We start from the raw sequence: 227,500 nt of genomic DNA on the forward strand, positions 1-227,500 counted from the left end.
GTCAGTAATTTCAGTCAATTCATATTGTTATAAAAGTACATAATTAACAAATTTATTATTATTAACCTTTATTTTACCAGGAAAAGTCCCATTGAGATTAAAAACCTCTTTTTCAAGGGAGTCCTGGCCAAGAGGCGACATGTTAAAATTACAAAGTTACATACATGTTATAAGTAACAATTACATTTTATAAACATTTTTCTCTGGCTCTCTCAATTTGGACTTAAAAGCATTTAATGAAATAAGATCTGCTATCTTCCAGTCTTTTTGCATCATGTTCCATGTAAAAGGGGCAGCATAAGTAAAAGCCCTCTTTCCCAGTTCAGTTCTGGCAAATGGAACATTGAGCAGAAGAAGATCGCTTGAACGCAGGCTATAAGAAACAGTACTCCTCCATGTGAGCAGATCGCAAATATAGGTGGGCATTTGTCCAAGCAGGGCCTTGTAAATAAAGATGCACCAGTGATCAGACCTCCTGGAGGACAACGAAGGCCATCCCACTCGAGCATACAGATCACAACAATGGGTCAAAGCCCTACAGTTTGTAATAAACCGTAAAGAGGCATGATATACTGAGTCAATCTTATGAAGACACTGGGCGGAAGCATTCATGTACAGCAGATCACCATAATCTAAAACAGATAAAAATGTGGCATTTACAAGACGCTTTTTTGTCTCAAAAGAAAAGAAAAATTTGTTTCGAAAGAAAAATCCTAATTTTAGTTTGAGTTTTGTCACAAGATTGTCTATGTGAGATTTAAAGGTCAGAGAATCATCAATTAAAAAGCCAAGATATTTATACGTATGCACCACTTCTATGAGGTTTCCCTCAAGAGTGGACACCAAAGGGACAGTTTGAGGAAATCTCTTCATGTTTGAAAACAACATTAGCTTTGTCTTTTCAGCATTAAGAACCAGTTTCAGCTCCAGAAGTGTGTGCTGAACCACATCAAAAGCTTTCTGCAAAGATTCTATTGCCTTTTCAAGGTTTGAGCCAAAGGAATAAATAACTGTGTCATCAGCATAAAAATCCATACTAGCATTTGACACATTTTGTCCCAAATCATTTATATACATGATGAACAACAGAGGTCCTAAAATTGAACCCTGTGGCACCCCAGTGTGAATATTCAAAAGTTCTGAGCACAGCTTTTCACATTTAATGCATTGAGTCCTGTCACTCAAATAGTTAGTGAACCAGGAGATAGCATGTCTAGACAGTCCCAAAGAAAGAAGCCTATGCTTCATAATGGCGTGATCCACAGTGTTGAAAGCTTTTGACAAGTATGTCATTTATCACTTTTGTGGCAGCCGTAACAGCACTATGCTGTTTTCTAAACCCAGATTGCATTTTTGAGAGAACTTCATTAGAGTACAAGAACTCTTTTAATTGCTCACTGACGAGAGACTCAAGGACTTTTGCCAAGACACACAAGTTTGATATTGGCCTGTAATTAGTCAGAATGGCCGGGTCGCCTCCTTTTAATATTGGCGTAACAAAAGCAGACTTCCAAACAAGTATTTCTTTATTTTGGATTGAAAGATTAAAAAGGATCGTAAGAGGTTGTGCAATGTAATGCTGCTATTTTCAGAAAATAGGGCTCTATTAAGTCTGGCCCTGGGGGTTTCCTATGATCTAAGGCTTTAACCAGGTCTTCCCATTAACACCTGACCTGTCCAGAGGTTCAGTCAATGAGCTCGTCAATATATATCACAATGTCACCAGGAGACCGAGGCCCTGTACAGGCTCTGGGTAAATGCATTGAGGAAATTAATGACTGGTTGTGCCACAATTTTCTCCAGCTAAACAAAAACAAAACTGAAGTAATAGTCTTTGGTGCCAAAGAAAAACGATTACAGGTCACCAGAGAACTTCCATCTATACACCTAAAAACCACAAACCAGGCGAGAAATTTGGGTGTAGTGATGGATGCAGACCTAAACTTAGAAAAACACATTAAGACAATAACAAAATCACACTGTTAAAAAAAACATCCTAAAACAACGGTAATATTCCGGCAGCTGGGGCGCCAAAATACGACTGTAAAATAACAGAAAATAACTCCCCATAAAAATATGGTTATTTCCAGTAATGAAAATACAATTAGTTGGGCTAATTTGACATGGGATCTCGCCTTTTTCAAGTGCCGCTAAACATTAAATTAGGAACATGTTAATGTGATTAAACAATGAAATCATCTATAAATAGGAAAAAAAAACATCTTACAAAAACGGTAATATTCCGGCAGCTGGGGCGCCAAAATACGACCGTAAAATAACAGAAAATAACTGTCCCATAAAAATACGGTTATTTTCAGTAATGAAAATAGAGTTTGTTGCGCTAATTTGACATGGGATTCTGCCTTTTCCAAGTGCTTTTAGACATTAAATTAGGAACATTTTTACGTGATCAAACAATGAAATTACCTATAAACAAGGTCACTGAATGTGGAAATATGAATCATAATACGTAAATGTACAGAAATATACAGTTAACAGTTGGTTTAAATAATAATTGATTGCATGCCCTGGGACAGACTGACAGAGGCAAGGCTTCCATATCGCACCATCACTAGTAGGCGGTAGGTGAAGAGTCTTGACCACGGACACAACGACGGAGAGTGTCCGAGCCGGGGCGCGAACCGGCAATCTTCTGATCACAAGGCAAACTGCCAACTCTTGAGCCACGATTGCCCTAAATAGCAATGATAATAATACTTATGTGATGTAACACAAGCTTAAATGGGATCATGTTATATACTTTTCCATAGCATTACATTTGAATTCAACAGTTCAATCTTTCAAATAACGGACAGATATTTGTGAAATCATGATATATTTGTGAATGTATTTTAACAATCTAAATATGCATATGTACAGACAGATACATTTAATAATCATGAAAATTATGTTGTATTACATTACAGTGATTTAACGTTAATTTACATTCAAAATGTGAAGTCAAAGTCTATTTACGTAACTTTAATGATATTCTAGAAGAACAGAACATTACTGTAAAATGCACAGTAAAATACCTTCATATTAGGGTTTTTCCTACTGTCGCAGCCATACCCGCAAGCTTGTTGTTGTTAGTTCACATTCATTGGCCGATGCTTAGCATCATGTTATTTATATTAATTGCAATTCCTACCTCTTCATTTCTTTTTCAAAATATATAATTAGCACAGCGTGTCCGTGCAATGTCTTACATTGTGGCATGCAGAGAAATCTTAACAAAGAAGCTCACAGAGAGAGATTGAGCTTGTTATTTAACCCCAAGCTGGTAGGGGGAGCACTTTATTAAAACACTTGCGGGTGCTACAATGTGCCTCAAGGTTCAACAACAGCACAATAGAAGTCACTCATGGTACAGCACTCTCTCTACAAAACAACAACTGTCAGTGACTCTGCACCACGGCGTAAACACAACATTCAAGATAACAGTTAAAAGTAACGTAACCATAAACAATAGAACAAGAACATCTAAACAGCAGCACATGTCCCAAGGCATGATGGGAGACATTTCTGGATGTATTTTTACAATCTAAATATGCATATGTACAAAAAATATATTTAAAAAAACAAGTAAATTGTGTTTTATTACATTTACAGTGATGTTATGTTATTTTACATTTGACGTGTCAGATCACAGTGTTACTTATGTAAATGTAATGATATTCTAGAAAAAGAGTACACAACTGTAAAATACACAGTAAAATAATTTGACATTACTATTTTTTGGAACAGTGCAGCTTACTATCACATCAAGAATATTTCAAGAATAAAAGATCTGATGTCTCAACAGGACCTGGAAAAACTAGTCCATGCATTCATCTTTAGTAGGCTTGATTACTGTAACAGCATCTTTGCAGGTCTACCTAAAAAGTCAGTCAGACAACTACAGCTCATTCAGAACTCTGCTGCTCGAGTCCTCACTAAGACCAAAAAAGTGGATCACATCAGTCCAGCTCTGAGGTCTTTACACTGGTTGCCTGTCCGCCAGAGGATAGACTTTAAAGTTTTGATGCTGGTCTATAAAGCTCTGAATGGTTTAGGACCAAAATACATCAATGACCTCCTGACCCGGTATGAACCTTCCAGATCCCTCAGGTCATCTGGATCCGGTCTTTTATCAGTTCCCAGAGTCAGAACCAGAGACGGAGAAGCTGCATTCAGCTTTTATGGTCCATATATCTGGAACAAACTCCCAGAAAGCCTCAGATCAGCTGAAACAGTCAGTTTATTTAAATCCAGGTTGAAGACTCACCTATTCTCAGCTGCATTTGAATAAAGCACCAAATCCACTTTTAAGCTTAAATTTCAAAACTTATATTTTAACTACTGATTTTATCTACTGTTCTGATTTTATCTACTGTTTTTTTGTTTTTTGTTTTTTTTAATCAATTTTAAATCATGCTTTTTATTTGTTTTTGTTTTTTAATGTCTCTGTAAAGCACTTTGAATCATCTTGTTGTTGAATTGTGCTATATAAATAAACTTGCCTTGCCTTGTTAATGTTAATTCTGCTATAGGCTCCTTGTATGTTCAAAATGATTACTTGATTCATCAAATGACTCTTCTTTTGCAGAAAATGGATCAGTTGAGCATCACCTACACTAAGAGACAGTATTAAAGACATTATCAGAGGATAAAATATATGTAATTAATACAAAAAAAACAGCATAACACAGCAGTGGTGCTGCAAATAAAATGAGAAAGTCGGTCCATTTCTCCAAAATGATCACTAATCATCTAGAAAAACTTTTTTTTCAGATTATAGGGTCCGGCATTAATAAGACTAATGTATTTTGTAAGCTAAAAAGTATATCTTTATAAGAATACAAAGCAATTAGACACGGTGGTGTCTTGAGCTCTGTTGGACAATGTTACATTCAGGGGCTGGACAAGTTCAGTGGGCTGACACACTTGTGGACTGAGAGATCAATATAATTTCTTGGTCGAAATGGTTATGGTTATTGCGCACCTACTCTACAAGCACTAATACCAACGTAATAGTTCATGTACGTGTTTTGACTACTCACAGTAAGTCGGGTCTTGACTGGAACAATTTTTGTCCCATGAATTCTGTGGCTCCATCCAGTAGTGGAAATAGAAATTTAAAAAAATGTAACCATAGAAAAAACAAACAAACAAACAAAAAGCAGAAGTATGGCAATATCCAGTCAGTTCACTGAGCAGCTTAAATAATAGGAAAGGAACTGGTCTGACAACTTCCTACAAATTTCACACAAGCTGAACCCAAGACCCAAAGAACTGACAACAGACACATTTCCACAATCACTGCAATGATTGAAATGAAAAACAAACAAACAAAAGCATTCTCATCCCTATGGTAACAGGACTTACCATAAATAGGACATTAAAAAAACAAAAACAAGGAACAAAACCATAACTGATTAAAAAAGAAAGTATTTCAAGTACAGATAGGGGCTGCAGTGACTCAACACTTCGCTGTTTTAACACGTTTTTTGGGGGGTTTTTTTTACGTAATTTCTCCTGAATGTTGTAATTTTGGTCTTCTTGGTGGCTGGCTGATGGGACAATAGCACTGTTTAACACCACTGTGAGGCTCTGCCTCACATTCTACTTTTAAATACTGTAGGAACCACAAGTAAGCTCACAGTCTAAGAGTAAAGTGCTCTAATGGGATGATAAGATACTATAAGGTCAGCAAGATAAGATAGGGCCTTATTATTTAAATCTGATGAGAAAATGTGATGAGAAGGATTTTAAATTTGATTCTGGATTTAATAGGAAGCTAATGAAGAGAACAAAATAAAAGAGAGTTATGCTCATTCTAGTCCCTGTCAGTACTCTTGCTGCAGCATTTTGGATAAACTGAAGGCTGTTGAACAGTAACTCAAAGAGAAGAAAATCAAGTGGAGGCCTGGGGCATCTCCTGCACTGCGAAACCCAGACAGTCTAACCGAAGATCCCAATTCCATTCCTGAATGAACTTGTGTTATTCAGCCCCTCCACCAGCCTGTCAACTTGATGGTGGTAGATGCTGGTCCGAATAGATTTTGTTTCCATTTACGCAACATCTCTAAAATTAGAAATATCCTGTCTCAGAGTGACGCTGAAAAACTAGTTCATGCATTTATTACTTCCAGGCTGGACAACTGCAATTCATTATTATCAGGATGTCCTAACAACCCCCTGAAAATCCTTCAGTTAATCCAAAATGCTGCAGCAAGACTGACAGGGACTAGAAAGAGAGAGCATATTTCTCCTGTTTTGGCTTCCCTTCACTGGCTTCCTGTTAAATCCAGAATTGAATTCAAAATCCTGCTCCTCACATACAAGGTCTTAAATAATCAGGTCCCATCTTATCTTAATGACCTTGTAGTACCATATCACCCTATTAGAGCACTTTGCTCTTGCTCTGCAGGCTTACTTGTTGTTCCTAGAGTATTTAAAAGTAGAATGGGAGGGAGAGCCTTCAGTTTTCAGGCCCCTCTTCTGTGGAACCAGCTTCCAGTTTGGATTCGGGAAACAGACACTATCTCTACTTTTAAGATTAAGCTTAAAACTTTCCTTTTTGCTAAAGCATATAGTTAGGAATGGACCAGGTGACCCCGAATCCTCTCTTAGTTATGCTACAGTAGACGTAGGTTGCTGGGGATTCCGATGATGCATTGATATTTTCCATTCCAGTCAACTTTCTGACTCACTATGTGTTAATAGACCTCTCTGCATTGAATCATATCTGTTATCAGGGGCGATTCTAGGATCAGAGCTTTGGGGGTGCTGACCACCGAGAAAGCTGACCAGCCAGGCAAGAAACTTTACTCGTCAAGATGAGACTTCTTCCCTGTCTCTGTCACTCCCTGCATTCCTAAATGCCTCCAGTTGTCCCGAGTTCCCTCTGACTGTCTCCTTGGTACATTTAAGGTTCAAGGTTCAAGGATCTTTATTTGTCACATGCATAGTTATACAAGTGTAACACACAGTGAAATGTAGCCTGACACGCTCCTCGACATGTGCAAAAATGGGGGGAGGGGGGGGGGTGTAGAGGAAGAATCAGAATCAGAATCAGAATACTTTATTCATCCCGAGGGAAATTAGGGGTTACAGCAGGCAGCACGCTAATGGCGCATGCGCACTCACAAAGGAACCTTCTGACCAACTTTACACAAACATCACATTGGGCAGACATGTCAGAAGGTAGGCTGATAGGAAAAAAACAACGAAAATACACTACATGAGATAAGAGGAGGAGAAAAAAAAACTCCACTCAGACTGAGCTCCTAGTGGGAGAACAGTTTGATAAAAGAAAAAACACCTCAGCACAAAAGCACATGACTATCAATACACCATAGAAACACGAGACAAGCAACAGGGGCGGGTAAAGGGTAAGAGAGAGCCGGCGTAGACAGCGCATCCGGTCCTGCAGCATCTGTGCTGGTCCAGTTGACTGCTATCATCCCCGGTAGGGCACAAGCATCGAAGGCGTTGGAAAGGGAGGGGGATGAGTGAGTGCTTATCAGTGTAAGTGTGTGTGTGTGCGTGTCCATAGTTTAGCTGAGACAGTGTCCTTCGGCCTATCAGGCTAAGTAAACAGTCCTCCAGCCAATCCAGGTGTCCTTCATGGGGCGGGAAGAATAGTCATCACACAGTCGTTATCAGGGAGTTGTTTTGGTGGGCTCCAGCCTTGGGCCTGCAGCTGGGGCCGTGGTGTCCAAATGTTGAATATTGTTGATTTCTCCTTTGTGAGCAGCTCGAATTCTAGCACTCCGAGGCTGGTCTCTCGATCTCCCGTTGAAGAGCTGCGAGCCTCCCCATGATGGTATCAAACTTCTGTTCCGTGGTGTTGTCAGTCTTTTGATTCTGAGACCTCACAACTGCAGTGATCCGTTCCGCGATGTTTTCCAACTGTCGCTCAAGGGTCTCATTTTGAGCAGGCCTCTCTCTGATGTTTCCCCTCATACGCTCAATGGTGTTGTTTTGAGCCTTCACAGCAGCTGTAAGCGTCTCCAAGGTGTTGACCATATTACGTTCGTTGTGAGAGGTCGCACCTCGTCCCGTCGCTTCGAATCCAGCGGGCAGCCTTGTGGGGGTTTGAACAGCCGGTTCCGCTTTCTATATATAAGAACATTATATATATATATATAGATACATATAGTATATACACTGGGTGAATGTGCAGTAGTAGCAGCAAGCAGGTGAATTCTGTACATTAATATGAATAGACATCTGACTATTTTACAGGATAGATAATATAAACATATTTAAAATTAAAGGAATTGAAATGTACATTGTGCCTTGGTTTAGAGTGTCTGGAAGAGAGTCCTGTCTCAGTCAATTATAGATGATGTGAGAGGGCGGGTGTGTGTGTTTAGGGCACGGATGGCTTGGGGATAGAAGCTCCTCTTGAGTCTCTCTGTCCTTGCCCGGAAGATGCGGAACCTTCTACCAGATTGCAGAAGTTGGAACAGTTTGTTGCCAGGATGGGACGGGTCCTTCAGTATCTGCGCTGCTCTAGTCCGGCATCTCCTGGTGTAGGTGTCCTGAAGCGGGGGGAGAGCAATCCTGCAGCAGCGTTCTGCTGTACGGATCACTCTCTGGAGAGCTTTTTGGTCCTTCACACAGCTGTTCCCAAACCACGATGTCATGTTCTGTGTGAGGATGCTCTCCACAGCGCCTGTATAGAAAATCCTGAGGATCTTTGGAGAGACCCTGAACTTCCTCAGTTGTCGTAGGTGATACAGGCGCTGCCTAGCCTTTTTGGTCTGGACCTGAATGTGGGCAGCCCATGTCAGGTCTGAGGAGATGTGGACACCAAGATACTTGAAGGACTGCACCCTCTCCACTGGAGCTCCATTGATGATAATGGGCTTGTAGTCTCTGTGCTGACCCCTTCTGAAGTCCACCACCAGCTCCTTGGTCTTGCTGACGTTCAGCTGGAGGTGGTTGTCCTGGCACCACGATGCCAGATTCTTCATCCATGTAGGCCGCCTCATCGTTGTTGGAGATGGCACCCAACACCACTGTGTCGTCAGCAAACTTCACAATGGTGTTGGAGCCATGGGTGGCCACACAGTCTGAAGTGTAGAGGGAGTAGAGCAGTGGCGAGAGGACACATCCCTGAGGTGCTCCTGTGTTGATGGTGATGCTGTTGGAGAAGCACCTGCCCACCCTCACCACCTGAGTTCTGCCAGTGAGGAAGTCCAACACCCATGCACACAGACGGCTGTTAAGTCCCAGATCCCTCAGCTTTGTGAACAGTCTGCAGGGCACTATTGTGTTAAACGCTGAACTGTAATCAACAAACAGCATTCGCACATAGTTACCCTGTTTCTTGTCCACGTGGCTGAGAGTGGTGTGTAGGACGTGGGCGATGGCATCCTCTGTGGATCTGTTGGATCTGTAGGCGAACTGCAGCGGATCTGTGGTGTCTGGGATGGAGGAGGAGATGATGTTCTTCAGCAGCCTCTCAAACACCTTCATTACTACCGAGGTCAGTGCAACTGGCCGGTAATCGTTCAGGGATGAGGGTTTGCTGTTCTTGGGCACAGGGATGATGGTGGATCTTTTGAAGCATGTGGGGACCACAGACTTCGCCAGGGACTCGTTGAAGATGTAAGTGAACACACCTGCTAGCTGGTCAGCACAGCAGCGCAGCAGACGGCCGGTCATGCCGTCTGGCCCCGCCGCTTTCCTTGTGTTCACTCTCCTCAGTGCCGCTCGGACGTCATGCTCCGCGATGCTGGTCACCGGTCTCTCGCTGATGACGTCACTGTCCTCGGTAGTCAGGCGGTAGATAGCATTAGCCACCTGGCTAACCTCGAAACAGGCGTAGAACCGATTCAGCTCGTTGGTGAATGCAGAGTCGGCGTTGATCGGCGCAGTGTCCCTGGCTTTGTAGTCCGTAATGGTGCGTAGTCCGTGCCACATACTCCGTGTGTCGCCCTGGTGGAAGCGGGACTCCACACGTTCCCGGTACCGGCGTTTGGCATCTCTCACCGCGCGCCGCACGCCGTATGAGGCCGCTTTGTAGGCGCTCATATCGCCAGTGGCGAGACCCGCGTTGTAGGAGGCGGTCCTGGCGTTTACTGCAGTGCGGATCGATCTGTCCATCCACGGTTTCTGGTTTGGGAATGTGGTGACTCTCGCAGTGGGGATAATCTCCTCCGCTAGCATATTGACGAAGCATACTGCTACTTCTGTAAACTCGTTGATGTCGACTGCGCATGCTCTGGACATGTCCCAGTCTACGTCGTTGAGTGCGTCCTGTAGCGTAGCTTCTGATTGGGCAGTCCACCGTTTTACTTCCCTCTTGGTCACGTCTTCCCTCCGTATGCTTTGTTTATACTGGGGAATGAGGAAGATGGCGTTGTGGTCAGACTTCCCAAAAGCCGGGTGTGAGACAGCTTTGTAGCCCTGCTTGTATGGCGTGTAGCAGTGATCCAAAATCCGATCCCCTCTCGTTGGACACGAGACATGCTGGTAAAAGTTTGGCATGACTTTAAACCCCTGTTCCTCCCTGTCCTCGTCGTCTGTTGTCTTCGTCTCCGTTATCAGTCATCATAATTTTACCATCTCTGTGCAAGTCTGCAAATTTCTTTATTAAATCATAAGATTCTTAAATTCATCAAGTCTCTCTGTGCCTGGGTTCTCATCACAAAACATGACATCACTGTTTTGTACATTTTAACACAATTTAATCCCCACATTTGTGAAAGAAAAGTAAAACACTTTTTTGAAAAGTCTGTAACAAAACCATCAAATCTGATAAAGGTTATTTAAATGCTGCAAAAGAAGAATGGATTGGAATAAAAAAAATACATATCCTAACCTTGATTACTGGCGGAGAATAATGAATGATGCTCATAGTGAGTAAAAAGTAAACTGAGTGCATTTTTTGGCCAGAGTATAATATAATACAGATACATAAAAAGTACACTCCAAAAACAGAAGAGTCCTTGAAAGGTACAAATGTACAATATATATATATAAAAACACCCAGCACGCCCCTGCGGGCGGTTTATCCTTCAAGCTCGGGTCCTCTACCAGAGGCCTGGGAGCTTGAGGGTCCTGCGCAGTATCTTAGCTGTTCCCAGGACTGCGCTCTTCTGGACAGAGATCTCCGATGTTATTCCCGGGATCTGCTGGAGCCACTCGCCTAGCTTGGGAGTCACCGCACCTAGTGCTCCGATTGTATCTGGAAGTCCCACAGGATCTTAGCTCGGTCATTCTCCACCACCCTTGGGGGCATCTCCCATTTTGACCTCGGGACTTCCAGGTTATACTCGGCACAGATGTTCCTGTACACTATGCCGGCCACTTGGTTATGGCGTTCCATGTATGCCTTGCCTGCTAGCATCTTGCACCCTGCTGTTATGTGCTGGATTGTCTCTGGGGCATCTTTACACAGCCTGCACCTGGGGTCTTGCCTGGTGTGATAGACCCCAGCCTCTATGGATCTTGTGCTCAGAGCTTGTTCTTGTGCTGCCATGATTAGTGCCTCTGTGCTGTCTTTCAGTCCAGCTTTGTCCAGCCACTGGTAGGATTTCTGGATATCAGCCACCTCCTCTATCTGCCGGTGGTACATACCGTGCAGGGGCCTGTCCTTCCATGATGGTTCCACGTCTCCCTCCTCTTTCTTGGGTTTCTGCTGCCTGAGGTATTCACTGAGCACTCGGTCAGTTGGGGCCATCTTCCCAATGTATTCTTGGATGTTCCTTGTCTCATCCTGGACTGTGGTGCTGACACTCACCAGTCCCCGGCCCCCTTCCTTCCGCTTAGCGTACAGCCTCAGGGTGCTGGACTTGGGGTGAAACCCTCCATGCATGGTAAGGAGCTTTCTTGTCTTTATGTCAGTGGCTTCTATCTCCTCCTTTGGCCAGCCTATTACCCCAGCAGGGTACCTGATCACGGGCAGGGCGTACGTGTTGATGGCCCGGATCTTGTTCTTACCATTCAGCTGACTCCTCAGGACTTGCCTGACCCTCTGCAGGTACTTGGTGGTTGCAGCCTTTCTAGCGGCCTCTTCATGGTTCCCATTTGCCTGCGGGATCCCCAGGTACTTGTAACTGTCCTCTATGTCTGCAATGTTGTCTTCTGGTAGTTCAATCCCGTCAGTTCTGACTACCTTCCCTCTCTTTGATACCATCCGACTACACTTCTCCAGTCCGAACGACATTCCAATGTCATTGCTGTATAGCCTGGTAGTGTGGATCAGTGAATCGATGTCTCGTTCACTCTTGGCATACAGCTTGATGTCATCCATGTACAGGAGGTGGCTGACAACTGCTCCGTTCCGTAGTCGGTATCCGTAGCCAGTCTTGTTAATGATCTCACTGAGGGGGTTCAGGCCTATGCAGAACAGCAGTGGGGACAGAGCATCTCCTTGGTAGATCCCGCACTTGATGGTGACTTGTGCTATGGGCTTGGAGTTGGCCTCTAGTGTTGTACGCCACATCCTCATTGAGTTCCTGATGAAGGCTCTTAGGGTCCCATTGATCTTGTACAATTCTAGGCATTCCAGTATCCAGCTGTGGGGCATTGAGTCATAGGCCTTCTTGTAATCAACCCAGGCAGTGCACAGGTTTGTCAGTCTGGTCTTGCAGTCTCGGCTGATTGTTCTGTCTACCAGTAGCTGGTGTTTGCGCCTCTGGTATTCTTGCCAATTCCTTTATATATATATATATATATATATATATATATATATATATATATATATATATATATATATATATGTGTGTGTGTGTGTGTGTGTGTGTGTGTGTGTGTGTGTGTGTGTGTGTGTGTGTGTGTGTGTGTATAATTATTTTTTTTTATAAAAATTGAGGCAACTTTGTCTATAGTCCAGTGTATACAATGTATGAAAAGATCTTTACTGCAGATACTACTATGGCTCTGCAGATTTTTTATTTTATTTTAACCTATGTGACTTTTCATTTTAGAAACAGATTGGAATTTTGTGTTGTAAGATGTATGAGTAAGTGTTCTAAGATGTATCCCAAGATGTATGACTTTTCATGCTTTCTCCCAGGTGGTACACACTGTAAAATCTCTGAGAAACATTGAAAAGGTAAGGGTATGTGTGCTTTTGGAAAACATTTAAAGCGGAACAGAATCTTTGAAACAAGCTAGCTTAAAACATTTGTAGAATATAAACAGAGCATCTGCTTCTCTTTACAGCTCTCACTCCACCAGGGCACTGTTTGGCACTTTCTAATGCACAAATGTGGTGCATGTACTGCAGGAGACATACAGACAACTAGATGGTCCAAAATTTGGCCTACCTATTATTGAATGAGGTTTTAGTAGAGTTGTGGCTGAACCCCAAAAAATATATCATTAATTTTATTCTCCCCAATGATAATGTTATGTTGGAATGTTATTAAAGAGCGTCAAAAAAATGTTTCAATCCAGTTTGTTTTGCAGATTCTGTATAGCAGCTTTAACATAGGGAGAACACAACTTCCAGATTGTATGCTTTTCTTTCCAAGTGCCTTAGACTAGTTTCTGTTTTGCCTGTCACTATTCCTGCCTGTTTTCTTACCTGGTTCTTCCTGACCTTGTACTTTCTCACGTTCCCCTCTTTCCTCTCTCCCTTTTTGGACTGACAGTCATACACAAATAGATTGTATTCAATTAGATGAAAAAATTACATTAATATGAAAAAAAATATTATTAAGATCGCTAATAAAAAGTCCTCTCTCAGTGTACTTTCAACCAAAACGCAAGTAACCAAACCACAGGTATATCTAATAAAAGCTATAAATATTGAAACACTGATCCAACATTATTCTTGATTGACGGATCATTTGATCTTACACTTTCACCTGAATGTGGCTCCTTTTTAAAAAAAATACTTCCTTATATCCATTATGAACCTGGCTGTCTCTCTGTACACACACACACACACACACACACACACACACACACACACACACACACACACACACCAGGAGTTATAAGGTTAATGGGCATCCAGTTAGCTAGCTAGTTAGTACCTTGGGCACATGGACATATGACAAAATATCTATATTTTTGTTGTTAAACTATTACGTCTCAACAAAGTACTTTTTCTATATTTTTAGTAGTGTGTCACACAGACAACATGCTTTAAAAGTGCTTGCTCATAGAGGGGTCATATGTTTATTTATCCCCCCCAAAAAAACAAAAAAACAAACAAGAAATTAGAGTTCTCCAATGCTGCAGGACTTGTCTAGCGATTTCCCGGAATAATGGCAGTGTAGATGAAGCTTGTGACGTTCACTTTCTTTCCACATCCAGGTGTTCTCTCTCACCAACCGCCAATCAGCCAGGGTGTTTTAAACACGGAAACACACAGATATACAGCAAACGGTGAATAAAGAATAAGGAATGTGTTTTTAGGACAAACGTGTAAACCTGGTATTTGCATTTTTGCTTCGGTGTTTTGTTTTGATTATTTTTAGCCGATTCACTGCTCCAAACAGATGTTGAATGTATTTTGTCTTAAATGCGTTTCGTGATGAATTGCATTATTAGAGTAAAAACGTATGACGCACCTTCTTAGGCAAGTGTGTCAGCATGAACACGACCAAGTAGGCTATACTAGAGCGCACATAACTGCAACTGGAACACAAATTTCTCCTTCGTCATGTGATCTATGTCTATCTTGAGCAACTCTGTCGAGACGGTTGCGTATAGGCGTCAGGTGCAATTCTTGCATCATTTGTCAAGACTTTGGGTAGTTCTCAGGAGATAAAGTATCACCTGAGATATAAAAAGAAAAATATTGCAGTATACCAAAACATGTACCAACTTGCATGAATAACGATCTTTTCACAAATACAAAAGCGTTCCGCCAAAAATAAGAATTACATTACTTTTGAATCCAACAATAACAAAAGAAAGACGAGGTTCATAATCTTGTTCATAATCTTCATCTCGGTAGGAGCTAACGATTCAAGGCATGAAAATAGTGCTGGAATTTACGGATCCAGCTTGAGTTCTATTGACGTTGCATCTGAATGGAAATCGGTATCTACACTCTCAGAAATAGAGGTACGAGAGAAGAACATTTTTGTACCTATAGGTACATTTTTTTAAAATGTTCCCTTAAAAGTACAATACTGGTCTTTAAAAGTCCAGAAATGCCCCTTTAAAGGTACAATTTGAAATAAAGTACACTCAAAAAACAGATTCAGGTCCTCCTTTCAAAGAACACATGCAAATTATGTTAGTTGTTCACAAATGCAATTAAAAAATACCAAATCAATTTGATTTTCTTTGTGTAAACCTAAAATTATTCAAAACCAGCACAGGCTGATTCTGAACACAAAATGAATGAGTTTGTTGGGGCACTGGGGGTAGGGGGAGTACATTTTTGCACTTGCACATTTGTAAACTCAAAGAAAAAAATTCAAGCCCCTCATTAAGCCTAAACATTTTTTTTTAATCTCACTCAACGCAAATGTAGCACTCCAGCGTTACTGCAACTATTATTCGTGTGGTGAACCTAAATTATTCTCCCTCAAAACGGTATTTGTCACAAGAACACAAAGTTGCTGAGTTACCCAACAGCCCGCCCTCTCCGAAGATTTTGCGCTCTTTCAGGATCATCAGAATGAATGCAGCTGCTGTTGGCCTCTCTCTGTACTTTTCGAACAAAACTACACCTTCAGGTAAGGTAACATTTTTATTTTTCATATATCCAATTGTGTATTACTTTATGAGCTGAATGTATGGCAATGCTATTTATCATAGAAGCTTTTAATAGTTGTTTTTCGAACTTTAGGTGGTGCTACCATTCTCTTCTCTGCTTGGATACTAATTTTTGGACAATATAGACAGGTCTTTTCAAAAGTGCCTTGTTATAGAGGAGAAATTGTGTAGCTGCCAACTTTTAAGTACTCAGAGCGTGTGCTAGCTTATCAGCAGCTAGCCAGCGGCCATGTGCTCAATGAAAGATGATGTCCTATAGCTAACTTCTTTCTTACTGTTTTTTTTAATATAATCAAATAATGTGGTATTCTGTGCTTATTATCATATAATGCCATTTTCTAGTAGAACGTATTGTTTTGAGGTGTCTCTAAAAGCACTGCATAGTTTACTGAGGGTGCTACCAAAAGCGAACCATGTGGCCGGAAGAGTAACTGTAGTCAGCACAATGCGCACTCCCGTGATGTTCAAACCTACTTATTATTATGAAAGATTTCGGCTACGTCTACACATGCACTGGTATTTTTGTAAACGGAGATTTTCCGTTTTCATTTCAAGAAATAATCCCGTCCACACGTAAACGCAAAACTGAAGGAAAACGCTGCTAGGAACATGCCAAAGCAACAGGTGGCGATATATTCCTAACCGTGTAGAAATGTTGGCCAATCAGAAGTCTAGAAGCCTCGGCGAGAAATAGTAAACAAAGATGGCGCATAGCAGCAGAACTGAGACCTATGTGTAGAGGGACAGTAACTGTGTGTATATGTAAGCATTTAAACACTGCAGAGAGGACAATTAACAGTATTTTGTCTAAGTCCCCTATTGTAGAAATTAATTTCACCGAAACAATAACGTGGCGCACAGTGTGACGCCAAAAAACGCGCACACCTTTGACACTGCGTTTTCTCAATTTTTCTCATCCACACTAAATGCAAAAATGGAGTTCTCAAAAATATCCACCCTGGCAGGCGGGAAGTGTTGGAAGGAGAGACGGATGACAGTCGCCTGGTTTGTAGGGGAGAGCACTGTGAAACCAGTGAAGTGTGGCGGGCCATCGCGGAAAGTTATTCCCCGGGACAGTGAGCCCATATCGGATTGCCCTCGGAGGTTTCCCCGCTCCCTATACTTTATCATTATGCAGGCCGGTATTATTGAACGACTCTGTGTAGAACTACGATGACATGCCGCCTAACAAATGCAGTGAGCGTTTTGGGTCAGAAACGTTTCCAGCCCCTAACTTAACTTATAGCTAATTCAAGAAGAACACGGCCTCGTGAACGCGCATATGTCGCAGCATGCGCTCACATAAGGTGAAACTGGCCCAAACCGCTTCAAAATAAATCTAACCGATTTCTCTTCATGGAGAATTACTGCCTTTTTTACCCACCTTTTTGTTGAAATTGTTGCATTCCAAACGTAAACTTTCATGAAAAAAGGAACATAGGCGGACATATTTGTTTTCAAATGCATGTTTCTTACTTACACATTATCATTAGTGAAACCTTTCACAAATCGTCACTTGTTGACATTATTCTCATGTTCTCTTTTAACTAGAAAATCGAAACACGACTACTAATAACTGTTCTGTCTGACTGTATTGAACCTCTGCCACTTCTATCTGTGTCCAGAGCTTTTATTGTTGCCTATATTACGGAAATATTCATGATGTTATTATGGGAACACTGTAAGGAGCAAGTAAAGAAAAACCATGAAATTATTCTTTTACCAATTAAAATGTTATATGATTTATTTTACAGTGTGATCAATTTTGAAGTGTGATCATCATTTTTACATCACTAAGTCACCAAGTTATCTGTCAACTTTTAAGTGTTGGTAAGTAGCACATTTCCCTTGTGTAAAACAGTTTTGGGATTCTATAAGCTTATTTTTCACTGATATTGTCTTATTTTTCTTTCTTTCAGGTAGTTGGATGTGGACATGTAAAAGCTGCAGTTTAGAATTATCTAGCAGGTATTTGTTGTTGAAACATTTTAGACAGGCTCACGGGCATATAAGAGGTGTTATTCGGTTTCCCTGTCCGTACTCAGATTGTCCATGTAGCTTTACTACATGGACTAAATTGTTAAATCACACGTACAAAAATCATTCAGAACAAACAACACAAAACAAATCAGAACAATCCATTTTTCAGTGTCCTATTTGCTCACGCAGAGAATATATTTCAGAGAGAAATTTTTTCCAACACATAAATACACATCTCAGGCGTCACCAAACTGTCCAATGTGTGTTTAAAAATTGTGAATTTGAAACTAATATATACAGTACATTTCAGACACGCATATACAGAAAACACAACAAATACTCCCTTCATGATTTTAGAGATAATATTTGTATACATAATCAGTTGATTCAGCAGTCTGTATTTACTTAACTTCTAGTTTACTATATTTATGTATGTTTTATTTCCAGGTGAATGCAGAGTTCCTGCAGATCACTACAAAACCCCTGCAGGCAAAGTTCTTGGCTCAGCTGGACAACTTAACAGACAAGCTGATGCAAATTTTTGAGGGGAGCAAAGGAGCAAAGGGCCAAAAGATCAAGGATATCATGGCGATCAGTAGTTTGGTCAGTATTAATGATAAACCCATCAATTAAATGCAATCAATTACATTTATTTCACCCTTGTTTTTCACCCTTGCATTAGTGTGATGACATCGACATAAAGAGGGAGCATATGTATGTATATATATATATATATACATGTATATATATGTATGTATACATGTATATATATGTATGTATACATGTATATGTATGTATGTGTATATATATATATATATATATATATATATATATATATACATGTATATATATGTATGTATACATGTATATATATGTATGTATACATGTATATGTATGTATGTGTATATATATATATATATACACATACATACATATACATGTATACATACATATATATACATGTATATATATATATATATATATATATATATATACATGTATATATATATATATATATATATATATATATACATGTATATATATATATATATATATATATATATATACATGTATATATATATATATATATATATATATATATATATACATGTATATATATATATATATATATATATACATGTATATATATATATATATATATATACATGTATATATATGTATGTATACATGTATATATATGTATGTATACATGTATATGTATGTATGTGTATATATATATATATATATATATATATATATATATATATATATATATATATATATGTATGTATGTATGTATGTGTATTTATGTATTGTTGGGTTGTTTCAAATTCTGAAGTGAAATCTGATTTTACAGATTCCAGTTTGTTTTCAGTATTGCCTAGTAGTACAGAGGTGTGTGCTATTCAGATTTGACATTCATTACAAATGTACGTCAGCACTTTTTTGTGAGCACTTTGATTTTGTTAAGGTTGATTTGACCATGTGACATGTATGTTTATTCACAAAATATTCTGTTTCTGCTTTTAATTCAAGTGAATAAACCCGAGTTGTAAAAACAAATTCATTTTGTCATTATTTTAATAATTAAATTAGTTTTCTGGTAATGAAAATTATGATTTAGTTGAACTCAAAATAATGATTTCAATGCAATGAAAATCTAGCTCACGTGAATGACACTGTATTGAGTTGGACCAACCAAAACCTTTCACATCATATTAATGTACTTTTTTTCATTTTAGCAGTATTTACAAAATTGTGTTCTACTGACTCAATTTAATTGAATTGTCACGATGTATGTAGATTAGGTTGGACCAAAGTAGATGTATTACGTGGAAAACCTGCCATCAGTCCAATTGAGTTCATCCAATGACTTATTTTTTTGAGTGTACAAATCTGTACCATTTTGACCTGTACTGCAGTGACAGTGGCAGAATGTGGTAATGGGTCAGCATGGGAAAATCTGGATGGGCCTGGTTAATTGTAAAATTCATATGAGATGTGAGTGTGCTCATAAAAGCTACATGTTATAATCAAATCTGTTGGTCCTCTCCTCTCTACGTAAATTATCCTATGATGCAAAGAATATCTGTAACCTACCTTTGTGTAAGTTATGTTAAATTATATTAAAAAACACACACACACAATGACATGCAGGCACAACCAAATGATGTTAAAAAAAAAACTGGTCCATTTCCATTTTATTAAGTTCCAGTTATAATTTTTTAATGTTTTAAATCTTTCAAAAACGTGAAATCATTTTACTGTTATGTTTGGCCGTTTACTTTTTTGCTTTTACTACATCCTAGAATTGTTCATTAATTGTGAGGTTTTTATGGAATTTGCAACATCAAGTTAAACCGAGGTTCTTTGGAAGTTAAAATGTCAAGCAGATTTTTATGTTACGGTGACTACATTTTGTAAGTTACAAATATAGTTCGCCAAGACAGCATAACGGTTTCTAAACAACTGCGCATTAATACCACAATGTTGTATTTTCATGTGTCAAGTTTGCAACGCGCATTAATCCCAAAGGCCGAAAAGGCAGCAGCGATGAGTGCTCCGCCTCCTCGCTGACTAGCGTTGATGCAGAAAATGACTCTCAGGGTGTTATCCACGGAGGAGCTCCTTAAAAGGTTGATGGAAGAAGGCATTGATGTGTCAGACGACGAGGCGCAAAAAACATTTGTCTTTTTGTAAAATGTTTTTTGTAAGTCTTAACCAATGTTGTTGTCACTTTTAGGCAAGCACATTAGTCGTGTGTGCACTCCACCTTCTTGGCACCGGACAGGTGGGTGTGGCTGATATATATATAGGCTCATCCGTCTGCACTGCTTCACTTTCAGGGCAATCAGATTCAATTAAAGTGGTCCAAAATGCTCCTATTTGGGGTTCTACAATTTGGTATGTTTTTTTTGGTTGTTTTTTTAAACATTTTTTTTAATTACAATTGTGGGATATATTTCGAATAATTTAAATCACAATTTTAGAAAATTGAATAATAATGTTTTTCGCTCATTTTTCAGCTTTGGTGGTTTTCGCTTGCGGTAAGTAGGGTTGAATTTTTCTTCTAAAAGCTGATGTGCATGCTACATTTCACATTGCCAGATTTGTTATTATTTTTGATGAAAATTAATTAATTTTTTTCAGTGGACAATTTAACACTTTTGTCGTCAGCTAGACCCCAGATTTATTGCATGCCTTGCGTGTCCACTCATCAATTTTGTTGTTGAAAAATAAAATCTGGCAGTGTGACTGATTCTCTCTTCTAAACGGACTCAGTTCTTATTGATTAAACTACTACTTGAAATATGTGCTTGTTGACAGAGCCCACAGGAGATACTGATGCAGCCTCTAGAAACGACTGTTACCGGTGAGACAGACTTTCCTCACCTTATGTGCGAAGACCTCCAAAGTGAAAGGACACTTTCCAATCTAAGCAGATAATTTATTAAGAATCTACTTGTCAACTCTTGACATCGTGATATTTTTGAGTACAGGGAGATGTTAAAACGTGATCCCTTCAGTCATATTGTAGCTAAGCAGTGCATCTACACGCACACCGATGGTCTAGTCCAGGGGTCAGCAACCTTTAACACCCAAAGAGCCATTTGGACCCGGTTTCCACGGAAAAGAAAACACTGGGAGCCGCAAATACTTTTTGACATCTAAAATGAAGATAACACTGTATATATTGTTTTTTACTTTTATGCTTTGTGTGAACAACTAAGGTGTGCTGCTTTATGTAATTAACGTATTTTGAACTCTTAAAAAAAATATAACAAAAGGAAAGACACCCAGCTGAACAAAAATGATCCATGTAGCAAACAAAAACTGTTGTGAGCCGCCACACACATATCGCCTTTGTGCTTTTGGAGCCTTGACCTGACTTTTAAAGAAATAACTGGGGAAAAAAAGCACTATGCTGCTAAAAAAAATGAAAAATAGATATTTGCAAAATTCTGCCTAAATATGTATTTTACCTGGTTAATGTGTGTGGCGGGGCGTGGTCTGCAGCGCCGCTGCAGGGGAGGCGAACGCACCTGAGCGGCACCCGCAATCACGCGTCGTCGCCTTAAAGTCTGTGCTATCTATGCTGTTGTGTTGTTATGTGTCGGGCTGTGAGCAGAAAAGCGACAGCCGGCTGTATACGTACAGCAACCGTGTGTGAAAAGTGGCCTATAAAGAAACATCGTCTGGTCTGCCGTGATATCTTTATAATGGGACTTCTGCTCCTGAACCTTTGCACACAGCGTCTGCAAATCGGGGCTGTACGAAGTCACTTTCATCTTTATGCAGGACTATAAGCTGTTATATGTGAGGGGTGAGCGGTGTTTGATTTTAACATAGTTCACGGTGGAGAATAGCTGCTGACATAATGTGGATCCGAAGACCCATAATTGGCCTACTTGGGGTTGAAAGTCCCGATAAATGCACGGCGTTTCGGCGGGTATACCGGCTTCCGCGAGTGTGACGCTTATTTTGAGCGATCAAAAAATAATAGAATGTAATTTTATTTTTATATTTCAATATCACAATCTTATAATTTAGAACTACAAGTTAAAAAAAAGAACTAATATAAATAAAATACACTTCAGCTAAATACTTCTAATTTATTTTCCCAAACCACGCGGAGCCGCAGGTTGCCGACCCCTGGTCTAATTAGTAGCGGTTTTTGACACGGGCGGTTGCCACCACGATGCCGGGTGGGCGGGCATCGGCAAAAAAAATAAAATAAAATAAAATAAATTAGCTGCCCCGACATCATGCCAGGCACCGATCGGCTTTCTGACGCTCATTTGCTGGGGGTAAGGGCGAGGTGCGCCCGCTGCTTGCGGCACAGGGAGGAGAGGACGGGGCAGCGGTGGATTCTCTGGCTGGCTGGAGCAGCATCTGATAACCAACTCGCAAAATAAAACAAAATAAAAAAAACCCCCAAAAACAACAACAAACACGAAAACACCAGACACATGATGAAATGCTAGGTAAACCTTTGTGAGTGTGTGTGTGTGAGAGAGAGAGAGAGGGAGAGATTGTCTAGCGTTATTTTTGTGCCACTATTCTGAGCTCACGTTAAAAAAAAAAGTGAGCGCATGTAAAGAGCAAGTCTAGACTTGCACCTGCAAATTCTGCAAGCTTGCATTTTGAGGAGAAATTAAAAAGAATTTTATTTGAGTGAACAAAATTCATTGCTGCGTGCAAAAAATGCATTTTACTGTCTGATATTATCCATACACACACACACACAATAGCAGCCCCTCTCGCTGAGTTTTTGCATTTGCGCTTGCTCGCAATGTGCTGCTTGCGCTCTCAACATTTCTGCCCGTGCGCTTTCAACTCTTTTTGTACACCGTTATATTTGTGCCACAAAACCAGCCAATCACAGACAGGGAGATGTTAAAACGTGATCCCTTCAGTCATATTGTAGCTAAGCAGTGCATCTATTTGCACACCGATGGTCTAGTTGTATGTAGACGTTAACATGTTTTCCATCAGAGGGCAGTATAATAAAGCAAAAATGAGGAAATCTGTACAGATTTGACTGTTCAGATGATGTGATGATTATAGTTAATATATATATGTACTTTTATGTCTGTGAAAATGACTGTCAGTGTTGATATCCTGGGTTTGGTTATCTTCGCTTTTCAGAAAAGACTGTGATGGAACAGTGTATGACATCCAACAGGCTACTTGCTGTGGAAACAGACTTCACCCAGGTGGAAGTTTGTCTTGTTGTGGAAATGAGCCTTACAATCCTGAAACAGCCACTTGTTGTAAACACAACATCACAGGTAATAATTTATGAACTAGCTACATAACTAAAACTGGAGTTGAATTGTACCAATTTAGACTGAAAGGAAGCACAATAGCACAGTGTTTAGCACTGTTGTCTAGGAGTAAGAAGGTCCAACATCCAACATCTGGCTAGGGCCTTTCTGTGTGGAACTTTATATGTTCTCTGGAGAACATTAAACTGGGTTTTGGTTCCATGTCCTCTCTCCTCTTTCAGCACTTGGTATTTCTCAAGTTTCTCATGTTTCTTCCTGATGTTGTCAACATTTGTTATAGCTACATTTATCTCTGCATGTCCCTGTATATGTATACTATGCTAGTCAGCTGGTTATGGCATTCCAAGATGCTAGCCCTTCCTGCTAGCATCTTGGAACCCCAACCTGGTAGGTTGGGATCTACCACACCAGGTGCAGACTTGCAGACTATGCAAAGATGCCTCTGAGCCATCAGCACATAACAACAGGGTGCAAGATGCTAGCAGGCAGGGCATACGTGGAATGCCATAACCAAGTGGCCGGCATAGTATACAGAAACATTTGTGCTGATTATGGCCTCGAAGTCCTGAGGTCAAATTGGATATGCCTATCCATTTTTATAATTTTTCCCAGTTTTTTTTTGAGTGGACATCAAAGCTCATCCAGCTCATATTTTGTTCTAGGTTTCCAGTGACTCAGTGCTGCTCAACTAAAAATGAAAATACCACACTAGACTGAACTTTTTTGTTCTCTTTAAACTTGTGGACTTTCTGGTACTGATTTTAGACAGTGGTTCTAGTGATTGTGTCTTGTTTTAACAGCCAGTGTTACTCAGGGTCTGAGTGAAAAGGTGTCCAAGTGCTGTGATCTAAAGGTGTACAACCCAATCAATGAAATATGTTGTCAATCAACCATCATATCAAAACGTGGACCAATGGCTGAATGCTGTGGTAAAGGTGAGCAGACACACAGTTGGAAAAGAAGACTAAATTACATTTCTGTGAAATGTACTCCATTCAAACATTTTGAGGATATTGGAGCAGCTTCTCAGTTGAGTTATATTTGAAGTCAAAAAAAAAAAAAAGACAATGATCTTTTCCACAGATGTTTTTGATAAGGACAAGCAGTTGTGTTGTGGTCCAGCTGATAATAAGACAATTCTGGTGAGGAATTCCCGTCACCATGAGTGCTGCGGTCACAGCCAGTATGACACTGAGACTCAGTGCTGCTGTTCAAATGAGGAAAAGTTGGAGATACAATCGAAGGATTCACCCTGCTGTGTCAAGAATTTCAGTCCAGGTCAGCTCAGTACATAATAGCATGTCATTCTTTGCTGAATGGATTTCATGACATTTTTTGTAGTTTGAATCCAACTTTACATATCAGTCTTTAGGTATGTCAAACTGAGGCGTCTGCATGGTTACATTTGCTTAAAAAAATAATCAGCTTTCGATTAGTTTGCTTGTAGCAAATTTCCCTTTTTCCATTTTCCTTTGGATGGTTAAAGGAAGCTTATGCTAATTACTGTGAGTGAAGCCTGTATGTTGACTTTGTCTTTCCCTCTACAGGCCTTTCAAGTGGAAATTGTTTTGTTTTTTGTTTTTTTCAGTAAACTGAAATATAAGCTGAAATTAAGCATATTTCCTTCTTATTTAAAAATCTTGATGCTTTTTGTCCACAGGTGTGGAAAAACAGGTAAGCACACTGTAACAAAAGTATTAATTGCCTTAGATTGGTCAATAAAGAAACGTATTGGTCCTTTCTTAAACAATAATTTTACATCCCATTTTATTTTACAGATCACAGAGCTTCAACCCAACTGGTAGGTTAAAGGAACTTTTTGCAATTATTCTAGGTCTTTGTCAGCCCTTGGCATTTCTCAAGCGTCCTTCTTTCTAATCTTGCTTCTTATAGCTAATTGTATCACCACGGCACTGCTCTCTGCTTTTTCACCTTTGTTATGTCTGGTTGGTAAGCTATCACCAGTTTGCCCATCTGTATCTGGAAGTCTCAAAGACAACACAGAGGCACTAATCATGGCAGTACAGGAACAAGCCCTGAGCAAAAGATCCATAGAAGCTGGAGTCTACCACACCAGGCAAGACCCCAGGTGCAGGCTGTGTAAAGATGCCACTGAGACAATCCGCCACATAACAGTAGGGTGCAAGATGCTAGCAGGCAGGGCATACATAGGACGCCATAACCAAGTCACCAGCATAGCATACAGGAACATCTGTGCAGAGTATGGCCTGGAAGTCCTGAGGTCAAAACAGGACATGGGTGGTTGTGAATCACCAAACTAAGAGCCTGTGGGACTTCCAGATACAGACAGACAAACTGGTGATGGCTATGAACCGGACACAGTAGTGGTAGACAAGCAGAGGACCCAAGCTTGAAGAAGGGGTAAGCAGGGGGAAGAGGGGAATTTTTAATTCATGTAATTTACATCCATATCTATATGTTTATATAGTTCTCTCTCTCTCTGTCATGTTCTCCCCTTGCCTGTGTTGGTTTTCTTCGGGTACTCTGGCTTCCTCCCACAGTCCAAAGAAATGCAGTTAGTGGTGTTAGGTTGATTGGTGATTCCAAATTGCCTGTACGAGTAAATGCAAATGGTTGTCTGTCTCTCTGCGTTAGCCCTGCGTCAGGCTGGTGATCTGTCCAGGGTGTAGCTTGCCTCTATGGTAGCTGGGATAGGTTTCAGATATAGGTATATAAGATGTATCACATACCTCTAAAGATAGGTAAAGGGACCATTCCACTTTCCATTTATTCCGGTTTGACTTTATTAAATGAAATCTCTATACATATTTTACACTTGTGTGCCATACATTAGTCTATGCTGTTTACAAAAGAACAAAAAAACAAACAAACTATTAATTGTGTTCGACTTTGTGGTTTTGTTCATGTGATGTGGACAGCTTGTGTGTTTATTTTTGCCCGTCTTTGTACATCCACAGCACTGAACCAAACACACACCTCTGTGGGTCATCATGTTACAATCCAAAGGAAAGTCAGTGCTGTGAGAGAAATCAAAAGCCTCACTGGTTCTGTGCCTCAGGTAACACCGTCTCCATGTTTGTTTTGACATTTATCCACTTTATCTGTTAGTTACTAGTTGATGTGACTTGGCACCACAGGGTGATCTTAACTATACAGCTTCAATAGCAGTTAGAGCTTTTTGGTATCTTGTGTGTATCAGTGTGAAAGCAAAGAACTTCAACAAAATACTAAACTAATAATGTAAATCGAAAATGATATTAAAATAAGAAATGGTGCAATTTTCGCTCATTTTGAAGTCATAAACCTTAAACAGTTCTAAAAGACGGGGACAGGAACACATATACCTTTGTACTCCTTTTTTTGATTTTGCTGTGCCCTACGTGTTTTCCATCTGTGATGGTTCTCGAGCCAGCTTTGTACTCTTTTACTACCATGTAATCTATTATAAAGAATAACTGGGCATTGTCTAACATGAAAAAAAGACATCTGCATGCCAGCAAGTTCTTCCAAATCCTCGATTTATTTTTCAGTAATAAGAAGGCTTTCATGATGCAAGTTACTCAAGCCCCACACCCTAACAAATGGTTTGATGCTTTAACTCAAAAAAGAGCAGTATTTCATGCCACAAACAGAGTTCAACTAAATGTAAAATATTTGTTGTTATAGGCAGACAATTAGCCAATAACAAACCCTGCTGAAAATAAGGCAAAAAAATGTGGGAGGAAGCGACAGTAAAGGCTGTGAATAAAGCCACAGAGACAAATGACTGAACGATTTGACTAAAAAAACAGAATGTTGGGAAGAGTTGTTTCTGTCTGACTTACTTCTCAGGTTGCCCTCAGATAAATCCAGACAGTGAACTAAATTTCTTTATGCTTACCGACAATGAAGCATGTGTCATCATACTTTGAGACGGTTAAGAAGTCTGTCTTGCGAGGATCAACGTCATGGGAAAAGCAGGTGACGCATGAAAGCCTGGCTACTCAAAGCTTTTTAATGAATAAAGAGCAAGTGAAATTAAAAGACAGGAGGGGAGAGAGACAAAAAGCAAGTGTGTTTTTTTTTTTTTTTTTTTCCTTAACTATGGAAATGACTCATTAGATGAGCAACATCTTTTGGATAAAACTAGCTCCCATAAACTGCAAACTCCAAAAAGGATGTTAGCCCAACAACACATGGCAAACTGCAGCTCGTTTGTTAAAAACATTTCTGGAGATCTGAATGGGTTCATTAACTTTGTTGTACCGCTATAACTTGTTATCTTTATGACATGTTGTTGAACCAGAAAGTCACCCAACTCTTTTTTTCACTTATTCCCTCCACTTTACCACAGTTTTACCTCACTCTGATTTTTGCACATTTGGCTTCACATGCCATCAGGGTTCTTTTTTCTGACAGGTAATTCCTCTGTGCGTCGCTTACCCTTTGCAGATGGAGACAATAAACTTATGTCTATTAAAGAGGGTATTGTATTTGAAACTCGAGTAGTAAGTGTGCGAAACAGGGAACGTGTATTTTCTTCTCTCTCTAAGTCATCTTTTCCACATATCATTTATCTCAACATGTTCAGTCTGATAAGTTTTTATTGCAACTCCTCTCTCTTCTTTCCACCTTTCTGACCCTCACATCTCTCTATTTAGGTCTAAGCAAGACGACACCAACTGTGTATAACCCACGCACACAAGTCTGTTGTGATGGATGTGTATCTGCGTGGAAGCCTTGGATAGATCAAGTAATGGACTAATTGCTTTACTTGTTATTCTGGCTGCTTAGCTGGAAGAGTTTTAATTTTAACTTTTTAATGCAAAGGTTAACAATTTTTATCTTTTTAAATTAGCTAATGTATGCACATTCATTTCAGTATTAAATTCTACTAAAAGAACACTTGAATCTGGAGCACTGACAGGAATGGTACAGAATGATCCCAGAAGAAAAAAAGAGCTTTTTCTATGCAAGTTTGATCAGAGAGCTCTGAGTTCCACCCTGCTCCTTTTATACAGTAACCAAGGGTATTTACGATCTGATGTCTAAAGGTCATCTAAAGGCATAGGTAGCAGTTACAACTAATGCAAAAGTGTGTGTGTGTGTGTGTGTGTGTGTGTGTGGGATATTGTGTGTGTGTGTGGGATATTGTGTGTGTGTGTGTGTGTGTGATATTGTGTGTGTGTGTGTGTGTGTGATATTGTGTGTGTGTGTGTGTGTGTGTGTGTGTGTGTGTGTGTGTGTGTGTGTGTGTGATATTGTGTGTGTGTGTGTGATATTGTGTGTGTGTGTGTGTGTGTGTGTGATATTGTGTGTGTGTGTGTGTGATATTGTGTGTGTGTGTGTGATATTGTGTGTGTGTGTGTGTGTGTGTGTGATATTGTGTGTGTGTGTGTGTGTGTGTGTGTGTGTGTGTGTGTGAGATATTGTGTGTGTGTGTGTGTGTGTGTGGGATATCACCTATGTGCATTTGAATGTGTAGAGGAAAAGCCTGGTTTTGTCTGCATTGCTTCACACTTAAATTCATTGCCTCTGATTCTTCAAGTGCTGTGGAGAGACGCCGTATGGCTCGGCACAACGTGGAGTTCTGTGTTGTAATAAGAGCTTGTACGAGGGCAGAGACGATGGAGAGGAATGTTCAGAGATGGGTATTCCTTACAACCCGGCTAAAGGGACCATGTGTTGTTCTCACTTTCATGGCAGCCCAGGACAACACTGCTGTGGGACAGAAATTTACCAGCCTCATGCTGAGATCTGCTGCAATGAACACAGGTGTGTGTGTGTGTGTGTGTGTGTGTTCTTTTTAATGGTTTTAAACACTTGAATTTTTTTTTAAATCACATTCATATTCACTGGTATTATATTTGCTTTTTTTGTTTACTCTTAATATCGCACCCTCTACAGACAAAATTACAACATCATTATGATAAGAGGAGCACCTCAATGTCACCTGTATATATTTCATTTTGTTTAATGTACTGGGATATTTGTAATTAGAGCTATTTGTTATATTTTTGTAACTCTGTCACTTTTGTTTTATTTGGTTTAGTTAGTTAGTTACTGTTCTTACTGTCATGGAACAACTGTGCCCACATAATCTCCTCTGAGATTAATAAAGTAAATCATTTACAGTGGGGCAAAAAAGTATTTAGTCAGCCACCGATTGTGCAAGTTCCCCCACCTAAAATGATGACAGAGGTCAGTAATTTGCACCAGAGGTACACTTCAACTGTGAGAGACAGAATGTGAAAAAAAAAAATCCATGAATCCACATGGTAGGATTTGTAAAGAATTTATTCGTAAATCAGGGTGGAAAATAAGTATTTGGTCATTAACAAAAATACAACTCAATACTTTGTAACATAACCTTTGTTGGCAATAACAGAGGTCAAACGTTTACTATAGGTCTTTACCAGGTTTGCACACACAGTAGCTGGTATTTTGGCCCATTCCTCCATGCAGATCTTCTCGAGAGCAGTGATGTTTTGGGGCTGTCGCCGAGCAACACGGACTTTCAACTCCCGCCACAGATTTTCTATGGGGTTGAGGTCTGGAGACTGGCTAGGCCACTCCAGGACTTTCAAATGCTTCTTACGGAGCCACTCCTTTGTTGCCCGGGCGGTGTGTTTTGGATCATTGTCATGTTGGAAGACCCAGCCTCGTTTCATCTTCAAAGTTCTCACTGATGGAAGGAGGTTTTGGCTCAAAATCTCACGATACATGGCCCCATTCATTCTGTCCTTAACACGGATCAGTCGTCCTGTCCCCTTGGCAGAAAAACAGCCCCATAGCATGATGTTTCCACCCCCATGCTTCACAGTAGGTATGGTGTTCTTGGGATGCAACTCAGTATTCTTCTTCCTCCAAACACGACGAGTTGAGTTTATACCAAAAAGTTCTACTTTGGTTTCATCTGACCACATGACATTCTCCCAATCCTCTGCTGTATCATCCATGTGCTCTCTGGCAAACTTCAGACGGGCCTGGACATGCACTGGCTTCAGCAGCAGAACACGTCTGGCACTGCGGGATTTGATTCCCTGCCGTTGTAGTGTGTTACTGATGGTGACCTTTGTTACTTTGGTCCCAGCTCTCTGCAGGTCATTCACCAGGTCCCCCCGTGTGGTTCTGGGATCTTTGCTCACCGTTCTCATGATCATTGTGACCCCACGGGATGAGATCTTGCGTGGAGCCACAGATCGAGGGAGATTATCAGTGGTCTTGTATGTCTTCCATTTTCTGATGATTGCTCCCACAGTTGATTTTTTCACACCAAGCTGCTTGCCTATTGTAGATTCACTCTTCCCAGTCTGGTGCAGGTCTACAATACTTTTCCTGGTGTCCTTCGAAAGCTCTTTGGTCTTGGCCATGGCGGAGTTTGGAGTCTGACTGTTTGAGGCTGTGGACAGGTGTCTTTTATACAGATGATGAGTTCAAACAGGTGCCATTCATACAGGTAACGAGTGGGGGACAGAAAAGCTTCTTACAGAAGACGTTACAGGTCTGTGAGAGCCAGAGATTTTCCTTGTTTGATGTGACCAAATACTTATTTTCCACCTTAATTTACGAATAAAATCTTTACAAATCCTACCATGTGAATTCATGGATTTTTTTTCTTCACATTCTGTCTCTCACAGTTGAAGTGTACCTCTGGTGCAAATTACTGACCTATGTCATCATTTTAAGTGGGGGAACTTGCACAATCGGTGGCTGACTAAATACTTTTTTGCCCCACTGTACGAGACAGGCAGAAATTCCAGACATACCGAAGGTCTTTCCCACCTATTTTTCCTTTCAATGCATTGAGTTACTAAAAGAATTTCTCTGCCTCATCACTCTGAGTCTCTGTCTGGGCTTGGTGCTTTTTCAGTTTAAGTTTATTGTTAAAACCTGTGCATGTGCATGCTTGTCATGACTCCAGTGTTCAATGAATGTACATTCATATTCAGTAACTGCATTTATTGCAACATTCAATGTTTTGTATTGCCATATGGGCTGGAACCAGTGTTAATGTATGAATTATCACACAACTCAGTAGCTATTCATATCCAGGTCTCAGTTGCTGTTTATGGTAGGCTTTGTAACAGCTGAACTTGCTGAATCTTGGTGGCTCGTAAGATGCAGTAACTATCAGAGCTTGTTTTCACGAACTTTGCTGCCAGTTGTGGCGATACCTAAATACCAAAAGAAGATCATATTTATGTTTATGTCTTTCTTTATTTGTTATGTGTCATATGTCAATGAGAGGAATGTTATAACAAAAAAAAAAAAAATAAGTTAATGAACATTGCTCATTGCTTTTTAAAACATAATGCATTTGTAACCCAGGTCCCACGTAGCTAGGGTAAAGCTAGAGTATATAGTACAATGAGACTGGGCCTGGGTTCGTAGTGCTACTAATAATAATAATACCTGATACCCTCTAATTGCTATAATAAGGACCACCACAACTGTATTTTACACAAATTTATCCCTCACCGGGTATTTATTTAGACAAAAGAAATGAATAAAATAAACAGTTACTTTAATAAAATGGATTGAATTCAAATAAACAAACAAAAATACTGTAAAATGACTACATGGATTTTAAATAAAAGATTATCAACCCAAAATACCTCCTTTTTAGGTATTTCAACTGTTATTTCAGCTACAACAGCTCACACCTTTAACATGGATGAATTTCAACCTTTGACAATAACTTTGATCAACTACACACTTACTCAATTTAAACCGATTGTGTAACAGTGGGCCCACACACACACACACACTTTAACCTGTCCACACTACACCGGTAGCACGGTGCTTGATGCAGGCCTGATTCGAAGTTTGGGTGCGGTGAGGCCTAAAACTGATGGCCGCTTCACTCAAACTGAGCAATAAACAAAATATGTGCACTTTAGTTCCAGTTAGTACTCACGAGTCCAATGAGTTTGTTAGTGGGGCAATCAGAAACGGGCAGTTAGTTCACCAGTAGTGAAGACAGTCAGGGGTAAGAAAACATCAGTCAGGGGCGAGGAAACAGCAGGGTCCATCCGGGCAGAAACCTCTCTCTCCTTTCAGAGCGTCCCTCGGCTTCTAAACACATTAAAACACTTGAGCTACAATACCAAATGCTATCACATAACGATTTAGCATTAGCATGCTTTGCTGAAAATCACAGAGCTAAACATACAGCATGGTATCACAGCACATAACGCGGTAAGTTGCGCTAATTAGCAAGTCGCTAGTTAGCATCACATATCACGATATTATATCACTATAACGAATAGTTACAGTACAAATGTCAAGGCACACAGTCTCATTTACCTCTTGCAGATCACAAATAAGTACTATCAGGACCACGGGTAGTCGACCTCAATGACACACTTAGATGCAAAATCCACACCACGTTTGCCTTACGACATCTCTCTCTTCGGACTTAGCTTCTGTGTCCGCTCCCACAGATTCACACAAACCTTACCACTTGTCCCGCCCCCATAACAGAGAAGAGTGACATTGACTGGCTCGTCAGCACAACAACCAATGACAATACCATATTGAGATAACTGACACTAGATGGGTAAATAAACTTAGGTTACACCCCAACATATTTAGTGTGCACAGAAAATGAACTCTAAATCATGAAACCCTTTTACTTATTGGACTCTTAACTGTAAATGAAATACATTTGTACCAAAGCATATGATTTTTAAACGTTTTATCAACTATTTATAGTTTAACCATTTTTTATTACAGTACACTTTTTCTTTATACTGCAAGCCCGAATAATTGCAGACAGGGCTACACCCTCCCCCTTCTAACCGTGTAGATGTCCTCATCACACCTCTGACTTCTCTTTAGCTTTACAGGGTGATGGTCATCCTCACTTCCTAAGAACTTCTTCGATGACTTAGAACGTCCCTTTGTTTCACTGACGTCTGGAGGGTTTAATTTTAGTTGAATGACCATACCATGGTGCATGATGGTAACAGGCTCACAAGATGGGTGACCTGGCTTTTCATAGGTCAATCTCAAGGGTGGTTTTGGTTTCCTGAGGGATTTTCGGGATGTGGAGAACTGTTCACTCTCATTTCTTGTACCTCTATGAGAATTGTCACTTCGGGTTCTGTTTGAAAAGGGTGAACTTGTTTCCCGTTCCTCCTCTTGCTCTCCCATAGACTCATTTGTCTCTTGAGCATCATATTCCAGCATAGTAGGTGTATCATCTCCAGATGAGTTTTCACTTTCTCTTACTGGTTGACTTTCTGCTTCTTCAAAATGTTCCTCCTCAGAAGTGTCATCCTCTTCCGAAGTCTGATGTGGCATTGCCAGTTGCCTCCTGACCTCTTGCACACCAAAACTTTGCGGATTATGGACAGCTTCAAACATTTCATCTGAGGATGCTGTGTCACTTGCTTCAACTGGATCAGGCGGTTTAACTGCTTGACTTTTCTGGGCACGATGTGCTCTGGTTACGGGTCTCCTAATGTGTCCTGTGTCATCCGATGGATTAGGCATCCTGACCATATAACCAATGGGCAACAGGTGGTCTCGATGGAGAGTTTTGAGTACACCTGGACCATGTTCTGGTTTTACCTTATAAACAGGCAGGTTAGGCAACTTCTCCACTACAACATACGGTGTAGATTTCCAACGATCCTGCAGTTTATGCTTGCCTTTTATTCCAACATTCTGAATGAGAACCCTGTCTCCCTTCTCCAAAGGCAGATCTCTCACGCGTTGGTCATAATGTGCTTTGTTCTTCAGATGATTTTTTGTAGCTGCATTTGATGCAAGTTTGTATGCGTCCTGCAACTCTTTTCTCATCCGTGAAACATACTGTTGGTAGGAGGACTCACTTTCACCATTTGGCGAGATTCCAAAGCAGACGTCGATGGGCAGTCTAGCTTCTCTCCCGAACATGAGATAATAAGGTGAGTACCCCGTGGCATCACTCCTTGTACAATTGTACGCGTGTACCAGGTGGGTGATATGCTGGCTCCAACACTGTTTCTTTGCAGTGTCCATGGTACCGAGCATTGCTAGAAGGGTTCTGTTGAATCTTTCTGGTTGCGCATCACCTTGCGGGTGGTAGGGAGACGTTCGTGACTTCCGAATCCCCAACATGGACAACAGCTCCTTGATCAGTCGACTCTCAAAGTCTCTGCCCTGATCAGAGTGTATTCGTGCAGGTAGACCGTAGTGCATGAAGTACTTCTCCCACAGGACTTTTGCAACGGTAATGGCTCTTTGATCTTTGGTAGGAAACGCCTGTGCATAACGTGTATAGTGATCTGTCACAACTAACACATTTGCAACACCTTTAGAATCCGGCTCTATCTGTAAGAAATCAATGCAGACCAAGTCTAGAGGGCCATTGCTTGTTATCTGATTCAAGGGCGAGGCACGCTGAGGGAGCGTCTTCCTGGAGATGCACCTTCCACAAGTGCGAATATACTGCTCAATCTCAGCTGCCATACGAGGCCAGTAAAACCTCTCTTTAATCAGTTCTGTTGTTCGCTCTGCTCCCATGTGCCCACACTCATCATGCAGAGACCTTAACACCATAGACCTGTATCTTGCTGGCAAGACAAGCTGCCGGCTTTGTTTTCCAGCCATTTTTTCTTTTACTCTGTAGAGTATTCCATCACTCAACTCCAATTTGCGACTTTCACGGAGGAGCATCACAGTCTCTGGCGAGTCAGTTTTAGAGCGAGCAAACTCTTTATTGCTCTTGATGGCTTTCTTCAATGGCCCAATGGTAGGGTCCATATCTTGTGATGTTTGAATGTCTTTTGGGCTCAGCTGATCGAGGATGTTTACGCTGAGATTCACAGGAAATGCATAGGCTTCTGGTACTGCAGAGGCAGGAGCACCAAGTTGATCCACCAATCTGTCAGGTACAACTGCTCCTTCCCTGATGCAGGCTCGTTTACAGAGAGCTTTAATGCCAGCAGGCGGGATGGAAGTCCATTCTCCAACTTCCTCTTGGGCATACTGTCGGGACAGCAAGTCAGCATCAATGTTGTGGCGCCCAGGGCGGTACTGTATGGTGAAATCATACGTGGCGAGGGCAGCGAGCCAGCGATGCCCTACAGCACTGAGCTTAGCCGAGGTCAATACATACGTTAAGGGGTTATTGTCAGTCCTGACAATGAATTTGGCACCATACAGGTAGTCGTGAAATTTATCCACAACGGCCCACTTTAATGCCAAGAATTCCAGTTGATGAACTGGATAGTTACGTTCTGAGTCTTTGAGCTTTCGGCTTGCGAAAGCTACCGGCCTTAGGCCCTCGGGGTGTTCTTGGTTCAAGACAGCACCTAAACCATTCATGCTGGCGTCCACATGCAGGATGTATGTCTTGGTGGGGTCAGCAAATGCCAATACTGGAGCATTGATCAGACATTCACGGATCTGTTCAAAAGCAGCCTGGCAGGCTGGAGTCCATCGTTCCCCAAACGGCTCGGATGCTTTAAAATAGGTGTGGTTTGGGTCTACACTCTTCTTGGCTTTGGGGTCTTTCCAAGTGGGTGCATAACCCTTGGTGAGTTCTGACAAAGGACGGACAATGGCGGAGTAGTTGGCTATGAACCTCCGATAGTAACTACAAAATCCGAGGAAAGACTTGAGAGGTTTCAAGTGAGTGGGCACTTTCCAGTGTTTCACCACCTCAACCTTCTCTGAATCGGTGGCTATTCCATTGGTGGATACAATGTGACCCACATACTTAACTTGAGGACGACAGAATTGACATTTGTCAATGGAGACTTTCAAACCAATCTCCTCTAGTCTGTCCAACACCTTAAAGAGGCGTTGCTCATGCTCTGCAAGCGTTCTTCCAAAGACAATGATGTCATCCAAATACACAAGGGCTTCCAGAAGATGCATGTCCCCAACAGCCTTTTCCATTAAGCGTTGGAACGTTGCAGGAGCTCCAGTGATCCCTTGTGGCATGCGCTCAAATTGATAGAAGCCCAGGGGGCAAATAAATGCCGTCTTTTCCTTGTCCTCCTCAGCCATTTCTATCTGATAGTAGCCACTACGCAGATCTAGGACTGAGAACCATCGGCTGCCTGACAAGGAGTCCAAGGCATCATCAATGCGTGGCATTGTATACTGATCAGGTGTAGTGCGGTTGTTCAGTGTTCTGTAATCAATACAGATTCTTATGGCCCCATTCTTTTTCCGCACAACAACAATTGGGGAGGCATATGGGCTACGGGACTCTGTTATAATGCCAGCAGCCAACAGCTGCTGTATGTGTCGCCTCACATCATCAATGTCGGCTGGGGCTAGTCTCCTTGACCTCTCCCTGAAAGGTCTAGGGTCATGTAGACGAATGTGGTGTTCAACACCTTTAGCCAAGCCAACGTCCCACTCCTGCATTGAGAAGACATTTCTCCTCTCAGCTAACTTCTGCCGAAGTCTACTTTTCCACTCCTCGGGGATAGGGGAGTCCCCAAAGTCAAAGAGGTTTGGATCTATTTTCTCAGTGGCCAGGTCAGAGGGTTGGACTGGGGTGACTGTATCCACAGCAAACATTTCAGCAATGACAGATCCCACTGGTATGGAGACTGTCTTGGTGGACTCATTTTGGAGGAGTACATTCAAGCTATTGCTGTCTATACCAGCATCTGAGAGCACACCTGGCTGTACCAGCACGCCGGCAGGGAGTAACTGGGTAGAGGGTGCATCAATCAAGATAAGGTCTTTGGAGGGGGCACTGTGCCTGTCTACTTTGCAGGTGGCATAGCAATTTGCTCCTGGGGCGATAGAAAGAGGGCAGGGCCCTTTCCATTTTATCTGTCCCAGCACATCATTTTTTGGCAGTTGCTCCTGTGCCCTAATGGGGGCATACACAGACTGAATTCTCATGGAATGAGCTGTGTTCTGGTCACCTTTCATTTGCACCAAATCCCATAGGCGGCGGAACAGAGACGTATTGGTGCCCACCAACACGGGGGTTTGTTGCTGGTTTTTCGGGTCAGGACAAATCAATGCGAGCACTTCTACTCGCCCAGAAACACCAGTGATCTCCTTGGTAAACTCCATCTCTACAACAACATAGCCTTTGTAGGGATACTCTGTGTCAGCAAGTCCCCAGAGTCCCAAGCGGGAGAGAGGTTTTATGGGGACATCTGCCAAGTGTTGGTTATACCAGCTTTCAAAGATAATAGTCACGTTAGACCCACTATCAATAAGAGCATCACAGGCCACATCATTGACTTTGACTGTGTGAATAAATGACGGGCCTACAAGACCCTCAGGCAGGCCTGTGTCAGTTTCTGGGACTTCAACCTTGTTGGTCCGAGCAACGCATTGCTCTTCTCCTGTAGGATTTGGGTCCTCCTTGTTAGGACCAGATACTCCTCGTACTAATCGTATGAGTTTTCTTATGACTTTCTGCGGGTTCTCAGGTGCAGCGCACCTTGTAGCTATGTGACCATTTTCTCCACATTTATAGCAGAAATATTCATCACTCTCTCTAGCAGATGATGCTTTAAAAGAAGCAGGCTTGGGGCAAGAAGCTGCTTTGTGTCTGCGAGACTGAGTTGAGTGTTCTTGTGGGGGGTCACTTGTAGACTTCACCGCCATCACACTCATTTTATGTTCTAGTACTTTTACTTGCTTTCTGAGTGACTGTATTTCACTCTGTGAATCACTTTTCTGTTTTTGCTTCTCTGTTGGGGGTTTGAAAGTGCAATCAGACAGTGGTTGACTTCCTAAGTGGGTTCTTTCCTCTAACTGTGCTCTCAACTCTTGAATCTGAGCTTGCAGTTCACTCTGAGTGACCGCTTCAAACTCTTTCTCCTTTTCCACCCGAACTGTGCGAACCCTTTGGTGACACTTAGATGTGGTCTGGCTTTGTTTGGCTGCTTGACGGCCTTCCTCTTCCATCACCTCTCTTAACAAGTTCAGGAATGAGGGAGGATTTTCCATTCGCTCCCTTATTTTCAACTGAAGCAACATAAGCTCAGAAGTGGATCCTTTAACTAACTGCTCTAACCGAGCTTTGTTAGCAGCACTAACTGGTAAACCACCTCCCTGGACTACTTTAACAAGAGACCTCTCTAATCTTCGCAGAAACTCAGACAGGTGCTCACCAGGCTGTTGGTGAAGGGCTCTGAATGACAGATAGAGCTCCTCTGTGGACTCTACTCTGCCAAAAATGGTCTCTATGGCCTCTATGTAGTCCTGGGAACTAGCATCAGGTTGAGTCAGACGCACGGCCTGAATGATCTCCAAGGCAGGCCCTTTGAGACTTTCCAGTATGCGTCTACGTTTTTCTTTATCGGAGCACTCGCCTTCATCTACTAGGAGTCTCGCTTGCTCCAACCAGGTATCCAAGACTTCTTCCCCAGCTGGGGTGGGAATGACCCCGGAAAATGTCCTTAGACGTCTATAAGGATGGCTTTCAGGCTGTTTGTTTGTTCTGACCATTAACTCACCTACTGCACGGATGATGGCTTCAGAATTACCATCCACTTCCCCTCCGTGGGTGCGTAACCCTTGGATATCCTCTAAGGTTTTCCCTTCATTCTGCAGAAAAGTGAGTAACTTTCCCTCAAAGTCATCTGGCTGAGGTTCAATTAGAGCTGGGCGATATGAGATTTTTTCATATCACGATATGTTTTTTTCATTTCAGGCGATAACGATATCTATCACGATATAAGCCAAATAACTATTTGTAAGATTTAAATGTGCCGTTGCTCACAAGTAAAATGTGAAATAATCAGCAGCTTGTTTTGATTTAAATATTTATTTCCCATAATAAGTTCAACAGGGTAGATGTACTTAAGGAACATGAGACTTTTTCAGATAAATAAAGGCAAATATTGCAAACTACACAAAAGGCAGCCGCTAAAGCGTTTAAGTTTCAAAATAGAACAAACGAAACAGACTAAATTGTCAATTCCACTTAGAAACAAAATATTAATTCTAAAAATAAATCTTAGTTTGTTTTACAGAAGAACAGACAAAACTGACTAACTTTTGTCAATATCAAATAAACTGAGAACTAAAAGGAAATTCTCAATCTCTCCTTGTTGTATAGCTTAGCTTTTCAAACAGTTTTAACAGTTACTTTAGTCTGACAAAAGCCGAATGACGAATTAGCGCTTCCAGTCAGAGACTGAGGCTACGTCCACACGTACACGGGTATTTTTGAAAACGGAGATTTTCCGTTTTCGTTTTAAAAAATAATCCCGTCCACACATAAAGGGAGAAATGAAGGAAAACGCTGCTATGAACATGCCAAAGCAGCAGGTGGCGCTAGATTCCTAACCGTGTAGAAATGTTGGCCAATCAGAAGTCTAGAAGCCTCGGTGGGAAAAAGTAAACAAAGCTGGGGCATAGAAGCAGAACAGAGTCGTATGTGTGGAGGGACAGTAACTGTGTGTATATGTAAGCATTTAAACACTGCAGAGAGTAGAATTAACAGTAACAGTATTGTAGAAATTCATTTCACCGAAACAATAACGTGGCGCACAGTGTGACGCATGCACCAGTTTATTGTATTTCCAGACTTGCTTTCGGCACAATTTACAGTGCACGCAACTCTGTTTTTTGTCAGACTTGAAATAGCTGAAATACCTTCACACTACGGAACTTCTATGGCTCTTCCGTTCGACAATCTCTCCGGCGTTGGAACCATCATCTGTTTTCTCTTCGGTCACGCTCGGTTGATTTTTCTAGTCGGCACACTCATTTCCTCCATTACCCGCTGGCTGCTTCCCAAACAAACACACGTGCGGCTTGGCACTTGTGCTGTACGTAACAAGTCACGCGACGTGACGCTGCGGCTGTGATTGGTTCGGCTCTGCGCTACTTAGTTTGGATCGGCTGACCTTTTTTTTTTTTTTTTTTTTTTTTAAGAGAACAAGAGTGGCGAGGTCTATCGCGATAGCTTAATTTCTCTATCGAGTAAAAGTTATATCGCGATACATATCGTTATCGTTCTATCGCCCAGCTCTAGGTTCAATGTAGTACACTGCTTTCCAGCCACTTCCACCACTTATTGGCATTATCTCAGGGGGGATTGTCGTGGGGTTTATCTCCTCACGACACTCACACAACACCATTAATGATTTTAGTTGAGAGTTAAACATTTTTCCCTTAACTACTACTTTTCCCAAAGCTTTGATAGTCCCTGCTGTTTCTTCTATTTCATCTCTCGAAACACCTTCCGGTACCCCATACAATAGTAGAGCATGTTTCAAATCTATTGATTCCCCTTTGCACCAGTTGACCAACTCAAGTTGTGACGGTCTGCTCCTTTGTTGTGTCATCATTGCTATCTGGTTTATTTTTTTGTTGCACGTTTGACTACTTTAACAATTTGACAGTTGTGGGGTCGACCTGTTATCCTCTTGGTCCAAAAATAAATTTAGTTTACTTTAGTTAAATATCCCAGCGGTGCCTCCATTTATGTAACCCAGGTCCCACGTAGCTAGGGTAAAGCTAGAGTATATAGTACAATGAGACTGGGCCTGGGTTCGTAGTGCTACTAATAATAATAATACCTGATACCCTCTAATTGCTATAATAAGGACCACCACAACTGTATTTTACACAAATTTATCCCTCACCGGGTATTTATTTAGACAAAAGAAATGAATAAAATAAACAGTTACTTTAATAAAATGGATTGAATTCAAATAAACAAACAAAAATACTGTAAAATGACTACATGGATTTTAAATAAAAGATTATCAACCCAAAATACCTCCTTTTTAGGTATTTCAACTGTTATTTCAGCTACAACAGCTCACACCTTTAACATGGATGAATTTCAACCTTTGACAATAACTTTGATCAACTACACACTTACTCAATTTAAACCGATTGTGTAACAGTGGGCCCACACACACACACACACTTTAACCTGTCCACACTACACCGGTAGCACGGTGCTTGATGCAGGCCTGATTCGAAGTTTGGGTGCGGTGAGGCCTAAAACTGATGGCCGCTTCACTCAAACTGAGCAATAAACAAAATATGTGCACTTTAGTTCCAGTTAGTACTCACGAGTCCAATGAGTTTGTTAGTGGGGCAATCAGAAACGGGCAGTTAGTTCACCAGTAGTGAAGACAGTCAGGGGTAAGAAAACATCAGTCAGGGGCGAGGAAACAGCAGGGTCCATCCGGGCAGAAACCTCTCTCTCCTTTCAGAGCGTCCCTCGGCTTCTAAACACATTAAAACACTTGAGCTACAATACCAAATGCTATCACATAACGATTTAGCATTAGCATGCTTTGCTGAAAATCACAGAGCTAAACATACAGCATGGTATCACAGCACATAACGCGGTAAGTTGCGCTAATTAGCAAGTCGCTAGTTAGCATCACATATCACGATATTATATCACTATAACGAATAGTTACAGTACAAATGTCAAGGCACACAGTCTCATTTACCTCTTGCAGATCACAAATAAGTACTATCAGGACCACGGGTAGTCGACCTCAATGACACACTTAGATGCAAAATCCACACCACGTTTGCCTTACGACATCTCTCTCTTCGGACTTAGCTTCTGTGTCCGCTCCCACAGATTCACACAAACCTTACCACTTGTCCCGCCCCCATAACAGAGAAGAGTGACATTGACTGGCTCGTCAGCACAACAACCAATGACAATACCATATTGAGATAACTGACACTAGATGGGTAAATAAACTTAGGTTACACCCCAACATATTTAGTGTGCACAGAAAATGAACTCTAAATCATGAAACCCTTTTACTTATTGGACTCTTAACTGTAAATGAAATACATTTGTACCAAAGCATATGATTTTTAAACGTTTTATCAACTATTTATAGTTTAACCATTTTTTATTACAGTACACTTTTTCTTTATACTGCAAGCCCGAATAATTGCAGACAGGGCTACACATTGTTTTTCCTTTTTTAATCCCTGGAGAAAATTATCTTATCAATATTTTGCATTACTTTCTAACGTGGCATTAGACCCATGATCATATAATCACTAGTTAAGAATACAAACCTTAAACTACAGAGCCATATAGACGCAGATCCAGCAACTCTGACGATGTTCTGTTTTTTCAGTGCACAAATGAAGACATTATCTTTTATGCTAACATCTAGCAATACACATATAGACTAATGTAATTCGCCCTCTTATGAACATATTTATCACTCTTCTTATTTGATATTAATTTGTCCCTCTGTTTCCCAACCAGGCATCTCAAATCAGAAAACATTTACTGCTGTGGGGTCAAAGCCTACAACATTAAAGACCCACAGATGAAGTGCTGTGCAGGAACACTGTACAATCTGACATCGTTAGACAAGCATGGAGGGGATGCACAATGCTGTGGATCCATTCTGCAAAGGCCACAGGTAAAGTCAGTGACACAAATGACAGCAACAAATCATTTTGTATTTTCTACTATTGTTATGCGCAATTCTGACAGGCTTCATCTTGCTCTTGTGGTCATTTTAAAAATGTTGTACAAAACATGATTTAGCTACTATAAAAGCTACTTTTGGCTACTCTCTTATTCACAAGGGATTATCACAGTGACTAGTAAACCTTGGCAGATTTTTATGCCTTTTTGTGTGAAAAAATATGAAGGATAATGTTTAAAGAAAGGAAACTTATAACTGATAGAAAATGATAGGGCAGGAGAAAAACCCTGAGGAAACCAGCAGGTCCACACCACTATGCAATTGAAGTATTATTTACTGAACAGAAGCTTTGTTTGAAGCTTTGTTTAACAGCATGTTAGAATGCATTTGGTCTCCGACTGTCTGTATTGTGCAGAGCTTAAAGACATAGGGAAGGCAAGGTAAGTTTATTTATATAGCACAATTCAACAACAAGGTGATGCTTTACAGAGACATTAAAAAACAAAAACAAATAAAAAGCATGATTTAAAATTGATAGAAAAAACAGTAGATAAAATCAGAACAGTAGATAAAATCAGTAGTTAAAATGTAAGTTTTGAAATTTAAGCTTAAAAGTGTGGATTTGGTGCTTTATTCAAATGCAGCTGAGAATAGGTGAGTCTTCAACCTGGATTTAAATAAACTGAGTGTTTCAGCTGATCTGAGGCTTTCTGGGAGTTTGTTCCAGAAATATCGGAGAAAAATAAAAAATGTAATCCGATCCATTAAATATCACGAAAGCACCTCACAAAACTTGCAACACGCCGTAACTCACCTCAGAACGTTAGCACGTCGGAGCAGTATGCATCACGTGATAGAGCGGCTGTGGCATGCGGGACCTGTCGGTGGTCTGGATAGCTTGCTTCGCTAGCAACCCGGCATTTCATCTCGGACAAAGTTATCCCGAGAGAAGTAAAGCAAGTGTGTAAGTCCATCTCTGAATGTTTGTAAAGCATTCCTGCGTTAAGCTTAACAAGCGACTGCCTCTTCTTGCTGCTACTTCAATCATGAAACTGCTTAATGATCAGCTGATCGGCTTTTCTGTCGTGAGTCCGTGTCTCTTGTTTGCTTTTGGCCCACTTTGTACCAGAAAGAGGAAACCAGCGGCTGAACAACAGCAGCACGTTTAAGCTTGATCAGCTGTTGTTAGAATGTATTTAATATTACTTTCTACTCGAGGATCTTTTTCTACGTAGCTGACGGCTGGTAACTGTGCAGGGGCGGATCTAGCAAAGTTTAGCCAGGGGGGCCGATAGGGCATTAACAGGGAAAAGGGGGCACAAAGACATACTTTTCTTTCTTATTCTCATTTAAAATGTCTAGCTTTTAATAAATAATTATCTGACACCCAAAGTTTTAATTTGATGTAAAATGAATAGAAGTCAATTACTGTATATAGTAACTATTAAGTCTAATATACTCTAGTAAGCTATAGTACTTTTTCCTTTGGGAATGTACCATCTGTGCAGTCTGCAATTTTGTTGAAGAAAGATGTTGAATCTATTTAATATTTCTTGAAAAATAATTGATTTCTGTGCATTTTTTTCACACTGCATCAAATTAAGGTTGATTACGTCGATTAAGCATCATGAGGTGGAGCGTGAGGGGTGGTTCCCTGTTTTTTATTTATTTATTTTTGTTGTTGCTGGGAGTTGGAACCCTATTAGTTAGGTTGCTTAATATTTACGCTAAGTACTCTTTAAAATACCAGAATAGGGAGGATGGTGTAGGTTTAAGTTTATTAGATTGATCAGTATTGCTGAACTATGAAATATTTTTTTTTGCATACAGGTATAACCGAATAGCTTTAGTGTAGTTGTTGTTTTAAACTTGAGTATGAACTTATACAAAATGCAGCAAGATATAAAAAACAGTTTTGTTGATTAAAAAACACTATATCGGATTCATATCGGTATCGGCAGATATCCAAATTTATGATATCGGTATCGGACATAAAAAAGTGGTATCGTGCCATCTCTAGTTGAGACATCAGATCTTTTATCCTTGAAATATTCTTGAGGTGATAGTAAGCTGATTTTGTTATTGTCTTAATGTGTTTTTCTAAGTTTAGGTCTGCATCCATCACTACACCCAAATTTCTCGCCTGGTTTGTGGTTTTTAGGTGTATAGATTGGAGTTCTCTGGTGACCTGTAATCGTTTTTCTTTGGCACCAAAAACTATTACTTCAGTTTTGTTTTTGTTTACCTGGAGAAAATTGTGGCACAACCAGTCATTAATTTCCTCAAAGCATTTACCAAGAGCCTGTACAGGGCCTTGGTCTCCTGGTGACATTGTGATATATATTTGTGTGTCATCTGCATAGCTGTGATAGTTTATTTTGTTGTTCTTTATAATGTCTGTATTCAGACATATGTCATTAAACACTTTGGTCAGAGCGGTTTCAGTGCTGTGGTTCTGTCTAAAACCTAACTGGAAGGCATCATAGCAGTTATTCTGTTTTAAGAAGTAACTGAGCTGTTGAGAAACTGCTTTTTCAGTGATCTTACTTAAAAATGGGAGATTTGAGATCGGCCTGTAGTTGTTCATTTGTGTCTTGTCAAGATTGTCCTTTTTCAGCATAGGTTTGATTACAGCAGTTTTTAGTGGTTCTGGAAACACACCTGACATTAAAGAAAAGTTGACGATCTGTAACAGGTCTGACTCTAAAGTCTTTGAGACCTTTTGAAAAAACTTGTTGGCAGGACATCTAAACAGCAGGAGGAGGAGTTCAGTTAACTTAAGATGTCCTCCAGGTCTTTGCTGTTAATCGGGTGAAACCGTTTGATGGTGTTTAAACAGTTTTTCGGTGGACACAGTACATATCCTGGATCTGCTCTTGATGTACCAATTGCTTGTCTAATCTTTTGGATTTTTTCTGTGAAGGATTTGGCAAAGTCATTGCAGGCCATGGTCGAATGAAGTTCAGCTGCCACTGACACAGGGGGGTTTGTTAGCCTGTCAACTGTAGAAAATAAGACCCGAGCATTATGACTGTTTTTAGTGATGATGTCAGAGAAGTAGGACCTTCTTGCACTCCTCAGTTGTAAATTATAATTGTGAAGTTTCTCTTTATAGATGTCATAATGAACCTTTGTTTTTCTCCATCTGCGCTCAGCTTTCCTACACTCTTTTTTCATTTTTCACCAGTGTGGAGTTTCTCCATGGAGACTTTTTCCTTCCAGAGATAACCTTCACCTTAATGGGAGCAATAGTGTCCATTACATTTAACATTTTAGCATTGAAGCTATTGACGAGCTCGTTGATATACACAGGTGATTTTTTTAAAGAAAAGAAGGATCTCTAATTTAAATACAGCTTATGTTGCACCATAACTATTATTATTAGGTTTTAAGCAGGTATATACTATAACTCAAGTAAGTCAAGGAAGTTTTTTTTACCATGAATGTGAGATTGTGGACTGCCTGAATTAGCACAATGACTGCAAACTGTTGTGCTTTCATTAACCATAATTGATGATATATCTTCAAATCCAGGACATTTGCTGCTCAAGTGAGGACAAAGAGGTGCTGTACTCTGCCAAGACAGGGTTTAGCTGCTGTGGTCACCTCTACTATAACACCAGCCTGTGGTCATGCTGTGCTGGGAGGCTGAGATCAATCCATGAAGCAGGACAGGATCAGAGAAAGATGATAAAAGGTCTGTTTAGATGTTACACATTCTCTCTTACAAAGTAGGACTTAATTTTATGTCAATTTATCTTGATTGCACAACCTAGAGATCTCACTTTACCAATAATATGTCTATAATGTTCTTTGTTTTTCAGAATCCAGAGTTCTATCTGTGAATAATTTGAATAAAGCTAATCTTTGCAGAGGTATTATAAAAACATATTGGTAAAAAAAAAATGATATTTATGAATTGATATGAATTAGTAGTGTAATATATTTGTGTATCTTTCTCCTTAGTGTACATTGGGGCTGTGGAAAGTGTCTCTCTGCAGAGCGTTGTGTTCAGGAATGTTTTGAAGGTCTATGGGATGCAGGCCAAAGTGAAAGCTCTGCCTTTGCCCTACGTCCTGGAAACAAATGATCGCTGTAGCTATCCTAAACTGATTCCTGGGAAGACCTACTTCTTTAACAAAGACAATATTTTCACTGGTTTCATCGATGATTCTTTTCTGCAGCCACTCCATTTCATTATTTCCAAGTGTTCACCTAGGATCACCACTCACCGAAAATTAATCAATATTCCTTTTGCATACTGAGCACTCACACTAAAGCTGAGTGTATGCTGACACCAGCCCAGCAGCTAGACCCTGAACTTCAAAATGTAACAAAGGCAATAATGAACAGATAGGCTGGTAGCATTATAACCTTCACTTCTAAATGTACATGTTTCTAAAACAGATATATTGTGGGGATTACTTTGTCTTTGAGCTGGTTTTTAATTTTGCTCTCTGTAGCTTAAGATTCAAATCTAATTTTCAATATAAGGACTGTTTTTAATACTTTATGGAATCCTTAAAATGTCAATCCTTTCAGGACTGTGTGAACTCTTTGGGACTTGTATATTGGACAATTGATATGCATGCAGCTTTATGGCCAAATGAAGCCTGTTTCCTCATTGTTGCAAACAAAGCAGATAAATGATCTTGAGTTTATTCTATGTGTTGAATGTGGCTTTGATAGATTTACAGTGGAGCTTGTGGAGCAGGGAACTTATTTTACTGCTATTGTTAAATAATCATCATTATTACCATTGCATTAATAATATAATCTGCAGTATGATCATTGCTTTAACAATGTAACAGATAGCTTTAAGATGGCCTTAAGATGTTTATGATGATGTTAACTTTGTATTCCAGGTGCAGTTATGGCTATTTTGTACACATTGCATATCTGTGCTTATTTGAGTTGATGTTCAGGTTCTTTAAAGGTCTTAAGCTTCACTGACGTGACTGTTCAGGTGATACATGCTGAGGGAAAACTAGAACATAGAAGGAATTGCAATACATGCTTACAAAACACTTATATATCAGGTCATTTCATATTAAGGTTTTAGTAGAGGTTCTTGGTTAAAACATTTATTTAGTAGAAGACATACACATAGTCTCAGTGAGCCTCTGGTCTAGTGAAAGGTCAGAAGTGCAACAGGTGAATTGAGAAAGAGCATGTGAGGTCGTGACACACACACACACACACACACGAGTTAGATTTATTTAGAGGAGAGAGAGATTAGTCATGTCTCGGTAAAAGAGGAACCGTCCTTGTCTTCTCGGCAAGAAAGAGGAATTGAAAGGTTGACCGGAGGAATCGGCCATGAAAATAGAAGATGATCTTCTGGGTTAAAAGTCATTGTGGTGTTGATCTGATCTATGTATAAAATGTATCTGTGACGCATGAAGGGGCGTCAGTAAATCAAACCCTGATGCTATAAAATATCTGTTTATGCTTTGATTAAGTCGAAGATCAATTGCTGTCTGCGTACAGAGTTGTCTTCCCACACGTGTGTGTTCATTAAAATCATTGTTTGACCAAGATCTTCTGGACCATGGTGGTTTGTACTCTCCTTCCTCAATTTTGAACCTTAATATTTGGGGGCTTCGTCCGGTAATTGAGGAGGGAGGATTGGAGGTGTAGACGGTGAAATTCGTGGTCTGAGGTGGTCTGACGGGCAGACATGAATTCCAGTGGTCAAAGTGAGTGGGCATAAGCCGGCTTATCCAAAGGTAAGGCACTACCTGTTGAATTATTTCCAAAGTGTGCCAAATTGGATATGATAAAATTTAAGTCTACTCACTGAAATTACTGGTGGATGTCTGTTTTGATTTTGATGAAAAATCTCATGAGTTGAAGCAGTTAGAGTTCTGCTAAGAAGAAAGAAGAAATGAAAGCAGTAAAGTCTGCTAAAGCAGTTAGAGTCTGCCAGGAAAAGTTTAAATACTGGGTTGAAGTCCCAAAGAAATTGAGTTAGAGTCTCAAGTAGTTTGGTAGGGAATTTGGTCATTTTGTGGGTTAAAGTCCCGGTTGGTCATTAGGTCAGACCTTTGTTGGTCAATTTGTGGGTTAGAGTCCCCATTGTCCATCAGGGTCGATCTGCCTCAGTCATACACTTTGTTGGGTGTTTTACTGTTGTTTCAAAGTATTATAAATTACTCAAGAACGCCAGTTGGACTGGTAGGAAGCGCAGAGCCCGGAGGTTATGCTCCCTCCTTGTCGTGGACGCGCGACATTGACCTGTCGGCGAACAGGGTTAGTTCAGTTTGGCTTAACTGTGGGGTACAGGGCATCCTGGAATTAAGCTAGGAGTTAGAGTCTCCTTACCGTTTGGAACGGTACCTGCGCTTTTTTGGTCAGAAGAAGTTGGACTTCGGGCGTGTAACTTTAACTTAAAACTTCGGGGTAAGCCTTGGCTGTGTAATGCCAAAAATAGAGCTTCAGGCAAAGTTTGGGTTGGTTGACGCTTTTAAATTGAGTTAGGGATTTTAGAGATGAGGCCAGAAACAGTTAAAGTCTGATACTGGTTAATTGGTCGCAAAAAACTCAGGGAGTTTATCCGCTGGGCGGTTATTTTAAATTTGTCGAAATTGTGTAGGCGCTAAAGCTGACAGATCTGACAGTGGTTGTAAATATAAGATGTCTTTGTAATATAAAATAAGAGATCTCTGTGTGAAAGGAGTCTGAGGCAATGCTGGAGCTATTTTTAGACTGTGTGTGTGTGAGTGAAAATGCAAATGAGTAAGCAGTGAACTGTTTAAACCACAGTTGGTTTTACAAATACTGCTGCAAACATTGTTGAGTGTGTTTAAAATGCCATTTATGTTTATTAGAGGACTATAAATAAAGTATTGAGTTGCCGTAGTGGATGTATAGTAATTGACTGAGTTTGGATGTAGATATATAAATATATTGAGTGCACTGTATATACTTAAGATTAACATATTACTTTCAGTAGTAACTTTTCTCCAGCATTAGTTGCTGGTGTGGTTTATTTTTTCAATTTCTTGTGTGTGCGGTGAGAAGTAATGGAGGTTTCAATTTTTTGTTTGTTTGTTTTTTACTTGCTCTTTTTGATTATGACAAGCATGTCTAAAATACTATTAGGAAAGTGTGTTTTGAGTTATATTCCTCAACTCTGGTCACAGTTTAAGTGTGAATGCGGTGACTAGAAGGTTTTGAATGATGAATAAAGGTGTGAGAGATATTTCTTTGGTGATGTAAAGTAGGATGTTTTAAAGTTTGAAAGTGTTTTTAATTTGAGAGAGGCATGAGTGATGTTATAAGAGTTTGAGTTTCTTTTCTTTCAGTTTAAAAACACATAAGTACATACACTTGGTACACCCGTTTACTCTTTGACTTTATTAAAACAGACGGTGTATTTGAGTCTGAATTTCAGTAATTGTATGTTGATATGGTAATTTAGTTTATGTTAGGTGAAGGAGATGTCCATCTCTGCGTCTTGCAGGATTGAAAGTGAGCACGTTGAAGGTTGTGATGTGAATGCTGTGAGTACTCGATTTGAATGATTCTGTGTGATGTGTACAAAATAATAAATAATAATAACACTATGAAAGATTATAGTAGAGTGAGTGCAAGGCGGTGTGTGAACAGAGGAAGTCTGCAGAGTGTGTGTGCGTGAAATAAGGGTGTATTGTTTTTACATCAAGATTTAGTAGAACTAAAGTAGAACGTTACAAACCAACAGATAAAAAAGTAAAATGAAGAGAGAAAATAACTGACAATTACATTAATGAATAGAAAACACACATACACAAAGTGCCATATGTGAAATTATTCTAGGAAGGAATCAGAAGTGAGATAGTTTAATATAAGATGCAATGAAGGAAGCAGCTTACACTCCTTTAATTTCCAGAGCCAGTGTGTTCCCTCCCCTGCCCACTTGGGCCCCGTATCAGGTGAGTATGGAAGGCTGGATAGCCCATGACGGGTAAGATCCCACCTCGAAACCCTGGGACAACCTAAGGCAGGCACAGTCACGATTACTCGGCCTCACTCAGTCCCTGTGAGCTCAGACTCACTGGTGAGATGAAGTGAAGAAGACGGGACCTCAAGGGTAAAGCCGCTGGGCTAAGGCGGAGGGGGTAAGTGGCAAGTGGAGCCCTAACTTCTGGCTGAGGACAAGGAATGCTGTTATTTAAGGGGAAATCAAAATGAGGGTTAGTAAATTTGGGAAAGAAACTGACGGCTTAAGTGGAGAATTATGAAGGAGTCTGACACACTGCAAAAGCAACATACACAAACAGAAAATGCATTAACCTTATAAAGACAAGACAAGCTCATGATGATTATTTGTATAGATACTGATTAAACCTGGCTTAGAACACAAAGATACGCAATGAAGATCAGCTTGCTACTTTTATGAGTGGTAGAATGGTGTGAATGGTTAATGAAATACACTTGAGTTTGAAGCTGAGGAATAACTCAAAGAAGTTATATGACGAAGGGAGTGAGTTATGAAAACAAACGGTGATTAAAGTAGTTTTAAAAAGAGTGACTTAGGAGTGCTCTCTCGTACTGAGTGATCAAGTAGTGATCACTGTAGAAAGAAATAAAATGATTTAATGAGTTGGTGATGTTTAAACATATGTTTCTGTTGTTACAGCAACTCATTGAGAGATGACTCAGTATGCAAATTAGTTGGAGTGAGTGGTGACGAAGGAACTTCCTGTGTGTGTGTGTGTGTGACTGAGGAAGTGACTTTCAGAAGAGGAAGCATGGCAGACAAGAGAAGTACAGATTTGGGTAGGAAATAGTTTATAGTTTAGTGATTATATGTTGTCGTAAGGGGGTTTTATGCTGAATTTAAGTATGTTAAAGGGGGTGATTTTTGTGTGCAAATTGTGTGGTTTTAATGAGACTTTCGGAGTATTGAGGAGGTGAAATTATGTGATGGCAAAACTTTTGTGTGCTTAAGGTTGTTGAAGTTGTTGTGGTGATGGGTTGATGTTGTCCGTTAGGTTCGGGTTGTTGTTGTTTTTGTTTTTAATAAAGGGAGTTTGATTAAACATGGACATGTCTAGAATTGGGCCCATTATTTTGTAACAGTGCACTTAAAGAAAACCTGTCAGGTGATTTTGTTTTGTGTTCTCATGAGCTAATAATCAGCTCTATTTGTTCTCATTTTTGTTTTAAGCAGGCCTGCAACAGCGCTGACAAATTCTCGGGGAGAGCAAATATAAGGGGGCTTTCCAGATTACAATTAGCTGAGGAGAAAGCTACCTGTGGGGACTATTCAGGTCGTAAGTCCCTGTAAAAAGGATTTTATGCGAGTCAATCCAGTCCAAAAGCATAAAGAAATATTTTCCTATGGAAAATAAAAAAGGACTGAGCTCATTTTGCTGAGGGTGGAGAATCTGACGCGGGAAGCTCCACTATTAGCAAAAATATGGAGTGAATGTGTGAGTGAATGTGAGGATGAATAAATGTGGACAAACAATTTGTTTTTACCAGAGAAAATTTCTGTTTTGTTTTGTTGACTGGGGTTAGATTATGGGATTATAGTATATTGTTGGGAGAAGGCCAAATGTTACGGGGGAGGCATTTTCTGATATAACTCAGTTACCATTAATTGTAGAAACACATGACTGATAATTGTTCTGTGTTAAGTTTATTTTTATGACATAGATTGGATCATGAGTGGGAAAAACTGAGCATTTTAAGTTTTGTATAGTATTGTGGATGTATAGTATTTTTGACACATGAAATGTGTCAAAAAATAAAAGGGGGAATTTAGGGTTTAATAATTTAGGATTATTTCAGGACTTTTTGGGGTTTTTGGTCATTTGGGTATGGTAAAACTGAAACTGTTATTTTTATGTTAAGGTTAAAGGATTAAAGAACTGAATCCTGTTTAGAAGATACAATACCAGGGTTTTAAAGCTGTGTACAAATCTTAGAGGGAAATTGTGGGACACGTTGACAAAAAGATATCCTTTGGGGAAAATTAGTGAGGGTTGAAGGAGGAGAACAGGTTTGATTTCTTTTGATTTCTAGAAGTAGTGGTTATAATGTAGGCTTACACAGACAGATATTACACAGAAACACACATGACAGTATTGATTCCAGGCAAAAGGCCTCAAATTCATTTAGCTTTTAACTGAACTTAAAGAAGGACCAAAGAGGAAGGAAAGCATATATTTTGGTTAAGTCTGATAAACTAGAATTAGAAGGTATTGTTAAATTAAAAGGAGCAAATGAAATAAAAAGGCTATACCAAAAACGGGTTATAACATAGGAAATGTGAGGTTAAAATGAAGTTAACACATAGGAGTTGTTTTTAGGCAGCATTTAGCTATGATGAAATGTATACAGGAGTAATTGCTTATATGCTTAAACTTAATTGATTAAAGTGGTTGTTTTCTTTTGGATCTTTTAGTAGAATAGGCGCTTACGATGATTTTCTTGTTAAAAAGGTGACTTAAGATTAGAGTAGAGGAACTTGCAGCAGCGACAATTTGTGCACAGGATGTTGATGATCAGATAAGGGAAAAATAGAGCGAGCAACCGGACGTGAAACCAGCGCTTAAAGAATTTTAAAGTGATGACGAACGTTGAAGAATATATATAAATACAAGTCAATAAGTTAAGAGCATAATTAGGATCATGCTTTTGATTAAAGAGTCCGAAATAGGATAAGTTAGGGAGGTGCAGGAAAAGGTGTTTTGTTTCCTTTGCAGAAGATCTCGACGACCACAGGGAGGTCCGAGACCACCAGAGAGGGACCGAGAAAACCTAAGCTTACACATGGAGTGTTCTCGAATGGGAGCGGGTGTTTATTACTGGACCAATTAGATGACATGAGGTTGTCTGAGCGAGGACACAATGTATTGCGACCTCTGGTGTTCCAGAGGTCGAGAGAGGGAATGTGGAGCAGGGAAATTATTTTACTGCTATTGTTAAATAATCATCATTATTACCATTGCATTAATAATATAATCTGCAGTATGATCATTGCTTTAACAATGTAACAGATAGCTTTAAGATGGCCTTAAGATGTTTATGATGATGTTAACTTTGTATTCCAGGTGCAGTTATGGCTATTTTGTACACATTGCATATCTGTGCTTATTTGAGTTGATGTTCAGGTTCTTTAAAGGTCTTAAGCTTCACTGACGTGACTGTTCAGGTGATACATGCTGAGGGAAAACTAGAACATAGAAGGAATTGCAATACATGCTTACAAAACACTTATATATCAGGTCATTTCATATTAAGGTTTTAGTAGAGGTTCTTGGTTAAAACATTTATTTAGTAGAAGACATACACATAGTCTCAGTGAGCCTCTGGTCTAGTGAAAGGTCAGAAGTGCAACAGGTGAATTGAGAAAGAGCATGTGAGGTCGTGACACACACACACACACATGAGTTAGATTTATTTAGAGGAGAGAGAGATTAGTCATGTCTCGGTAAAAGAGGAACCGTCCTTGTCTTCTCGGCAAGAAAGAGGAATTGAAAGGTTGACCGGAGGAATCGGCCATGAAAATAGAAGATGATCTTCTGGGTTAAAAGTCATTGTGGTGTTGATCTGATCTATGTATAAAATGTGACGCATGAAGGGGCGTCAGTAAATCAAACCCTGATGCTATAAAATATCTGTTTATGCTTTGATTAAGTCGAAGATCAATTGCTGTCTGCGTACAGAGTTGTCTTCCCACACGTGTGTGTTCATTAAAATCATTGTTTGACCAAGATCTTCTGGACCATGGTGGTTTGTACTCTCCTTCCTCAATTTTGAACCTTAATAAGCTCTCAATGTAAATCTATCAAACAGTGAACTTTCTTTTTAATATTCTGCTTTTTAAGCAGCCTTTAATGTATGCACCACAGAATAACTGTGGTGCATAAAGTAGATATTTGAAGCAATATTGATGCAACAGAGTTCAGTGGGGAGTCAATCTTTCATTGTGTGAATTTATAGATGAAAATTATATCTGTAAAATGAAAATTAAACCAGCTTCATCTCAAAGAATAAATGAATTAACTTCCTATCGTGTTCACTATCTTCTATATTTGTTACTGACTGTAGTCACTTCATGATATAACCACACTTTGACTAGTTGACACAGAAGATAAAGTTAACCTTTCCCAAGACCAGACATTGGCTATATCATATGACTCATTAAACTCATTAAGTTAGGACATTATAAAGGATAACTATTAAAGGTGCCACTAAAAGTCAAAAGATAGCCATATGTTGTAACTTTATTGCAGTTTTTGTTTGATAACAGCATTTTGATTATTTTGTAAGTGATTTAAGTGTTAGTCACATGTTTAGTGAGGGCTGTTAATTATAGATTTAATTTCTGCTAAAAGGGAGCATTTAACAGTTATTTTCATTAGAAACTGCGTTTCCCAGAATCCTTTGTGGTAGATGAAAGTTACTCTGGGTTTTAGCTAGCAAAGAAAGTTTGTGAAGCCATTATATGTTGCTCTGATGTCGAGCAGTTTATTTGTTGTACATTCCCCTTTTTGAAGCCTTATATAAAGACTATCGTTTCTCCAATTGATGTCCGATCCATTTTTTTGGGCTAGTGGATTTGCCACAACACCATAAACAGGAGGATATAGCGGATCAGTATATTTATATGTAAAATTTATATGTAAAATGGTCAATTTAATAGTTGCTCAGCCAGTCCACTCTGATCTAAAGTGGTGAATTGGCTACTGAAAGACCAGCATTACTCTTAGTTACTTATAGCTTGATCCTGCATAGATAGCTTCAGACTAATTTGGCCTACGTCAGGCCCCTAAATTGTACCTAGTTATATTCCAAGTCCATTGGGAGTTGCTGTAACAGGTGTGGTGATTAGATACCTGGCCTGCAAGTATGCTCAGGCCCCAGTTTTTGCCAGAGTAGGTGGACATTCTTGGAGAGAGAGGTAGGACCAGGCGAGTCCTTTCATTCACTAGCTTAATCTGAACCCTGGATCGCCTGCTGGGTAATACTTGTAGATCAGAGATTAGGGCTTTTTAAACAGAGAGCTGATTCCCACTTCCTGTATTGGGGTGCTGGTTCTGACAATCCACAAGATGATCTCCTATGGCAACTACTAAAACAAAGAGGATTAGCAACTACTTTCACATTTTAGTTAGAAATGCATGAAAAGGCAAATTCATTTTTAAACTTTTTGTAATGCAGTTTTCTGGATTTTTTATTTTTTAAATTTTTTTTTGTTATTGTTGTGTCATCTCTGTCAACCTACTATTGAAATAATAGAATGATCATTTCTTTGTTAGTGGGCAAACTTTCCTTGACTGTAAGATTTTACGTTCAAAATTACACAAAACCAGACAGAGGAAAAAAAGTCAAAAACATCAACATCCAAGCAAGAAAAAAAAAACACAGCTTAGTCAGTCTAAATCACAGGTGTCGAACTCCAGGCCTCGAGGGCTGGTGTCCTGCAGGTTTTAGATGTAACCTTGATACAAGACAGCTGATTTAAAGGCTAAATTACCTCCTCAACATGTCTTGAAGTTCTCCAGAGGCCTGGTAATGAACTAATGAACTAGGGGTTCGAGCCCCGGCTCGGACAGTCTCGGTCGTTGTGTCCTTGGGCAAGACACTTCACCCGTTGCCTGCTGGTGGTGGTCAGAGGGCCCGGTGGCGCCAGTGTCCGGCAGCCTCGCCTCTGTCAGTGCGCCCCAGGGCAGCTGTGGCTACAATGTAGCTTGCCATCACCAGTGTGTAAATGGGTGGGTGACTGATTGTGTAAAGCGCTTTGGGGTCCTTAGGGACTAGTAAAGCGCTATACAAATACAGGCCATTTACCATTTAATCATTTGATTCAGGTGTGTTGACCCAGGGTGAGATCTAAAAACTGCAGGATACCGACACCAACTCTCAATAGAGTTCATTTATGTATTTCATTTTCTCAGTGTGGGGTTTTGCAGGCCTTAGTATGCAAGACATCAAGGAATTAAAGCAGCGTAGAAGGGAGAGCCTTCAGTTTTCAGGCCCCTCTTCTGTGGAACCAGCTTCCAATTTGGATTCAGGAGACAGACACTATCTCTACTTTTAAGATTAGGCTTAAAACTTTCCGTTTTGCTAAAGCATATAGTTAGGGCTGGATCAGGTGACCCTTAGTTATGCTGCAATAGGTGGATTCCCATGATGCATTGAGTATTTCCCTTCACTCTCCTTTCTCACTCAGCATGTGTTAATAGACCATTGAATCATACTTGTTATTCATCTCTGTCTCTCTTCCACAGCATGTCCTTATCCTGTCTTCTTTCTCTCACCCCAACCGGTCGTAGCAGATGGCCGCCCCTCCCTGAGCCTGGTTCTGCTGGAGGTTTCTTCCTGGTAAAAGGGAGTTTTTCTTTCCAACTGTCACCAAAGTGCTTGCTCATAGGGGGTCACTTGATTGTTGGACTGCGACTGTTGTTGTGATTTGGCCCTTATAAATAAAATTGAATTGAACTGAATTAAAGAGAGAGAGAGTGTCAGAAGACATGAAGCAAAGGGCCTTAAACTGAAATGAAATCCAGGTTGCTGCATTCAGCCTTGCAGCACATGGGTATTTGCACACTGTGTAATTTTTTTTTCAATTTTAAACATATTCCTTTTGAGTTTTTTAACACACAGGTCCCAGCCACAGATGGCTCCTGTAGTCGATTGTCTCTGAGATATTTCGTTTGATTTTTCTCCAAATCCGAAGCTAACTTTACTTGCTGGTACGTTATTTATAAATATGTATTTTCCAAGGAGAAATACACACAGAGCTGTTGTTAAATAAGTGCCAGATTCTTTCTTATCAAAAAAGATCAGTTTACTACCTTGTTTTGGTTACAGAGCATCTATAGAGCATAATGCTGGAAATCATATTTATTTATATTCAAACTGTGCACATATCCCGTTGTTGTATTGAGAGCCACTATCTCAGGTGCCTAATCTGGGACCATCAGGAGTGTGTGGGAGGGCCATAAAAGGAGAAGGTCCAGATTTAATCTCTTGGGTTTTAGGGGACTCCCAAACTAAAACATAGTTAAACATGTGTCTGTTCTCTTTTGAAATATGAAGTTTTTTTTAGTCTGTGCTAAAATATGTTACTTTATGGAACAACTTGAATTTATCTTCTTTTCTAAAGTGCCAGATCCTCATTCATTTTGATGATAGAAATTTCCAGCTTTTATCTTTAATAGGTTTTTAGTTATCCGCTTAAAAACGTTGCCTTAGAAAAAATGGCCTGAAAGTAGGTTGATGGGCCATTAAAAAGAAAAAAAAACTGAAATCAAGTCTTTTTCACAGATGGGTTCAAAGTGGGGGTAGTTCCTGTTTGTAGTGCAATAGACAGGCTGACAGATTCCTCCTATTAGTATATGTGAGACAAACATGTGTGTATGAATGAGAGAGCAGGATGCAATGGTGAAGATGTAAGGAGCCCTTTATTTATTCCCTTTGTAAAGGGAAACACGGACAGAGCCGACGACTCCAGTAAACGACCATCTCTAAGATATTTCATTTGATCCATGTCCAAGTTAGTTCTCACTTAGCTGGATTTTTTTTTTTCCAAAGCTGGAAAGTTATTTGTAAATATGCATCTTCTAAGGAGAAACACAGACAGCTGCGGTCAAATAAGTGCCAGATTCTTCCTTATCACAAAAGAGCAGCACAAATGCCCATCTCTCCTTGTTGTGGTTACAGAGAAAATCAAGCATAATGTACAGGAAGTCTTTTTTTTTTTTTTTGTGAAATTGCGCTCATGTCCCTGCTGTTGCTTTGACAGCCACTATCTAAACTGTTTAATCTGGGACCATCAGAGGTGTGTGGGAGGCCCAGAAAAAGAGAAAGTCCAGATACAGTTCAGTAGCTATAAGTCAAGGTAACACATCTCTTTCTAGTGATGGCCCGCTTGAAGCTGACGCTCCGGAGCGTGTGTCGAAAAAAACAACACACTGGTTCAGAAGCACTGTGTCGAGGCTTGCTTCGTTTGGCAAAAGTCACGTGACCAGTGACGTCCGAAGCTTCATTACGCACGTAACTGCTTCGGTACCTGATTCAAACGGATATAAGGAAGTGAATCATCCACGGGATTCGTGGAGTGTGTTGATGGTGACAGATAGCGACGAGGTGATCATTCCACTGACAGATATGGAGCCAGCGAGGAAGAGAGGACGTTATGGCGTGTGGAAATATTTTGAGTTGATTTTGCTCAATTCATTTTATCTGCCGAAGTGAAAAACTTGAAATGTCCAAAATCATGTTTTCATAATGGAAATGCCATTACAGCATATGACTTTAGGAACACTTCCATGTGAATTAAAGCTAATGAAGACTACAAAAATGTATTTGACACTATACGTACATTACATTGCTACACAGTTTAGAAAATCATTTTGTTTATTGTTTTTAGGTGATAGTCTGCAGGACCCAGGAATACCTGCATATCTACCAGCTTGCAGTGTGGTTCCTGCACTCCACAGCCTCTTCTGTTCCATGCAAGTGGATTTTCTCCAGGGCAGGAGAAACTATTTCTAAGAAAAGAAACAGACTCAGCCAGCGCACAGTAACACTAATCCTCTTTTTAAATGTAAATAACAAAAGGGCTACCTTACATAGATCATGTTTTTACTTTGCAAGTTCTTGATTAGGGGTGGGTTTTGATTATCGCCTTTCTGATTACAATCCATGCTAAATTGAATAAAGTGATATTGATTCATTAAAATCCCGTGTCGATTTGTAAATTAACGTTATTATGCCTGAAACGCCAGCATCTCAGGTTAAACCTCACAACATGTCGTCAAACACCATGCAGCTAAAACAGTAACTGCAAGCAGGTTTACGGATTCTGCATACAAACGTGAACACAGAGCGCGGACCCGACGCGTCAGAATCAGATTTTGGTGTGTCGTCGGGTCCGCGCTGTGTTTGCCTCTTTTTTTTTCCGCTGGCTTCTGCAGCTGCAGGTTTCATAACTCTCTGTTTACATCTCTAATTAAGTCTCACATGTGTCAGCTTTCTTTTAATAGATACGAAATTATGGATATATACTGTTAAATGATCAGACTTGTAATATTTCTGACTGAGGCAAAACTTTCCAGATTCCAATCAAATTGAATCGGATCCTGTATCGAATCAAAAGGATTCTACAAATCAGTGACGATGCAGCCGTACTCAGCACCCTAAGCATTTTCCCTTTCCAGTTCACAATCAATCCCACCCCTAGGTCAAAAATATGTATAGGACAATTGGCCTAATCTAATATTTTGTATGAACCTGTCCAGCTGTCCAGTGATTAAACGACAAGTAGATGGAGGCAGGACTTCACAGCAGGGGCATACTCCATAATGTGCTGTGCATTATCATATGTATATTATATATATTGCTCACTTATTGTATTTACCAACATCAAGGAGTTATGAGCAAAGAAAGGCCACCATAGTGCATGTTTAAATAGGGAAAGTTTATTGATCAAAATGTATTACGCAGATACGCATTACATTTTTTTCAGCCCCCCAATCGAGAAAACAAAACCAATTACATGTTCAAAGCAACGGAACGGTGGCCCAATATCAGAGAGAACTCCACTCTTGAGTGAGCAGTGATAATTGAGCAGTCCGTTTTATTTTGCAGATTCAAGCTGCTCTTCAAAATTTTCACCACCAGATGTCACCGGAGAGGACTGTGTTGAAAAGCTTCGAGTAATGAACCGTTTTTCAATACAAGCTTCAGTGCTTCGGAAAGCTTCATTTGGCCATCACTACAAAACACTAAGAAACAAAATACTAAATGGTACTGAGACCAAAACCTAAATATGACTGTGGTGGAAAAATAATAAACAAAGACCATGACTAAGACTAATAATACATAACAGATGAAAACTAAAACTGTGACCCTGGTGAGATAAACAGACGAACCGACAATGGCATGAAGAAAACAAAAGGCTTAAATACAGACATGAGGTGATCAGGGGAAGTGGGGACACATGGGGGAACAGCTGACAGACATAAACCTAATGACAGGACCAGGAGAGAAAGCTAAATACAATGAACAAAGAACACATGACATTGTCAAAATAAAACAGGAAATACTAACAACTAAACATGACAACACAACTCAACAGACCCAACACGTGATGAATAAATACCAAACCCCAAAACATAGAAAACCCAGGAACAATAACCAATAACTGCCTAAACTAAAGGCAAAATAGGAAATAACACAAACTAATAACATATCAAAAAATACAAAGAAAACTCAGAGTGCTGGGTCGGAGACCCAGCCTGTGACAGAAGCACGCTAACGTCTTTTGTCTACTCTGTGTGCTCGTAAGGGTCTGACCCTTTCACTCCTTTGATTTTTTCCTCGTATCTTTTCTTTGTCTTTTCGTCGAGTCTGTCTTTGTACGGACCGGCATTGTTTTTCCTTTTGTTTTGTACATTCCTTTTTTGTGCGGCAAAGAAAAAACAAGAAGGTATTGGAACCGGAGAATGAACGTTTTGCGGTGCTGCAAATGCTTGCATTTGATGCGGTACTTGGATTGTTTTGCCACTAATTCCCGGCATGCAATGCGCGAAAATCACGTGATTGCTAAACAAGGGAGCGGGTGCATTCGGCCTCCTCGGCTGTAATTGGTCCAGCCCAGAGTCGATCATGACCAATTGGCCAATCCAACACCTTTCATTATATATACCCTTCCTAAAAAAAAATAAAAAAAAATAAAAAATCCATCGGCCCATAAAAACAAAAAATCGCCAGCGGCCCACCGGGCAAATGCCCGGTATGCCCGATGGCCGGTCCAGCTATGCCTGGCACAATAACAACTAGTAAACAAATTAATTAAATAAATGAAAACGACTGTCACTAAATTTAAAAAAAGAAAGTCAGTTAAACATTCATCATTCTAAACTAACACATGATTTAAAAAAGAGAGATTATAAAAGTAAGCACACTAAATGAAGTGCATTGGGACATAGTGTCAAAGCAGTGTGTGAAAAATGAAGGACATTCTTGGTATTTAGTAAAAGAAATTGGGGTAAGTATCAGTTAGGGTCTGCAAAGCGAGGCTTGTTTTGCGGCCACATGACCTGGGAATCTTGCAGTTATTGAGTTGTTTGTCAACTCGTCTTTATACCAAAGTACCAAGGAGTCAAATGTGAGGCCATCTGTCTGACAGCTGAAGCGTGTCTGATATTGTGTCATGCAACAGGATCTCAAGCACAGCAGCAGGTCTAAAACAGAAATGCTGAAAAAGAAAAGAATCAAGGTGAATCTCAACCCTGAATGAAACGCTGTCACTGGTCCTTAAAAGAGCTGTACATGAATAAATCCTTGCAAATCTCAATGAACTGAATAGAACAGAGTGTGCCAGAATTTCTTTACAATGATGTGAGCAACTCCTTAGCGTGATGCTAAAGAGGCTTTTGCAAGCTATTGAATCATTGTTTCTCTCCTTCTATATTTTTTTGGGGTTTTTTTCTTAAATAAATAATGACATTGTATATGTCATCTTTTGTTATTCATCTGAGTATGTGTGTATATATATATATATATATATATATAAAAAACACCCAGCACGGGTGTGTCTAGGGGGATATATATATATATATATATATATATATATATATATATATATATATATATATATATATATATATATATATATATATATATTTATTTATTTATTTATTTATTTATTTATTTATTGAAAAATGTAAAAAGGCTTTGTTTTTAGTGAGAAAGTTCTTCAGGCTGAAGCTCAAACTGTTGCTTACTTGTGTTGTGTTAGTCATTGCTTTGTGTCTAGGGGGAAAAGACCAAGATTCTGTATTGTTTCTTATCTCTGACCTTTCATCGTCAGTGCTGCTGCAAACACATTTTTCTGCTCTTGCTCTTGACGAAGGCGGTCGCACTTTTCTCTTCTCCTCCTCCTCCTCTCCCTTAGCTTCCCTGCTTAAAAAACTAAGGGTTCAAATCCATCAGTAAAGAGGCCTGTGGATAAATAGGAAACAGTCTTCCTCCTGCAGGGTTTCCCTTTTCTCACAACCTTTTTCTGTAAATGTAATGTCACATACCGACACATAACTCACTCTAGACACACCAACTTAAAACTTAAATGACTCATTACTTTGTGCTCCAGCTGCCGCTGTTTCTCCACAGCCTCCTCCAGACTTAGACCAGCCCACTCTACCACTTCTTCTGGGATCTCAAACTGCTGCTCACAGAGAAAAAAGTGGGAGTATTATTTATTTATTTTTTCCTTTGATGACTTTACTCACCGGGTCCTCGGTTGACTCAGACATATTGGACATACCTTGTATTTCTCGTAAACTTTTTCTCGTTTAATGGGGTCATTAGGGTAAAGCTCTGTGTTTTTGCGTGCTAAACGAAGCAGCATTGCCCTCTTCAGGTCCATCCCCAGTTTGGAGTTGAGGTCCTCCTTTGGTGTCTACAACCAGTCATTAGTTAGAGACACATGGAAAACACAATAAGAAAAAGTTCGTGTTGAACCGGAGTAGTTTTCTCTTACTTTGAGGATATAATAGTCGAAGCCGTAAGCAGCATCGATGAGGTCCAGAGTGCGAGCTGTGACTGGGATGGTGAACATGTGGTCAAGGATCTCGCTGTAAAGTTCTCTCTTGAACACTTGTGGTTTCCAAGTTTTCCTCAGACGAGTGGACATCTAAACAAAGACAGTTTAGACAACTTTTAAACTATTTCAAAACACACACACGAAAAAATACATTTGAGTAAGTAAAACGAGCACTTTTTAAATTTTCTCAGGTTAAATAATAAATATATCACATAATATCACATGAGGTGGTTCACCACAAGTATTCTCATTGGCAATAGTCAAATATATCACTGAAAATAATCAGCTGCTTCTCCAATGAGTCTGTCATTATCAAATGACCTGTAGCTCCACTCTATTAAACTACTACTGCAAGACAGCAGCAGTCAGAGTTCATCCCACAGCTCGTGGAGAAAAACAAACTCCTCACAGACTTGCTCTTAAAGAAGAAATAGTGGTTCTGATCAAGACAAAAGCCTCGTGTGACCTGAAAGAGGAGCTGGCACATAAATCTGTCTCGGTATGATTCAAATAAGGAATTATTATCGTCATTATTATTATCATTATTTGTAAGGAGATGTTTCCTCTTTTGGTTCAGGTGGCGTTCTACTACAGAACTATGGTGAAGAGGCGCCTCACCTATTTTTCACATCATCTCTCACCTGTCAAACAGAGATATATGTGCAGGTGGAGGAGGTGGTTTGTAGGCTCACACGGGCCTGTGAGCGATTTAGTGATTTCCTTTTGAGGCAGAATTTTGAACTTTTTTCAGTTGTTTACACTTTCCCCAACCTTGCTTGGATCTGCTGGTTGTTGTATTTGTGGTGCTCCAAACCCATGTTGCCAACAAGGAAGCTGCAGAGTGTCCTCTATTGGACAAACTACAAAACATCAGCACTCATAATATAGCTGAAGGACATTTCTCCCATCATCTTTACTTTTCTGACTTTCATTTATCAGCTGTTATAAATCCTGATACTGATCATGTAGAATTTTTCTCTCAGATTTATTTATTTATTTTTTTAATAGTCCCACTAGGACCAGTTTTCTGTTATGTGCTGATTTAGAAAACCTTAAAATCAAGAGGATGTGCTTTTGTTTTGCACATGAAAAAAAACAAGTAGTAAAACAATAGTTGAACTGTGACAGAAGATGATGGAATGACTGAAAGAAAGAAGATCACTGAGGACAATATACACAAGTGATTGAAAAATGTAAAAAGGCTTTGTTTTTAGTGAGAAAGTTCTTCAGGCTGAAGCTCAAACTGTTGCTTACTTGTGTTGTGTTAGTCATTGCTTTGTGTCTAGGGGGAAAAGACCAAGATTCTGTATTGTTTCTTATCTCTGACCTTTCATCGTCAGTGCTGCTGCAAACACATTTTTCTGCTCTTGCTCTTGACGAAGGCGGTCGCACTTTTCTCTTCTCCTCCTCCTCCTCTCCCTTAGCTTCCCTGCTTAGCCTCTTATGTCCCTGTCTAGTCTCGTGTTTTTTGTATTACTTTTCCCTGGAACATTCTCTCACAGTCTGTTCTCTAAAACCTAAAAGAGGAATTATGGATTGGATCAACTGGTCCCTAAATGCAATTGACACCCCTTTCTCAACGAGAAGTTTGGGCTTGGGTGAGCCTGAGTGCTGAAGATATCTACCTATTCGGAACCATGGTAACAGGGTTCTGGCTAATCGGAGCTGGCTTGGCCCTGACTTATCAGAGAATTAAGAAAGCGGAACCGGCTGTTCAAACCCCCACAATGCTGCCCGCTGGGATTGGAACGATGGGAGAGGCGTGAGTTTCTCAAAATGGGCTCATTGAAAGCAGCATGGTTAAGACCTTGGAGACGCTTACAGCTGCCGTGAATACTCAGAATAACACCTCTGTACGTATATTGGTTTACATCAAGGAGAGGCCTGCTCAAAATAACACCTTTGAGTGAAAGTTGGATTACATCGTAGAACAGCTCACTGCAGTCGTGAGTTCTCAGAATCGGCTATCTGAGCAAAAGAATGACAACACCACAGAACGGAAGTTTGATACCATCATGGGGAAGCTCGTGGTTCTCCAAGGGGAGATTGAGAGACCAGTGTCGGAGTGTTAAAGAACAGCTTTGAAATTCTCATGAGTTGTTGCAAAAGAAAAATTACCATGGCACAACACAGAAGTGCTACCTCGTCAGGCCAGGACTCTGCAGTCTATTTACACCTACAGGCCAGTGGACACTCTCTCAATGATGAGGATGTACACATCCTGGACAGGGAAGAACGCTGGTTTGAACGCGGAGTCAAGGAGGCCATTTACATAAAAAGCGAAAGACCATCTCTGAATCGAGGAGGGGGCCTAAGGGTACATCTTTTGCCATCTTACAATGCTGTGATTGCAGCCATTCCCCAACTCTCTGTGAATGGTACTCATGGCCATTGATCAGTGGTTGTTGATCCATAGTCATGAGAATCTGCATAATTAAGATTAAGGAACTGACCTCCCAGCCCATTGTTCCTTCAGTGTGCTGGTTTCAGTCATTATGCAAATGTACTTTTTATAAGATCGGGGAAACCTGCAGTCAGCTGAGGCTGAAGAAGTCACTTGGATGAGTGACGAAACGTTTCTCCTACTGAAAACGCTACAACCAGATGAACAGAATCAACTTTTGGAGTTAGTAACATAAATACAAATTACAGCATGTTTTTTTTCTCCATTTGTGGGAGCATTACCTTAATTTGTGTTATGCTTATATAATAACAACAGTCTTGAATTTTGAAATCAACACACAAACTGATTTTTTTTGTCAGCTGGAAGAGTTGTGATTAAATCATTTTCAGTGCCTCAATTATGCTTTGCTTTTTATTAATAACAACAACAACAACAACAATCTTTATTTATAGAGCACATTAAAAGCCAGGGGCATGCCAAAGTGCTTTACATGAAACAATAAAACAATAAAATGATTTACACTAAAACATCAGAATCATATAGGTGTGGGATTATGTTCACAGGTAAAAAAAACCACTAATAAGAATAAACTATAGCACAGAGCTATAGCAGAGTAAAGCTGTAAAGCTGAACCATCAAACACAGTGATGGAAAACATTGACAGCACAGAACAACGCAAAACAACCAGACACATTAGAACAACACACTAGAAGCAAGGCGAGAATTTAACTGGTAGAAAAAGCAAGTTCAAACAGATATGTTTTAAGCCGTGATTTAAAAGATTGAATAGAATCAGACGCCCGGATGCCAATCGGGAGACTGTTCCACAGCTCAGGTGCAGCTAGAGCGAACGCTCGATCACCTCTAGACTTCAAGCGAGATCTGGGCTGAACCAACAATGACTGTGAGGAAGATCTTAAGGCCCTCGTAGGAAGATATGAATTTAAGAGTTCCTTAAGATAACTTGGCCCTGTGTTATTAGTAATTTTAAAAGTAAACAACAGAATTTTAAATTGAATACGAAATTTCACAGGCAACCAGTGCAGATCAGCAAGGACGGGAGTGATGTGAGCAAACTTCCTAGTTTTAGTTAGAATGCGTGCAGCGGCATTCTGGACTGTCTGTAATCTATGTAAAAGGGTAGAGTGGAGACCATAATAAAGTGAATTACAGTAATCTAGTCGTGACGTAACAAAGGCATGGATAAGCTTTTCCAAGTCATTGTGCGGGATGTAATGTTTGGCCCTGGAAATAAGGCGAAGTTGGTAGAAACTAGATCTGACGACAGCAGATACTTGTTTGTCAAGTTTAAATGAGCTGTCAAGTAGCACACCCAGATTCCTAACAGTGTCAGGGAAAGAGCTAGTGAGAAAACCAAAAGCATCATGAAGTTTGGCACGAAGAGCGTCACTGCCAAAGATCATAATTTCAGTTTTCTTATCGTTAAGGATAAGAAAATTTGCCAGAAGCCATTGCTTGACCTCACACATGCACTCTCGAAAGTTACTCACGGACATAGCTAGATCATCATTCAGCTCAAAATAGATCTGGATGTCATCGGCATAATAGTGAAAGGCAATGTGGTATTTCTCCAAAATGACACTTAAAGGAAGCATATACGGTGAGAACAGGGTAGGGCCTAGCACAGATCCCTGGGGAACACCACAGCAAACAGGTACAGCGGAGGAGGAGGAGGTAGCCAAGTGAACCGAAGAGAGCCGATCGGAGAGGTAAGATTTAAACCAATCCAAGGCAGTGCCCTTGATGCCTACAGTGTGCTCTAGTCTCGCCAATAGTATGTTATGGTCAACCATGTCAAATGCCGATGAAAGATCCAATAGCACTAGGACAGATGGGCGTCCATTGTCAGCCATTAGTAAAAGGTCGTTAAAAACTCGAAGCAGTGCTGATTCAGTGCTATGGTGTTGTTTAAAGGCCGATTGATATTTATCATTAATGTTATTCTCATCCAGGTAGGTCTGAAGTTGAAGCAGAACTACCTTCTCAAGAATTTTAGCCACAAAGGGAAGTTTGGAAATCGGCCTATAATTGGCATAATCATGCCAATTAAGTGCTATAAAGTTATATAGTGTAGCATTAAGTGGACACAGCCCTGAAAATAAAGACATGAGACTATGCTTGCCTGGGAAAATATAGATAAGAGGGAACCATTTTCTGTGGAGTTACTGGAATGCTGTTGTTTAGACTATAATGAGAGATCTTCTGTAATAAAACTGTCAGGGGTTCGTCACCATTTTGAGATCCGCGGCAACGTGTCTTGCAGGACGCATCTCCCTTCTAGAAGTATTGTAAAAGAGAAATAAAGTGTTAAATGGTCTACTGAGCAGTGTTTTGTCTTCCATCGGATGCTTCTGAGGAATCAAAAGAACTCAGTAAAGTGATGATATTAACTCATTCACTGCCATTGACGTCTATAGCCGTCAATTGCAGTGAATGAGTCAATGGGTTTAACTCATTCACTGCCAATGGCTGGCAGTGAATGAGTTAACAAACGGGGAAAAAAATCGGTAAATTTCTCGATATCTTTGCATGCACGGTAATATTAATTAGCAGATAATTTTTTCACTCTGGGTTTTGCTACCAGTCTATGTGCTTCACTGCTGTAACACCTCTGCTGCGACACTGGTGGATATTGTTCTTTCGATAATATTCCGACTTACTCAAGACCCACTGTCACAGCCATGTCGATATCAGCACAGGTGGATGTATTTCAGTGTGGACAATGTACAGTGACATCTGTGGATAAGTAACACCTTAACACCATGTTAACTGAAGGAAAAGGTACATATAAACATATATGGTTTGATAATTGTGTTTTCAAATTGAAGTTATTTAAAAAAGAAACTCATTAAATATTCTTTACAAAACAAACAAACAGAATCAAGTTTTAAGAGAAAAGGAATCTTTTATTTTCTATACATGTGCCTCATGTCAGAGCTGCTCAGGGAATATTTACACCATTGGAGGTTTTTCCCTTAATTCCTGAACTTCCTTATGCAAGGCTGTTAAATGCAAAGAGGAATAATCCATAAGTGAAATAGGATAAATAAGTATTAAACCAACATGGCTTAGTTTCTTCTGTCACTTTCACCTTTGCGCTCTTCTCGGTTGCATTCAGAAACAAGGATGTGGGGATTCAAACTCTCCACCAGATCCAGAGAAGCTTCACAGTTCAACCTAATAATTTTTTCCAGTTACACAAATGGTTCAAGATATCACTTCTTCTCTATGACGTGTGGCTCCAACAGTTTCTTCATGTGCAGCTCCTCCACCAGCTTATCCACACAGACCTTAAACAGAGGTTCAGGTTCCTGAAGGACAAGAATATAAAGACAACTAAACATGTTGGTCTCATGTGTAGGCCTTTCTTTTAATTTATTACTGCAACATAGATGAATAACTTAAAAATGTCAAAAAATGCTTCAAATGTAGCTTAAGAGAGATTTATCAAAAGATGTATCTCATGACCTTTAAATGTTACAGCTCATTTTAATATAAAACAAAGAATAACATTGTCAGCTTTCATCTCACATGGTCCTGGAAGCAACACTGTGGTTTTAATAGGAAAAACTAAGGGTTCAAATCCATCAGTAAAGAGGCCTGTGGATAAATAGGAAACAGTCTTCCTCCTGCAGGGTTTCCCTTTTCTCACAACCTTTTTCTGTAAATGTAATGTCACATACCGACACATAACTCACTCTAGACACACCAACTTAAAACTTAAATGACTCATTACTTTGTGCTCCAGCTGCCGCTGTTTCTCCACAGCCTCCTCCAGACTTAGACCAGCCCACTCTACCACTTCTTCTGGGATCTCAAACTGCTGCTCACAGAGAAAAAAATGGGAGTATTATTTATTTATTTTTTCCTTTGATGACTTTACTCACCGGGTCCTCGGTTGACTCAGACATATTGGACATACCTTGTATTTCTCGTAAACTTTTTCTCGTTTAATGGGGTCATTAGGGTAAAGCTCTGTGTTTTTGCGTGCTAAACGAAGCAGCATTGCCCTCTTCAGGTCCATCCCCAGTTTGGAGTTGAGGTCCTCCTTTGGTGTCTACAACCAGTCATTAGTTAGAGACACATGGAAAACACAATAAGAAAAAGTTCGTGTTGAACCGGAGTAGTTTTCTCTTACTTTGAGGATATAATAGTCGAAGCCGTAAGCAGCATCGATGAGGTCCAGAGTGCGAGCTGTGACTGGGATGGTGAACATGTGGTCAAGGATCTCGCTGTAAAGTTCTCTCTTGAACACTTGTGGTTTCCAAGTTTTCCTCAGACGAGTGGACATCTAAACAAAGACAGTTTAGACAACTTTTAAACTATTTCAAAACACACACACGAAAAAATACATTTGAGTAAGTAAAACGAGCACTTTTTAAATTTTCTCAGGTTAAATAATAAATATATCACATAATATCACATGAGGTGGTTCACCACAAGTATTCTCATTGGCAATAGTCAAATATATCACTGAAAATAATCAGCTGCTTCTCCAATGAGTCTGTCATTATCAAATGACCTGTAGCTCCACTCTATTAAACTACTACTGCAAGACAGCAGCAGTCAGAGTTCATCCCACAGCTCGTGGAGAAAAACAAACTCCTCACAGACTTGCTCTTAAAGAAGAAATAGTGGTTCTGATCAAGACAAAAGCCTCGTGTGACCTGAAAGAGGAGCTGGCACATAAATCTGTCTCGGTATGATTCAAATAAGGAATTATTATCGTCATTATTATTATCATTATTTGTAAGGAGATGTTTCCTCTTTTGGTTCAGGTGGCGTTCTACTACAGAACTATGGTGAAGAGGCGCCTCACCTATTTTTCACATCATCTCTCACCTGTCAAACAGAGATATATGTGCAGGTGGAGGAGGTGGTTTGTAGGCTCACACGGGCCTGTGAGCGATTTAGTGATTTCCTTTTGAGGCAGAATTTTGAACTTTTTTCAGTTGTTTACACTTTCCCCAACCTTGCTTGGATCTGCTGGTTGTTGTATTTGTGGTGCTCCAAACCCATGTTGCCAACAAGGAAGCTGCAGAGTGTCCTCTATTGGACAAACTACAAAACATCAGCACTCATAATATAGCTGAAGGACATTTCTCCCATCATCTTTACTTTTCTGACTTTCATTTATCAGCTGTTATAAATCCTGATACTGATCATGTAGAATTTTTCTCTCAGATTAATAGATATAAACGCTGAACTTTCACAGCCAATAATACAGCAGGTGATGTTCTTCTTTAGCAATACAGCGCTTTGCCATTTTTACTAAGCAGCAGTAAAGCTTTTCATTTTCACCCAATTCATATTTTCAAGATTACTTTACTTTTGTGAATGGTTCTCTGTAAAGACACAATGGCTTGATGCAAATCAAATGGAGCAAACTCAGGAATACAACTTCTAATGCTCTGTTCTTCAGAAGCTGCCCCCTGCTTTCATACAAGCATTTTATATAATATAATATTCTTATAGGAAATTATCAAAAGAGGAAATCAAAAGAACACAACAGCAGCACGAAAAAGACAAAAAAAACCCTATTCTTCTACAGACTAACTTTGTCATTGTTGGCATATCTGTAGCCCGATATCCAGCCCTCTCCTCCCCACAGGCCGTCCTGGGACTCTGGAGGGTAGTAGATTGGGACTGGGACATCCTGCACCCGTTCCTTCAGCCCCGTGTTGGGGTTGGCTCGGTACTGGACTCCTAGAGACCTCCAGTGGACAGGTGTGGGTTCCTTCTGTTCAAGTGACTTGAGGTAGTGCTTCGGGAGACGAGCATAGATGCCCTGTTTCATTTTAAGGGCCTCCCACACTTTAGGGGAGTACTTCAGAAGAGGCATTTTTGCTTTTGACAGTCAAATCTGCAACACAGAGGGATGAAAGAACAAAACTTAGTGTTGCTTGTATTGACCAATCAAAAAAATCAACAGTGTTCCAGTGTTTGCAGGTGTTACAGCTTTAATACATACAGAAAATATTCTGGTGCAGAAATAAAAGAGGAAAAACTTCCTGATTTTTCTGTGACAGGTTGCATTCTTAAAACAATGAAGCGAGAACTGCGATGAAGACTCAGAAAGTATTTTTTTTCAGTTCCCAGAAATGCCTTATGTAATTACAAGCTGAACATTTTTCTGAATCGTTTATTTCTTTTGATAAATAACTACTGGGATACAGAAACAGAATAAGTTTGATGATATTAGCTGATCGTTAACCAATGCAGGCCAACAACACAGGTACACACCGGCTTATTTAATGAAACAAGCCCTCCATAAGTGTCTGTACCAGCACCATTAAAAGGTCTCACCGCGTAATTAGAAAAAGCAACGTCGTCAAACAACAATGGAGATTTTAATCCACGTTTTCTCAACATCAAGCCAGCAAGGGCATCGTGAATCCTCCGCTACTGGCCGCAACTTCCGCGAAGAGCAAACAGCGTCACATATGATTGGCCGAGAGAAGACGTCACTCTGTCGCTTTTTCCGGGCAAACCGGATGTGCACCCACGGGCAGAAAATAAAAATGTACTTTAGACCAGAACAAACGAAAGACGCGTTCTTGTAAAATACTCAACATATATATAAACGTGTTATGTTTGTGTTTCTTTCATCTTTTTGCATCAAAAGCTTCCTTTAAGAATCTAAGCGCTGTGTTTTGTTCATTATTCGGTAGAAGTATTCTTAAAATCCTTCATTACTTATAAGCAGCATTACACTTAATAAATGTACAAGAAATCTGTTTTTTAAACCCTAACGTCAAGGTGTTTTTGTCTTTTAGTCAGTTAATCAGACTTCATTGCACACTTAGCGTGCAGATAAATAGAATGAATTACTGGAGGGAGAAGCTTAAAGAAGAAAAGAAATCCTTAAAGAGAACCTAAATCAGTAGTAGAAGAGATTCAACAAGAGACGATAATCTCTCCATAGCAGGGATTGTAGTTCATTGAACTCTGCAGGAAGTTTACTTAAAAAGAAATAAAAATATATAAACAATCTTTTTTTTTTTTTTTACATATATGTGTTTTAACAGTTGCAGATGTGTCTATCTGTCACAAGACGGAGTGGAGACGGTGTACAGGTAGGGCTTTGTTTGTGAAACCCTTCTGTTTAAAGTGCTCATGGTTTGGAGGACCATTACCATCTCCTGCATTGAAGAGTTCAGATATTATTTTGATACTGATATATAAGAGTCCGTAAACGTGAACTTTTATTTTGGAGAGCAATGACGAAGGTTGACAGGAAGTGGCACAATGCGTTTTTAAGTGTTTATACAACACAAATCATTAATCGCTCAATTAATCATCATTTCAAAACTGTTCTTCGCCGTTACGCCCGAAAGGTGGAATTGAACCACTCTGCCGCTAAGCAGCTACAGGTTTGAAGCCTGCACCCCGGACCACCGAGGCTCATCCGGGCACTTACTGACATCCTCTTTACGCGTATAAATACCCCATACCTTTAATACTCATCTGACTCACGGTGCTACATACAGTGACTGTTTTAAGCGTGCTTTAATCAAAGATAGGTCACAAAAACGACCGTCTACTGTAAGACAGATAATCTAATCTTTCTTGTGCGAATAAATCACTGAAGAAAAGACATGTAATCAAGTCTGCGCTGTTATGCAAAGCAGACGTGCTTTGATTGGCTGTCTGAAAATATAAAGGAGGAGACACACGGATTTCTCAAAGGTAAGCTGCATCATCACCGCTACAACAGAATCCAAACAGCCGACCGCTGATTATGGCTGTATTGCCTTTGGGTGTGTTGTGCTGAATAGAAATATTATTATATAGCATTCAAATTATAAATAAAAGACTAAAAATGAGAAATGCATAAAGCCTATTGATCAGATGATGTAAAGCGGTTTTAACAGCTGTAAACGGTTTCTAGAGGCATCTCAGGCACATCTCACACATAGCTGAACTCACCTCCTGCTCTTCTCTTCTTGCTTCATGGGACTTTGACTTAAACACAAGATATTTTTCAAGATCACAAAGATGTTTAGCAGGGATAAGAAGGACTCACATGGTTTACACTTACAGGAAATTTACCCATAAATGTTTGTTATTGTATTTTAGATTAACTCCAACTTTTCCACACAGTATCAAACTCGTGTAATGTTGCAAATATAGCATTTCACGATGAGTTATAGCTGTAGCCAAATTTTAATCGTAGAATGATATTTGGAGTGAACAATCTGGAGCAGTGAATCATTTTTATTACTTCTTACTCCTGTTTTAAAAAAAACAGAACATATTAGAATGAAGATTTGTTTTATTGTACAACTTGGAAACACTAACAGAGTTTTCAGGCACAAGTATGGCGACATAGGGGATTACAAAAAAAATCGAAACCATTTTACTACACACTGCATAAAATTTCTTGGAGTAGCACCACAAAACTTGAGACTGATATTGAGCTTATTCGGGTCATTTTATTTCCTCACATTTCACCATCTTCCCCTCTCCGTCATGAAATGAATGTGATGATTAATTTCTTTCCTCCGTGGTTATTCTTTGGTTATTGTCAGAGAAAAGTGTTCTCAATGATCAAAGTCTGAGGCTCTTCCTTTGTTTCTCCACTCGGTGGCGCCAGGAGGCTCTGGATCGACTCCTCTGGAGGAGAACAGCACATACTCCTGGCACAGGCCTTTCCGCAGGAAAGACTGCACGCCAGGGGAGGTGGTGGTGAGGGGTCCTCTCTGTGGATAACAGGAGAAGCTCCGTCCTCGCTGCCTAACGAGGTGGAATCAAACTCTGGTTGAACAGTGCAGCAGCTCACACCTGCACTTCGCAGCACTTTAGTGACTCCAGACATCATTTCAGCACACCTGCATACATGTGAAATGAACCTGCATCAATAAAATGTCGCATTTTGAATTTAGACAGATCATATTTATGATAGCCACTCAGCAGTGACAGTTAAAGTGAGACTGGTGGTCACATTTTGACCACCATGTTATTATTCTTTGACTCTATTAGAGTAACCTTGCATTATGCAAAGTTAGAAAAGGATCCTTATTTAACATAGAATGGAAATAGAATGCTAGAATAAAAACGTTTAGTTAGATATGTGCACAACAGCTCCTCTTTAAGTACATTCCCAACTAGATACTCAGTGCTGACTGTCAGAACACCACCGAAGAACAGAAACCTATTCGTCTCACCTGTGTGCTGGAAATCCCGTGTAGCAGTGCAGATGAACAGAGGCCACAATGAGGGATTCAGTTAACTGCCAGACGTGGAGGTCGTGCACAGCCTGCACTCCAGGCAAGCATGCAATCCTCCGCCCAAGATCAGTAACGCAAATATGTGGTGGTGTGGCCTGTTGTAGCAGCAGCCCATACCTGTACAACTACAGAGGGAAGCAAGAGTGAAAACAGAGGCCTGTACTACGAAACACACTTTGGAAGTGCCAGAAAGTGATTGGCAGCATTTGAAGTGTTGTCAGAGAATATGGAAAAGGGAAATAGCTGCAAACCTATAATATTATTATATATATCATATATAACCTTATTGTAAATCCTGTGGACTGCCCTCTATCAAAATATATATACATACATGTATATATATTCATACATATACATGGATATGGCACATAAAGAAAATGGATACAAATGTCAATAATAGACATTCAGTCAGACTTTTGCACAGAGAACCAGGATGGTCTAAAGTTTGTTTTTGTTTATTTGTGTTTGTTTTTTCACAAAAAAAGCACCTAAAGTGGAGTTTTTTCTGATGAAAAGCAGTAAAGAAAAAACAGTAAAAATGAAAATCAATAAAGACTCTTAGATACAAATGTAGTTTTTTTCCCCTGTTGGCTGCAACCAATTTTATTGTTCTATAAACCAGAATATCTGACTCTCAAACAGAGCAACTATTTGCGTCTGCTGACCTTATATCGAATTTATTAAGCCTACATTTGAATTATGTTTTTATATCTATTCCTGACTTGCTTGCAGACATTTAAACCACCAATTTAATGTGAAAAACTGTATTTTACACATTAATTTATTCAAATACTTGATTTTAATCCACCAGAATCTCTTGTCCATAACTGCATTATTTCCTTCCTGACTTCAAATTGGCTAAAACTTACTAATGCACTAAGTCTATACCTGTCTTACTTACCAAAGTGCTTAAAGCACAAGCATATTCTAACTGTACTTTTAATAATAAACTACTGTACACTGCTTTTCCTCTCACACACTCTCATAGTGTGGATTTACAGTTGTGTTGTTTTCAGTCCGCATTACGTGTTTAACCTCTTCATAGTTTTCCTGCAATATAATTTTATTTGTAAAATCAGTTGCTCTGCTGCCAGTTAACTAAGTAGATTATAGAAAGATACTCTGCTTGAGATGAACTCATCTGTCATGCCAGCTCTGTTCTAGGATGCCCTCTGGACCCAGTGGAGGTGGTGAGTGACAGGAGAATGGCGGCTAAGCTGTCATCCCTGTTGGACAACGTCTCCCACCCCATGCAGCAGACTGTGACAACACTGAGCAGCTCCTTCAGTGGGAGACTGCGGCACCCACGGTGTGGGACGGAGAGATTTCGCAGGTCTTTCCTCCCCACTGCTGTCAGACTCCACAACAAAGACTTTAACTGAACAAACACACACATCCACACATGTGCAATAACACTAAGTGCAATAATCTTTTCTGGCATCGTTGTATTTTTACTCAGTTGTATATAGCATTCGTATTCTATTTTTATCTTATTGTATATTTTTATTCTATTTTATTCTACTGTATATAGTATATTATTTTATTCTATTCTGTACAGTTGTGTACTGTATTTATTCTTATTGTATTCTAATTTTTGCGTCATAACTTTTGCACTGTCCACTTCCTGCTGTGACAAAACAAATTTCCCACGTGTGGGACTAATAAAGGTTATCTTATCTTATCTTATCTTATCTATTCTGGATGCAGACTAGAGGCCTGTCTCCAGACCTTTCAAATGATTACAACTTTAAGTGTGTAGTTTAGCATGACATAAACACACAGAGCGTAACCTGCGGTGCAGAGGTGGCAATCAGCATAATGACAGCCAGCAGAGAGAGGCCAGGATCCAGGTAAACCAGGAGGCAGCAGGCACCAGAGCTGTCGATGACCTCCGGGAGGATCAGTAGCATCACCAGACTGTTGATCAGGCCCAGAAGAGACGTAAAAACTCCCTGAGTGACAAAGATCAATGACAGGAGTCTGATGGGCCAGCGGTTGGTTGGAACCGGATTCTCAGTATGAGGTAATGACTTGCAGACGTCAGAGGTTTTAGACGCATTTTGACTCTCTGAAATAAGAGAAAAGAGCAAAACACATGCTTTGAAACTGTTGTTTGGGCTAAAACACAGGAACCTGAACAGAAAAAAAGTGGACAGTCTACAGAGCTGAAGTGTTACCATGATGTCCCGTGCAGGTGTTGTGTTCAGGATTCTCTGTGAAATCACTCTGACCCTTACAAGCCTTCGAATCTTCAGCACTGCTCGCTACTTTAAATCCAGGCGGGTGAACTTCTGGCTGTTGTTGCTGACTTTGGGCGTCAGTGTCAGGGATGCTGGAGGTTACCGGATTGCAGAGGACGAGCGCCTTGCTGTGGAGCATATCGTGCATAGCAGACTCAACTTTTGATACACTCGTGTCTTCGAATTCCTCTTGGCCCATGGATTGCTCCTCAGCCAAGACTGTGGGAGTGGAACACAGGAATGAAAAGCAAACATGGACACCATTTGATCTTCCTTACAGCTGAATATACACTGCATAGCTACATTAGAGTACATAGCTAATAATCCATTCCCAACGTCTACATGCACTTGGCCTAATCTAGCCATTAAAAAAAAGCTTTCTACTCTTCTATAAATTGATAATTATTTTTGAAAATCAACTATTGTGGCAGCCTTACCAAGATGTTACAAATACAACTAATTCTAGCAACCAAGGGTGCACCAATATATCTCTTTATCTGCTGAAGTAAAGTGAAATGTGTTGTAATCTACTGTGTCATTTGTAAGCAGCCACATTTAGTGTGAATGGGAACTTAGCCATGTCCAACCCCTTATTTCTTCATCATTTTAAGCCAATACATGCTGGCTGTAGCTTTATGTTTATTATACCGTCTAATCATTTCATTCCTCTTGTGTGATTCTCATTCTAGAAGTCTACTGAAGTATCTTTGCATGATTCACAGATCAAAATAATCTTTATTCCTCTTATATTGAAACTTGGCAGCAGCTCAGTTCATCTTCTGCATGAAACAAGCTGTTTTAGCTCTTTAATGCTTTAATACCTTTAAATCAGCAGCAAGTGGGCAGGGCGTCTGTGCTTGCAGCAGAGTACAGATATTAATATGTATGTGAGTGTAAAATATATAAGAAAAGAATATAAGAAAAAACAAGAGTGACTAAAAAAACAGATCTCAGGTCTGCGGTTTGAAGCTGTAAATCTGCAGGATTGGATCAATGCTTACCATCCCTGATGGTACAATGAGCCGAAGAGTTGTGTGCAGGTAAATAAATTAGCCCTTTACCTTCTTTCATTATTTTTTTGTGTGTTACCTTTTTGGTTAACTAGTAGGTGAGATCCAGTCTCTTCCTCGCCCACCCCGGTCTTCTTATGTCGCAGAAGATCACAGCTCAGCCCAAACACAAGCATCTTATAGAGCGTGCTGACTACTCCAACCACCACAAGCAGCTGGGGTTGATGCACTGGGTGTGGCTTCAGGAAAAAGTGGATAATTTCCATGGAGTATGAAATACATAAGGAGACCAGTAGGAGGGTAGAAATGAAAACCCTCACAACCTGAACCCTGCTGTTGTGGTAAGACAGACCGCAGTTTAGAGCTGCAGGGGAAATCTTTGGGGAGAAGGGCTGATGAGGGTTGACCACTGATGGTGTCTCATGGTTAGGCTGAGCAGTGACTGTCTGGCTACCAGCTGGAGGTTCAATGGAGGAAGCATGTGGAGAAGTAGAGGGCTCCAAAGCGGAGAGCGATGTTTTAATTGTGCTTGCAGTCTGAGGAAGAGGAAGAGCCAGGTGCATGAGGATGAAGAGCGTGTGGAAACCATCCACCAGGGTGATGAGAGACTTACACAGCTGACTGATGGCGATCTCGCACATCAGCAGCAGAATGGTCACTCCCAGCATGGACCAGTGTAACACCCGCATTCCTGCAATTAAGAGTACAGAAACATTCAAAACACTCAGAATCTGAGACCCCACTGTTTGCACTGAGGTCTAACATGAAGGGCGACAGTCACATAACACATGAACAGGTGACTATAACCACATGTTCTGGCATAATAATAAATAATAAGTGATGACCATTTATAGCTCAATTTAAGTGGAGATGTTTGTTGAAAAAACAGCATGTTAGCACTAACACCTGATACCAGCTACCAAGCACGGTGGTGGGAGTGTAAGGATTTGGATTTGTTTTGCAGCCACAGGGCCTGTGCACCTTGCAGCCATGCAACATGAACTCTTCTGTATGCAAAAATATCTTACAGTCAAATCTGAGGCCATCTGTCCGACAGCTAAAGCTCGGCTGAAATGGGATCATGCAACCGGGACAGTGATCCTAAGCTAAGCAGGAAATCTACAACAGAATGCCAAAAGAGCCAAGGTGTTGTAATGACCAGGTCAAAGTCAGAACCTCATCTGACTGAAAGGCTGTGGTAAGACTTTCAAGGCAGCCCACAAATCTCAGCGAACTGAAGCAAATAATGTGAGAGGATAAAGTCACAGGGATGAGATGTATGTACTTTCTCACAGGCCTAGATAGAGTCTTTTGAAAAACTTCTTTCTTAACAACATGTATGCAAACCATTTATGCATCCAATGGTTGAATGTGTTATTATTTTAAAGTCAAGAAAAAAAGGAGTGAGAGAGTGAAATTCATAAAAAAAATAATAACTTCAATAACTATTGAAATCCATCCATTCACTGATTTTCTCAACTGCTGATCCAGTTGAGGGCCATGGGAGAGCTGGAGCATATTTTTCAGCTATCATAGAGCAACAGGCAGGTTACACCCTGGAGAGTTCATCATCCACCGCAGGAGCTACAAACGGGTCAAATGTTTCACAAAAATGAACATTTCAGAGTTAAGAGCTGAATTCTATCCCTGAAGTCAGATTAAGTTTTGTCCTTGCCTGAAGAAACAAACTCAAAGAGCTACACTTTGTGTTGTGATGTTGCAAAAGCATCTGTTACACTCAAGGTCAGGATGTCAGCTGCATGAGCCCATACAATTCACACAATTCACCACATGCCTCTGTGCCGTCTGGTGCACTCATGACTTCTCAGCATACGCGCACTGATGATTGAATAAGTAGAACTCTTATACATGAAATGAAGCATTGCACCTTTTGAGGGCTTTTTGTTTGGTACTTTAAAAGTCATTTAAAGCCTTTTATTACTCTCGCGATTAAAATCTTGAGCTAAAGACGACTTTTTTTTTTTTTATAATTGCAGCAGTCTTGGTTTCAGAGAAACAACTTTTCAAACAAGAACACGTTTCAATCATGAAACCTACGACCAACTTTCCACAGCATGTCATATATTCTTAAGTTCATTTACCCCAGAAAAGTGGATGTCCCTCAGCCGGCACTAAAAGGTAAGTTGGACTCCTGGATGTGATCCGTGCAGCTGAAGCTGAAAAGTGTCATTCATGGTGCTCACCATCTCTCACTCTCTCTGTCCCACCACACTCCTCCTCTGCTGTAATCACAGTCATGTGAGCAGGGGAGGGTGTGGGTGGGATCATCCCTCGTTGGTGGGAGAAAATACGTTGAAAATACGTTCACACGGCCCACCCACTCTTCAGATACCCTCCAAGCAGATCAAGTGAAGCTTATTTGCACTAATTAAACCCTGATTGTGTTGTCAGGATTATATAATGCCATCATGAGGTGAGACCTTCTCAGCTCTGCCTTAAACTATTTAGGATACTGGCATCCAGTCAATATTATAGCTCCATTACCAATGGACTTGCTGCCTTCAGCTGGCCTGTCTAATTATAGTGGGAATCAGGGTATAACACTCTATTATAATTTGGAATAAACTAAATACTAAACACTCTCTAAGCCCCCTACTGGTAATAAAATGTTCATTCAGATATTCATTCAAGTATTTGCAGTATATGTACTGATTATTTCATCGTCTATTTCTTGAAATATTTATCAAAGGAGGCAGAAATATCATATTTACTGGGATTCGCATATTCTTATATTTATTCTATATATTCATACATACGATCTACAGCACATTTGTGGGGAGAAACGTTCATGCTTCGATGTCAAATCTAAGCTCATGTGAGGCTGTATGTTTGCCAGCTCAGTTTGTGTCAATGGGCCAAAATTTGATGAGTGAATTCCTAATGCTTTGTTCCACAGGCAGAAGGGTCAACAAAAAGTCAATGTTCAGATCACACATAAGAGTTTTCTCCATAAGAAGGCGAGTACTTTAGTGTATTTGCAGTAATTTAAGTTTAATCAAGAATCGTTTTAAAATCTTTCCTTTTTAAAAAAAAAAAAATTCCTTAGCCCCTGTGAGCTCGGTGGATGTGCTGCACCCTCTCTGTCCCCCTCTCATGATCCTACTATGACGCTGCAGTCCCATCGGTCCCTGCTCCTTAGTGTCAGCGTGAGGGGGGTTGTTTCAGTCCACTGGACTGTGGATCAACAGGCCAGATAGGGGCTGACACCACAGATAAATCCCTACTGTTTCACCAGCATGCCAGCACATTCCTGAGGCACAGCTAAACCCAAGGAAAGACCCAGCGAGGAAGCATTTGATCACTTGTCGCTGTCCCGAAACAGAAAGAGGGAGCCATAAAGTTTGAAATATGGCCTGTTATACCAATTTCCCCCACCTCTGTTTTTTTTTTATTCTGGGACTGTGAATCAAAGCTTAAAATCTTTACACTGACCCTGCAGCCCCTCTAGAGGTTTTATCTCTTCCAGCAATCTAAAAATAAAACTCTGACACATATTTCTATATAATTGCTTAAACATCAAAGAGTCATCAAGCAACCCCAAAGGACATGCCGTTCTTTAAAACACCTGTGCCTGTCTGGGTCTAAATGATTAATTATTCATTTCTGGTTGAGTTCATGTTAGTGGTGGGGAAACATGGTTAGGTTGTATTTTTTCTTCTTCACAGAGGGTTGGCATCCTACTTAAGAAAGGATAAGGCACCCTTGTTAACTATCTCACATTAACAGTTAATCGAGATCACATTAGTCATTTTAAATATGCTCAATAGCATTTCTGCACTCTGTGACTTTCTTTTGGCCCTCCTTCTCGGGCCTGTTGCCTGAGAAAATCCAAGGCTGTCCCATAAGTCTTTTGAATTTTCGAGATAGTTGTACATAACTAAATGTGATGGCTAAAAAGACAACAACAAAAAAAGCCACCTTTAGCCTATGTGCAGCAATTACATGCTCACTAAATAAAATAGTCTGGATGGCAACTAAAATGCTTCAGTTGGGAATGTTAAAGGAAATGTTTTAGTATTAGATCCAGTTCAGCTAGTTTTGGTTTAGCTTTAGCTCAAAGCTCACAACAAACTCCATAGATGCCAGCTAAAACAATAAGCTTGTTCAAACATACAGATTCAAGAATTAATACATTTCAGTGGTGAACTTGGTATAATTATCAGATCAAACTGCATCTTATTTATTGATGAAAAATAAATATTTAGGTATCATTGGTATCATAGCCAGTACAATATGTTGTTTTTAGAGGTGTTTAGGTGATATCTGAGAGTTCATTGGATATAATACAAATACTGTGCTAGTATAAACATATATCCATGAAAACTACATCCAGCTTTTTCTGAGGTGGTCTTGACCAAAGAAATTCCTCTCATCTGCCAACTTAGACTAAATAAACAAATCAAATCCTGGATGGATGCCAACAGGAGGAAACCAAAAACGGAGATGCACTCTTGAAATCACACTTCATTTTAATATTGATTAAGAGAACACTGAAAGAAAGGGGAAGCTCACTGATCTGGCCCACTTAATATTAAAGTGAGCCATATGAGGCCCTCGATGTAAAAAGAATTTGACAACAAGACTAAGCACAGTAAGAATCCAAATAACACAGATGAGCTCTGTGTGATAGACAAATTTTGATCAAAGAATTACATAAAGAATTTTAACATCACGACCCTACGATATATAGCTGACACTCAGAAAATTATTCATGCTTTTATTTCCTCTTAGTTCGATTTCGGTAAAGGCCTTGTATGTCAGAAAAAAAGTCATAGCTTCCAAGTGAGCAGCTGCTGTCTCAAGAATTTAGCTCTGTTTAATCCAGCGTCCCTGTGTGCACATGAAAAGCAATTTCCTTTGAATCGTTCTTCACTAGAAGAAAATCTGCGTCCAGTTAATATTTATTAAACCACATACCTGGTCCTGCTCCTTGCTGTGGGCAGTTATCAGCTTTTTCTACTTGAGGAAATTAAACGTCGGTGGAGAGATTCAAGAAAACTTCACACTGATGAACTTTTCAGCCATCTGCCCCGAGGTCCACAATCACATGCCTCGTACCAGCGTGGAGATAAACAAGCCTCAGGTGCTTTTCGAGCCATATGATAAGTCACAAAAGAAGAAAACGCAGGAGGCCAACAGAACATTAGGAATGTTTTATTTCAACGAGAATTTCCCCACGGATGCAACAAAACCAAAACTCTGTGCAGCAACAGTGTCACACAGTTTGTGTCCCGAGATGTAAGAGTCCAGACTGAGAAGAAAATCCTCCAAATCTACACCGAACGTGATTACACTACACTGACTGCAGGGCAGGTTTGGGTGGGTGATTACAGGCACTGATGACAGGAAGGACGTTTTGTGGCATCACAGATAACTGTTGCAATCGGTGAACACAGAAGAAAACTGAAGATTGAATGAATGTAGGCCTGTGGTTCCAAACTTGAGGGCTAACATTAAAATATATTTCTTTTCTTCTTAAATAATCGAGTAGTTTGGTGTCTGGCCTCTGGAAAATGACATAATTAAAAATGAATTAATAATAACAAACCAGCTGAGTGGTCAGAGCATCGCCCCTTACAGCAGTTGAAGTAAAGGAAAGATCACAGTTTCTGTTTACAACTGTAAAAGTTTACAAACATGAAAAACAAAAAAATAGTGATTCAAAATGCAAAGATGAGCCATTTCTGGTACTTTCTTCAGCATTTCAGGATTCATAATGTAACTTTGAAAACAAAAAACAAAGAAACTCTGTGACATTTACTTGAAACTTGCACCACTTTGGGGCCTCTTCTCAATTTTCTCTCATTCTTATATAATTGGGCGGGGTGGATTTGTGTGGTCAAGAATTTGTATAGTAAAACATACAGAGCAGAGCTCCCATCGTTCTCCACACCTTCACTCCAGGACAGCCTACTACACCCTAGAGGGATGAGTCGGTTCACACTGGGGAATAGTTTCAGGAGAGGGAAGTGTTTCTCCTGGAATCTCTGTGGTGTTCTAATAATAACGCCATGACTTCTTTTTGTTTTATACTTAATTTCAAAGGCATGAAATAGAAATGACCATAGGACAGGAGGGAGAGAGAAACAAGGATCTTAAGGAACAAAAGAAGGTAGCTAAAACATGCTTTTCTCCTTTTTCTGAAGCCAACTTTAAATTTAAAGGCTGTGAAACCCTGGTGCAGAGAAATGGGACACTTGTTTATTTTCCATCAGCCTGCTATGAAATTTGACTGACGATAAATCCAAACGAGTCCCCTGGTGCCAGTTGGTAAATGCTAGGAAACAGCCTCATTATTCACAAAATGAAACATGCAAATATTTAGCAAAGAATAAAAATAAATGAATAAATGTTGAACAGGTGGACAGAGTATAAAGATTTTCACACTTATTGATGTCTTCATGGAGTTTTTGTAATGCTACTTTTAGCAACTTCCTTATTGACAATCGGTCACCACAGCAGGCAGCACGTTTGATTTGATAGATTTATTTATGTAGGTGCCAGGTGCACTTCTTGACATCACCACAGAGGGATTTGTATCTCCTCCCCAGGATCCTTCTCCATTGTGAAGCGAATGAATAAACCACTGCAGTATTGAGCCACCAGAAATACAACGATAAAGTCAGCTTTCAAAAAACACCTTAATTTCAAATCTTTTCTTACGATTGAGAGAATATGTGAAGACCTGAAACTAACAGTATACTCTCATTACATCAGCCAAACATGTCCTATAAAGAGTAAAATGCATGGATGTGTCAGTGCGTTTGGTCACACAGTATTTTAGTCCTGGTCAAGTTCTTAACATGGGGATCTTTGCTCAATAAGTTGCTATGGTCTACTGTAAAATTGTCTTATCTGAAAACAAATAAATTAAGCATCCAAAGCAAAAAGCAGAGGACTGTCTTAAGATCTTTCATTTTTGGAGCGTCTTCAGGTTGGGTATCACTGGTCTAAAGTGACTCAAATGTAGAGATGTCTCATGTATAAGTCCGATTTCTGTTAGTTGGAGCAAAAGGTGTGTGTGTGTGTGTGTGTGTGTGTGTGTGTTGGTGGTTGTTAATCAGAATTTGAGAACAGCCTGACAAGCTTGAAAAGTGTGCATGCAACTTGAAACTATGTGTAAAAAACAAAAACGAAAACCACATTAATGACACAGCATCCGACGTTCAAGTAACATCGTTATCAGTGACAGGCTTTGGTTTAACGTGCCTGCGAGGAGCCGCTCAGCAGTGCAGAAAACAAGCCAAAAAGAACAAAAGAGCAACAGCACATTTCTTTCCTTTCAGAGGAGCCGTAATCATGTCAGTGCTGCTTGCTGCACTTCTTAACACCATTTTAATTGCCGTTACTGCAACATATTGAGCCTGGTCTGTTATTACATTATTTGTAACCCAAAACTTCATCCAAATCATTCTTGCTGTCATTCATGCATTCGTGTGCAGCTCCAAGTGGAGTATTTTCCATTGAAACATACATTCAGTCATATTATTAGTTATTACATGCATTTATTTGAGGAACAAATTTTGCCATACATAACTTTGTGATTACCAGCACAGTTTAATTAAGTTAACAAATTATTCTTTAAAAAAAAGAAAAATCTAAAATTAAAGCATTACAAACAGTGGGAGCAAACTATCGTTTGGGTGTAGAAGAGCAGGAAGGTTGAATGCTGCTCCGTCGGCAGGAAAAGAAATCCAACCTGCCGGTATCTGCTTCAGGGAGGAATTATCAAAGTAGAGATACCGTCTAACTGCCCTGCTCTGAAAAACTATGGTCAGGAGTTGGATTTTTACAGACATCAGCACGTGATTCTGCTCAGACTGTGATCTCCTTTGGGCCTGTGGGGAAACAGCCATCACTGCCCCCTTGTGGCCACAGATTCACACAGCAGCGCAGCTTTAAAATATGTTGCCTCTTATGCCCACCGCTTCTTTGTTTTGCTGTTACCGTTTCTAATCATTCAATCTTATTTACCCTTCCTCTCATTTTTATTAGAGCCCCTCCCCCCTCAAAAAACAAAAGAAAAACTAAATATTTCCCCTAGTGTGATATGATATATACATCAAAAACTTTAAAGCAAACCCCTAATCAGAAGAAAGGAAAGGAAAATGGGGGGGGGGTGGGGGTCAAATAAATCAGAGGGCTCATAAAATAAATATAAAGTAATTGATTTCTCAAAACAGCCAAACAAAAAACCTGGACACCTGCCCCCTTAGGAAAAAAATCAAAACAACACTGAATCTGAAGTGGTGAGACTGAAGGCAACATGATGAGGAGGGAGAACATAGGGGAGAGATGGCACGAAGTGCCAGTGGAAGACTGAGGGACCGGAGGAAAAGAGCGGGGAGATGACGACTGAGACCAGGCTGTTTTTCCTTACACTTTCACACAACAAAGATCAATCGAATAAAGCAATCACTGAGCTGCAGAGAATCAAAGGAAAAACTGATTTTTGCCCCGTATCGCCCAGAAATAAATCAACCAAAATCAGACGTATACATTTCTGATATTCACTAAAGTTTTCTTTTCTTTTCAGCGGGGAACAAATCACCGACTCGGTGAACTCTAAAAAGCATTTTTATTGTAGCAGAAGCGAGCGGGAGACGGTTGCAGCTCCTCCGCGTCAGATCTGAAAGGTCTGAGCGGTGGTGGGAACGCCGATTCCTGAGGGGCCAAAGTGAGTACAGGAGGAGAAAACAAACAGGAGAGGTCACTTTGGCAGAAGTCCCTTAGAGTTTAAAGGAGGGAGTGGGAGACACGCACACAGAAAATGTTGACACTTAAACAGACACGTTAACAACTTCAGCTTCTGTGGATATAAAAGCCTTAAAGAGCGACCTACTCCAACCTCAAGTGTTTAAGCCAGCAGGTCTGATGGGCAGGGTCTACCACTGTTCTTTTGTCTTCTGTCACTTCACATCATCTGTTATTGTCTTTGTGTATGTATGTTACAAAAAATCCTTTTAATTACTATTTTTTTTTTTTTAATCATTGTGGAGACCTACAGAAGAGCGCAAGGAGCTGTGAGGAAGGTCCGTCTTTGGTTAGTGTTTCATCCTCTCTCTTTTGTCCCCACACTTCTCTTCATGTAAAGATTGCGGCTGACAAAATGTAGTGACAACAGGTTGAACTTTATTTCTCTCCCCCTCATTTCGCATATTCAATGTGCATGTGTGTTTCAGTGGTTGGGTGTAGTGTGGATGTGGAGGGTCTCCTTATGTCACAACTGAGCTCCACAGGCAAATCTTGCCCTTCAAGTCTTTTCCATTATTTGTTTGTATCTTCCTGTACAGAGCTGCGAGTTTAACACTGGGTCTTCTGTCCTTTATGAGAATGCTGTGTTGGAGGTTATGACAAAAACTTGAAGGGCAACCAGTCACGTAGCAAAGCCAGACAACTTATGCTGTTTTCACCTGTCCCGACAGTCCCTGTGGAAGCAGGAGAGAGGAGATAAACGTTTTAGAAACTGAACTTTGATCCGAACCACGTTTAAATATTTCATTAACCACACCATGAAGCTGTATTCATGTACACACCAGAAAATGGTCCATTTCACAATCATTTGCACTACAGAATATACTCTTTGTGGTTCAGTGGAGGAAATGTGAGCAAGATATACTTGTATATAAATCCACTTGGCCTTCACATATCAGCACAATCCAGCACCCCACACACACACACACACTCTTACTACCAGTGAGCTGGCAGGCTAATGTCTGACTACAGAGCTGCCCCTCTGTTACACAAGTGTTTGAAAAGCTGCAGAGCATGTATGAAAACATCTTAACACTTCTCTTTGATACAAGCATTGCAACTAGTATGTATCATTTGTTTCTAGGCTACATGGATGATGACATTTAACACCTATTGTTTGCCCTATATAAGATCTGATTTATGACTGGATGTTATTGGTCATATGAGATTTAAGATTGTGCTGTTTCATTGTCTGATGAAGAGCAGACACTTGTGTTTTGCATCATTAATGTCATTATCTGCACATTTGGTCATTTTATTGCGTTTTAAGTTGTGAGAAATAAACTGTAAACTGAAATATTAAAAGAGCAGAAGCAGAAAACACAAAGTGCCTTTTCTGTCATTTTCGTGCTGTTTTTCTACCAGAAGGAGAATGTGCATAGAACGTGCTACATATTAGCACCAGCTTAACACTTTCCAGAAGCAGGTTCTGTAGCATTTTCTGCAAAGGGTTCTCACGTTATGGTTGGTCTTCATCAGTTGCATACTTTAGAGAATAAGGCTCGAACAAGTACACAAATATTTGTTTTCTAGCCACTAGAGCCGGATGAAGTCTCATGAAGGGCAGCTTTGAAATCCGGCCAATCAGAACTGACTGGGCTCTTTAGGTTTAAAGTAACTGAGGCTGACATGAGGGGCTGTTAGAGGGCAGGCAGAGACTCGTGTTTATTTGCTGATTAGCACAAACAGGAATTATGTTTTTTTTATAAGTTATAATGCAACAAAGTAGTATTGCTTCAAGCACACTCTGCAGCAGATTAATAGTGTGATAAATGCTCTATACCTCACGGTGCATCTCTCCCAGTCTCCAAACTGGCTTCCAGCAGCAGTTCCTCCAGGTCCTGTCCACAGCTGACACTCACTACACGAGTGACACATAAGAGACTTTAAAACAACCTTTCCACAACAACAACAACAACAAAAAAAATCTACTGAATGCGACCTGATTTAAAAAACATGACATCAGTGTTCACACATTCTCACCGTGCTCCATCACACAGCTGCCAGGCTTGGGGCTTTCAGTGTCGAGAAGATGGAGGGAGAACTCAGGTTTCAGGCCATTGGGCAGAGCAGCACCGAGCACCTCCCCTTCTAGAGCCTCAGCAAAACTCTCTCCCTCGTCTGCAGAGCTCTCGTCAGCCGATTCCTCCCTTTCAACCGGTGGATTTATTTGAGTGATGGCTTCAGGCCAAGATGAGGTGGGGTTAGGACTTTGTGTTGCATCTCCTGTTTGAGGATTTGACTCCTGTGCTCCACCCTGAGTGAGAGCTGGTGCCTGCAGATCAGTGTGGACAGAGGGGAAAGACTCTGCTTCCTGTTCATGTGCCTCTGGTTGTTGCTTTGGCCTTGGCTCCTCTTGGTTTGGCTGTTCTGTCTCTGCTAAACTGAGTTTTTCATTTTCTGGTAAGCTGACTAATATTTCCTGCTTCTCTTTCTGTAGAAGCGTCTCCTGTGTTTGGTGTGGTAAGCAGGCCTCCTCTGCCGCAGTTACTACATCATTTGGTAGCTGTTGCAGTCCAGATGTTAACAGTTCCTGCTGTGTAGGTAAACTAGTCTGGGGTGGATTCAGTTCCTCTGACTGTTCACGCTCTCGGGGTATCACCTGCCAATCATTTCCTACAGGACCTTTCGCCTCCTCTTCCTTTTTGTTTCCTTCTACACAAAGAGGCTCAGGTTGGGGGCTTTTAGGGCTCTCTGTTACCTGGTCTGATGAGGAATTTAAAGGCGGAGCTGGTGACTGTAGACTTGGATCTGTGTTTTCAGTTGTAGACTGTGGCTCTAGTTTACAGGTCTGTGGAGTATTTAATGCTAAAGGACTCTGCTCTGTCATTTTAGAGTCTGTCAAAAGAGCAGGTGAGTTCTCCTTCATTTCCTCCTGTGTCAGTTGGGTTTGTGTAGGTGTCTGAATTGTACACAGGGGTTGTGTCTGCTGTGTTGTGTCTGCAGGAGTCTTTGAGGGCTCTTTAGACTGGCTGGGAACAGCAGGCACACTTAACTGGAGCTGATGCTGTTCAGGGGGGCTCTCCACCCGGGTCACCATGAAAATCTTATGACCCCTCCCAGGGCTTGAGACGGATATGCAACGTCCAGGAGATGGAGGTGTGCCCGGAGGAGCTGTAGATTCTGTGACGGTGACAGAAATTACGCTTGACCCTTTGGACGGTGAGGCTGAGGATGTATGTGAGGCACTGAGTTGAGACTGTGCGACCCCTGGATGGGTATGAGTAGCAGTCTGGTTTGAGAGAGTGGAGGAGTTTGAAGTGGAAGATTTTGTTACCACCTCGCTTTCCTCCTCGTCCTCAGTGTCAGAGTCAGACTCCAGATGAGTCTGGGGAACATCTGAGTCAGAGCTCGCTCCTGACTGCCTGCTTGTCTGCGTTTCATTTCCTGCCGTTTCATCGTCTTTATCCTCTACGTCACCTCTCTCCTCTGATGCTGATTCATGCTCCTCCTCTTCCTCCTCCTCTTCTTGCTCTTGCTCTGTGGCAATTTCAGCCATAGAGGCAGACTGCTTCATCTTCTGCTCATTATCCTCTTTTTCTTTAGCAAGGATGAAATTCCTCTTACAACCATTCTGGATCTCAGCCAGCAGGGCACGCTGTGTCTCAATAAAGCTCTTTACCTAAGAGACAAAAAAATCAAAAAATACAAAAAACACATTTCTAATATGCAAAACAGTCACTGTAACAGGGCCTTACTTCTTTCATTTGTTTTAGCAAGAAGTATGTTCTTTCACAACACAATCTTTTTTTTTTTTTTTTAAAGGATGGCATCGTGCTGGCATAACAGATGGAGAAGATCATAAGTACCTCTCCCCAGAAAAAAGACGATTGTACTTTTGTTGGGGATTAACTAACAACTGAGATCTGTTGCCTATTGGGTATTTATCAGAGCAGTGCACATATCATATCATAATATCAGCATGGCTCATCAATTTCTTTTACAGTTTTTGGACAGGAGAAGTATTTGGCACCGTCCAACAAGCCACACTAAGCTATACCTAAACTGTAAATACCTGTATTAGGTTTTGGTCTTCTCACTGGAATTGCTGAAAATGAGTCATTTTATATACACTGAAAACATCACCTCCTCTCCTTATGAAGTTAAGGGGGCTTCGAAATCCAGGGAAAATATTGGCAAAGTACAAAGGCACCTAATTTCAACCCAACAAACACATTTGTACACAGCTGAAATGGGATAATGCTGCAGAAATATTTGGACTATGTTCAACCATCTCCTTCCTGTCCTCTCTACCCTTTACCATTTCTTATTCACATACTCACAGTTTCTTTCTTGGGCTCCCGGTCAAGGTCGAGACGCAGCAGAGAGGTGTTAACCTTCAGGGCAAGAGACAGGGCCATGAGGCCACCTGTTTTAATCTCATTCTCTCGAAGGTCCAGGCGCAGCAGTCTGGGGCTCTCAGCAATGAATTCGGCCACAGCCACAGCTCCTAGAGCACACAACAACAGGAGGCCAGTCAAAAATGCCAAAATCCAACACACACGCACACACCAGAAAAAACTACAGCTGAGGAACAAATACATCATTTCCTACCTTCACAGGACAGCTTGGTGGAAGCAAGGCCCAGCCTGAGCACAGAGCGGTTGGCGATCAGCCCGTCTTTCAGCTTGTGGACTCCTTCGTTACCCACCGAATTATGGCCGAGGTTCAGAGTCTCCAGACTCTGTGTGCATGGCTGAGAGGAACAATATTTAAATTACAAGTGGAAATAATAATGAATAACATAATCACAGTGTTTTGCTGTGTTTTTTAACAGTACAGGAATAAGTACAGAAGTACAGTACAGAATGTCTATTCTTATTTAATACACTTAATGTACAGAATTCACCTGCTTGCTGCATACATGCTACATACATGCACATTCACATAATGTACATAATATATAATGTTCTTCCTCTCTCCCCCCTTTTGCACAAGTTTAGGAGCGTGTCAGGTTACATTTCACAGTGTGTTATACTTGTATAACTACGCATGTGATGAATAAAGAACCTTGAACTTGAATAAGCTTTGTACATCTAGTGTAATTTTAGAAATGTCAAAAAATAAGCAACGTTGTACTTTATGCAGGATTCAATGCCTACATGAAGTGTTTACAGAAAGTCATTCTCTTTAAGTATCATTGAGATTTGTTTTAAAGGTCTCATCCCCAAGTAGGCAGTTTTGATATTACTTACTATTTACTCATCCATTAAGAGTATTTATTAAGATCATTCCTGTTAGCTAGTGCTAAAACGTCAAATGCCCATTTAAATGAGTGAGCACCAAGCCGTGCTGCTTTTACATTTTTGGGCAACATTATCATTTCATAACATTTTAGCAGCCAAGTAAACTGTGGTCAAATCCAGGGCTGTGAATGATTAGCCAAAACAATCAAAGGTTCTTTTTTACCTGTGAGAATTGAAATTTTAGGACATTTTGTTTGAACAAAACAAACAAACAAAAACAAAAACCAACAGACACATTTATTGGAAAAATCTCAGAAATACTGGTTTAAGTAATCGAAAGGCAAAGACCACCACAGGTTATAAAAATAAGTGAATCCCTCTTATAATTATTAACATGTGTGGTTTAAGCATAGTTATCTGCCACATTAGGTTTGATGATAAATTTTTAACCCATTTTACATTATTGCATTTCCTTTTCATGTAGCTTAAAGTAAATCCTGTTTTTATCTAAAAAAGTTTGCTTACAATAACAATTTGTTGAAAAGTTGTCTCACAATGCAATCACACTGAACCTAAGAATCAAATAAAACCGATGGCTTTATGTACAAGATACAGGTATGGGTCTATGTAACAAATACAGTAACTGTGATATATACAAATCAGGGCCATTGCACCTCCTGTGGGCCCAAGTTCCAAAATTCCAGGCTTCAGAAAATGTAGCCAGTTGGCCAATGACACCACTGGTGCAAGAAGCTTTAAACAGAGCTGCACACTCTACTGTATGCAATGGAAAACAGCACTTGTCTCCAATAAGATATCCTTATTTTGGACTTATCAAACAGTGTCATGTAATGCAAGTTGCCTTTTTGTCCACATAACAAACACGTCCACTTTAAAGACCATTAACATTGAACCTCAGTTTGATAAAGCATGAAACCTGGATGTTGTCATTCTGATGCTGCCAGTTACGTGGGTCCAGAAGGAAGCGTCTCTATGGCTACGGTAGCTTTTATGTATCACATGATGGGAGCTGGCTATTAAAATGAAATTCAAAAACTACATCATAGGTTAAAAATGACAAACAGTGAAGCGTAACTGCAGCCCTGCCCATAATGAACATAACTACACCAAGTCAACAAAATTAACCAAATCTCATTAATCACCATCAATAAACTGGAAGTAATGAGATCAACAAATGTACTGCAGTGGATTCATGCAGTCATTTATGTTATGTTAGTTTTTTCTTTTTTAATATACCCAATGGTTTGCAACAAGACCTCTGACCACTACATACAAACAGAAAAAAGGCAGTTATCTGTCCTTGACAAGGCTGAAGATGGAATGACTCATCAGAGTCTGTAGTACTAACACAATAAAAAGATGGAAGGAAAGGACACTGAGAGGAACAGATAATGACATTCAATCCCTCAATGACAGATGTGCGACTTCAGCAATGGATTATCTGTAACTAACCACTATGAATTTATTCCAGGTTGAACTGGAAATGGCACGACCAGGACATGAGATCACATTATTCACTTAGTGAAATACGTCAACACAAAATGTCAGGTGTATTAATGACAAGTTTATGCGGAAATGTCCAGTCAAATCAGACGTCATAGCACCTGTTTGCACAGCACACTAACACACCAGCTACACACCTGTCTAAAGTAATTGAACAGCAGTTTCCAAAAGGATATGCAAGTATGAATGCCCATGAGGAAAATAAACAGAGTTCTAAGTCTTATTTGTCCAGACATTAAGGAGTGTGAAACATAGCCTGTGCAACCTGAGGAGAAACTGGAAACCCCCAACCTTGCTACGTCTGCTTCAAGCAGGGTCCTGGATGTGACTCACCATTATTCCAGTAAAGATGACATGCTTTATGGGTAAAATGTATTACAATAATTAAATTACAGTCATAAACATTGACTGAGGTAGAATTAAAATGTGCACATGTGCAGGAAAGTGAGCCCTAGCTGGGGGTGGAATATCCTAGCAGGATATTAAGAAACGAAGAAATAAATAGCAGACTTCTATTCGGATCACTTATCTGACAGAGTTTAAAAAAAAAAAAAAAAAATTGCCTTCCAGGTGCTTTTTTCTTTTCTTCTTTTTCTAAGTTTACACACATAGGCTGTTAAAACCTTCAATCAATGTGCCTGACTTCACTGTGACCAAGTGTGTGTATCTGTTTGTGTGTGTATACCAGTGCAGCAGCAAGGTAGCCCATGCCATTATGCGTGAGCTGGTTGTTCCATAGCACCAACGTGACGAGGCCTTTCCTCTGTTCTTTTAGTCCCTCACACACATAGGCCAGACCTGCACAGAAACACACACAGACCGAGTTCTGATGAGCATCTAGAAGATTACTGTAATGTTGATGAAGTGCAGTGGAAAAAACTTTAGCAACTGTAAACTGTAAAGCCCATATTAATATCCCTATGCATTGTCACAACTTCTATTGATATAAAGAAGACACATTTGAGGATTTTTAGGACCCCTTTAATGTCACTTTAAATGAAATCTAAAAGTGAACATGCAACAGAAATACAAAATATATTTCTTCTGCATAAATACATTTGCTTTAGCTTAAAACGAACAGTAAGGAAAATGGTTAAGTAAAAAACAAGCCAAAAAAAAAAAACCCCCACACCATTTAGCCAGAAAATGAAATCGGCAGCATCAACATGGTATGATTTTTAATTTGAGAAGTAGATAAAAATGAAATGGTTGTGAAAAATAATATTCCAGTGTTTCCTCAATCTGTGGGCCAGTGCCAGGACAAAGTAACAGGAATTATTATTAACAGTAAACAGTAATAACAACATATTATTATTATTATCACTACTACTACTATTGTTGTTCCTATTGTTAATATTATAATTCCTTTTTTTTTCTAAAGACAGAAATGACAACATATCTAATTAGCCTATTGTTACCATTAACCACTAAGATACATGTAATTATTGCCTTGAAGGCCTGAAGTGTTAGTCAGACTACAAGGGAAAAATAGAGTTCATTATGTTATGACTAACGAGTGGTTCAGCTAATATCTGCCCCCTTAAGTTATTATTATAGTAGACTTAATCATCAATCGCTGTATGTACACCAACTGCAACAACAGTGATTCAGTGCTCCCCAAAATACTGCAGTCTTAAAGTATGCAGTAGCATTATGGTGCCTAAATGTGTAGCAGGAGTAAAAATAACATTTTTGCACAGTGCTGTAACTAAAACATTTCAAGTAACTGAAGATCCTTAGGCCACCCTGTGTGTGAGACCATGTACTTCTTATAGCTTTCATGGCAAGGTTTTTCCTTAATAAAATCAATCTCGCCAGCCACTAAAGCCATTTTGTCTTATCCGAAAGGACACTCACCAGGATTGTTTCTTTAAGTGGAGTTTCATTTAATTTTCATTTAATCAGGCTAAAATCAGTATATGTATGTTAAAGCTCGCAGCTGCCTTAATATGAAGATACTTCTGTTCAATACCTAATGTTATTTTACTGGTTTGTGTATTAGCTTTCACTTGTTTGCACTGCTTTAATTTTGTATTATTTAGCATTTTGTGTTTGCCTGCTTTTGGTTTTACTGCTTGTTATACAAATTTTTAATATCTGAATATGATCTACTTCTTTTATGTTGCCCCTTTGCTGAGACTGAAGGATTTTTAAAAAAGTTTCAGTGAAACAATATTATGGTACATAGAGCAAACAAATCTAACAACAAATACCACCCCGATGAAACAAAACTGTAAATAAATAAATAAATAATGATGGTACTTGTTACTGTGTCAGAGCACTATTACTGCTTCTTACCAGAGTCCAGGATGTGATTATTACGTAGGTCCAGGATCTGAATGTTGTAGTTAAACTTGAGCAAATTGCCAAGTTGGGCTGAGTCCTGCAGGCCATTGAGCTTGTTGTCAGCAAGGTACAACTCCCGGAGGTTCATATTCATCTTCAGAGCTGTAGCTGTATCAGTGAGATGAAAAACAAAAGAAAAGTGAGGGAAGAAAAGGTGAAGAGGTTAAAGAAAATGGTAAAAGGAATAATAATTTTATGTTTAATCAGATAAAAAGCTTCTCTGAAGGTGAAATAAAGCTCCACTTGCTATTGTACATCCTCTGTCACGCCCTAGTACTTTGGCTGACTTACCCAATAACATGAGTGGTCTGCCAGAGAGGCCAGCGTTCTCCAGATGGAGGACTGCCAGGCTGCCACTGATCCTGAGCGCTCGTGCTACAAAGGGAGCCGAGTGGTCCAGTAGGGGAGTGTTACGGGCATCAAGATACTGCAGAGAGCTCGTCTGAGGGGGAAACACCAACAGAGGTGCAAATTATTGGCTATACAACATAAACATCCCCAAGCCCAAAACAATCCACATTACTGTGATGAAAACAATCACAGCATGCCTCTTGGAATGAAATAAAATCCTAGTGCAAAGGCCAAGCAGGATAAATATGTAAGTGACTGAGTAAAATAGCCAAAACACACAGAAACATGCAAACTTTTAGTGGAACTGCTTTGATTTTAATTGAAGCCAACATAAAGGCAATGAGAAGTAGTGTTGTTATTTATGTAACCCGAGGCAGATCTCAGGGATTGAAGGACATGCACTTGCCGAAGCATTTGTTAATTCGATTCCATTTACTTCATTGAAATGAGTTATGAGTTTTCATTGATAATGTTCAAGCTGTGCAGCATTGCTTCATAAATCAGACGGTCATTGCTCGGAGACAGGGAATGCCTTTTGGTCCAAGCACTGATCAAATGCCAAAGAAGTTTCCCACACATAGTTTTGATTACAGTAAGACCGTTGTACACAGTTACCACATAATCACTGACTGTGATTAAGAATGTGGTGTTTTTCCCTCTAGGATTAAATTAATGACCCAAATGGAAAATAAAAACAAATGAGTAGGCCACAATAATAATAAAGAGTGCAAAGTAATTTGTTACTCTGCAGACAGTTTGCATACAGAACAGATCCACAGAAGATAGCCCTCCACTCTGTGATGAGCCACCTGGAGCAGCAGCAACGCTACATCCGAATGCTCTTAGTGGATTACAGCTCAGCTTTTAATACAATCATTCTGGATATTCTCATCACAAAACTGGTCACTCTTGGCCTCCTCCCTCTCACGTGTGCCTGGATAAAGGACTTTCTCACTAACTGGCCCCAGACTGTAAGACTCGGCCCTCATCTCTCCTCCACTCGCATGCTGGGCACTGGCTCCCACAGGGCTGTGTGCTGAGCCCCCTCCTGTATTGCCTCTGGACCCAGGACTGCAGTTCGACCCACAACAGAAACCTCATCATCAAGTTTGTTGATGACACCACGGCAGTTGGACTCATCTCAAAGGGAGACGAGGCAGCCTACAGAGAGGAAGTCCTGAAGTTGGCAGCATGGTGTTCAGAGAACAACCTGGCAGTGATCACCAAGAAAACCAAAGAGGTCACTGTCGACTTCAGGAGGCACAGCACTGACACTCCCCTATACATCAAAGGTGAGTGTGGGGGGGGTCCACACCTTACGGTTTTCAGAGTCCTCATCTCCACTGACATCTCCTGAACAGACAACATCACAGCGGCTGTCAAGAAGGCATCAGCTGCACTTCCTGATGGTCCTCGGGAAGTACAAACTGGACTCCAACCTGCTGCTGACCTACCGCTCGTCCATTGAGAGTCTGCTGACATACTGCATCACAGTATGATACGGTAGCTGCACTAAGGTGAATAGAGTGAGGTTTCAGAGTGTAGTCAAGGCAGCACAGAAGATCACAGGATGCCCTCTCCCCTCCCTGATGGACATTTATTTCTCACGCTTCCTCAGCAGAGCAACAAACATCATCAAGGGCAGTTCCCACCCTGGTTTTGACCTGTTCAACCTGGTTCCCTCAGGGAAGCGCTACAGGTGCATAAGCACAAAGACTATCAGACTCAAGAATACTTTCTTCCCAAAACTCCTTCAACTCACACATGCACTGACAACACAGTTCCACCACCCAATCCAAGGACTTCCCTCTATACACAGACTACATAACTACCATTACCAATACTTAATTTTTGTGCAATACCCCAGACTGTAAATATATCACACTATTTTTCCCCCCGATTCGTATATTTTATATTTTTGAATACTGCTCATATGTATACAGTGCTGCAGAACCCCCCTTTCTTTTCCCACATGTCTGCACTGAGTGGGAGATGCTCAGTATCTTATTGTACATGTGCACAGTGACAATAAATTGCATTCTATTCTATCCTATTAGTGCTGTTCACCGCAGTACACCGAGCCAACCTAACACACAAAAATCTCTGCTTTTTCATAAAAGTTTGAATAGTTTGGGAGGTTTTTTTGGGTTATGAGTCACACTTACGACAAAAAACAAACCAACAAACAAACGAAAGAACAGTAACCAGTAACTCCACATAGTTTGCTTTGATTAAACAACAGCTGTTCACATCAATGTGTTTTCTCTCATGTGCTGCTGTCGTCCTTATATATCAGTGTGTTTAGCCGTTAGTGATTTGAATTCTTAATAGTAATAAGTGATGACTGACGTCAAAGGGTGACTTATGTTTGCAGCAGCACTGACGATGAAAGGTCAGAGATAAGAAACAATACAGAATCTTGGTCTTTTCCCCCTAGACACAAAGCAATGACTAACACAACACAAGTAAGCAACAGTTTGAGCTTCAGCCTGAAGAGCTTTCTCACTAAAAACAAAGCCTTTTTACATTTTTCAATCACTTGTGTAAATTGTCTTCAGTGACTTTTCTGAGGACAGATCTTATTTCTTTCAGTCATTCCATCATCTTCTGTCACAGTTCAACTATTGTTTTACTACTTGTTTTTTTTTCATGTGCAAAACAAAAGCACATCCTCTTGATTTTAAGGTTTTCTAAATCAGCACATAACAGAAAACTGGTCCTAGTGGGACTATTAGAAGGAAAAAAAAACGCTAAGGAGTTGCTCACATCATTGTAAAGAAATTCTGGCACACTCTGTTCTATTCAGTTCATTGAGATTTGCAAGGATTTATTCATGTACAGCTCTTTTAAGGACCAGTGACAGCGTTTCATTCAGGGTTGACATTCACCTCGATTCTTTTCTTTTTCAGCATTTCTGTTGTAGACCTGCTGCTGTGCTTGAGATCCTGTTGCATGACACAATATCAGACACGCTTCAGCTGTCAGACAGATGGCCTCACATTTGACTCCTTGGTACTTTGGTATAAAGACGAGTTGACAAACAACTCAATAACTGCAAGATTCCCAGGTCATGTGGCCGCAAAACAAGCCTCGCTTTGCAGACCCTAACTGATACTTACCCCAATTTCTTTTACTAAATACCAAGAATGTCCTTCATTTTTCACACACTGCTTTGACACTATGTCCCAATGCACTTCATTTAGTGTGCTTACTTTTATAATCTCTCTTTTTTAAATCATGTGTTATTTTAGAATGATGAATGTTTAACTGACTTTCTTTTTTTAAATTTAGTGACAGTCGTTTTCATTTATTTAACTTTAAATTTGTTTACTAGTTGTTATTGTGCCAGGTTAGCTCCTACTATTGCAGTTTGCATTACTAAGAGCCTGATGACCACTTTTTCCTGAAGGGTAGCTGTATGGGCAGAAACAACCCTCCTGGTCTTTCAAGGGTTAAGAGTTCAACTCTGCTCAACACCATGACCTTTGCACACTGTAGTTGTTGGTGTATGGGAGGATGATCTCTCACCTTTCGCATCATGTGAGCTGCAGCCTGCCATCCTCGTGTGCCAATGTGCTTGTTGAAGGAGATGTTGAGATGTGTGGCCGACTCATAGTACTCTATCATGTCAAAGAGAGCTGAGGCACCCTGAGGGGGAGGAAGAGGGAGAGAATAGGAGAAACATTAACCAACAGACTAAAATCTAACAACTTAAAGAACTCTCACAGTTGGTCCATAGTGTTACAACGCTGGAAGAGATGTTGTAATGCAGCTTGGAGCAGTTGTAGTTGCCAGGGTAACAATCCCTCAAGGCAGGTGAGAAGTGCTGAGGTTCAGACAAGGTTCAGTCCACAAATTCTGACAACTTGCAATTCACCTATGCATGGTACAATCAATGTTCCCTCTAATGTTTCATGTGTCTGAGCGAACACGCAAACTCCCTGAGCGGACCCTTGGAGCACTGTGAGCAACAGTAGACGTGTGCACTGTGGTCACGCCAGCACTGAATCCATCCAAGTTACATGGTTTATTGAAATAATCAAATTACAGCATTTACATTTATGTTAGACTACTTACAATGAAAATTTAAAAAAAGAAATCTTGTTCATGACCTGTGTAGTATGTTAACACTACTGGAAGTAAAAATAACTTAAACTCCAATTTTGAAAACACAAGAATATATATATAAAGCTCTGACTTGCATTATGAGTATGAGCCTGTGGTCTGGGAGAGAGTCCTGTAACTCTGTCTGCAAAATACAGTATATAATGATTGTTGGGCAATTAAATATATAGTTACTTCTTCAAAAAACTGAGTTATGCAAACAACAAAGTTTTTTGCAGCTGTTTACCTAAAAATGCAGCCAAGGCGTTTTTTTTAAATAAACAGTTAAAACTATTTTAAGAATAATCAGCTGTTCTGCATCAAATCTGATGCCACACAAATCATTTGTGCCACTCCAAAAAATAATTTCTGTCCACTATGAGATAAAGGAGAACAACAGCCTGATACCTGCAGGCCTGACGACAGGAGATGTATCACTCCTGTAACACCTGTAACATTCAGTAGTCGCATCATTGTTCTGGCAGACGCAACAAAACTATTGACAACACTACACACTAACTACGCAAGATTTGCGCTAAATGTGGCAAATCTCTCACATCTCAAAACACCACCACAACTCCTAAAACTTCTCCCCTTCCTAAACAACTAAATGCCATGTTACCATATAATTTTTTGATTGGTCGACATGGTACATTTTTCCACCAATAGGAAAGGGCAGGCTTTTTTGGTCTTGTCTTTGCTCACAGGCAGAGAGTGTTTTCGAGCGCTTTCCTTATAAAACGCCGTTTTTACTGTTTCTTCCCGCAGTAAATATAAACAACGATAGCATTCAGGAAGAAAACCAAACATTGCATATATTTTATCATAACTCCGGTTTTACGTGGCCTATCAACACAATTTAAAAACAGGTATAAAGTCCACACTTTTCCCGTCAATTGTTCCGTCTGTCCTGCTCACATCTCCAATGGTTGTACACGTTGTCCTTAACGTGGCTTCACTCCACATCAGCCACGCCGCTTTGCTAGCTAAAACAATTTAATTTCAATTCAGGTTAGATTTTTTTTTTTGTGCGCAACGCAGATTTTCTGTGCACAGAGACCGTGCCAGCAGTGCGCAATTGCGCACGCGAGCAGCTTAGAGAGAACACTGGGTACAATCATCACCTTCACAGGCTTCCTAAATAAAACCAGCCTCACCAACAGCTGTCATCACTGGTGACATGGTCATGCACTGTGAAATCATCCCTAACAGTGAGACTGTGAATAATGAGCTCGATTTTAACTCCCTGAGCTGTCAGAGTTTGTGTTTGGGGTGAGTACCTGAACTGTGGTTAAAATACTGTTCTTCTACACCCAGCACACTTAAACACTGAGGATTTTGGCACTGACCTCTCATTCTACTTAGCGGATTTGGCTTCCTGCAACTTTATCCTTTTAAACAACACGAAGTTCATGTAGAAGAGTCACTGTTTTGACACATTGGAGGAGGTCTGGTGCACTTTGTGATCACACATGAAACTGTGAAAAAGAAGCTGAAAAGGTTCACGCTTTGAATGGAACTGTGTAAAGGCTCTTTTGGTTGAAAAGTAAAGTACAAAATGCTTGATTAACTTGACGTCCATCAAGCAACATCATCATGTTGTTTCTGAAATATTCCAGAGTACTGCAAAAACCAAAGTGCTGTGTGATTGTAAGACTCCAAATGTGCGTGGTAAGAATCAGAGGCAGGACTAAAATTAAATATCAGGTGATCAAGGATGACATAAGTGCACTCATGATCAGTGTTTTAATCTGGCTTTAATAATGATGTCAGAGGGGCAACTCAGTATATCAGTAATTCCTGAAAAACTACATAAAGATGATGGCACCGTAGTGAGGATGGATGTCTGGTTCTTTTGCTTTTCCTATTTTCCAAATATAACTCATAGCTGAGCATATCAGCTTGCTGCTGCAACACTAGATCTCATGACTGGATTCTGTGTTTCTCATCTGTTTCAATGGAAAAAATAAATAAATAAACATACAATAATATCGAAATAAATAAATAAACTGACCCCACAACTGATCAACCAACTGCAGGAGGTGATCCAGATTAAATGTGAGATTATCCTTTTCTGATGCTGATAAAAACTAACAAAGTCAGACAGGCTATGCTACTGCATAGTATCTCCTAACCTTTCCACTTTGCATTCGTTTATACTGGAAGACATTACCGAGTATACAGCAATGTGTGTTTATCTACAGGGTGGAGGAAGATGAGTCATTCAGTCCAATAAAAGCCATCCTGTAACTCTGCTTCCCGTGCTTGCGCCTTCACAGGCTTCTTAAAACATCTCTTTCTAACCATTTTTCTCCTTTCATCTTCCCATTTCATTCCCAACAAGACGCCACTGCTGCACAGTCGAGTCAAGTACGAGCCAAATCAAGCCATCTACTGTATACCTCTCACACCCACTCAAAAATGAACCCATCCTCTTCCCGAGTCGATTTATTTTCTATGCCAGCTTCCTCTAATCCCAGCTCATCCGGCAACACTACTTCAGTATTTTCTCCTTTCAGAGCTTCATTTCATCTCAGCCCAAGGCGAGACACTTGCCTGAGACTGAAAAACTGCTCTCTGGTGACTCAGTCGATGACTCATTCTGCCACTTTATTCACATTTCTGGGGTAATGTTGCATGTTGGGTGATATTAAAAAAAAGAAACAAAAAACAACAACAACAAAAACCATCACTCTACACTGTTACTTAATTATATATATTTTTTAGATTGTATGGTTTTTTGGACTGAAATAAAATGACACATAATGTCTCTCCAATTTAATTAGTAGAAGAACTTGTGAGATGGAATGCGGTGATACAATTTTTGCGGTATCGATGCTCCGGAGCTGATAATGCACTCTTTAAGCCCTACACAAAACATCTGCCAATATTTGCGCAGAAGCCCTTCAGCACTGGTAGAAAAATGTTATCCATTTGGTTGTCTGGATATGTTTATCTAGTGCATGAAAACTGATCCATGGCTCACTGCATTTACACCTGGTATTAAAATTTATTTTTTCCATCTGGACTGTGCGAACATTGTGACTGGATCACAATAGGCAAATTAGTTAGAGCCGGCAGACTTGTTACTGGTTAACTGAAGCAGGTCCGTAAATGGATGTATAAACTTTTGTTAGGTTTGAAACTGTGACACAAGACCCACTGGTGGGGTCAGTGCCATTACAGGTAGGGCATGGATGACCAGGGGAAACTATGAAGTGAAACTACTTTGAATGAATGGGATTTTTGTTGGAGACTTCCCCAACAAAAATCCCATTCATTCAAACAAGAATTTGCTGGTGCTTTTATGGTGACCTCTATTTATCTAAAAATAACTTTTGTTATCTGTGGTCTATAAATATTCTGGCATGTATGTTTTTTAACTCTGAAGAGGTACTTTTACAAACACCAGGAAAGAACCACTGTTTACATCTGCTGAGATCACTACTCATCTGTCCTTCACATGCATAGTCTCTAAATCAGGGGTCAACGGCAACGAAATGCAGTTTTTATCCATCCAGAAGTGCTTTAGCAATTATATTAATATTATGTTAATTGTATACTGATTGAAGAAATATAATGCAATTTGGTCCTCGAAATTACTTTTTTTTCTTAGAGAGATTTTGTTTGTTGTTGAGTGCAATGTTAAAATAAGTTCTTTAAAACCAAAAAATTATTTAATATGAAGGTAATATGAGCAGAGAGTACAAATATGTTGAGCTATTGGCTGTGTTAGTTCAGTGAGAGAGTTCTTCATAAAGAAAACATTTTTCACTAGAAGTCAAAAACTAATGGGTACACTTATGTCTGCATTTTTATTTTGTGCACAAAATTATAGCAGAAGTCCTGCCACGTGTCTGGCCAGAAATAAAGTTTGTTTGTTTATTTGGTAGTTCAATGAAAGGCTTCAGTTAGTTAAGAGTGAGAAAAAAATGCATTCACATTTGCAGTTTGGTTTTCACATACAATATTTGAAATAAAAACAAACAAACAAACAAACAAACAAAACACTACATTTTAGGAAATACTGGTAGGTTTTTTTCTTGTTTGTTTGTACTACTTGAACACTGAAGTCGCCTTCCAATCAGATAACAGTGCCTGCAGGGGCTCACAGCTCACTTAGGTTTGAGACCCTTGCTCTAAATAATAACATAAAACACTGATGCATATTTTAATATTTAAAGACATCGAGTTACTTTGTCTTTAAGGTCACTGAAGAAAATATTTCGGCATTATTAACTAACCATGATTAAATAAAGTGAAAGCTGCCCAGAACCATCAGGTTTCCAAGACCTCAAGGACTGCAAGTTAACAGACTCTGCAAACGTGCCGTTAACAGCAGGTGACAGGGAGCTAAATTAATTCTGCAGTTAAAGAGTGGAAGTACTGACACAGTTTTGACAGACAGGAATTACGTAATGAGCAGTAATTAAACTTTCTGGTCCAAAGCAAACTTCTTCCTGTATGACTCTGGCAACAGAGTATGTGTGTTCTGGATGGTGTGTGACAGGAAGTGGTCAGTGTCCATGTGTTCCACACTACGACACTGTCTATCTGTGCATGTCTGCAGCCCAAACATTTTAATGGTGTTTACACAAGTAGACATCTGGGGTAATCAGAAAACTCGTGACCACATACTTCATGTCCTGCTAGTCCTGTAATCGTGGAAAAGTTAATGAGAGTGTAACTGAAAGCATGAATCAAACATGAAAGAAGATGAGAAAAGGGGGAGAAGCAGATATTTAAAGCATCTTACATCTTCATCCAGGTTGGTTTGCTCCAGGTCCACCAATTTAAACTGGACCCTCTTCAAAATCTCTTCCAGAGACTCGCATGCCTTGTAGTCCAGCTTTTCACCTAAAATATATCCACATACACTTGATCAATTAACCATTCAGCCATGCAGTATTAGATGCTGTTTATAAATTAAAGTTAGAAAAACTGCAATTACTATTTTCCACATGTTACACTGTTAATTGTACTGTATCGTTTGTGACTGTTGTAGTGGGGGTTTTGTTTTTTTGGTCTGGTACTTACCTTTTAAATCTAAGCACTCATTTCGTTGTGTCAGGTCTTTCAGTTCCTACAGAAACAAAAACAAGTAGTGTCAGGAAGGGTTTCCCCATTGAAGCAATCTTTTCTTTTCACATGTTCAAGCCTTCACGTGATTCAGCAGGCAGTTCACGAAATGGTAGATATCACATAAATCAAGACAAACAATTGCTGCTAAAAAAAAAAAAAAAAAAAAAAAGCATCTGCAGCATACATTAGCTCCAGGCTCCCTTAGAGTATTTATCTTCTGGTTTTGTTTTAGGATGCACTGAAAGGGAATGCTCAGTCACCCCCAATGATGACAATTTTGGCTGTATGGGATAGTGTGTTACAGAAAGTGTTACAGTTAATACAAAGTCTTGCAACATGGATGGGAACTGAGTCCCAAAGTAAAAACCTAAAGGCATGTAAAAGTGAAACTAAACTCTAAACCCAAATGCTTCATTTGGAAACTACAAATCACTGAGAAACTGACACATACACCCACAAAATGTAGAAACAAGCAATATTTCCTGTATCAGTGCCAGTTAGCGGCCTGTTTGAGGGCACAAGACGATCATGAGTTTGTCTGTGTGAGTTGGTAGAAACGTTTGTATTCACAGTTAACCGGCCCCAGCATCAAATGATCTTTTAAAACCAAACATGCTAGTGACTTAACGGTGAAAACTTTTACCTCTTGTGCCAGTAGAAGACCTAACCACCCACAGAAACATTAAAAACATACAGGGTGCTGCCCTCAACACTATGTACAGGTAAATCCCCCCTCTCCGGTTGACTGCCCAACCAATTCAGCATGAACTTCATAACCCCGGCCCTCCTGTCTCACTGTCATTACTAATGTGTATTGCTGAAGGTGATCACACTGGTTTATTTGTATACGGAATTCATTGCCTAACATATAAATTATGAGTTCCCTAACACACACACACAAATATCACATGACAATTGCTCAAAATATTGCACTATTAATACAAGCAGCAGGAAATGCAGTGAAATTAAATAATGCTGGAGAGCTGAGAGTCACTGAGCTGTGACATAAAAGTAAATGTACTGATAAACGTCACATTATCATTAGTTTTAATATCTTTTAGCACCCATAAGATGTTGACTATATAAACACAGACAGGCAAACATTTCTGGCAGTTTAACAGCAAGCACATTTTCACTAACAATTAACATGAGAACCTGTCAGAGAGTGTGATTTCAGCAGTGCAAATTCCTTTCAGGCAGAATTGCCAGAACCAAAAATAGTGCATGACGCAGAGTGTGCCTCTGCGCGAGTGGTTGCATGGGTGTGCATCTTTGTGTCGTGGGAAGACTATATCACGCCATGTTTCAGTTTAACATCTTGTTCGTTAAATGCTTTTACTCTTGCTTTACAGTCCCCACAAGTAATCTATTCCGTAGTTCACACAGTCATCTAGTATAAGGATTTTCTGCCCAATATCAAGACAGATATATAGCATCCAAGTACTCATAGCCAAAAGACCGAGGTGATGTATGACAAAATCCTCCACTTTTTTCTATTAAATGTGACTGTTACAAGGTCCTTTTTTGTGTAGTACACACTGGCAACATCATTCCACAAAAACAATCAAATAAACAGTAATACGTGTCAGTCAAGTTTTGCCAATTAAAGTAAGGACAAACAATTAAACTGAACATTTAGCATGTAGTCTAACAGTGAAGAATTGATTTTAATGACTAATCTTAACACAATTTCTCTTCACTGAGGTTAAATGTATGTTTAAAGATATACTAACATTTTATTAGTTTATGTAAGGTGTCCATTATTTGCACCTTGCAACTATTTTAATTAACCACAGAGAGTAGTCTATAAACTTATTAAATTATAAAAGAAATTACCCATATATGCCCCATCATGTGATATTTTCAGAGTTTATATCACTCCAGTTTACAGTTATATGGTCAGAAAGATGATGTGATACCAAAGTGGCCGGATCCATTCCCTGATTTGGGATAAAGCTGCTTCCACAGCGCATGCAGATGTACAAGCGGTGCAGAACATTTTGCAAAGAACTTCCTGGAGTTCTTGTGGATTGTGAGATCCTCATTTCAGACACCTATGCATACATAAGAAGCAAGCGTGCATGCTGGCTACATGTAAGACACTGTGCTCTTCAAGGAACTGCAGCAGCAGAAATGTGACACAAGGCTACCAAGTATCCAGGTTTCAACACTGTGGTCAGAGTTAATGCAGTAACAGGCATTCAGCATATAGCTGCTTAATGGTAAACCCCCCCCCCCCCAAAAAAAGAAACCCCTCAAATCTACACAAACAACTAGCCAGAAAAGTGCCACGTGTACTTAAACTTAATAAAGAAAGCCTTAAGAGTGAATGAGGAAAAACAGTAAACAGTTATTCATCTCTTGCTAACTCCCTCCTCTTACTGGCCAAACATCTGGTATGTTTATGGGCGGCTAAGGGTGACTAAGCAGAAATGAGAAGGGTAGAAGTGGACTAACAGCAGTGGAGAAGTACAGTGGGAGGGCAGACATGAGCAATCAAAATACGAGTGAGGGAAGGAGGGAGATGAGGCACTTCTGTGATGACGAGACATCCCCGTACTGTCAACCAGTCAGCCAGTGGAAATGTACCCAGACTAAAAGACTAAGTGGAGCTCACAGAGGCAGCTTAGCACATTGACGTGCAGTTCCACAAGTAACTGTAATGTTAGCCTGGCCTCTTTCAGCTGACCAGACATGTGACGAGCCCCTTGAATCACAAATGTGTTTCCATCTTGAGACCAACTTTCCTTCAACTTCATCACTCTCACAAACCAGCAGGTACAAATGTGCAAATAGTTGAGAGGCCCACTGAAGGGTTTACAGTTTATGTTCTACAGTAACTGAACAAACAGAAGTAAGTGCTAATTCACTGCTGCTGCCAACTCCCATCTCCTGTTAGCCTGATAATAAAGGAGTTGGCTTGGTGATGAGATGCTCCTACAGAAATAAAAACCGGGAGACAGCTACTCACATGTTAATAATATAAACACAGTTCTAAAGTATTACAATTATCAGACCAACTATTAAACTATTCCACTGATGACTGGGGCATTTATCTAAACAGAAGAAAGTCAATATAAGAGACAGGCCATTACTTGTACAAACAATTATCCCTTCTGACGCATTTGCATGAGAAATACTGAACTGTCACTTATTGGTAGAAAACATTTTAGAACAGTAGTATAAGTTTTCCTCCTGTAATACAATAGAAACAATTAAATGCACGGCTTTCTCTCTTGATGCAGGACAATTCAACCTCACCTCATTACTCATTAAATTACATCAAAATAATATATACTTAAAGTGTAAAGATCCTTAAGTATAACAAATATGTGTCCTTTTTTCAATATCAGGTTTCCAGCATAATCATCATTAATACTGATTTACCAACGTAAAGCTATGAGTTTCTTCTTAACAAAGAGGTTTGTAAAAAATGTATTTTCTTTTTGATTTTCTCTGCATGCGTGTGTACTAACTCACATACAAAGGCACAAGGTTGGCAAACTATAAAAACTAACAGCCTCGAGGCTTCCCCACTGGATCTGAAGAACTGCTTATATTAGAGGGATTATGAGACACATGACTGAGCAGGCTAACCCACAGGAGAAGGCCAAAAAACACCCGCGTGCCTGACGGGAGTAACAACCACTCTTACGGAAAAACCCTGTATCTACAGGATACCATCACAGCGCTTGTCCAAAGTCATGCAATGAAGGATCACACCATGCCCTCAAACCACATTAACAGGCCTTTGAAGTGTTTTCATGACAAAAACAAAAACCTTCAGGATGTAATTTTTGGGAAAAAAATTTGTTTGACCTCACAAAAGGATTTTTGGGTGCCGTCCAAATGTTTAACTGTTGGATGTTTGTCCACCTCTTGGTTGTTGAGTGGAGCCCAGAGCTGCCATAATTTGAACAGTTTCAGTTGTTGTATAGTATACATGTCCTGTATCCTTCGTATTGAACAATCATTTGGCTAATGGTTTCACAGTGTTTCTCAAAGAATTAGTTCCAAGGGAAACCTGAGCTGGGTCAGCAACTGACCTTTCAAAATAAGAGTACTGGGATTGTTCATTATATCTGGATGGTTTGGTTCGCTTTCATAAACAATGAAAAGAAAAATCAACACTGCAGCTTGACAAGGCAAAATGCATAAAAAAATTAATATTGTATACCAAGGCAATAGCTAAAAATAATAGTGATTAAAAGTTTCATAAATCTGTGAATAAAAATATCATACATTAAATTAAAGTTCTCGACATCTAAGCTTTAAATAAGACAAAATACCTGAGCAGCTTGAATTAAAGATGATATGAAAAACAAGGATAACAGAAGTAAGGAAAAAATGTACACAAACCCCCCAAAATTCACATTATCAGTATTAAAAATAAACAAACAATAAAAACAACAATTCTGATTGAATCTATGCTTTGTTGTACATGACACCAACAGGATTTTGTATTTTTGGGTGGGTTTCTTTTAGGTGGCAACAACTTTTTTTTCTCCACATATTTATGCAGAGACCTTTCATGGTTAGCACTAACATTGAACCATTGGTCATAAAGCAATTACCATCTAAAAGCAGCAATATCTACAGTAACAGTGAGAGGGAGGATTGGCCACATTAAACTGAGCTTAAAAAGGACGGAGAAAGCAGCGGGTCTGTGGTTGCAATGGTTTTGTTGCGTGCCAAGACATTTAGGACCAAGGTCCACAGGAGGCCAATATGGTTGTTATTAACAATAAATAAATAAATAAATGAATATAACAAAATAAAACATTCATTATGTTATTATGTGCAGTTGAAAACCGGAAGAATTAAGTGTTTTTCCTCCTCTAGGTAAATTAACATTTGTGGGAAGCTCATCCTGTTTTTTGCCCACAACACATTATATGGATCAAAATAATGAGCCAAGACAATTTGTTGCTGCTTAAAATGAGACACCAGTTCATACCCACAGTGTTTGTATTTAACGTTTCAGTTAAAAATATTGCTCTTGTTTCTTCATACTAAACTGGATTGTTAGCTAGTAATATTAAGTATTAAAACCACCTCTATGAAAAATGAATAGATACACAGCTAAATAAGCAGAGAGCTTGAAAGTTCCTAATGTTACATAGACAGTAGACCGCATCTGGTTAGCTGATACACTGCAACTATATCTTTATGTAGAGACACCATAGTAAACAAAGGACCTGCGTCACACACAGGTTAGTCACATTGCCGTTATCCCTATGGGCATAGGCTCAGTCGGTTACAACACTCTCAGTCGATCTACTGAAATCGACTGAGACTGAAATGGGGATGTTCAACCTCTAAGCCCTAAAAGTCTCAAGGTGGACAGGGCTTTGTAATTTATCACCCTTCCTGTGGCATTATTTTTATAACTTTGTCACTAAAAAATAACTTTTTTTCCCCCAACAACAGACAAAAATCCAAAGCTTGTGCAATACAGTCTTTAAAACAAACAAACAAACAAAAAAAAGACTTTATCACTAGTGGGCTGGCAACATCACTGACTTATTAATCTGTCAGTTGTGTGTCAACTGTGTGTTTGTATTATGTTGAGCCTTACCTGTATCTGTTTCAGCACTTTGGGTATAGGTTTACAGTTGAGTTTTTGACAGGCTTGTTTATAGGATGAGAGGATCTCCTCCACCGTCACATTCTGAGCTGCAAAACAGAATACAGTCAAAAAGGTTAGGGTCGCTTTTATTGGTATGTTTCTTCATACATAGTTCTTGAAAATGAAAACTCACTGCACTGAATGTGGCTCATGTTTGTGGGGCGAAAAAAAAAAAAAAAAAAGATTCTCCAGACATAGTGTCAGCATTTATATTAGAAGGCTTAAAAAAAAGTCCAACATTGAATTTCATGCACACAGCTTTCTGGGCAAAAATGCCATTTTGATGTCATAGGAGATTGGCCAGACTGCTTTGTTGAGTTGAGAGGAATGTCACAGTGACTCAAATAACAACTTGTTACAAGCACGGTATGCAGAAAAGTATCTCTGAATGCACAACATATCAAAGAAAAACTGCGCTACAGCTGCAGAAGACCTCACTGGCGACCTAGTTAAGATTCTGCTTTGTATTAATTAACAATTCAGGCTGCTGCTGGTGGCAGTAGCAAAGGAACATTGTTTAAATTCAACAGTCTGAGTTAGAGCAGGGCGATATGGCCAAAAATATTTATCACGATATATATTTGAAAATTTGCGATAACGATATAACTGACAATATAATTGATGCGAGACAAAATACAACTCCACAACATTACTAGCGCAAAAAGACAACCTTCCATTTATTTTCACTTAAACAAGAAGCTGGTTTTTATGTACATTAAAGCTTTATAAAAATTTAACAGTGCAAATGCAAATTCCTTGCTAAAAGTTTAACCAAAAGGCATTTCCAGTAGAAATGGGCTGACATATCCTGAGCATAACCATGTATAATATCCACTGAAGTTAAAAAGAGGTGCTTTGCAACATTAAACTGCAGTGTGCAGTACGCATTTTTCGGACCATAAGGTGCACGGGATTATAAGGCACATTAAGCGAAACAAAGCAGTCAGATAAATCAAACTTTATTAAACTCATTCTTCTTGCTTCCTCCACTTCTGTACCATTGATTCATTAATGTTGAATTCTCTGGCAGCTGCTCTATTCCCATGTCGTTGCAGTATATTAATGACTAACCTCGTATTGTGGATGGATTATCTCAGTTGTTCTCCTGACTGAAGTTTGGTCCGTTTACAGCATCCTGCCATGCAATTGCATTTGTCTCTAACCATGAGGAACCTTCACGTTAACTTTTATAAGTGGAAAAGTGTTAGTGTTCGTCCTCCAGCTTCACTGTTTATGTTATGCTAACATAGCTGTGTAGCTAGCGATCACGTAGCACATCATTATATACCAGCTAGCCCAACTTCAGTAACCCTACAAACGTCACTGCTGTTTAGTTTCCTGTCTTCATTTATGTTGGAAGTGATAGCAGAGCTGTATGTTTGAATTTTTTCAGAAATCTCTCAGTCAGAACATGCTATATCATGCTTAGGTAACTAGTGAAACTAGCGAGCTAACTTCCGCTAGCTTCTTGCTAACTTCTAACTCCGTTAAATGTAATAACTTTTGTTTTCATGGATGCCTGGAAGTTAAACTTCATAGTTACACCTGGTAAGGCAGCAATGCTGATCGTTTTATTAAAGATGAAAGAATTTAGACAGTTTTTAACTCTCAGTGATGCTGCAGTGTTCGTTTGACCTGAAACATACGGAGTTTAGGACCCAGATTACTCCCAGATTTAAGAGCATCTTAGTCCGACAAATACGACAATAACGACGGCCGCTTGCATGTTCTGCAAAAAAATGTGCTTTGTCGTGTATCTGACGGACAAACACCAAACCAGTTCCACATCACTGAAGTTGCACCATTTTTACAACCCAATTCTGGTTCATTTGTTTCACTCAACAATCGGCCATGTGCGTATGAAAACAAAGGCACTGCGCATGCGCGTTTTACTCATATTCTATCGCGATATTTCATTTTCCTATCGTTGCCTAACATTATACCGGTATTACCGTGAACGGTATAATATGGCCCAGCCCTAGTCTTTTTTTTTTTTTTTTTTTTTCTTCTTTTTTTTTTTTCCCTCACCTTGAGCCAAAAAGGGTGTAGTTTGTGGGTGTGATCACCCGTGTGTACACCTGTGAGCATGGACGCGTTTGTTTTTTGTTTTTTAAAAGGTTCCTTCATGTAATGATCTGCTAGAGGGTGTGGGGGGGCCACAGCCCCGTCCTCCAGGGCATGAAGCAGGTATGGAGGGCCCAGCCCTAGTCTGAGTTTTGTTGCTGACCATGTCATTCATTTCTAATCATAGTGTACCCATCTTCTAATATTTGCTTTCACCAGGATAATGCACCATGTTACAAAGTTCAAACCATCTCAAACTCTTGTCTTGAAAATGGCAACGTTGTGCTCAAATGACCTCTGCAGACCCCATTTCTCAGTCCAATAGAGCACCTTTGAAATGTGGTTGAATGGGAGATTCACATCATGGATTTGCAGATGACAAATTTGCAGCAAGTGTAATGCTTTCATGTCAATCTGGAACAAAATCTTTGTGGAATGTTTTTAGCCTCCTTTTGATCTATGCCACAAGAATTAACCCAGTACTAGCAAGCTGTAACTACTGGTCAGTAAGTGCAAAACACTAACAAATGGCTGAATCTGCTTTGATCCATCAGAACAACTCAAGACTTTCCATGACTCAAAAAAAAATGAACATAATAAAGTCTAAGACACGGAGACTTAGAAAATATTCTTTTTTCATGTGAGCTGTTAGTGTTTCTGCCTTAGGGAGCACTCTCTTGAAAGAGAGAATCAGAGATTGCAACCCCTTTAAGTACTCCCCTACTTAAGTCAGCAAAAAGGAGGTATTGTTCTTGGTCTGCGTGTGGGTCAGCCACCGTTGCCATCCTAGACGGTTGTGGGGGCTAACTCCAGTCAGATGACTGGGCAGCATTCAAACCCGCTGTTCCGCCTGAGAGACTCAGCGGAGAAATGAAGTGAAGCACTTATGCGCCAAAAAAAAAAAAAAAAAAGACAGAAGAATACAGAAAATTACTAATAGAACGTGAGATGAAAAACAGAGTGTATAGAAGGAGGTTTGAAAGATCACAACAGTAAATTACATTGGCAGAAAAACAATGACATCCATTCTCTTTCCAACCAGTGTATCTACCTTGCAGAAAGCAAAGCTGTAACACACTGGCTGTTCTGTCTGTCTCTGTGTGTGTTATTGACTTTTGCTGCCGTCAGCATTTTGATTTGTCTTGCCAAGGTGAGAACTTGTCCACTTCACTGTTGGCTCCATTTCTAATCTCCTTCATCTCACACAATGTCCCCCATCACTTTAACTTACACCCTCTCAAATGTATTAATCTGACGGAAAGGCTTCAAGCACCAGGAGTATTTAACAATAGAAACCTATTAGCTACAGTCCCACACGCCAACACAAATCCCTAGCCTAATGAGGACCTAATGAGCCTAATGAGGACACACACATGATCTTTCTCTTCATATTTAGCTAAAACACAAAGCCAAAACACAAACACAAACACAAAGCCAAAAACACAAAGATGAAATCCAGCACAAAGAGTCTTCAGCCATCGCCACAGTGATTTGACTTTAGAAACATGAAGCAGTAGAAACAAACTGCTCATCACTCTCTTTGTTACCTGTTAAAGATCAGAGTCCGGATGCTGCGCTGAGGTTGGCATTCATTCAGCTTTAACATCACTCTGGGTTCTTGGCTAGCTTAGTGTTAACATGCTGTCTATGTAGGTGTAAGTATAAACTGGTTGTTTCTGTCCTCAATATAGTTTGCACTTTATCACTGTGCCCTTTTGTGTAAAAAAAATAAAACTAATGTCCATATGGACGATGTGGGCTGTGCCACTATTTACCTTCTCCAACACATACAGAAATCAGCTGATTGTCATGTAAGTGGAACCGATAAACAGGATTGATAGGCAAGCAGACTAACAATTCCAAGGAATTGAACTACTGGGAACTGTGAAAGGCCAGTGACAGGTGACGTGAGATTTGTGTAATTTTAATGCAGAATTACTTGCACAACATTTCCAATAGGACACATTAATCAGTTTGTTTGTCATCCAAGAGCTATTATAATTTTCAGACTACTTAGTATTTATATTTTTAGATATTATTTTACACATCTCATAATTATATTTACTGGGTATATGAACTGTCTTTTCAGCAGTATTTCAGCATCCATTCTATATACTTTTAGCACCTGCAACTTGAATGCAAAAGCAGACATACAATCCAATCCAAATGACAGAAGTTGAATTGTCAGTGCGTTATTATTTTTAGTAATTCCTAAGTAAATCAAATGGCGTAATTATAAATAATTTGCGTCAAAGATGCAATGAAAGTAGTGTAAGTAGTTAAATGATTCTTGGTCCACTAAAGCACAAATCTGCTCAAGTACTCTGTGTCAGACGATAAAAAAAAAAATAAAAAAAAACCAAACAAAAAAAACATAAATCACGTAAATTGTTAACATTATTTTGTTTTATAATCATCGGCCACTGGCAAACGGTTGAACGATTAACCATAAAGGTCAAAAACTAGCAATTTCTTTGACTATGTAGTCTCTTCAGTCACGTTAAAAGAAAACAAACAAAAAAAAAAAAAGAAGTAAACAACAAAAAGCTGAACTGCCAGTGTTCACCAACATTATCACAAGTCATGTAGCTATGGATGCACATGATTCGCCGACTAAACAATTGAAGCTTATTAAGTTATCCTGGTTATCCTAGCTGGTTACAATAAACATTATTTTACTCCGATTTACAACAGCTGTTAACTCTGGAGTTATGTGGGAACCTTCATTAGCTTTGGTTCCAGCCTGGACAGCTCATGAAGAACTGCAGCCCCAACAGACAATAGCTCCTTCTCTGCTCTCAGGGGTCCAACAAATATGAATCACTGTTGAAGCAGCAAGGAAAAGAGCCCTCATCTGGCTTCAGAAGTGCAAGTTTGTTGACAAGTTGGCCGTCTTAAATGTCGGCCTTTAAGATGGGGGTGGGAGCTTCAGTCCTGCTGAAGTCATGTGCCCTCAAAAAAAGAATTAATTCTAATTACTGCTGTAAAATATAGCCACCAACCACACTCTCCACTAGACTGCTGTTAAAAACTGACTAGAGCCCATGACTGGATGAGGATGCCCTTTCATTACAGTCCTGTCTTCACTTCAGTCATAATAGTACTCCATCTAAATTTTGATACTTCTGTAAAGCTGTATCTGGATATTCGACGAATCTATTTTTCATCTCATTCAACATTTTTAACTTAAATTTAGCAATTATTTTATTTCAGCTCAAAACATTCAGTTATCAGCATTCACACTGCAGTTTCTTCAGAAAATGCATTTTCTAGTTTACATTTGTGCTTCACCTACGGAAAGTATCTGGATCTGAATTTGTTAAGTCCTCCTGGATGTCACTTCCACCACTGTGTAAGAAAGCAGTCTTGTAAAGTTCTACAGTACATTATGTGCACTCCAATGAACACTGTGTCCTTGGAAAAGAGTTATTGTGCAGAGTCGCAGTGGAGCAAGTGTGTGTAAACATTTCCTGAGGGAAGGTGGGGTCTGAGGGTAGAGAGGGTCTCATGCTCACTACATAGTATTTTTACACATTCATTAGAGACAGAGAAGGGATGAGAGAGATTGAGATATTTTAGCACTAGTGTACAAAATAAAAAAGAAAGTTGTGCAAGGAGATTTACATCAAACACCTCAAAAACAAGCAAACAGACAAGAAAAGTACACAAAAACTTAAAAGGAAATACATAAGCAATAACACAAAGAGACAAATGCAGAAGAGACATCAGTATCAGAGCTACAGCTGTTGCCTGTGTTTCTGCATGCCTTGGTCTTTTCTTCTATTTTATAGCACTCCCTCCAGTGCTGCTGGTACTTGTATGGAGGGAGTGGTGATGAGGAGGTGCACAGGAATAAGAAGTAGGGAGGGGAAGGACTGCTCCAAACAACATAGTCAGAAACCAAATTAAAAGTTACTGGTATGCAGAAGTTAATGGTGGGCAAAGAACAAAACACACACACGAGAGGAAAAGCACAAACAATAAGAGAAATGCTCTCCGTGTCTAGAAACACAGCAAAAACAAAAATGCAGACAAATAAGGAAAAACATGTGAAAACAAGTGCTCCCCGATACTGTGTGGGAGCAATGGACTTCATTAGATAAGCAAGAACATTACAGATAGACAAGCACAAACTTGTTTTGACCCTTAAAAAAAACATTTTGTTAAATGTGCATACTGTATCAAGTATGCGCAGTCGTGTGTTGATTTCCCAGTTCAACGCCCGACTGGCTGGACCTTTGCTGCATGTCATTGCTCCGTTTCCTAATATTTCCAATCCATTTCCACCTTGAACACAAATTAAAAAATTACTATGCAGCATTTATCTAGATCCTGGGAATTCTAATATTCTGTTTAAACCCTTGCTGAAATGGTGGTTATCTCAGCAGCTAACAGCTCCAAAGATGATAGATGAGGGGCAAAGACATTTAGCTACCTTGATATTTCAGGTTTCAAGACAAGACAGAGAAATGATCTCTGCTCTGACTTAGCAAATCTGCTCAACCAAGCAATCAAGCAGCACGTCCCTCACACTTAATCACTGATTGCTGCCATAGATAAGGTTGTGAGCAAAATCAAAGGGAAAAAAAGCACCCAGGTTACTAACTAATATCAACAGAGGTGAATTAAAAGCTGCAGGATTTATGATTAAAAAGATGTTGTGCTATAAAAGACAAGACTGTGGGTAGAGATTTACTCCTTATTAAACATGGTGAACACCATCATCAACATCAAGTGGGAGCAAAGAAAAGCCAAATATATCCTCTACAGAATTTGGTCACTTATGTTTACAAGATGACATGTAAGCCATCACTCTCAAATTATTTTCTTTATTTCTAATCGTCACACGGATGCTTATCCCAAGACCTTTTTTGTTAAATAAGTTCATGATAATGTGGCTTCTTAAGGCATACCACTGTTAATAATAATAATAATAATAATGGATTGGATTTATATAGCGCTTTTCAAGGCACCCAAAGCGCTTTACAATGCCACTATTCATTCACTCTCGCATTCATACACTGGTGGAGGCAAGCTACAGTTGTAGCCACAACTGCCCTGGGGCAGACTGACAGAAGCGAGGCTGCCATTTCGCGCCATCGGCCCCTCTGGCCAACACCAGTTAAAGCCAAGTGCAACACCAGTATGCCAAAAATATACAGGGAATTCAGCTTTATCTTTACCAAGTCTTTCAATAAACTGTCTGTTTTGACAAAGCAATACAGCTGAATGCTTAAGCTAGTGTGGAAGAGCAGAGTACAACATCCCTATCCCCCCACTCGCCTAACCAATAAGTCATTATAGTCTCAATCACTAAATTCAGGCCCTCTGTTAAGTGTCATGGTTGGCATTTTGGAGATTAGGACACTGTCAACAAGAACTGAAGGCTTAAAAAAAAAAGCTTTTTGCTGCTAATTGACAGCTGAGGTTGACAGTTTAGTCTGCTCCTGCTTTCTCTTGGTGCTAGACTTGCCCTGTCTCAGGCTTCCAACACATTTGTTTGAGTAAACAGGGATTTCTGTGATCCAGACAAGCCGTTCTACTGTGCTTGTCAGTAATTAAAAAAAAAAAAAAAAAAACTGACAGGAAAATGTCACAGTATTTAGGTAAGGTTAATGTTTGCATTTGATTACAACAACTGCCTTTTTTTAGTACAAAGTAACCAGAATAAGTTCTGCTCTGTTACTTCTATTCTACAGTGCACAGCCAGCAGGGTATCTTGGAATAAGAAAAACTGCAGGAAATTATAAATCAATTGCTTAACCTGAACAACTGGAAGAATTGCAACAGGTACAGGCACAGAACTCTCTAGAGGGAGAGTTCACCACTTAGAAGAATTCAAAGCCTTCTTCACTCAGGCACTGAATGTGAGGACTATTCAATAACAAAAACCTGCTACTTCACTTCCACACCTCAACTGTCTTGGAGCTACAAAGAACAAAGGAAGAGCAGACAATTTCCAGAGCCGGCACTTCAAATAACATACTTGAGGCACAAGGAATTATTTTGCCCTCAGTATACTGCAATTTAATGCAACTACAAAAACATCCATTACTTTTAAACTCAGTTTAAAAAAAATCTAGCAACTTTCGATTCAAGCTTCAGGCAACTGAAACCTCAACCAGCATGTGATTGGAAGGGTTTCCTTGGTACAGGTTATCAGTCAATATGCTAGTACATTCAAAGCACAAAGTTTAGCTGCCTTTGAACTGATGAGAGAGACTCACAAGCCCTTTTCACAAGTCTTGGCAATATCTTTTTTGTATTTTTTTTTAAACTACATGTGCAACACCATGAAAGTCTCCCAGAAATAAAGAGAATTTTATTGATACTACCCCAGTACTCTTTTTGTGATTGCTTATAAAGGTTTTTAGCATGAAGTCAAACATTTTCCTAATTTCTAAGTCTGAAAACATTTCTTTACAATCTAGACTTGCACAACTCCAAAACTTGCAAAACTTATTAATTACTTTAACTGATTTCCATGAGAGTTATGAAGTGGAAAATATGAGTGTCTCGACAAAATGTTTACATAATCTGCCTTTTTCTCTGCTGGCTTCAATCTAAACTATAATTTATTCTTTTGTATATTTACCCAAGTTTCAAAGTAGCAAAGCATTAAACTACTTTGATATTGTCTGGGTAGGTATTCAGCTTTTAATTTTAGCTTTCTGATATGTCTGCTTTTCTTCTTTATTTTTAATGTGGAAATGTGTAGTAACTGTTAATGTCACTCACTATACTAATCAGCTCATTTCAGCTCATGTTATTGTTGCTAACTTAGTGTATTTTTGTGGCCCTTAAGCAACTTTTTTTCTGAAAACAAAGAACCTACTGACTACTGTTTTTGAGACGTGTGTACAAGATGGCCTTCGGTGTCTGAAAAGTTAAGTCAAGGCAAAAGTGCCTTAAGCTTGAATTTTTGTCTAATGGCCAGCAAGGCATGACTGAACTGGTTGCAAAAGGAAGTCCAGTTGTATGTAGGCCTACCGGAAAATGACCTCCCTTCTTCTGGAAACTTAAAACTCAGGAATCAAGGACAACCCAGGTTAATCTTTAAGGCAGGCCTACATATGAATGGTTTTACTATATTTAAACTCAAATGAGGGCCTGAAGAACAGGTACACATAACAGACCCTGTATAAAAGAGCACGACCAAAAAAAAAAAAAAAGAGCTGTTTGCACAAGCGCAGTTTGGTGGTTTGTTACCGACCACACTGTGCAACATGTGAAACAAAAAATAAAGGCATCCTCCTGCTTCGGTTTCCCGCCAGTCTCCTTAACTTGTACAACTCAAACCAGACACATTTTTCTTCACCAAGTCACATCTAGTGCACATCCAATTTCTGTTACTTGTCAGTTTCCTGCAACTTAAGTATGAAAACAGAAATTACATCATTATTAATAAATGCAGCATCTAAAAATACAGGAGATCTATTCTCATTTGTAGCTGCACAACATAACATTGCTGCAGTCAAAGCCTCTACCACCACCCACAAAAGGTCAGAACGGATCGACCCACAGAGAGCCCACAATATGAGCGTGGGCTTTAGTACCAGACTTAGTTTGAGCTACTCTTACTGGGACAAATGAACAACCTGAATAACTATCATGAACATGGCATGCTATTATATAAGACGTAAAGCAAGAATTTTTAATTTAGCTGTATTTCTAAGGCAAGGTGAGAAGCTATTTGTTACACCAGATAAAGGAATAGTTCACTTATTTAAGGAACATCCAATACAATAAATGATGTTATCAATTACAGCTACCTCTGATCGAGAGAGAAATCAGCCAGATTTAAGAGCTCTCATTTTTTTGCAGTTTATTTTCTGTCTGATCAACAAATCTCTGATAAATTGTTCATGTTTCTTACTGGCCATCTCGCAATTACAAGAAGAGTCTACTTCACTCTTACAGCTGTATGCATCTCGTCTGCTGCATAGGACTGTGATGAGTGTGAGACTTAGAGCTCTGATAATTTCTTTCCCATGTATTCACACCTGGACAGCCACTGTACAAGCCCTACAGACATTTGGTGTTGTAAAATGAGCTGGGTAATTAATGGCCGTCCCATTCTTCAAGCTTTTGGACAGACCTTACTAATTTCATGCGAAGCTGTGTAAAATCACTTGATGTTGAAGCCAAGCCTCGAGTGCCTGCACACACATGTAATTATCATCTTTTAATATAATTAAAAGGCTTTCTCACCTACTTAGAAGCAGCTGTCGTATGAAAGTCCTGACTAACATAATGCAACAATCATACAAAGTAATCCAATTATTGACTTTACTGCACATTCTTTAACAAAATGTTGGTTCAGAGCCAATGCAACATGCACATAATCTGTAACTTTTGAGTAGGCCTGCAAATTTTTTAGAAGATACTTAAGTCCAGCCCAATATCATACACATCAAAATCCATCAATTCTCAGCCTTCCCAACAATCTGACGTAAAACAAAGTACAAACAAATTGGCTACAGACACTGTGCTTTCTCGCCTAACTCCAGCAGCAAAGAGGAAACAGGAAAAGACAATTGTTTGCATGTGTGCAGAAGAAGAAACAACACTGTTTGCAGAGACAGAGACACAGCAGATTTGGCACACAGAGAGGATTCCACTGAAACTCCTTTGACCCACATAGTGTGTTGAATTTCACCTGTCTAACTTGTTTACACATACTGGCTTTGCTTGCAAAGACTGACACAGCAACTTCAGCACAACAGCAGCATAAAGAAATGCTTTAGGTTTGATATGGAAAAAAGCAAAAACTGTATAAGACAAGCTACTGAAGATAAACCTACCACCTATATGCATATCTGGTTTCTACAGAGAATGTTTGTAACAAAGAAAATATGACTAATCAAAAAACAAAGGTTATTCTGTTTTTTGCTGACTTGTTGTTATATTGTGGACATTGCTACCCTACAACAACCTAGAACTACCTCTCTTGGTGGAAGGCTAAATAAAAAATCTTTGGAAAAGATCTAGAGTTGATTACTTAGCCAGCATTTATTAAGCTAAATTCGAAAGGTAAAAACCGGGAAACCAGTGTTGACAGGTTACATGCGTTAGAGGAAATTATTCCCAGCTAGCAGCTAAAAATAAAGCTGTGCCAGTAAAGAAGATTGGACAGAGAGTGGAACACATGGAAGCCAGATGTCCTACAGGCGGTGCAGAGAATTAAATCCATATTATTTCAGGTGTAAGCCCAACACTAGTCTTTGGATAATTTATTTTCTGATTGGCCAAATCAATTCAAGCCTGAGAGTTCTTTATAGTTAGTCAGTTATGTTGCTGTTTGCATATTTCTGCACCACATAAAAATGGATAGGTGCAAATGTTAAGGAACACAGACATACTGCCAGTTCCTACTTAACGTCCAAGTGCCAATGTTCAAAATAGCACCCCCAAATTCTCCAGGTCCATTGGTTGCAATTTCACAGTGCTGTGTTGTAGACAGTGGTAGTAGCGTCATTCACACATGACAACTGGCTGCCTTGTACGTCAGAGGTGCGGCAAAAAGGCACGGCCTGAGGCACTCCTCCAGTTTGCTTGCACAAGTCTGCATGACGAGACCGTGATCATGCATGCACAAAAGAGATACAAGTCTGACACTCACACCTGAGCCTGTGTCTTAAATTACAAAAAAAACCACAAAAAACAAACAAACAGACAAGCCCAAAGGTTTAAAATTCCACCCAAACCCTTTTTAGGCAAACTAAAGGTCCAGTACAAGATCAGATAGAAAAAGTGAGTGAGTTATAATCTGTGTACTCACTTTGGAACTGAGATTAGTATGCAATACAAGCATACCTGGTCTTAGCCCACAACTGATGTGCCATCATATACATACGGTGCAATGAAAGTGGACATAGTTGAAAGTGGCCACTGCAACAAGGCCTGAGCAAGTAATCCAAGATAACCAAAACCAATCAGGACCTATAATCTGTCGATTATTCTTTTTTTGTCGTTGTTGGTTTGCTTTTTCTGTTAATACTTCCTTTAGTCTGTGTTCATGTACTATCCCCATTTAAAAAAACAAAAAAACAAAAAACATAGTAAGTGTGTAATGCGACTGCCCTGTCCAGCCTGCAACATAGAAGCATTACAGAAGACAACCCAGACACCAAGAAGACTGCACAAATGCTGTACCAAAGAAAAATACTGTGCTGTTTGTCACAATCATCACAATCTGATACCCTACAACTTCTTCTTCTTGCCCAAATAAATGTTTATTTCATAGGCTGCTGTTTTGACATAGTCAAGGAGACTCACCATGCATTGCAAATGTGCATCAGCAGGAATGGTCAGAACAGCCCTTTAGGGAGTGACCTAAAAACTGCAGGAATGTTGTGCACGGTTTGTTTTTTAAGTAAGTATGTGTTCTTACTTTTTGATTGTGCCACATACTTGAATCTCTAGAGGCCTGATATACATGTTCACCTATTCTGGAAATTATCACATTATATAACCGTTTCTTTACCAGCTCTCTCTGTGAACTTGTCATTTGGAGTTCTGCTCTGTCCCAGGTTCTAACTTCACCTGGCCAAAGACTTTTCTGTGGAAAATCTGCAATGGATTCCTAAAAAGAAAAACACAAATAACCCACACAATACCTGAGCTCACATTTCACATCACTGCAGAACGAAGACATTGAGTGTGTTAGGATTTCTTGAACATTACTACAGACTATGCAACTCTGTAACTGCTGCTAGAATACAGCAGAATATAAAAAAATCTTATAGAATTATATTGTTCAACACTGAGATCCAAATGGAAAAATTAAAAAATTAAAAAAACGTATATTAAACTAAATCTGCCAGACTTTTTTGGAGAGAGCAGCATGTGCTGAAAGGCAAAACAAAGGGATTAGAATGAAACACAATGATCATTTTATGTTTGTTATCCTCTTTTAATACTAGACAACAAATTTGGAATTCATTTTTGACCTTTCACTACATGCAGATTCCATGCCTTTAGCAATACATGCCCATCAACAGCCCTTCTCTTAATCTTTTCGGTATGACACCAGAAAAACAAAACAACAACAAAACAGTGAAGCCATTCTAAACTCACACCCAGATGACAAAGGATTGAGCCTGCCAGAGAGAAAGCTGCTGAACCAGATGGACAGTTATGAGGGAATGACAGTTGTATGATCCAGTTTTCTATGAGGCAGCATTTTGTGCATTTGCGTACAGACAGAGAAAGCAATACTTCAATTCCAGCCTCCTCGTGTGTTAAGAGAAACGACATTAGGGAGGGAAGGGCAAGGAATTCCTGTTTGATGAGGATGGAAAGTGAGGATCAGAAAACAACAGCATTCGAACCAGTATGCCATTTCTGCCATTTATAAGCATTCATCTGTTGTTTTTTTCTTTAAGACACAGTGCAGATTGGCAGAGTGTCAAAGGCCAGGATTTAGCACAAAACAAACACAGACAAGCACACTTACATAGCATAGACAGAGTAAATGCATAATAGATGAATGTACAAACTAAAGACAGCCTAAAGGGCTGACTTTATCAGGTGTTGTCTTATCACATCACACATAAAGATCTGTGTAATGGGAGCTGAAAAAAAAAAAAAACACTGCAGAAAAAAAGCATTAATTTTGAACCAATGTGGTTGTTACATAGATTTATTAAGGTGTCCGTTCTGCTGATATGTAAACGTACCAAATTCTTCTGTGAATAGCAAATTCTGCATCCATGTTGTCATTCTAACATCGCAAATGTCCAAGATGTGCATTCACATGCACAAGCTTCAAGGATAGAATTGGTAGAATTTGATAGAATTTAAATGGTTTCAAACAATTTATGCAATGATGCTGTTCATTTTTCATTTATTGAATTTGCATCTTAAAATAACTGCAATGACTTTTCATGCATGCTAAAAAGCTAAACCAGTATTTTCAGCTTTAAATCTGTTCCTTGTTGTTTTTTTAATTAATATTTATTCTTTCTCCAAATAATAGTCCTGAATTCACTATGTATCTTACGATTTTATGAGAAACTGGATGTTAATGACACCTAATAAACCAGATTTAATGATGTCAACTCGACTGATTTAACACCTAAATTTTCACAGCTATTTGCTTCCAACAGAATGAAAAAGTACATCTGCACACCTAACTAAACAAATTTGGCACATCACAAGATATAAAAACACTGTTATCACACAGTCCAATTATTACAAAGTGTTACGTTTGGATCAGAAAAAGAATTTAGTTGTTAAAACTTCAGCTCTGCTGCTCATGTAAACTGAACTAACTTGCAGGTTTCCAGAGCCTTTGTTCATGCTCTACACTGAAAGCTCTGCTTATTAGTTTGCAACTTGGTCTAGAGCCACAACAAATAACATTTCATGGGTCACAGAGCCTCTAATAATATGGTGCCAAGTGGGCCTTAGGTCTGACACCGAACAACACGTAGGCTAAAGAGTTTAATTGCTTCCAGGATAATCAATTGTATATTACCTGCATTGTTTATTGACTGTATTGCAATTAGCAAACTTTAACTTAATTTCACAGCTGAATTATAATAAGGCTGTTACAAATTTCCCTTGTGGTAGCCAGTCTAGAACTGTACCTCTACAGTTGTGCTGTAATAGTAAGAGTTAAAATTTAGAACTTGTTTAGTAATATCGCAAGTCACAGCGACTGAACCATCTTAGACCATATGCTTCCAATGTGACCTAGTGCTTTGTGTTCACAATGCATTGCTGAAAAGGCCGCCTGCACTTAAGCTAATCTAGCTAGTCAAAAAAGAGAATAGAGAATAGACAGGCAGAAATGGAGGAAGGTGGGGAAGCTATGCATCATGCTGGGAAGTTCAGAAATCTCAAGATATGATGTAGTATTTGCTCAGGCCTTAATGGAGAGTACAAACATCCCTCGGGTCTTAACTGAGCAAGACAAAAGGGGGGGGGGAAAAACAGTTCTAGGAATATTACTCAACTCAGAACAAAATGATAATTATATATTTTACAACTTCCTTTATTTTGTTTCAGACACTGTCAACAAAATGAAGTTTCTGAGTAGACATGTTTACATTAAAACTCATAATGACTATATTTTACTTTTAAAACATCACGGCTTTGCTGTCCCTCAGCAAACTCCTTGAAATCAAAGTGTTTCCAAGAAGCTCATTTAGTTTTATTCTCCTGTCTTGGCTTGAAATAGACCAGTCACAGCCTGGCGGGAAGTGACTTTGGGCTTTGAGGGAAGGATGGAGGTGTGTCGCCATAATGGAAAGAGGTGGCAAAATAAGAGAATCATCGCACACACAAAAATAAAAAATAAAATAAAAAAATACTGAAGACATGGAAGCCTTCATTGAAAATATGAGTCACACACAGCCCTATTTTAGCACTCTATCACAGCATTAGCTCTAAATGGTGAATGTCAATACTTTTGGGTTAATTCTTTTTTTTTTTTTTTTTTTCCTTATTTTTCTCCTTTTGGGTTAATTCTAAAAGCTGAAGTGCCACAAGAAAGTGAAAAGTGACATCAGCCCCTGAGAACCCCAAGAGCACATTTCACATTGACTGCATGATGTTCACTCCTTTCACAAGTTTACTTTCTGGCAGTAGTAAACCAGATATCAGTTCCTTTTGTAATATTCAACACCAACCTCAAATGTCCTTCCCTCTGCTTTTACAGCTGTAACTCTCACTGCTTACAGATGAAGCTCCAGGCTCTGTGAGCTCATTTCACTTTTATCTTTATGACAGATGAAATAAGACAGGAACCCAGTGAACCTGACACTAGATCTGTAGAAGGGTCCGGGCGGACAGTGGCTCTATTGTGACACTGTGCACGCTACTAACAGTGCCTGAGGAGCCTTTGTTGACATTCAGATAAGATACCTCAGGAAGATATGAGAAGCAGGACTAACGCTTAAAAAAATATTAATTAAACTGAATACTGGCAGGCTTTTTGGCAATAACGAAGAAAAATAGTGTGAAAATATTTAAAGACGGTGCCTTTCTGGTAATTTACTTGTATTTGCTCCCAGCTTCAGTTCAATGAGTAAAAGGAGATCATTTAGTCTGGCTGGGCATATTTCACTACCTGCCTTTTCTGAAACAACGATACATTTCAAAGTCTATCTTTTAGTTTTTATGTCCTTCATGCACTTTATGTTATTACATTCTGCAAATTTTTTCCTTTAGAATTTGCTTTCCTAACTCTTGTTATTTCCTGCTGTCACACAGTAAGAGCTCCATACGTATACACTGTTGTGTAAATAAAATTAGGGGGGTTGTCAGGTTACTTGTAGTGTGGGAACACCACAAGTATGTAGACCATTCAGCAGTAAACCACAAGTCGCTCCTGCTGCTGCCTCATACACATAATCTCAGCCTTTACATGTGGGGAGTAGCTAGGAGGTTATTACATGGTCAATTCTCATTAGTTTTGGAAGAATGAACAGAAATCTCCTCCATGAAATCAGAGTGTGTTACAGCACCCTCTTCATAACACTAAAATACAGAAGGCCAACGGTTATATATTTCTGGGGTGCACTAACACCATATGGCAGATAAATGAAAAAGCACATAAGTGCAACCAATGTAAAAGTTAGTCCAGCACCCTTCTGAGTGCTCATCACGGTAACTCTTCAAAATCACCAGGTGTTCACTATCACTACCAGCATCAACATTACTATGCAGTAGTGTCTGTCAAGTCAACCAAAGAAAATGGGCAGATCTAAAAGCTTGTCATCTTGTGAGTTGACTTACAACCACAATCCTCAAAGTGTGCCCTGTGGGTCTTGAGCAGGATAATGCATCCACAGTTCATATCACACTGGGACAGCAGAACGTGTCTAAGGGAGCATTTTCATAAATTTAAACTGCTCTTTATATTAACTAAACTACTGCAACATTGACAAATTTATGTGCTGGCATGAAATAATACCCCCTATGGCTAAAACAACAGGACAAAATTAACAAAAACAAACCATTTCTGTACAGAAACTTCACAAAAACTAAAAGCACAAAAATGTGGTTTATATCTACGAAAGCCACTGAGAATTGATTCATTTTTAATTATTTTTTTGCTGAGTGCTTTCTCAATCCTGCTCAAATGTCCTTCAAAAGTCATAAAACGTGACACTAAAATTTAAACTTCCCAAAAGTGCGGGTTGATGCGTGCTGTTGTATATGGCATGTATGAAAAATGAAAATAATAAAATCCACATGTGACAGTCTTAAACAATTTTTCAGTCTTTTTCAACAGCAATTATATACAAGATAATTATCATTATCTGATTATCACATTTTGTTTAAGAGTCCACTGCTCCAACTCTTCAGTCCAATCACTTCCAACAGGTCTTCACTAACCTCGAGTGCTTGTCCATGTCTAAATCAAAAGCACAATCAGCTGGACCTTTGGAACCTACCTAAAGTACATGATAACTGTCTTTGATAAAAAGTCAACCCCACACTAGAGTGATCTAGATACTTTACTGTGCATTGTATCTTTCATCAAGGTACAAAAAACTTGGCTAACTGGGTGAGACTTTGCCCTGATGGAGTCCAGCATAAGATATCCATGACCAGTTAACAATCAGCACGATTGCCTGGCAAAAAGGAGGAAAAAGAAAGAAATTATCTTAAAAAAAATATCAACACATCTAAATTAAACCTGTCATGGAAATGGGTGCAAGAAATCTGCAAATTGTTTTAAACTGATCAAATCAATGGTAACACTGGGACATGAATGTTGTGATAGAAAACTGACTTTCTGGGTGGCTTCCTGATAAATTGCAACCGGGGTGTTAATAAAACAATTAAAATACAGCTGAATACGAGACAGTAATGTTTGTGCTCAGTAAGCTTCCTGTTTTTCTGCTTTTGTTACACCCCCCCCCCCCTCCCCTCCCTTCTCGGATCACCAACCGTTGCTTGGTCTGGCCTACATTTTTGCAGGGAAAAATAAATAGGATAGTCACCAGCTTAGCCTTTAAGTGTATGTGAATATGGCACAAACAAACTGAGATCGTAAGGCTAGTAGTAAGCTTAACACAACTTGTCATCTTCTCAGGAGGCAGTCACCTGTGTAACTATGCCAAATGCCATCAGTGCTGGGAGCAAACACCAGCTTGTAGGTCTGTTTATTAAACGGCATCCTTTGTCCACAGCAGATGAAAAAGTGTGTGAGTCATGGTTAGTTCATGATAGAATTTTTTTTAAATGAAAAGAGGAAAAAAAAAAACCTGCACTGTACAAATATGTATAAAAAGAACTAGACTGCAAATTAGACCTGGTAATACTGGAATAGTTAACAGCAATAAATTGAAACGAGTACTTCAGTTAAAATAAATGAGCATAACATTACATTTATTGTATATTACATTGTATATCCATATCACATATGGACAATAAAAAGCGAAAACATATTTCCTTGTAACTTTCAACACTAAAATATTTAAAGGTGGTGCAATAGGTGGCGTCGTGTCCTTCATTAGCTTCCCTAAACATGTTTTCACTGGGTAAACAGGAACCTGCTGTGGTAAAAATGGCACACCTCAAGGTGTGGTGGGACTCCGTCACAATAGTGCATACAGTACATACCCTTGTCTATACTGTATATGGTACGCCTCTGTGGGGGTAAAGCCAGATAAAGCCGTTTAGTTATACAAGTAATTAAAGTACTGATCTTCTAGTTTGAAAATGGGGCGGGATTGCAGGTGTTGCCTAAGCATTAAACAGACAGCAGTGTGAACCTGCAAGAGTTGTCAGGCTTTGAAGAAAGGAACAAAACAAACATTCCTCTCTAAGACCGGTGCTCTGGCACGCCTTCCATACATCAGTGTCAACATCTACTCGATAATGTTGAAGAATATGTGGGAAATTTAGCAGCATGACAGGACATGTGGACAGAGTCAACTGTTCCATATGGAGCTGAGGGACAAATTCTGTTAAAAAGCCTTCTAAGAATAAATTCCAGCAAACCACAATATGCTGACATGTTCATGCAGGCGCAACAGACACGCAGAACTAACTCAATCACACATTCAAACATGTAGAAAAAAAATAAACAAAAATTACCATGTCTCCAGGGGTCCTTTGGCTCCACTGCTCCAGAGATGATATCCTCATCAGAGGGAAATGTCACCCTTTTGCCACTTTTGTGTTTAGTGTCCCCCTCTTGCACTGAGGGATACAATCCAGCTGGATCTGTGGCAGAAGCTTCTATGCTGCATGTCTGGCTTGCATCAGCCTGGCTTTCTGTCGTGCTGCCAGCTGGGACATCCTGAGGAGTGGACACTGAGTCTAAATTACTGTCTGACAGTGATCTAACATTTACAGATTCAGCCTCCAGCACCCCACTCTCATCGAGACTCAGATCCACACCTATGTCCATGTCTCCACCATAATCCCCTTCTTCAAGAACAAGCTTTGCAGGATTATTGTCCTTATCTTCCTTCATTTTCTCCTCGTGCTGCTCACTAGTAGAAAAGATAAAATCAGTCGGGTTCACGACCGCTGGTGGGTCCTGGGCACTATTCTTTCCATTTCCATTGACCTCATCAATTTCCACTGTGTTTTGTGCCTGCTGGTTGTTCTCCTCTGCTGTCTGAAGGTTGTCAGTGAGCTGAGGCATCAGGTAAGTTTCAGAGGCCTCCGTAGGAACAATGCTTTGTTTTTCTGTGTTGCTGTCAGTCATCAATTCGGAGATCCGAGGGATAACCCCTTCTGTATTGTTAGTAGTGTTGTGATCATCGTCCACGTTGTTTTTCATCTTGACATTGCACAAATCTAGACACTGCTCTTCGATATTCATGCTTTCATTTCCAGTAAAACTCAGCCTTTAACTGTGCCGAACAGCTGGGATCTCGGGTTAAACAGTGACTAGGAACCAAATGACATGGATAAGGCTGCCTTTGCCCTGGCTCATAACAATACACGCAGATAAATACCTATCTTGACGTTTTATTTACCAACTTCTATACAAGTGCTGATTTTTTTTACATCAGGGGGTGATTGAATAGATGTCGATAAACCCCAATTCAAAGGTGGCTGCAGTGCATACTTAAAAATCGGCCAAATAAAGTGCAATGTCACACAACTATCAATAATAGAAATATATTATACCTGCGTGAAATAGATACTGTTACAGTAATAATTCATAGTCGTAGAGAACTTCGCTCAACTATGACTCGGGCAGGTATACAATTCAATAATTCTTACCAACCGTGTCCTATTATTCGACGAAAGGCTCCCCGGTCTTCAACACATTGCCAGTAGTATTTAAGAAGAGCAGGACAATCAATTGAAACAAACAAGTCACTCAGGGTGCCTCCATTACGCTAGCAAAGTGAGATTACTGCCCGACAACAAACCCAATTCATCTGCATGAATTAAAGCAAGCTAACGTTCGCTAGCGGGCTAAAGTTGTTGACCAACAATGACATCCAGGCCCGTGTGCGGTCGCATGCCCGCTTTTTTGCGTGACCCCGTCTGTTTCTCCCCGAGAAAGTCCATTTTCCGTGTCAAGACGAATATAATCCGACTGTAGCTCCGTCTCACCCTCTGCCGTGCAGCAACTCTGCTCGCATCACAGCCCTCGACCAGCGGCAGCCAGGAAAAAAACAGGCGTCACACTCCGAGCAGCAATGAGCGTGTTTGTGTTGCTAACATTAGCACGAGGGAACTGTGCCGGGTTACACGTGCCGGTACCTACGCTGTTAGTTATTAGGAGTTAATGTATAAAATATTCCGACCGCCCGGATTTCGTAAGCGCCTCTCTCTCCGTGAAAAGGCAGGCTCAACCTGTTCTCCTCTAGCGTTATCCTTCGCTAGCTTGTTGAAGTCCAACAACTGTTTGTTGTTCACACGTCTTACGTCAGCACGTCGTTAGGGTACGTCCAACAGACGCAACGTTACAAGAGCAGCACGTGTATAACGTCTGTGTCTATAGAGGGCTGCAAAACGACAATATTTTAAAGTTTGAGTGGAAAATCCTCACGTCTTGTTAACGAGTGTTTTGCTTAAAAATTCCCATCCAAATAGAATGTTTGATTTTTTTTAATAGTGCATATATTGTTTTCCCTTCCATTTCAAACTATACAAATGCAAGGATTCCTTGAAGTTAGTAGACAGGAAAAACTCAAGGATACTGAGAATCTTGATTCAAGGGAACGTGGGAGTACTTTGTTTTATGTCAGCCAGCCCAACATACTATCTGCAATCAACAGGGATGTCGACAGGCAGTCAGTTTTTTGTATTTTTTAAGGAGAGTTTAGTTTCTGGGGCAAGAATTTAGCCCACAACATGTACAGCACAAACACACCAAACTACACCAGGAAACAGTCATTTAGGAATACCATCGTCCAGCAGATGCACTAATGACTTAGTCTAATCACCATTCTGGTTATTTCTAGGTTAACTATAATGAACTGTGAAGTGAACGGTGAGTGAGCCTTGAACCCCAGATCTTAGCAGGAAGCAATTATGAAATAATTCATCCACACTCACTTCATGTGTAGTCATCAAGGCTAATTTTACACACCAGGTTTCTAATTTAGATGATTTATTCCAACCTTCAACTGGACTTGTAAACTAGGTAGGTGTCCCTTTTGACATACCCCACCATGAAAAGATGCTGGGTAAAACTGTCACGGTTGTCTGAGTATTTCACAAAACCTGAGTAGTGTTAAGCTAAAAGACATCCAAGAATGTAGTGTTGAAACTTATTTTGCAAGACTTCCAGAGGTCCTGTGGAGGAGCTAAATCAGTACGCTGTACACGGCAGAGTACGAGTAAGGTCCCTTTTGTTCAGAGGATGAACCCTTCTTGGCTACGGGAAGTAGGAAATGAAGCACACTTCCTTAGCATTCAGAGAAATTTGCACTACTCTATCCAGCTGCCATCAAGACATCTGGTTCCCTGGCTGTCAAGGTTTTAACAAACAAAAACACCCCACACAATCAGTACTACTTCCAGTTGGATAGCTCAAAAAGTTTGAAGACAAGCACAATTTAGAAACTCACTTTATTATCATTAAAACCCTTTCTGAAAGTGGTACCATTTATAATTAAAACTCTTGTGACTGGACATCTTTAGCAGATTTGTCATCCTTTGGTGTTTTTGTCTTCTTCGGCAGGAGGCTTGCCTGGATATTTGGGATCACACCACCATCTGAGATTGTGACCCCTGCCAGCAGCTTGTTGATTTCGTCATCATTTTTCACTGCCAGCAAGATGTGCCGGGGAGCAATGCGTGACTTCTTGTTGTCATGGCTGGCGTTTCCCGCCAGCTCCAGGAGTTCAGCACAGAGATACTCCAGGACAGAACACATGTACACAGAGGCGCCAACTCCAATCCGCTGAGCGTAGTTGCCTTTCCTGAGCAACCTGTGAATGCGGCCCACTGGGAAACTAGTTCCAGCTCTGGAAGACCGGGAAACTGCAGATTTTGGTTTGGGTGCAGCCTTCTTTCCCCGGCCAGACATCTTGAACCCAAGTTTGAAGAAGACCAGTAACTAAAATGACCAAGAAGAGAATTCAGTGAGTTTTAAGTCAAATTAATATTCAGCAGTGGTGCATGAGATGCTGTTTGAAACAAAGGTAGCAACATGTGTGGACACTAGAGTTACTATAATCTTCAAATGCACAGTTTATCAAATTAGATTATGCCACTTGAGAGGGGGCGAGGAGGAGCCCAAACACCAACATTTAATTCACAGCTAAACACTCACCAGTACTTGTAAAACAGCAGCTGTCCACTGAATAGACAGGATACTCCTTTTATAGGAGCAGGGAAGGGCTTGTTGATTAATGGCACCTGGGTACTCTTTTTCACCTGTGTGAGCTGATTGTTAGGGTCAAATGATGGCAACATAAAAATACTGCTTAATCTACAGTTAAGGCATAGGACTGGTGGTGAAGTTAGCAGAACATGTTGATATATAACATTTAAATTGGTAGTAGTGAGTGAGTGGGGGAAAGAGGCCTTGCAAAAAAAAAAAAAAAAAAATTAAGTTAAGCTTCAGGTGCAATGAATGAGCATACCTCCAACCAAAAGTTGTATAAAACAGGCAGTGCTGGTGTGCTGGTAAAACAACAACAACAAAACATTATGCAGTTTCACCAAACAGACCATGAGCTTGAAGTATTTAGATATTTACGAAACTTGTGTGATTGCTACATTATAATTCATCCAGTATTTCAGTACTGAGGACTATTAATCATGAACAGAAGTATTCAATATGCCTAACATTTTCTGACTTACTAATGCACAAAACTATTCCCTGAACAAAATGCTCATGAACCACTCTCACTCTTGCTGATTTTATTTATTCATTTTTGTAGAGCACTTACATTTTGCACAGTAGGGTGCTTGTGCTTGATGCACAATGGAAGTCACATGTGCCAGAAGTTAAAAACAGTTACAGTATACTGTATACACACCCACTGGTCACTTTGTTAGGTACAGTTGGCTAATACTGGTTTAGACTCCCTTTTTCCTTTAGATATGCCTTAATTCTTCATGGCATAGTTTATCAGTGTGCTGCAAACATGATAGCATTGCACAGTTGCTCAAGAATGTTTAGCTGTGAATATTCCATTCCTTCACATCCCAAAGGTGCTAAACTGGACTGGGATCTGATGACTGTGGAGGTTATTTGAGTGCAGTAAACTCATTATCATGTTCACAAAACCAGTTTAAGATGATGTGACACGGTGGACAAAGCCAGCAAAAGATACACCTTCATCACAAAACCATGGACCTGGTACTAAGGGGCCCCAAGTGTAACAAGAAAATATCCCCAACACCATTAACATACAGTGGGGCAAAAAAGTATTTAGTCAGCCACCGATTGTGCAAGTTCCCCCACCTAAAATGATGACAGAGGTCAGTAATTTGCACCAGAGGTACACTTCAACTGTGAGAGACAGAATGTGAAAAAAAAAAAAAAATCCATGAATCCACATGGTAGGATTTGTAAAGAATTTATTCGTAAATCAGGGTGGAAAATAAGTATTTGGTCAATAACAAAAATACAACTCAATACTTTGTAACATAACCTTTGTTGGCAATAACAGAGGTCAAACCTTTACTATAGGTCTTTACCAGGTTTGCACACACAGTAGCTGGTATTTTGGCCCATTCCTCCATGCAGATCTTCTCGAGAGCAGTGATGTTTTGGGGCTGTCGCCGAGCAACACGGACTTTCAACTCCCGCCACAGATTTTCTATGGGGTTGAGGTCTGGAGACTGGCTAGGCCACTCCTTTCAAATGCTTCTTACGGAGCCACTCCTTTGTTGCCCGGGCGGTGTGTTTGGGATCATTGTCATGTTGGAAGACCCAGCCTCGTTTCATCTTCAAAGTTCTCACTGATGGAAGGAGGTTTTGGCTCGAAATCTCACGATACATGGCCCCATTCATTCTGTCCTTAACACGGATCAGTCGTCCTGTCCCCTTGGCAGAAAAACAGCCCCATAGCATGATGTTTCCACCCCCATGCTTCACAGTAGGTATGGTGTTCTTGGGATGCAACTCAGTATTCTTCTTCCTCCAAACACGACGAGTTGAGTTTATACCAAAAAGTTCTACTTTGGTTTCATCTGACCACATGACATTCTCCCAATCCTCTGCTGTATCATCCATGTGCTCTCTGGCAAACTTCAGACGGGCCTGGACATGCACTGGCTTCAGCAGCGGAACACGTCTGGCACTGCGGGATTTGATTCCCTGCCGTTGTAGTGTGTTACTGATGGTGACCTTTGTTACTTTGGTCCCAGCTCTCTGCAGGTCATTCACCAGGTCCCCCCGTGTGGTTCTGGGATCTTTGCTCACCGTTCTCATGATCATTTTGACCCCACGGGATGAGATCTTGCGTGGAGCCCCAGATCGTGGGATATTATCAGTGGTCTTGTATGTCTTCCATTTTCTGATGATTGCTCCCACAGTTGATTTTTTCACACCAGGCTGCTTGCCTATTGTAGATTCACTCTTCCCAGTCTGGTGCAGGTCTACAATACTTTTCCTGGTGTCCTTCGAAAGCTCTTTGGTCTTGGCCATGGCGGAGTTTGGAGTCTGACTGTTTGAGGCTGTGGACAGGTGTCTTTTATACAGATGATGAGTTCAAACAGGTGCCATTCATACAGGTAACGAGTGGGGGACAGAAAAGCTTCTTACAGAAGACGTTACAGGTCTGTGAGAGCCAGAGATTTTCCTTGTTTGAGGTGACCAAATACTTATTTTCCACCCTAATTTACGAATAAATTCTTTACAAATCCTACCATGTGGATTCATGGATTTTTTTTTTCACATTCTGTCTCTCACATTTGAAGTGTACCTCTGGTGCAAATTACTGACCTCTGTCATCATTTTAAGTGGCGGAACTTGCACAATCGGTGGCTGACTAAATACTTTTTTGCCCCACTGTATACCTACCACTTTAAACTATTAATACAGGTTATGATGAATCCATGCTTTCACATTTTTTATGCCATATTCTGACCCTACCATACAAAGTTTGCAGCAGAAAAGATTGAGACCAGGCAATGTTTTTCCAACTTCCTATTTTCCAATCTTGGTGAGCCTTTGTGAACTGCAACCTCAGTTTCCTGTTTTAAGGAGTGACATCCAGTGTGGTCCTCAAGGTTCAACGTGCTGTGTGTTCAGAGACGATCTTCTCCATACCTTGGTTGTAGCAAATAATTATTTGAGCTACTGGCATTCTGGCCATTCTCATCTGACCTCTGACATCAGCAAGGCATGTTCCCAGAGAACTTCTGTTCACTGGATATTTTCTCTTTTTTGGACCAGTCTCTGTAAACCCTAGAGATGGCTGTATGGGAAAATCCCAGCAGAATGTGAGTTTCTGAAGTACTCAGACCTATCTGGCATCAGCAAACATATCAAAGTGACTTAAATCATCTTTAGTCCCTATTATGATGCTCAGTTGGAATTTCATCAGGTTGAGTTGCTGACAAGTGACTAGTTGACTAGATATTTGTGCTAACAAGCAGTTAAACAGGTGTACCTTCCAAAGTGGTCAGTAAACGCAGGTCATATTCATTTTGTAACCCCTGCGTTTTTGTAGACTTGCCAGAAATGGTGACATGAGGGTGGCAGGACTGATTTTGTTTGCTTTGAATTTCTGGAGTTAAATGTCCTGAACGTTGTTTTATGTTGCTCAATATGCTGTTAAATTCATTGGCTGTGTGTTTGAACAGGAAAGGTTTGATTCTAATCGTTTGGTGCTTCAGGAGAATCCGTTTTTTTAGAATGTGGTGTGAAAATTAAGTTTTGCGGTTCCATTTTTCAGCTGTAATTAATAAACTGACTGACTTGAGAAAAAGATTATTCTGCATGTGTCATCAATAGGACTCAAGAGCTTAGGAAGAAATCAACAGCAGATGGCAGCACAGACTTCATTTAACTTGGAGCCTCTGATAGAACACCGTGAGGCTTTGTCAGTGAGGGAACACTTATAAATTCACACTTATTGGTGTCATGAGCCTCCACTTTATGATTAGGTGCTTGGTGTATCTGATTCCCAGAGTGCCTGATGTACTTATTAACTGCTTGTGAAGCAGCGATGACTCATCTTGTATCTAAAATACAAGGATTTCATTACAGCGTTCTCGGAAACCAAGATAAAGTTTAAGGTTTGAAGAAGTCAACTCATTGCTGGTCACTCAGCTTTAAAGGCCAATGTTTTATATCAGTATTTATGATGAAATCTCGTTTTGTAGTTGGAAGAAACATATGATTCATTCCTTTTATAAGATTTTCCAACAATATTCCACGGTCCTGTAGCTTCTTACATTACATTATAGGTTTTTTTTTTAGCATATCAATTCTTTATAGCTATTCAGATGCATTTAAGGCGATCACTTTTTATGTTTTAGTTTTTATGGCTGCAAAGTTTCGTTTGTAAAAGAGAGTTTGAGCTCAGTTTTACTTCAGAGAAAAATAAAGTGCAAACTGAAAAACATATATACATAAACTGTTTCATCAGAATGGAAGAGTTCTTCATCTGTGATATGGCCAAAAGCTCAAGAAAATTCATACACACTTTGTTAATGTGACTGTGATGCTAATTTATTGTTTTCTTTTTTCTTATCTGATAAAGAACTACAGATCAGTTGTTAAAATGATTGTTTACCTCACCAAATAAGCTTTTTATTTGCCTGCTGCACACATTTAGCAAAATGGAAAAAGCAAACTTTGTCATGTTAATTAAAAGTATTTAAATGCATGAGAAATTTCCTTTGATTGAATAATGGGCTGCTTTGTCATTGTCAGCATTTTCACTGCCAAATTGGAAGGCAACACGCTTCATCCTTTCTACTGTTTACCTTCTACTCAGTGTAGGAGTGAGGGTGAAAGAGAGAGAGACATTTTGACTGTTAGAATTAACTTTAAAGTATGGCAAAGGGCCAATCAGCAGAGCAGTGGAAAGACAAATTAAGCAGGGACCTTCCCAGCAGGTCGTCCTTGGACAGATTGGATGCGATTCTGTTTAACCTCTCAACATCCTCCCGACACGAGGAGGACAGAACACAACTCACAGGCCGTCACAGAGCAGTTCACAATACATACCTCTGCAGCCCGACTTTCAAGTGAAGTATGTTGACAGCACACACATTGAGCTGTTTCTTACCACAATTCATTTGCGTTCAGTCGAGACCTAAGCACTGTATAAGACTGTAAACTTTAGTGTTTTATCATGCGAGTTGTCATCATTGAGAGTAGCCATTTGTTTTTGTGAGGTTCTCCTGAGGATCTTTGTCTGGATGAAGGCTACAGGCCCTCTGTATTTATTAGCAACAGTAGCTACTAACACTGAAGTTTGCAGTCTGCTGCCGGGAGAAGAGGAGAGATGAAAAAAAGAGCAGAGGGAGTCGAGAAATGATCCAAACATACCATTAAACTCAGAGATTGACGGCAAAACCAGACACCAAAGCTCCTAACAAGATTCCTTTTGTGTTTGCTAACTGCCAGTAATTTAAATAACACAGCTTATCATTCCCTTGTATGCCATTTTTCAAAAACCTTATTTTACCGTTATGTCTTAGCCTCTCCCTTTGCACAAGGGGCAGGTGGATAGGTAAATAGTTAAGACAGCCTAACTCATTTTAGCTGACACACAGAAGCCTGTTTCTCTTTTCCTGGAGCTGCAATAACTCTGTAGATGTGGCTTTTAGGAGGATTGTGCTGTTACCCCTACTTTTTCCTCAGCTTTATGGAGATGTCAGTGGAGCCTGTGCCTCATCTTTGTACAGCAATCAATCTTCTACAACAAACTCAAAGGGTCAGTGACTTCTTTTGTACGTGCAGACACGCTCATATGATTATACCCACGAATGAGTGGTGTGATGTCTGAATCACTGCCGATTTTGAAAGGGCAATAACCCACAGAAAATGACCAAATGCTGGAAATTTTTCATTGTGACTGCTCACCTCTTTCAGCAGATAATAGCCTATTTATCATTAACTACTTTTCTCTGATTTATATAGTCCCACATGACAGCGACATTAGCAACATACTCTGTCTTGACAGCAGAAAAAAAGGTGGTGGATCCATCTGGCCCTTCCAGTAATTTGAAGTTAATAATGGGACAATTAATGTGAGGTTTCCACAGTAACCGGACAGTGAGTCACCCTCTGGTTCCACGTTAATTATGAAACCTTTTGAACACACACAGTGCAGCCGGGTGCTCAGAGGTCCCAGGATCCTCGGGCTCTTAAAGTCTGTCGCTTCTTGAAAAAAAAACTTGCCTACAAGGCTTTGATCGTTTTTCCATAACTGTTTCAGCAACAGTCTGGGCTCACTCCTGTTAAATAAAAGAGAAACCGCTGCAGGAGACAGTTATTTCCTGAGTTAAATCCTGGCATTCTGTGTTCATGTGTTTTATGTGTATTATTTATGTGATGATTATTACCCATACTGTTTCGAAGTGCAAGTGGGGGGGCGTAGTTTATTGTACAAGAATGACGAGAAACTGGGGGCAAGAGGCTTATCTGAACATGCATAAATGAGCAGGTATGAGTGGGGGACCACAGGCTTGCTGTTTCCTGCTATTTTCAGTTTTTATATACAGCTAAGATCTTAATATTTACATCACAATTGAGAGCAGTTTTGATCTTCTCATGTAAATCTCACAAGAAAATCATTATTTGTCGTTTACTTATTTTAAATATAATAGAAGTAGAGTGATGCAGCAGTAAATGCTGTTTAAGAAACAGGAGAAGACATGCTGGAGCTGACCTTTATATACATGATGTAATATAAACAGCTGTGAACAAGAAAAGACCACAAAGTTATGTTCACACTGTCCACTGAAACAACAGCCTGGTTTAAAGCTTTTAAGAATTCTTACATTATTAAGGCACACTATGAATCTGTAGGGTTTCGTAGATGAAGCATTACAGTAATGCTAAATGTGTTTAATTGTGTTTAATTTGCAAGATTCTGCATTTTCCTATTAATGTCTAATCAATACATCAGTGTTTATTCATTTGTTTATTTGTTTGCGATCAGGTTAATCTGTAGTCTGTGTGTGTTCTTAATATAAAGCATGATAAAGCAAGTGTGTGTGTGTGTGTGTGTGTGTGTGTGTGCGCGCGCGCGGGCATATATGTCTTACTGAATTTTCTGTATAACCTTTTAACAAATATATTTGCTATGATAATAACCACTAATAGTCACTAATTGAACAACGTCTTTGTTTCATTTGGCAGGTAGAAAAAACAAGATCTGTAAAAAGGTTAAAATAAACAAAAATCTTCCTGTATTTTTGCTCTTAATGAGCAAATTTGATGTTTAATGACGAGGTCTGATATCCTTTAGTAAATGCATACACATGCTGACTAACCTTGACTTTCTTGTAGTGGGATAAGCTGTTCTAGCTTTTTTTTTCACATGCAAAACAAATGTTGAACTTCCACATCACTGCATACAGTTTTTTGGGGGGTGATTTCAGACAAAAATAATAAACAAAAAAGTTGACTGTAGAACATTAATTTGTTCATCTCCATACATGAGCAACAGCAGTTGTGTGTGAAATCAAAGCCATCAGCTTTGGAATAAAAAAGACTTCATGTGTTACTGGCCCTGCAGTAGTAGCAGAGCCAACAAGAAGCCCTCCTGTACCATCCTCTCCTCTGCCCTCCACCTTCTCATTGCTTGCATAATTTTACATCCTCCTCATGCTGTGATGGCTACCATATGTCCACACTGGTTTCCCAATAAAAAAAAAAACATTTCCCTTTTTAAACATTATAAAAACACAGGATGGACCTCGGGAGATATAAAATCGGGGTAGGATTTGGCACTGAACACCCATGTGTGGGGACTGACCAGCAGAAGACAGGCAGCGCAAATCCACTGCCACGTCATTAGAAGATGGGGGAAGAACGAAGGACAAAGAGATTTTTCATCATCTACCCAACCACCCATCCATCCATCCCACCTGTGCAAAACTCCCATTCCTCCCCACTTTAATTCCTCCATCTGTTTTCTCTCTTTCCTTTCTGCCTTTTTTTCTTTTCAGCCATAACTTGTTTTGGCTCTCTGTCGCAATATTCTCCACAGTATTGCTATTTTTTTAACGCAGTTCTCTTCCTGTTCTCTCTCTCTCTCCTCCATACACCCTTGGTACCTCATCATCCAACACACACACACACACACACACACACACACACACACACACACACACACACACACACACACACACACACACACACACAGGCATTCACACACTTCATTTCTTTAAATATTCATTTCCGTCTGTCTGTGATGTGTTTAATGGAGTTTCCTGTTCCCAGCCCTCCCACTTCCCTGAGAACCGCCATGTAGGAAGTGGCAGTCCTGGCAATGGTTCCTCCTGCCCCCTCTGACTGGTCACATTCCCACCTTATAGAAACAGACATCGATGGGGAAGAGAGATGGACCTATGCCATAAAGGTTACTGTCCATTTAATATTAGTGCTTTCTGGATTCCATCACAAAAAACAATGTTTGCAATAGCATTTTCCCACACAATATACAATCTTTTCTGGACAACCTGCATAACTCTGGTCTCTAATAAACTTAGCATATTACTCTGTTTCACAGCTGGTGGTTTCCCAGAATTTCTCTAATTCTTTTGACAGAAACAATTCCCAGGTTGTCACTGAGGAAGTTATGGCATGTTTTTCCTGAACATAAACACATGAACTTGAATCTGTAAAGTTTGTTTCACACTGTAAAGTATGATCCTTCATCTGGCAAGGAAAAGAATAATTACCTGTGACAGATGAGTAACATTTCCAGAGTCCCTTCGGGTGGTCTGGAGTAATGTGCTACTGAGAGGTGAAAGGGAAAAATGATTAGTGTTATAAGGTTTGGTTACACTGAAAAGTCACAAGCTAAATTAATTTTTATCTTTGGGAAAAATCTGGGGAAATGTTCTGGGAAATGGGCACTAGTTAGGGACTGGTTTTGTCTGTCACAGTTGCTGTGAGCCAATGGCTGTGATGGGGTTGGATTAATTGGCAGGTGTATTTGATTGCAATGAGACTCAGGTCTATTTAAAGCCCACGCTACAAACAGGCCTGGGCTTACTATATGCCGCAGCACAAAGGCAGAGTTGGTTTGCTGAGATCGGGGTGACTGCCGGCCTTCTATTTACAGCGTGATGCTTCTTGGAGGACAATTGCTGTTCCCTGTTGAAGCTGTCAGCATGTAAAGTGTAACAGACTCACAGTATAGCTGGCTCTGGCCTTGGACTGTGTGTTTTATCCACTTTTACAAGTGGGACACTAGACTGTTTTAACCCTTCATTTTTATGGTCATTGCACTAATTACCTTTTAGAATTTTATTGGTTGTCATCTTTTGCCCATGGCTGAGACAGCTGCTCAGACCTAGAATCTGTGTGTTGCATTGCTTCCATACAGTATAAAAGACATGAATGTAAGAGTGGAGTGCTCATTTATCATTTAAAACTTGGAGTGGAACCCATGGACTTGTATAAGAGCTACATAGTCTTAAGTAATGGAGTTACAAAGTGGACACTTGAGGCTTCAAGTGACAGCTGTGGTCGCTGGCATAACATAGCTTCTTGTTCAGAACAATAAAGGGATGTGGAAGTCCCTTAAACTTGCATTTTATCTGAAGGCTTTCCTGATGAGTTTATGGGCTCAGTCGCTCATTTTGGGTCATACTAAATCTTGGTCATAATAGGTTTCACAATGGATGATTGTCTTCGTTCATGTATGTGACCCCATGCTCACTGTCCCTAGCCAATCAGCATGGGTTTTACAGTCAGATCTGGCCAACCTCATCAGATCTGGCGACAGAAGAAGTGCTCATGTCAGGTTTCAAAGCGGGGCTTCAGAAACCAGTGAAAGATGCATCCATTATTATTGTTATACTACCTGTGCTCTGGAGCTTGTCATTGGGCTGTTCTCTGTTGCTACCACAGCATTGTGCAGTGCCATGCAGTTCCCACTGGTATACGTCTAGTTGGTCAGGGGTTCATCCTACAGCGAGATAATGACCCAAAACATAAGTCCAAGCTATGCTAGAACTACCTCAGGAAAAAAACACACGAGATGGTAAGCTTGAAAACATGGAGTAGCCAGCACAGGCTCCAGACTTAAAGCTCGTGTAGCTATTTTGGGATGACCTGGACCGAAGAGTGAAAGAAAAGCAACCTACAAGTGCCACAAATTTATGGGTTATATCTGTTATATCTGCTAAAGGTGGCTACTTTGATGAGTCAAAAGTTTAGTTTAGTCTATAAATTGATTCCATGATTTCTTTTTTTCACTCCAATGGCTTATTTGTAATATGCTTTCATTTCATAGTGCAATGAGACATCAAACTGCATAACTTTCAGTAAAAAATTGAAAATTGGTTTGTTCTAAAACTTTTGACTGGTATTGTATATGGGAGCTATCACCAAGGTTAAAAGAAACAAGAAAAATCTTGTATTTTTGATCTAAATAAGCAAATTCTGTAGATTCTGACATTTTATATGGTGTATGTCTGTGATATGGTTAACTCTGCTACACGATTATGCAAGAAGCTGTATTTTGGAATGTTTTTTATTAATTTTTTGTGTGTGTGTGTTTTTCTATCTTTCCTGTTCTTGGTCAGATTTGGTTCTGTCTTTTACTGCTTTACCACAATCTCATTCTTTCCTCCCATCTGAACCACGCAACGCCTCAGGGTCCCTCCCTGTCTGATACAAAAATAATCTGCTGTATGTTTCAAGTCTCTGTGATGACAGCTCAAGGACGTTCTCACATTTGTGTTTATTTGTGTACATGTCTGTGTATGTTTGTGTGTTTTTGAGGGAAGACGCAATGCTCTTGTACAGCTCCAGGCTTGGTTTTCTCATTCTGGCTCCAAACAGACCTGTTATTCAGGATATGGTGTAAGACTGGAAGAGGGTTAGGGAGACGGATCCCAATATCAAGACCCCAGGACAGAAGAAAGCGATTGCTTAATTGTGGCTTGTCATGAACTTGATGTTGATCTTTGGTTTACACTTGATCATTGCTGATCAATAAGCCAATATAAATCTAGTATTAGAGTACAGTATATTTATGTTTATTAATAAATGCACAATGCTTTCAGTTCAGCCAGATTTAAGAGTTTTCAAGCATGAATCATGCTAACGAGTGTGGTCTAGGGCACTCCAAAAGCTTTATTTTGTCTTATTTAGGCATTCAGAGATGGACTTGCTGTTTTGTTTTGGATCATTATCATGCTGCATAATTCAAGTATGCTTCAGCATCAGACCAAAAACTGATGGCCGGACAGTTTGGTAGAGAGCAGAATTCATTGTTCCATCAATTATGGCAAGTCATCCATCACACTACTACTGCCATATTTGATTGATTGTATGATGTTCTTTTTTATGAAACGCTGTTAGTTTTACACCAGATCTAGCGACACTCAGACCTTCCAAAAAGTTCAGCTTTTGTCTAGTCAGTCCACAGAATATTTTCCCCAAATTCTCACATCTAGGGGTACATCTAGTTGTTTTTTGCTAAATGTTAGATGAGTCTTTTTGCTTGTTTTGGTCAGCAATAGTTTTCTCCTGGGAACTCTCTAATTTTTTCCCAGTCTCTTTCTTATTGTTGAATCATGAACTCTGACTTAACTCAGCCAAACGAGGCCCGCAGTTCTTTAGATGGGTTCCTCTGTGACCTGCTGGATGAGTCATCGACATGCACATTTTGGTAGGCTGGCCACTCCCGGGAAGCTTCACCACTGTTTTAAGTCTCCAGGGTCTCGGGTGTCTATCCCAGCTGTTTCAGGCAGGTGGGAGACAGTTCACACCTGGGACATATCACTAGTAGATGACACATATTTATGTTGGTGAAAGATAACTGCAGTGTATTAGTTATTTAAAACTAAATGCAAGCAAAGATATGCTCCAGTAAGAGCAAAAGATTTACGACTTACTCTGTAAGGCCCTCATTAATAAGGTACCAGTGGCACAGACATCCGAGGCATGTATATGCATGAGAACATCTACCAAGCAGCAAACAGAAAGGATTCAGGAATCACTGTGAATCAGATCTATACTGATTTAGAAAATGAAATCGCCACCAAGATGCTGCTGTTATGAAATATATAGTTATTTAAAATAATATGCCCAGGTTGGGCGGTAATGACTGAACGTATGGGTTTACTGACCTTGAAGTTATACTCATAGCAGTAAAACTCGGATTTCTCCTGAGGAATGAGGAGCATTAAATGATGATTTTAATTATTTATTGTACCCTACAGACTCTGGCTGTTTCAAACATTTTATTTGCTTTAAATTGTCTTATTTTCAAAATCGTAACATTGATCTTTTGCAGCTGAACAGCAGTTTTGTCAGGTTGTGAGTGATGCATGGTTTTCTTAACATTCTTGCTTTTTTGCCTATATGTTGATATAATGGATATACTCACACTTCCTCCAGCTTTTGTTACCATTGTGGGTGATGTTATAGAGTCAGCCCTCCCAGCCTTCAGTTCCTGAACAGCTTCCTAAATAAATGAATTCAAATGGAGTGTGAAGGATGTTTATAAGATGTGTTTTTAGCGTTTCCATTCCATGACCATACCACAATCAGGATGTCTCTTTCTCTTCCTCCAAATGAAACCTAATACCATTTCATATTAGCTAAAAATTTTGAAGTGATTTTCACTCAGTTCTATTGTCGGTGATCTTCAGAATAATATGGACACCTGTTATAGTGCTCACTGGTATTACAACAGGCTTTGTTGATGTCCCGTAAGCACTCAGATGGAGCTGCTCCATGGCCTCTTGGCTGGCTTCTCCTTTCTTCCTTCCTACTAGCTTTTGTTGCAATCTGCCAAGCACACACATGCACACATACACACACCTGATCTTGACTCAGACCAGGTTTTTCGGAATCTGCAGGACCATGTGGCGGCTTGTTTTTATTTAAAGAGGGTACATGTTTCCAGTAATCTCAGCTGGACATCTGGTCAATGGTGAAAAGCTGGATTTTAAATTAAAATAAAGTTTGTGTTTTACTAGAGCCAGAAAAAGATAAAAACAGAGAAGGGGACATACAACTGCTAAATAAATAAGAGGAGCTTATAGCAGGCCATGAAGAATATTGTGTTTCAGTGAAAACATTATTTTTAGAGTATCCAGCCACAAACAGCTGGTCATACCTGGCAAATGTAGATATAATAAGTAGGGCAGGATTCCACATGTAAATATGCTCACTTTGACACATAAGCCTAGCTTTGGAGAGCCTGTTCACATCCCCCCAAATTTAAATATATACAGAATTCTGTTAATGAACCTTGATTGGTCAGTCCAGGATTCACAACAGGACCGGTCTGTGGCGGAAAAAAGGTTGGGGACTGCTGATCTACTGTACCACTGTAGCACTGTGCTTCCTGATTTGTGTTACATGTTACATTCAGGTCCGTCAGAAACATTAACAAATGTTTTAACAATGTAACTACAGCTATTGCCTTGACCACTTTTACAAAAAACATATCTTCTTGCTGTGAAAATGATCAGGAAACCCATGGATGTTACTTTTTTGAAGCACACAGCCATCCAGCCATCCGTGTCAGTTTCTAACACAAACAACTGATTTGTGCTTTGTCAGTTACACAGATGTTCTTGTTTTCCACAGATGACAAGATAATAACAACTCAAATGTCCTATGTCTTTAAAAAATACTCCAAATTGACTATGGGATCTGGTCAGATCTGTAATGGATATATTCTTTTCGTAGATACTTATGTTCAAAGGGCTGGGCATTGCTTGTTATTTAGTGGCAGATTAGACTTTTCAAAGTCGTTGGGTGTGTCAGTGAGCTTTTCTAGAGATATCATGCAGTTTATTTAAGAGTACATGAAATCCAAATATGTGGTTTTGGATTAGCATTCCTGTGGTCCCTCAAGAGTCTCGGCTCATCTCTTCATTATCTGACAAAATAATTGAGTCTCCACCAGCCCACCAATGAAGATTAGAGGATATCAGTCTTTCCATCGCTTTGCCTTGATACTGTTCCCACCCTTCCTCCCTTTGGAGTTGCAGCTTATGCAGCTGGAAGCAAACTCTCAGCTACAGGGGAAAGGAATGGAGGAAACCCTTTTCCTCCATACCCGGCCAATGCTTTCTTCCCAAAGGGTACATAATGGCGATGTGAACAGTGGAGGCATGCTGTCCCTGGCCTTCACTTGCAGGGCTGGACGAGGGTGTTTAATGTAACACACATTATCAAGCCTTAAAACCTCAATCCTCTGGGTAGGTGGAAATGTTGACGCTTAATTGGTCATATAGCAAATTTCTATATTATGTATACTAAGTGTAACATAGTTAAATTGCAAAAACTGGAGCTTTAATGAAGCAGTCACATCACTCTGGATTTACTACCATAATTGGCTTTTGCACTTCCTACATTGTAACAAAGAGAAGAAAGAAAGAATACAGACGCTCCAGTGCTATAGGTGGGGAAGCCAGCCGCCCACTGATGAAGCACTGGGAGTAGTCTGTGAAAAGTATTATAAAATGTTAATAACACTACTAAAATAAAACACCGCTGTAGAAAATGTGGAAACAGAAACTATGTGACCATCCAAAGTGAGTGAACTCCCTGCACCAAACCTGCAAGTGTAGGCTGACACCAGCCACTGGGACAGGATTAAACCCTTAGACCAAAACAACTCCAGTTTGATACCAAAGTAAAATCTGACTAAAATAAAGTGCAGTCAGTGCTCTTCCTCAGTGTAGCAAACTGTTACAAGTCAGCTTCGAGGTAACATAATTTTTAGTGTCTATAACACCTTAAAATGAACACATCACAAACAGTTATTGAGTTCTTTGTTTTCCATTTAAAGAAAAAGTTATGAGGAACCCACAAATGATTTTAGTAGCACCGTATTCAAATATGAAGACACAATAAATGATGAAGAATTTAGGTTTTGCTACATATTCATTCTTTACGAAGCATTATTTCATGTCTCATTCCACACTCAAAAGAGAAATTCTAAATACGTCAGTAGGGTGCCAGGACATGATCTGTTAGAGATGCAGCAAACCGCATGATTACTAAACTTGCCACTCTATAACGTCAATTCAAGGAGGATTTACTTGCTTTTCCTTTTCATCATATCGCAAAACAGAATGTCAAATTTCCATGATTCTGAAGACCTTTAAGATTTTCTCTTCAGGTTTGGGTTAAAAGCTTAGCTTTACAGGTTCATTCTTGACTTATTATTTATTAATTGTTTATGCTCATAGATCATGGAAAGGTCAATCTAAAAACAACCAAAGAATAAAAAAGCACCCAGTATTGATGGAGTGAAGAGGAAGGGGACCAGGTATAGGACCAAAAAGTGTGTTAATGCAAAGCCCACAATATGTGGGCACAGACAGTTTTTTGTAGGTTAAGCATGACCATGCCATGACAACAAAAGACATTTAAATCTTAATTTTAAAAAAAGTACCATGGAAGTCTTTGATTTTAACCTTACACCTCTGGTAACCACTGGTCATGAGGGAAAAATGTAAATAAAGTTTAACACATGGGCCCTTGGTTGTACTGTTTTAAATGGTATTACCTCATTTATAAGCCATAAATTAAACTGCTGTTATCGTTATAATGGATTAGTGACAGACAAAAAGATTGTGTGAAGAGTAATGAGAAGTGGAGAGCAAGGGTGGGAAGGTGGAGGGAAAGAAAATGTGAAATCTGGCTCCTATATGTGGGGGAGCGGTAGCTAGAGCCGGACGAGTTAACAGATGTTTTAAAGTGCTAATCTAATCTTTATGCCAGGCCTCCCCCCTCCTCTCTCTCTCTTTTTTTTCTCTTTCCCCTCTCGCGTCTCATTTTTTTCTTCTTTACTCCTTCTACTTATTCTAGAGGGATGCTGGAAAGACTCCAGTCTGTGTTAATGCATCTCAGGAGCATCATGTACTGCCGCTGTGCTGAGCCATGGTTATTCATGCATCTGTTATCAACCCTGATTTCAGACTAAGACACATGTGCAATAGCAATGAGGGAGTCCGCAGTAGAGAAAAAGTACGCTGAAAAATAAACTTGCTTTGTGAAGATGCCTAAGAGTGAAAGGAAGGATTAAAGCAAGGTAAAGATGAGGGTATGTCTTTACAAGTCTCACTCTGGCACCTTTTTGTTTTGTTGACTTTGCCGTTTATTTACGCACCACCAAAAAGTGTGTTGCGATGGTATTATATGGCTCTGATGCAGGATGAAGGGGGAATACACTGACCTTTTATGTTAGTGGACCTAATAAATTTAAGGCTTAGTCTGAGTTTTAACTCATTTCCTCCTCTTGTCACTCTGTTCCTTGAATTTCTCTGTTGCTTTTCCTGCCTTCCTCCCCCTTGCTGCCTGATAGGAGGGAGGCTTTGTGTCAGACAGTACCTGCATTGAAATATACTGACAGCTCCCTCAGATTTAGCGGATGTACTTGCACAGGAGTTAATGTGACTCCACACAATTTAGCAGCTAACCCAAATCCACGCTAGACAAGAAACAAAGAGGCATTGCCAGCAAAATCCACAGGTCACAAAACCTGGAAACCAAGCCAGAGATTAGAGGTACATGCTGAAGCCTGGGAAGAAATAAAGCCCTAATATTTATGGTGACATAAGCTGTTAATCACTTATAGGTCCACAGATCATTTCAACGGTTTGATTTTCACATTATTTATTTTGCCTTCATGGTTTTTGTCATTATATATTTTCTTGCATCTCAGGTAAATTTAAGGGAATCAGTGAATGTGGTTTAATGCTGGTTGTTTCTTCTCCTATGACATGTCCTAATGCCGATTCCTGTTTTGCTACCCATGCAGCACGTTGAATGTGCAAGTCATAAAATACACTATGATGAGTTCACCCTGGCAACAAGTACCGGAGCTCCGGCAACTCACATCCTTCTGCTGTGCTCGCTCCCTTTTCCTCTGTGTACTACTAACCATCTGGAGAAGAGTGATATCGTCAAGGTAAACACACCAACAGCTGTCAGCCAGGCTTCGCTCTCTCCTGTTGCCATCTCTCGCTTCCTTCATTGCTTGATTCCACCTTATATGTCCTGTTTCAGTCATTCTGCCCCTTCCTTTCTGTTTGTTTCTTGTCTGTTGGCTCATCAGTGGGTAAGCACAGTTGATGGATACATTCGTGCTGCTTTTCCCTTCTGGTGTGGGCCCTGTGAAGTGAGTGATGGAGGACACCAAGGACACAGACTGAGTGATGGGTTCGGTTAATGGCAGATACGTCTGACTTCATTAAAACAACAAAAGATGCAACTTGAGTCTTAATTTTGCATTTTTGGCTTTGCTTTAAATATGTACTAACATTGCACTCTAAACCTTAGAGCGCAAGCTTGGAATATGGCAATGTTGTGTAAGTCTGAAGGGTGTGAAAACATAATGAGTAAGGTTTTAAACGAGGATTTATGAGGTATAACCTCACAGAGTGGTTGAGCACTGTTATATGCAGTAGTGCAGAGTGCAGGGTCATGTTTTGCATCCATTGATAGCTTGTTCTGATTAGTGAAACATGCCAAAACAAGTTCAAGGAAATCATTTTATGACACAATTTAACTGGTTCTACGTAACCAAGTACAATTACAAGGAATACCCAAGGCATACTACATGACAATTTTCACGGAGACTTTCTGGTTCTACTTTAAATGGAAGTCCTGTATGAACTGTATACCAGGTTTTTATGTTTATAAAGCTATTATGGCCAGATTTTCAGGCTCACCTTTAGTTTTCCTTCAACTGTGAAGTGGTTTTAATATTAAGTCTGGACAGTTGGCTTATTTGCAGCCTTTTTCAAGGGGGAATTAAGAATAAGAAATAAGAACATCTCCTTCCTTCTCTCTACTTCAGTGGTGCAGTACATTTCCCTGAACACATGCCTTGAGTGTTAAAAACAAATCAGTGGTGGTGAGAGAAAGAAGGAATAGCAAAAAGGATGGAAAGAATGAATGCAATTTCCATTTGAGCAAGGTCAGCATCTGCATTGCAAGACACCTGTAAAAACATAATTTTTCATCCTTCAGCTGTAAGGGAATTGGAAGAGGTAAGGTGGAGGTGGAGTGGAGAAGGCCTGGAGAGATGGACACGGGGTCAAAGAAGAGGGAAAAAATGTTTGATTAACACATCATGCCTACAGATATTTTCACTCAGGAAGGACTGACAAAGAGGAATTTTTCAGGGGTCAGTGTTCTGGCTCGTGGCTCGCCTGCTTCCGGCCAGCCCACCTGGTGTTTTGACTTGCTGCACCTGCCTTACTCTGTGATCCAGAGGTCTAGTTCTTCTCATTCATTTTCAGCATGAGTCTTGCCTTTGAAGCTCAGAGGTGAAACCTAAAACCTTCGCTATCTGTTTTATGTGTTCCAGACTGAAACCACCACCAGCAGCAGCAGCAGAAGCACACAACTGGTATATACATCCACATCTGCTATAGTAATTTCAGACACTATGATTTTCTTGTATGACACACTATATGTATCTAAATGCAATTTAGTGTACTTAAGGGGTTAGCATGATTGAAAACTGTTTCTGATGTCCAAAAGGGATTTTTTGTGGCCATTAAGGGTCGTTGACCCCAGCAGTATAAAGCAATGCCCTGAATCTCCTCTTGCTGGTATATCACTGTCATCTTGGCTTTTATTTATTACAGCTGTTCGAAAAACCTGCAGGCCCAGAATATATGTTGCTGGGTCTTCTTGGTCTTTCATAGGCTTTAACAAATACAGCTGATATTACTTTAGAAATATGTGAAATCAAAAGAGCACATTTATAGCCATCAGAGTTATTAAATTCCTAAGATTTATTGTCTCACTGTGGCTTATTATTTGTTTACACAGACTAATTTATTCAGGCATTATAATAAAGTTTAAAAATGTAAACTCTTACACCGTCATAGTCATTCAAACTATGCCTTAGACAGATATTCATACAGGTTTCATATGTACGGTGGGTGGGCTGTACAGTTGACTTAGCAGTGGTTTTTGTGGACCAGGTTAGGGAACAGGGGACACCAGGGATTAACCAGGTTTTCTCCATCTGTGTCTCCCCTTGGCTCTGTTGGTGTGAGTGGAAATAAGCCAGTCATCATGAACTCAGCCTGCACTGTAGTAAACCAGGAAGCAATCCCCACGCCTCAATGACATTGCTTATATTTGACGGCTGGTATATGATACAGAAGAACTCTGATGTGGTCCGAAGTTCAGCTGCAGCACTGATTACTGACACATTTCACATTTACATTTCTAATGACACTGACTAGGAGTAGATTTTTCAAAGGTGATGTTTTATATATAATGTATAATATTTTGTTTTTGTTCCCGTAAAAAATGGTAAATGGCCTGTATTTGTATAGCGCTTTACTAGTCCCTACATTGTAGCCACAGCAAAATAGAGGATCACATTAAACATTCTCTAAGTATGGATGGGAAGTAAAAAGTGAGTGGTTGATATGTATCCCATGTTAGACTTGTAGCCTGTCTGCGCCAGGGTGCTCCTCGCCTCGATCTCATGGTCAGCTGGGATAGTCACCAGCCTCCTCCTGCAACCCTGAACTGGAAACAGAGATAAGAAAATGGATGGATGTTCCTGATAGGTCATAATTTAAAGTATCAAAAACTATCAGTGGCACTTTTATCTACATCTACAGCTACCTTTAACCTGATGTCTTTATACTTCTGTGCAAAATCTGAGTTGAATTGCATGGGGACTTGTGAACATGAAGGGTTGCCTGTCTCGCTGTATGACCTGGTGACCTGACTGGGGTGTACCCCACATCTCATGCTACGACAGCTAGGATAGCTTCGAGCACTCTCTGTGACTCTTGGATGAATGGATAAGGAAATGAATAGCTGGATTAGCTATATAACTAATAAGGATTTGAATATAAATAACGATTTTTTTGTGGTGATTTCAAAAACTATAGTCAGTATCTTGATTCATACTCAATCACCCAGGTAAGTAAACAGCAGGTACAGCCTCTTGTTCATTCAGGGGGCAGGTTTCAGTCATTGTGCAAATGTACTGTTTATAAGGTTGGGGAAATTTGCAGTCAGCTGACACTGAACAAGTCACTTGGATGAGTGACGAATCATTTCTCCCACTGAAAACTCTACGTCCATATGAACAGAATCAACCTTTTGGGACGAGGAAAAAATACATCAATCTTTTGAGAAAGATATTTTGACTATATAAGCTATACTATTAAATTATTACAACGTATTTCTCTGAGGCAGACTTTTATATGTGACTCATCGATGAGCGTTGAGGATGTCATCAAAAGAAAATTGTCGTCTGGTTTTAATAATCTTGAGAGACCAGTGCCCCACATTATGAAATAACATGGGTCATTTCTACCCTCTTCTACTGACCTCTGATCTGTCTGGAATATATTTAAAAAAATCCAGACAACTGCTCACAAGTGTGGCAATGCTGCCCTCAGTGCCCTGTAACTGGGAGTAATCCTCCACCGCACCTCTCGAGTCCTCAAGCATTGATTTATGGAGAAGATGATCCTCTGGTGTGACTGGGTCAAGGCTGCTGCTGCTACCTAGCTTTAAACTGCACACACCTGACAAGATAAGAGTCATCATATCCTGTCTTTATCCTCTACAATTTCACCCTTACAGATTTGTAATCAGAACAACTATGATAGAAAGGAAAAGAAAAGATGTTACCTGGCTTTTGGCCTCACTGCAAAATTATTAACACATAATGAGGACAGTTGAGTATGCTGCATTTAAAGCAATCACATTTTTTATGTTCTTAGTTATTATACAACATTTTCCAGCTTGTTCTTATGAAGACTTATTTCAGTCCTTTAGTTGTGAGGAACAAATGTACGATTTAACAACGAGTTTGAGTCAAGTACTTGGAGAAGTTTAGGGGTCAGGCTGGCAAGCAAAAACTGTGGCAGCTTGGGCAGCTGACTGAAAAAAGTCAGGTGAGGAAAAAGTGAACTTGATTAATGTGTAATTTTCAAAGGGGATGCTGAAGGATCAGAGTGATAAATGAGGCAGTGGGAGGGGTTGTAGGTGAAAGAGTGAGTAAGGGTCATGAAATAAAAGAGGCCAGAGGTTATCGTCCAACCACTGCATGAGTGATGACGTGTTACAGCACATGCTGAAACGCACTGGCAGTAACCCAGAGTGTTATTCGGTACAATGCACATCTCTCTCTCTCTCTCTCTCTCTCTCTCTCTCTCATGCGCGCACACACACACACACACACACACACACACACACACACACACACACCTACCTGTGCACTCCTGACAGGTGTTGAAAGATGAAATATACAGGGGAAATGGGTTTATAGAGTTCCGGCTGTATGCTCTGGACAGTTACCACCAATGCACTGCTTCACACCCAGTACGCATGTGCAAAATTGGTAAGGTAGGGTTAGGTCCAGATATCTGTGACTTCTTTTTGACGCCTCAACACACTTATTTAATACACATATTGCCATGCCTGCACACATATCTACTTCTAAAGATGTAATGCATACATCGGTAGTGGTATTTGGTAATGGAATGTTTTAAATGCATAGGAAATCAGCACAATCTGAAATCTCATCCTGTTCTCTTCTGTGGAGGCAGGACTGTGAAAATTAAAGATATTACATCTGAGAGCCTGGATTGCTGTAGGAGATATTGACAGGAGTAGGCACAGATTTTTATATTTCTGTTATCAAGAAATGGATCAAAGAGGAAATACTTATATCAAGGCAATGAAAACATGAAAAGAGATCTAAAAACAAATGATAAAGATTCAACTAGCTTAAGGGGGATGCGTTGTTTTAAGGCAGGGTCCTCCAGTTAAAAACGCAACAATGCTGTTCAGTTAGTCTGAACCCCTCTATTCAATCCTTCTCGCGACCTCCATTGATACATGTGATCAAAAGCATGTGTGTGGTGTTCTTGTTTTCCTGAAACAGTCAGAAGAAATTTCCTCTTTTGTTTAAATTTGAAACCAGTCACAGTGTCATATCGTGCTCTCTGTGGGTTTCCTCTTTCTGCTCCAAGTGACTGAAGAAGAATATATATATTAAAGATATTTCATGCATTTGGGCTCCCGAAAAGGAAAAAATAAAAGTCTCCCAACAGTTGTGCTGTTTGCTCTGTTTATTAGAGGTATATTGTCAAACATTTTACAAGCTCTTGCTTAAATGTTTCCATTTAGAGAGAAGAATGCAACACTGAAACATTTACCAAGCTCAGCAGAGAACACACTTATAGCCCCTGTTTGAAAGGCACTAAAGTCCCTGTTTTAATATCAGTCATCCTTTTTTTAAAAAAACATCTTGACACATGCAGACACAACTAGCTAAGACACCTGTTGTTACACACGTCAGTAGCTACAATACACAGAGCTTACAATTGGCTTGTTAGTTGAGCTTTTGTAGGCCACACCACTTACGTCTGCTATTGTGTGTTGTACACTTAAAAGTGTTCAATGATAACATGAGAAGTAACACAGACTGTTAATTCAATACACTGAACATTTGCATGGATGTAAAGCTACCTTAAGTCACTTCATTTGGATTGCAGACTTTTAATATGCTGTATGCTCTATTGAGTGCAGGTATCTTAAATATGTTAAAGATTAAATACACCATATTGCAGCTATTTAAATAGATAACGTGTCTTTTAAGTTAGAATCAGGATTCAGTGGATTTATATATAATCACAAGACAACTATCACTGGATTTCCTCAGTCTGCAAAATAAATTTACAAAAAAAGTCTCTTTTATTTAAATAATAATGTTAATAGTACATTCAAATAATAGCATAATAGTTCCTCAGCATTATTGTTGTGGTTTTTAAATAGCTTGACGAAGGAGTGTTTGTGAAGGGGTGTATTATTTTATTACCTTTCATAAAAACATATGAACCCTTCTTCCCAGTTCAAATACTGCAGAAACAACGCCATCTCAAAGTCTGGATGCCACACTGGTGCCATCGTCATATTGCTAATGCTGCCGATCATCAGTAAGTCCATCAGAACAGTAAAGAACTGTGTAAACCCTGCTCTAAAAAAAGCTAAGCACATATGCATGTGCCTGTCAGACAGTTTTTGTCAAAGCTAGATGTGTAGCAAACATGAATATACACTTCTGCTGTAATAGCAACCAGTTGGTCGATGATGTGCACTGTTGCATTGTAGCTAAATGGGAGAAATTAAATGACAGAGCACTTGTTCCTCTCCTGTTTTGTAATTACTTTTTAGTCGTGTGTGGTGTGTGTGTGTGTGTATATATATATATATATATATACATATATATATACATATACATATATATATATGTATATATATATACATATATATATATACATATATATATATATATATACATACATATATATATACACATATATATACATATATATATACATATATATATATACATGTATATATATACATATATATACATACATATATATACATATATATACATACATATATATACATACATATATATACACATATATATACACATATATATACACATATATATACATGTATATATATATATATATATATATATATATATATATATATATATATATATATATATATATATATTTATTTATTTATTGTTGGTCTCTCTCTCATCCCTTTCCCAATCTCTCACTCATCCTTGGTATGTTGCTACATTTGTCTCTGTCACTCAGTCTGAAATTAGTTGACTTATAGAGTCTCTTCTTGCCTTCTCTCATTTCTTTTCATGCTTCTGTTGCTTCTGTATTCCCACCGACCACGTGAGTTTGTCACTTGGAGCTCACTACCGACAGCCGCAGCCCTCCACAACCATGTCCTGATAATTTTTCAGCACAACTCGGTCTTGAGAGTCCAGGTAGAGCAGGGCGATGGGACTGAGAGAGGTTGGGACGCAGCAGGCCCGGGGCACTGCTCCATTCACAGAGTTTACCAGAGTTTGCACCATGGCGTGGCTTGAGGAGTTCATGTGGTCAGCCAAAGGAAAGCGACACTCACCCAGGCAGAAGAAGGCGTCGTAGCCACTGGGTGCAATGATCCACTTTTCCCAGCCCACGTCATTGAAATCTACATATAGTGGATGGCGGCGGCACCTGTTGCGGGAAAGGCGCTTCAGTTTTGCAGAACGACCACCGTTTCTTTTCACCCTTCCACGTTCGCTCCAATTGATTCCTCCTTTGTCATCCGCCCAGCTCGGCGCAGTATACCCCATTTTTTTGTCCCTTCCCCAGATTTGGTTTCTATTGAGATCCTTGTTTTTATTCTTGACCCTCGCCTTTGCTCCTTTTCTCCTCTGGCCATTACCAGGGTTTCTTCTGCCATGTTTGACTAAAGCCTGTCCACGGCCATCATGACTGTAAGTAACCAAGAGGGGTCTCTCTTGGGCCCAGCTGTGATCGTCTTGTCCCACAGATCTGCATACCCTCAGGTGTGCCTCTTTTGATTTCTCTGTCCCCTCACTTGCAGCAGAAGAGAGGGTCTGCTCAGGAAGTGAGGTGGTGTTGTTTTCAGGTCTGACCTCCAGGAGGAATCCTAGGCTGCCAGTCCCAGCATGGGCCTTATGTAGGAGTTCTGCACTAAGACTAAAAGCCTCCCAGAAACCACTTGTTTTATAACTACGGAGGCCATTGGTGAGTAACCTTGTTTCCAGCAGAGTGGGCTCAGGGTCCTCATGGTGCTCAGTGAGGTATAGGTTTAGTCTGTGGGGTCCAGGACCCAGAGCTGCTTCGTCACTGCGACGGAGGCGGAGCTCAGCAGAGAGCACACTCTCATCTTGAGGGATGGAAGAGATATTGAAGGAAATGTGCACTCTGGTATGATCCTCTGCACCAAGACTGTTTCCAAGGGGCTCTAAGTGGAAGAGTGACAAAGCAATATAACACTTTAGTAAGACTTTATTTAAGCAATAGCAGGAAAATTGTCAGACTATATAGCGTAGTCAGCAAATAATTTAACATTGTTGTTTTTTTAAAGAAACTTAATTTTAAAAAAATGAAATCTATATCAGATAGATTTTTTTAAAAGAAATTTACATTACATTTACATTATACATTAACCTATAACACTAAAAGCCTTATAGTTACAGCACGTGGGTTAGTTCCTTTATGGATTTTCCTCACAAAAATGCAACATTAACTAATGTCATCCTCTGTATTATCAAATAATTGTACTGGCAAAAGTTGGGAATTCCTTCAGTGGTGCTACAGGATTACCTGAGCCTTCAGATTAGATTAAATGACTGTGTGTGCTCCTCCTTTGTCATTTTCTTAGTTTGGAGCAAACATGTCTGACAGGAATATGCAGTGTTAACTCACTGATGGTTCACTGATAATGAACCATTATCGCAGGTCTGCATTTATTCTAGCTTGTTTGTGCTGAAATAAGGGCAACTGGGAGGCAAATATGATGGCCAGGATAGGCCCAAAAGCAAATGTTTCCCTGGTGAACAGGTTAATCCAACTATGATGAGAAGAGTCCCGAGTCTATATTTTATCTTAGTCTAAATCTGATCTCATACATGTTTTGAAAAAAACTTACTACACTTATCTCGTTTGATAGTGTAGTATCTTATTTTGACTGTTCAAAACTGACATACAAAGACTTGCAAAGGTGTGTTACTGCCATAAAGGTTCAAAGCTAGAATCAGCTCAAACAGATAATTCATATATCATGAATCTAGTTTGACATCAAGAGGAATCACCTGACTACGTGCCATCTAATTGTGTAAGTAAGCTTACCATTGTGGTGGAAGCTGCGTATAGTGTTGGCCTCCTGGATGTGCTGACTGGGGAAATTAAATGAAGGGTCCTCTACTAGATGGTACTGCTGCTGGTGGAAGTGGTAAAGATCCACGAGGTACCGTGGCACTGGCACTCCAGGCCTTGGGTCAGGCTGAGACTGCAGCCCCAGTCGGCTCAAAAGGAGACTCTGGATGGTCTGAGCCAGACCGGGATCCCGGAGTGACGGTGACAAAGCGGAAGGTGTGGGGTGCACCCTGCCATGATCGATCTCGCTGGTGTCTCCACCCTGGCGACCAGACGAGGCATGAGGTAGCAGCAGGACCATGAGGAGCAGGAGGTTAGGAGGGAACATGGTGGACCTGGAGGGAGATGCGCAGGTGAGGAGAGGTAATAAGGTAGAGAACAGAACAGGAAGAGGAAGTGGAAGAAGAAAGGAACGCATACAAAGTAACCTAAACATCAAAGAAAAAAAATTGCGACTTCAGGTCATGCACCACTCTGTCCTTCCTTCTGTGTGTTTTAAATAAGAATTTAAATCATATGACATAATGACACAATATAAAGTATTGCTTGAAATCTGCAAAAGAGATAGCCCCAGAGAGATGCTTCTGGACTCAGTATATTATGCTTATGTCTTCTCCTTCCTGGACACACTAGTTTCTCATCAGTCTTCAGCCTTCATGTGGCATATGTTCAAGAAATTTACCATTCACATGTCCATAAGAAGTTGTTTGCTTGCTACTCCTGGTTGTAGAAACAGTGCTACTTTGTTTTTTCTTTGTTAATTTATTGCAGGCTTCTTCCCCTAGAGATCCATTTATCTCACAGGACACCTAAGCAGCAGTAATTAAACAGTCTCGATCTGTAATTTAATCATGCTGCATGTTTGTGTGTGCTCTACTCTAGTAGTGCTGTTTGTGTGTGTGTGGATGCCTGTGATGTGTTTGGTATTTACAGAGACCTGATAGAGTGACATGTAGCCAGATTTTTTTCTTCCTTTTTTTTTTTTCAAATGACTTGAGAAAATACTTATTCAAGAATTAAGTAGCTTTTTAAAAAATTTTTTTATTTGAGGTCTAATTTAATTAACCCCTTAATTATAGGAAGATTAAAGATGTATCTCAGGCATCAAATAGCAGACCTAAATGCTCAGTTTAGTCTGATGTCAGGGTAAATTCTGGTATTTTAATTACAAAAAACAAAAAAAATAGTGCCGCAATAAGTGCTCACTGACTGTAAGCCAGCTGAATAATTGGACTTCATGTCTTCTACAGTGATGTGATCAAAACAAATGAAAGCTTTTAATGTCACAGTTTTGAAAAATATGAGCTTTGGGGCAGCATTACTAGTAATGCCACTGCAAATCAATCAAAACAAATCTGCATTAGTTAAATCATGAATTCAAGGCTGCCGTCATGCACAGAGGTATCCACCACACAATTACAATTGTGTTGTTTTATTTTGCAAATAAAACAAAAAGAAAAGAAAGACAAGAAATGGGACATCCGTAATCTCCCTAGAATTTAGATGTGCATGCACTGGCATGCTCTGCTCAGCACACACGTTGTATTCCCTACGTTGGGTCATCCACAGTTAGATTCATTTGCACCTGCACAGCCCAGCTGCATGTAACCTCCCTATTTCTTCCATATTCCTGCCTGCTTCACTCACTTACTGCACATACAAATGGGTGAAAAGATTATATTCGCAGTCACTAATTTGACTTGAAACCCACAGATGCTGCAAGAGCACTCTTTTAGCTACACTTGATTGTGTTGGCAGGGCATTCAGTGCTGGAACGCGATCACAGACAGGGGTCACACAAATACTACTGCGACCCGGCCAACACCCTACATCTCTGTAGTATGAGTGTTAATAAGTGAGTGAATAATTGCAAAGCAGCAAGGTAATGGCTAGCTTGACCTGAAAAGGAGCTGAGATGTTAAAGGGTCAGTGCAAAGGTGCAAAACTTGTTTACCAGGCAGAAAAGAAAAATCTGCACTGCAAATCAGATGAACTGCTGCACAGTAAAGAAGAACAGAACAATAAACCCCATCTGCATCTAAATTTATGTCTTTTGCAGGACTTTAAGTTTGGCTTTATCTTTTTTCTCGTCCAAGTGCTCACCTATCTCTCGCTCATTCTCGCTTCTATCTCTTTATCTCTCGCCTGTAAGGGACAGAGAATCGATTAGGGCCTCTACAGCGAGATAACAGAGGAGTTTATGACTGAGTAAACACATAATGACGCTGTAATGACGGCTAATCTTACCACGCTGTCAGAAAAAAGGTTAAAAGGAGGTCACAGGTGTGAAGGTGTGTATTTTTTATGTATATGTGACTGTGGGTATGTGTACTGTGTGTGGTACGTGGCTCAAAGGGCAAGCCTGGGAAAATAAGCCACCTCTAGCGTGGGATTGTTGCTAGCTGGCCATTAAACACCACACCCAGTGCTGTTTCACCTGAGGCAACGCAGCAGAGGACAATTACAGATTAGGAACTGCCGGACAACCTCTCCCATATATTGTGGAGGCTTGTAAAGCAGATTAAGGACAACAACACCACATCTCTCCTGTACTTTCCTCACCTACAAAACCACCCTGAGGTACAAAGGTTAGGTTGTCACACAGAAGGGTGTGTCACAGCTGCAGCGAGGAAGAGGAACAGGGGCAAAAACAGAGAAAGAAGTTTGGAAACAGTGTCCTACACTGCTTTTCAGGCTCTTTGTTTCCTCCCTGGGTGTCTGCCTTATGAATGGTTCAATCCACTTTCAAGGGAGGGCAAAGAGCATCCAGACTTAATTTAGATGTTTTATGTGTTCTGTGCATCTGAGTGGGTGGCACCCAGATGTCAGCTCATTCAAGTTGGCTAGAAAAACTGACATTTTTATGATTACATTCCCCAGTTCCTTATTTTATCTCTGACTTGTTTATACCTTTCCTCTGGCTTAAACAATGAAATGTTCTGGAAGGATAAATGAGGAGAGCCGTATAATGAAGGGGGTCAGGGATAAGGCGAAATGAAAGGTATGGAGTTCAACAGCCGTGTTTGTGTGTCTTTCCCCTCTGTGCTCAGCCTATGAGACTTATTATATGTGACCTGACCTCATGAGCAGACAGCTGAGTGACCCTGGCATGCGGCGGACGAGTGTGGCTGCTGGTCTGCCCCGCGTCTTTCTGAACTCACTGATTAAAACCTCTGACCTCTGACATCCGTTTCTCTTTCTGCCCCTCTTTTTATCTGTTTATTTCAAACTCTGCTCCCTTTCCCCTTCCTCCTTCCTCCTTGCATTCCTTGAACTTTGTCCTTTTGTTGTCATACACCACTGTATATAACCCTGTTTTACTTTTCTTTAAGCACAGTCCCTCATGTCCCCTTCAAACCATCTTTTTTTCCTTTATTCTCTTACATCTTTTGTTCTTCCCTGTTAAAATGTCACTTTTCATGCTTTTCTGCATCACCTTCCCATTTTCCTATGGACTTTCTCCCACTCCATCTCCCCCATTAGTTCCGCTCTTTTTTTCCTAGGTCTTAAAATGAATGGTGTTTTTGCGGAAGAGTGCGGCAGACTGTTGCCGGGCCAGGGGGCCGGAGTGTCACCACAGCCGGCTGATTTATCCACTGCCGCTGTCTTCATGTTACGCCTGGTCCCTCAACTTTCCCTTCCTGTTGTTCTTCCCGTGTTTCTTTTCCTAAATTCCTCCTCTCACTCTCCCTGATTTCTCTCCCCCCCTTCCAAGCTCTCATTTTTCTATGCTGCCGTCCCATTCTTTCAGAACACGATACGTGCAGCGTACATGCCACAGGGTTCATTTTCAGGCTCTGAGCTAACTCATTTTCTTGAAACTGTGCCATGTCGGATAGCCTCATGGGTCCAGATATGATGTGCAGTGTGCATATACACACCTGGGATCACTTCTGAGGATACATCTGTACTGGCTAACACTTTTTCCCCCCATTAAAATGTATAAAGTGAACATACAGTCACTATAATTAAATGTGAGGTTAAGCCTGTACCATACTCCCCATACTTAACTCATCATTAATGGTTTACTCTGGGCTGTGGAGTTAATACATAATGGGGGTGGGGTGAAAAATGTCCAAAACAGTTGCAGTTGTGGCTCTACTTTCTGAGGCGTAACAGATGAAATCATTAGAACAATATTCCAGGTAGGCTGCTGTAGAGTTTTATTGGAGTCTATTAGAACAGCACTCTAATTCATCCCAGCTGGACTGATTAGTTGGTTAATGACCCAGGCGTCCATTTCTGCTCTACACATACAGAACATACACGCACTTGGATACAAATGTGTCCGAGCACAGAGCACCACAGAGCTTAAACACAGGCTAACAGCCAGGCAGAGTGAACCTAACACGGAAAAAAACTTGCCAATATATGTAACAGTGAAGGGTTGTAAAAATGTGAGACAACTTTGATATAGATTTAGAGTTAGCTCGAAAACACACTGTTTCCACAGCTTAACTGTAAATTGCTTTTTCTGGCTGGTCACATCTACATGCACATGCCTACGTGCACTGTTTTTTTTGGCTTAAGTATCAATTGTGAGGTAGAACAGAGCATCAGTAGTTCAGCATGTATTCACAGCTTGTCTCTTTCATCCTCTGTTCCTCAGCCCGGGATGCTGCACAGAGATCTCACAAGTGCATTGTGGTTAACAGGAGGCCCTACTGAGGCACAACACTGTAACAGCATCAGTGGAAATACTGACATATCTAACCCATGACTGCTGAAAGCTCAGAGACTGCCCTCGTTGTGCGTCTGACAGCTAAACCGATGTGAAATACAGAACAAAAACACACCTCTGCTTTTCACATTAAAGCTGCTGAGCAATAACACTGAGGGCCAATTCATACTTCGCATGTTGCACAGCGTTGGCGAGTTACGTCATGCTCTTTGAACCCATAATGGGCACATTATTCTCAGACAAGTTGCTTACCTGACAAGAGGTAGATTGAGCAATACAGTGGGCCAGCAGTGTATTCATATACACGAGTGTGTTTTTCCCAGCGGAGACTAATGGTTTCAGCAGTGCAGTTCCTGTGGCCTGTGGTTTGACAGACAGATCTATGCATGTGTGTGTGAGAGACAGAGACAGAGGGACAGGGATGTAGTACTCACGTCCAGGTGTAGTGGGATGTATGCAGAGTCCATGGTTTATCCTTGAGCTCCAGTGTTACGATCCCTCGGCTCTCACTCCCGCTCCTTTGGACAGAATGGAGAAAGTGGACTGTTTACCTCTGTCTCTTTACCTCTCTCAGAGAAGCCAGTGCATGTCTTTCCTATGTCTCTTATGCAAATGTACTGTAGGTAAAGTTGCTTGCTCCATGCTTCTCTCCCTGTCTACTCCCTCGCTCAGCTCCTCATCCTGTTGTCAGTGTCAGATAAGCAAACTCTTAAAAAACATCCACTAGCTTCCCCTCTGCCTGCCTGACCTCTGCTAGTAGGCAACTCCCTTTTCTCTGTCGCCTACACTTCCACCCTTAGTTGTTTAAGACAGACTGGTACCGCTGCTAGAAGTTGCAAGAGGAAAATGTCTGTCTGTCTGTCTGTACTGTATCACAGGCAACAACTCCTTCTTGTTCCTAAACCTTACTATGTCTCTCTGCTTTCCTCTCCACTCTGTTCCTCCCTTTTGTATCTCCTCCCCCTTCCCTCTCTCTCTTTTCTTGCTCACATACATACACCTACACACACACTCTCTCTCTCTCTGTCTCTCTCTCACACACGCACACACACTTTTTCCTTCTAGTGTCCAGCTGGTAAACCCAATTTAACTCTAAATGACTTTCCTGACCACTCAGATTCTCTCAAATAGTGATGTCACTAAGATCGGCCCTAGTACATTTACAGGCTGTTATCTCTCTCTCTCATACACACACAGAAACACGTACACACATACACACCCATACACACACAAACACATGAGCATGAAAACTTAGAGATATGATAATGTGCACGCCATCACAGTAAATAACATCAAAAGAAACATACACATTTAAATGCACAAAACACACACAAATAAATAAATGAAACATGTTCAAGAGGGACTTTAAAGTCAGCACACACATGCAGACTAACTGTTTTCCTCCTTTACCAAACTCACCTGCGGCGTTTCGTTGGCAACATTTGAATTTTTCCGCCAACATGCTCGCAGACAGTCTCTCCATCATTATAAATACGAGGCCTCATTACTCTGAATGAGAGCGAACGGATTCGGGTACAAGACAAAAAGCTATGAATGGATGACTCATAAGAGCTTTCATGAAGTCACCAGAGCTGAGTGCCGTGATTGGATGAAAGTAAACATCGAGGGGAAAAAAAAGAAAAAGAAAGAGGCTGCACTTCTACACTACGCAAGGTGCATTCGTCCTTCCAGCACAGAGCGGGTGGCGGGTTGAATTTGTATTCATGGGGTGGACCCATGAGAAAACGTCTCTTTAGGATGCACCGTCTCACATATTAGATCTCATCTGGAGAATCACTTGCCCACGTTCCTGTGCTCCTCCTCTCTGTACCCTCCACTTGCTCTTCTAGTCCATTCTCGTATAACCCCCCCCCCCCAAAGAAAAAAAAAAGACTCATTCACAGACCTCATTCATCCCAAGGCTGTGTGACTGTCTCTGTTGCGCTGTTGCTTTTCTATTGCAATACACACTGCTGTGATCGGAGCATTCAGTCAAAGTTTTTTGAGGTTCGGGATGGTTTGTAGTGAAAGAATCTTTGACCTGTGAAAGAAGAGATTACATAATGTGAGAGATATATTTATGTCCTGTTTGGTGCTTCTCACTACCACTATGCTCCTATTAGAAGCTGGAATGAAAACATTTGTACAAGCAGATCTTCCGTGGTTAGGTTCTCCTAACTCAACATGACCTCTGACCTCCATGAGGAGTGGTTTAATTGGTTTGATTGTGGATACAAAGGAACTTTTTGGCCTTTGCCACCTCTAAACAAATGTCAACTTCACTATCAGTCAGTGTGTAATTTCTTAGACTGACACAATTTCCTTCAATTTCACTTGGTTCTTGGGTCTGTTGTAGCAAAAAGATATTTGAGGGCACATTGGCTCAGATCCATGTTCTCCGAAAACGTTAGAGCACTTATGCAAATATGTGATGTCTTGATAAATCGAGCAGATATTTGAAGTTTACACAGCACCATTCTCGCATGAAAATATCTTAAAAGTTTATTTTGTGACCAGAAAGAGTAATATTTCAAACTCCGCCACTCTGTGTTCCTCCGCCGCAGCCTCCTTTGAGTTTTGGACGAAATGGATTCTGGGATATTGCATTTCGTCATTTCGAGCTGATTGGAGACCAAAACAGCCAAACAGATTTTTTTGCATCCAAGTCTGTGATTGGCTGGTTTTGTGGCACAAATATAACGGTATACAGAAAGAATTGAGCGCGCACAGGCAGAAATGTTGAGAGCGCAAGCAGCACATTGCGAGCAAGCGCAAGTGCAAAACCTGAGCGAGAGGGGCTGCTATTGTGTGTGTGTGTGTGTGTGTGTGTGTGTGTGTGTGTGTGTGTGTGTGTAATAGCAAACACTGGAATACATAATTTGCACGCAGCAATGAATTTTGTTCACTCAAATTTAGCTTTTCTTCGCTCAAAATAAATTTCTCCTCAAAATGCAACACTTGCACCTGCAATTTTTCTTTACGTGCGCTCAGAATACTGGCACAAAAAATAACGCCATATCCACTCTGCTGTTGCAACAACTTATCTTATCTTATCTTATCTTGTCTTATCCCCTGGTCGCTGGCATCAGGTGAAATGTGTTTATTGGCAGATCATTTATATTTTGTTGATCCGAGAAACCACAAAGTCCTCCTGATCAATCTGTTATCCTCTTGTATGCTATTCTATTTAACCCCACCTAAATCCTTATCTGCTATTCCAGTTACTTTACCTGTTGGTACTGATTGGTAAGCCAGTCTAATATTAAAACTGATGACCTACCTTACAAACAGCTGTTGTTTTTACTTAATTCAAGGTAAAATATGACAGTTATATCCTAATACTTATAACTCCTAAGTGCTATGTCTTGAAAAGTCTTCTTTTTTGGTGTACTTAGGAAGGCTCTTAATCTGGTACTTGAGATTAATAAAACATGTTGTAGTTGTGGCATATTGTCCTGGAGATCAAACTCAGAAGAAAAACAGAAAGAAAACATAAAGCACAGATTCACAGACCCTTAAATGCACCACTAGGGAGAGTCTCTTAAACCTTGCTGACCCACAGATGGGCCTCTCATTGCAGACTCTATAATTGAGGACAGCTTAAATTTAGGAGGAATGTGTATAAATGATGGAAAGGATATCAAGAATATCACCCATTAAAGAAAATACCACAGCAGTGAGTGTTCCCTTCATCTGTGGTAGGTGTCATTTAGCTCAAGCTAATCAAGAATGTAAACAGGATCTTCTATATATAGGACACTTTAAGACAGAAAGGTGGCTTTAAAGACAATTTTTCAACATTAAAGTAATAGTTAGCCGCAGCTCTGGCTTCACTGAGCGCCTTCCTGAAATGAGCAGTAATCCCAGCCTCCAGCTTTCCCATCCTCTGGAAAAGCTGTCGGCTGCTGTCCCGCTGACTTCCGACGGGGGTGGAGAGAAACTTTTAAAGTAATACCTCACCGCCCTCTTAACAAGCCATCCATCCGTCCCTCATCCCAGTGTTCCCACCTCCATACTACTCCATCCCTCCATGGACACAGAGTTTGAGGCCTCATCAGGAGAGGAGGGGGGAAGCGGGTATCTGGATTAATTCCCTGTTCAGCCACCCCTTCTCTTCTTCTCTTTTCTTTCACCAAATTGTCCAACATAATAACTTGTTGATTGGCATGATCATCGGTCCTTGGGTGGAAAGGAGAGCCTGGATGGAAAAGTTAACTTGGTGTCATAGTAATAGTAGTAAAAGCTGTAGACACACACATTTGTTTGTTTGTTTGTGTGTATTTTTTTCCATCCATCCATACAGTCTCTTTCGCTTATCCTTATCAAGGATGCTGGAACCTATTGCAGCTACTATAGGGCGAGAGGTGGAGTACACCCTGAGAGAGACAGACAGTCATTCACACCTATGGGCAATTTAGAATCACCAATTAACCTAAGCTCACTGCACGTCTTTGGACTGTGGGAGGAAGCTGGAGCACTTGGAGAAACCAAACAGACACGGGGAGAACATGCAAACTCCACACAGAAAGGCCCCGGCCAGATGGTGGAGTCAAACTCACGACCTTATTGCTGTGAGGAAACTGCTCACCACCATGCCACTGTGCTGTGTGTGGGGTTTTTTTGCATAGTAAATACTTCCCAGTTGATAACATGGGAATTTATGAGTCCTGTTATCCCATCAATAAAAGTCACGACAATCCACATTATCTGCTCAGCTAAACATCTGCTTGTTGAAGTTTTAAGGAAACTGACTGTTGATTTTCAAATTTTTTCACAACTGGATTATTTTTCACTTTTAATTGTTAATTTAATTGCCTAATTGTTGAGTTTACGATATAAAATTGTTAATTTTACATATTAAAATGAACAATTATTAATGTCCACAGCTTTTATGATGTTATTGCTGCTGTAACTTCATGTAGTCAGGATGATATTATTACATTAAACACCCTCAACGTCTTGTCGTTGTCATAAAACGTGAAATCTGAGCTCAGATGTTTTTGTTGAAATGAGAAAATCAGTTTTATATGAAACAATTTAAACATGATCAATGTTTCAGTTAAATATGTTGTGAACTTGAATCGTCAACAGCAATCCCAGTCTAATGAGGTGTGTATTCAAATGCATGACTCACTGGCTGAAGGAAGAATAAAAGCATATGTCGTTTATTGGATTATTGAACCAAATAATGATTGGGTGACAAAAGTCCAAATAGAAATGAGCAGGTGGGAAGCATTACGCCAAGCAGAAACTTAAATTAAATTAAATTTCCCATATAAATAATTATTTTATCCTCTGCTGAATTTGTTTGCTCACTTAGAAGGAAACAGTCTTTAATTTTTATGGTACTTTCATTTTAATGGAGAGAGACAGGACATTAATCATTACATAAAAGTTATAATTGAGTTTCATGTCATTGATTGAAACAAAAAACAACAGACAAAAACAAACTATTTGGTCCCCTACAACCCACCCAGAATTCTGGCTCCCAGTCAGTCAATTATAGATCCTCCAGATCTCAAGTCGTTATGTGTATGAAGCACACCCACCCACAGAATCAGTGTCTTCCATTTAAACCTCTCCAGCACCATGTGCAAGACCAAAGAGCCATCAGAGGATGTCAGTTGTAGACTTGCACAAGTCTGGAATCAATTGCACGACCATCAGCAAAGAGCTTGGTGAGAGGGTGACAGCTGTTGGTGTGGTTATTTGGACATGGATGAAATATAAAATCACTATCAGTTGCCCTCAGTTGCCCCAAAAGTCTCCAGTTCCTGGGAAAAGCTCCTTTGCTGAAATGCAGCTAATGCCATCTACTAGCTATCTACTCTACTGATAGTCATTATTTTTTCATCAATACTGGGCCAAATCTCCTTGTATAATGTAAAAACAATTGCTTTGGTTAAAATGATCAAGAGACCCACGCTGGTCTTTCTCTTCAGCATCAAGCGGACAAATGAAGTAACCCAAATGTTGTTTGTTGCCTGGAAAAGCAAATTTATCAAGAAATCTACTAGAGAATTTGGTTTACTTGTGAGGGATTGTGAGTTTTGGGAAATAGTTTTGAAGAAAGGATTAGAAAAGTAATACAGATTTACAGCTGTGGGAACAAGCCTTTTATTCTGGGCTTTGTTTAAAGCTTTGGACCTTGCACATGTTGATAAAACATATTAATCTACTTTAGCTGAAATTAATAAAACCATGTTTATCTGGGACAGTAGAACACATTTTCTGCAGCTGGGAAATGTTGGAAAGTCACACATTCCTCTGAGTAATCAATCCAGGCTATTAAATCCCCCAAATATAAACCTGTGCGAAAAGGAAAATCACTTTATTTTGAACCATGGAAACAGTTTAAAGGAACGAGTCTGACAGTTTACGGTATTGTACGTAAATGTTTTGTCGTGGTGCAGATGATGTGGAAAGCAGTTATAAAACTAAGCTGTTGTAAAAGTGAAAGCGGTGAAGTGACACTGACAGAACATCAAATTAATGTGAATTGTTGTTTATAGAAATTATGCAACAAACTCAGCTTTATCACTTAGTCATCTGGAGACTTTTTCCAAAATCCTTTGAAGAGCGTTGCTTTGAAGAGAGTGAGGTATTAGGAAAAAAAAAATCTTTTGGGAGATCTAACAGCCTCAATTTAAGATGCACCTTTGGTTTAAGTGACATGATTTATTATAAATAACCTTTCTGACTTTTAAAACTATGCCGTTGAGTTTACATGGCTTTCTCTACTTCAATTTCAGACACAAACACACATTACAATACTGAAATAGCTTTCAGTATTGTAATGTGTATAGGAGTTTTCCTACTTTTCTTAAACCTTCCTTACTTCCAAAACACCAAAAATATGGAAGCTAAAAGTCGATGGACATTGGTGAGTATCTCAACTTGAAACTGCTTTGCATGATGAAATAAAGCTGTCTGACCAAACATAAATTTAGTCGCAATGCTTACTGTGATTTACCAGTGATAATAATGATAATGATCATCATAAAGGACAACAGATAGATTCCTCTGAAGATTAGACAATCAGCTTGGATATCGTCTCAGATGTTGATGATATTAAGCAGTGTCTTCCCCGGTATATATGGGAATAAACACACACGCACACACACACAAACTTCTTAAGAAGTTTTCTGCCATGTTGTGTTTGTCATGAACAGAAACCAGTTTTCAGACACTGAATGCTTCCAAACACTGCTGCTTCTGTGTTGGACAGATCCAATGGACAAATGAAACACAGGCCTTTGGGCCCAAGATGTGAGATGAGCTGGTCCTATCCTAGAAATAGGATATCTGCGTCTGTCATAACAGAGCCTTCCCACTCAAACCAGTGCTTGAGATTCCACCGGATGCACTCGGAAATATCTTAGAAGTGGATATCCACTATTTTAAGCTAAACGAATATGTCTAGTCTATTTCTGATGAAAGCCATGCCCCCAGCACAGAGCAGGAGATGAGCAGGATGGGGAGACGGGCACAGAAACAGAGAACATCCAGGAAAATTTCAAAATAAAAGACCCAATGTCTTTAGAGTAGAGTAAACGTTACTGCTTCTGTATCCAGTTTCCAGAGTTACATCTGCCACAAGAGATACAAAACAGACAAAATAGCACATAGAAGAGCTGTATGATGAAACACAGTGAGACACAGGATGGCTTTGAATAGAAAAGAAAGGACGAAAATGTGGTATAAGCTAAAACAAAGATATGCAAAAATTGCCAACAAGTTGAATGCTGAATATCAACCCCAAGTGAGTAGGTGACGAGTGTTTCACCATTACACACTACAGTTTGTCATAATGAGACAGGCGTATAAAAGTTATAAGGTATGGCATGTAAACCTGTTCAAACTTCAGCAATAAGTGTACAAACTCGACAACACGATTAGAAGTGCTTAGATTGATAGTTTGATGTATCCAGTAAATCCTTAAGCACACTTCAGTGTTTTTAGATGCTGAGTGTGTTTTAGAGGGGAATGACCAAGAAAACCAGGATGATTTGTGAGTACTGCATGCTGGAAAGGACAAATGGATGTCAGAAAAAGAAGTGACGAGAAAGAGCATGGGGGATGAAGATGAGATTTCATTACCAGCTCATACGAAGGAATCCACTCAGCTGAAATGAGCACACATCCTGCCCGAATGTACACAGTCGCACACTGACAGACTATACACAGACACTGTCGCAAAAACAGAGTCTGACTCTTTTCATTCACCAGTAAAGAATTCCAGTGTGCGATAAGATTTCATTCTTTTGTTCTGAGCTCAGTGTTTTTAGTTAGACAGTGGGCCAGACGTGTGTGTGTGTGTGTCTGGACACCTTGTGTCACGTCTCCTGCCCACACTGAGTCAGTCAGACATACTTAGACTTCACCAGTAAAGACAACAGTGTTGCTAAAGGGGAAATCTGGACTTCACTAATTGTAAATCCAAGATTAAAAGTTGACTCAAAGATTCTGTGAAGTTGGTTTAGGAGATTAGGGTGGCAGAGAGCAGCAGTGGAGGAAGGTCTTAAATACTCATAATATACATGTACGACATATCGTACCTTTTCGGGAACAATACCTGCAACTGAGAACCTGGTCAGTTTTGCTTTTTATGCATTTTCACTGTTACTGTGCTAAATCCTTAGTACAATATATATTTTTATTTAGGCAGTATATTTTCATACTACAAATGTGTTTCTAACTAAAGGTCTCATCTGCTACAGATTTACAGAGTGAATTTTGCTCTATTAACTTTGTACATCCCTTAAATCAAATATATTATAACAGCATTCTTCCATCTGCAACAGACTGGTGACCCATTTAGGGTCCCACCTTTCAACATGTGGGAGCTGTGATATGCTACAGCTCATTTGTGACAATGAAATGAAAAATCAGAGCAAAATCCATCCATCCTTCCATCCATCCATCCATGTATCATGATGAAGAGCTTCGAGAGGCTCGTCATGAGGCACATTAAGACCCGGCTGCCACCTACACTGGACCCACTGCAGTTCGCCTATTAACTGGTCAACACATGACGCCATCACCAGCACCCCCTACATCTTTTTCTCACCCACCTGGACAATAAAGACAGATATGTACGAATGCTGCTCATAGACTTCAGTTCAGCATTCAACACAATCATTCCTCAGCACCTGATTGTAAAACTGAGCCTGCTGGGCCTGAACACCTCCCTCTGCAACTGGATCCTGGACTTTATGACGGAGAGACAGTCCGGATTGGTAACAGCATCTCCAACACCACCACACTGAGCACTGGAGCCCCTCAGGGCTGTGTTCTCGGCCCACTGCTGTTCACGCTGCTGACTCACAACTGTGCAGCAATGCACAGTTCGAACCATATCATCAAGTTCGCTGATGACACGACTGTGGTGGGTATAATCAGCAAGAACAATGAGTCAGCATACAGAGAGGAAGTTCAACAGCTAATAGACTGATGTAGAGTCAACAACCTGTCTCTAAATGTTGACAAAACAAAAGAGATAATTGTTGACTTCAGGAGAGGAGGAGCGATCACTGTTCACTTAACATCAATGGTTCTGTCTTGTGTTGAACTGTCGCTGTTTTGGGTTTTTTGCCATTTTTGCACACTTACACTTTATGTAGTCCTGTGTTGATTGTCTGTTTAATGCTATATGTAGCACAATGGTCTTGGAGGAGCATTGTCTTGCTTCACTGTGTACTGTACTATTGCACATGGTTGAAATTTCACTAAAGCCACTTGACTTGACTTGCGATACCCAGACCTCTGACTGCCTAGCCACTTCACCCCCTGCTCTTCTGGTGTTGGTCCTGGTGCCGTAGCACAACAACCAACTAAAGAAATAATATTCTTACTGTGAACATGTGATTGTGTCATTGTGAGTAGGACTGTGTATCTTGATTATCTTTGGATAAAGAAGTATTTTAGCTCATTAGTTGGCTTCTTGGACATTTTATAATTCCAACTTTTATAAATAAAGTTATTAAAGTTAATTTTGACTTGTTGGGCTAGTCTCCTTGTAACTTTCTTTACCTTCCATTAACCTTAGCCAATAAAAATCTTAATACCAAACTTTAAATGATTCTTTCCTTCCATTGACCCACCTTACTGGACTATAAAACGTAGTCTATGATAGAAAAAAGGTAGCTACAACCCATACTGTTATTACAGTAAACTCTCCCTATTTTGGGAATTATATGGAAAAGTGTATATTTGCAATTAGGATATCCTAAAGATAATTTATGTCAGGTCTGCTGAATATGCAAAAATGTCAAATCTGTCTACAGGGATATCCACATCTAACCATAGGTTATGTTTCCAGTAATAAAGCAAATGTGAAATAAATTATAATTAATGGTTAATTACATTGTCTTTCCAAGAAAAATATTGGTAGGAAATTATTTGCAATTTGTGGGCTCTTAAAAATAAAACTTTACCAGGTTGTGGATTGAAACAGATACATCATAGCAAGGGCATATCAGTAAATCAGAGACATAAAATGAGAACAAGCTTGAGTGATCCATTTGATTCCTCTGAAATGGAAACAGGAAGTCTGGTGGCCACACTCCTCCTCCACAGAACATTCAAACCAAGGTTAATGTAGAGGCAAAGATGGATTTAGTCTGTGTCTGTGTGTGTGTGTGTGTGTGTGTGTGTGTGTGTGTGTGTGTGTGTGTGTGTGTGTGTGTGTGTGTGTGTGTGTGTGTGTGTGTAAGAGAGAGCGATAGAGAGAAAGAGAAGGAGAGAGAGACAGGCAAGCAATCCTATGAGCTAGTATGCATTCATTATCTTGCTCAAGGGCAAACAGCAACCTACTCACTCCACAAACGACCAATATTGCTGCACAAATTCATTCACAAAGAAACACACACACACACACACACACACACACACACACACACACACACACACACACACACACACACTGAGAGAAAGCGAGAGAAAGACAGACTAGATCCCTTATAAACTAACTTTCTTGCCGACTGATAGAGTTCCTTGTTTATCTAAGGTCAATCACATCACATTTAGTTTCATATTTCATTCTGTGGTTAGTTTTTACAGTTCCAAGAGGAAGATTTACCATAAAAAGTTTTAACTATATTATGGAGCGGACTTTATTACAGCTGCTGTTTGCATGCCTTTATATGACAGTTGGATTTTTTTCTAGATGGCTAATCAGACTCTGGTATCAGAGATAAGATGGTGGCATAATTGTCTTTAACATAAAGTGCAAATCTAATGATCTCTGTGTCTGTTTCAAATAGAATTGCTGTTTGAATAATAACAAATATTTTTTTTGTTTGTCAAACAAGAGTAAAGTACTTTCAGTACTCATCAAAATGAATTGGGGTGCCAAAAATCTTAAACTACATTATTTAAGGTCAGTCATTGATCTGAGTTGCAGCAAGACACTATTAAAAATTGTTAATTTAAAAGATAAGCAGTTATGAGGACAGCATGTTTGCAGATGTTTCAGTTTCTACAGCTGTATATATGGCCTTGCTCATTGTAGAAAGCAGATAAGCACACGCACAGCACATGTCTGTTTGGTTGTTGCATGCTGCTGCTTAATTACAGATACAGTATATTACAGGTTTGTATATACATACATGTGTGTGTGGTCAGTAATAACAGGAAGCTGGTCCTCAATGTTGACACAAAGCTGCCCGGGTGACTGGCCGTTTAAAATAAATAAACAAACACACACACGAGTGACCCACTCAAACCACAAGCTGCAGAGTTCTCCATGAGACTAAAAATACAAATTGACGAGCGCTCCACGCCATCAAACCCAAACAGGAACACCTGCAGCTCACCCCTCAGCCCGGCCTTGTTGCCGGGACGACCAGCTACACTGCGTAAAAACAGTTTCTAGTAGGATAAGGAGGGGTGGGAGAGATTTTACAGATGCCAGAGGATTCAGGTGACGATTACTGGAACACAGTTTGCAGACTTACAGCAAAGTTTGAATAAAGTCAAGGAGAGTGAAGAATGAGGAGACAGTCATAGTGTTGGGAGAGAGGTGATAAAATAGAAATATTAACCCTTTAAGACCTACCATAGAACCAAGTCCGCCAGAGCTTATATTATATTTTTACATGCTGTGGAGCCATTTTTGGGAGCATTTCAAGTTGCTATACATCAATACAACCATTATAGCCCAGATTTTAATAATATGTATTCATTAAGTGCATAGTAATTACATAAATTGCAAAAAAGTGCAATAAACTACAAAAAAATTGAAAATCGTTTTTGCTTTTTTAACATATATTTGTAGTTAGAGAAATTTAAGAGGCTTATCCCTCAAAACTGTAAATACAAAAAAGTTGCACAAAATAGTTTCCCACCACAGGAAATTTATTTTGAGTGTCTTCATAGTTTTATTTTTGAAATACACCAATTTTTATACACTGCAGGAAAAACGAAAATAAATATTATACTGCAAATTTGCAAAAAAGCAGCATATGCATCAAAATAAACTATTTCCAGCAGTGCAATATGAGTCCTAAGCATCCCAGAAACGACACAGAAAGTCATAAAGTCAAAGATAACTTTTAAAAAGAGCAGTATAGGCCCTGAGGCCCTGAGGCCCTGATCGCAAAAAAGACTACATTTCCGCGAAAATGACGTCACTTCCGGTTTCGGGCAGGTAATGGCGGAAATGCAAAAGTTCGCGCTGACGTCTATTCCAACGTAGGAAGTGTTATGGACAGCTGATCGGATCGGTAAAGCGTGTTTCTGGAATATTATGTTTTTGTTCCTGCAAGCGCTTTTTATGCAGTTTTTGCAAAGCTATATGTGGAAGAAAACCGTGACCTAGGACAAGCTGATGGCATAAGATGTAAGTACAACTCCTCCGGTTTCATATGCAAAAAAAAATTTTTGCGCTAGCTTACTTGGTTGCAGTGCTACTGGGATTTAAAAATAGTTACGCATAACAGAGCGTTCCCGCTCCGATCGGCTCTAAAGGGTTAAAGAAAAAAAGATCCAAACTGAGAGAGTCTGGATGTGGTTTGAGTGGGAGCTGGTGCTGTTTTTAGAGCCAGCAGGTGGCTGTGGAGCACCAAGGCCACAAGACTCACAGAGGAATGTATGAATATGACTGCGGTAAATCATGCCATAGCCTTCCCAGTGCAGTGGAGAAGTAAAAAAAAATCAGTGTGAACAAACAAAAACCAACTTTTGACCAGAAGTCTGGACTCTGACTCACATCTGGAACCATTTTTAAGTTTCACTTTCAGTCACTGTTTACTTTGGTTTTCACACACTGTTTGGTTTAGGTTTAAGCACCAAAACTGCTTGGCCAAAAAAAAGGCTGATGGTTTGGGTGTCAAATGTCAAAAAAACAAAAAACAAAAGACAATGTGTCTCACAGTAAGCAGATGTATCTACGTAAAATTTACCAAGCTGAGATGTTTTCCCGTAATCCTTGTTGCTATAGACGCTCATGTTGTTTGCGCTTATATTTTGGGCTCGATTTGTGTTCAACACGTATGGGCTGATTCCATTCAAATCACAGACCCCCTATTTCACCCCCACTTCCAAAGTATTTGGGATGCTGTGTAAAATGGAAATAAAAACAGAATGCACTGATTGGCAAAGCATTAAAACTGAGACATTTTACGTTCTCTCCGGTTACTCCTGCTTCCTCCCTCAGTCCAAAAACATGCAGTTAGTGCGGTAAGGTAATTCTAAATTGTCCATAGGTGTGAATGGTTGTCTGTCATTCTGTGTTAGACTGGTGATCTGTCCAGGGTGTACCCTGCTTTTCACCCTATAACAGGTGGGAAAGGCTCCAGCCAACCTGCAACCCTGATAATTGAAAAAATAAAAATAAAAAAAATAAAAAAATAGTAGCTCAGTATAGTGATTGGCAGTTGGCAATCAATTTGCAGCATGTGATGTTAACCTCTTAAGCCCCAACTAGATTGGACATACAATATGTAAAGACATACATACTTAGAGAGCCAGAGTTCCTAAGAAATAACGATGGCTACGGATTCAAAAATCAGCAAAATACTGCATTTACAAATTGTGGAAAACCTTTCAGAATAGGATTCCTCCATGTGAAGCTGCAAAAACTTTCATCTACAGTCCATAATTTGATCAAAGTTTTCTTAAAATCTGGAGAAATCTCTGTGGGCAAGGGACAAAGTTGAAAATCTTTGGGCCTCAAGAGACAACTGCACTACACTGATTCTGTCATGGAACTAACTGCTCAGTAACTCTGTCATACAAAAACAACACCACATGTGATCATGATCCAGAAACACTGTTGTCTTCTCTGAGACAAAGCTCACTTAAAATGGACTGAGAGAAAGTAGAAAACTTTTCTGTGGTTAGAAAAATGCAAGCTTGAAATCATGGATGCCACATCCTCTGGACTAAAGAGGAGAGTGACCATCCGGCTTGTTATCAGCGCTGGGTTCAAAAGTCTGCACCTCTGGGTCATGTTTCGGCTGTGTGCTGGCAGGAGAAGGACCCAAATGCAAAACTCACCATACAGGAATTAAACTCAAAAAGCTGCTTTATTGCAGAATGGCACAAAAAATATAACAAAACTAAACTGGGACATGGCTAACTAACACACAGGCGGGGAGGGAAACACAGCCATGAGGGTATATCACAGCCATGAGGGTATATCACAACATGGACACAGCGAAACACAGGGCTTAAATACACAGAGGGAGCAATCAGGGAATAGGTAACAGGAGGGAAACAAAGCTGGGGCAAATCAGACCTAACAAGACAAAGGAAGCAAAACCAGACGTATTTACATGAGACACGGACTTTCAAAGTAAAACAGGAAACATAACACAGAGATGTGAACTTGACAAGGGGATACAGCTGACAGGGGAGACAGAGCAACTAGAGAACACAGAGACATAAACCATAAGACAGAACTCTAAGAAACCAAAGACTAGAAATGATAAATAATATAATAAACTCAAAACCCTGGGTCAACGACCCAGGCATCCTAACACTCTGATGGTATGAGGGTGCATTAGAGTCTATGGAACTGGCAGCTTGCACATCTGGAAAGGCACCATTAACTGAGAGGCATAAAAGGTTTTGTGCTCCCATCCAGACAACATTTTCTTAGGAAAGTAAATAATAAACTACATACTCCATCTAGTACAAGAACATGGTTTCATAGTAGAAGTGTCTGGGTGCTAAACTGGCCTGCTGCAGTCCAGACCTTTCAGCAAATGAAAACATTTGATGCATGATAAAAAAAAAAATCAAACGCCACAAAGAAGACCCAGGGGTTTTTAGGAACTAGAATCCTATATAAGTAAAAAACTGGGCCAACATTCCTATGCCGGAAGTCCAGAAAGTGGCCTCATCAGTTCCCACACATTTACAGACAAATGCTAACAGTGGTAAACGTGGCCCTATGCCAACTTTTTTGACACATGTTTCTGCAATCAAATTCAAAATTAGCTTTTTTGTTTTTTTAATGGTACTTGTTCTCTGTTTAAACATATACTTACTGTTACTGTTTTCTATTGTGAATAAAATAAGAGAATTGCTAGTCGTTGCATTCAGTTTTTAATTATGTTTTACCTTTTGGGGGGATTGGGGTTGTACCTCACATCTTCAGAGCTTTTTATTTTCTACACTGTGGTTTAGTTATGAAGAAATTTTTGAGAATTGGTATATTTCAGAGGAAGATGTCACACAAAAATAAGCAACATTTCCCAAACATGACCTGCTTTAAAACAAAGCCAACAGAGTGTGAAATTTGAAATGCTTAAACTATCCCATAGAGTGGAAAGCTGTCCTCTCAGGTGGCCATTGATTTCCATGTGCATGCATTTTTGTATCTATGGTTTGAACTTGAGGGAAGCTCAGAGCTTTAATTCAGGATGTGTTGTCTGGCACAGTTAGTGGCCTCTTCTGGGAGGTTAAAATGCCCTCCAACAGCTGCAGCACCTGCTCAGATTTCTCTCCGAGACAGTGTGATAAAACCCAAGTCTCCCTTCATACATAAAATAAAAATGCAGACTCACAATTCATCTGGAGTCATGACTTGACATACATTTTTGTTTTCTGCATGTGTCTGTACATACGCATATGTACTTCATGCACATGTGGGGACATATGTTTGTTCTTTGGTGAAGAAGTGCATGCCTGTCTGAATTTGTGTATTTCCCACGAATAACATACTGTACATACATGAGAGTGTTATTTATGCATCCTCTCTGTGTCTGTAAGTGCGTAAGCTCCAGATGTGTCCCGGGGTCAGAGCAGGGCTGCCCTCTCCAATCCAGATGTGTCCAGGTGTAGCCTTAAGTGTCACGCCAAACAGAATCTTCTTAATGGCAGAAACAGGTCACAGGTTCACAGATATTTTGTCCTGACTTGTGTCTCAAGAAGAAGAAAAAAAATCACAAAAAAAAAAAAAAAAAATCAATCATGTGACAAGCAGGTGCACAGACACTTGACTTGCTGTAGTTTCTACTAAAATGAATGAATGTCTCTGGTCTAAAGTAATCTAGTGATTAATTTCTCTGTTATTATCTTTGGCAGGATATGACTGTCTATTCAGTCCTTACAGCTGTGTCCGTTGATATCTTGAGCAAGGAGGACAGGACCACGCTTAAGGACGGAGATCTGGCAACTTTACAACAGGAAAAGGGCACTCAAGTCTTACATTCTCTGGCACAGCAAATGGAGAGAGCGAGAGAGGAGGAAAGAAAGAGACAAAGAGAAGGAGGCACTAAAGTTTAACAGAATTTTTAAAATGCAGAATTTACTGAGGGGAAATGTGAGTAAAGTTCAGGAAGAGCTTGGTGTTTGTTAAGTGTAAGGATTTGGGTTTCGGGGGCATCAGGTCTGTGGTCGGGAACATAAGGAGAAAGGGAAAAAGGAAGATGTGCTCTACTTGTTATCTAGCCTCACTGTTTACTCAGATTCCAGCTCACAGATAGCATCAGCAAATAAGCTGCGGCCAAGTCAACGTGCTGTTAGACCATGCCAAAACTGACCTTTTGCTTCTGTGAACACACACACACACACACACACACACACACACACACACACACACACACACACACACACATACAACATATACACATGCTGTCAAGCCATTCTCCAAATTCTCCTCAGTTATAAACAGCAAGTATCAGTGGGGCCAAAGCAAAACAAGAACCTGATCCTCAGTACGTTTATCTGAATCAAATAACACAAACATGAACATTTACATTTAAAAGGCTCTGTGATCATTACATGTACAAATAACAAAACTCAATCCTTATATGTAGCAGCTAAACTACTAAAATATGAAATAAGAGTAGAATTCAGCAGTAATTTACCAAAATGATAAAAAGATCATGCAGAAAATGTTCTCAGAATCCACTTTTGAACACCTCACAGGATCTTGTGTGGGTTATACAGTCATCCATCCATTTTGGCCTATTTGGTGAGGCTCAGATTATATATATGTACAATGTATATAATCTACAAACAGTTAAAAAAGTGATTTAACACCCCAGCAATTCAAGAAATTAGAAACAGAGGTCTAATCCACTGTAACTCGTCAGATTTTGATAACTGTAAACTATCCTCTCTGTTATATGGAGAGGAAAGTAAGATTTTTCAAAACTGTTTTAACATAATTCAGCATTTTGGAGATCATCTTAAAATAAATGATCCTGATGATGGTGACAATGGTGATAACATTGATTACTTGGTATACAACCTGTTCTTATTTTTCTTGTTTTAAAAATAATTTTATTTTTTCAAATGTGACATGTCTCAGATATACAAAAGCTGTCCTTTGGGAACACTGGGTGATAAACAGGGTCTTGGGATAAATGAGGTGGAGCTGTTGCTACCAAGCTGGTGTTCCTGGTGTGAGGGGCTGTATTTTAATCCAAACCCAATTCACTGTTTCCTAACCATTCCTGAATCATTTAATTGTAATAATGTAATAATATCCTGGCTTAGAAACGTGTTATCTATGCCAGCCCTCCAACCTCTTTATTTGGACTTTCTTGGACACCATCACCAACTGGCACCAACACCAGACGGCCTCTTGTATGACAATGGACACAGTTGTGATAGCACAAGTAAATATATTCCTAGATATAATATTTTCTTCATTATTATTAAACCTGTTTTGCTCTCCCTGCAGCTGCCATATGTCTATCCTCCCTTGGCCTTACAATTTAAGGTGAGTTTTTATTCCTTACTGTCACCAAAGCCTTACTCACAGCAGCATGTGTCTCTATGGTGTTGTAGGTTATATAAATAAGATGACAGGAGGCCAGCAGGAGTAGAAGGAACATGACCACTTGCCACGTAGCTTTGGTGAAAGTTATAACCGGCCCATGGGCTGTTGAAGCTAGCTCTGATGTCTTTCTGGTGAGCCAATTTCACAGATACTTGATCTGACTGAGAATTATGCTATGACCAACACTTTGAAGTCTTTATTGTGTTTCTCAAACTAGTCTGAAACAGTCTTTGCATTGTTGCAAGATGCAAGCTAAAAGAAGGCACTGCCATTGCCATGAAGAGGTGTAGCAGGCATACAGCATAAAAAGTGTGGCCACAAGAGTTCCTTAACCCAAGCTTTCCCAGTAAATCATTGGCCAGAACATCATTATTCTTCCAGCAGCTTGTTTTCTTCCCACAGTGCATTCCTTGTGGACTTACTCACCTGTTACATGGCATGAAATAAAATGAGCTTTAATTTATATCACTGCTAATGTGGGAACCTCTCATCATGCCAGGGGTGCTCTAACCAGGTCATCTGGCCAATGATAATGGTTTGATGAGGGTTGCTAAGTTCTGTTCACCTGCCTGTACAGTGGCTAATTTTCTGACCAATATGTCCTAGACTATGACTTTCACTGCTGGCTGGACTCTTGGTTTATTGCCTACATTTAAGAAATGTACTATTTTGAAATGGATGAATCAACCCTTTTAACTTCTGCTCTTTGGTGCTGGACCTCGTAGATGATTTTATGAACTAGAAAAAAACTGTAGCAAAGTAATGATGGAATAAAGTCTCCCATGTTTTTGTAGACTAATAAAATGACTAAAGTGTATTATAATTTTGCGACAGCATTTTGATGAAGCAATAGGAGTTGGTGAGCTTTGATTTTATTACGTAAGCATTACTGGATCTTTCATAATCCCCATCTTCTTGCAATGTCCCTCATTCATATTCAGTGTCTCCCTCTTTTGCTGTATTCCTCTCTTTGTGCGACGGAGTGGTGTGACAGTAGAGAGCAGACAATGTCGGGTTACCCTGGTAATTTAGGGAGGAGGACGGAAGTATCCTGGACAGGCAGTCCCTCCTCCCGAGAGTCCCACTGATGATTCACCAGCCTGCATGATGAAGGTTGGTGACCCCAATTTGAGTAAGGCAGAAGGAGGTGGAGCGGGAGAAGAAGGCGGATGAGGAAGGGGGATAATAAGCAGGAGGGGATGGCGATGCCTACGTCAGTGGCACTCGCTAATAGGCAGATGTCCTTGTCCATGACAGAAGTAAATCATGTCTCTTGGGGGAAAGAATACAAGAACGAGAGGAGAGGAAGGGAAGAAACAAGTAAGACAGAGACCAAGATTGCTGTCTGGAGTAGTGAAGTGCAGGGCTGGACGTGAGTGCGTGTCTAAGTGAAATTATAGGCAATTAGCTCAGCCTCTGAGCCCACTGTAGAAATGTTGTTTTGATGAAGAGGAAAACAAGAAGGAGGGAAGCCAGAGAAGGTGAAATGACTCAGTTTAAGTGTTTGAAGCTGTTTAGGTTGAGTGGGCCGGGTTGCATTAAACCAGAGAAGGTCACAGGTGATCTGCAGAGACAGAGGAATACAGAAAAAAAGAGCAAAAAAAAAAAAAAAGGAAAGGTAAAAGAGTAGTGTGCAGCAAAGAACTAGTAATGTGAGTGTAACAATAGCAGACTATGGAAATACTCAAGAGCAAGTTAACTTACAATTAATAGTATATTTCTAAGGAAACAAGCAGAGAAAAGTACCATCAGAAAACTGCAAACTAGCAAGATAAATAAAAATCACTCACATCCCTGTTCCCCAGATTACGTAATATATTCTCTGTATTAAATTACTATTTACTGTTTATAATTTTCTTAAAAGGCTTGTATGGCTTCAGACAATTCATGTGGAGCAATGTGTCATGTTTTGTAAGCATCTCCTTGTTTTTGCATGAAAATATTTATCTATTTTTTTATGTAACTCTTTGAAGCACCACAAAATTGATCTTAGATGTAGTACTTAAGTGTCCCAAAGACTCGGCTAATGACTAAAAGAACATCAACTTTTATGAGTATGTGATCTACCTCCTGATGAAATAGCTGTATACCCACCCCCACTGCCAAGGAAGTTTCCATGCCACAGAAAACATAATCAAAACAATAATAATAATAACAATAATGATGGATTGCATTTATATAGCGCTTTTCAGGACCCCTCAAAGCGCTTTACAATACCACTATTCATTCACTCTCACATTCATACACTGATGGAGGCAAGCTACAGTTGTAGCCACAGCTGCCCTGGGGCAGACTGACAGAAGCGAGGCTGCCATATCGCGCCATCGGCCCCTCTGGCCATCACCAGTAGGCGGTAGGTGAAGTGTCTTGCCCAAGGACACAACGACTGAGACTGTCTGAGCAGGGGCTCGATCCGGCAACCTTCTGATTACAAGATGAACTCCCAACTCTTGAGCCACGACAGCCCTACAAAACACCAGAAACACTTATTTCTTAAAAGTAATGTGGACATTCAAGGTCATAGAAACATTTCAAGCAATCATATTATGAGACACTAATAATAATAATACTATCCCATCAAAAAAACTAAGGACAGGATTGGGCCTGCACCCAGGGCTGGACTGGGACAAAAAATCGGCCCAGGCATTTTGACTAGAGACCGGCCCACCAGGTATTATAGGAAAAGCCATAAAGCCTTTGAATGAAAGCAGACGCTGTTGTGACAGTGATGTACAGTCTTTTTGGTATATTTATGATTTCTATACATCTTACGTCAGATAAAAACTTTGGTTGTAAGATTCAGATAATTATTTATTAAAAGCTAGACATTTTAAATGAGAATAAGAAAGAGACACATTTCTTTGTGTCCCCCTCTCCCTGTTAATGCCCTACCTGGCCCCCAGGCAAAACTTTGCTAGACCCGCCCCTGCACAGTTACCAGCTGTCAGCTACTTAGAAAAGGATCCTGGTGTTATTTGTCTCTCAGAAACAGTTCATAACTTCCCTTCAACTCATTCATGTCACCTAAAAGGTAAACCTGTTTCTCCATCACCTGTTCAGCTCTGATGGTTCAGTAAGGACATCTCCTGGTTTCATCTTCATGTTTCCCTCTCACCACATATCCAAACCGACATCATGACCAGCAGCTTTTACAGCTGTGGCTCCAGCAAACATCAGCTGATACTAGAAATTAATATTAAATAACTTCTTACCTGAAGTTCAGTTCACCACACTCAGACCGGTGGCCGCCTCGGGTCTCTCCTCCTCCTGCCTCCCCTTTCTCTCATCCACCCGCTGGCCTCTGTGGAAGCTCCGCCATAGCCACCACCAAACAACTGAGTTATTTTTACACATCTGCCAGCATCTGGCCAATCCACCACCTTTCATTGTTTGTACCGTTACAAAGGGGGAAAAAAAAAAAGGCAAATACCGGCAAATGCCCGGTATGGCTAATGGCCAGTCCAGCTATGCCTGCACCTGAAGCAGGGTTTAAAGGGAAAATCATACTCATCAACAATGTGTTCCTATTTTTGTCTTATTAGCAAACATAGCTGAAAGGTTTCTGATTAACATATGGTTCAAATCATGTTTCAAAAGTAAGGCTTGAGTGAACCATCAAATCTGATAAACAACTTAATGTATATTACTGTTCAAAGAGTTTATTTTTCATGTGCCACAGCTTGGCATTGCTTTATTGACTGCATAGAGATATTTGCTCAGTAATAATAAAAGAATGACATCCCACTGTCTGCCTACACACTCAACATGTTCTTTTTCATCCTCATCTCTGAGTTGTGTTCATGGTGCAGATGTAAATAAAGTTGAGGTCATGGAAGAAGTATATTAATTTTTTCTTGTTTAAAGATTGTGTGAAAATATAAGGTATTTTGGCATACTGTGGGCTAAACGGGTTATTTTGCAGTACCGGGGTGAAGTTTACAGTAATGCACGATGTTGGAGTGGTGGAGGGCTGGCTGTACTGTTCATGGTCTATGTTGGGCTACATCAAGGCTAACAGGTATCAATTTAAGGTCAGTATTAGTTGCTCACCAAATTTTTACTTACTTTATATTGTCTAGGGGGTTGGAAAGCAGCCATATAGCTCATTACACATCTGCTTATACCTTGTTGAATTCAGATCGCAATATCTACAAAGAGCAGTGAATGTCAGAGTATCAGTACAGGTCAACTGATAACAGCCTGTCCACTGAGAAAATTCTTCTGGTGCTCCCAAAACAAACTATGTGGCTTATTTCCAAGTGATTCCTTTCCCTATGCTGCACTGCTACACCCAATCTTCAGGTTACTCCAACTGCCAAATCCCACTTTAACTGCTGCCTGGGATAAACTGGCAACCTCGACAGGTGGTAACGCACTTCTCATCCCACGAATGCTGTGGTACACTGCAACCTATACCAGCTGTCATAGGCCAAAAATGCAAATGTAAAATAGCTAAAAATAGCTATTTTAAGGCCTTGTAAAAATAAAGTTGGGAATCTTTGACGTTACCTTAGATCCTAAGCTCAGCATACTAACATGACCATAGTTCAGCTGATGTAAGATCTGTAATATGTCGTGAACCGCTAAATCACAGGTGTCGAACTCCAGGCCCTGATGGCCGGTGTCCTGCAGGTTTTAGATGTATCCTTGATCCAACACAGCTGATTTAAATGGCTAAATTACCTCCTCAACATTTCTTGAAGTTCTCCAGAGGCCTGGTAATGAATTAATCATTTAATGCAAGTGTGTTGACCCAGGGTGAGATCTAAAACGTGCCCTCGAGGCCTGGAGTTCGACATTCCTGCAAGATAAGCACGTTAACGTTTGCTAGTTGGGACCAAAAAGGTACAGTTGAAGTTGATAAAAAAATTTCATAATTTTGCACATATAGATGTCATACACCAGAGGATTAAATAGATGACCATTGTGACTTGATCCTGGCATTAGCTGAAATATCATGATGGCAGTCAGTAAACTGACTTTGAAATCGATACAACATATTTAATAGGAATATTGATGACTGCACAAATGTGACTTTTACGTGTAGAAAAAAAAGGATCTCAGAGATAAACATCAGTCAAACCTTCACTCAAATATTCACAAGCTTCTCAATAATAGCATTTCTAGCTGGTCCTGATTGGTCACAGCTGATGAACCTGTCCAATCAGCGCTGACATCAGTTGGTCCTCAGCATCACAGACAGTAATTAGCAGCATCTTCCTGTGTTTACTCCTGTGGGGAAGGGAGTGGGCCGTGATAGAGTCTACAGACTTATAGATAAATGGAGATAACTTTAATCTCACTCTAATTGGCGCTTCCCTTCTCCTCCCACCTCCTCATATGTCTTCCTGTCTAGACTTGAGTTGGACATAAGCCTCCACTTTCCCATATCATGCTGTGGCAACTTCTTGATCATGGGCATGGATAGATATAGTCCAATATGGATTTGGTTCCTTTGCAGGGCTACAGGCCAATAAAAAGGAAAATTATAGTTTAGTATCTTCACTTTTTTATTTAAACAACTGGCAGCTTCATTTATGGGAAACAGTCTCAAAATGCTGTTGTGTTCATACATGTATATTCACCCTAAACACAAATAAAATTGAGTCTTTCAATGCCTAAGGGGTTTTTACAGTTTGGATTCCAGGCTTTTTCCAGCTGGCATGCTCCACTGCTGACCTCTTTATCTCCCTGGCCACTTGAGCTGGGGAAATGAGGCTGCCACAGAGCACCTGGCCCTCACAATTGCTGGAGATCCTCCAACATTCCCCGCGGTGGCAAGTCAAACAAACCTGGGGACTGATTGTGACTCAGCCATTCCTTTTGTGTCTGTTTGCCTGGCTGCTTTGACAACACCTTCAGTGAGAACTTTACAGTAAATATCAGCACTTCTACTTTAGAAAACGTACTGTGACTGTATTGTATGCGCTAACATAAATGGGGTTTTATTCATTTATTTACCCAGTTCTTCTTAATAATATCTATAATCATAAAGGAGGGAAGCACCAGAAACACTCTCTCATTCATTCACTTCCTTACATAGTTTTTGAATTTTTTGAATATTTTTTTGAATTTTTTGAATATTCTTTATTGTCATTGTCACAGGTACAATGAAATTGAAAGATGTCTCTGGTCAGTGCAACATCACAAAAGATAAATACTTAAAAACTATAATTAAATACTTAAAAACTATAATGATAGGATATAAAAGATAGAAATACATATAAAATACAGTATTCTCATACCGTAGATACACCCAAGCAATCCAGGCCTAAGGCCCCATACAGACACTCAACATACGACCTAGTTGATATATCACTCAAACAATCAATCACTCAATCAATTTGTTAGCGCATCCAACAAAACATGTCTGAAAGCATTCCAACATCAAGGGCACAAATGACAACAGGGGCAATGAAAGTCATCTACTTTTAGTAGCATTGAGACATGATATTGCAATTGGGTAGAAACTGTGTTTGAGTCTGTTAGTCCTTGTGTATGTTGTTCTATACCATTTACCTGAAGGCAGCAGTTCGAACATGGAGTGTCCAGGGTGTGAGGTGTCCTTTATGATGTTATGGGCTCTTTTGAGGCAGCGGGAACTGTGTAGGTCTTTCAGTTTGAGGAGAGGGCAGCCGATTGTCCTTTGGGCAGCGTTGATTACTCCCTGGAGTGCTTTCCTCTGAGCCACTGTGCAGCTAGCGTACCATATGCCTATGCAGTACGTTAGTATGCTTTCGATGGAGGCTCTGTAGAAAGATACCAGCAGTCTCTGTGTGATGTTGTTCTTCCTAAGCACTCTCAGAAAGTACAGTCTCTGTTGTGTCTTTTTCAGTAGCTCAGAGGTATTCACACTCCAGGATAGGTTTCCCTCTATGCTGACTCCCAAGAAGCGGAAGTCTGCCACCCTCTCCACACAGTCGTCGCTGATGATTAGTGGTTGGATTTCTGTCTTGTGTCTTCTGTAGTCAATTATGAGTTCTTTGGTCTTTTTCGTGTTTAGGAGAAGGTTGTTATCCTTGCACCATGAAGACAGCCGCTCCACCTCATCTCTGTAGGCAGACTCATCTCCCCCAGATATGAGCCCCACCACAGTAGTGTCATCTGCGAACTTTACAATGGTGTTGCTCTGGTGGGCGGGGGTGCAGTCGTGTGTATAAAGCGAGTAGAGCAGTGGACTAAGCACGCAGCCCTGTGGCGACCCAGTGCTTAGATTTAGGGCTGGAGATGTGTAACATCCCACTCTCACTCTCTGTCTGCGGTCGGTGAGGAAGCTATTGATCCACTTACAGGTGCTGTGAGGAAGCCCTAGGTCTTTTAGCTTGGCATCCAGTTTGTATGGAAGAATGGTGTTAAATGCCGAGCTATAATCCACAAAGAGCATACGCACATAGCTTCCTTGCCTCTCCAGATGTGTTAATGCTACATTGAGTGCTGTTGCTATGGCGTCCTCTGTCGATCGGTTTGCTCTGTAGGCAAACTGGTGTGGGTCAAGGCTGCTGGGTAGGGCTGCTGTGATGTGGTAACGCACAAGTTTCTCAAAGCACTTCATCACCACCGGGGTTAGTGCCACTGGTCTATAGTCATTTAGGCTAGAGATATGAGATTTCTTGGGCAAGGGTATTATGGTGGAGGTCTTGAGGCAGGGTGGGACGTTTGACTGTTCAAGGGATTGGTTAAAAATCCTGGTGAAAATATAGGCAAGCTGGTCTGCGCAGTCTCTCAGCACACGTCCTGGTACGCCATCTGGGCCGGCTGCCTTCCTCGGGTTAACAGCCCGCAGGGTGCGCCTCACTTCATGCTCCTCCAGAGTGATGATGGTACTGCTGCTGTGGGCTGTATGGTGTAGCTGTTCCTCTGAGGCATAGGGTGCAGTGACCTCAAAGCGTGTGAAGAAGATGTTCAGCTCCTCCGCCAATGCTGGGTCACCTTCAGCCATACCTGATTTGGACTTGTAGTTTGTCAGCTGCTGGACACCCTGCCACACCAGCCGGCTGTTCTTACTCTCCAGGTGGTTCTCGATCTTCTTCCTATAGTCCGCCTTGGCCTTCTTAATGCCTTTTTTCAGGTTGGCTCTAGCCCTGCTGTAGCTCTCCCTGCTTCCGGACCTGAAGGCGCTGTTCCTCTCTTTTAACAGCTGCTGGACTTCCCGGGTCATCCATGGCTTTTGGTTGGTGTAAACCCGGATCTGCTTGTCTACTGTGACAGTGTCTATACAGTGTTTGATGTAACAGAGGACACTGTTTGTGAACATTTCCAGGTCTTGATGTTGGAAGATATTCCAGTTGGTTCTGTCAAAGCAGTCCTGTAGCTGTTGAGAAGCGCCCTCTGGCCATGTTGTTATAGTTTTAGTGATGGTCGACGCAGTTTTCCTGATTGGGGCATATGCAGGAATTAGGAGCAGGGATAAATGGTCAGATTGGCCCAGATGTGGTAAGGGTCTTGCCCTGTAGCCCTTCTTGATGTTGGAATAGACTTTATCTAAGGTGTTAGCCCCTCTCGTGGCACACTTCACATGCTGGTGGAAATTAGGGATAGCTGTTTTTAAATCCACCTGATTAAAATCACCCGCTATAATGTGCACTGCGTCAGGATATTTATTGAGTTTATTGTTGATGTTCGTGTGCAAAAGCGCTAGTGCCACGTTAGTATTTACAGTATTCTATAATGAATATTTAATTTGTGTTTTAGAAATAAACATAAATCTTTTCTGTCGTCACTGGTGGCTGTAATATTATAGGATTAATTTAATCATAATTACTACAATCATTGCATTGAGGGATTTTCAGCACTTCCATTGTGAGAATGTTTGAACTCATTAACTTGTGTATAAAGTTCATAATTAGAAAGCAGACACTTAAGTACAAAGTAATTCTGCTGCCTTGCATAGTAAACAGAGAATGATACAGTTGTCTAGAACTGTGCACATGTCTGCTGACACAATGTTTTTATGTATGCAAGCTGCTGAAAGCAAATGAGCAGTCAGGAGGCAAAGTATCGGACAATCTTCTTGGCATACTGTACCTTGCACTAAAGAAGGTCTGTATCAAATTTAGTGCCTTTTGTCTCACAAAGATATTTTTTAGTGATTTGTCTGTTGGTTGCACCACAGAGAGGTTCAATTCAGAGTCATATTTATAAAGCAACAAAATTACAACAACAGTTCCCTCAAGGCACTTTATATTGAAAGGTAAAACCCTGCAATAATTCAGAGAACAAAAACCACACACCCATGAGCAACCACTTTGGTGACAGTGAGAAGGAAAAACTTGCTTTTAACAGGAAGAAACCTCCAGCAGAACTAGGCTCAGTGAGGGACGGCCATCTGCTCTGACTGGTTTTGGGTGAAGGAGGGACACAGGGCAAAAGACACACTGTGGAGGAAAGATTTTCAGCACGATTGTAAAAGTAGAGAGGGTGTCTGTCTCCCAAATCCAAACCGAGGGTTGCTTCCACAGTAGAGGGGCCTGAAGGCTCTGCCTCCCATTCTACTATTACATATCATAGGAACCACAAAAAAACAGCAGTCTGACAGCAAAGTGCTCTATTGGGGTACAAGGAGGTCTTTAAGATAAGATAAGACCTGAAACTGAGTTTAGATTTAATTCTGGATTTAACTCAGAAGGTAATCTGGGAAAATTGTGGTCTCTCTTTGTGGTCTTTGTCAGTACCCAATTAAAAGCTAAACTAAAAGTTTCTCAGTTAGATTTTAGAAAAGCGTGGTAAAATGAATGACAAAGTTGGCTTTTTTCATTACTGTTTTTCTTTTAATTTTGGGGGGATTGAAGCAACCCAATTTTACTTCCAACTCATTTTATATTGATGCTTAATCAGGACCCCTTAGCCCTTCTTTTAGCATTCACTTTTAGCATAATTGTTCATTGTACAAAAAAAACAAACAAAAAAAAAACTGTCTACACAGAGGCAGAGTGACACTGCAGGCACATGTAATGAGAAAAGGGTACGCAAGCATCACTATGTAAAGCTGGTACTGTGAATGCTTGCCTTCCCCACTAAACAAGAAGAATGAGCAGTAAGACAACAACCGCAATGTTTCCAAGTCAGTTACAAATAAGCAAAAATATTAAATTAAATGTGAAGTTGAAGGGAGAAAGTGATCACACTGACTCATTGAGGAAGCAGAGGAATGAAAAGCAGTTTCACTGACTCATCAGCCGGCTGAGTGAATTCCCCATCTCATACTCCAGTATATTCATTCATTGTGCTCCCAGTGTCACAGCTCAGACGAAACTTAGTCCTCGTTACCATATATGTTAACGGGTTTAACTCTAGCATTGATGCAATGACAACCAAAGTTAATACTTGCTTATACTTGGGTTAATACTTGTTCCAATGAATGTTATCACGTGAATCATCATTTCTTCCCCCTTTTGATAATGAAATGTGCTAAAAATACCAATTCATGAGGTCACTGCCCAATTATTTTTGTCTGCTGGCTGGTGTTTTTGGCAAAAAGGGTGATTAAGTGGTTTTGAGAGCTATCAGACACTTGCCAGGAAGTGACAGAGGACCACAAACAGGAAAGAGCGGAATGTGCTTCCTGTCGGCCGATGGTAGTGTACAGGGGCAGATTCCTTGTACCATCGTGACTGATACACCAGCATACACACACATGCATACACTAAAAGGCAAGGATGTTTTTCCACTGAAATCAGGGAGAAGCAGACTGTCAGGAAAGGCAAACAGCAAGAAAAGATAACACTGAGACAGCGTGTTCAAGTGCAGTGCGGCACATCGGGAAGCATAAGCCAACACCAGGCCTTCAGAACTGCCTTGTAAAGCTCATTCTCACTTAACCTTTAGAAAATACTCATGTAATATTTGTTTTGTTGAATAAAGTGAAGTCATGAAGAGATCACTCTTTCGGCCAACTTAATAATGCATCTGTTTGACAAAGATCTTCCCCTCAAATTGGACTGATCTTTTTCATACTAAAGCTTAATTTTCTAGGTCACGTTTGCATGAACAATGACAGCCTGGCATGCTGGCATAACAGACTCTTTAACAAAAAGCTTTTTACCAGTCAGATAGAACCAAATCTGTGAAGGTGTTCACCGAAAACACCAAAACAGTGAGCTGGAAAAGGTTTCTGCTTGTTTCCATTTTCTTTTAATTGCATTTTTTTAAAGATGTTGTCCAGAAGTATTTGGATTTTGCTCAATGGTTATTTACATTACCATTGAGCAATATTCAAGTTTTTGCCTTTTGCAGCTTACTTTAGGCCGTTATCTCTTTGCACTGTGAAGCAGTCTGATCAGTTCAGCTGAATCTGAGTAGAAAGTATAGCCCTGTATACTTTGTAATTCATCCTACTACTTTTACCAGCTGTCACATCAATAAACAACAAAAACCCAGTTCCACTGGCAGCCATACATGTCCATGCCAAACACTGCCTCCACCATGTTCGACAGATGACCATTGTGATCTACCCATTGTTCTGATACAAGTTCATTACGGTTTCATCTGTCCAAAGACCGTCCACTGAACTGTGCAAAGTATTTTAAATGTCTTCTGGTAAAGTCTAATCTGACCTTTCTGTTCTTGAGTGTCACCAGTGGTTTGCACCTGGTAAGCCCTCTGTATTTATGTTCATAAATCATCTCTTCATTGTAGACTTTGACAATGACATGCCTACCTCCAATACGTGATCAGATATCAGATCGGAAGTGTTATTAGAAAATGAACCAGGAACCAACTAAAGCATGAAGTTGTATAAAATTGAAATGAATGTGTTTATGTATTGTATACATTACTGCAGATAGTCACAGAGGTGAGAGTGAGAGCTGGGGGAGTTGAGAGCTGCTGGTCATAGAACAGTATATGAAATTAACATTGGTTGTCCTTGAGGGCTTCCTGATTCAATCACACAGGCTTGATGACGTCATGCAGAGGTTTAAGCCATATTTCGGATTAGGGAGGGTGAGAGAGAGTGAGAGGGATAGCAATGTGGGGTGGCGGGGAGGCGGACGGGGGGGGATGAGTCACTACCTCACTGATGACTGTCTCCACTGAGTGGTCAGATAATTCAGGTACAAAAAGAGACACAGGCACAGCACGACCGCCTAATGGCACTCAAATAAAATGACTTATTGGGAACTCGCAAAATACACCTTTTAGGAAGATTAAATAGTATTGATGCCACCCCTCCTCCTCCCCATGAGGCTGGTACAAAACAATGACCAATACTGTTCTTCTGTATTTAATTAATGATCAGGGACTTACACGACGGATGTCTTTGCTGCCATCATATGTTGAGTCAGTATGGGCTCTATTACTGAAACATTCAAGAAAAACAATCTGGTGTAATCCTGATTCATCAAAGAGTACAGTTGATTTAGGTTATACAGTCCCAATCAAAAGTTTAAGACCACTTGAAAAATGGCAAAAAATCTTATTTTTCAGGGTTCGATCTTATAAGGTTCCAAGTAGAGCTTCAAACTGCAACAACAAGAAATGGGAGTGAGACAAAACATTTTTTTGAGCATGCAATTTATTAAAAACAAGCTTAAACTGAAAGAGGCTGCTTTATAGCTGATATAATGTTTAGGACCCCAAAAAACAAAAAAAAAACCCATAAACCCCCCAAAAACAGAAATCAAAGTCCCAAACACGAACTCAGTAATAAGTAGGTCCACCATTATTGTTGATCACTTCAAAAATCGTTTCACGGCGTGCTTGATGCAAGCGTGCTACCTGACAGAAAATGACAATGAATCCATATTTTTGCACATAATTGGCCTTTAAAAGGCATGTGGTTCTAAACCTTTGATCAACTGTAAAGCCGACTGTTTCAGTTAAAGCGTTGTTTTCAATAAATTGCATGCTCCAAAAATTGTTTTGTCTTACTCCAATTTCTTCTTGTTACATGTTGAAGCTCTACTTGGAACCTTGTTAAGATCCAACCATGCATTTTTTTTAAAATCGTTTTCAAGTGGCCTTAAACTTTTGATTGGGACTGTATGTTCCATGCTGTAAAAATGACTGAAAAAATATAATCGCATCACTATAATCTGCATCCATAGATGCAAGGTCAGAAACAAGGACAGATGATGAACCTCGAATTGTCATCATTACAAATTTCTTGATCATCAGAATCATCGTTTTCAGTCAGTCAGTTGAGATCCTGCTGAACAGTCCAGCAGGCGAGTTTCACGAGTAAAAAAAAAAAACATTTGTGAAAAACTTGCTAAGAAAGAGGATAGCAAGATAATACTTTAAAAACTGTTGCAGTCCAAACATCATTACTTTTATGATGATATTGGAGAAATATCTTTTGTTTCTTTATACTCTGTACCTGATGAAACCTTTAAGAGGAACAAATTACAATTTTCCATTGATCAGTTAATCAATTGAGTATGAAGACTTAAAGTGTTCATAACATACTATAACAGTTCTACATGTGAACATGAGGTTTTGAACTGTGTCTAAGTTAGCTCATTGTACAGCAACACTTTTATTACGTTTAATGTCATTATTATGAATATGAAACTGAAGATCAAGGAAATCGGCTGTCACACTTTTATAGATTAAATGGTTTTTTGTTTTTTAATTTCTCCAAATAAAAACAAACAAAATAAATATCCAGTATGATATATGTACGTCAAGGGCACTGGCACATATATTTTTCTTAAAAAAACAAAACAAAAATAGTAATACATTTTCAAGCAGAAACCAATAAATATAAAAACTGCGTGCAACTAACTGTTGCTACTGTAGTCGACAAACTGTTCTACCAGTTTGATGAAACAGATATTACACTGGTCATCATGATGATAGAGAGCCAACTGGAGAAAACTCAGTTTGTAGCTTTGTTGTCAGGCATTTTTAAATAATTATAAAAAAGGGTTAAAATATAGCTATGCAGTGGTAAGCCTTACAGGACAGACTTTGATTCCAACTGGCTGGAGGTGCTTCTGTGTGGAGTTGGGATGATCTCCCTGTGAATGCACACAGTTCCTCCAACAGTCCAAACACATGCATGTTAAGTTAGACCAGACCTTCCCAAAGTGTGGGGCATTGCAGGGGGGGCGCGGTATGAAAAGGGAAAAAAAATAAATAAATAAATAAAAACCAACGCTTGGACACTGCTAGCACGGGGCTCGGGCCAACATTTTTCTTGTAAAACAAAGGGGGGCCTAGCAAAAAAAGTTTGGGAACCACTGAGTTGGACGATGGTTCTAAATTGGTTATAGATATGGTTGAGTACGAATGGTGTTACTCTTTATGTTCTTAGCCCTGTGATGGACTGGTGTCATATTTAGTATGAACCTAACCCTTAGTCACATTATACAGTACTACACAAAAGTGGGATATATATATATATATATATATATATATATATAGCTTCCAGATAGCCGACCATTTCAGAGGAATGCTTTGTTATTGTTTTGAGAGGAATGTTTAAGTCACTTAACACTGACCTATGAATCACCCAAACATAAAAAGCACCTAACTCAAGTAATGCACCAGTGTTGTGTCTACAGATAATGACAACTTGGCAAAGAATCCATTTTAAATTGAACAGTTCAGACAGTTAATAGCAGCCTGTTGTTGAAAAAACAAAACAAAAAAAACAAAAACCCGTCCCTAAAAATATCCCCCACAATTTACTCCTTTTCTTTAGATGAATCTAAAGAATTATTAATTACTAGTAATCTGTTATTATTATTACCATTATCATTATTATATTATTAAGCTAAATACCAAAGATAATAAAATCTGACAGGCATAAAAGAGAATTTTTGCACGAGCAATGTAATTCCACCACAAGAGGTATCAGCTGAACCTGGCATATCTTGACACGCTGTGCAGTGCAATCTTAAAAAAAATTGAGGAAACTGACCAAGTGGAGGACAAGTGTCAGACCTAAATTACAAACTACAGCCAACACAGCCAAGGACATAACATCCGAAAGTTGTGTCCTTAAGAATAAGGGGGAAAACAAACAAACAAAAAACCTGTTCACTGAAGTCTCATTAGAAATGGTCTCAGTGGGAGAGTGGCCATCAAAAAGCCATTCTTAAGGGAAACAGGCTGAGCAATGACAGAATAGACAAGGACTGGACTGAAAAACAGTGGCAACAGGTCCTATGGAGTGATCCACATTTGATTTTTTTTTTTTTTTAGTTAGACGAGGTCAGGGAAGAGGTTTCCAGCCATCTGTAAAACACAGTGGAGGGTCTAGTGTGGTTTGGAGCAGTGTTAAAAAGCTTTTCAAAATTGGTGGAATAATGAACACTGAAAGGTACTATCAGAACCGTGGAATACCACCAAGATTCCACGTATCTGATTGGAAAATGCTTTACTTTTTAGCATCCCAAACATGCTGCCAATGCAGTAGAAGAATAGCTGGATAGAAAAAGACAATGAAAGACATCATGGATTATCCTCCAACATTACTGAAGCAGTGTATTATCTTAAGAGAGAATGAAACACAAGGAAGCCAACATCCAAAGCTTCTTGAATGTCCTTCAAGAAGCCCAGAGAATTATTCCTGAAGACTACTTCAAGAAATTACAAAAAAGCTGTCTTAAGAGCTCAGGATGTGCTGAAGAATATAGATTGTCTTACAAAATATTGACCTTGAAGCTTGTACTGTAAATGTACAAAAAGTTTGCTTTATTTAAACTGCATGTTTTTACACGTTTCAATAAATCACACATACTTCCCATTTCTGTAGAAAAATAATAAAGAAATGGAGGTACCTCAAGACCTTTGCACAATGCCAAAAGGAAGAGTTTAATGAGCCCACTTTAGGAAAAGAGCTCGATTCAAGAGTGGCTTTTGAAATTGAGCTTTTCATTAAACATGAATATTTACCAGTTATTTCTTTAAACATTTTATTTTGCAAAAAATAACATTTTGCCACACAGTCCTGATCACTTTCACAGAGAATACAAAAGTGTTTCCTTTAAGTGCAATAATTTATATACCACATTCAGTTAAATTGAATGAGGCAATTTCACAACTCCAGCACCAGTACAGCAGTAACATGTTTGTACATATCCAACTCTGATGTTTAACTGAGACAGGAAACCTGTTCATAAACATGATACTGAGGCTAAATGTCAGGTGACATCTGGCAGGATTCACTGACCTCAAAAAGCTGCATTATCTTTGAAGTTTTGCACTTCTTTAACTTTGCAGACTGTTACAGCCTCTACCTCACGCATTTGTTGAGACTTATTATGAAACCACTAGTGGCACTTCTGATATTTGAGAGTATCATTGAGCTCTGGAGCAACCACTAAACTCTGCCATCAGGTTTGGATGGCTACCTCTTGACACAAAGGCACGCGACTCCCTCTTGTGTTGAAACAGTGGGACTGCTTGTTGAATGCAGTCAAATCACTAGCATATAATCCAGTCCACCGCACACACAAAAGCAACATGTTTATACATCAAAGGTGAATGATATCACATCCTGACATCTGATTAGAGCCTCTTTCTGCACACCAATGGGAGTGTGCAGGTCAGACACCTGAAAGTTCAGCACGTCAATATCTGATGCCCCAAATGTGGCCTCCACCTTCACATTCTCGTACATCTGGAACTGAACCTTCTTGTTGGTCATGGAGAGCAAGCACCGGAGGAAGCCCTCTCTCAGCACAGATCGAGCATCCTGCTCTTTCTGCAGCTGCTCGCTGTCGGTATCTGAAGCTGCTGAGGAGGAAATGGAGGTTCGGCAGAGAGCGATGAAGCGGGGCGAGTTGGGGTCAAATCCACGGCTGTTGGGGTCAGGTCCTTTGGGCAGGCGGAGTACGGGCACTGGAGTCGCCATGCTGACTGCTTCTGCCAAAGCCTGCAAAAGGAAAATAAAAGTCAGGAGCAGGAAAATAAATGTGCTCAAGAAAAACTTTTCCAAGCACAACCACACAAAAAAAGATTAAACTGCAAACTAAAAATAAACAGATCTACTTGCAGTTCAAGATTAGCTACAATATTATGAAAAAGTCATTCACTGTCACTTGTAAATTGTCAGTTAACTTTTCTTATTATATGTAAGACGTATTTAAGATGAAGTGAAGGGGATCATCATGGAAAAGTTATTTATTTATTTATTAGTTACATTAAGTAACAGGTATAAAAGCAGTTATGTAATTATAGCGCTATAGTTACAGATCCTGCTACAAAATGTATGTAAACCATATGTGTTTGTTTTAAGTTCATTTCTATGGGATCAAAATGACATCTTAACAATTCTAAGTATAAGTGGTTATTCTTTTTTTCCCTCTTTATCCTGTCAATTACGCATATCCGTGTTCAGATTTTTGAGAACTGGTCTTCAGTCAAAGATGTTTGACATGGGCAGAATTAAAAGCAGCATGTCACGGATAAGAGCGATATAACGGAGACATAAGAAAAACAAACAAACAAACAAAAAACCCAACAACAACACTCGCCTTAGTGTCGTGCATTCTTAGCTTTACTGAAATCAACGAACCTTTCATAGCTCGCTAAGAGTTGCTGATTAACAAATGATTTGATCCCATTCTCAGCTGCATATCACTGTAAAGTATATTTTGATTTTGTGTTTTTCCTTTTGTGCGTGCCTTTGTAAGATTAAAGCAAATATTCGATGCGCCATTCAGGGTTTTGATAACAAGTTATCCACATTTTCATTAAGTTTTTTTTTATCGTTTTCTCTCCAGCCCCCCTCTTTCTTTCTTTCTTTCTTAAATACATTCGGGACTTTTCATTGTAAAAATGCACTTCAAATTGAAGTTATTAATAAACACGAAAAAAAAACCGATTTATATCATCGTTTCATCCAGAGCAGATGTTACAGTAAGCTAAAATGTACGCTGACCTACATTAGGCAAATTTACCAGAAAAGTAAAATTGGCCAGTTTATGATCAACTGAACTTCATTAACAGTCAGACACTTGGTTTACAATCCCGTTTAATTTAGACACAACATAACCGCACAAAACGACCAGAAAGCATAGTGAAACAATCGAATTAAAATGCACAAATGCTCTTTCCTTTACTTACTGTGTGCTTTCTCGTGTTAGCACCGTTAGCAACAGCTATCTAGTCCCAGACCTTGTTGTTCGGTTTCTTCCTCGACGGATTCATTTGCGCATATAAATCAGCTTAAATGTGCATTACCGCCCCCTAGTGGACGTGAGAGCAAAGAGCCAAATTTGCAAATAATATTCGCAATTTTTTTTTATTTGAAAAGTGAATTTTGAAATATTTTATTCTATACATCAATAATAATAATAATAATAATAAAGGTGGACATGTAGAGATATCAAGAAGCAACTGTTAATACCATTAAAAATAATGTTTTTGAATACAATTACTTTTTAAAGACACAGTAAAGTAACTTGTTAAAAGTGTGTCAAAGGTAAGTCAAATAACCATTCATTAAATCCGACATAAGCAGAAGAGCATTTCTGAAATCAAAGTCATGCTACAAGCTAGTTTGCTGAAAATTACCTCCTCTGTTGTCATTTAAGCTCACTGTAGCATTTTTCTTCAGGACCTGTAGTCGCAAACATTTGAAAAATCCACCCACAGAGCATAAGTAAATTTTGTAGCCACTGATGTAAACAATATATATAACTTTTCACTAGTCCGTTGTTATGTTGCAACATAAATTTTGAAAGCATATACTTTTGAAAGATGAAATAAGATGAATTACCAGTTGAACTTTTCACAACACCTGGGGCTTGTTTTGCCCCACAGCCACTGTGTAGTAAACAGTGTAGCAAAACAGAGCTCAAGTGAACCAGATAGATAGACATAAGGTGTCACAGTCCTGGGTTGGTTTTCATATTATTACAGACCTTTGTTTTTATCTGGGGTTTGACTGCTAGTGTGATGGTTTCTGTTTTGTATTTCTTGTTCAGAGGTTTTGGTCCTTGTACTCTGTGTCCCCTGTGTAGTTTCAAGTTTGTGCCCTTAAGACGGTTGTATTTCCTGTTTTACTTTGAAGGTCTGTGTCTCAGGTCATGTATTCTGTTTTGCTTCCCCATTGTCTTGTCTAATTAGGCTCAGCTGTGTCTCCCTCCTGTGTGGCATTTCCTTGTTACCTTTGCTGGGTCTCAATTCAAGGGCGGCATCCTTCAGAGACCCGGCCTTCGCAGTCTACTCAGGCCAGGTTGAGAAGGCTGGAAGTGCGAGGCTGTGAAATAGGACGGTCTAGCCTTCAGATTTACGTCACCAGCTGTGTCTAATAAACTCAGCCGTCTGCTCCTTGCTGTCTTAAATATAACAGGACATTGGAGTAAATTCTCTACCATCTCACACTTCTGTTTGATCAGTTTTCTATTTGTTTATTCAGCTGTGTAAAAACTATAACTTTAATCTCAGCCAAACCGATTTACTCAGGAACAAATAAAACACAGAAAAAAGCCAAACAATAACATTGTTAAGTTACCTGAGTGGCAAAAGACCGCGCGGGGTCTGAAAACAATGTGCAGGGAGTCTGGTGTTCTCGTCAGCTTTAGTGAGTCCTTACCACCCTTTCAGCTATTGAGTCTCAGAAAATATTGGAGCACTTTTGCAAATATGTGAGCAGATATTTGAAGTTGACACAGCTACATTCTATGTTAAAAGTTTACTTTGTGACCCAGAAAGAGTAATAAGATTAATATTAAAACTAAGCAGCTGCCACTATTGTTGGAAACTGGAATTGGCTGGGCTGTGTTATGAATCCTGGGATAGGTTGGGCCACGAAGGATACACCTGACCCATCCTTCAAATTTGGGGGAATGAAGGATGCATTTGGAGCAGCCTTCGAATTGGGACAGCCCTCGTCGCGTCACTGTGACGTAGTCGGCCTTCAAATGCGGCCTCGGAAGGGTCCAGCCCTTGAATTGAGACACAGCCCTTGTGTGTATATTTAGTGTGTGGTTACCTCTGTTCTTCATTGGAGCGTCTGCGTATCATGCATGTTGGTCATCCTGCTCATCTTCCCCAGTGTCTCTCCAGCTATGTTTCCATGTTTCAGGTTGTTTAGTTTTATAGTTTCATGTTTAGCTGTCCCCGGTTTAGGTTTTTGTTGGTGGTTTTGTGGTAATTCTTACAGCTGCAACAAAGGCTCAGTTTGAAACACTCTGTCCTGCATCTTTGTCTGCGCCTGGGTCCACACCTCTTATGACCACCATGACATAAAGGAAGATATTTTGTGATTTTTATTTCATTTTCATTCATTCTTTTTTTTTTTTTTTTATCTTTGACAGGTCTGAAAATGTATCGAACTTCAACTGAGAAAATGAAGAAGCTTTTTCTCCAAGAGAAGATTTATTCCTCCAAGGCAGGGGTGGGCAACTCCAGGCCTCGAGTGCCAGTGTCCCACGGGTTTTAGATCTGTCCTTGATCCAATCTTGATCCATCCTGATTTAAATGGCTAAATTACTTCTTCAACATGTCTTGAAGTTCTCTAGAGGCCTGGTCATGAACTAATCATTTGATTCATGTGTGTTGACACAGGGTGATATCTAAAACCTGCAAGAAACTGGCCTTTGAGGCCTGAAGTTGCCCACCCCTGCTCTAAGGTCATTATAAGGTCTTTGATTTTGTTTGCTCACAAGATGGAGCCAACGTGCTTCGTATTTGCAAAGTCATCATTCAGTGAAAAGAGATAGTGGAAAGTTGTGGGTTGGCAACCAGAGGAGTGAATCCAAAGGTGTAAATAATTTCCCACACCCAAGCATTTGTAGCCTAAGCTCATTTGCAAATCCTGACGCTTTGTCCTTTAAAGGTTTGCTTTGTTCACAGTTAACATATTTGCACACAGATCCTGTCACTGTCTGTCTCCATTTAACCTGTGTGAAGAAGACCCCCCAATTGGGGTCAGCAGGGGGCTGAGGATGAGATGAGCATCACAGCATACATAGTTTGGGAAGCACAGACACCTTGTTCATGTTGCTATTAATTTGAGTGACAGGTGGAGGCCCAGTGTTTGTCAGTGCATCCCAGACAGTTTCTGCCTCTCTCTCAGTGGTGCATCCAGCCATGTTGGAACCCTCCTCTGAGGTCACAGCAGCAGCAACAGTGCCAGGCTGAAGAAAGTGAATGTACACAAGGCAGCAAGCCCAGAAAAGTCCAGGACACATACTCAGGGAGTTTGCTGACCAGCTGGCACATGTCCTGATGGACAACTTTACCACCTTTCTGAAGCAGACTGTAGTTTCATCATGTTTCAAGTCTGCCATCCTATCATTACAGTGCCCAAAAATCCACCATCACATGTTTTAATGACTGTTGCACTAGCTCCCCTAATGATGAATTGCTTTTGAGAGGCTGCTAAGAACTACATCATCTCTATAGCTCCCATGTACGACTGCTACGGAGGCACAATGGAGTATGTTGACCAGCTGTATCTCCACCTGGTATGGCAATTGCACAGTCTAAGACAAAAAACAACTGTAGAGAGTGGTAAGGACTGCAGTGAACATCATCAGGACTTCTCCATCTATCCAGGATGTTGTGCACAAACGACGTCTCAGCAAAGCATCGTTTCCATCATCTGTGACTCCACCCACTGACACCAAGCACTGTTCTCCCCCTAGAAAAAGATTTTGTGGCATGAATTCTGTTTTAACTTTTCCTGTCTTGGTTCCAAAAGTTTATTTCAGTGCAATAAAACTGCATTTGCTGAACAACTCCATCTCTGCACAAAGGTAAGACACCAGTCAAACAGAATTCAGCCACTCAGCCAAGTGCTTCCCACTCGACCTCTCTCTATTTCCAAAGATCCTGTACATATGTCTGTGAAAGTTCTCAGTCATCCAGGTCATTGTAGTCTAAGGAGCTTGGATAGGAAAGCGTCTGGACTTCTTTAAATCGCTTGAAGACGTTTCACCTCTTGTCTGAGAAGCTTCTTCAGTTCTAGGGTCAAATGGTGGAGAGTCCCAGATTTAAGCCCTGTGGGAGTTTCCCCCGAAGAGGGACAATAGACCCCCTAATGATCCTCTGCCTAATCACATGAGCCAAGGCGTGAAAATGGGTGTAGGTCACAATCAGCCAAGGTTTTGGGTGAGCTCATTGTGAAACCTAACCCCACCCTATCATGGAATTTCCTGAGGTCAGATGGCCCAGGATGTGAGTGGGCGTTAAGGTGTCTGGGAAGGGATCTCAAAACTGGATTATAGATGGCAGACAGTTGGTATCGTAAACCACCGCCTCTGTTCAAAGATGGTCGCTCACAGTGGACGTAAATGGCTTCTTTCACTCCTCTTTCAAACCATCTGTCCTCTCTGTCCAAAATGTGAACATTGGCATCCTTGGAAGAGTGACCTTTGTCCTTTAGATGCAGACGAACAGCCGAGTCTTGTCCCTGGAGGTTGCTCCTCTATGTTGTGCCATGCGTTTATGAAGTGGCTGTTTGGTTTCTGGGCATTTCTCGCTACACTACAGCATACACTACCTTGTTAAGTTTGTGTTTAGGAGATTTACCTTTGGGATGAACCAGTTTTTGTCTGAGTGTGTTGCTGGGTCTGAAGTATACTGGGATATCGTGCTTGGAGGAGATTCTGTCATGGTCCGGGTGAGTACGGGGTTTTTCCACTCCGCTGGGCTCCACCTTCAGGCAGAGACTCCGATCAGCTTCCACACCTGGTTCCAATCAAGTCACCAGCATATAAGACCAGCATTCACAACAGACCTCTGCCAGATCTTCTGCTAAATCATGTCAGTGCTAGGCCGCCAAGCCCTTGTGAGAACCCTTAACTACTGCTTTTCTCCTCACCGTGTTTTCTTTGTCATAGGACCCACCTGACAGTCGCGCTTCCCAACCTAGACTACTCACATCTCCGCCTGGACGCTGGTTCTGTCATCTGGTTGCTTCCTTTCCATCATTGGACTACACCTGCCTGCCTCCCTGCCAAGCCCCTCACTCCAAGCATATTCTGGATCCTCTCTGGACACTCCTCACCCGGAACCCCCTGGACACCCCCTCCTCGCATGACACTTTAAACCTGCTACGCTGACTGCGTACCTCCATCCAAGCCGCTGCCCCTTTTTTCCATTCCCCGGATCCATCCGTGAAATCTAGCACCTAGTCATAGCACTCAGAGTTTCATGTTCACAGTTTGGCCTCACAGTTCTCAGTTCATAGCTTCCACAGTTCATAGCATGCATAGTTTCCTGCTTTGTAAGTTCACTAGGCACTGTAAATAAAGCACTGTGTTCACGCCCGTTTTGCCTCCCTCTGTGTCTTCATTTGAGTCCACAGCCTGGCCCTCTCGGCCGTAACAGATTCTCCTGAGTTTTTCTGATACACCGGCTACATAGGGGATGACAATGTTGTTGTGTTTGTCCTTCTTATCCTCCCTCGCTGGTGTCTGATCTTCTTTTCTGTGCCTCTTTGCTGACTTGATGTTTTAAGAGCTTTCTTCACATGTGTGTGTGTTTCTTCTTTTTCCCTTCAGGCTTAAAGGGAATATTTTCTGCCCGGTGTTGTAGGGTCCTGATTACTCCAAGTTTGTGTTCCAGAGGGTGGTGGGAGTCAAAGAGGAGGTTCTGGTCCGTGTGTGTGGGCTTCCGATAAATTTTAATTTGAGGTCTCCATTCCCTTCAATGTACACGGCACAGTCCAGGAATGGCAAACAGTTATCCTATGTGTCTTCCCTGGTGAACTTATCCACAGAGTTAATGTGAGCAGTGAAGGATTACACCTCTTGTGTTCCTGTACAGTTTTTCCTTACTTATTGTTAAGTTTTATATATACATTTATCCACATTTCTTAGATTTTTCTCACATGTATATAACCTAGATTCTTTAAAAAAAAATTAATATCTTTAGTTTTATTCATTTCATACAGTCCAAAAACTCCAGTCCTCGAGGGCTGGTGTCCTGAAACTTTTCAATGTGTCCCTGCTGCAACACACCTGAATAAAATTTAGTGGCAACCCCTGACCCAACTCAAGTAAATTTAAGTAAAAGTTCATTGTAAAAAAGTACTTCTAAAACTACTTTTATTGCACCATGTTCATTCACCCTGAGCTGCTGTAACATGAATCAAATTGCTGAATTGCCACCTCAGCATTCAGCCAAGTTCTATTACTAATGACCTACTAAATTTTGGTGTAGCAGGCAGCCTCCCCCATATCTCAGCCTGTGTGGGAGGCTGACATGATGACTGAGCAATCTTCAAAAGAGATTGAGATATTTTGGCTGCTGACCTGAGAACTGAGATCATTATTTCTCTAACAATATCCATAACAGATCTAAACCATAAGTTAGAAAAAAATCATTTGATCACAGTCTTACTTTTTTTTGCCTCTTTCTTACCATAATCATCCCTCATAGTTTAAATGGCCACAGAGTGTTTGTTCTCATTACTGTGATGTGAACTGATGAGCAGTTTAAACATAAAAAGCTAAATAAACATGGATATTGTAAAAGAGGTTCCATGCTCCACAAATGATAAATGGCCTGTATTTGTATAGCGCTTTACTAGTCCCTAAGGACCCCAAAGCCACAGCCACCCTGGGGCGCAATGACAGAGGCGAGGCTGCCGGACACTGGCGCCACCGGGCCCTCTGACCACCACCAGTAGGTAACTGGTGAAGTGTGTTGCCCAAGGACACAACGACCAAGACTGTCCAAGCCGGGGCTCAAACCGGCAACCTTTCAATTACAAGGCGAACTCCCAACTCTTGAGCCACAATCGCCCACATATCAAGTGCATCTGTCAGGACTGACTCAAGGGAAAAAGTGCAATGAAGGATTATTTGCAAACACTAAGTGAGCAAGATACAAATGTGAGGGAGTCGGGGGTTCCAGGAATCCACGGGATGTAGGGAGACCGACACCACGCTCCACTTTTGATACGCCACGTCACTCTGCCAAACACCCACACTCAGGAATCCAGGGGTGGGAAACAAGAATGAGTCCAGGAAATCTATATACAATAAAAAAAAAAGAGATCAAAACCAGGAAATCACAAGGAAACAAGAGAGACAGTTGGGGCGAGGGCTACACTAATGTGAGTTGTACAACGATCCAGCGACAAAAAGTCTTGAGCCACTGCCTTAAATAGTGGCCAGGAGTTGCAGGATAATGAGCCACAGATGAGTAACTGCTTGCAGGTGCGTGGGCCAAAAGCTGGAACCCATAGTGAGATCCGCATGAGGTGTAGTCCACCTAAAACAGGGGTGGGCAACTCCAGGTCTTGAGGGCCGGTGTCCTGCAGGTTTTAGATATCACCCTGGGTCTACACACCTGAATCAAATGATTAGTTCATTACCAGGTCTCTGGAGAACCTCAAGACATGTTGAGAAGGTCATTTAGCCATTTAAATCAGGTTGGATCAAGGGCACATCTAAAACCTGCAGGACACCGGCCCTCGAGGCCTGGAGTTGCCCACCCCTGACCTAAAACTACCAACCAACCACCCAACCAACCATGGAGCACAGAGTTTAAAAAAACATTAACACACATCAAACAATTTATGGTTAGGGAGAGTGAGTTCCTTAGTGTAAACATGTGAAAATCCCCCTTCTTGGTCTATTTTTGCCTCTTTCTCTAAAATATTTGAATTGACTTGTGTCACCTTTAAACAATCAGTATGGTTGATAGGGAATTTAAGGATATTGGCTTGTACAATTGATCCATCCATCCATCCATCCTCTTCCACTTATCCTTGTCAGGGTCATGCAGGGGCTGGAGCCTATCCCAGCTGTCTTAGGGCGAGAGGCATGGTACACCCTAAACATTTCCCCAGTCTAACCAGGCTAACACATAGAGACAGACAACCATTCACATTCACACCTATGGGCACACACACTATGATCTCTTTAAAGAAAAAAAGTATGTGCTAATTGTTTTGTGTCTTCTTGTACACATATGCTACACGACTGGTGTATTAGCGAGTAGTCTTTCAGTCATTAAGTGTGCAGATGGGTTTGTTGGTCATTCCAAAACTTTTGTATTTTATAATTTAGATCGCTTTCTACCCAGATGAACATAATGGACAATTTTAAAACTTGTCTTCATCATATATTTTTTAAAATCAGAGGTAAGTTAGTTACCCTGCTTTGATTTTTTTTTTTTAATGTTTTTTTTTTGTGTCCCGTTTGGATCTTTAGCCATCAGAATTGTTGTCTTAAGGCCAAGAAAGATGCCAAGCGGATTTATTTTACCAAGTGGATCATCATGGCCTTGCCATATTGGTCCATTTGATTGACCTTTAATTTATTTTATTTTCAGTTGCTACAAACGGGACAGACATGACTGGGGGATAGGACAGGGAGAAAGAATGAAAGAAAGAGAGGGAGAGAAAGAAAACCAAAGCGGAGAAGAGACGGTGAGAAGGGGGGGGAAGAAAGAAAAAAAAACAAAAAACAAAACACCTGGATCACCTGTATGGAGAAAACCCTGCTTTGATATTACTGAACCCGTGTTGTAAATGAAGGTTTATGATGGCTGTACATTTTTAAGCAAACACATTGTGTGTGTGTGTGTGTGTGTGTGTGCATAAGCCACCTTGATTCTGTGATGACTAATTGCCCATTTTTGGGCAATATCACAAGGGAGGTGTGGTTTTAAAACAGTTTAGACTGAGCTGTTTGCTTCTTTTGCATCTCACTTTTAGAGACAATGTGCGGTCGGAATTTACAGATGTTCTCGCTCTGGGCTCTAGGCTTTGGTAGGCTACTTCATTCCTTTGCCAAAATTGAATATTTTGAATTAAACATTGTTACATTAATAATGCTTCCATCTCCCGTCTTTCAGTTTTGCTGATTTTTGGCATCACCACTGTCTGTGGTAAGTAAGGTTTTTTTTCCTGAAAATTAGAGACCACTTGTTCTATACAGCTTATACTGTGCGGATATTGTGTATCCTGAACTCTGTATGTGTGTGCGTGTGTGTGGACGCAGAGGATGCATGTATTTATTTGTTATTCATTTTTTATATTGCTATCTATCTATCTATCTATCTATCTATCTATCTATCTATCTATCTATCTATCTATCTATCTATCTATCTATCTATCTATCTATCTATATCTATCTATCTATCTATCTATCTCTGTGTGTGTGTATGTATATATATATATGTATGTATGTATGTATGTATGTATGTATGTATGTATGTATGTATGTATGTATGTATATATATATATATACATACATACATACATACATAGAGAGAGAGAGAGAGAGAGAGAGAGAGAGAATAGTGTTTATATGTGTGTGTGTCCATTTTAGGCTTTTTCACGTCAATAATTTTAAGATGGGCTTTATGTGAAAAGACAACAGCAGAAGAACTAGCTTTCTGTTTCCATCTGTTCCCTTTCCCCCCTCTCTCTCTCTGTCTGTGCACTCTTCTGTGGTTTTGTCGTGACTAATGTACAGTGGAAAAAGGCAGTCGATTGTTGCTTTTGAACAGATACTTTTGTAATATTTATCAAATTGTATCACGCTAGACAATGACATGGCATAAGCTTTGAATTAGGAAATATTGAATCTATTTATTCAGAAAAACAGATTTAACGGGTTTTAGTTTGTTAATACAAATTATTCACAGCTGTGAATGTTTGCTTGTCCACAGAGCCTGCAGGCTCCAATAATAATTGTCATCGGTGAGTCACCTCTGCCTTACTGTGAAAATGTGTGATGCTTATTTTTACCATTTGATCATCATTGCCAGTTAAGTGCTGTTCAGTGAGTGTCACTGAGGTTCCCTACAAGAAAAGAATTAACAAATGAGGCTGTCATGCCTGTTCAAACAAAAGGCGCGAGTTGGATTTGTTGAAATTGGTGTTGCATGCTTGTCCACCTTTGTTTTTTAATGGCTGAATAATGACTAAACATTTGTCCATTCTCTGGTCTCTTGCTGCTTAAGTGTGCATTAACGATTTGACCACATCTGTCAGTCCAGGGTTAACCTCTGCTTTAACCAGTTGATTGGCCGTAGTACCTTCACCATCCACTTCATTAAAGTAATTTATCTTTCCACTTCTGATCATCATATTCACTTCACTCATTAGAGCCCACACTTCTGACACCACTTGTCAGTTTGACCGGCAGTATCTTTTAGGTTCAAACAAAAGGCATCTTCCACAAACTAATAAAATACAATAAAGGTAATGAAACCACTTGTTTTCCCTGCAGAGGAAGATATACTTTTATATCTGACTGCCAGCAATAATGTCCAGGCTTTGGTCATCTATGCTTTTCAGAAAAGACTGTAATGGAACATGGTATGACATCAAAGAGGCTACATGCTGTGAAAACAGACTTCACCCTGGTGCAAGCCTGTCTTGTTGTGGAAATGAGCCTTACAGTCCTGGAACAGCCACTTGTTGTAAACAGCAACACAGACACACTGTCACAGGTAATGAATTTATAAGATAGAAAACTGGAATGTAAAAAAAAAAGAAAAAAGAATAGAATAGTAATATTAAAAAGTCATCAGCTGGTATTAAAATAGGTTATATGTTTCCATATATTCAGATCTATTCTTGAAGGTCTTTTTCTCACTTCTGAGAACATTTGTGTATCACTCAACCTTGCATTATGGGTATTAAGCAGATAAAGGTTTTTCTTTTTTAGCAAACAAAAATTGCTAGACACCTACAGTGCTGATGTGATGGTTGAGAGGGAAAGCTTACACTATTTTGTTGCAACCATCATAAAGTACGGGGAGATGTGAGGAAACAGAAGTACAGTGCATCAGGAAAGTATTCATAGCGCTTCACTTGTTCCACATTTTGTCATATTGCAATCTTTACCAATAGATTAAATTCATTTTCACCCCAACATTCTACAGCTAACACCCCAAAGTGACAAAGTAGAAAAATAGTTTGCCTGAAATTCTTGCAAATTCATTAAAAATAAATAAAATAAATGATAACATATACATGTACAAGTATTCACATCCTTCACTCAATACGTTTGAAGCTCCGTATTGAGTCTTATTGAGTATGATTTTTAGACAGTTTGTCATATTATTCTTCCCAGAAACTCTTAAGCTCCATTGGGTTGGACAGGGACCATATGTACACAGTCATTTTCAGATATGTACAATTAGATTTAAATCTGGTTTCTGACTTTCCTAATTAAAGACATTCACATACTGGTCCCAAAGCCACTCCTTTGCTGTCTTGGCTGTGTGCTTAAGATTGTTGTCCTGTTGGAAAATTAACCATTGCCCCTTCTCCAGTCTCTGCTGCCGAAAAACATCCACACAACGTGATACTGCCACCTCCATGCTTTTCTGTAGTGATGGTGTTAACCAAGTAATTAGTGGTGCCTAGTTTCCTCCAGATATGATGTTTGGCATTCAGGCCAAAGAGGCAAATCTTTGTTTCATCAGACCAGGGAATGGTTTCTCGTGGTCTGAGAGTCCTTCAGGGGACAGCCACTCCAGGCAGGCTGTCATGTGCCTTTTACTGAGGAGTGGCTTCTGTCTGGTCATTCTACCAGACAGGCCCGATCAGTGGAGTGCTGCGGAAATGTTTGTCCTTCTAGAAGGTTCTCCTCTCTCCACACTGCAACACTGGAGCTCTGTGAAAGTGATTATCAGGTTCTTCGTCACCTCCCTAACTAAGGCCTTTCTGCCCTGACCACTCAGATTGGTGGGGCGGCCAACTCTAAGAAGAGCCCTGGTGATTCCAAACTTCTTCCATTAATGTGCTCATTGGGACCTTCAATGCTGAAGAAATTTTTCTGTACTCTTCCCCATATCTGTGTCTTGATACAATTTTGTTTCATAGGTGTGAATATTTTCCAGATGCACTGTGGCTGTCTCGATGCTGCTCAAGTAAAAGAAGCAAAAGAAAACAAAACAGTTTTTAGATTGAACTGAGTTTCTTTGAAGTTGTGAACTTTCTAATCGTGATTTGATGCACCTGTAATAACACTCTTTCAGCAGTTACATTAAGGTACTGGTGTCTGCATCCTGTTTTTACAGCCAGAGTTACACAGGGTCTTAGTGAAAAGGTATCCAGCTGCTGTGAACTGAAGGCTTACAATCCAGTGAATGAAATATGTTGCCAGTCAGCCATCATAGCAAAACCTTCACCAATGGCTGAGTGTTGTGGTAAAGGTGAGTAGATGCACTGATGGAAAGCATTAATTAAATCAATTCTAAAGTATACAATGTAAATATGGAATTATGTTTTCTCCATCACTAAGTTTTGAGTGTTTGCAAATTTGTAGTTGTTTGAGTATTAAATCGTGAGATTCAGTTAAGGTGCAAACTGAAAGACATAGGAAACTGCAAGGTGGTGTCAAGAGAGAATATAACTAGCCACCATCAGATGGCAGACTTTAGAAATCAAGAGAAATGACTGAAGGCAGAGAAAATGATTAAGTGGTGGCTTGATGCATGCTCAATCATTCAGGTAAGGGAATGCCAACATTTTCATTGGGAGAAACTTTTTGTCACTCATCCAAGTGATTTCTTCAGTCTCAGCTGACTGCTGGTTTCCCCAACCTTATAAGTAATACATCTGCATAATGACAGGCACTATCACCACTGACTAACAATGGGTCATGAGGGCGGTTTCATGATCATTATTATGCAAATTGTCATGACCATTAAGTCAAAGGAGCTTGCAAAGAAAAGCGTCTGGATAAGAACCCTAGCAAGTATAAAGCTAATATAACGGTGGAAGTATTACTAAGGGACATAACTAGATTGAACTGAAATCAGTGATTGTCTCTTGAAACAGTCATAATGAGATGCATCAGGGCACTCGTTTGGGAAGTTATTATGAGGCACTTTCTAAATGAACTTTAATTTAAAAGGTCAACAAGACATAAAAACTGAATGTACAGAATATACAGTAAAACATGATTAGAAAACACACACACACTTAAAGGTTTACCAACATTGCAGCAGCTTGACAGCTTAGCTATGGTTAAGGTAAATTAAGAAAGCAAAAAACAAAACATATTTTCTTTTCACAGATGTTTTTGATAGGGTCAAGCAGTTGTGTTGTGGTTCACCTGATATTAAGATGATTCTGATGAGAAATTCCAGTCACCATCAGTGCTGTGGTCACAGCCAGTATGACACCGAGACTCAGTGCTGTTGTTCAAATGAGAAGAGGCTGGAAGTATACCCAAAGATTTCATCCTGCTGTCTCAGGGACTCCACTTCAGGTCAACACAGCATATCACACTGTGTAGAATAGATTTAATAAAATCTAAATCTGAAAGTTTTTGCAGTTTGCATCATACTTTACATGTTAGACCAAGACAAGAAAGTCATTTCATGGACTAGAAAAAAAAAAAAAAGTCTTATCCCTCAAGACTATCTGCACTAGATATGCCATGTCTTTAATGTTGCATATACTTAAAAAAAATCTTTGTGGAAGTATGATAGCTGTCACAGAGTATTTAAAGGAAGCCAATGTTAATTACTGTGAGTAATGAAATTGTGTTGACTGTCTTTTCAACTACAGCTCATTTATGTGGAAATGAGACCTATGACAAAAACACACAACTATGCTGTCAGTCAACTGTTATTGACAAACATTCACCGAATCACAGATGCTGTGACAAAAGTAAGTGAAGCTGAAAAAACAGAAAAGTATTTCACTGAATATACAGTAGATGATTAGGAAGATTATTCACCAAATGAAGAACATACAGACATCTTTAAAAAGCTCCATATTAGTTTAGCTATGATTAAAGTTCAAGTGTTTCAGTTTTTGATATCTGTATCTTTTCCACAGGGGCGTATGATGGGGAAAAGGAGCTGTGTTGTGGTCCAATTAGTGATAAGAAGATCCTGACAAGGAACTCCCCAGGTCACATGTGCTGTCATCAAGGCCAGTTCAACAGCAAGACTGAGTGTTGCTGCTGGAAGGATGATGGTGCTGAGATACAACCGAGGAATTCATCTTGCTGTAAGTCGTGTATATTTGAATGGCATAACTTGCCAAAGGCAGCTTAATGCACATCTTAAAATTCGATTTAAAAGTATGCTCTTCATTTTATATTTTATATTTAAATCATGAAAACTGAATACAGTTTTATTTTAGTGTTGGGAACAGTTTCATCATATTTGTAATGAAATCAACTCATAGACCACAGCGCTTATCGCATTACATACTTATAATCAGATTAAATGCAATAAAAAATTGTTACTATATTATCGTTTTAATCAAAATCCTTTGTGCTTCATGTTCACAGGTATGCAACAAGAGGTAAGTGTTATGTTTTCCAAGGAAGGAAGTTGTAAATAATTAAACTGAAAATAACAGACAAGCGCCACTCAAGGGCAAAAAAAACAAAGAAACACAACAAAACCAAAAAGATGTTCACAAAAAAATGTCTGTTAACCGAAAACATGCTTTTATCCACAGTATGTGGCTATAGAAGGGCTCCCAAAAGTTCTCTTTTGCCTTTGCCTATAGAGTCAGCTTGGCAGTACCCAAGTCCAAAGTCCATACTATTTTATTTATTGTGTGTGTGTGTGTGTGTGTGTGTGTGTGTGTGTGTGTGTGTGTGTGTGTGTGTGTGTGTGTCCAGGCACCTGTGCTCCAACCCAACTGGTAAGTTAACTGTGGCTTTGACCTATTATTATCCACTTATCTATACATACACACATACAAACATTATATATATACATTATATATACAAGCATTTTCTTAACCAACCATCCACTGCTTTGTTGACAGCACTACAAATCTTTGGACTTCTCTCAATGATGTAGTCACCTGAAATGGTTCTCACTTCACAGTTGTGCCTTGTCAGGATTCATTTGTGAAATTTCTTGCCTTCTTAATGGGGTTAGGACCATTAGTTATGCTGTGCAGAAGTCAGGTTGGTACACAGCTGACAGCCCTAATTTAAAAACTGTTAGAATTCATATTATGGCAAGAACCAATCAGCTAAGTAAAGAGAAACAACAGTCCATCATTACTTTAAGAACGGAAGGTCAGTCAGTCTGGAAAACTGCTAAAACTTTGACTGTGTCCCCAAGTGCAGTCAAAAACCCAGCAAATTAGATTACATGAATATCCAAATATCCTTGGGCAAGATACTAACCCCGTGTTTGCCTACTGGTGGTGGTCAGAGGGCCCGGTGGCGCCAGTGTCCGGCAGCCTCGCCTCTGTCAGTGCGCCCCAGGGCAGCTGTGGCTACAATGTAGCTTGCCATCGCCAGTGTGTGAATGTGTGTGTGAATGGGTGAATGACTGAATGTAGTGTAAAGCGCTTTGGGGTCCTTAGGGACTAGAAAAGCGCTATACAAATGCAGGCCATTTACCATATATATATATATATATATATATATATATATATACATTGGGTGAATGTGCAGTAGTAGCAGCAAGCAGGTGAATTCTGTACATTAATAAGAATAGACATCTGACTATTTTACAGGATAGACAATATAAACATATTTAAAATTAAAGGAATTTGAAATGTACCATTAAATAACCATTTCAAACTATTTACATAACAATCAGGTGTTCTGCATTCAGTAAGATGCCACAAATTATTTGTGCCACTTCAAAAATTTCTGTCCACTATATAAAGGAGAACATCACAGCCTGATGCCTGTAGGTCTGACAGCAGCAGGTGTATCACTCCTCTTCTCTACCTGGAGACAGCAATCGCCTTACTGTTCTGACACACAACACAAAGCAATCCACAACACCACACACTAACTGCACACTCCAACCACGCTAAACGTCGCAAATCTCTCACATCTCAAAACTCACTCTCTCTCTTTTTCTGCTGCCTCTCTCTCTCTCTCTCTCTCTCTCTCTCTCTCTCTCGGTCTAAAACTTCCCCCTCTTCCTAAACAACCAAATGTCATGTTGCCATATCATTTTTGATTGGTCATTTTTTGGGGTCATAAGCAGAGAGTGCTTGCTAGCGCTGACCTTAGACAGTAAACATGACAACACAATTTAAAAACTGCTATATATCACCTTTTTGCTTTGTCATCTTGAAGTGATCATGTGATTGGCTTACCACGACTACTTTATTCTTCCTCAGTCAAACAGCAGCACTCATGCGATTGTCTTGCCCCCTAGCTACAGGTGTTGTGCCAGAAAGTGACTGTGGCCCGCGGGAGCCCGCAGAGCTGCTTAAAGCTGTGGAGCCCAGCTTATTTACAGCTACTTCCTTACAACTGATATAAGATGCAATAAGCTGAACACAGCTTCAGCCGTCTGTTTGTTGAAAAACAGTAACGCGACCGCACCGTATTTTCTTGTTAGTAACGGTAACGGCATTGTAACGATAGAAATAGTAATTAGTTAGATTACTCGTTACTGAAAAAAGCAACACCGTTAGTAACGCCGTTACTTGTAATGCAGTTATTCCTATCACTGGTTGATACATAGTTTTGATGCCTTCAGTGAGAATCTACAACGTAACTCATGCAAATTAAAAAAAAAAAACATTAAATGAGAAGGTGTGTCCAAGCTTTTGACTGCTAGTGTATCTGGGGCTGCGGGGTCGATGTAGTGCATCTCAGACATCAACTGACAGGTCACCAGCATATCACAGCTTTATTTTTGTCAACAATGATATTTATGACATTTATGACTTAATGCTTTAATATTAAAAATGGCTTTAATCTGTTTATGAGGCACTTTTCATAGGTTAGGAATTTAAGTCCTTTTAGGCACTGAAACTATTTGGTTAGGTTTGGGGTTAAAATACATCTTTGCAATTTCCTGCAAATTTAAAGTGATGAGAGGATGGGGAGCAGGCGAGAACACAGCTGGGACGTAACGAGGTGGGGAGGAGACCAAAACTGAAGATAGTGACACAAGACACAGACTGTCATTAGTAAAAAAGTAAATAGAAGAGAGACACGGAGACGCAGATTCGACACTTAGACATGGAAACGTGAGACGAGGCGAGGTGAGGCACAGGAACAGAAATCCGGAGGGCTAAATATAATACAACAGAAAACAATAATTCAATGAATAAAACTTAAAAACACTGGGTCACAGACCCACGACAGTGACAATGGCATAGATGCCACATGACACCTTGTGTATATCTGTGAGAGGCTTTGAAAACTTAGCATAGTATTTATGCGATGTTGACTGTTTTTGTGTTTTTGTTTATTTTTACCTGTTTTTGCATATCCGCAGCACTGAACCAAACACACATCTTTGTCGGTCATCATGCTACAATCCAAAAGAGTACCACTGCTGTGAAAGAAACCAAAAGCCTCACTGGTTCTGTACCTCAGGTATCACTGTCTGTTTGTTTTGGTTTTGCAGCTGTCGTGTCAGTTACTATCACGTAAAAATTACATAACCCTGTGGTTCTAACTTTGCAGCTTTTGGAAGAGAAAGTGGAACTGGATCACAGCCCAAACTCCAACAAAGCAGTTAGAACTTAGTGAGCAGTTTATTTTGCTCTACTGGTGTAAAAACAAAGAGTTGTTTTCAGCATAAATTTCCCCTACAGAGCACATTGTGCCATTTGTTCTTGTGATGTTAGCTCACTGTGGAAAACTCTTCAAGTAATAAAGTGTGAAGACAAAATATGCCCCTAGTAATATCATTTTATATACTGTAATACTAAACTAACTCTTTCTAAAACTGAGAATAATGCCTTGGGAGTTTATCAAATGATGAAACAAAGAAATACTATCTTGTCTTCTATTTGTATTTGTAAAATCCTATATGCTCATTTTTAGTTAAATGTGTGCATTAAAGAGGGTTTTGTGTCATGAACCAGAGGTTCATGCAAGATATGGACCCTATGTAGACTCAAACCCAACTTAACTTTTCACAAGACTTTATTTACACAGCAGAAGAAGAGTGAGGTAAACATGAATATACACCAGCTGAGAGCAGACTATCATGGAATCAGAATCAGAATCAGAAAGGGTTTTATTGCCAAATGTTGAGCGGGTTTACAACATTAGGAAATTGCTGGAGAGCCACTGGGAGAGAATAATTAATCACAGAGAGTCACTAATAGTGAATGACCCTGGAAACCCAACAACACCGGCTGGAAAATCCCAGACACGGCCATGGAACATGACAGTTTTATATTTGGAAAAACATAATGTGAAGCTATAGTTGCAAGGGAACACCCTGACTAATATTTTCTCAAACATGTTCCATGTTCTGAGTAAATGTTATTTTCTTTCCTTTCTCAGATCCTTTTTTTCCCCTGTTATGTCTTTCCTGATGTAACTGAGTTCAGCATTTATGAGAAGTTTCTTTTTTTTTCTTTTTTTTTTCTTTCTTTTTCCTTCATTTGCACATTAAAATGAGAACCCATTTCTTCCACTCAGTAATGAGATCTAGGACTTGGTGTTTTTTAACGGGTGCCGTCTAAATGCCAGATAGGTATCTGGAATGAAATGCACCTCACAAACATTGCGTATGCCATGCGTCAGCCTTTATACAGTTTAATGTAGTGCTTCACTGTTCATTGTTCATGTTTAAATTAATAAGCTGGCAATAGAGTTTTACATTATATATCGCGTCAGTGATTCATTGTGCATGTTCAAATTAATAGGCCAAGAAATGAAAAGGAAGACGCAGCCCTACTTCCATTCCTAATGTTAGTCTCACAGATTTCCCAGCTGTCTCGTGTTTTTGTCCCAGGTGTGACAGAAATACAGGAAAATAATCTGCTTCTCTGTAATTGGGCAAATCCACACTGTTGTCATTGTGGACAGAACGATGTTGGCTTTCTCTGTAGATATGTTCATTAAAGTGACTTCCTGTCTTTCAGAGCTCATCATTCCTACAGATTAGCAGCAGCTGTTTTTGTTTCATCATTAAAGTCAGTCCTACAATCAGTTTACTCCTGCGTCCAGTCAGGCCTGCAGCACTTCTTCTGCTTCCAGCAATATTTCAGCTAAGGATGTTTTCAGTTGTGATGATTAAAGAGATTCTGAATAATCGATTGTGCGTTAACTTCCAAAGTAACACAGTGCATTTGATGTTTTGCCAAAGAATGACTTCTTCTGAGTGGTATATGGCAGAGGAGGAAGGGGAAAAACTTGATTGTTGTATTTATTCCCAGCCATCCATAAATCCATCCGTTTATTCACTTTCTACCCCAATCCAAGGCCGCTTCACGGGGTCAGCACCCTTCCAGCTAAAATGTATAATTTGCCCAAACTTTCTGTCTAGTGCTTTTAATTTTTCCTTCATAGAGTTGTCGTCAGTCAATACATAGGGAAAATGTTAGTTTCAGTAAGAACTGGGCAAGTACCATTACAGCAGCAGACCTGGGTAACTTTGATATGGAATTGTTCTGCAGCTGTTTGTAAATGTTTGCCAGCGTTATGGTTTCTGATTTATTTCAGGCTCCTCAGAAGTCTGATATTTATTGGACGGCAGATATTGTTTTGTGGTGCAGTAATTAAGGAGCTAGCAGTCAAGGGGATTGTATGGGAGAAGAGGCAGAGCCCAGAAGCTTTGGGAGGAAGCAACAACGAAATCATTTGCCTGCTGTTGCTTACCAGGGCTGAAGCCGACGTAGCAAAGATTCTGCAACACAATTGATTGTGCAGCAAGTTGAAGCTTGTTTTGCTTGGTGGTGTACAGATGCATCCACCGGTATCATCTTAGCATAAAACTTCATATTTCGACCAATCAAAATGTTCAGAATCACCTGTGTATGTGGGAAAGCACTGCAGGAAACTGCACTGTGAGTTTGAAGCTTTTGCACAATTTCATCCAACAATGCAAACCAGTAAATTATACATTTCAGGAACTTCCAAAGAAAGTGTGGAAGAGAGTCTTCATTGATTTCCTTACCAAGCACCAGCTTTAGAGACATACGATACTTTACAAGCATGAGAAGTTTCTAACTCCTGTCCTCTCTCCACCCTTCCAACCCTCACACCTCTATGTTTAGGTCAAATCAAGGCAACACCCACTGTGTATAATCCACACATACAAGTCTGCTGTGATGGATGTATCTCTGCGTGGAAGCCTTGGATGGATCAGGTAATAATCAAATTGTTTTTCCTTGTCTTGTTTGTTTTGTTGTTCTGTCTCTGGGCCTCATTTTTAGTTATAATAGAAAGGTCAAAAGTTTTAATTTGTGTCTCTGGGGGAAAAAAAAATCCTTTTCCAATGACAGTGATAGACTTAAAGCAACGTTTTCTTTCAAATAAAAAAAAAAAATTATATGTATGTATTAGGAGAATTTTGGAAGAATTTTTAATAAGATTGTTAATGGGTAAAATGATGGGCAACACATTTCATTATTAAATGAAATGTGTTGTGTCACATCCTAATTAGGATGTAGAGCTGACAGCAGTGGAAAAGAGAGATTCTAGGAAAAAATTCTGCTTTACTGACCCTTTGACGAGAGAGCTCAGAGCTCCACCCCGCTCCTTTTATACAATAACTGAGGGTGTTTTTCGATCTGTCTAAAACTCATCGAACGGCCTCAGTATTCGCTACTACTAATGCAAAAGGGCCAAAAGGCATTTCTGAACAATTTACTGTATTATCTCTGATTCTTCAAGTGCTGTGGAGAGACGCCGTACGGCTCGGGACAATGTGGAGTTCTCTGTTGTAATAACACCTTGTACGAGGACAGAGTCGATGGACAGGAATGTTCAGAGATGGGTATTCCTTACAACCCGGCCAAAGGGACTATATGTTGTTCTCAGTTTCACGGCAGCCCAGGACAACACTGCTGTGGGACAGAAATTTACCGGCCTGATGTTGAGATTTGCTGCAATGGACACAGGTGATTTTGTGTGTGTGTGTGTGTGTGTGTGTGTGTGTGTGTGTTGCTGATAAAATCTAGTGAAAAGGGATGGGTTTTTTTCCCATTCCTTATTCATCAGCTTGGTATGTAACAGTGTTTGATTTTAGGTCAGTGGGCAGTTAATTTTAATGCATCTTGTGCTGGTTGAGGGGAAACCCAGAAGGGAGAGGCAAAGGAAATGTCTTGCATTCCAGTAGAAGGTCTTTTCTTTATCGAAATTCCAGCTGTGCATAACACTGTCCCACCTTTGTTTACTTTCAGGCACCGTTGTGCTCTGGTCTAATGTGATAAAGCATTCTTTTTTTCTTTTCTTTTTGCCTGTCCCGTTTGGCTCTTTTGCCATCAGAATTGTTGTCTAAAGGCAAAGAAAGATGCCCAACGGATTTACTTTACCAAATTGACCATCCCAGCCTTGCCGTAATGGTCCATTTGATTCACCTTTTATTGTTTATTTTATTTTCACTTACTGAATACGGGATAGACTTGACTGGGGGAAAGAAGGGGAGAAAGAAAGAGGGAAAGAGAAACAGCTGAGAAGAGGGACGGGGGAGAAGGGCAAAAAACATAAACCAACAGAACGGGCAGAGAAAAAAAAATGCATATATCAATCACCTGGATCACCTGCTGAGAAAGAAAAAAGAAAACAAGCAGAAGTGATAAAGCATTCTTCTGTATTGGTCCATGTGGTTTCTGACTCGGTTTGGTGCCATATGGGTTAAAGTTTGCAGTTAAACTGTCTGTGTTTGCATCATTCAATAGTCTGGATATTCTATGGCCTGAAAACATTTGTGGCAGCTACTTTTCTTTCGGTCTCAGTTTTAGTATTGGTGGAGCAGGTTGTATCCTGAATGCTCTCATTAAGCGTATTTTCAACTGCAGAGTCTGTCAGAGTGGGTGATGACAGCAACACTGAGTATGAATATATTATGTGTGAACAGTGAGAGCTGAAGCTGCAGTTCTGATTCTCTGCTTTCAGTGTACAGCCTGTGTAATAACTGTGTTGAAGAAGTGGATAAATATCTTCCAGGCTGACATCCAACAATATACATAAGGACATGTCTCACTCAGCCTCTTATAAACTTATCTTGCACTCCTTATTTCAATGAGGAATGATCATTCAGAAGACTTGAATATGATTTACTAAGCTACAGAAATTAATTGATCCTTTTGATTAGTCTCTGATGACACATGATGGCAGAATGGAATTATGGTGAAGATAGAGGCTTGGACGGAGCTTTAAGTGACTTGAGGGACACAGAGATGGGTTCCTGGAAAGGAAAATAATGGAAAAGCCCACAGATTTAAAGCACACAGGGTGGAGTCTGATTGGCTCAAAGAAGGCGGGTAAGAAGAACACTGGACTAGTGTAATGATGTCAGTATTGAATTTGACAGCGTGGGAAATTGGAAGTCATGCAAAGAATTGACTAGCAGGCAAACACCCAGAAAACCAGAGAAATGTTGTAATTGCAGATCTTCATTATTTAACTTATGCATAAGCTTCATTTGATATTAATGTGTCCCTCTGTTTTCCAACCAGACATCCCAAATCAGAAAACATTCACTGCTGTGGGGTCAAAGCCTACAACATTAAAGATCCACAGATGAAGTGCTGTGCAGGAACACTGTACACGCTGACATCATTACATAAGCATGGAGGGGACCTGCAGTGCTGCGGATCCACTCTGCAAGAGCCACAGGTAGTTTATCAGTAATGATGTATATAATATAATTATCATGTTATCTGACCATTTCTCGTGCATCCTATTCATGCCATGAGAACTTATTTGAGATAAACTATATGAATTTCAGGGGCAGGACGACACGTCACACACTCCACTTCAGGTTATATCTCTATAAATGGCTCACATGCTTGTTTGTTCTCATTTCCATGCCCCACCGTCCATCCATCAGTTTTTCACACCCTCTCATCATTATCAGGGGATCTGTGAGGTTCAGAAGCCACTGAGAATCTGTCACTGAGCCGTTCTCTGCACTGCAGTCTTTAATTTTGACACTTTGTTTTTTCTTCTCTTTTTTTTTTTCTCCAAAAGCATTTTGAATTTCCTTTCTTACTTGTGACACCTCTCAATAACCAGTTAAGCATTAAATCTAGAATATATGCCTACTCTACAGTGAAGGAAAACAACACCTTGTAATGCATTGGCTCCCAAGGCTGCTTTCATGGACACAGCTTGTCCGGCTGTCACACAAATAGTTGATAAATGCATCCAGGAGAAGATTACTGTACTTTATAAAAGTCAGTCCGAAGAATCCTTTACAGATCATTTCAAAAAAGAGGAGGATCTCCAGTCTGAACCTAAACACAACAATTTATAATTCAATATAACCAAACCATCATTATTAGGCTTTGCAAGCCAAACTATGCAGTTGCTGCCAAGGCCCCAGTAAGACCAATACTAAAACATTTTTTATATTTAGTGATATATTTAGTGTATATCTGACAGTCAGAATACCTTCAGCATAAGGAATATTACACCTGTCTTTAGAAACTTAACTAACATCTCTTTTCACTACCAGGACATTTGCTGCTCAAGTGAGGAGGAAGAGGTGATCTACTCTGCCAAGACAGGGTTTAGATGCTGTGGTCACCTCTATTACAACACCACCCTGTGGTCATGCTGTGCTGGGAGGCTGAGATCAATCCATGAACCAGGACAGGGTCAAAGAAAGATGATTAATGGTTTGTTTTGTCTGCTTAGATGTCCTTTCCATGCAGTAGAACTTCATTTGACGTCATTTTAATTTGATGGCAAAGCCCAGATCCTGCATTTTACCAATAACATGTATAATGTTGTTTTCAGAATCCAGAGTCCTATCTGTGAATAACCTGAACAAAACAGATCTTTGCCAAAAAAGTAAGTCTTTTTTTAACATAAAAAATGCTGATGTTTTGGTTTGTAATGCCATGGCTTTATGTATCTTTGTTTAGTGCACATTGGGACTGTGGAAAGTGTGTCTCAGCAGAGCGTTGTGTTTGGGAATGTGCTGACGGTTCATGGTATGGAGGCCGAAGCTCTGCCTTTTCCTTACGTCCTGGAAACAGATGATCGCTGCAGCTTCCCTAAACTGGTTCTTGGGAAGACCTACTTCTTTAACAAAGTTAATGTTTTCACTGATTTCAATCATGACTCTGTTCTTCAGTCACTCCATTTCATTATTTCCAAATGTTCACCTTAGGTCACCATTGGCTGATTTATACATGGGCAGTCCTGATGAGTTACTCTATTCTCTGACAAAGTACTAATTTTGTATTTTTATTTTGTGCTTGCAATATTGGGTTTTTCACTCTCTTGAATGTATTACATATTACTGCATTGTTATACATTGGTCTGTTAGCAATAGTGATGCTATCCTAAAAAGACATACCTAATCTGTCCTTTGTTTTTTGTGTATTATTAGAGCCATTAGTAATGGTTGATTCTCACAATTAAATCAAAAAACTCCTTATGTACCGTCTGTAACCGTAATGTCTTTACCTGATTTAGAAACAGTAATGCATTACAGAAAAATGCCATTACAGAATGCATTATTTTTAAATTGTTACACTTAACACTGCTTACTTATGCATTTAAAATAATTACATACATAATATTACTAAAACTGCAGCATCAGTTACATGTGACTCTGCACATAACTAGTCAAACCCTGCCATTCCTCCACTCTCAGAAAATCTGTTCACTGAGATGACTAAGTAAAATTTTTGAAATCACTGAGAACATTGTAGCTTTTTACTGAAATATTTACTGAGTTTCACATTGTACTCACTCACATAACTTAAGACAGTTATTACTACTGTGACACAGCCCAGTTGTATTTAAGTATACAGTGTATGCAATAATACGATGAAACTATTAACTTCAGAAGTCTAAAAAAAAAAAAAAACTTAAGTTTCTTCTTGATTCTTGTTAGCATGGAATCAACAGTTGCTGACTTCTTACAGCACTATAAAATGTAGCTTCATAAAATATTAGCATATGGCTCATTTTTTATTTTTAAGCTATTTTCTTGCACTGAAACAAATTATAATACATAATTTAAAAAATGTTTGACCTTGACCCACATAATCAAATGTATGCATATACTGTAAATGGCATAATTTATTTTGATAGCTAAAGCTAGTGAATGTTAACCACTGAGTTGCCAATGCCATGAATGCTACTATGCTGTACCACCCAGAGGTCCCACTGAAAAGACCATGAAAGTATTTTCTTTTCATAAACAGCTGTTTTTATTCTTACTTTTTCTATTGGAATGTAATTTCTATAAGGCCTCAGTGCACAGACACAGTAGTGGTGATGGCAGATGTTTGGGCTTTGTAGTACTGTCTCGATACTGCATGTTTGACTTTGCATGTTTGTGTTTATTTTGTGGCCTAATGTTCTTATGATTTAAGCTTTAAATAAATAACATATTTTGCTTTATCCTATTGAGTTGATGATCTTTTTTTTTTTTTTTTTGCCTGTCCCATTTGGTTCTTTAGCCATCAGAATTGTTGTCTGAAGACCAACAAGGATACCCAATGGATTTACTTTGCCAAATGGATCTTCGTGGCATTGCCGTATTGGTCCATTTGGTCGATCTTTGTTTTTATTATTTATTATATTTTATTTTCAGATGTTACAGATGGGACAGACATGAGTGAGGGATAGGAAAGGGAGAAAGAAAGAGGAAGGAAAGGAAAAACAGAAGGGGAGAGGGACAGTGAGAAAGGGGGGGAGAAAAAAAATAAGAATCTCCTGGATCACCTGTTGAGAGAAGAATAGAAAACAAGCAAAAAAACAAAAAAAACCAAAGCAACATACTAAACACAACACCATCGCATTAATCTAGCTAAGTGTAAACAGCAGTAAATACTAAATATTCAATGTTGTTGTGCAGTACGCAGGACAGATGTGCTTCGAAGTAGTAGCCAAGAAAGGTGTAATTTAAGTCTACGAGCAGTGAACACCCGTGTGCATACCTGTGTGGATCAGCGTGCTTGTATTCCAAAGGTTTCTCCATGTAACAATCTGCTAGGGAGTGTGGGGGGGGCATAGCCCCGTCCTCCAGGGTATGAAGCAGGTATGGAGGAGATCAAAACTCCAGACATCCAGAGGCCCCCAGAACACAAGAGACCATAGAAGACCAACAGAGGGGCAGCCGCGCCACTGTCCCAGCAAGAGCTGAGGAGAGTCCCAGATGAGGGCTCACTCAGCTGCCGCGGAGCAGAAGCCAGGGGGAGTTGCAGTGACGCGCCCGTGAGCTCTGCCGGCAGCCAGCTGTGCCTGAGTGACCGAGCCCCAGGCCGAGAGGCCGGGGGCACCCCACCTCCGAAGTGGCCCGAGCGAGCCCCAGGTTCCAGGCCCTGATAAGCGGCCGCCAAGGAGTGAGCCGGTGTGTACCTGGACGCCCACCCCCAGACACAAAGAACCACCAACGCACCGACACCTGAGGGAGTCCGCCACCGGCAGGGGAAGTGGTGGAGGGGTGGAGATAGGCCTCCAAACCTTGGAGGGCCTGAGGTGTCCCCAGAGAGGTGGTGTCTGATACCCAACCTGACATATAGACACAGACATACAGGCACACACAGACACAAACATCCATTCCCACCCTCATGCTCTCATATGCACTTACTCCACACTCAACCAACGTGGAGACAGACATAAAGAGACGCTGTACATATGATCACACTCCCCAAGCGTACTCTACAAACCGGGTCTAGGTACCCTTGCCCCTGGAGGGGGGAACTGCACCCAGACCCAGGTGGTGTTACCCTTTTCCCTGCGGTGGGGAGAGGCAGACCGCCCCGACTCCGTAGCAGCAGGGAGGCCCCACACTCCAGACCGCAGTCGGACGGCCAACTCCTCCTAGCCCCCCCGCTCCAGCAGGCCGCAGAGAATGGGGGTGGGAGAAGACTCCAAACCTCCCTCCACCCGCTCATTGAGTTGATGATCTTGCCATTGGCAGAGGTTGTTTTTTTTTTACTAAAAAAGTGCTTTCATTACAGACTTTATGTTTAACATGCAATGTTTGCAAAAAAGTTGAAACATTTATTTTAACTAGTTTTGAACTTTTAAATAGTCCACAATAAATGTTAAAGAGGATTCTGCACCTTTCTCAGATCAGATTCATTAAAAACATGGGACTTTGGCTGCATCTATAAATGTATTACTGGTACATCTGGTACACGTTTTAGGTCAGAAAAGTGGTATTCAAGCATTAGTGTACACCAGGGGCGGAGCGGGGGGGTGGCTTACTGGGCTTAAGCACGGGTTGATTTTTCAGAAAGCCCAGGGTCTTTTGGAGTGTAATTTTTTCATAGTTAGATGCCTGGCTGACACTGTATAAAACAAAAACTACACACA

At 40.1% G+C, this 227,500-nt stretch overlaps 10 protein-coding genes, 2 long non-coding RNA genes and 1 other non-coding gene across 17 annotated transcripts; 3 read left to right on the top strand and 10 right to left on the bottom strand.

The window, feature by feature from the left end:
* Positions 1-15,436: 15,436 nt before the first annotated feature.
* LOC146694070 (uncharacterized) lies at positions 15,437-18,368 on the top strand. 3 transcript variants are annotated; one of them, XR_014914857.1, is made up of 4 exons: positions 15,437-15,644; positions 17,439-17,514; positions 17,604-17,652; positions 18,112-18,368. It is a non-coding gene; the product is annotated as an uncharacterized LOC146694070 (long non-coding RNA). The 3 variants fall into 3 exon arrangements; XR_014914858.1 differs by lacking the exon at positions 15,437-15,644 and adding an exon at positions 16,383-16,446; XR_014914856.1 differs by lacking the exon at positions 15,437-15,644 and having other exon boundaries at positions 16,397-17,514.
* Positions 18,369-20,522: 2,154 nt separating this feature from the next.
* LOC146694071 (uncharacterized) lies at positions 20,523-48,304 on the top strand. The gene is made up of 15 exons (XM_085430169.1): positions 20,523-20,568; positions 20,691-20,711; positions 20,992-21,037; positions 23,314-23,456; positions 24,254-24,388; positions 24,537-24,731; positions 25,114-25,127; positions 25,232-25,254; positions 26,393-26,493; positions 28,076-28,167; positions 28,963-29,189; positions 42,604-42,763; positions 46,307-46,469; positions 46,597-46,647; positions 46,739-48,304. Exons 1-15 carry the CDS (start codon positions 20,541-20,543, stop codon positions 47,035-47,037), a joined length of 1,698 nt encoding a protein of 565 aa, XP_085286295.1. The 5' UTR covers positions 20,523-20,540; the 3' UTR covers positions 47,038-48,304.
* LOC146694072 (uncharacterized) lies at positions 31,112-34,457 on the bottom strand. Of its 2 annotated transcripts, none has more exons than XM_085430162.1 (2): positions 32,724-34,457; positions 31,112-32,489 (listed from the first exon to the last, which is right to left on the bottom strand). In XM_085430162.1, the coding sequence occupies exon 1, from the start codon at positions 34,434-34,436 to the stop codon at positions 33,198-33,200; it is 1,239 nt and encodes a 412-aa protein (XP_085286288.1). In that variant the 5' UTR covers positions 34,437-34,457; the 3' UTR covers positions 31,112-32,489; positions 32,724-33,197. The 2 variants fall into 2 exon arrangements, with proteins under 2 accessions (XP_085286288.1, XP_085286287.1); XM_085430161.1 differs by having other exon boundaries at positions 31,112-32,492.
* Positions 41,022-42,287, bottom strand: LOC146694073 (uncharacterized). The gene is made up of 2 exons (XR_014914854.1): positions 41,816-42,287; positions 41,022-41,584 (listed from the first exon to the last, which is right to left on the bottom strand). It is a non-coding gene; the product is annotated as an uncharacterized LOC146694073 (long non-coding RNA).
* A 14,412-nt stretch (positions 48,305-62,716) lies between the features above and the next one.
* LOC146694074 (large ribosomal subunit protein bL28m-like) lies at positions 62,717-63,440 on the bottom strand. The gene is made up of 3 exons (XM_085430166.1): positions 63,261-63,440; positions 63,045-63,179; positions 62,717-62,945 (listed from the first exon to the last, which is right to left on the bottom strand). Exons 1-3 carry the CDS (start codon positions 63,411-63,413, stop codon positions 62,817-62,819), a joined length of 417 nt encoding a protein of 138 aa, XP_085286292.1. The 5' UTR covers positions 63,414-63,440; the 3' UTR covers positions 62,717-62,816.
* A 5,188-nt stretch (positions 63,441-68,628) lies between these two features.
* On the bottom strand, positions 68,629-72,188 carry LOC146694075 (large ribosomal subunit protein bL28m-like). Of its 2 annotated transcripts, none has more exons than XM_085430163.1 (6): positions 72,055-72,188; positions 71,306-71,611; positions 69,887-70,039; positions 69,671-69,805; positions 69,485-69,571; positions 68,629-69,059 (listed from the first exon to the last, which is right to left on the bottom strand). In XM_085430163.1, exons 2-6 carry the CDS (start codon positions 71,588-71,590, stop codon positions 68,964-68,966), a joined length of 756 nt encoding a protein of 251 aa, XP_085286289.1. In that variant the 5' UTR covers positions 71,591-71,611; positions 72,055-72,188; the 3' UTR covers positions 68,629-68,963. The 2 variants fall into 2 exon arrangements, with proteins under 2 accessions (XP_085286289.1, XP_085286291.1); XM_085430165.1 differs by having other exon boundaries at positions 71,992-72,055.
* Positions 72,189-73,075: 887 nt separating this feature from the next.
* trnastop-uca (transfer RNA opal suppressor (anticodon UCA)) lies at positions 73,076-73,162 on the bottom strand. Its single transcript has one exon. It is a non-coding gene; the product is annotated as a tRNA-Sec (tRNA).
* An 843-nt stretch (positions 73,163-74,005) lies between these two features.
* On the bottom strand, positions 74,006-80,468 carry LOC146694077 (uncharacterized). The gene is made up of 6 exons (XM_085430158.1): positions 80,331-80,468; positions 78,308-78,919; positions 77,156-77,437; positions 76,769-77,046; positions 74,916-75,103; positions 74,006-74,579 (listed from the first exon to the last, which is right to left on the bottom strand). The coding sequence occupies exons 2-6, from the start codon at positions 78,915-78,917 to the stop codon at positions 74,276-74,278; spliced, it is 1,662 nt and encodes a 553-aa protein (XP_085286284.1). The 5' UTR covers positions 78,918-78,919; positions 80,331-80,468; the 3' UTR covers positions 74,006-74,275.
* A 2,919-nt stretch (positions 80,469-83,387) lies between these two features.
* ppp1r37 (protein phosphatase 1, regulatory subunit 37) lies at positions 83,388-132,157 on the bottom strand. Its single transcript, XM_085430157.1, has 13 exons — positions 130,348-132,157; positions 111,175-111,272; positions 105,552-105,597; positions 105,271-105,371; positions 99,939-100,058; positions 96,351-96,501; positions 96,012-96,167; positions 94,399-94,511; positions 91,558-91,699; positions 91,287-91,453; positions 88,987-90,625; positions 88,787-88,864; positions 83,388-87,677 (listed from the first exon to the last, which is right to left on the bottom strand). Exons 1-12 carry the CDS (start codon positions 131,081-131,083, stop codon positions 88,788-88,790), a joined length of 3,546 nt encoding a protein of 1,181 aa, XP_085286283.1. The 5' UTR covers positions 131,084-132,157; the 3' UTR covers positions 83,388-87,677; position 88,787.
* A 1,129-nt stretch (positions 132,158-133,286) lies between these two features.
* On the bottom strand, positions 133,287-133,802 carry LOC146694079 (histone H2A-like). Its single transcript, XM_085430167.1, has one exon. The coding sequence runs from the start codon at positions 133,751-133,753 to the stop codon at positions 133,337-133,339; it is 417 nt and encodes a 138-aa protein (XP_085286293.1). The 5' UTR covers positions 133,754-133,802; the 3' UTR covers positions 133,287-133,336.
* A 23,594-nt stretch (positions 133,803-157,396) lies between these two features.
* On the bottom strand, positions 157,397-165,200 carry bmp16 (bone morphogenetic protein 16). Its single transcript, XM_085430160.1, has 3 exons — positions 164,671-165,200; positions 159,529-159,890; positions 157,397-158,641 (listed from the first exon to the last, which is right to left on the bottom strand). The coding sequence occupies exons 2-3, from the start codon at positions 159,881-159,883 to the stop codon at positions 157,578-157,580; spliced, it is 1,419 nt and encodes a 472-aa protein (XP_085286286.1). The 5' UTR covers positions 159,884-159,890; positions 164,671-165,200; the 3' UTR covers positions 157,397-157,577.
* A 32,890-nt stretch (positions 165,201-198,090) lies between these two features.
* gemin7 (gem (nuclear organelle) associated protein 7) lies at positions 198,091-200,577 on the bottom strand. The gene is made up of 2 exons (XM_085430168.1): positions 200,490-200,577; positions 198,091-199,296 (listed from the first exon to the last, which is right to left on the bottom strand). The coding sequence occupies exon 2, from the start codon at positions 199,273-199,275 to the stop codon at positions 198,889-198,891; it is 387 nt and encodes a 128-aa protein (XP_085286294.1). The 5' UTR covers positions 199,276-199,296; positions 200,490-200,577; the 3' UTR covers positions 198,091-198,888.
* Positions 200,578-210,604: 10,027 nt separating this feature from the next.
* On the top strand, positions 210,605-225,606 carry LOC146694082 (uncharacterized). The gene is made up of 12 exons (XM_085478690.1): positions 210,605-210,791; positions 212,370-212,504; positions 213,371-213,565; positions 213,868-213,969; positions 214,141-214,323; positions 216,581-216,592; positions 220,267-220,358; positions 220,886-221,112; positions 222,673-222,832; positions 223,674-223,836; positions 223,958-224,011; positions 224,086-225,606. Exons 1-12 carry the CDS (start codon positions 210,605-210,607, stop codon positions 224,331-224,333), a joined length of 1,758 nt encoding a protein of 585 aa, XP_085334816.1. The 3' UTR covers positions 224,334-225,606.
* The last annotated feature ends 1,894 nt before the right edge of the window (positions 225,607-227,500 follow it).

The sequence above is a fragment of the Copadichromis virginalis genome, linkage group LG14 (assembly GCF_057382275.1).
Source record: "Copadichromis virginalis isolate Kocher_CV1m ecotype Utaka linkage group LG14, C_Virginalis_male_GT1.1, whole genome shotgun sequence".
Lineage (NCBI taxonomy): Eukaryota > Metazoa > Chordata > Actinopteri > Cichliformes > Cichlidae > Copadichromis > Copadichromis virginalis.

Coding starts and splice junctions, on each gene's coding strand:
- LOC146694071 (XM_085430169.1), top strand. CDS start 20,541: ATGCTCCTATTTGGGGTTCTACAATTTG. Junction 23,457..24,253: donor TTGTAAACACAACATCACAG/GTAATAATTTAT, acceptor TTGTTTTAACAG/CCAGTGTTACTCAGGGTCTG. Junction 24,389..24,536: donor GGCTGAATGCTGTGGTAAAG/GTGAGCAGACAC, acceptor TCTTTTCCACAG/ATGTTTTTGATAAGGACAAG.
- LOC146694072 (XM_085430162.1), bottom strand. CDS start 34,436: ATGCTCGGTACCATGGACACTGCAAAGAAACAGTGTTGGAGCCAGCAT.
- LOC146694074 (XM_085430166.1), bottom strand. CDS start 63,413: ATGTCCACTCGTCTGAGGAAAACTTGGAAACCACAAGTGTTCAAGAGA. Junction 63,180..63,260: donor TCGACTATTATATCCTCAAA/GTAAGAGAAAAC, acceptor GACTGGTTGTAG/ACACCAAAGGAGGACCTCAA. Junction 62,946..63,044: donor AAGTTTACGAGAAATACAAG/GTATGTCCAATA, acceptor CTCTGTGAGCAG/CAGTTTGAGATCCCAGAAGA.
- LOC146694075 (XM_085430163.1), bottom strand. CDS start 71,590: ATGCCTCTTCTGAAGTACTCCCCTAAAGTGTGGGAGGCCCTTAAAATG. Junction 69,806..69,886: donor TCGACTATTATATCCTCAAA/GTAAGAGAAAAC, acceptor GACTGGTTGTAG/ACACCAAAGGAGGACCTCAA. Junction 69,572..69,670: donor AAGTTTACGAGAAATACAAG/GTATGTCCAATA, acceptor CTCTGTGAGCAG/CAGTTTGAGATCCCAGAAGA.
- LOC146694077 (XM_085430158.1), bottom strand. CDS start 78,917: ATGCGGGTGTTACACTGGTCCATGCTGGGAGTGACCATTCTGCTGCTG. Junction 75,104..76,768: donor TTGCCACCTCTGCACCGCAG/GTTACGCTCTGT, acceptor TTCCCTCTGTAG/TTGTACAGGTATGGGCTGCT. Junction 74,580..74,915: donor ACGGGATTTCCAGCACACAG/GTGAGACGAATA, acceptor ACATGTATGCAG/GTGTGCTGAAATGATGTCTG.
- ppp1r37 (XM_085430157.1), bottom strand. CDS start 131,083: ATGAATATCGAAGAGCAGTGTCTAGATTTGTGCAATGTCAAGATGAAA. Junction 105,598..111,174: donor AAGTGCTGAAACAGATACAG/GTAAGGCTCAAC, acceptor TTGTTTCTGTAG/GAACTGAAAGACCTGACACA. Junction 91,700..94,398: donor GCTACCTTGCTGCTGCACTG/GTATACACACAC, acceptor TGTTCCTCTCAG/CCATGCACACAGAGTCTGGA.
- LOC146694079 (XM_085430167.1), bottom strand. CDS start 133,753: ATGTCTGGCCGGGGAAAGAAGGCTGCACCCAAACCAAAATCTGCAGTT.
- bmp16 (XM_085430160.1), bottom strand. CDS start 159,883: ATGTTCCCTCCTAACCTCCTGCTCCTCATGGTCCTGCTGCTACCTCAT. Junction 158,642..159,528: donor ACGCAGCTTCCACCACAATG/GTAAGCTTACTT, acceptor TCTTCCACTTAG/AGCCCCTTGGAAACAGTCTT.
- gemin7 (XM_085430168.1), bottom strand. CDS start 199,275: ATGGCGACTCCAGTGCCCGTACTCCGCCTGCCCAAAGGACCTGACCCC.
- LOC146694082 (XM_085478690.1), top strand. CDS start 210,605: ATGTCCAGGCTTTGGTCATCTATGCTTTTCAGAAAAGACTGTAATGGA. Junction 220,359..220,885: donor GGAAGCCTTGGATGGATCAG/GTAATAATCAAA, acceptor TGATTCTTCAAG/TGCTGTGGAGAGACGCCGTA. Junction 224,012..224,085: donor AACAGATCTTTGCCAAAAAA/GTAAGTCTTTTT, acceptor ATCTTTGTTTAG/TGCACATTGGGACTGTGGAA.